Raw genomic sequence first — 273,178 nt, 5'->3', positions numbered from 1 at the left:
TGGTGGAATGAGCTATTATTTCTTCGATAGGGAACATCCAATGATACTAAGAATTGAGTTCGAGTTGGACGATCTATCTATAATTTAATTTTTTCTTATGATCCAAATCCTTGGTGTCGATTGTTTGGTTTACTGCGAGAACACGAAAGACTCCTCAGCTGTTGCATATACATAAGCCCTTCAACTTTCTAGATGATGTTACTGATCAATTTCGGCGACAACCGAAGGTACTCATCATTTCGCAGCTCGATTAATTTAGCTCAAGATCAGCATCTCTTTGTCCAGATGAGCTCCGGCCCCGTGGTTGACCTTTAATCATACATGTATATACTATAGAAAATGGTAATTTCTCATTTTTTATATCTCCGATCAGCAACATGTTTTCGAGTAGGAGAAGCTCGAGAAATAAATCGAATTAAAAACCCTTCAAAACTATACTCAAGAAACAAGTGAACAATCAAATTAACTAAGGCCTATTAATCTGTGCTAATATCTTCATAGAATAGGGTTGCAGTCCCACCATCGGTCTGTCGAAGAAACCAAGTCAAAAATTGCTGCTCTGAGTAAAGGAGAAAGTGGGAAGCCCTGTGAGCATCGAGTGCACTAGCTTGTGTCAATCAATACAGACATATAGTGCACAGCAACAATTTTTACACAATGTTCATTGAGAAAAACTGGGAATTTTTAGCAAAATTTACAGGTTTTAAAATATGAATATTTTTTATATTTATACCTTTATCTTCCTTGTCTGTCCTGGAAAATTTGAAATCAAAAGCTCGAATCAATGAATTTTCTCTCTAACCCTTAATTTCCCATCCATATTCCTCCAAATTGCAGCATATATATGAGCCCTCCAAGAGTACCCTTCATGCCGTAATCTCCGAAACCACTCTTAAAATTTTTATGCTCAAGAACCCTGCATCAAGATTAAAATGCTAACACATAAACGAAGCACATCAGATTCAGATCAATTCATAGCACATCCTAAATGTAAACGCAAGACAAAATACAGTAGAAAATCACAAACCCGCGTTCATATATTAAATATACAGTATTACACCCTTAAAAATGCGTGTGTGAGAGAGAGAGAAGATGGGGTGACAGACAGAGAGTAAGCACCCATAGCTTCAAGCATGTGGGAATCTGTTTATGCAAGAAAATACCATGTGTGCTCACTCTCTTCTGTCACCTCCCTTACTTAATTCTTTGATTTTCAGACAGTTGAATTTTTATTTTTTTTAAAGACTAGATTGAGGAAACCCTATATTTTAGAAACCCTGGAACAGTAGTAACACAACTGTATCGGGCACTGTTCCATTAAAAGGAACACTGCTTTTGATTTGATATATGTGTATGAACAAGTGCTGGTGCGTTGTGTGCCTTTATATAGGATAGGTTTGGAACGGTCCCCTCCCATCACCTTTGTATATATTATAATTATTGCCCTACACCAAGGAATAACTTTTTATTAATGTTTAATTAACTAAAGGAATCATGTTGATAGATATATAATTTTTAAATTCGATGTCGATTTTATTAAACTAACTGGAGTTCGAATTCGAATTTGATTTTAGTTTAAATGAAAATTGGTCTTTTTTTAGTTAAGGAGAAATTCCAATTTTTTGTTATATACATTTGTTTCTTTGCGATTTTTAGTTTGTACGTCGTGTTGTTAAATTTTGGTCTCGGTTTGTTATTTTAGGTTTTTTTTTTTTTTTTGCAATTTTAATATATTTGTTCGGAGGTGGTACTGATGTAGGGCCGACATTAAGCTGATATCGACATTAAGCTGATATGTGCAGTGCCAGTGCCACATGGATCAACACTCCAGATAAAAATTTACTAAAATTGTCAAAAATTGATAAATAGATAACTAAAATTAAAATTTATCATTGATGACCGAAATCGCGATAAAGCAAATATATAGAATCAAAATTGTAATTTTTCATTTGGTTAATTATCAAAGTTTATATGTACATTCTATATTGAGCTAGAATTAAACTTAAAATGTGCTTGACATATTAAGTTCGATCTCAGATAATTTCATATATAAATAAAATAATATTCAAATTACTCGAAAATACTCAGAAAACTATTTTCTATTTTAACTCGTTTAAATCCCTCTCCCCCTTCCTCTCTTGTTAGCTTAATTAGTCCAATTCCCACTTATCTCATCATGATCAAGCAACGTGAAATCTAGGAATTATTAGTCTCCCATACATCACTTTCTAAAATACATATTTGGTGTCATTACCAATGGATTAAAATAACATAAACCTCTCCCCTTTGAGAAGAGGCGTGTGTTGTAATAAAAAAAAAATGTTTCTTTAGAGACATTGTCGTTTCATTTTACATATATCGAGTTAATGTAACTCGATCTCTTGTTTTTTTTTCTAAATTATTAGATATTTTCCATGTGAGAATCGAACTTGGCTCTATATCTTAATTAATGAGATCCTATAGTAAGGTATTATTATCTTCGCTGCACACAAAATGATTATCAGTAATCCAAACATGCAATGCCATCAAGGTACGTATGTTGAACTAAACTCTTCCTTTATTCGGGTTAATTTGAGACGTACAAAGTGGAAACTCTATTGGTCATTTGTGGTTCATTTTTTTCCCTTGAAGAAATTGTAACAAATTAAAATATAATGCAAATCAAATTAAACCCATATATTTTTCACGATGTTAGGATTAGTCACACACATAATTTTGTATGGTTTACACATCAAAATCAAACCACACGCACACATATATATTTAAATGAAATTTTAAAAATCAATCTGCATTTTGTAAATTATTTAATATTAAAATTATATATATAATGCGCGCAATATATAATATGTATATCCTTACTTAATTCTGGACGTGGATAAGGTGAGTACGAAAGATATCAAAAAACAGTAGCAGAAAAAATATGTTGAGAATGGAGGAATATGTTCATCCAACTTGCAAATAATTTCTGATATTATATAATTTCATGTGGCGATAACTTAAAGTTTATTAATTAATATTATCTCCTTTTTTTTTCTCCATCCCTTGAATATAATGCGCATGGAACCTTTCAAGAATATGGGATTTCGACTTTTCTGCCGTTGCAATATTGGAGAATTAACGCGAGAAGGGATGATTCCAATCTAGAAGAAGCTTACGCCACTCCATATATGATTTTATCCCGCTTTAGTGGATTTGTTCACTATTTTTAATTAATCAAAGATTCAATAATTCGATCATAATATTCGTCTAAAACAAACAAAATCCGTATATAATGACGTCAAATATAAGAATATGTAATAATTGCTGCTTGATAAATTGATCAACTCTACTGTATAATTACGTTTTCGGTCTTAACTTGAGCTAACAAGAAAATAATAGCTTTGGTCGATAAATTTTTATGTAAGAAAATACTTTGTTTATTTGTTAAAAAAACATATGCTTACTTTTATAGTGTTGTTTACATCATCAATTAATATATTTGATAGCTAAATATCATATATTTATTGAAAAGTAAACATGTTGTCATCGATTTTTTTCCCCTAAGGCAACAAAGTATATATAATCAAAACTTTGGGTAGGTCCTTGGGCATCATATAGACAAACTATAAATTATATACTTCAAAAACTTAGTATTAATTTATTGTGGAGTAGGTCTCTTGTGAGACGGTCTCACGAACTTTTATCTGTGAGAAGGGTCAACCCTATCGATATTCACAATAAAAAGTAATATTCTTAACAAGTAATACTTTTTCATGGATGACCCAAATAAGAGATTCGTATCACAAAATACGAACCATGAGACCGTCTCACACAAGTTTTTGCATTTATAATTGCTTGGAAAAATTACTCAAAAACCCTACAAAAATACTTTCAACTCAGCATTCTTATTAATCGAATTTTTCTTTCTCGGAGAAAATGTTGGAATTTCCACCTTAATGAATTGAAATTAAGCAAAGAAAACTCAAAAACTTGAAGACGAGGGTATAACCCGCACTAAAAATCTTTCTGGAAAATTCCCAGGTAGCAGGGAAGGCGCACAGACACCTTGCCCTCCAGCTTCTGTCTGGAAATTTTCCGGACAAAGCAAGCAGTGCGGAGGCTCAATGGATTTTCTGAATCTTTTCATTCCTAAGGTGTCTTTTGATGAAAAAATTAGACCTATTGACCCCAAAAGACACCCACATGATGAAATATCGTGTCCATGCAGACAAAAATATTAAATAGAGGATCAAAAATATTTAGAACCACTTTATCAGATTTTCTAAATACACATTGCATTCATCTTGAGTCTGCATGCATTCCTTCATAAATAAAAAGAGTTTATATTATTTTCTAGTTGTTGAACTTGCGATTTACTGTGTTGTCATCACAAGTAAAGTTATATTTTGGGAGAAGATTGCCAACTACCGAAGCACCAAGAGCTGGACAAAATCTTCTTAAGAAAATAGTGTTCAATACTAGTCTCAACTTATTACTAATCATTGCCATCTTTTAGTTTCATCACCAACAAGCTTAAGAATATTCGATAAATTTTGAATATGACTTCCTCATCTACAATGTTAACTAACGCTCCATTGTCACAAGGAGAAATACCAGAAAATTTCAACAGTGCTGACTTCAAAATATGGCAACAGAAAACGTTGCCATTCCTGAAGATGATGTTGATCCTTGTTTTAGGCAACATCGGATGCATATAACCAAAATTTCTATGCAACAACTATATTCTGAATAGACTTGACGATGGAATATACAATGTGTATTGTCAGGTGAAAACAACAAAAGAGTTGTGAGAAATGTTGAAAAGAAATCTAAAACAGAAGATGTCGGCCTCAAAAAGTTTATTTTGGGACGCTTCTTAGAATTCAAGACGGTTGACTCCAAATATGTAATGAGTCAAGTGCAAGAAATATAACTACTATTGCACGAGATTCATGCTGAGGGATGAGTCCAAGTGAGTCATTTCAAGTTCTTGCATTGATTGAAAAACTCCTTCTTTTGTAGAAGGATTTCAAAAACTCTTTGAAGCACAATCGAAAAGAAATGGGACCAGAGGATCTTATTGTTCGAATGAGGATTGAAGAGACAATCGTGATACAGAAAACAAAACCAATAAAGTTGGCTGCGAAAGTGAACATGGTAGAATCCAACAACACTTACAAGAAGAGGAAATTTATGGGTGAACCACAACAACAAAAGAATATGAAGAAGTTCGCGGGAAAATGTTACAACTTCGAGAAACCAAACCATATGGCAAAAAAACATAGTCATCTAAAGAAAGGGAAAGATCAAGCAAACTTAGTTCAAGAAAAGTAAGTACTGTGTGATTTTTTTGAATTGGATTTAATTGTGGTGCATGGTTTTTGAGACAAACCTCGTGGACAATCCAAATGAATGATGGGTTGATATAAATGCTACCCAGTCACATATGCTCCGATAAAAAGATATCCTCCATATACACTCCAATTTCTTGGAGAAAGCTCTTAAAGAAATAAGGAAAAACTTATTTTCGAGGTCAAAGTTGTACTACACGTTCACGAAATAAGGAAAAACTTATTGTCGGGGTCATCATTGGTCAAACATGGATTTATGCTTCTATTTGAGTCTAATAAATTTGTATTGACCAAGAATGAATTTGGGGCTACATTTATTGAGTTTTGCTCTTCCTTGGGCATCAAACAACAAATTACTGTTCCATAATTGTCTCAATCGAATGGAATTGCCGTATGAAAAAATCAAACTTTGAAAAAAACGATGGACGTCTTATTGATAAGTTTGGCCTTATCCAAAACAAGATTCTCCATCAGAAAAATTATAAAACGCCATGTTGTGGAAAGATCATAAACCTTCCTACAAGTACCAAAAAATGTAGGGGTGTTCGGCCAAGGTCCAAAGCCAAATCAAGTGAAAATTGGACCAAAGACAGTCGATTCCGTATTCATTGGATATGCACATAACAACAGTGCCTATAGATTTATTGTGTTGTTATCATAAGTGAAGTTGTTGTATACTGGGAGAAGATTTTCAACTACCAAATTATCAAGAACGGAATTAAATCTTCCTAAGAAAATAATATTTAACACTAACCTTAATTTATTACTGATCATTGTCATCTTCGAGTTTAATCACCACCAGAAAAAGCATCAACTTATCGAAGGAACTGTCACAAATTTCGGTAAACTGATTTTTTTTTCCTTTTTCTTTTTTTGGTGTGAAAATTCACAGAATGTGTTTTAAACAGTGAAATCGTTTCTCAAAATAATAAATTGTTGAATTATTAACTTCTTTTTTTATCAATAAAAACATGTTCCCACTATTATCATAAGCATATATACTGTGTATTGTTGTAAACGTCATAATCATAAATTGTAATTAATCTCTATCCACTCGCACAGCGTTCTTTTCCCTATTTGTGATGTTGTAATGCAGCATCCACATCAACAAGTTTACGGATGGATTTTAAGAAAACAATTAAATTAAGCATTCTCCTGCCCCACTTAAAACATAGCATACATAATTGATTTGTTTGAAATTTACCAAAAAGAGAAAGTAATGCTGTAAGATCGATCTTACGCAGAGATCGAGAGTGGTCCGGGATTTGTAGGATTTCATGAGCAGGTGGACTTTGAAACTGCATTAACTTTTTTTTTTTATGCCCAAATATAATAATCAAAACAGTAACAATAATGGCACGCGAGTTGAATATTGGGACCAGGCTCAAATACAAATGCAACTCCATATATATATAAATCACTAGTTTATGTATTAAAAAAAAATCCTCGATTGAATTAATAAAATATAATATTTTTTACAGGCATGCATTGCCCCTTTTCTTTTTATGAAAAGATAAAGCTACTGTTTGATTAACGGCCAGTTGAAGCTCAACAGCGACTGAGTGGCGTTAACCCACGCGGAAGATCTTGTACGGCTCCAAAGTCTGCTTGCTTTCGAATTGATAAATTATATAATGTAAAAACAAAGGATATTGCGACAAATCAAATTTGACTAATGTTCCAAATATTCGACACAGATTAAAGGCGAACTTTGCGGGAACCATTCCCCACCAATTCCATTCTCCTGTGGTGGTCCATGCACTTGGGATTTGTTTACAACAAGGCTTTGGTTAATTAAAACTGCGCGCCTGCAATTAATTTGAGATCCGTGTTGTTAGGTTCGAAAACTATTTGATTCATACTCGAAATCATCAAACAACATCCGTGTTCGAAGTTGTTCCGATATTCTTGAGATGAACTCAAGTTTTAAAAGATTATTTCCATCCAATCCAAAATAAAAAGAGATTAAAATTGACGCAAAGAAGCAATCCTTTCCATATAACTAAATAACCATGAGATCGAGTATGAAGACATGAGTTGTAACATGGCAACGACATTCTCGATTGTTTTCTTATGATTTTTTTAGTGAAATATATTCTGAAATTAAATATCTAATGACGTAACAGAATTTATTAATATATGCTTGTTTATATATATATTATATGAATGGGATTTCAGTGCAATCTAGTGAAAATATTATAATTTGAGAATTTGGAGTGACTTTGGAAAAAGTAAGGTTCAAAGGGATCCCAACAATGATGCAAGTGGTTGGTTGAGAACAACTTTTTAAATCATGCATGAACCCTACTTTACTTAATGATTATATAATATTAATAAGTCAAACTTGTTTATTTTATTAGGTTCTTTAAATAAAGTTGAGCTGCATTATCCTCCATCCACAATCTTGTGACGTACAAAAATATTCGATTATATATTTTTAGTGATTTTTTAGTAAATTGGGATATTTTTGCTGTGGATGAGATTTTAATATTTACATATATATAATTGATTTTTTGGGCATCCATTAGGATCATCTACGTGAATATCGTTGATGTGACGTCTATTTATTGAATGTGATAAAAATATATATATAATAGATGAATGTCACATCAACGATCTTCACATAACTTTATCAAACAATTATTAATCACTCGCATATAGTTGTCCTTCATGAATTTTTTCGAATAAAAACGGAATGATATAGAATAGAAACTAGTCGAATAGTCGTGTCAGTTTAAACTAGTTTTTTTGTACTTTTTTCTTCACTTCATGTCAAAATATTCATCTAATTAGTACCTTAATCACATATTTTGAACATAATATATTGTGTAATTACTAAAGTCGAAATGTTCATATAAGTTTATGGTTATACATTTCTTCCTCTTTAGTATTGTAAAAAACCAAGATAAATAATATAATTCGTTCAAATAAAATTTATATTTACGTACACATAAAAAGGAAAATAATATAACTTAGAATTATCCAATTAAAAAGACATGATATGTATAGGTTTTGATTTGAAGAATACCCAATAAAAATCTTTAAAAAAATAATAAATTTCAACTTTTTTCGATTTTTGAATTTGATATAAAGTATAAGCCCCAATTTTAGCTATGTTCATGAATTCATTCATTCGTGCATCACCCAACAGGCCATTATCGAACGTTTTCCCTTCGTACTTACGAGAATATTGAATGATTGATGGAAACATTGAGGTTTGCATGTTAAAGAACAGTTGTGTTTTCAAGTGTTGACATAAAGATATGGTTATATCATCATATAATTAAAAATATATAAAAATTATAAGATGATTAGTCTTATGTATGAACTTGATAATTACATGTAAGTTGTACTTGTAATAGATTCATGATGCAAAATTATGGCAGGTAGTGGTCATCAAGTGATGGGTATTAAAGTTTTCCCTTTATGGAAGTGGAACTTTCCCCTTTTAGGAATGGACTATTACAACCTAGTCTAATACCATTTTTGCATTTGAAATCAATTTTTCGGTTATCTTAACTTGTTTGAGTTTGAATTTTTGTTCATTAAAATTTTAAAGTATGATTTTGATACACGAACTTGATATCAGATAAGTCGGCAATTCAGATGTCACGTCGATATTTTTTTAGATGACATGTGAATATGTTATGGTGCAAGTCAGCACTTTGGGGAGATAGGACTGAAGAAAAAAATTAAAGTTGGTATAATAAAACTCAACTTTGAGAACATAGTGTACCAAAATCTAAAATAGGAAAATTAGTGTATTAAAAAAATTATTTTCTTTTTCTTGAACTTCCGCTATATATATATATTTGAAGATCGATGAATAATAATTTTAATAAAAAAAATTCATTTCCCACCGTTTCAATTAATCAAGAACAAAAGTTTCCCCACCTACTTGGTTTTTTGTAGTCTTCCGGAAAATTGGGACACATCCTGTGACCGTTAGAAATTCGAATCCATGTATGGTTATCTCTTTGTTTCTCAATGTAGACAGTTTGTGTAGCTAATTCTTGTTATTTGTCTTTCTTCTTGATCTTCGGTACACAACCAGTAGCATGAGTTCATGCAAAGAAAATATTTTTTGCACAAGACGAATTTGTCCATATGTAAATGCTATATGGAATGACAATAGTATCCAATATACAACAACTCCGATCTAGATATGCAGCACTTCAAGTTCTGGATATTAGTGAACAATGTATATGTCTGAATTTTCAAATTTCGGAAGAAAGAATACAACAAAATTTATGCAAAGATATATCCTGATGAATGCTCGACATATAATATATATATATATATATATATATATATATAGAGTGAGTCACCAGTTCACATAAAGGGTGCACCCTTCGGTGATAAGCCATGGAACACGCGGTTCTACGCCAAAGGAAAAGCACACAAGATGCACTGGTTCGGATAAGAACCCAAGGGACCCACGGTTCTGTGCCAAAGGACAAGCACACGAGACGCACTGGTTCGGACCGGAGGGTGCAAACTTTTGGACACATTTTTCGAAATAAATAAAAATAAATATTAATATTATTTCCAAATAAATTTTTTCCAAACTACTAATATATTTGTCAAAGACCACACCGCATCGGGTAGGGCCAGGCTGAGTCGACCGGGCATGAGTATTGCACCGAAACTCAGCCTATCAGCGTCTTTCTCTTTTCAAAAACTTATAGGGTCCCTTGAGGCTCAAACCCTTATCTCAAACTTAGAGTTAATAAAAAACACTATTTTGGCTTATTTTCTAAAGACAACTTTCACTTCTTTTCATTCACTGCTCACCACTTAGCCAACAGTTCCCCTCAATCAAGTTTTCAGTTTGTGAATACAAGAGAACATGTACAATTAACTTTTATTACGATTTTAAACACTCATGCACGAAGGGTATAAGTTGAGTCGAACTTACTTGCATTGATCTTGAAAGAATTCATAAAAAGTTTTTACCAAAACATACTGACAGCAAGGCCAATTAGTCGTTCTACGATGACATTCTATGATGATTGACCTATCCGCTAAGAATAATCTAGGGTTTGTCAATGGCTCGATTAAGCTCCCGGATGATGATAATATTGAACTCCTCTGTGCTTGGATACGGAGCAATGACATTGCCATTTTTTTGGTTGTTATATCCTTACAATTTTCAATATAATGTCCAATTTTCTTGAAATTCGAACAATTTTTTTTAAAAAAATTAATGATGGTTTGGCAAAGTTAAATTGCCCCTATGGAACATTTATTTACCAATTACCGAATCAATTATACTCAAAATCTTATGTGATGATATCCTCTCCTCTTTAAACAAGAAACATCTCGAAAAATGTTTCAAGATCTAATGTTTAACCCGCACAAAGTAAGGCCCCCATTCAGAAAACACACGTAAAATTAATGAGATAAATAACTTTTTTTTTGGCAGCAAATTTTATGCAATCTTGAATAAATTATCCCAAAATTAGAGTACTGTATATTAAATATATTTTTGAATATTGTAAGAAAAAACAAAATATATATTTATTCACTATTTCAGCACAACTGCTTGCAAAAGAATTGAAAGTTTTGCTATTTTTTAAAATGGGAAGAAAAATAGATAATAATTTTCAATTACTTTGATTGATATATATGTTCGACTAAGAGAAGTGTGATTTCGAGACTATTTCTTACATGTATACATGGAAAATTACTTCTTCCACAAATTTATTCACGCTAGGAATTAAAAGTTATTATAAGTACTAGGGGTATTGGATTATTAATTTTCATAAAAGGGCTTTTATGCATTTTTAAATATATGGAGACAACTAATATCTAATGTTATATTATATCTTATAGAATATTATCATGTACTAAATAATTAAAAAATGGGTCAACATTCCGTTTAACCGGGTCAAAGGGTTTAATCCGGAGCCATGACCGAAACCGCCCTGAGACGACCCGATTACAGTTTACGGGTATAAAACCCATCGACCCGAGGGTCGTATTATTTTGAAAAAAATTATAAATTAAAATGGACTGAACGTTGTGCAAAAAATTTCCTCTGTGTTGAAATTATTTGGGATTAAGGGATTGACTTCTCATTGTCCCACATATAAATTTTAGCGAAAGAGAAATGATTGCACGTCTATAAAATTAGAAATATATCCCTTAAATTGTTATTTTTAATTTCACACTTCTACATGTTAATCAAAATATTTAAAGAATGAAGGATTTATCTTTTTTCAATTTTTTTTAAATTAAAAATTAGTCGAACCGGATTTAGAACTGATGGTTAACCGGACCTGAACTCGAATAGTTGGTTCCGGAACCGAACCGTAATCGGTCACGAGCAGGCCAGTTACAAGCCATGGCCGTCTACCTCGAAGTTTGTTTTTTTTGTTTTTTGGTTCTATAAGCATTTAGATTTAGTTTTTAGTTTAGTAAGTTGAGCTGTATTCTTGTCTTTTTTATAGAGTATTGAATATTGTCATGGTGTCAGACACGTCAATATTTTTTAATGTCACATTAACATATCGATTCAGATTAACACTCGCATAAAAAAAACTTTATTTCATGGTGTCAGGCACATCAATAATTTTTATATTCTCAATTGGATTGCAATTATTAAAATATTATTATTTTACTCAAATTTCATATTTTAAAACAAGTCATGGATAAAACATCGAAAATTTTGGTATTATATAACTCTTTCGTTCAGGGAATTTATTTCAAAACTAATGTTTTATTTTTTTTATTATACTAAATAATTTTTTTAGTTACGTTTTTGTTCAGAACCATAATAGTAAGTATTATCAACTTTTGTATTTTCTATATATAATTATTTTTAAAAAATAATCGAATTTTCTGGTTATGTCCCTGTTTCCAAGAATTATTATATATTTTATAATTCTAAAAATTTAAAAGCCTTAATTAAAACCCCTACTAGTCTACCATATGTCATCGAATGTGAGGAGAACATATTTGCACTTTAATGGGCCAAATATAAATCAATATTCCATCTTGGGCCCATTTAATAGCCCAAAGTTTTGAACGTCACAATATCTGGGCCCGTGGACGTGCTTGTGCTCCGGGAAACTGGAGAATCAAATAACTTAATTTACAATATCAAAAACTCAGGGTTAAATACTTACCTTTTAAAAAAATAAATAGAGGTGTGTGGTCCGGAGGACAGTAATTCTGGAATTTCAACACTTCAATCCATATCGCCGCCGATATCAGTGTCCTACTTTACTTTTCCTCCGCCGCTTCGCATTTGCAGTGTAATTCATTCAACTCCCCGGCGTATATCCATACCGGAAGTTTCGGGATCAAATCGGCGCGAGAAGCAAATTTGATAGAGCTCGTTCAATTAATCGGTTCGTTAATTTCCCCCAGATCTTTGTTTTGTATCAGACTTTTCACTACTATTGCTACTTGATTTTGTTGGGTTTGGTTTCTTCCTGCTTTTGGTTTCGTTACACAATCTTCTATTATTGCTCCGGTATTACATAGTAAGGCGATTATTTTCGATAAACGAGTGACATTCGTTCTGTGAAGGCAAAAATACTATATTACCTTTTAACCGGAGGAATTGATTCAAATGTGTTGAGAAGTATATGGTTTGGATGAATGGATTTGATTTTATCCGAATAAATAAGTTGAATTTTCTTGATTAAATTTTTATAATACAAATGCAATCATATATTCAAAATCCACAATTGGCACAAACATATCCTTGAAGAAGTTGATGAAATTCCCAATCAGATATACAAATGGTTAGCAGAGCCACCATGATCCTGCTGCGATCTTCGCTGCTGCCACCACCCCTTTCCAGTCTAAGGAAAAGCTCATTTTCCAGGGTGTTGGTGCAAAAGAAGCGATTTTATGCTGTGAAATCGAGTCTCGAGCTGCCGGACGTTCAGCGCTTGGCTGAAACAGCTCGTATTTCCCTCACTCCCCAGCAAGTACATATTACACTATGTTCTCCTTTTGTATGAGCGTTTTCTTTTTCTATAATTATAATTCTCGTTTTTTTTTCCCATTTCTTTAATTACTTCGTAGGTTGAAGAATTTGAACCCAAAATTCAGCAAGTGGTGGAATGGTATCCTCTTTTCTCTCTACTCACAAGCGCGCACAGGCATTTCCATTATGAATATCTAATTTGTGCATGTGATTAAAAGTTTGATTGATGTTTGTGTTTATCACAATATCGAGAGTAAGCCATTGAACAGAGAAGAGAAAATAACTTCCATTGATCTCCAGAATTTTTTACAGAATGGATTATGTAAAACTTGCTCTATGAATTGAATGGTGTTGAACCTTATATACCGATATACGTGTGATAATGAGCTAGGTGTGTGTATTTTATGGCAATATGTGCTAATTGATATACGAATTTCCAATGGTGTTTTAGGTTTCTTCCTTGGTGTGATTGCTAATAGTGAAAAAGTTTAACCATATTAACAAAAATGTTTGTGTTAAAATGTATTCTCACTGTTTTTCAAAATTTCAATTAAACAGCAAGTGGTAAAAGATGGGAAGTTCAAAGATTTATCATTCTAACCTCCTGATATCATTTTCTTCTTGTAGTTGTCGAGTAATATGTGCCATGTGGGTTGTTAATATATTTCTATGCCACTCTTGGTGATTTATAGATCCTTATATTGCATGATCTTATGTGTGTTTTTGCTACCTATGGCAATTACTTTACAAGAGTTTGTCACACAATGTAGGCATGCGATTTTTTATAGACTTATTTATCTTCTAATATACATGTGAAACAGGTTTGGGCAACTTCAGGCTGTTGACCTTGAGAGTATTGAACCGGCCTTGAGAGCAGGTACTTGGAACACTGAAGTTTAACTTTATAGTGTTTATAATGTGACCTTACTAGCAGAGGTACAATGACGACTTCTCTGTATTGGATGTGATTTTCTCCATAACCCTTTTCTATACAATACGGATTTATGTGGAAAATAGAGTGTGTGGTTGTTATCTCTCTTGCTCGATTCAAATTTGCATGCTACTGCTGTGATATTGTGTTTGTGAACTCTGTTTCTTCTTTTATTTATAGATACTTCCTGTGCAGCTTCTAATGATACAGAATAAAATACTATTTCTTTGTTAATTCTATGAATGAGATTGCCGTGAACTTTCATAGAATGTGGACCATGTTAATCTGCCTTTGATTTGTCCTCTCTTGGATATACAGATACTGAAGGTGACAATTTACGAAATGATGCTCCTGAAATATTTGATAATAGGTATTCAAAGCACATATATTTGTCATCCATACTTCGTGAATAGAATATATCTATCTAAATGTAAAAATAAACTTCAATTTTTATTTTACAGGGATGCTATAATAGCTGCTGTACCAACATTCGAAGATTCTTATATCAAAGTTCCTAAAGTCTTGAACAAGGAGTGATGGTTATGATACCAGTCAGGTAATTTCTTCTGTTAGTTAATTTTTCATCTTGCAAACCAAATAGTATTTAAATACGTGTATAATTTCCTCGCTGCAAAATTTTATTACGTTATTGTTTCTCCAAGCTTTTATTAGCATGGATGCAAAATTTTCCTTTTGCAGCAACTGAGAACATCACTTGGGCATCTTCTCTTATGGCAAATGGGTTAAGGATTTCCATATGGATTGATGAGTGTTATTTGGATTAAGCTTTGTATTGATTTTTGCCTGTGGGCATGATTAAAATTTTTATGTTGTTACAAATTCAAGAATAGAGAGTCCACCCTTGTAGGCTGTAGCTATACATGTTAAATATGTTTCTTGAAGTTAGGTGTGGTATGTTTTCACTCGGGAAATAATTAATTGGAATTTCGCAAATTCATTCAATGATTTAGCTTGTATCAACATTCAAACATGGCAGTTCAAACAAAACAATAATGATTGTGGCTTCAAAAAAAAATTAAAAAAAATCAAGTTGGTTTGGATAAATGCAGAATGTTTTTGTGGTGGTTATATTTTTCATTGCACTCTCCCAAAATTGTAAGAAATGTATATCAAATGTATAATTTTGAATATAATAAAACAAATAATTATATTTTTATAACTATTTTAGCACAATTTCTTGTTGAAAAAAATTTGAAAGTTGTGTGATTGTAAACATTCAAAAAAATTATAATTACCTTTTATTACATCTAGTCTGTAAATAACGTCAATGAGGTTCTTAACTTTTTTTAGGGACTGATCATATCTTATCAACCGAAATATTTAACAAATTTTTTTAATTAAATAATTAAATTTCTCCTCATCAACAATTCTTTCATTTGTATAATAATTTTACAAGTAAAAATAATAAATAAGTAAAATAAAACGATAAAACACAATATAAATCTTAAACTAATTTATCCAATTATCTTATATTTTTCTCCCTTATTTCCATGTATGTTCTCTCGTTGATATTATATTTAAGTTTGTATATTCTATTTTTTAAAGTGCTAACATTTTAAATTTTTTTAATATCATATTTCAATTATTTTTATGAAAACTAGTGAATTACTAATTTGTATTGAAAACGTTCACGAGTTTGAAATCATATAAATTCGAACACAATTTAAAATAGTGAAGCATAATAAATAAATGAATGATTTATGATTTTATATACATTTTGTACTCTAGTGTTTCTATTCTCAATTAAATTGCAATTATTAAAATATTTTTATTTAACTCAAACTTGATATTGTAAAACAAGTCATGGATAAAACATCGAAAATTTTGTATTATATAACTCTTTTGTTCAGGTAATTTATTTCAAAACTAAAGTTTTATTTTTTTATTATACTAAATAAAATTTTAAATTACTTTTTTGTTCAGAACCATAATAGTAGATTATCAAATTTTATATTTTCTCTAAATAATTATTTTTTAAAAATAAGCGAATTTTCTGGTTATGTCCCCGTTTCCAAGAATTATTATATATTTTATAATTCTAAAAATTTAAAAGCCTTAATTAAAACCCCTACCAGTCTACCATATGTCATCGAATGTGAGGAGAAAATATTTGCACTCTTAATGGCCCAAATAGTAATCAATATCCACCTTGGGCCCATTTTCATAGCCCAAAGTTAAGAACGACACAATATCTGGGCCCGTGGAGTGCTTGTGATCCTGGAAAACGGGAGAATCAAAGAGCAGTGGCAAATCTGGAATTTCAGCACTCAATCCCAATCCCTTGCGATAGCACTAACCTACTTTTCCTCGGCCTTTTAGCATTTGCAGTGCTCATTCCACTACCAAACTCCGCGGCGTAGATCCGAGGAGTTTTGAGATCAAATCGGCACAAGAAGCAAATTTGATAGAGCTCGTTCAATCAATTGGTTCTGTAGCTTTAATCAGATCTTTGTTCGTATCACACTTTTCACTGCTATCAGGTTAATATTAATGTTTTTTGGTGTTTGTAAACATGTGATGATTGTTGTATAGTTGATGTTGAATGATCGTACGTGAAACTTCAAATTTTATCCTGTGTTATTATTTTCCGTTGTGAACGTGGACGATTAAGTTTTTGCATCGTTTGTTGGAGATCTGTATAGTTATACTTTTATTATTGGATTGACTATCAGAACAGTAGACATGTGTTTCCCTTTCTCTTCTGCTATTTTGTTTTTTTTACGTGATATGGCTTTCTTTTTTCAGTATTACTACTGTTTTTTGTGGGTTTGCCATGCGACATAACTTACGGCTGAAAAAGTTGCGAACTTTTAAATCTAAGTGTATCTCATCCGATGTTTTGTCCCAAAGCTCATTTTTCCCTCGTTTTGCGCATGTTTTAGTTCGGTTCTTTTTTTTTTCTCCTCATAATTAATTTATCTTCTTGGCGGTGTTACTATTATCGAGTATGATGTAGTTTGATGGATTGGAAAAAAATACCTTTATGACGTATTTTTTGAAGTTGTGGATTATACACTCTTTTTGGGTGATTTGAACGAAAGATCAACTCCTTTTGTTTTTCTGCCTTCAGGGGCTCTAATTTGTTTTGGTTTTCTGAGCGTTGGTAGAGAGTGCGCGATATTTTTTGGTAATGTTAGCATAATTGAAACTACATTTACGTCCAGGTCCAGGGACATCGCTCATTGCTCCTTTGTTTAAACAATGTTTGGTTTTGAAAATTTTCCATACGTGTGAAAGATATCATCAGAGTGTCTTATAGTGTTTCTGACTATTTTTCTCTCATGTCCCATAATTATATGGCTGTTTACTACTTTACTTCTTCGCTTTTTAATGTACTAATCATATATTTCTTTTTCTGCAGTCATGGCTGGAACGGCACCTGAAGGTTCTCAATTTGATGCTCGCCAGTATGATACAAAAATGAATGAGTTGTATGTATTCTTATTGCAACTTTCTGCTTACTAATCTATGACTAAATAAGTTAATCAGTAAGCTGTTATTAAAATTTCGGCCTTTTCCGATCATCTGAGTTTGGTGGCCCAGGCTTGGAGCTGATGGAGAGGAATTTTTCACCAGTTATGATGAGGTGTATGACAGCTTTGATTCTATGGGCTTGCAGGAAAATCTTCTTAGGGGCATCTATGCTTATGGTAAACGTGGATAAATAATATGTTGATTACTTCTCTTCTGCTTTTTCTAACTATAAGCTTTATCTTTTAAGGTCATTTCTTTTTTCGAGAATCTTAACTTAATTCCTTGCTGTAAATTTTATTGTCAAGATTTTGTTATTTCAGTTTTCATTGAGGTGTACTTGCTACAACTTACCAAGTGTTTCTGGCTTCTCATTTTGGGTTGTCTAGTAATTTGATAGTTTTATTAATCTCTGCTTTCCTTTTCGAGATTTTCAAGGAAAATGAGAGGTTCATTTGTATCTACTTGCAGGTTTTGAGAAGCCCTCTGCTATTCAACAAAGAGGTATTGTTCCCTTTTGCAAGGGGCTTGACGTGATTCAACAGGCTCAATCTGGAACTGGGAAGACTGCAACCTTCTGCTCTGGAATTTTGCAGCAGCTCGACTATAATATAGTCGAATGCCAGGCCTTGGTTCTGGCACCTACCCGTGAGCTTGCTCAGCAAATTGAGAAGGTCATGCGAGCGCTAGGTGATTATCTTGGTGTTAAGGTCCATGCTTGTGTTGGAGGTACCAGCGTTCGTGAAGATCAGAGAATTCTTTCTAGTGGGGTTCATGTCGTGGTTGGTACTCCTGGACGAGTTTTTGACATGTTGAGAAGGCAATCATTACGGCCTGATTACATTAAAATGTTTGTTTTGGATGAAGCTGATGAAATGCTTTCACGAGGTTTCAAGGATCAGGTAACTCTTAATTTTTTTTCCCCAAGTGCCATGAATGCAAAGTTATTAATCTAATGAGACTGATCCACTCTTTCAGATATATGATATCTTCCAGTTGCTGCCACCTAAGATCCAAGTTGGCGTATTCTCGGCTACTATGCCACCAGAAGCTCTTGAAATAACAAGAAAGTTCATGAATAAGCCCGTACGTATTCTTGTCAAACGTGACGAGTTAACCCTTGAGGGTATAAAGCAGTTTTATGTTAATGTTGACAAGGATGAGTGGAAACTGGAAACCCTCTGCGACCTTTACGAGACTTTGGCCATCACTCAGAGTGTCATCTTTGTCAACACCAGGCGTAAGGTTGACTGGCTTACTGACAAAATGCGCAGCCGTGATCATACTGTATCTGCTACCCATGGTGACATGGACCAGAACACTAGAGATATCATCATGAGAGAATTCAGGTCAGGTTCATCTCGTGTTCTTATCACCACCGATCTCTTGGCTCGTGGTATTGATGTGCAGCAAGTGTCTCTCGTTATAAACTATGATTTGCCGACTCAGCCTGAGAATTACCTGCATCGTATTGGCCGAAGCGGAAGATTTGGGAGGAAGGGTGTTGCTATTAACTTTGTCACTAGAGATGATGAAAGAATGCTTTTCGATATACAGAAGTTCTACAATGTTGTGATCGAGGAGCTTCCCGCCAATGTCGCTGATCTCCTCTAAGAAGTTTTTGTTTCACAAGAGGTTTTTTTTAATGTTTCCTTTTATATTTTGTAGGATGGTTTAATGTGTAATAGACTTAATTAAGTTTGAAGCTTCGAGTCCCTTGATTTGCAGGGGGGGTCTCTCCCCTCCCAATTTGGTTGACTGGTTCATGAACTTTTTTCTTGTATTGTAATTATCCAAAACTACTGCAGATTTTGGAGTTTCTTAAGCTTTATTGAGTCTAATTTTATTTGTTTATGTTCGCCTCACAATTGTTACCTAGTTATCATCTTATGTCGTTCTTGCCTGAAATTATTGTCAGATCACTGATGCAATAATTTGATGCCACGATATATTATCAAGTAAATAAGAAATATTTCTAAGGGTTAACAAAATTATAAGATTCTCCCTCTGAATTTGTGTGTCTGAATCTCTTTTTGTACTTGGTGGCTTCATATAAATCACAAGGTATTGGAGATTTGCTACCACGTTTTAATTTATGTAATATATTTTTCTTTTGGTAGGATCATTAGCTTTTGGACTTATCCTAAGGCCAAAAAACATTATCAAATCTGATAATGTTTTCTGCCGTTGCATTTTAGTAGGTTGGTTGGTGTAACTTCCTTTTATTCACATTTTCCTCTTACCAGATTCATCTGAATACACAAAAAAGAAAAAAAAAAGAAGCAGACCATCAATTTCATGATATCTTTCACTAATTTTCTCCTCCACATGATAAAAGACACCTTGGCTGCTGTTTTAATACTCTTGTCAACTAATGTTGCTTTCGAGGCCATTTTATTTATTTGTTTAAATTTCGCTTGTCGGATTGTACAGCTCTTCGTTCATAATAAATAATTAATTGCAACATCGAAGCCCTTGGAATCAATAATTTATCAGGTTGACTTTTGTCAACTAAGCTCATTATTCGGTCCCTCTACTTATTTGTAATTACGGATGTGAATAAACTAATTATTTGAAAATAAAAATATATTATTCATAAACAGCAAATAAAACTAATGCATTATATAATATATATATATATATACATATTATATTATACTATATAATAATACTTGAAGATATTAGAGTAGCTACTTTATATAGGATTTTATTGTGTATAATAATTTTAAGCATATCTAATTAAGTATTTCCATGTTTTCCTCAACTAATTATCTATAAACAGGATAAATAAGTTTTCAATTTTTTATGTCATTTTTAGATGTAATTTTTGTAATTAAATCAAATACTTTATAAAATCTTTATTTTATAAAAAAATATAACTAAAATAATTATTTAAAAAATAAAATATTTTATTTACATACCACATATAATATATATTATAATATTATACACGGGATACATGTATAATGATACTAATATTAAATCAAATAAATATAAACACTAATATTTACAACGATTCAAAGAAAAGTAAGTAATCACGCCGCCTAACGTAATTCTTCAAAGTTCTTGTTGCAGCAGCCATTTTTCCTCATCTTTTTAGCTGTCAAAAAACAACGCGAAATACTTGTCAAGACTTGAGCTTTATCCCAACCCATCGAGAAAACTCCGTCCGAATCCATGGCAGATTACCGATCAAAGACCTTTGGTGATGCAAATATGCAAATACAGCCTTACTATGGACCCCCATATAAATATAACAGCACCAGGCCTGATGATTTCAGGTCTTACAGTGCTTCCTATGCTTCATCTTCGTCATACACCTATTCTTCGGCGGCGGGTTTGGGGGAGGTTGCACCTCAGAAGCTGAAGAAAGTCAAGAGTACGGGTGGGTCAAATTTAGGTTCATGGAGTTTTAAGGATCCTGAGTTCCAGAGGAAGAAGAGGGTTGCCAGCTATAAAGTTTACGCTGTTGAAGGAAAATTCAAAGGATCCTTTAGGAAGAGTTTCAGATGGCTGAAGGACAGGTATACTCAAGTGGTTTATGAATGGTGGTGATTTGATGAAAATTCTTGGAATCGTGTGATTTTGCTCTATATGATATATCGTGATGACATTTTTGTACCTTTCTGTATGGAAAACAGACTTTTGAATCATTTTATGCATTTCAATGTTCTGTGTGTCATTGCCCTTTAAGCACAAGATTTTTGAAAGTTTGAATCTTTTGTTTTGATTCGAGGGCACCGAACATATACTAGATTCTTTATGAAGGATTTGTGCTTATTGGACATGTTACCGAGAAGAAGTTCTACTTGTTTACTTATTGTCATCAACCTTTATTTGTACTTGCTTGGGTATGTTATCAAGAAGATTCAAGGATTGGTTAATTTGGTTCAGTTTAAAGATCTATTAAATATTTGTTGCTCAGTTATTACCATGGACTATGTTTGGACAATATTTGTTTACTTGGTGATTATATCAGTCAATACTTTTATGGATCACATACTCTTTTGCTTTGCAAAAACATATCTTTTTGACAAGAAAACGAAACAATTCCAATTATTTCCACTTCATCAAAACCATGCACCGATCTCCAACTAATCATAGAAATGAACCTGGTTTCAACGTTATGCAACCCCCCACACCACATCAAGCCTATTTCAGACCACTTTTGCACTGTAGAAGATTGTGTTGAATCTGTTCCAATATCCCTCATCGTGTTGAAGTTCTGAGGTAATAGAAAAATATTGAATACATCCTTGGATGTAGTTCGGGGCATGCTTCCGGAGAAGTGGAGCATACTCTTATGTAGTTATGTAAGCCATGGACTATTGGTTGGCGCTGAGCCTTGATAATTTTTGGGACTCTGTTTCTTCTCCTGCCTTCGTGATTTGCACAATATTTTCAGCTTCTGCGTTTTCACTGACAGCGATCAGGACCTAGCAGCCAGCTGTACTATCATTGAAAAACATTTAGATTTCTTTACTTGTCACTGAACAGTAGGTAATATTAACAACTAAGGTAAGCTGAGAACTGGAGTTTTAAGAGTTGTGTTTTCAATTTATAACAATTTGATTTCCCACAGAAACAATCACAAAGAACTGATGACAGATAGGAGTGGATATGCAAAGGGACGACAAAAGTAAGTCTACATGATAAGTTAGTTAACGATCAACAATGGCCTTTCATTTGATCCAGACATATTTGAGATGAAAATAGCAGGACAAACACACTTGAAAGGCGATAGAATTAGATCGATCCTGAGCATTGGATTAGTCCTTGTGCTGCATGGATTTATCCGGTTGCATAGCGAGCTAGAACCTAAAGAATTCTTGAAGAGAATCAAAACCTTTTAAAAAAAACACATGTTATTCGTTGGGAATGAAAACGCTTGCTTGAATGGATGCTAGTTCAAACAATACCTGCATCAAAAAATTGGGACCAAGGATCGACCCGTTAAAATATTAGCTTCGAGTATTGAATCAGCATTAGTTCTTCCCTGCATTTATATGTATATGGCTCTCTCTTACATTAACATCCGGTTCTATGTCCACTTTCAACCTATAAGCAGAAGTGACCTACGCAAACAACCATGTCCCAAAATAACACACCAAAAATTGAGAAGAAAGCTGATGTTTAAACTTTATGTCTATCCGGCACATCAACTTCTCGAGTTCCTCTTCCACAGCTTCAGCTATTTCATTCTCCTCTCCACCGATTCAAATCCAACTTTGGCACGATAACCCTGATAACTAAACAGATCAGGGAGTACTAAAGTCAATATTTAAACGGATTAGTAACCAATAACACAAGCCATCGGATGAATCGAATTGTGCGAGTCTTGACAGATATTTTGCAAAAGAACCAAAGCTACCGTACATGCTTAAGGTTGACAATAAGACCTTCAAGATTTGTTTAATATCATATTGGCAATTATCATTAAAATTCGATTCATATCGAACGTGTGAAGTGCAACGGTGCTGTTTTTTTTTTTTTTTTTTATAAATTATAAAAAAACATTTGAATCTAATTACATATTCTTTTTATTTATTACCTTGAAAAAAAATATCATCCTGAATGTAACCTAAAATGTTAATAAATTTTCCTCTATATGGTCATAATTATTTGCCATTATACACACATCACACACACACACTATTTATGGGATTAACAAATATTCATGCTGAACTAAAAGCCTGTGGTTGACTCAACCTTCACCCATTTAATTTAATTTTTCTAATTAATGTTCTATAGCTGCTACAAGAAGTTATTGAGCCCAAGATAATTGGACTTCATAGTGATAACTATAAATATCTTAATCGATCTAAGCCCAACTTGCAGGTTTTTATTTTTATTTTTAAAAAAGTTCGCCCGATCATCTTGTAAAAAATGTTATCAATTTCCTATCTGCATTAAGTGCTTCAAAGATATTTGCATGAATATTTATAAAAAATTAATAAAAAACTATTCTCTACACGAAGGTGGCAAGATGTGGTGGTGGAGGAATTTTCTAAATTATGGTTGAGTTAATATTGATAAATGGAATTACCGAATTACCAAAAAATAAAAAAAAAAATTGTGTATAAAAATTATGAGATAAAAACAAGTCATCCGAGCTACCGTCCGGGCGGAGCAACACATGGCTTCACCCGTGGTGGCAAGCTATCAAAATAGTGTGTGTATATATCACTTTATTGATGGACACAGAAATTGGCATGGTCAGATGACAGCATAATATATATACAAGTGTTGTCATTGTCATGAGCTCTAACCTCACGTTCACGGCAGGAATGGATTAGATGAGATGAATTTTTTTTAAAAAAAAAAGCACATGAAGGTTGTCCATAGCGTTTAAGAATGTTTATAGATAAAAAAAAATATTATTATAAATACACTGGACGTGTCCAAAATATTACATTGCGATAGCTACCAACGCTGCGTGATGTTACAGAACAAAGATAAATAGTTTGATTAATCAAAGTAAAAGTAATTAAAAGTAACCGATAAAAAGATTGGAATTCGGGATGGTATGGTAATATGGAATGGACCATTGTTTGGACAGAGCACTGCGCGAAGCTACTATCCCAAACGAATAATACAGGTAATATTGATGCACTAGTAGAACTTGACACAACCAACAATTTAACATGCAATCCAATTCCAGTTGGTCTATCAATTTCGGCACTATATTTTCTCTCACAAAAATGATTTTACATGTAATTTCCGTGAGACGAGTCAACCCGATCTATAGTTTAAAAAATATATATCTGAGAACGTTTCACAAAAAAACCTATTTAATTTTCTTATATCCTAGATTAAGTGACTCATGTCCGAAGTTTTATAAACTATAATTTCTTCCTCGTATATCCAAATTAAATAAGAAATGATGTTTTGTTTTGCCTATATTATTTTATGTTTCCTCCACCTTTGTTTTTGCATAGATATATAATTTGTTGTTTTTGAGAAATTAAATATATATGTCCGATGTGTACGAAACTCGAATTTATCAAACAATTACCTAATCGGTCACAAGCAAAATTGGAAAAATTATTAATAATTGGCTCCAAAATTTATACGTGACAAATGGTCAATATGGTATATAGACATAGTCAAATAAAGTTGTCAATTCAAACCTTGAATGGATAAATTATATACCACTAGATTTATTCTAATTGCTAATATTTATCTTTTGTCCCTCAAACGACGACTTCGGATAACTAAATATTTCAGTGTCTTTTTACAGCTAAACTACACGGTGATCCAAAAAATTCAATGCAAAACATTTTTTAAGTAGAAGATATTTTATTAAAAAGGGATCAAATTCCGAGAATTTTTCAAAATCTTTTTTCTCAAAGCATCCTTTTGGGAAATATTTTTCAAGGCAAAAATTTGTGTGAGACAGTGTCACGTGTTGTATTTTATAAGACAAATATTTTATTTGGGTCATCCATGAAAAATATTATTTTTTATTATGAATATCGGTAGAGTTGACACGCCTCACAAACAAAGACTTACTCATTTCTCGAAACAAATCACTTATTAGCAAGACTATAAATGGAAAAACAATAAAAATATGCTACAAAATATATAAATTGGATTATATAATTGAAAAAAATAAAAAATTTATGTAATTGGAAGGGAAGTACATCAAACAAAGTATAGCTTATTAAATGTATTTTATTCGATCTATTTATACACTTTAACAATTAAAAAAAAAAGGTGGTGGTAGCCGACAAAAACGACAGGAAGATTTATCTCAACCTCGTAAGGAGGAATGCCCTCAACAAGTTTAATATGATAATTAACTTTGGGTTTGCCGTTTCGTACACGCAACACATTACATGTTCTCCTTTACACTAACCAAATTTATTAATTAATTAGAAATATATTATATCCATAACTTAAAATATGTTGAACCATATTGATATGCTTCATCACGTTTTATTTTAACGATCATAGACTATCTCGATTTTGGATACTTTCAGAGACCTTGTCCCATCTTGGGTTCCCATTGGCAGGGGACGGAGGCATGTGCTAAAGCCCGGATGACCCAATTTTTTTTTTAATGTGTATGTAAATTTTGTATAATTTTGGAATAATATGATATTAGCCCGGGTAGATCAATGTAAAATATTAAAAGATTCTAGAGTTTAAAATTCCAGCCCGGGCAGAGCCATATTTTTGGCTCCGCCCCTGCCCATTGGGACCTTTTCCCTCACGAGAATATGGCTCCGCCCCTGCCCATTGGGACCTTTTCCCTCGCGAGCTTTCTCATGCACCATTATTCATAGGACTCTCCACACAAGGTTGGTGGAGTGATACATCATCAAGTCTCGAACTCATGATCCTCATGATATAAGTACGTAGTTCAAAGAGACTAGATATCAGTTGGGCTATTATCAGCTCAATGATAAATACATAGATAGGTACGATTGATGGAAAACTTATACTAACTATTTTCACTTCTGTGCTTAAAACCCCCAACAAAGTTGAATATGATAATTAAATTTGGGTTAGCCGCAGCAACACATTATATGTTCTCCTTTACACTAACCAAATTTATTAATTAATTAGCAAAAAATTATATCCATAAATTTGAAATAAGGTGATGTTCTACATTATATTAAAAAATAACTTAAAACATGTTGAATTGTGAATTTACATCTATGTCCTTGTCTTCGTTAAATAATATTCATTAATACATGTCTCTTTGGTTATTTTGTTTTCATTTATCAATTAATGAAATCTAATCTAAATTAAATTGAAGACAAACAAAATTTTGCATTCATTTTTTGTAATGAAATTTGCAATCTATTTTTTTTATCTATTACTATTATAAATATATGAGTTGAATTGTGAATTTATATCTATGTCCTTGTCTTCATTAAATAATATTCATTAATACATGTCTCTTTGGTCATTTTGTTTTCATTTATCAACTAATGAAATATAAATTAAATTGAAGATAAACAAAATTTTGCATTCATGTTTTGTGATGCAATTTGCAATAGATTTTTTAAAAAAAACTTATATATATAATGAATTTCAATTTCAAAATGATAAAAATAATAAATATATGTTTTTGTTTGTTTTTTCGTAGCTATTAATGACTTCTAAAATAAATTTTGTTTTCATTTATCAATTAATAAAATCCATCCATTTTTTGTGATGAAATTTGCAATCTATTTTTTTTAAAAAAAACTTATATATATAATGAATTTCAAAATGATAAAAATAATAAATATATGTTTTGTTTGTTTTTCATTGATATTAATGATTTCTAAAATAAATTTTGTTTTCATTTATCAATTAATGAAATCTAAACTAAATTGAATAAAAACAAAATTTTGCATCCATTTTTCGTGATGAAATTTGCAATTTTTTTTAAACTTATATATATAATGAATTTCAAAATGATAAAAATAATAAATATATGTTTTTGTTTGTTTTTCATAGCTATTAATAACTTCTAAAATAAATTGAAGAAAAATGAAATTTAGCTACCATTTTTTAGAATGAAAAGTTTAGCTACTATTTTTTAGAGTGATATTTAAATTTATCTTTCTTCTATTTTTTGGAACAGACATTTACACTCCATATTTTTTTAAAAAAAGATATCTTTAATAAAATTTTAAATAATAGTAATAATCCATTTTTTTTAAAAAAAAAACCTATCTCTTCGTTCAAAATGATAACAATAATAAATATATATTTTTTGTATTTTTTCATAGCTACTATTATTATTATTATTATTGCGACTATTAATATATGACTTTAAATTATGAATTTACATATATGTTCTTATGTTCATGAAATAATATATTTATTAATAATACATGTCACTTTATTTGTTTTTTCATATATTAATTAATAAAATCTAAATTATTAAATCGAAGAAAAATAAAATTTAGCCTCCATTTTTTGTGATGAAGTTTTCGCTCCAATTTTTTTTTTTAAAATTATATCTTTAATAAAATTCACAACGATAACAATAATAAAAATATGTTTTTTGTTTGTTTTTTTCTTAGCCATTAATGATTTCTAAAATAAACTGGAAAAAATTAATTTTAACTATCCTTTTTTAGAATGAAAAAATATAACTACCTTTTTTTATAATGAAATTTAAATTAACCTTCCATTTTTTCGGAATGAAATTTGCACTCAATTTGTTTTAAATATATATATCTTTAATAAAATTTAAAATAATAGTAATAATAAATATATTTTTTGGTTTGTTCTCACATCTATTAGTGAATTCTAAAATAAATTGAAAAAATCCAGTCACCACGTGTTAGAATGAAATTTACACTCTATGTTTTTTATTTTTTATTTTAAAAAATATCATTAATGAAATTTAAAATAAATAGATGAATAGTGAAATTTAGGTCCATTTTTTTTTAAAAAAAAGAACTATATTTTTATTTTAAAAATATTTATTTTTGTTTTATTTATCTCTGTTTTTTTTTTTTGTTTGATTTGTGAACTCTATCTTTATTTTTTAGGATGTACTTTTATTTGATTTAAATCTTTTCATTAATTAATAAATTTTAAAATAAATCGAATAAAGATGAAGTTTACACTATTTTTCAAAATTTTATAGTTCTCTAATTTTTGAGTAGGTCTTCTGTAAGACGGTTTCATTGATATTTATCCTAATACGGGTCGACCCAATCATTTTCAGAGTGAAAAACAATATTTTTTTCATGATTCAGGTCAGATTGGAGACATTTTCACAAAGTTAACTCACGAAACAACTTCATATGAGTTTCTGTGACAATTTTATTTTTAACTTGAGTAAATTAACATCCATGAATACCGTAAATTGTGTGAATTTACTTATGTCCTTATTTTTGTTAATTAGTATTAATAAATACATGGGTTTTTTTTCAGGTGCTGAAGAATTTTACAATAATTAAAGAAAATCGAATTTTATTTTGAAATAAGATTTACAGTCTATTTTCTTTTAAAAAAATTATATCTTTAATAAAATTTAAAATAAGTGACACAATGTCACCAATACGCACAAGAACTTCCTAAGACTTCATCCATTCTCAGTACTACTCTCACTCGTGCATGTTTAACCCAACAAAACTAAATAACAAGGAAAGATTAATATTTTAGTTCAAACATTATTTCTTAATCTTCAGGTCAAATGTTATATTTGTTACCCAAAAGAAGATTTTTATTTCTTATAATTGTGATGTACCGTGCAAAGCCATCTGCAAAGCTAATTGCGAACATAATGATAATTGTAGTGACGTGAGTATCAATGAGCCAAACCCTAAAACTTTATGCATGACAAACCCAAATAATTATTTGGTGCCATGAGAGAACACTTCAAAAGAATTGAAATGAGCTTAAATTGATTTTATGTGCAATAATGCTTTTATATCAAAGTGATAGAAAATGAGGGTTTATTTCATCCTACCCATGTGGGCATTGCCCCATGATAGGATGGATGACCAAGATTGTCCATGCATAAATAGGACCCAATTTTTTTTTTGAAATTGTATGTGTGGCAAGATCTTACTCGTTGAAATGAAATGAGGGTAGTACCCACATAGATAGGATCTCATTAACCGAAAATGAGGAATAAGAATGAATTCAAATCTTTTTTATGTGAAACAAATTATTCTTACATCTATAATTACTTAAAATGATTTATAACATTTTATTTATGTTTTTTTAAATATTTTTTTACTCGAAAATAATTTTTTATTAAAATATTACAATTATCTTCATATTTTATGCACTGTCAAATTTTTTTCAATGAATAACTGTAGAATTTGTAGCTGATTTTTCAATTACGCGATTTATATATAGATTTTTATAAGTTCAAAATATATCACGAGAAATTCAGAAATTACGGTTGTTGTATATTCTACACGTGCAACAGAAGAAATATACACAATTGATAAACAACGTATTCATAAAGAAATGTAACGCTTTTATTGTTGAGTCCTTGCAATAAACCTGGAGAGACAGCTTTCCATCTCCGTCTTGTCAATTTCAGTTGCTGGGGTCGACAAAGGTCCAGGGATAGAGCTACTTCGAGCTCCTGTATTTCAAAGGATAAAGATCATATATTATTTTAGTAATAACCGGAAACTTAAAAAAATAAATATTATTGGAGTTGCTTTATATTATTTGTTTTTTTTTAATAATAAGTAAAGATGTAATGTACATGTGTAGTTGTTTATACAAGTAAATGTTTCATACACAGGATAAATTCATTCAAAGTAAAAAATAAAATAAAATTGATATTTAGTTAATCAATTTATTTAATAAATTTGAAATCATATCACATAAACACAATTCAAGATCCAAAAATTCATCAAAGTGATTTCAATATTAACCAGACCGTCGCCCATCACCATAAAATGAAAATGTATTAGAACTGTAACGTAAAATCAAAATTATCGTGTTATGTTTAGTGCAATTTATCTGACTAGCACGGTGATTTACAGTAATTCAAAAACTTAGCCCACCCCAAACCCAACCCATGTATCTCTAAAACAAGAAAATGGTAATAAGCTTTCAAATTTTGCTGTAAAAAAGAAACAAAAGACAGCACCTTTCTTCACTGCAAAGCAGTTAATTGCTTTTGGGGATTTCTGTCCTCTTGGCATCTTGCACCTTTTTATGCTATATATATATATTCTCGTAATTACTGTCGAAAATCGTGGGTAACCCGTCACGCCACTGATCGTGTGTCCAGTTTTGAATTCAAATACAAAACACACCAACGGCTCAATCCCTCGTTGGACACAACGAACACTCGCCACCACTCTCCACGTACCGTACCCCACATCGCACTTTTTTTATATATATATAAAAATTTATTCCAAGATTAATTGCCAATATGATTTGCAGGGCCATTTCGTAAAAAAGGAAATGAAGATTGTATCAATGAAATAGTTAATTTTATTTTTTGAAATTCTTACTCGTTTTAGAGACTTCTTGTCTTGGTTCCATAAATGCACGTAACTTAAAGTTTTATGCCGTATGCTTTTTAAGCAAGAACAGCTGTGTTTTACGCTCAGCGCTTAAAGGCTCTGGTCCTCGCCAATCAGATGCTTCACAGTTTCATTAATATACAGAATTCCTCCCTTTTATTCTACCCACTTAGTTTTGGAATGTCTGTAATTTGCTCTTTCTCCAAACTTGTCATTTCATGACCCTGTGAGTTTTGAGGATTCAAAAGATAGCAAATGGGGACTTCAGGAAAATGGGTTAAAGCGTTGATCGGGCTCAAGAAATCTGATAAAGATGACCTCGTAAGCTAAGCGAAAAATCTATCTTTTTTCTTCTTGGTTGCGTAAGTTAAATGGTACTGTTTCAAGTTCATAGAATTGGAAATAATATTTCCCGCTTCATTAATCTATAAACTATGAAATCTATGTTCCCCTCGTGTTTTTCTTCTCTTTTCTTCAGTGATGCAGCTAATAAAAGGTGAATCAAAAGGCATTTACTGCTTGCATCCACTAGATTTACTATCTTTGTCGATTTTGCATGCGTACCTGATGTATTCACTTCATTAAAAATCTTTTGTTTGTGTTGAATCTATCTAGTCATTCTTTATTACCCCAAAAGAAACTCAAAATTTAAACTTGCGGCTACCATAATCGTTCATAATATAAACTCAAATAAAGGTTTATTTTTTATTGATATTTCCTGATTTAAATTTTTATTTTCAATCGAATCTGTGATAACCTGCTGACTTCTCTTTTCTTTTCTGTTTTTGACCTTTGTTTTTTAAAGGAAAAGGTGGGTGGAAAGAGCAAGAAATGGATGCTGTGGAGGAGTTCATCCGGGGATCTTGGTAGATCATGGAAAGGCTTCAGAAGAAATGGGGGATTTGTTTCAGACGTCTCTTCGGATTCCTCTCCAATGAGAAATGATGCGTTTACTGCAGCCATGGTTACGGTTGTTAGGGCAGCTCCAAAAGATTTCAGGATCGTGAGGCAAGAGTGGGCTGCCATTAGAATCCAAACTGCATTCAGAGGTTTCCTGGTTGGTTTTTTTTTTTCTTTTTAAAATCAGAAAACCTTGGTTTTTATCTTGGAATATGAATTTGTAAATATAGCTTTGTTCGATCTAATTTTTACCGGAACGATTTTCTTATTCATCTAGGCAAGGAGAGCTTTAAGGGCTTTGAGAGGACTGGTGAGACTGCAAGCCATAGTTCGTGGCCGGCAGGTTCGGAAACAAGCTGCTGTGACTCTTAGGTGCATGCAAGCTCTAGTTCGTGTGCAAGCTCGAGTCAGAGCTTGTCAAGTACGCATGTCTGTGGATGGACAGGCTGTGCAGAAGATAATCGACGAGCACCGCAGAAAGGACGACCACTTGAAACATGCTGAGGTGAGTACACCCTGCACTCCAATATTTCGTATTGTGTTCGTTGTGCTCGATAATTTATTTTTCTTGTACCAAATTTTCAGGAAGGGTGGTGTGACAGCAGAGGAACAATTGAAGATGTTAAGGTTAAGATACAAATGAAGCAAGATGGGGCTGTCAAGCGAGAGAGAGCACTTGCATACTCTCTAGCCCAGAAGGTATTGAGTGGGCTACAACATTGGATCCTTCTTCATTTTTCCATTTCTTCTTTTGGAGGTTTTATTTATTATATTCAACTACTTTTGGTAGTGGAAGTTGAGCCAGAGTGTGTCTTCTACCTCAAAAGCCTCTGTTCCCTCGTTGAAAAGTGGCGAATTAAGCAAGAATAGCTTAGGCTGGAGCTGGCTAGAGCGATGGATGGCTGCAAAGCCTTGGGAAAACAGATTCATCGAACAATATAATTCTGAACTGTTGGAGACTACTCCGGTAACTAAGAACATGGATTTCGAGAAAGGCAAGGTTTCGAGGTTGTCTGATCCCACTTCTGTGAAAGTCAAGAAAAATAATGTTTCCAAGAGGATATCAGCGAGGCCTCCACTGGCGGCTAATCACTCGTATTCTAGCCCAAGTTCTGACTTTAGGTATGATGAGAGCTGCTCGGCTTCATCCTCAATTTTCACTACGACAACTCCAGCTTCGAGAAACACTGCTTCCGATCTAACTGATGAGAGCAATAGGTGTAGGCCTAATTATATGAACATGACAGAAGCTACCAAAGCCAAGCAGAGGAACCACAGAACCGAAAGACCGAACATGGACATGTTTTCGAGAAAGTTGTGTGAGGGAGAAGATTAAGTATTGTAATACTTGTAATGAACTCACAACAGCTTGTTGTGAAGATGATGATGCAAAAAACTGCAACAAGACTTGAGGTGTGATTTTAGTTCTGCATTTTGTAAAGCTGCATATTATGATTGAGACCATTTGAGTGCGCTATTTAATCATGAATATGTTGTATTTCGCATTCATTATTATGAGATAACCATCACATTCACACACGACTGATGGCTTGAACCTTAACACCATTTTTGAAATTAAGAACTATGCCATACTCGAGCTCCAACGGATTCTCCATCTCTGATGAATGCCGGAACACATACTTTCTGTACAAATGAATCATTGAAAGTTTGATTTCTTGCAAGGAGAATTTCTGTCCGATGCATGCTCGAGGTCCGATTCCAAATGGAATGTTGGCATAAGGGTGCCTTTTCTTTTCCTCTTGGCAGTTTGGATCGAACCTCTCTGGTATAAACTTGTCTGGTTCTGGGAAGTTTCTTGGATCTTTCGCAAGAACTCCAAGAGCTAACCAAACCCATGTTCCCTGCATGTTGTTAACACGGATCATTCTATTAAGTAACCATGTTTTGTTCTGAAAATTAGGCTAAAAACGCTATATTATATGAAATCAGCATAAAATAAAAGGAAGGAATATCATGCTGCACCTTAGGGAGGACATAGCCTCCAATATTAACTTCGGCTGATGTTTCTCTTGCAACTAAGGGAGAAACTGTATAAAACCGCATCGCTTCTTTAATCACCTGCATTCAGGAATCAAGAAAACAATATTTTTCAGCTTTGATTTTTCAGTACTGTGATATCAGGTAACATATAACAGTAACTGGCCTGATCAATATATGGAAACTTATGTTGAAGATCATGAGAGCTAGGCATCTGATCATGTGGAGCAAAGGCGTCGATCTCATCTATCAACTTCTTCTCGACGTTTGGATGGCCAGCAACAAGATAAATAATAGTAGATAATGTGAACGATGTTGTTGCTGATCCAGCCAACAAATGCTCGTACGTTGCTGCACTAATATAATCTGGTGTAAATATTTTCTTCGAATTCGCCTCTGTTTCTCTTGCACTAAGTATAAGGGACAAGAAATCCTTTGAGCCACGTTCTTTATCTTTCATTTTCCTCTCAACAATCTGATCGAGCTGGCGACTCAGATTCTGGTTCGTTTGATCTACTTTCCAGTCCATGGTTCCAGGAATCCTCTTAAGGATTTGACGAAAGGGTTCTTGGAGGATAGGAATTAGTAGGCCTAATATGATTGAAAACGAGCCGGATAAGTCCATTTTAAGCTGTGTTGTGGAGTAAATATGCTGGTTTATGAATTTCTGAACTTGATCTGATTCTACATCATCATCGTCCTTTTTTTCAACAGAATGATGAGTTATTTTTGGTTTAGAGAGGCCAAAATCCACTCCAAATGCAGCTTGTCCAATCACATCTGTGGCTAATTTGATGGAAAGTTCCGAAAAGGTGAAATCTTGTTTAGATTCAAGATTTTGGGTAGCAGATTCAATGATTTCTTGCATGGTGGGGACCAACTTGGCTAGGTGAGATGGCTGGTAAACCGATAGTATCGTGTTTCTCATAGCTGACCATCGAGCATCCCTGGTGGAAAATAACTACGTCAGATGACACAAAAATATGATCTGGATGAAAAATTGGCAACAATTTTTAGAGATAAATGTGTAAATTACTTGGTGAAGAATAGGCCTTTTTGATGAAGAGGTGAAGATGCTATAGGAGAAGGGATGCTTCTGTTTGAAATGTATTTGAACTTTTTTATACCAACTTCTCTACAAAGTTCAGGATCTGCTACAATCACCAGTGGTTGTCTCCCCATATGAAACCTGTTTTTCAACACAATATCAGTTCAGTTCTTCGTCAACTTCAGCCCCGGAAAACAAATTTCTTGAAATTAAACGAAAAACCAAGATGAATGCGACACAAATTCACAAGTGAAAAATCTGCATAAACATAATGCATTTGTTACAAAAACACGACGAAAAAACAAGGAATCAGAGATCATAGACCTGAAAACAGGACCGTATTTCTTCGCAAGAATGGAGAAAACTTCGGGTCCATATTTAGCAAGCAAAGGGAGGTGGCCGACTAAAGGCATTGCGGGAGGGCCAGGAACTTTTCTAACACCCCAATAAGGTCCATAGAAGTACACCAGAACCCCAGCCAAAAGGGCTAAAACTGTGAATACAGATGATGATGATGGTATAGGATTCTTGATTATTGAAGACAGAACTGTATCTGTAAAGATATGGAAATTTGCTCGTGAAATCTCCATTTTAGAGGAGGGAGGGAAGAAACAGAGGACGGAAACAGAACTCGGGAAAGGCGAAATTCTTGTAAAAGATGTTGGAATTTAAAGGAGGCTTTTTGGATTCAATATGTGTCATATATTCAAAGACTTAATTATTGTTAAATTCTATTATTTTATAAATTATGATGTCTATGTAATATAAAAATATATTCGGAGCTTAGAATAGTATTTTCTTGATGTTTGTCCTTGTTGAATGAAATATAATAAGGCAAAATGGTGGGGAACCTAAATCTATAATGTTGCAAATATTTTATTGCTGTGGATCTTGGGGGTTGACTATCTTTACTTTGCAAGCAAATTTCAATAACTTCAAGATTGGCACTTGACAACAGATAGGTTATCAGAGTTGTAAATGATGTAAGCTGTGTTTCCATATTGACAGACATGACGAGTAAATGAAAAATTATAATTTTCGTTATATTTCATAAATTTTTAAAAACAAAATTGACTCGTATTAAAATTGAAATTTGACAAAAATGTTAAATATAATGCGAGAATATAAAAGTATAAATGGCATAATTTGAGTTGAAAGTTGTCCAAAAAAGATTGGTTAGACCAAGCATCCTGCTAGGGTATCTCATTCTTGCTAACCAACAATCCAAAGACTTAGCTTTGACGATTTCAAGGTATCTTTTTTTTTTGGCATGACAATGATATTTGCTTTAGATTCTTCATTCTCAAATTTGTCATTATTTGACCACTAGTACGCACCATGTAAATTCCATTCAAAAAATGAAGTTGCTTTCATGAATTCATAATCCGGAGGATTATAACTTTGAAATTTTATATTATTATAATAATTTATTGAGATTTGAGACTCCTCGAATCTATTTTAGAGTAGATCTCTTGTAAGACGGTCTCACGAATCTTTATCTGTGAGACGGATCAACACTACCAATATACACAATAAAAAATAATACTCTTAGCATAAAAAGTAATATTTTTTCATGGATGACCCAAATAAGAGATCAGTATCACAAAATACGACCCGTGAGACCCTCTCACACAAGTTTTTGCCTCCATTTTATGCATCTTCATAGCATATATGACCATCAACATCCTCGTGAAAATCCAAAAAAAAAAAAACAAACAAACACACAAATTTCGCAAGTAAATTTTGTGAGCCGAAAGTCTGACCCGTCCCAAATAAAAAATATATATTAATTTTTATATTAAAAAATATCATTTTTTTATGAAAATTATGGATCTACTGAACATATGTCACGGGCATAGACGTGAATGACTCTCTTCTGAAATAAATTGTTCAATCGTGATAAAAGTTGATTAGCAGAAAAACCCGATGTAATTTTAAATTCTAGAATTTTTAATATTTTATCCTCGGCACCACTATTCATATGTCAACAAATTTTTGACGTTTTTAATTCCTTAATTAAAATCCATAATTAAAAATAAATATTTTCATATTTTCAATTTTAAAATAACTTTTTCATATTTTCAAGATAACGTGAAAAATTACGTGGACTCATAAGTCTTGGGCTGTGAATTTGTTACAAATTGGGCCTCAATATTCATCAGCTTCAGAATCCAGTAAACTCTGGACCCTTATATTTCCGTATCGACTATTAACAAATTAATGAACTGAACTTCGTTCAAATTGTTACTCTTTCATTCCGTACAGCCTAAATATCACAGAGAAATGGGCTGCCATACTAATGTTATTGTACGTGCCAAGTTCTTGAATTTTAGCAATTATATTATCGAAAAATTTATGGTATATAGCAATTTATATATCAAGTATATGAAAATTGTTAAGAGTGCATAATTGCATCATTCGACCCTAGAAAGGGTATATTTGATGTTCTAAACCAGGCTATAGTTTGCTTAAACAAATATCATTTGCAAAAATTATTAAAAAGTGAATTCAATAAAGATCAAGCATGAATAAAATATAAATCACACGCAAAACATTCAATTTATCTATTTTATAATTAAAAAAACTCATCAATATATTATTTTAATCATTTAAAGTGATTGAGTTAAAATCTATTGTCGATTATTTAGAAAAAATAGATAAATCGAAAGTTTTGTATATGATTTATTATATTTTCTTCATGCATGATATGTAGTACGTTTACTTTTTTATTTTTTTGCAAACGAGACTTATTTGATAAAAGACAAAAAACTTGTGTGATACGGTCTCACGGGTCGTATTTTGTGAGATATATCTCTTATTTGGGTTATCCATGAAAAAATATTATTTTTCATGCTAAGAGTATTACTTTTTATTGTGAATATCGGCAGAGTTGACCCGTCTCACAGATAAAAATTCGTGAGACCGTCTCAAAAGAGACCTACTCTTAATAAAAATATACCATGATTTAAAACATCAAACGTAGGAGAGAATTTCATCTCCTCGAAAGTTGTTCAACACATTTTGGTCATTCATCCTATCATGGGGGCAATGCCTGTATGGGTAGGATGAAATAAACCTTGATTCGCATTGCGTGTGATAAATGCTCACACATGTAATAATATCAAACTTCATCCTCTTTTTTATTAAATAAAAAAATTATTATTCATAAATAAAATTCTAAAAATAACAACAATAACTTAAATAATATGTTAAATCTATGTATATCATGACGCTTCGTGTTTCATTAGAAACTTATAAATTGTTTAGAGGATCGGAATATTGATTTCAATAGTTAATTCTACTATAATAAGAATTAGCCGAAGATATGGAATTGGAGTAATCTAGGTTCACAAGAAAATAATATCTATATATATATATATATATATATATAGACATATAAGATTGAATTTTTTTTCTTTTTAAAGGCTTATGTTTAACATGACATACAATCTAGGTTGTCGAATTTTAACTCGACTTGAATCGAAAATACTAGATTAGGACCGGAGATTTTCGGGTTCGGTTCAGATTAAGTCGAACCCGAAATTCAAACTGAAATTATTTGAGAGGTGAGTTGAGTTGGATTGGGTTGGGTTCATATTGAGTCGAATTGACTGATTTGATAATTAGACCACCCAGAAACCCTAACACACTCGACCCGTTTTGTTTACTTAAAAAAATAGGGCTAAGTTTAAGTGCCCAACCCTATTCTGTTCTCTTCCGCCTCCATCCGACATGAACGGTTAGATTTTTAAATATAGTTTTGATTTGTGTTCTCATTTCATATTTTATGGTCGTACCAACCTCTTCTTATAATGCAAATTGAAGCTTCTATTTGTTCCTTGTTTATATAAATTTATAATGCAAATTGAAACTAGTCAAGCGTTATTTTAATGTTACTTTGTGATTTTAATAATTTTTTATTTTATATTGATATCATATCATAAATTTTTATCTTGATGTTTCAAGATTTTCTAAACAATTGTTTTTTTGTGTGGATTAATTAATATTTTAGACAATTATTATTAGAATCTTAACTTTAAATATTTAAATCAATGACAAATAATTATCATATTTAGTCTAAGTTTGTTTTGAATTTTTTATTTTTATTTAGTTGTTTCATTGAAATAAAAGAATAATATATTAATGTTGTATGGTGAAAAATCAATTTGGGCTGATCAGGTTGGTTCTAGTTCGAGTTCGGATCTGGTATATTTTTTAATATCAGGTATATTTTTTAATAAAATGACAAACAATTGACTTTTTTTATATTATAAAAATGTAATCAAAACTTTTATATATATATATATATATATATATATATATATATTATATGACCAATTTCCGTGCGGACAACGTAGGAAATACAGAAGAAACAGGGTTTGTTTCAACCTACCCGTGCAGGCAGTGCCTGCACGGGCAATGAACGGCCCGGATCACTCCACATGAGTGATCCGGGCCCACCTCCATGTAAAAAAAAAAAAAAAATTGGCTCGAAAAAATCCGAGCCGTTGGAACTGCCTGCAGGGGTAGGGTCGACGGAACCAAGAAACAGAGGGTGACTCGTACTACGTGGAACTCACAGACACGACACGTCATTCGTCTGCGTCACCCATGTGTGGTGTCTTGTGTTAAAGTCAAAGATCCCTCGACATCCAAGTTCTCAATATTCTCCTTTTAATTCATTCTGTTTTTTTTAATATATATATATAAAAAACAATATATATTTAACTTGACTGGATCGATTATTGCCTTTTCTCTGTATAAATCGGGTCAATTGTTATATTTTAATTCAAAATATTCGATAAATAATCTAATTTTAAAATAAAAATATGTGAGATAAATCCAATCAAATTATCAATTTTAAGGTTTCATTTCTATTTAATTATTTTTACTCCCTTCATTTAAACCTCACATCCACACAATGTATAAAGATTGGAAATCAAAATAACAAATTTTTTTAAAACGGGAAACCAATAAATTCATTAAACAAATCATGAGAAAGTTAAGTACATCAACCAAGATGGGTTAATACATTCATCCCAATGAGCGATTGTGTTCGAATCTCTACACAAATTACGAATTTCGAATTTTCATAAAACAATCCAAATGGAGAAGTTCCCAAATGTTCAAGATAAGAGAACCATCATGATTAACAGTGTTCGAAGGATCTGTCAACGCAAGAACAATTTGACTAAATCTGAAAATACCTACACATTGTAATAATTACCTTGCATAGCGAGCTTCAAGCCAAAAAGAATAGAATTGAATTCAAAGAGGTTTCATCTATTTGTTCACTCTATCACGGTGTCATACGACAGCTCGATCATGATTTTACAATGTGCTATACCCAAGGCTAACATTTTATCCCAATAATAATTTTTACAAAGCAAATTAATTAAATTTTGTGTTTCTATTTTTGGCAAAATTATATGTTATTTGTTGAAAAATACAGTAACCTTTACACACCTATACTTATAGTACATTATTATTGTCATTGTTAACAAAGTTGAGGGGCTTAAATTAAATTTATAATAATATAATAAAAGTGTAATTATGCATGTCAAAACTTGCTATTAAACGATGGTGATTTCGTACCTAACTAAAATAAACTCGAATTGAATTAATATTTAAGCAAAAAAGATGTTCGAAACAAAGGGCATAATCATAAATATTATTTGGTGATGGCAGACAACAAAATTGCACCATCAACGGTTCAGAATTGCATGACTTCATGCACACTATGTACATTCATTTTGGCCCCCACCTCCCCCACAATATATACCAAAAAACAATATTTTTTTTATAAGTAGCGTGGGATCGAATATTTGTGTCATAAAATTAATACAAGAGGCATAGATTAGTAGCTCAAGGACAACAACGAGACCTACTAATTAATATTCACAAATAAAGAAGAGTTAACCAACAATCTGTATTATTACGACACAATTATTCATAAACATGATCGTAATACACAACAATCTGTATTCACTAATTGAATATCATCTATATATATTTCTTAATTGATTTTCTTTCCTCCACTTACCTTGAATTCAATGAATTCGACACTTACATCTTCGTGTGCGTAATGCTACAATTAATCTGCCCACATGACACGAGATGTAACTAGCAAATACGAGGGGGAATGACTCCGCTGAGTCGATACTTTAACATCAATGGTCCCATTACGTATGTTGCCTCCCCCACAAAAGCCAAAGGTCTCCATGCCTCGTGGAAGGAGAGTGACAAAAAGTGTAGAAATGATGGCGTCGACTGCCGATTTGTGCCATTTATTGTCATTATTTAGCACTATTTTTCTCGGACCCACGATTGAACAAAACATCTCACACTCGAATTTTAAATTATTTCGGCGAAATTTAAATACCTAATATTTTTTTGAATAATCAATTTTTTTTTTTTTGATTATGTTATTAAGTTGGAAGTAGAATATTCCGAGTTTAGTTAATCTGATTCAATTTTAATAATAAAATATTGAGAAATATGGCATATTCCATTTGATAATTACGTCCATTATATATTCCTCGTTTTATTTTATAATCTAGGTCATTTCAAGATTAGATGTTAGCTCCTTATGTATAGTTAAATTTTTCGTCATTTAATTATTTTATAGATAGTCTTGATGTTGTAGCAATGACAAATCGTTCGTAAGTGATCAATTTTTATCGATTTCGCATCAGTGTTACAAAAAATATTAATAAACCAAGATTTACGGATTAAAATCGAAATATGACAATTTAAGTATAAAATCATTAAAAAAAAAAAAACACACACACAAATGCATAAAACCAAAATTGCAGTTCGGCACGTAATAATTTAACCGTTAGGTATACAGGCTAGAAATATAAGAAAGCCGCTTGAACTGAAATAAAAATAGGACTGTTTGATTAATTGAAGTAGAGTAGCTATATCTCAAGCTGGAACATTTCGTTAAATAATAATTTCCCGTACTTTATATAAATTTATAATTCTAATATAATAATCCATATTAACAAATAAAACGACGTCATTATCATGAAAAGTATTCAAACTCCAACCAACGCAAAATTTTATTTTAGAAGAAAAATTGAAACATTGCACCTGGTCACAGTACTCGTCCTTCTACAGATACTTTCTAGTTTCTAGCCTAATACACACGCATCAATTTTTATTTTATTTTTTTAAATTTTGTCCATATTTAATAGGAGTGATGATGTTACGTCGACGCTCTATCAGCTTTTAAGTAAAAAAAAAAAAAGATTATATAAATAAAAAAATATATAACAGATTAATATTGAAATTTGATAAAATAGATGAACGAAATTGCAATAACCCAAATATAAAAAATAAAAAGTGGAATTTCCATTTTTAAAATAAATATGTTTTATGATTCAGAATGTGTATTTATCAAAGTTTTCAATCAAGCATTGATATTACTAACAAGTATTTTCGAAAATAACGATCGATACGATTCGAAAAAGATAATTATGAATTAAACAAAATGTCTGTTTAATTCATAGTTAAGAGATTCACTATTTCAAATTTTTAACACTATTGCCCATGTATTTTATGCTAAAGCACAATGATTGTCTTATTATAATAGAAGCACGATACGCCTAAGACCGAATGTTTTATGTTTTTCCAAAAAATATAATTTGTAGTAATGAGAGTCTTTTAAATCATATAAATATCAATCAACACGATTCGATCACTCTCTTGATGATAACAGTTATTATATCCCAACGCTACGGACTACAAGAAATTTGAATTCTAAGGTGTTAGACAAACCTTCTTAGTTCGCACAAAAACGAACGAGAGAATATAAATTGGTCAATCATTTTTTATTTTTATTTTTACTTTATAATGTTAGGTAATCTTTCTTTAGAAAGTTACACTTTTTAATTTTTCTAAAAAAAGATTATTTTATTTATTTAATATGTTTTGATTTAGTTTTTGAAAAAACAAAAGGTGTTTGTGTGTCGGTCAAACGATTTTCGATATTTTATTTTTAATAATATGATTGATAAAAAAAATATAATAATATTTTGTGTAATAATAGTATATCTATTTATTGTTATTATTATTCAAAATATCAATCTTACTTTTATTAATCATATCACTAGTGTAATGAAAAACAATAAGTTGACAAACACATACACACCTACTTTTATTTTTCCGAAAACTAAGTCAATGCATATTTAAATAAATAGTTCATTAAATTTTAGAAAAAAACTAAAAAGAGTACACATTAAAGAATTTTACGTACAAAAATTCAAAAAAAATTTCATATTTCAATTTATTATTATTCCAAATATCATTATTATTTTTTTATTAATCACAATACTAGTAGAATAATAAAAAAATAGACAAGCAGACATGCATGTCTCCCCTTACTTTTTTAAAAACTAAAACATACATATATTTAAATAAATAATAGTTTTTTTAAAATATATATTAAAAAGAACAATAGTTCAAGAATTTTGCGTACAAAAAATTAAAGAATTTTGCGTACAAAAAATTATTATTATCATTATCCCAACTATGATTATTATTTTTTATTATTCATATTATTAGCAAAAAAATAAAATAAGAAATAGGTGATATCAAATATATTTTATTAAGGTAAAGAGTAGGTCTCTTGTGAGACGGTTTCACGAATTTTTATTTGTGAGACGGGTCAACCATACCGATATTCACAATAAAAAGTAATATTTTTTCATGGATGACCCAAATAAGAGATTCGTTTTACAAAATACGACTCATAAGACCATCGCACACAAATTTTTAGCTAAAGTAAATGAGTGTAAGTCCTAAAAGAAACATTCGCTAAAAAAAAGTCCTAAATGGAACCCAAGAAAAAGATTTTTTTTTTTAGTTTCCATAACTGCAGTAGGATACAAAGGACGCTTCAAAGCCAAGAACAGTGTAGTTTTGAATAATAGATGTGTCAAACATCGTTGCCATTTACTGATACTAATAACCACAAACGAGCCCTCCACTTCCGAAAGAACCTATTTATGCCAGGCTCCCGGTGGAGGAGAGGAGACGGCTAGGATAACGACCTTGAAATGCGGAGTCCGAGCGGCCGGCGAAAAATTAAAAATTGTTTATAAAAATAACCTCGGCTCTTATTTATTTGAAGTGAGGATCAAATATCAAATGATTGCCACTTGGGTTTAAATATATTTAATTCCAGCCTGTAAAACTTATTTTCTCATTAAAAAAAATCGGACGAGTAAGGACAAATACTCGATTTAAATGGAGAAAATGAATTGTGTGTCATACTTTTGCGTGCATGATAAAAATTTTGTAAAAATAAAATAATTTTTTATAATTTTTTAAAATATTTTTTAGACTTCTCACAAAACTGAACCTTAGCTCCAAAAAAATATAACAGTTCAATGTATTGCAGATATATGGGTATAATTTTTTTGTACTAATGACATAGTATAACGACCGATCTGATTCCATTAACGGGAAGCACAATTTATGTGATTATGCTAATTGTTTTTAATCTTAATTAAAGTAATGACCCAATGTCTCAGCATATAGTAATAGTATGTGACTTAAATCATCATCTGAATCGTACAATATCTCAAACGTCACTTTTCGATTGCTTTAAAAAAACAATTGTTACATTCAACAATCTCTCAATAAATATATTATTTATAATAAATGATAACAAAACTCGTGATCTCATATTTTATATCACCGGGAAATTCTGATGTTTGACAAAAAATAGCTAATTTTTATGTATTCAGTGTTCCATGATTGGTACTTTGTTACGTAATAGCACATGACTAAAAATAAGCTGACTTGACATTTAATTTGTCGTTTTGTTCTTCAAAATATATTTTGGTCAAAAGAATCGGTCCAATTAATGTAATAAGTACTCATCTTACGTAGATCATAATTTATCGAACAAAAGAAGTCTACGTTTTGTTTTCCAGTTTATATTTTTTGAGTATGAGTCTTGTGATGGTTTAATGAATCTTTATATGTGAGAAAGATCAACCCTACCGATATTCGCAATAAAAAATAATACTTTTTCATGGATGACTCAAATAAGAGATCTGTCTCACAAAATACGACTCGTGAGACCGTCTCACACAAGTTTTGTCATGTTTTATTAGTATATATGGCTATAAATTTGCAAGGATCTTTTCATAAACTCTATGTGGAATTTTATAACTTTTAATTTGTTAAAAAAAAAAAAAGCAACTACATCAAACCTAAAGTCACAAGAAGTCGACAAAGATTATAAAGCTACATCGTTAGTTCATGATTTAAAATATTAACAACATTTATCTATTAAAATAACGAGTCGGTTTTATATTAATTAAGCCTAAAATAATCCTTACATACTTAAAATGAAAGAGTATAATTCGATGATATTTTAGTTTTCTCAAGTTGCGCTTGGAAATTTGATTTGGTAAAAAAGATTTCGAATAACTTTCATTTAGAGTTCATATAAAGTACTGAATCTCACTTTATTCATTCAAATAAGTCAAAAAAGTTGACGATAAGATTAATATAAGCAAGGCCTTTATTTTTTTGACAATTAGAATTTACCTTACCAAGTTTTTTATCCTATATTTAATTATGTTTCGAATACTGTTTTACATATATTTTATCTTTTTTTTTTATGTTAAATCTTGATAAATAAAAAAAACTCTAATCGTAGATTTTAATTGTTTTAAAAAGTTTCACTGAAATCCCACTTATAGGGCACTACTTTAGTGTTCTTTTAATTATGAAGAAATATGGCACTAAAAAACAAAAGCACTATCCTCCAAATTTAAGGGTTTACCACGAGCTTAGATGAACCCTCGATTGAGGAACGTTTAATTATTTTATTATAAATAAAAGCACATTAGTAATTAATATTTAATTAATTCTATTATTTATTACCATTTATTTACATTAAATGATGAAGATGTAAAAAGCCAAGAAACAGATCCACGTGATCTCTTCATTTCTATTGTCATTTAGTGCAAATTCTTACCATCTCCCATGTCGTATTAAGTCATGTTATCAATGTACACGATCCATGTTGTATGCGTCTATATATATAGTTTGTCCAGTATAATTTACTCGATTGAAATAGTGATTCGGGCGAGTTTAATAGTTGAAAAACAAAAAGAATAAATAAAGCTAGCCATCTCTCTTGGATCATAGCTAACGTGATATGTTACTTTGTGATGTCAGCCACCTTCACATTTCTTCCCTAAACCCCACTTTCCCATTAATTGAACGACAACGGGTCATATGATTCCATTTTTTTTTATACACGTCTAACTTTGTAGGATGCTAATTCTTTTGAATTTGTTTTTAAGTAAAAATTACGTGTCTATTTTACAATATTCTAGCTTTATTCATGATACTAATTGAACTCTGTACGAATATGCATATTACAATTTGATATGGTATATAATTTGTAAGCGGAATATTTGTATGTAGTAAATCTTTTGTGAGACGATCTCGCAGATTTTTAGTCGTGAGATAATTCAAAACTGTGTATATTTACAATAAAAAATAATGATTTTTTATGAATGACCTAAATTTAATATTTGTTTCACAAAATTGTCTCATGATAGCCGTCTCACAAAATTTTTTATGTTAAAATAATGGTGCAAATGACGATAAAAACAGCATGGAAATATGGAATCTTCTTGGTTTTATAAAGTTGATGATTTTGAAAGTTTGTTCTAATGTGAAATAAAATATTACTTATTAGTTGAAGTATCCCTTCATGGCAAAACGATTAAAAAAAAAGACAAAAACAAGATATTTTTTTTCCTAATAAAATGGATAAAAATAAAAATACCCTTTGAAAGACTTCTCATTTCATAAAAGTTACATTTACTTTTTGCAATTTCGAAATAAAAATAATGGAAATAGGAAACTACCTTTTACATTATGCACGCTCACGACTCAAGACGAACCTCATATTCAAATGACACGAGCAATGGGTGATTAATGTTGGATTTAATTTATTATATTTAATAAAAATAAATTATATATTCAATATTTATTTAAATAAAAAAAAGTATGTATTTGGATCGATAAATTTGAACTTAGATATTTCAAATTTATAATAACAAATTCATTAATTAGTTCGGCAAAACTTTCAGAGTACAAATTTCAAATCTTAACTAGTAATTTTTTGAATCAAATTTTAGTCATTCAAATCTTTTATTCAAATAGTCTCTGAGATCCAAATATAATTGAAACTCAATTGAGATCAAGTCTTAAATTTGCGACGAGATCTTAAATTTGAGACGAGGTCTATACAGTGAAGTAAAAAAATAATCTACTCCTATAAATTATTATTGTTAAAAAAAGGTAGCTTAACAAACACCTCTTCCCAAGGAGCACTTGCCTTGCCCCAGTTTCTCGTATATAATAGCCTCTCATTCATCTCTCCTCCACGTCCCCAATTGTCCACTCGTCTCCCCAATAAAATCTCCACGGCGGCGATGCAAGGCGTTCGGAATTACTGGCCTCTAGCAGACAGCGGCGTCTGCCTCGAGCTCACCCCGACCACCACCTCTCCCCTGGCTATCGACGTCGATGAATCCACCGAGATGCGCATCCAACGCCTCATATCTGAGAGCCCTCTGATCATCTTCAGCCGACCTTCTTGCTGCATGTGCCATGTCATGAAACACCTCCTCTCAACCATCGGCGTCTACCCCACGGTCATAGAGATGGAAGAAGACGAGATCACCATCCTCATCCAGCGGGATACCAGCGATGAGGCCGAATATTCGCCCCCTTCCGGCGGCGGTCCCGGGGTCCCGGCGTTGTACATAGGCGGCGTGTGTGTTGGTGGGCTTGAGAGTCTGGTTGCTTTGCATTTGAGTAATAATCTGGTCCCCAAGCTTATTCAAGTTGGTGCTCTTAGAAATGAATTCTTGGTCAGCTAGCCTCCAAATAAGCTACCCATAATTATCCATGATAAAATTACAAAAAAATATATATATATTTCTATTTAGAATATTATTATTATTAATAATAAAATATATTTATTATGATCGCTTTTGTTATGCTGTGAGCTTGTGAATTAGTATTTCTTATAGTGCTGGGAATTGTAATTAGGATAATTAAATTTCAGTTAAATTATGAATTTATGAATTGCATATGCATAATTTAGTGCATCTTTATTGATTTTCAAGACTAGTGCCTGTAATTTTCATGAGATTCAGTTATAATTACTTCGCAAGAGTAAGAGTGTATATATATATATATATATTTAAATAAAAATATTAATATCATCTAATTTTTTCAATATATTGTTGCAGATTTTATTTTGTATAAATATTCGAGCAATTGGAACTGAATATTCTGGAGGTTGTTTTAAGTGATTCTAAGCCAAAATTTTGTACACAAAATTGCTTCGTAGATGCACTTTATATGTTCATCATTGCAAACTACTTTTGACTGCGAAATAGTGAGAAATTTTTAAATAGTTTAATAATCTAGCCTCTAACCATGGTTGGCATCCATGATATCTATGATACTTCAATTCATTGGTTTGACCTTCTTAAACCTAATCAACTTGTATTACTTTATGCTTTTAATCACAGTCAAATTACCATATTTATTAAAACTATTCCCCTTTTGTTTTAATGAACCTTAATACGCTGATGAATTACATGCATAAAAAAAATATTTCGTTGGCATTAAACCATGTATGCAACCAAGGTTGTAGCGGGTTTAACCGACTAGACTCGAAATTCTTTTACGCCGAAAGAATGGTTTTAAAATGTCTCCATGATTCAGAATTTGAAATAATACTTTGATTTGTTTGCTTTAAAGTTTAAACATTGTATCATTTGTATGCAACCAAGGTTGTCTGTAATTCATTATGTTGAATGCAGGAAATCCGATCCTAGTACAAGGACGTTACCTGCATGTAGGATTCAATGACGCATGTTTAGTCAAGCATAAAGGGTTCACGCTAGACCCCATATATATATATATATATATATATATAAACATATAAACTTGGTCAGACACGAATCATTGATATGTGGTTAGGGTAATGTCCTACTGCCACTGTCGTCGAATTAGCAGTCGAATACATTAATATTTTTACAAGGGAAATTGATGGGTTTTCTGAATATACATAAGAGTTTTGATAGGCAGCAACAGACACGAGAGGTATGTGGCTTGTATCCAAAAGAGACACAATTTTCACTAGAGAAGACCATGTGTAAAACTTCACCAATAGTACTAGTGAAGAAAAAGAAACACTACATCAAATGAATCAAACTCCATTGTACAGAATCTTGAAGCGACAACAAAAAGGAAAGACGGAGAGAAAAAGAACCAAACTTTGGATTTCTACTGTCCGAATATAGATTCCCTCGACTCTTTAATTACCTTATAATAAATTATAACAGAAAAAGACACTAAAAAAAGACAGTAACAAATGCATATATGATGTACATAGAGTAATAAGGGATTTCAATTTAGTCATCATTATGATTATTTCATTATTATATACTCGATGGAAATTAAAAAAAGTTAACTTTAATAATGGATGGTTATTCGATCGTGATATGGTTTTTCAATAGTAATTTATGGGTTGGTGAAGAGAAAAATTTGTATATAAGCCAATGAAAACTAGAAGATGTATACCAATTTAGGAAAAAGGAGGAATGAAAACAAATGCAATATATATGAACCCCACTTCACGTAAATGGGCCATTATAATTCATAAGTTAATATATCAGAAATTTCCTTTTCCTTTGTGTTTGGAATAGACAAGTCCTATTGCGACAACAGCAACATCCACCACTCCTACTACTCGATGTTATTGCATCCACAGGCCATAACCAAAGATTCCAATGCTATATATAATATATATATATATATATATATATCTTGAATCAACCGTAGGGAGCAGAACTAAAACCTTAAGACTATGTTATGCATGTGTGACCTTGACGAAAAATGGGATTTGGATTTAGAGTTGAAATACATTGATTTAGAATCCCTAATTCCGAATTCGGTGTTTGGGAAAAAATTACATTGTCATCCCGAAAATCCATTCTGATATTTATAAATAAATGAGGCTAATTATACTAAAAATGTTGTGTTTTACCTGTTTTTTTGACATTGATTGTAATGGAATCATATATGGCAACCATTTGTAGGAAAAAGGGCAAAATTAACATTTAAAAGGCCTACATAGAATCTTTCACTGCTCAACACCAAGGAGAATCTGCAAGTTGATCTCTCAACAAAGAAAAGCTAAGCTTATAAGATGCATTCAAACACTTGATGATTAATTCAAAGTGAATAGTACTGTCTCTGTGTGTGTGTGTGTTATGATGTTCCCACTGGCAATACTTTTTAAAATAATGGTGATATTTGGTTCACTATTTGGCCAAAGTTATACTAAAAAGTCCCTTTTTGATGCTTTAATTAATTTTTGTTCCCCTTTCCTTTTGTCATTGCTGAAGTCATGTTTTCTTTGGCTTCTTTATGGGGTTTCCACTAGTTTTTTACTTTGTTCTTTTGTCTATTACACCTTTTGGGCTTTGCATAGAAATATTAATGCTTAAAAAATTTGGGATCTTTCAGGCAATCATACTAGCTAGCGGCCGCATGTTTCTGTTAGAAATTTAATCAAATTTAGAATTTGATAAAAATTATGTCTCATGAATATGAGAGTGTCTTTTAGCTCTTCACATTCTTGAGTTAGTTGAAGAGTTTTGGCTCTTCATATTCTTGAGTTAATGGGAAGATTAATTGAATTAAATAATCTTGCGTGACTCTTGGTGTGCATTTTGGGACTTATAAATAGTGGGTTCATTTCATCATTACAAATATATGAAAATCTAATCTCTTTCAAGCACTTTCTTGCATTTCATATTGTTATCTTTCAATTTGGCCTCCGTTAAATCTCGGTGATAAAGTAAAGATATGTTTTCAGTTCGCTGTAGTGGTGCCTCGTGCTAGGTTACTGCTAGTTGTTCCGTTGTATCTTGGGAAACGTACATCCAAGTACATCCTCGAAGCACATACCAGAGGGGACAAATATGTTTTAAGGACACTGTATTTTATACAAGCCTCGGTTTGCTTAATTTTAAGCATTTCTCTACTGTTTTTCTTCACTATACTTTTCGCTGGTTTTCTTTGCCAAACTATTTCTGTACTATACCATTCGATATATTGTGCAACAGTTTCTAGCTTTGTACTGTTTCAGAAACTGAATATATATAGTGTTTTGCTGTGTTGCTTGGATATCTTCCTCGACCGCGTCCCTTCTTCGTCTCTCCAGGACCTGTTTCCGTGTGCGAGGATGCGGGTGGTTCTCCGCGATGAAGCTAACCCATTTTTATTATTTTTAAAAATATTGGAACAGATCAAACGGGCAGATAAATTAATTTTTAAAAATAAAAAAATAACCAAAAAGAAGTAAAGGCCGAGCTAATTTGACTGTTTAAAATCAACGACCAGTTCATCTTAGTCATTATTTAATTTTTAAAAAAATAATTTTTACTGAAAAATCCAAATAAATTAATAATATATACGAAAAAATATAAATAAAAAAACCAACAACTATTTTTACAAAATACAACCATTTTCTATAAATAAACATCAATTTTCTCTTCGTTTTACATATAATTTCCCGTTTTTCACACAATCTCTCATGTACAGTCTTCTATATTTCTCATGATGTACTTGATATCTTTCATCATCGGACGATTAAAATCTGTTCTTCGATCAAATTATGGAGGACTTTCTCTTTCCAATAACACATATACCAACATAAAGATTAATGGTGTGCGCCGTCTGTTTGCTTCAATGGGGAAAATTAAGCCGCGTACGTGGCTACCAATGGAAAAAAAATCGAGAACGTATTGTCGGGGATTATATAAATATTTTATATAGAACATATTTTCAGGGCTCAAAGATTATATAAAGAACGTATTTTCTAATTAGTATTTGAGGCAAGAGGCAACCAACACCTGCGGACATTGCTTGGCTAAATGCAGAAAATGCTCGAAGGGGGGTTCTCGGGATGCTTGGAAGCATTAATTGTATGCACAAACACTTGTAAGAATTTTCCGACAGCTTGGAAGACTCTCAGGCCCTCTCGCAAAAACATAGGATTTTGCACAATATAAAGAGGGGGTGAAAAAAGATGTGAGCAAAAACATTTGGTGCATTCAAAACATGCTAACATATAGCAAGATGTCCATTTCTCACGTGAGATCGAGTTGATTAATATTATACTATGAAAATATGCATCATTATCCATAACACGATTGTGGAAGACAAAAGAGAGGATATGCTATAAGATCGCGATTTCTCATCTCGAAATTATGAATATGTACCTCCGATCTTGTCCTTTCAAGAGATTCTACTGTCGGTGAAAATCTATAAACCACATAATCTATCATTTAAAATTTGACTGAAAACTTAAGCGGAAACATTCTTGATTTTTCAGTTCTACGCGCTTTCTTCCTTGAGAAAATCCTTCAGTTTCTTCTCAAAACTTCTCGAAAAATGTGATAACTCACTATTTAGGGGCCATAACACATATATAGATAATGTCTGTCATTATCTTCTGATATTTCTGTTTTAACTCATCATAAAAACAGAAATTGTATATATTAATCTACACATTAAATACTTACACCCTATTAGATATATTAAAGCTCAATAGCCAAAACTTTAACCGATTACTTTAATTTTGGAACTTAACTTAATAGACAACTCATAACGAGTAATTATCCACATATAAGCCATATAAATAAAATTAATCTAATACATACCGTATGGTTCAAAATTGTTTATGGGTGAATGCAAATTTTATATGGGTGAATACAAATTTATTTAATATAATGAAAAATTAAATTTTAAGCATAAGCTCGGCAATATCATCTCACAACTGAAAGAATATGAAATGAAGTTATTAACGATGACATCAACATGAGATGAAGTTACATTGTACATGTCTTAGGTTTGCATTTGGATTTGAGAAAATGATTGCGAGGAAAGGTTTCAAATAACTTCATTTGTGCGAATTCAAAATCCACAAATTTGTTAATAAACAAGCTAAGTAAAAAAGTGTAGTGAGATAGATTTCAAATCCATGATGTATTTGTTATTATGGATTTTGTAGTACCGAGTGTTTGCCGCTTTACCAAAAGCTATAGTTAGTGGTAATGGTGCAATCAAATCTTCTAAAACACATAGGAGTCCAAATGCGATTGTTTAATCGCTCTACCCATTAGAGACAATTTTTGCACCTCAACAATTTCTCTTCCGATAATTGCAATCTTTACAATAAATTAGAATCGAAACCATAACACTGGCTCCGATACCAATTATAGAACCAAGCGTTTTCCGTTTTACCAAAATGTATAGCTGATGGTAATTGTGCAACTCAAATCTTTTATTGCTCATCAACATATTTGATATCAAACAGAGTCAATTATTTCACATCAAAATATTTAATCCAAATGTCATGGTTCGATCGCTACACCAAACAGAGACAATTATTGCACATCAACATATTTGATATCATTACATCCAAATCTATCAATCCAAATGTAACTTTAAAAGTTATATTGATTCTATTTTATTAAAGTTGAGAACATGATAATAACAACCTAAGAAGGCTAGGACACCAATTTTTTTTTTCCAACTTTACCCTTATATGATACTTATATTATATATTTTTAAAATTTCAACACACATTTTTTTCAACAATTAAAATATCAATTTTATTCCTTCATAATTTGTCAAATTTTACTTTAATCGATCGATAATGATAAAAAAAGATTGTACACACACGCATAGCGTGTACATAGTAACTAGTATAATATAAAAACACGTAGATTATAGAAACACACAAGAATTCAAACGAAAAATGTAAAGTAAGGTCAATGAGGTGAACGAGAGTTAAGTTGTACTTAGATCGAAAGATTTGATTTAGATGCAGGATTTTTATTTAAAAAACGATTCAATTATTAAAAAATAAATTTTAAACGGAACTCGTTTTGGGTATATTTGAAACCCGTTACATTTACCATTACAAATATTTAATTTGATATATATTGTAGAATGAATTTGAAAAATTCATTTAAAAAAATCAAATAAAATTCAAATTTATCTGCATGCATGGAGTCAAAATCCTGAAGCTCACTTGTCGGAGATTTTGACCGGCCCACGCAGTCACCCACAATTGATTATTGACGTTGGTTTAATTTTCAAATCTAAGAAACCAAGGTGGACTCCATTTTCTAAGCTCCATCTGAAGCCGCTGCAGCAGACACTGTCACCGACGCCGCTGCAGTCGAACCACACCACTTGCACTTTGATAGACACTGGTGCATCCAGAACCACTCTCGCATGATTTGATTTGGTTAGTGACGTTATTCTTTTGTTCGCTTTTGTTTTCAAGAAAGATTTAGGTATGCAAAATGTTCAAACTGGTCAAGATTAGGTGAGCCAAACTTTGGAGGTCCTCATGTATTGCTTTTCTGCTTCTGATTAAGAACAAAAGATATACAAAAAAGAAGTAAATCTGATTTATATATAGTAATTAATTCACTGTCTGATAGCTTCACATAACTCAAGTCGTTTGGAGTAGAGAAGAAGCATTAAGAGCTTTTTGCATCTTTTTTTTTTTGTTGGTAGATTTGATATTTATTTCCAGAATTTTAGGTACTAATAGAGTTTGTTTTGTATTCCAGTTGAATTTCAAGCATTTTCTGCCTCTGATCATGATAGATAGGAAAATGAAACATATCATATAGGGCATGCAAAAATGCCAAAAACAAATTCTTAAACCAAAAGAAACAAATGAAAGTAAACTATAAAGGATAACATATGTCCACTTGAACTTGAATAGAAGCAATCTAAGGTGAGAATATATCTCTAAGCCAAAAGTAAACTATAAATAAAAGGTATTACTTCTTTATTGCAGGATTATCCGTTTCACGAACTAAGATCTGCAAGACCGTCTCACAAAAGATCTACTATTTAGATATTCAGTTCTACAATGTAGAATGAATTTTAAATTTCTTCATTTTTTTAGTAAACTTCAAATTCATCAACTGCAGTAACATGAAACATTATATAAACATGCTAGATACAAATTTGAAGTTTGTTGTCTTGTTTCACTACAAGAAATTTCAGAATCAACAACACACATACGACAACGGTTTTAACTAAAACCGTTGTTAAAAGTTTTTAACAACGGTTTTAGTTAAAACCGTTGTCGTAGATCATTTTTTAAGCAAAAGACAACGGTTTTATAAAACCGTTGTCTTTTGGGGGTCAAAGACAACGGTTTTTATGGTCAACAACAACGGTTCTGCAAAACCGTTGTCTTTGAACGTTTATGACAACGGTTTCATGAACCGTTGTCTATTAGCGTGTTTTTTTGGACAATCGACAACGGTTTTAGAAAATCGTTGTCGATTAGGGTGTGTTTAGAATAAAACACAACGTTATTTAGCGACAGTTTTCATAAAATCGTCGCCAATGTTAGCGACGGTGTTATGTAAACCGTCGCTATTTTGAACTTAGCGACGGTTTATATTAAATCGTCGCTAATCTTAGCGACTGTTTAGCTAAAACCGTTGCCGATACGTGCGACGGTTGAAAGCCAACCGTCGTAAATTTCAAAAATTCGATTCCGCCTAACATTCCCTCCATTTTCTTCCACTACTCTCTATAAATACCTGTAAATTCGTTCCATTTTCTTCCACTTCACTTCACAACACTTAAAATTTTTCTTACTTACACTATTTTACAATTTCACAACACTTAAAATTTTTATCTCTTACACGATTTTATTACTTCACAACACTTAAATTTTTTATCTCTTACACGATTTTTTTACCACTTCAAAACAATTAAAATTTTTATCTCTTACACGATTTTATCACCTCACGACATTTCAATTTTTTTATCTCTTATACGATTGTAACAATTCACAACACAGATTTATTAAATTCTTAAATTTTTTTTTTATTTTACCTAAAATATTAGCGACGGAAAACATGCAAACCGTAGCTAAGTAGCGACGGTTTTGCACATGAACACCGTCGCTACATTTAGCGACGATTATTAATAAACCGTTGCTAAATTTAGCGACGGTGTAACAAACAGTCGCTAATTAGCGACGGTTTATATATGCTTTCTGTCGCACATATCATTTGCGACGGTTTTAAAAACCGTCGTAAATTGTAGCTATGACAACGGTTTTTCATTTGAAAACCGTTGCAAATTGTAGCTACGACAACAGTGAAAAAACTGTTGTCTTTGTGCGAAAAATGACATACGACAACGGTTAAATTTATTGTAGTGTTTTTCTGAAACTAAAAAAATACATTTGAAATCCATGAATTTGAAATTCATCGATCTATATGCAACATAATTGTATTTATTGTAAAAAAACAAAAGATATTATTAGATTTTTTTAAGTCATCTAATGGATGAAATATATTTAAATGAATTTCAAATTATATCTTAATATTTGAATAATATTTAACATTTTAAATATAATTCTCCCATTGTATTCCCTCATAAAAAGAAAAAAGGAAAACGAAGGGATATCGCATTGACTTCTGTGCATACAATTATATTAGTTCGTCAAGGCGTGCCCATTCACGTGGCTAGGATCAAACTTCATGTATTTGTAATTTGAGAAAGAATAACGTTACTCATTAAATTAAAAAATTTTACTTGATAGATCAATTGTCCAAAATACACACATTCAATTGGACGAAATTCTGAAACAAACGTTGTTTGAACTTTTTTACACGTATCGACCACTACTACTCTCCTTTGGGCCGAAGCTTATAAGCACTTGCAACTGTTCGCATACGAGGTCGTATGAAATCAAAAAATACGCCCATAAGAAACTTTTTTTAATTTTTTGAAATAATGTTAGATTATCTATAAGTCATTCGCCGTGTTAAATTCTTTCGAATCTTCTTTGTTCCTACCCAGTACCCATCCGTGTATTAGATCGAAGAGAGCCCCGCTCATGTTGATATCTAGGGATGTCAGTGGTTTTGGTTTTTATCCAGACCCGCAATGCATCCGCCCCATTTTGGGCATACCAAATGGGTCATGAGACGAGTCTCCGGTCCAATTTTTCAGACCCGTCCGGATATGGGACGGGTCATGGATACTATAATATCTGCCTCATATATGTGCATATAAATACTCTAGTATTTAGTTTTATTAATGTCCATTTGGGGACATTAATATTATTTTTGGAGAGCTAATAACTTATGTAATTCATGATGTTGTGGAGATAATTTGTTTGTCGTTATTAAGTGCAATTGAAGACATGTATTAGTTTTCTATTATGTTGTATTTGGAGGTTTGTTTGTTTTATAATTTAGTCATGTAAGAAGAAAAATACTGCTTTTATTTAAAAAAAATTCGGGTTTCACGGGTCTAACCGACCCCATTTTGTATTCGGGGTAGGACGGGTCCGAAGAATATTTAATTGGGATGGAGCGAGTAATGGGTAAAAGTTTTTTAATGGGGCATGTCTCGTTTCATATCCACTTCATTGACATCTCTACTGATATCGGAGTTAATAAGTAAATGTTGTGGGCTGGTGGACTGGGTAAATAAGAATAATTGTTTTTAAAGAATAATTTGTAGAATAAACATTTTCAAAGGATGAAGAGAAAAGAAATTGCAGACTTGGACCCCAAGTGAGCACATGCGTGAAGATGAAGTGACTTTTTCTAAACAAATGTATTTATTATTGATCCAATTAAAATGAAAATGGCATGTTCCTACGATTGTGGAGTTAATTTGAAATTAATAATTGTCGTGCGTAGCTTCCAAGTAATAATTTCAGTATATAAACAAATGCATGTAATTCTCTATTCCACAACAAGCTTCTTTTAAAAAAGACACCGGCCTTCAATCTTCATACGATGGCGCAACAAATGGGAATGACAACCCTTCTCGGCCCCCCGGAGATCTACAACCAGCAATCTTCTGCCACGGAATCCGCCGCCATGGCCAAAAAAGACCCGTTCATAGACCTCATGGTGGCAAATTTCAACAATCCTACCATTCGCAACAACCCGCCAATTGGACTCACGGAGAACTTCTCCCCGACTTTCCTTTCCTCGGGCAATCCATTGCTGGATTTCTTCTTCCATGTCGTCCCCGACACCCCCCCGGAAATCTTGGTCCAGCGTCTGCAGCTTGCTTGGAATGAGGACCCTTTGAAGACACTGAGGCTAGTTTGCAATCTGCGAGGAGTCCGCGGAACCGGGAAGTCTGATAGAGAAGGATACTACACCGCTGCGTTGTGGCTGTACAAGAATCATCCCAGAACCCTGGCTTCTAATGTCGCATCTTTGGCGGACTTCGGATACTATAAGGATTTGCTAGAGATTCTGTTCCGTCTTATTGAAGGCGCAGATGCTCGAAAATTTAGGAAAGGTGGTGTTAAAAGGGCAGTGGGTCGCGGCCGAGGCAAGGGTAGAATAGTGAGAAGGGGTATAATTTTCGGGAAAATCGACTCTAATTTGTCCAAGGAAGAAAAAAGGATCTCCATGGCGAAAAGGGTGGTCGACAGATTTAACCAAGATCCTGACTTTAAGTTCTTCCATGATCGAGTATCTGATCTTTTTGCAGAGAGTTTGAGATCAGACACGAAGCTGCTGGATTCAGGTGATACGTTCAAGATCAGTCTGGCAGCAAAATGGTGTCCCTCTTTGGATTCTTCCTTTGATAAGATAACCTTATTGTGTGAAACTATCGCAAGAAAGGTGTTTCCTAAGGAGGAGTATCCGGAATACCAAGGAATCGATGATGAACATTACGCCTACCGTGTGAGGGATCGTTTGAGGAAGCAAGTACTTGTGCCATTGCGCAAGGCTTTGGAATTGCCTGAGGTTTACATAGGAAACAATGATTGGGGATCAATTCCTTATAACAGGGTGGCTTCCGTGGCAATGAAACTGTACAAGGAAAAATTCTTGACGCATGATAAGGAAAGATTCCTAGAATATCTCCAGAAGGTGAAGAGCGGTCAAACAAAAATCGCAGCCGGAGCTTTGCTACCTCACGAGATAATAGCAGCATTGGGAGATGGAGATGGCGGCCAAGTGGCGGAGCTTCAGTGGAAAAGAATGGTGGAGGACATGGCAAAGAAAGGGAAACTGAGTAATTCCCTCGCAATATGTGATGTTTCCGGGAGTATGGAGGGAATACCGATGGAAGTCTGTGTTGCTCTGGGTGTTCTGCTATCGGAACTGAGCCAAAATCCTTGGAAAGGGAAGATCATCACATTCAGCCAGAACCCAAAACTTCACATAATAAAAGGGGATTCTTTAAAATCCAAGACATCATTTGTTAGAAACATGGAATGGGGAATGAACACTGATCTTCAGAAAGTGTTTGATTTGATACTGCAAGTGGCTATGAAAGGTGGGCTGACGGCGGATCAAATTGTAAAGAGGCTGTTTGTGTTCAGCGACATGGAATTTGATCAGGCATCAAATGTGCCATGGGAGACAGATCATGAGGCGATTGTGAGGAAGTTTAGGGGCTGCGGATACGGAGATTGTGTGCCTGAAATTGTGTTTTGGAACTTGAGGGATTCCCGGGCGACGCCTGTGCCGGGGAATAAGGCTGGAGTTGCGCTTGTGAGTGGGTTTTCCAAGAATCTGATGAGTCTGTTTTTGGAGAATGGTGGGAATCTGAATCCTGAGTCTGTCATGGAAGCTGCCATTTCTGGTGAAGAATACAAGAAGCTGGTTGTTGTAGATTGATTCATTGGAGTGCGGATATTTGTAAACACAAGTATTTTAGCAAGTGATATATCTGAATTTAGAGGTGTGGAATTTTGCGCATACAATTTTATTAGTTGCTCAAGACCCAAGCAATATACACACGCACACACACTAGCGCTTGTGTCACGCGATATTGGAAAACGTATAAAAATATTTTGGATTGATTTTTATTTCACTGAATCCAAACTTGATAATATTGTATATATATTACAAATATAAATTGTAAAGTTCAACATAACCCAGAAATTACCAAGGGTACAAAGTTTGTGTATCTGATGAAGTTAAAATAATTTTATTTGAGAGATTGAATGCCTATCGCGTGAGGAAGCAAACACTTGTGCCATTGCGAAGAGAAGGTATGGAGCTGTAGATCACTGTTTGGTTGTTCTATGCGAAAGCAGTGATCATGACATTCCAGAACACAACATTTTTATCAAGAATTGTACCAAATAAACCCAACGAACATACTTGCATTTGCTATAAATCCGACAAAATTCCAAAATACGAATACACATGCCAAAACTAAATAACTTTCTTCAATAATCACCAAATCCATAAACTTCAATCTTCTACAAATTCGACAAAATCCAAAAACTTCCATGTTCTACAAATTCGACACAAATCCATCAACTTTCATCTTCTTCGATTGTCGAAGTACCTTTACTTATCATCATCATGTCCTAAAAAATATAAAATAATTGATGAGAAATCAGTTTGTAACTATGTTTAATTTTCAGAAGGAAAATAAAATTGTTTACCTTCAAGTACTCGAGTAGTTTTTACCTTTGTCAATTCAAGACGTGGTGTTTGAATGACAACTCCGAAAAATGCCGCAATTAAAAATCTCTATTCGTTCCAACATAATAAAATTTGGAAGCCTTGTTTTGATCTGGTGATTGCCTACCATAGATAAACCGATGCAAGACCTTGTCTGAACCTATCATTAACAGCTGAATTTAGGCATATAAAGTTCAAACAACAAGTGGAAACCACGAATCAACCTCCATTGCAAGAAAAATCAATGAACCAAGACTACCTACCTATAGAAAGCTGCACAAAATCTGGCGATTGCCTGACTGAGAAGGGGTTTAACAAACGTTAGTGAACCAAGAAATCTGCATAAAATTCTGCATTTGACTTCTAAAAGGCGAGATAAATCACAGATAAACAAGACCACATATAGAATCAATGCAAAAGCTTCGAGGTCCTAATTATAGAAAACAAAAAATCACAGACTTAAAATAAAAACCAAATCCTACTCATCCATGATGTCAAAAGTAGTCCCACAAATTCAATTCAAACAGTAAGAATCTCTGCCCAAAAAAGGACAAGAATTCAAGATCCATAGAACAAATCTAATATCTTCCTTTATACCGTCCTCTAAAACTGTCCCACAAATTTAAGACCCATAGAACAAATATAATATCTCTCTATATGTAAAAATTCAATAAATTAACGAAAACAGAAGAAAAATGACTCGTAAGTTGTAACACCGCTGCTTTCACCTTGTTCTGTATACCTGTGTTCCAATTCTTCCTTTGCCTCCTCGGTGACTGTGACGGAGTGAACTGAGGGACAGAAGCAACGATGGAGAGCCGATGAGCGAGTGAAAGAACACCGGCAGTGACGTCGGTGACGGAGCTGTTTGGGAGTGACAGAAGCAAGGCTGAGTTTGGATTGAGCAGCTTCGCTTGGGAGTGAGTAGTGACAGAAGGAAGGCGTAATATGAATTGAGTGGGAAATTTTTATGATTTGAAATTTTTGGGTTTCCCTCAAATTAACTATGGCTGGGGAGTAAATACGAGGTATGTTGATTTGTGGTTGGAAGGGTCGGTCAAAACCACCGGTCAGAACTCCGGGATGGTGGCGGTGGTCTAGGTGGTCGCGATGGGTTGGGGCCGTTGGGCTATGGTGGTAGACTGGGGCATGGAAGAGGTCTAGGGGGCTTTCTAAAAAAATATTATTATTTTAAAAATAATTCATTAAAATATTGTAAAATGAATGGTGTTGTATAAATATTGCAATCGGTAAGATCCTGTCCTAGATTCTTTTTTTTAAAAAAAAGGAAAAACAGGGGTGTCACAGATTCTTATAGTCTGCAACGGATTTTGAATCTGTGAGACTGTCATGGATTCCTTAGAATCCGTGTTTATTTTGTGTCTTCTCCCTTTTAAATAGAAATAGTTGTCTTCTTGAAATATTGTGTATTCCTTCCATTCCATCCGCCCAAATTATTCCTTCCTCTCATTCGTTCTCGCAAATTATTTCTTTCTTCCGATTCATATGCTCAAAATCCATATTTTCTTCTTCGACCTTGTATTAATATTATTTATTGATTTTATCATTCATTTCATTCGAAAAGATATCAAGAGGTAATGTTTAATTCCGTTGATAATATTATAATTATATATTAAGAAGTAATATTTTCTTTTGTGCCATTTTTTTATAATACTTGTCATTTATTTCAGATATTATCATCGTCCGTTGATATTATTACAAGTTCCGTATAATTACGTCCGAGAAGGTAATTTAAGTAATTTTTTATATTTTATTTGTATTATTTATATTATATTAATGTAATTATAATTTTGTTCACTGACATTATATGATTAAGTATAATTTAGTTAAATAGTATATTTTTAATATTAATCGTGATATTAAAAAATAGTAGGAATATTAAAAAAAAATATATGATTTTGTGATTTTTGAAAATATTTCAAGGTTAGTATTTTTAATATAATAAATTTATTTTAATATAAGAATGAATTAATATTATTGTATTTAATACTAATGAAATTATAAAGTATTTTGTTATGTTTTTTTAAAAAAAATTATAAGAATTTATACTATAAAATAGTATTTGATTACTTTATAACTTTGATCACTTTAATATGATTTATATAATATTATAAATATGTTTATGTTAATGTAAAATAATATAAGAAATTAATAATTCTAATTAAAATATTTTTATCCAATATATATTTTAAAATAACTTAATTAAAATTTTAATATAAGTAAATTATATTAATTTTTATTATCAAATTAATTTATGTGGTTATATACAAATCAATTTTGAAAAATATTACTTTATATCGTAAAATAAGTTTTCGTAACATATTTTTTTTATTATAAATACACACATATGTTTGAATAAATTTATTTGACATTATTTATTTTAATAAAATAATAGTAATTATTTAAGGGGATTTTATTATATTTAAGTCAATATAAGTTTATTTTAATATATGTCTAATAAACTCATAATTAAATTTTTTTATGATTGTATGACATTATATATTAGTTTTCGCTCCAGACATGGATAATGTGAGGGTCTTACTTTACGTAGGTGTCTATGTGATTACTGAATATGGTAGTGTTGGATATAGTATCCCTGCGACCAGGCCAATGAAAATACCACGGTCTATTACATTTTCCCAATTGGTGAACTATGTGCATCGCATGCTGGAGATCGACCGATCGAAATTCTGCATCAAATTGTCAACGAAATATTCTTATAGTTCGTTGTCTCGTTACATTGAAGTGCATGTCTATATCACAGATGATGATAGTGTACAATTTATGTTTGATTTGTCGGCACTGGATTGCATGTACTTGTATGTTGATTCATCGTCAGTGTTATAGAACGTAAGTGATCACGGTTTTGATGCAGTCATGCCGGTAATAACGCAAGGTTTGGGAACCGTAGGTTTAAATCAAGCAAGACCTTCTATGTATCATGTTGATGAACAGTCAACTCAGACATATTCTGGGATCGGCACTGATCCTTGGGATTACCATATCACAGCTGACACCGAAGAATACTATGCATGTGGGATGAATAGAACATGCCAATGAGATTATAATCCAGGGGGTTGGGATCATCATATCACGGTTCCCTCAGAAGTTGATGTTGCATGGGGTTCGAGTAGAACACGACAATTTGATTTAAATTCATGGGATGATGAAGAGAATACCACAAATGTTAGACATTTCGAAAGTTCTACTAGGGTTGCAAATATTCTCTCCCCAATTACAGAACACATGTTTGAGGAAGATGATTTATTTGGAGACAGTTATCATCATGTCATGAATAGCGATGATGATTTGTATGCTACATCAATTGACAGAGGAGATGATGACCACGTTGACAATGCAAATGAAAGGACATCGTAGCGTTTCCTGATGTCGGGAGCTACCATGACAGAGAACTTTCCTACTGGACCAAACAACATTTACGTGAAATTCTCCAATTTTTCAATGAAATATATAACGAACAAATTCCAGATTCATTTGGCCTTCCTTCAGCATCACGAACAAAATTTTACAATCCTCATAGGCCTGAGCTCGCTGTTAAAATGGTTTTTAAGAGAAAAAAAAGATTTAATAGCTTCAGTGAAGGATTTTCTGTTCGGGTTTTGAGACATGAATATATCGTTGTCGAAAGTTCTTCAACAATTTGGAATATCAAATGCAAGAACGGGTCAGAAGGTGACAACTGTGGGTGGGGACTTCGAGCATCAATGAAAAAGAAATTAGGCTATTTCATAATCACAAAATATGTTGATGAACACACATGCATATCTAGCCAAGTGGGAATAGATCACCACAACCTAGACGTCAACATCATAGCCAATACACTTTTGGGAATCGTGCGTTGTGATCATGCATTCGAGATCAAGTATGTGCGAGAAAGTATTAAAGCAAAATATGGGTATGATATATCGTATGCTAAGGCATGGCCGAGTTTGAAGCGTGCGGTGGAGATTGTTTATGACACTTGGGAAAGCTCTGTAACTTTGCTTCCTAAATATATGGTTGCTTTGTCGAATTACAATCCAGGAACTATTGTAAAATGGAAGCACCTTCGACCGTATGACCAGCCACATAAAATTTTGAACTTTGTATTTTGAGCCTTCAAACCATGTATGGATGGTTTTCGACATTGTCGCAACATAATCAGTAAAGACGGTAACCATATGTACACCAAGTATAAGCACAAACTACTCATAGCAGTTACATTGGATGCCAATAACCAGGTCTTGCATCTAGCATTGGCGCTTGTTGACTAAGAAAATTATGAGTCTTGGCATTGGTTCCTAAGTAATGTTTCACAACATGTTACTATAGGGTGTAGAGGTGTGTACCTTATATCTGATAGACATGCGGGTATAACAAGTGCAGTGCAAGATCTCCCTGACTTCAAGCCTCCCCGTGGTATGGTAATCCCAAGGACTTATGTTGGGAAGTAGGGACGCAACACCAAATAGCAAAATTTAATGCCACAATGGAAGCAATCAGAACAAACAATGCAGCAGCTTTCATTTATTTGTCAAATATCCCAAGGGAAAAATGGTCATTGGCCCATGATAGTGGATGAAGACGAGAGATAATGACGACAAACATGTCTGAGTGTTTTAATAGTGTGTTGAAAGGCGTTCGACGTCTCCCTATAACTGCAATAGTGGAGTTGACCTTACAGCGATGCGTTCACTATTTCATTTCAATGCCGAACCCGAAATAATAATAAAATGATGGAAAAAAATCAACCATGAACTGATTATGCATACTTTAAATTTGATATGTGGTCAAAAAAATCAATTGAACATCGAATAATAAAATTTGACCAAAGGGATAAAATAGCATCCGTCGCCACAAGAGCAAGACCAGGTCGTCAGCATCACGTACAAGTTGTTAACATTTCTACACGTGATTGCACATGTGGTAAATTGACAATATTTGGAATTCCTTGTTCACATGTTATATCTGCAGCAAAATGGTCTGGATTAAATCCTGCACAACTTGTACAACCATGGTTTACACTGAGCGATTACGTGAGCACATATGATGGAATATTCTACCCTGTTCATGATGAACAATACTGGGATGAACCAAATTTCCAATTACAACACAATATTAAGAATCGACAAATGAGGCAGGCTGGTAGAGATCGCAGGACACGCATAAGAAATGAGATGGATCAACCATCATCGAGCGAGAGACACCGTGGAATGTAAAAGATCTACGATAACGTATTTTACATTATTTTTACTTGATAGCATGTGAATTGATTAATGTAATTACAAAATTGTGTATTAAAATTTTATATTTATTAATAAATCTTATCCATTGCATGTAGGTGCACCTGAGAAAATCGAAGTATGGTGCCAAATACATATGTTTGTGACACAGATTTTACATTTTAATAAAAATAGTAAATAAATTGTATTCAGTGTTGTATTGTTTAAAAAATGTTTGAATATCAAGCATGTTGACTTATTTGACTTTATTTATTAATTATACTTAGGTTTTTTAATTAATATAACTTTATCCGTAAATTTATTAATAAACGACTAATAAATCACATGCACTAGATTGTTTTTTAAAAAATGAATAATAAATTATATACATTATTCCAATATAAAGTTACAGCTGCATTTTAAAAATTACAGACATTTAATTTTCATTATCACCACGAGTAGGAAAACAACTAACGATACGAGCAATAACTAATCAAATATTGCAGCAACAACTTCAAATTAAAATAAAAAAATAGAAAAATATAAACAATAATACAATGTAAGTAAATGTGCATCTCGAAACAAATAGTTAATGATAATGGTAAAGATGCCCCCCAGTGCCACGTGGAGGTTTTCTAATGACTCTACGTCCACGATCTAACATCTCTTCAGCGTCTCTATACGTACGTGTTTGGGCTGCAGATGTACTGGTATCAGCTATGTTCTCACTAACCTCATACCTTTCTGTATCTGAATATTCTTGAAATGTTATGGGCAATGTGTTTAATGTAGGGCGACTCTCATTCATAAACGGTCGAAAGTCACTTTGTAAAAATTGTGTAAAACTACCGTCAATTGGAGTGTGGTAACCATAGTCATACGATGGAAAGCTTGAAACCACATGCGGAGTAGTGTATGCAATATTTGAAGTTGATGGTCTGGGTTCAAACTCATTTCGTGTCCACGTCCGTGGAGTTTGCACATGAGCTGGGCGTGTCTGTGACAGATGCATGTATTATGTAACCTATATTTAATAAAATAAATTAAATATACATACATATGCAGATAAATTGAACATGTCTTACGATAAATTGTCGGTAGTTTGCATCTACAGGATGGTAGCCAATGATGTTAGAAGGTACCACTGTCGGAGACATAAATATTTGTGAAATGCGATGATACCAACCAATATAGTCCATAGTGATGTCGGGTGTACCAGGTATAACATAATCCCCACCAATCACAAAATTATATCTGTCATTCCACCTATCTACAAAATCTTTGTGATACGTCGCTCAATCACAGTTGTTCCGCCCTTGTCGCGTCAGTTTATGGAAATTATCGAAGTTAGTAGAAGGTGGTGGGATACTTTGACGCATTCCGAATTGTCGAAGACACCGCTTTGGTCTATGCATTTCAACTATATGAAAATTGATCAATGCACATGCCGACCGACATAGATGAATTTTATTTACATCAAGAATTCTAGCAATCTCGGGGGACTTCATATCATAAACGATCCATAGAAACTGAAGCAAATAAAATAAAATAAAAATTATCAAGTTGATAATATAATATTGAGATTAAAATTAAAAAAAATTCCAAATTTTAAATAACTAATTTACGTATCTACCTGCCCTTCTACCATCCTGTCAAGCATATCTCTCATTACACGGACCGAATGATGGGCCGTGTGTGTCCAAGAGAATCCACGTCTCCACCTGCAATTTATAAAAGTACACAATATAATCATTAAAAGTACATAACAAAATAATAATACAAGTTAATTAATTCTGATTAGTACTGTGCGCCATATGGTGGGAATGGTAAATCCTGAAGCACATCTGCAACCTGATCTGCTGACATAGATACTTGTTGTGCTCTATCAGGGCAAAGAAGAGTAATTATAGACCATACCCAAATCTACAATAACATACAACAGAATTTGTCAAATCATAATAAAAATTAAGTACAACAAATATTTTGACCGTAGAAATGTAAAAATACCTGCAATATCTTAACAGGCCCACACAAATCGACATTTAATCCCATTGATATGTCGCACAACTCTCTGTAAAGATATGCCAACACAGCAGAACCTCAGCTAAACGTATTCACCATTTCTATGTCTTCAAGAAACTGCAAATACATAAGTTTCACAGCAGCACCTTCCGAGTCCGAAAACATACATACACCTATTATCATTAATGCCACACAACGAGAATATTGTGCCACGTCTTCTTCAGTGCTGTGATCATTAATCATATTATTTAGGCAATGGTCTAGCAAAGCGGTCAGATAAAGGTGTGCACCTTTAATCTGAGAAGATGTAGGCGTAAAACTCAACCAAGTTGTGCAGCGCTGTTGTAACGTAGGTTTGTCGTATGTGCTATCTACACCGGTGATGGGCTTGCCATCAATATTTAAACCCCAAATAAGTGCAACGTCCTGTAGGGTGATTGTTGCATCGCCAACTGTAAGGTGAAATGTGTGTGTCTCACGACGCCATCTCTCAACTATGGCTGTAAGCAAGTGATTATCATAATTTTTAATAGGACCACACTGAATTACACCATAGAAACCTATGCGTGCTAGACATAGACGGACATGAAGGTGAATCTCAGCATTAAGCAATCTCCAAAGACATTTGTCAGACTGACGTGGAGGTATGAGTGTATCCATGAATGCAAATTACAATACGTAAAACCAAGGGAACATAAAAAAATTTTAAATTAGGCAAGCGACTTTTATTTATTCAATGAATCACGTTCGTCAGTTCAAATATTTAATTTTCTATTTAATATATGTAGATTGATAATTGTTTTTTTAAAAAGCACGATTCAATTTTATATAAATACAATCGTTATAGTTTTTTTTTTCCCTGTAAACTTAGAGCTAGTATATGAAGAAGTAAAATGGGAAAAATAAGTCTAGTTCAAAATTTAAATGTATTTTTTATGGGTCTCCAGATAAATGAATATGGAGAATGTATCAAGGGCTTCATCCATAACATCCACGTTTGCGCAAGTGATGAATAAGAACTATGGGTAGTACACAAAAGCTTGGAAAGGACATGGGATTCAGGGTACAAAAAGGTGGTTTTTGGAATCGACTCAGAGAAAGTAGTAAAATGGCTTCATAGCGTAGAGACACTATATTCGTCATAGGCCAATTTGGTATCCAAATATAAGAAATTACTCGCTAAAGAATGAAAAGTCAGCGTGTATCATGCATCATATCTATAGAGAGCAAAACAAAACAACAGATTTCTTGGCATCGACATACCTTGATTATGATAGGCGTCAGACTACAATCGAGGTCTACCTACAAGACAAAGAACTTATAGGAGAATACATGTTGGGAATGAGCTTCAACATATATTGACGTTTTGTAATTAGTGTTCTCACCCCGTATATAAAAAATAAATGCTTGATTAACAACTAAGAACAATGTGTCTCTAAACCACTTCGTTAAAAATATCATTTTAATAGTCTTGGAATTTATTTAATCTATTTTAAATAAATAAATATATGATTATAACTGATATTTTGAATATATTAATATAGATTTTTTAGTTTATAAATTTGGTAAATATATTTTTTTGTTACTAATATACATTCTTAAAATTTAAAAATATTTTATCATTATATAATATTAATTTTCATGAGACCGTCTCGTAGGTAAATTTTTCGAGACCGATCATATATCCAATATGATCTCTGAAAAAGTACTAGTTTTCATTTTTAAAATATTATTTTTCATTCTAGGTATAAATCAGGTCGATCCGTCTCACTGATATAGATCCATGAGATCGTAGACCTACTCATTATATTAATATTTTATAAAATATGACTGTATTCTGATCCGACCATCCGGTTAAACCAGTTAGATTGGTTGGACTTTATTTATGATAGACCGATTCGATAACGGTTCGATTATGAAAACAATTATTTAAACTAATTGAATAATTGGTGACTGCAAACGTTAAAAATCTACGAATGGTCCAAATATTTCCATGCAAAGAATGAAATGAATACAAACGTTAAAAATCTACGAATGGTCCAAATATTTCCATGCAAAGAATGAAATGAATAATGTCCATTTATTTCGAGACGAGCTAATAAATAAAAATTGTCCCAACTTTATTTTTCCCTATTCAAATCTGATAAACTATGAGTTGGTCATCTGACCGAAATGTCACTAACTTTAATGTTTTTCCAAAGAAAAAAACCCTCATAAAGCAAAGAGAGTTACAAAATAATGACTTCAAATTAGGTCAGATATATGTCGGTTGCGTATAAATACATATATTGTCTTTCAACATTATATAACTTTTTATGGAAATTAAATAAAGTATACATCTCAAGTCCTCAACCACAATTCATTCATTATCGACTCATTTATCTCTGATTAATTAATTGAAAATGGAGCCGAGCCTATCTAAAAAAAATTGAGAACAAAAATTCCTGCGAGACGGATCTCCGACTTGACCTAATTTATGAAAAATATTATTTTTATGTTATAAGCATTACTTTTTACTTTAAGTATGAATCAGTTTGACACATCTCACGGAAATAGATTCGTCAGATCGTCTCATAAGATATATATTCAATTTTTACATTGGCTCTTTCGATGACATCCAAATTTGTTTCTTTTTCGATCTTTATACGTTTATTTTATGCATTTGCATTTTTTTTTTATTTAAACCCATCTGTTGGCTATTAATTTTAAAAATATTCATGTAGTTTATAATGTTTCAATGTTCACTTTGTTTCATAAATGTTAAAGGTTAAATCATTAATGAGATAAAATATTAAATATGATTTTTATAAACAGAGATACAATTATTGAAAGTAAGCTTACGTATGCTTCATTAATGGTTTGCAAATGCCAAGAAGATAGGGTGCATTATTCGTCTATCTAGTTGGTATAAGGCAAAATTTTGTGTGAGACGGTCTCACGGATCGTGTTTTGTGAGACGAATCTTTTGTTTGGGACATCCATGAAAAAATATTACTTTTTATAGTGAATATCTGTAGAGTTGACCCGTCTCATAGATTAAGATTCGTGAGACCGTCTCACAATAGACCTTACTCTTGACATAAATTGGATTAACAAAAATATGAATTAATGCATTTTTTCAGTTCATTGTACCATTTTATAATTTAAATATCTAGGAATTTTAGTTGAAATGAACATAGTTTTCTTTTACGATGTTGTTCCAATTTTATCCTCTATTTTCAGAATTTATTGATATAGTAGCAAAAATTCAAATGCTTATTAAAAAATTAATCATTTTAAAGATTTTGTAAGTTGTAAACTTTGAAAAAACAAGTATTTGAATGAATTGTATCAAGTCTTTTATATTTGAGTCCATAATCCAAATGTTTTATTTTGAAAAAATCTTATGAAAAAAAGCTCTATCCTTAAAGGAAAAAAAAAAAAAAAAAAAAAACCTTACTGGCCTATTATATTCGAGGGGCCAAACGTTTGAGATTTGAAGCAGCCCCCGAAAATATATGGTATAGCCTTAATCAAGGTTTCAAGTTTATAACGATGTCTCGATTCAAAACGTATTTTTAATAAATCTCTCTTCCAACTTAAGAAAAAAACATCACTTGACCATCTTAATTAAAACTAGTGCATATGCGTACGTGTTGCATGCTTATGTAGTAGTTTTTTTTTTCAATATCTGAAGGATTTGTGATTATTTTGTTATATTTTAAATTTTTTTTTTGGATGACGATGATGTAACTATATTAAATATGTAATTTTTAGAAGATATTGCATGAAAATTTAAATTTTAAAAAGGTCGAAATTAATTTAATTTGTAGGAGATAATAATGTGTTGACATTTGAATTTATTGATAGGAGTATTTACATAAAAATCATTTGTTGTCACACCACACCAAATTTTGTTAATGTATGGGTTTCTCGCTTAATATAATATTAATGATAGCATAGATTACAAATCAACCGACATCTGCAAGTGAAGGTTGGCCCAAAAATGATGAACTAAATGATTTAATGCGGATTTAATATAATAAAAAAATGACAACAATACATTAAAACTTGCAAAATCGATATCTATGATTTCATGTAGACAACAATGTTTTATTTATATTTATAATTTTGTACGGTGTATTTTCTCAACTCAAAATACTTAATAAAAATAAAATTTTGTTATCGTTTATTTTTTTCTTATTTTAATTTTTTTAATGACTCAGAACCAGCTCGGAATCGGTCCATCCAGTACCATTTCGGGTAGTGGATTGGATTGGTTTCAAGGTACATACCTTGGAACCGAAACTGGTGGATCTAGAACCGTCCTTGATCGAATCAGAACCGGAACCACGTAACCGTTAAGCATACCTAGCGAAGATCAACTAAAATAATTAAATCGCTAAAAAACCCTATGAAAAGAAAATAATAATATTGGAATAGGAAATGTGGGATTCAAATTATACATATGAAAATCACCACTACGATTTATTTTACTGTATTTTTAAATTAAAGTCGAGGTTCATTTATTAACTAACTTTTAATTGATTTTACGAAACTTTATTTAGAACTATAATTATACCTTCATTATATAACATTATTCATTAATTTTTTTTAATTTTCCTATAATAATCTTTCTTTTTAAATCTTCAATCATATGTATTTTTAAAATGCAATCATATATTTATCTATATTGTTACATTTTTAAGCAAAGAAAAAGATATGATTTATCGCTTCAAATTTTAATTACGAAATTCCATCACAACCAAAAGTGTTCCAATTTTTTTGAATGCAAAAAAATCACGTCCCGATAATCTCTCCCACTATCCACATCTCAATTTCAAATCTCAGTGTCGTGATTAGCCAACGTTGTTTTCTCCATAAAAACTGGCGGACTTTACTGTGCAGATAACTGAAAAACGAGCATGAATCTTGCGAATAATACACACAACACCCCTGCAAAGTTGGGAAACACCGAGCCCCGCGGCGTGGCTGTCGCCCACGCATGCGCAGCTTGCAAATATCAGCGCAGAAAATGCCCACCAGACTGCCCCCTCGCACCATATTTCCCAGCAGACAAGCAAAAAGATTTCCGTAACGTGCGGAAGATATACGGAGTCAAAAATATATCAAGGACACTGAAGGAGTTGCCCCCAGATCAGCACCAAACCGCCGTGAATTCAATCGTTTTCGAGGCCAATTTGCGTGCCGCGGATCCTGTCGGGGGTTGCCTTCGGAAGGTACGCGAACTCAATCAAGGAATACGAATCTACAACGCGGAATTAAATCTCGTCCGTCAACAACTCGCTATTTGTAGATCGTGGGTCCAGCATAAACAAGATGTGAAATTTGTGAAACAAGGAATCGGATTCGATCGAATCTTTGAAGAACACGACGGGAGATTCGATGTCCCGTTGGCATTTGATCATCAGGGACTGTTGAAGTTTGAGAAGAAAAGGTAGCTAGAACATGATCAAGATAATTTTGTTATAGGAATTGAATCTTTGTTAAAGTAAATTGAATGTTATTATTGTTTGATTTTTCTTGGCTATCCTCTCGTATTGTTCTTTGAATTGGAAACTATGTACAAATTTAAAACTAATTTCGTTGGGGACCTGCGAAGTTTTTACGAATGATGTTATAAACTAAACAAGGTCCAAAATCTTATAATTTACAATGTGAAGATCGTTCGTGATTACGCAAGGTGGCAGTAATCAAGAAGAATGCTACTAATGTGGAAAAGCTCTTTGAAATTATTCTTTAAATGGATCTTGTGTAGAGTCTTTGAATTGAAGTAAAACACATTCTAGCCAGTTTTTGTTCTTTTTTTCTTTTTCGGTGAAATAGTGGAAGAGCGTGTCTTTTGCGAGAAGTCTCACGAATATTTATTCGTAAGACGAGTCAACCATGTCCATGTTTACAATAAAATATAATATTTTTGAGATAAAAATTAGTAATTTTTCATGGATAACTCAAATATAATATATGTCTCACAAAATTGAATCGTAAACCATTTCACCGGATTTTTTGTGAATAATTAATGTATTAGATTTTGGTTGTGATTTTACTCTATTCCTTTCTTTTTACAATATTTTTATTTGTTTTAAAGAAGAAACAGTAGGTCTCTTTGTGAGACAAAATCGTGAGATGGGTTGACACGCTCTATACGTGCTATAAAAACTAATATTTTTGACATAAAAATAATTTTTTTATGGATCGAGTCATATTTTATATTCATCTCGTAAAATTGTTTTGTGAAACTAAATGATCAGACAAAGCATGTATAGTAAGTACTCCTGGCCGTTTGAACAATTATGTAACATGACATCTTTACTAGCAATAATGCAACCGAGCCTCCTAATGGATTTCCAGTTTTAAATGTTTCGATTCATTGCTTGCCAAACAAGTAGGGCATAAAAATTAATTGTTAATTATAACTCTGAGTTAGACAATTTCGTTGATCAGACGTAAAGTTTTAAAATATATTTCAATTATTATTTAATTATAAAAAATTTGACATGAAATGATTAAAATGTTACCAAATAGATGAAAAATGCCCATATGTATATATGTATATATGCATGCATGAACATATGATATAAATTTATATATATGTAGAAAGACAGACAACTTAAATAAAAGAAAACCGAAACAAATTATAAAGTAATTAAAAGTTATAACTTAAATATCCATTTCAAGATCTTGATTCTGAGATGACTCTTGCACTTGGCTTTAGAACTATTTGCAGTCGTTGGGATTACATTTTTAGCCTTCAGCACCGCCGCGTGAATGCCGTCGCAGTTCACTCCGATTCGAATTTTCTTCATCTTCAACTTCCCCATATTTATGATTACAGTTGTATCCATCACAATTTTCAGTGGCAGCTCATTTTTCATGTTGAGGTCCGCATTGAGTGAGTTCACTGAATCAGTATCCATAACCTGAGAATATGGCCCCACTGTGGTGTGAAGTGTGAAAATGCTGTCGGGTAAGTTGGTGAATTCCGTGAAAGATCCGTTCGCTAGTTCTATGGAGTTAGAAAGCACGGAGATGGAAAAGGGTTCGTAGTAAAATGTGATCTTCTTGTTGGGGTTTCTCACAGAGAGAGTGAGGTTGAATTTTGTGGTGAGGTGAGTGGTGTCGTCGGAAGGGTTGGTGGAGAGGTTGAAATACGAGACCTTGAGGGAGTTGATAGAGACTGAAGAATATTTGGGTTGGAAGAGTGTGTAGAAGACGGTGGCGGAGGCAGCGGCGAGGAGGGAGATCATGAGCAGAATAATGAAGGACCAGAAGCAGGTGAGGCATAAGCAGCGGCTGCAACTGAAACAGGGGTCCTTTCGAAGGCAGCGGGAGGTTGTATAAGGGCGGTAGGGGTGGCGAGTGGGGTAGGGGAGGTGGTTTCGGGCTGAAGATGGTTTTGCGGCGGCGGCATTTTGATTGGCTGATGGGTGGACTCTGTCAGCCATTCTCAAAGAACTAGAAAAGAAATCGTCGTGTGTATCCGTGTGAACTTGGATCATAAGCCAAATAATAAGAAATTAAACGAATATGGAATAATAAAATAATTATTATTATCAGGAAATATAAAGTGGAAGGCTGCTGTTTAATGAGAGGGCCGAATTGAAGCAAGGATAAAGAAAATTGTTATTTTGAGTAAGTGTGTGAAATTGCATAAAAGATTTAAAATTTTATATACAATATTTTGAAAACATAAACAAACTTTTCAATTATTCATTTCCATTATCATAAACTTAAGTCAAACGCAAAAAATTATAAAGATGTTGAATTTCATCGTCCGTCGACAGCAGACAGCGATATTTATGTACAATACACACACGTATAATATAACATATCAAACTAGGTAGCCATGGCTAACCAAGAAGATAGGTTCGATTTTAATGGTGGCTCAACCGTAGGTAATATATATATATGGTGTCGTCCATCTCCCAGAACTTGATGTTTACCAAAATCAGATACATGTCTTTATCATATATCTTTGGTAATATTTAAATTATTGTTTATGAAATTAAATGGTAGCATAATTTTCCATAAAGTTACATAGATATATATTCATTACACGGATCGATCCAGTTCATGTTACAGTGAAAAGTAATATTTTTTTTACATAAAATAATATTTTTTATATATTATATCGAAAATTCGTCTCATAAAATTGTAACGTGAAAAGCTACAACAGAAGTTTTTGTCTCTACAATTATAACAAAAATAGACTAATTCCTCTACAAAAATGTCGACATTATTTTTAATTTCAACCAAAAACATGTGAATTTAAGTGACCAGAAACATCTAAAATTGAATATGTCACTTGTTAGATGATTAAATTGATTAATATATGTGTGATAAATCGACATAGTTTATACGTGCAATGAAAAATAATTTTTTGACATAAATTAATTTTTTTCATTGTTCGAATCAGAGATTCATCTCACAAAATTTGCTTGTGAAATGGTATCATATAAGTTTGTATGTCTAAACTTTTTAACAAAAAATAGACTAATTCTTCTACAAAAACGTCGACATTATTTTTTATTTCAATGTTTTTACCCACACACTGATATGATGTCAATAAAAATTTGGATTGATACTCTATTTCGAGATTGATCTTATGGAAGGAAGTCTTCCTAAAATCGATCACACGTTGCCGATCGTTCTGTGAAGGAAGCTCGATGATATGAAAATTCATCTTCTTACTTATTATGTACACTATAATTATTATAGAACTAAAAATATTGATTTTAATTTTCTCTATTTAATATATTAACAACAAAAATAAATCTGTCATTTCAAATAACTCAATTGAATAATTGAGTTAATTTAAAACATATGTAGAAGAAATTATGCGATTAATATTATAATAATATAGTTAAATTATCCAAACAATAGTAATAAATTAATGGCTAAAATTAAAGGTAATAAACCCCTTATCTAATCGGGCTAAGCCACAATATATATATTTCTCCTGCAGTCGAGATATTTTCATTTTCGTTGTTACTCTTCTTGTTTTTTTCTTTATTTTTTGCTTATATTTCATTCTAGATATTCCTATATATATTAGCAGAAAAGGGAAAGCTGACGCCGAAAATGGCTGCTGCCTTCTCTGTATTTTCACCGACCTTCTTCCTCCCCTGCAACCACGCCGACTACAGGAGAGCGCACGCGTATCCCATTTTCCAGAGGCACAGATTCTTCCCCAGAATGATCTTCTCGTCGTTCAAAAATAACCACAATACCCCGCCGGAGAAAGAGTGCCCGGTGCCGCTGGAGCAACAGCCGATCAACGAATACCAGTCTCTGTCCGGTTCTTTCCCATTTTCTTGGGCCTCAGCTGATACTATGGAATACAGTTCAAGATTGCTGGCCATGGGGGCCTGTTTCGCGGTTTTTCTGGGCCTGCCGGTTTCTTGGATCGGGTCTGCGGGGCCCAGGTTCGAGCCCATTAGGTTGGTGTTGGGTGCCGTTTCAAGTGGGCTTTTTGTGGTGATTCTTGCTGTTGTTAGGATGTACTTGGGCTGGGCTTATGTCGGGAATCGGCTGCTTAGCGCCACCGTCGAATGTGAGGAATATTGCACGTATTTATTTTTTTCTGTTTCTGTTTCTGTTTCTGTTTCTGTTTCTGTTTTTGTTTTCGTTTTTTGATTCATTATAAAATTCTATTTTGTGGATCACGTGGCAGATGAAGAGACAGGGTGGTACGATGGCCAGGTAATTACCTTTATAATTTCCAATGTTCAGAAAAAAAATTTATAGGTAGAATCACATTTATTACATTTGCTGACACAGTTTGATTCGATGACATACACTAATGGATTACGTGATCTAATTTGTAATCTACGTGAAAAAGTATGTCAGTATATCAATCTTGGCATTATTCCGAGGTAGGATAGTAGTAAAATTAATATAATTGATTGGTATTTGACATTAACTGCGTCGATAATTTGATCAGTTTTGCTATCAAAAAATGTTTCGACTTATCACCAATTTGGCATGGTGGCATGGAAGTCTAAATGTTATAATTTTTGGTTAATTTAGTGGAAGAATGGTTGATCCAGGGTTATTAAAATGAACAGATATGGGTGAAAACAGCAGAAGTTTTGGCACGGGATCGTCTGCTAGGATCATTTTCTGTAAGCCTTTCATTCAATGGCCTTACAGATTGTATGAGTTGAACCACAAATATTTTATATTACATAGTCCAGCTCAAATTTTGAACAGGTGAAGCCTGTCCTAGGTAGACTAAAGAACACCCTTTTGGTTCTTGGAGTCTCATTGTATATATGTATGGTATTCCTTTTCGATTTCGAGAGCGGCCAAAAGTATTCAGATATAGCGTCCGAGGAACCTGGAGGTAGAGCCATACCTGGAGTTTACAATGAGGAATCTGCGAGATCATTTGAGCCTGATGCATTTTGTGGTGAATCCTCGAGTTCTTGAATGTGAGCTGTATTCTGCAATCAAATTATGTGAAAGAAAACCTCATTATATAGCTTTGTGTATGTGATTTCATGGGATATTTACATGTGTAATAATTGGTCTGAGAACGTTGGTTATCAAGAAAAGCAAGTGATTCGTAGTTGGTTAATTATGCTACCCCAATCAAAGTATCGAGAAAGGAGTCGGAGAAGCCCGCATACTTATTTTACATCTTCCATGCATCAGATTAACAGGATATTTAGTACATGTAGAGATTGTATCGAAATGTTCCCAATAACTCCAACAAACCAAAAGTAATCATTTATGAAATGCAAACTATGTGATGCAGATCGACTCCGTATAACGGGACTCCTCAAAATCTTGATCTCTTCAACTTCCTGGAGGAAGATTTCACCCGTCAGAGTTTGATCCAAGAACTTTATTTTTGCACGATCCCCGTGTCAAAACTGAAACTAGGGAAAGCAGCAGAGATGTTCCTGGAAGACAAACAACAAGACGGGTCAATGACGGGATGGGAAAATGACCAAACTTTTAGTTATACAAGAAAAAAGGAGATTGAATTTATGAAAGAAGCTAACATACTTCAGATGAGGTAAAGTCATGTTCTTCAGAAGAGATGGATGCCTTGTAACAAAAGCCTCCCAATCCTCTTTACCAATTTTACCGTCTTTATCCGCGTCGGCATCGGCAAAAGTCTGCCACAGATAACACAATTCCTCGATAATCCAAGGAACTTGGAAATATACAATTGAAATTAATATCATTATGATCGTATACATTGCCAACTATCTCCTCAAGGACTTCATCAGAAAGCACCATGTCAGATTCTTCCAACATTGCGATCACCAGTTGCTTCACCTGGTCATGCAAAAATCAAGAAAATTTTTATGCTAAGGGTGGCATCAGAAATGTTATCATACATAGCTAAATCACACCTCTTTTGGCTCGATGTACCCTGTTTGTCTCAGGTCGAAAAACTTGAAGGCGACTGCGAACAAGAAAGACTTCAAAACATTATACTTTCGGATTCGTCTTTTCTTCTTTCCGAATTATGACAATGATGATCGTACTATATATTCTTACAGTCTATTTTGCCTTCCATAGGACCATGGGGATGGAATATATTGAGAGCATGGACAAATTCTTCGAATTCAATCACACCATTCCTCTTTTCGTCGAATAGATCAAAAACCTGTGATCAGAAATATTAACTCCATCGAATTCACAGCAATTAGCAATACATAAATAATATACTTTTCTAATAGCGATATATATCGTTCTTATATGTGAACAATGTGATATTCATCTATAGAACGTACAATTTTGATATATTTCATCACATCTAACAAGTAAGTGACATATCAATAACAAGTAAGTGACATATCAATTATACTTACGTAGGTGTGTACGTGCAACATATCAAATTCATATATCTAATATCTAATCTATATACTATTATAAATATATGAGTTTGAATTGTGAGCTTACTATTTTACCATTTCATTTATTTTACAATTTTTTATGTTCATGTGAGGTTCTTTAGGTCATTTTCTAAGTTAATTTAATATGAACATAATAGTGTACTTAATTCTATCAAGATAGTTATTAATTTGATTTTACTTTTGAATTTCATTATTGTGAGCTTACTATTTTACCCTCTCATTTATTTTACAATTTTTTATGTTCATGAGTTCTTTAAGTCATTTTCTAAGTTAATTTAATATGAACATTAATACTATACTTAATTCCATGAAGATAATTATTAATTTGATTTTACTTTTGAATTTCATTTAGTTTACATGTTACATATTTAAAAAAATTGCTAATATTACTATTTGAATTTCATTTAGTTTACAATGATACATATTTAAACATTAAATTATTTTCTACGTTAGTTATTTAAACATTGACATTCAAATTCATAGAAAATTACTATAACAATGTTATAAATTAAAAAAATTGTTAATATTCCGAATATTAAGTTAATATTGGGAATACGAATGGAGAAAAGTGAGACTGAAAAAAATTAAATTATTAATAAATATTAAGATCATATAAAACATCTTTTTCTCATTTAAAATATAGATATTTTTAGACTATTTATGTATCAACATAGATATATGATTGATATAAAATGTTTGAATGTAAGTGATTTCAATGCAAATATTTAAGCATTTAGTCAATTTCGATATATGATGCTAAAAAAATATCCATAAATAATATATTATCTATTAATAATAATATCTATTAAATATATGAGTTTCATTTGTGAGCTTACTATTTTACCTTTTTTTTTACAATTCGTCATATTCATGATGTTATTTAAGTCATTTTTTATGTTAGTTTAAAAAGGTCATTAATAGTGTACTTAACTCAATCAAACTATTTATTATTTTAATTTAATTTTAATTACTTAAATTTATACATTGCAGTCAAATTCATGAAAATCCCTGCCATATTAATGATAGATAATAATGGGATGACAAAGGGAGATGAGACGGATGAAATAAAAATAAAGTATTAATAAATATTAAGTTCATATAAAACTTCTTTCTCTCATTTAAAATAAAGATATTTTCAGACTCTTTGTGTCAACTGAGATACTTGATTGAGAGAAATGTTTGAATGTAACTGATTTCAAACACTGTTTTTAAGTTATTTGATCAATTTTTTATATATGTTACTAAATAAATATTACTAAATAATATGCTTCAATTGATCATTTAGTATTCTTGCAATGAGATGAGTTTTTTACACTAACGTTAACATGTTTTATTGTTATATGTCATTTGTGTTGATTATGTTGTATGAATGTCATATAAAATGTCAATATTTCTCAAAGAATAAAATCGTTTTTCAAAAAGAAAAAAATTGTTCATCCAGAAAAAGAAATACATGAAAAACAAAGTGTACACGATTCTCATTCTATTTATAATGGTATGAGAAAAATTTTAAAGTTTTGTGGAAACAATAGATCAATTTTGTGAATTTTTAGTAAATTGAGTCATTGAGCCAGTTGCACTTTATTTCCTCCAATATCATCTTGATATCTCATATGCATATCTTAATTACATTATTCGTGTCTCTTCTCAAAATTTTTAAAATGCAATAATTAATTTTGTATATCGTTCCACAAGATATAAAATATTATAAACAAAATGTAAATTCGATAAAAAAAAAATTTGTTTTGTTTCAATGAATAATATAATATTATGTTCTAGACACAACAAATGAGATTGAAATTATATTATTTTCATGATATGATGAACGCAATCATTGTTCCAAAGCTTCTAAAAGAGTGACTAACTAGATGACTTTCTTGAATTGCGTCAAATTAAACGAGGACACGGTTCTAATATATAGTAATTCGATAGATTTTCAAGTATTATTTCTCACAGTGATTGAGAAATCATTGTTAAAAATTTATTAACCGTATAGCTATATGTTAATAATATTGATACTGAATATATAAAATTGATATTACAAATATCATGATGTTTGAAAAAATTATAATATCATTCATTGGTTATGTTGTTGAAGGATATATAGGTTATACATACTTTTACTTACAAGTAAAAACCTATCACGACTAAAAGAATTTTTTCTTAGGAGTTACAGTTGATGATTGTCATAAACTGAAAAATCATTCAACAAAAAAAACAAATAGTCGAAATATAAGATTATCGGATAAAAACAATGTAGAAAACGAAAAAATGTCGTGATAGGGAAGCAAACTACAAGCATGGCAGATCTCAGATGAGGATTCTAAATAAGATAATAAATATTAAAGATGATCATATACTTGTTGAGTATACCAAAATGGTTATACGCATATTATAAAAACTATGACAAAGAGTTGTTGAGTTGTCAAAACCAACCAAGAAGCATATTAAAAAATGTGTCATGTGGATAAGATAACTTTTCCGATTCATATACCGTCTATGGTCATGATTTTTATTTTTTTTGTTTGATTTGTTTCAATTGATAAATGATACTAGCCATATTTTAATTCATTTAAATATTATCAAAATTGCATTCATATATTTTCACCAGTTTCGTTACTCACGTGCAACACACGTGCACTTTTCTAGTATATATATATTGATATATTGGGTAATTACACCGAAACGATAATGATCATGATGATAAAAAAATGCGGAATAAAATAATAAGCAAGAACACAAGGTAAATTACGTGATTTATCCAAGATAGGCTACGTTTACGGAGCTAGTGCATATTTTTTATAATAGGAGAAATATTACAACAAATATATATAATAATATACTAAATATCTTATACTTTCAACTCGAGTATAACCGAGAAAAATAATTTCTCTAACTCACACAAGAGAACACTCAGCACTCAAATGATATCTCTATTATACTAAGTTTTGAAAGCTCTTGATTTTGGGATGCATAAACTGAGATGGCCATGCCTGAAATAACCAATCAACTTCTAGACATGCCAATCAAATTTGACAAATGTGACATTGTGGGCAAAATTTCGTATTCTTCTGACACCATTAAATGAACGTGGCCCTTTTCGCCTAACAATATGTGTGCGCGTAACTACTATTCTTGCAGATGTGAAATCGAAAAAGGCGTGCGTGCAACCGCTTCTATGAAATGTATGTAATAATTACGACAGATAATTAAAACGAGGATTAAGGTTGTAATTACCCTGTCCAAAAAGATGTCCTGACGATGGGAAGTTCCACAAAGTGCCAACTGAAGCTCTTCCTACGTGCATGCCATCAAATGGTTAGAATTAATAGTGTCATTACCCTACAAAATGCATAATTTAGGACCGGAAAAGCATTTAATTAATTCTGATCGTTATTTAATTAAACTGCCACCATACATACATAAGATGGATCTACCCGATTTGCAATATCTAGAAGTTGATTGATGCGGGAATATTTTTCGTAAAAAGGGGTCAGCAAAAATATCTTTGATTACTTCCAATAAATTAAAATTCTAGAAGATATCATAAATATATTATATATCCATTCGTTTTATGAATAAATCCTTTTTCTTTAAAAACAAATCTCAAACAAAACTGGTTCGCCCCAGTTTTGGGATGGAAGGATCAAGCTTATGTTAGTCTTGGGATGTAGTCCACCCTTTTTCTTATCTATATAAAAATTTTACTCAGCCCACTAGAAGTCATCTTTTCCACATCCAAAGCTCAACTCGCCTCCTTAATTTATTGAACAATATAATTTAATGATTTTTTTGTTATATATATAATTTATTATATTAAATTCAAGTCTACCCCGACTCTAATTCCCAGATCCGTACATGGAATCACATGCTTTTAAAATAAGGTTCTTAATCTAAAAATATATTGATCCAATAGTCATAAAATGAGTCATGTTTCGATTTCTCTATCCAACAAAAATAATTATTGTTGCCCGACAATCGTCGTATGAATAATTGTACTCCTTGAAATAAATCAGAAGCGAAACCGTAATCTTGCTCTGATATCAGTTGTAGACCGAACACTTGCATTTAAATGTTATCCTAATAATTAATAAAATGGGAATGCCACAAAAATAAACCTTTTGTATAAAGTCATCGTCCATTATTGAACTGCTCAACTGCTTGAACAACTCAAACAATACCGCTACGTCACTTACTGTAACTGCAAAATTAATCACAATGGATGCATAATAAGAATAATAACACAAAAAGACATGAAAACGTTCAAGACAATTACCATACATAGAGATTCTTCAGAGAGTGGAGTAAAATCCTCACTTCCCGGCCTTAGTTTCTTGCAGCCGGACAACGAATTCTGGCACTCGAAACAACCGGAGAAAGCAAAAATCACCTCTTCGACGATCTTGATTATCGGAAACACCACCGCGCATAACTTGTAATTAAGTTGATAACACACAATTAATAATGATGATGAGGAGGAGGAGGAGGAGGAGGCAGCTGAGTTATGCTGTAACTAAGTGTAAGCGAAGCATTGATGGGTACGAGAACTTCATAAATTACCAGAGAATAACCCAAGTCCATCGGAATTGTATCTCTCGCATGCCAGAGTAACTATTTCATAGGGAAAAAGGGAGTACGTTTGGGCTTCTACTTTATCATGTGATCTATATAAATATTAATCTAGTATTCATTCTAGGTACGTATCCGATTTTAGTAGAATTAAGTGATTGATCGCTTGAGGGTTAGTGGTCATAGATTTGATTTCCTCGTCAATAGTTTCTTAGGCGAATATGTCACAAATGATTTGCTCACTGTGTTTTATATAGCTAACATGATTTATAGACTACTGTGTCAGTCCGGTAAGTTTATTCAGTGCATACTGAATGATAAATCAGTTAAAATGGATCGTGGGACAAGCCGACCCGAAACCCACCAACATTTGGGGAGTGGCCCGAAATTTGGGTGGATTATGAAATTGCCAACCCAATTTATCTATTTGACGGGGTGAGACGGGCCAACTCAGCGAACCCAACCTACTTTAACAACTCTAATAAAATGTTGAGGTTGATGATTTTATCGTCATAACAAAAAATCACAAGTTTCATAACGTACGATGTATATTAATTTCAAAATATCGGTTTATACGCACTCTCTCTCAATTATATAAATTTCATTTCTTTTTGAAATTGTCTCAAATATATTTTTTGTTTTGTTTTTAACTTATATGCTTTTGTGTTATGTTTTTTTTTTAAGATTTAATATTCTTTATTTTCCGTTGGGATTTTCTGGTATCTTCTTTAATTTCAATTCATTTAATTTAAATTTCCAACGCATAAATAAATTTTTTAAACTTCTCCGTAAATACTAATTATATCAAATTTATTTTCAAAATCGAGGCCTTGACCAAGACTTGAGAAAAATCAAATGAATATGATATGAAATGATATAATACGATAAAAGACTGATTGTTCCTCGATCGTATTAATCAATCTATATATTGATTCCCTTCGAAAAATTCCATTGATGTGAACATATATTCAAAAATTTAAATTATTTTTCTACCTTTCGTTATATTCCAACAGCTGGCCGATCACATTGCTAAATTGTCTTGTTTCAAACATGGCAATGATGGAATTGGTAAGTGGACAAGGGCTTCACGATAAAGAATGAAATAATTTCTTCTTCAAATTATTAATTTTCCAAATATTGATATTATTTTATATCTTAAAACGTATCTCGATATAGTTTAAATGGTTTAGCTAAAATAAAAAGGTAGGTTTAAGTTTTGTTATTGGAATAAAATGTCTTGTTTAACCATATAAAATAGAAATTTAAGTGATACTCACTTGAACTTTAGGGTCCGATTTCAGCAAGTGATACTAGTTCAAACGCATGTTTCGAATGTGTCCTGAGCCTGAAATCACGAAAGAGATCGTTAGAAGGGGCTGAGAGGGTATCCCGGCGTAGCCCCTCCGACGCTCAAGTCAGAGAATGAGAATATGAGAGGGAGCAACTAAGGATGCTGTTGAAAAATAATATAGTGAATGAATGAATTGAACATTCAAACCTGATATTTATAGGAGAATACATGAGCCTTCCATTTGAGCTAAAGATGGGTCAGGGATAGTGGGCTCATCCATGGAGTATCATTAAGGATTGATCTAAATGATTATATATAAACGTTAACAATATCTTGATTTAATCTAATATACGTAGGCGTCAGATATTTGTAAAGTTGATTGCTTTTACAAAAATTATATAAAAAAATATTAATGATTATTTTTATAACGATAAACATATTTATAATTTATATAGATAATATGTAAATTTTTTAATTAAGTTGGTTATCAAGATCTTGCGCTTTTACATATAGTATGGACAACGATTTTAATTTTTGCTACACAATATGAATTTTTTTAAAAAAACTAATTAATTATTAGTGGCATTCAAAACGTGCATGACGTATTTTATTCATTGACTGACATGATATTATGCCAAAAGCATCAATTGTATAACAAGAGATTCATACACTATTGACGTCTAGACGAATTAATTTATATCCACCGTCGACTAATACAATGATTTCTCATTGAATAATTCTTCGATATGATCTTTAAGATCGCAAGGGATTCATACACTCCTCGACGTATCGACAAATTAATTTGTATCCATCGTCAACTAATACCACGATTTCTCATTGAATAAGTCTTCGATATGATCTTTATCTTATTGATTTATATCTGTGAAACAAATTAACACATATAACGTCTATTATAAAAAGTAATATTTTTAAAATAAAAAATTAATAATTTTCATGAGTGTTGTCGAACTGGAGATCTGTTTTACAAATTAATTAATGTGATGATCTCACAATATTTTTTATATTTATCATATCGTCGAAGAAATGTCCTAATTGATTTGATCACATGTAATGTAAAAATTAAATAATTATAATTTGAAATTTGAGAACTAAATATCATGGTGACTACCTGCTGGTCATTATTTCCATGTTTCAACCATTTGCATCACATTATCGTGAGTTTGTTTTCATATGATGGCCCATATCATTCAAGGTTATGGGTGTAAATAAATCGAATCAAGTAGAATACTAAGGAAATTTTAAAACTTGAATCAGGGCTCGAATTCGATAAGTACAAATCAAATATTTTTCGAGTCGACTCGATTAATTTGCATTCTTATATTCAAGACATGTTAAACATTTAACATCGAACCATTTGAAGATCATATTGTCTAAATTACAGATTGAAATACACTTTTTCAATTATACACATTATTTTTATCAACAACCTCCTAACTTAGAGCTCGTTTGGTATAAGAAGCTACAATTAAAAAAGTGTTTTTTTTAAAAAAAATGCTTTTTTAATTTTTAACTTGTTTGGGTGGGCTTCTAGTGCTTAAAAAAGCACTTATTTAAGTTGAAATTAGAGCTTTTTTAAAAGCCCTATTTTAGAGCTTTTTTCACTAGTTTTTTTAATAACCTTAAAAAAAACATCCACCAGTAGCCTCCTCTCAATCTTTTCTCCATTCTTCTACAAGGTACAATTTTTTTTTTCCGTCGAGGTTTCTGTTCGTTCATTTTTTTCTGCTTTCTTTTTGCTGCAGAATCTACACTCCCTATTCATTTACGTCTGTATTACGTATTGTGAATTAGATAATTATGTTACAATTCGGTCAATGATCCGATATATCCAGGAAGTCAGGAAGGGGAAAGTATTTGCTTATTCCATTTTTTTGCAACTACGTATATAATATTCATCAATTCTTGTGTACTACGTATATAATATTATATTAATTAAAATATGTTATATACCATAATATTACTGTAATATTATTTAATCCTTGTTTGTATTACTTTTTCATTTATGATATTGTGAATTAGATAATCTATTGTTTTTTTATGTTTTATTTTTTGAATATAGAATGTATTCGAAGTTAGCTCCTTAAACGAGTATTATCAAATCCAAGTCAATTACCTAGATATACGATTGAGACTGTTGAACCTGGATTTGTTGCTGATGGGAATAATAAGGCGGATTGGACTGATCAGAATACCGAAATATTTTTAAAAATTTGTGAGGAAGAAATTGAATCTGGCAATAAGCCTACCAAACATTTAAACAAAATGGGGTACACAAATTTAGTTTCAAAATTTCATGAGAGAACGGACTTTCTTTGAATCAAAAACAATTCAAAAATAAATGGGATTCTATGAGAAAATATTTTGCACTGTGGGCACAACTTATTGGAAATAATGAGACTGGCTGTAAGGTCCGAGAATTTGATTACCGTAATCTGAACTGATTTGGGTGTATTTACCGTAATATGAGATTATTTGGGATGATTTCTTGATTAATTAAAGTGATTATAGACAGAACGGAGTGGACCGGGAAAGACGAGAACAGACGCGAAATATGTGCGAAGGAAATGTCATGCGCGCACATGCGCGAGTTGGTGCGCACACATGCGCGGTTTTGACAGAAGACTCCGCGCATATGCGCGGCGTGAGGACGCGCATATGCGCGAGGTGTACAGTAGCCTAGTGGAGTGCTCGGCGCATATGCGCGACGTGAACGGCGCATATGCGCGAGCAGGGCAGAAAGGTTGGCGCACATGCGCGGCAGAAGGCACGCATATGCGCGAGTTGATATATGCGGAGACAGTAGGTCTCGCGCATATGCGCGATGTCAGTGCACGCATATGCGCGAGTAGTCCAGTTGCCGGACAGTGCTTCCGACGCATATGCGCGGATCTTGGGCGCGCATATGCGCGCGACATGCAGAACAGAACAAGCCACTTGTTTTTTTTTTGGTGCAACGTGTATATATATATATATGTATATATGTTGCAATTCAGAATTCAGCGAAAAGGAGAAAACCGAGAGAAGGGTCAAGGGAAAGTGATAGAAAATCCTTACGTCTTTTGTGAGAAATTCGTCCGTCCGATTTTAAATCCGACTTCAGTACTGTGTTCCTATCGACGACAGCTACAACTGGACGTAAGTTTTACTACGTTTTGATATGTTTTGAAATTATGATGTTGTCAGAATTGAATGAGATTCATATATGATGTTCTTGACATGTTAGACATCATAGAATCGAAGTCAGATTAAGAAACGGACTGATTATGTAATTGTTATAATTTTTGGAATTGATTAACTGAGATTCGATATCAGATTGGTGTTGTTATTGAAATTATGAATTGCACCGATATTGATTATGAGTTCTGGTATTATATCTGTGGTGTTGGAATTGACAGGGTTATCGAGACTGTATTGTTATGCCGTCGAAACATCAGTTGATTGATATTGATCAGATTCGGTATGGATTGAGATGGTATCATATATCGATTGGCATTGATCAGATTATGTTTTGATTTGAGTATAAATCAGAACAGGTTTTGAATTGAGTTATGTACTGATATTGTATCTATTCGATTGTCATTATCAGATTGGGTATGGACAGAGTTGACTTCGATACTTCGTCTTCGTCGGACCGAGAAGATAAATGTATAAATTAATGTGGAGTTGGGATTGCACAACTCGAGTGAGGTTTGGCTCGAGTTTCCCTAAATCACATACTTTACTTTATTGTATTGATTTGATTGATGTACTTGTTCTCTTGATTTATAGACAGCAGGTATTAGACGAGTAATCTTGTGACAGAAGTGCCTGATAGTGGTGGGATCGCCACGGGCACATTGCACGATGTCACAAGATAGTGTATTGGCGATTGTGCCAAAGTCTGTCACCGGATGTTTGGCTATCGATGTGGATAGAATTATAACTTCTTCTATTACTGGTGATCGATATTATATCGATGTGGATAGAATCGGAGTTCTTTCTATTACTGGTGATCGATACTATACCGATGTGGATAGAATACGAGCTTCTTCTATTACTGGTGATCGATACCATATCGATGTGGATAGAATTGGTATTTTTCTATTACTGGTGATCGATATCCTATCGACGTGGATAGAACTGGAGTCTTTTCTATTACTGTTGGTCGATATGGGAATGCTAACTTCTGGAAACCGGGATCCCTAGACTAGGATTGAGTCTAGTCTTAAATGTGGAGTCATGAGTTTAATTGACAGTTTATATGGAGTTATGTTGATTATGTTCCTGAATATGGTACATGATGAATTGTGTTCCTGATAATGGTACATGTTTAGAATAGGATTTATTCTTGATATGGATTTATATTCTGATTTGAATACATGTTATACATATCTGTTATATGCTTTTATATTGTTTTTATGATTGCATGTATACATGATTTATACTGAGAATATAATTCTCACCGGAGTTATCCGGCTGTTGTCTTGTTTGTATGTGTGCATGGCAACAGGTGAGATAGGATCAGGGTCAAGAAGAGAAAGAGGCTGGACTAGATAGCGTGGAGATCCGGGCTTCGAAGCAACTTAGGATTCAGCACTGATATATAGTTGAACCTAGTTGAATTCTTGTAGATAATACAAGATTTGTATGTTTATATTTAATATGTAATTTGAATTGAATTACATTACGTTTCCGCTTTGTATTTTAAAAAAAAATTTAGACCCTGTTTATTATAATTGTTTGAATTATTCCTAAAGACGATTAAGGAATGACTTAGCGTCCGGGTCCCCACACTGGCCTTGGTTGGGATCATAACAAGATGACCGTGCAAGCTGATAATAGTTGGTGGGAGGATAAGATTAAGTTACATAAGAATTGAGAGATGACATAAGAAATTCACTGCCAATACAAGGTCGACATTGAACTATAAGTTTTTATTTAAATAAATTAAAGTAGAATGTAAACATTAACCATTGTTATTAACAATTGTTTTTATGATTTTTAAGATTTTAATATTTTATTGTTTTGGTATGGATTTAATTATTTATATTGTTTAAAAATCCGTTATAAAATATATATATAAATTAATGAGTTAAAAAAGCACTTTAATGATATGTATCCAAACACATTTATTAATTTAAAAAGTGTTTTTTTATCTATTCATTCAAACACAATATTAACACAATTTTTATTTAAAAAAACACTTTTAAAAACCAACTTAAAAAAGCACTTTTTTAATCAAAAAACTTTTGATACCAAACGGGCTCTTAATTATAAAACTGTGGTAGAATTACCCTTAGTTTGAGTGCAGGTCATTAAAACCAAGTTGCAATAGAAGTTTGGTACAAACTGAATCTGTCTAGTCGTCGTCGCTAAGAGTTTTGATTGATGGATTTTATACCAAAGTTACATTTTTTTTTCGTATACTTCTTGTTAATTTGGGGAAAAAAATCATCATTGTCCATAATTTAAATTTTTTTTTATAGTAAGATAAAATAATCGAATGACACAAACTTTTATTTCAAAATTTATTTTAGTTTTAATTAAAATACTAAAACTATTTATCTTTCAAAAACTAAAAAAGACAAAGAATTAATTTTAGTAATTATTTAGTATAAAAATTAATAGCGTTATCTATATTTTTGGAATGAAATAACAATCATATTATTCTAATTAGTAAAAACAAAAAAGGGTACAAGATTGTGAGATTAAGTTATTTAACCCAAAATAATATATTGCTCAAATGTATGTATAGTAGTATCCGAGTTCCAAATGATTTGAATATAATTAAATTAGACAGCTATATAAATTTCTAAATTAAGAATTATCCGAAGAAGTCTCAACTCTTTATTTGTGAAATCAAATTATATCAAAATAAAATTATAATTGTATTTATCACGTAAATAAAATTTCACAATTATATAACTCAAATTAATTATAAAAAATGTGATTAAAATATAATATTTTTAAAAATATATATAAATACAGAACGCGTGCAGCATAACACAAATATAAAGATTATTTAAGCAAAACAAACCAATTTTAGAAATTTTTTTCGTTTTCTTGAAAAAAGATATTTAATTTAATTTAATTTTTTTTAGAAAATTAATTTCTTCTTCCAAGTTCCACACTTTTGGTCAGCTAGTCAACAAGTAGAGATAAGTACTGTTCTGTGTATATCAGCCCCTCACGTTGTCCACGTGTCAAAACCTGGCGGCCACACAACAATCCCCAAAAAGTTCTGGCGGCTCCACCGAATTGGGTTCCTCACACTTCTCGTTTCCGATATCCGCCAATCCCTCGGCCCGCAATTTTTTCTATGGCGGCTCCGTCATCAGACTCCGGCGATTCTTCCAACAAAGGTGAATTTCGAGACGAAGATGTTGAATCGGAACGCCGCAGTCGAATTCTTTCTAGTAAGCTCTACTTCGATGTGCCTGCTTCCAAGGTAAAATCTGACGCGAATTATGTGTTATTGCAACTAAAATCTCCAACGAGCTGCCTCGCGTGGCGAAGTAATTTTCTGCTGCCGATTTATTTGGTGTGTGTCAGGTTCCTTTGGTGTACTCATCTTCGTATAATATCTCATTTCTCGGCATTGAAAAACTGTAAGAAAACCACTGATTCTGCCTTTTTCTTCTAATATTATCACTTGTCGAGTGTTCAAATTGAAAATTTAATTGTGATTGATCCGGAGGTTTGAAGAGGATTTGGTTTTCTTTCTCTTGTTCTAAAACAGCTGATACTGGGGAGGTTGGTGGGGTGTTATTATCGGGTAGTTTAGAAGTAATGAAGATCGAATCTATAGAATTCATCGAGGCGTGTGAATTAACACCCAAGTATGTGCAAGAGAGCTGCGAGTGACACCTCATCTCATAAAGATTAGGAGCTGAAATTGGAACATTCAGTTTCCTTATCTCCGTAGATATACACTGTGAACTGGTAGTCATCGTGTCTACTGAAAATTCGTTTGATTTCACAGAACATATTCAATCTCCAGAAACAACAAAAAGTATGATCTTTGTCGCCTGCAAAACCATTCTTGAATTTCTAAGCACTAATTTGCAATGGTGTTTTTATGGAATTCCCACAAGCAATCAAGGAATTAATTTGGCATGTTTCATATTATGACTGTTAACTTTTTTGACATGCCTAATAGTGAATAATTTACAATCATTATTTATAGAATGGAACATGATTTTACTGTCATGGTTTCTTATGGCTACTTTCTCTTGCTTTTTCTCTAATTCCAGTCAATTTCTCGTAGTTTATTTAGATATGTATATATCTTAAAGAGAGCCAAAATATAAAAAGCACGTTAAGAAAATTCCTCGAATAGGATTACCAATGATTGATAAACTGGTAACATAGCATTAATCATATATTAGAATTTCATCCAGGAGGCTTTTAAGTCACCTGAGCTCAATTATTTCATGGCAAATCTCAGGCATCCATTTGATTCATCAAAATGGGGTCGCATCTGCCAATTTCTGATTGCTGAGGGTTTCCTGGAAAAAAAGCACATTGTTGAACCTTCGGAGGCTACGAAATTTGACCTCCTAGTGGTACCATCCATGTCCAATAATTTGTGTCTTAATGAAGACACCTCTTAAGTCCTTAAATTGATGATGATTTCTTGTTTGGCTGGAAATTGGAGGATGTTGCATGCATGTAACAAATGTATTTTGTGTCTGTTATGTTGTTGGTGGCAGGTGCACTTGGAATCATACTTGCATAGTTTAAAGAGCAGCTTGAACGTCGCCACAATTGTTGAGGTACAATTTTTTAAGATTTTTAATTATGGGTTACTAGTGTTTATCCAAATGCTTTCTCCTGGAAGAAAAATAAAACCTTTATTTATTTATTCATTCAGATAAACCTCTTTGCATTGCTTCTCTGAATTGACTTTTAATGGCCTAGAATGAACACACATTGATTGGTTAACCTGATATATTAAATTAGTATTCTTATCCTTGTGATTAATATATATAGTTCTTACGCTTTTTGTTTTGCTTAATAATTTAGTTTCTGTCAAAATTAGGTACCTCCAGTTGCATTATTGCCGAATTGTCTTGTGGATAAGCATCTTCTGTTTCCCTTCCGAAAACAGGTCCATGTTAATTTTGTTGTGAGTTTTTTCTATATTTTGTATTAATTGAGAATTATTCTTAGAGACTAAACTTGTACTGCAGGTTGGAGGAACAATTTTATCTGCCAAGCTTGCAAAAGAACGAGGATGGGCCATCAATGTCGGTGGTGGTTTTCATCATTGTTCTGCTACAAAAGGAGGTGGATTTTGTGCTTACGCTGACATATCTATGTGCATTCACTTCGCTTTCGTCCGCTTAAATATTTCAAGGTCTTAATTGTAACCGACTTCAAATCACATACATAGGCTCATTGGTTTTAAGTTAATTTATATTTGACAAAGACTGTCTTACTCAAAAGAAATTACTTGTGTTCTTGATAATTTTCGTGTTCAACATTCAGGGTGATGATAATAGATCTCGACGCGCATCAAGGGAATGGCCATGAAAACGATTTTTCTGATGACAGTATGTGTTTTTGCTTTTTATCGTTTCCTCTGGACCGGCTCTGTTCACGACAACCCTTCAATATCAAGTCATTTCTTCTTGATACTTATTTGGTTAATGGTAAAATTGCAGGAAGAGTCTACATTCTTGATATGTACAATCCTGATATATATCCATTTGTAAGTTACCTTATTGTATATTTATTCCAAAAAAGAACTCTTATCGAGAAGTCATTTCTGTTCTGCCGCCTTTTGTATTCACTCTACCACTACTTTTTCTCTTCTTTTTTTTTGTGTGTAGTATGTAGTATTTTGTTTTGAATCGTATGACCAATCGACTCTTTGTTTATTCATTATATGACGATCAACCTAATTTCCAAATTTTCCACTCTTATGTTTTAGGATTATGAGGCAAGGAGATACATCAATCAGAAAGTTGAAGTAACGGTAAAAAAGATTTATGAGTGAGATGAAGTAGCTCCATATGCTGTTTTTCTCGTACAATCATGTTACTTTGATTACTTTGTCTTATCAGAGCGGAACAATGACAAATGAATATTTGACAAAACTTGATCAAGCACTTCAGGTGTGCGGTTGCAGTCCACTTACCCTTCTCATCTATGTTATATTTATAATTAAGATAATTTGAATGATAAGAACTGAATCCTTTGTCCAAACAATGTCTTATTAGTTAAGTTTCAGGTACTATGTGATATATTTCTGGCAAACTTATAGGTTTCTACTGGCTTGTTCGATCCTGAATTGATAATCTACAATGCTGGAACCGATATTCTTGATGGAGATCCCTTGGGCGGATTGAAGGTAAAGCCTCGAATCAAGTTGCTTAAGTATTATCTATCTATCAGATTTGGGTGGATAACCTGTGGATGGGTAATTATCATAATATGATGATGTCTGAGAAATTTGTTTTGAATTTTACACACGAGAAGAACACGGAAGATAATTTGACCATGAAATCTTTGATGATTTTTCATCACACAGTGCGCTCAGCGAGAATTAGCTCTTAGTCATTAATATGCATTTAAATGAAAAGCATATGTCATCAAGTAAAAAAACTTTTACAGTTTTGTGGATATCAGATGCCGATTTAACAGTGAGAAACAGAAAACCATCTCTTTTCTTTTTTGCCTTAAGAACCAAAACAGTGAAAAAAGAGTCGCAGGAACATGAAATCTGGATTTTGTTTTAGGAACCTGTTTTTGCAGTGAACGCACAGCTTGACCATAATATTTGGTTGATATGCTAAAATCTATGCAGATCAGTCCGGATGGGATTGCAACGCGAGATGAGAAGGTTTTCGGATTTGCACGTAAAAGGAATATCCCTATTGTCATGCTTACATCAGGTATTGTATCTTCATCTAAAATTTTGTTGCTTCTCAATCAATGGCATCTTAAACCAACATTTCTGTTTCAGGTGGTTACATGAAGTCCAGTGCCAAAGTAATAGCAGATTCTATCATAAATTTGTCAATGAAATCTCTGATAAACATGGAGGGTAAAAAAAATATCACAATTACCTGAAGATCCCATTTCCAGACTTCCCCATGAAGAACCTTAGGAAATGTAACGTCTTATATGGGCAATTGTACGTGTGTGTATATGACATTTACCCTACAGGAGGGGGGGGGGGGGGGGGGGGGGGGTTGTAAAACACGTATAACTTACAGCAGTCTGGGAATTTCAGTTTGTGTCTTAACAGGAGTCTTAGATTTTGAGCATCGCGGTTCAGAGATGCTCCCTTAGTTTTCGTCTTTGGAAATGATCAACACAGTACATAATGAGAACTGTGAATAGATGTTCTCTCGGAAAGTCTGGCTTTTAATGGATACTTTTGACCTGTTATTGCCCGAATGACATTTTAAATGAGGAAAACCTTGTCGAATATGATGTGTTTGTTTGGTTACGTATTATTTTTATTGGATACCAAGTTTCATACTCTCCAATGTGGTGTATTGGGGGTTCACATCCGACGTATTAATCCATACCTTTAATCGTGTCGGCATGTTTCCAGTCCCAACTTTGGATGATGGGTTTGATTATGCCTTGAAATGGAAGCAATCAGCCAAAGTTTGTGGAGCAGGATGAGTATGCAAAATGAGAGACGCCCTGGGACCAATCTGGCCAGCTACACCAATCACCAAACATATATTTAAGTGCAGTTATGAAATTTTGATTTTAAATTGTTTTAATTCAACCTAGATTTGATTATCCTTTGTTGCTTGCATTAAATCTTTTGGACTCCCTTTGGTCTCATGAAAAACCCAAAAATTTATGGGCAAATTTCAAAAAAATATCTTTGTACATCTTTTGTTTAAGATTCAGTATCTATATGATTTTTTTTACAAATCAATAACCGACAACTCTACAAACTTAGTTTTAGCTCCCTACAAAGATAAATTTACATTTTTGCCCTTTTATTATTTAAATAAATATATAATTTTATCCACCAAATTAATTGTGTGTTTTCCTTCTACCAAAATATTAGTACCTATTATGGGGTTTCAGATACTTGATTTTGTTATTTGAATACTCCAAATGTGTAAAAAAATATTATATTTTCGAAAAATAACAAGAATTTCAGTCATGTTGGTTTTTCATTAAAAATGCATTATGATGACTTATTCATGTCATTTTATTTTTAAAAAAATATAGTTGTTCATTCATCATGAAATAAGATTAAGTACTTATTTTGACATATAAAGTATATATTTTGAAGTTCCAGATACTTGATTTGACTCTTTAAATACTCCGAATGTGTAAGAAAATACGAAGATCACCATAAATTTAGTTATTGTTTGTCTTTTCATGAAAGGTGTATTTGGATGATATATTCATCTAATTTAATATTTTTTTGTAAAAAAAATTAAATTCCAAACTAAGCATGTAAATTTTAAAATATTTAGTTTTACTTGATAAATACCTATTTGTAAATTTTAAAATATTTAGTTTTACTTGAGAAATACCTATTTTGAGTTTGCAAATACTTGATTTCGTAAATAAGATACTCACAATATGTATTAAAATACTGGATATTCGAATAGACAACGTAAATTCACTAAGTATTGGTATTTCAATAGAAAATGCATTTGGATGACATATTCATCTCATTTAATATATTTTTTTGTTAAAAAAACAAATTTTCAAATAAGCATGAAAATTTTAAAGTACTTAGTTTTACTTGAGAAGTACCTAATTTGAGTTGGCAAATACTTGATTTCGTAAATGAGATACTCACAATATGTATTAAAATATTATATATTTGAATAGACAACGTAAGTTTTCCAAGTGTTGGTATTTCCATGGAATACGCATTTGGATGAGAAGTATCTAATTTGAGTTTGTAAATACTTGATTTGATATAGGAGATACTCATAATATGTCATAGAATACTGGATATTCAAATATGCAATGTAAGTTCACCAAATGTTGACTTTTCACGGAAAATGCATTTGGATGACATATTCATCTCATTTAATATATTTTTTGTAAAAAAACGAAAAACAAATTCTAAAATAAGCATGAATATTTTAAAGTACTTAGTTTTACATGCGAAGTACCTAATTTGAGTTGCAAATACTTGATTTCGTAAATGAGATACTCACGATATGTAACAAAATGCTGGATATTCGAATAGGCAATGTAAATTCTCCAAGTTTTGGTATTTTCATGGAATATGCATTTGGATGAAAAGTACCTAATTTGAGTTTGCAAATACTCGATTTGGTACAGGAGATACTCATAATATGTAATAGAATATTGTATATTCGAATATCCAACGTAAGTTCACCCAGTGTTTGCTTTCCACGGAAGATTCGTTTGGATGACATATTTATCTCATTTAATATATTTTTTGTAAAAAAAAAAATCAAATTCCCAAATAAGCATGAAAATTTTAAAGTACTTAATTTTACTTGAGAAGTACATAATTTCATATTGCAAATACTCGATTTGGTACATGAGATACTCATAATATGTAATAGAATACTGGATATTCGAATATGAAACTTAAGTTCACAAAGTGTTGGTCTTTCTATGGAATATGCATTTGGATGACATATTCATCTCATTTAATATTTTTTTGTAAAAAAAAAAAACAAATTCTCAAATAAACATGGATGTTGAAAAGTACTTAATTTTACTTGAGAAGTACCTAGTTTCATAATGCAAATACTTGATTTGGTACACGAGATACTCATAATATATAAATAGACTACTTGATATTCGAATATGCAAACGTAAGTTCATCAAGTATTGGTTTTTCCATTAAAATATGTATTTGGATTACATATTCATCTTATTTAATATTTTTTTGGTAAAAAAAAATCTCAAATAATCTCAAATAAGCATGAAAATTTTAAAGTACTTAGTTTTACTTGAGAAGTATCTAATTTGAGTTTGCAAATACTTGATTTCGTAAATGAGATACTCACAATATGCATTAAAATACTGGATATTCGAATATGCAATCTTTCCTTGGAAAATTCATTATGATACTTATTCATATCATTTAAATAAATAAACATAGTTCATTATTCATCGTGGACTAATTGGAAGATGCATTATGAACATAATTCGTAAATGAGCTTGAAGTTTGCATTTTAAGTATATCTATCGATTTTTGAATTAATGATTTATAAAATACTCATCAATATTAATTGACAATACTTTTGATATTCATTGAATGACTTATTTGACAATTATTCTTATTTGACATAATATTTATTGGTAATTATTCATTATATTTATTAGTATTATTTTCTTTATACTTACGAGCATTAATTTATAATATCATTAATATTCATTCACAATACTTGTTGGTATTCATTAAATGACAAGCCAATACTTCATTTGATATCATCCACATTAGTATTCATTCATAATATTTATTGGTAATCATTCATTATATGTATCAATATTCTTTCATTATACTTATTATCAAATTTGAGTTTTTAAATGATAAAATCAATTATCAGTTGAATCTAATTATGTAATACTTTTAACAATTTAGGTATCACATTTTTATTTCACAGATCTCATCATCAAAGGTCACTTAATATTGACTTCAAATTATATATTTTGACATCATCAAATAATCGAATTTGAGTATTTAATGGTAAAATCAAGTATTTGTGGACTCGTATTAGGTATTATTTGTATTAATTTAGGTATCTCATTTTTACTTAACGAATATCATCATCAAAGACCACACAATATTAACTTCAAATTATATATTTTGACATCCAAAAATAGTTGGATATAAGTATTTAGAGAGTAAAATCAAGTATTTGCGAACTCGCATTAGATACTCTTTGTACCAATTTAGCTATCATATTTTTAACTTCACCAATTTAGATACTCTTCGTATCAATATATCTTCCATGAAAAGAACAACACTTGGTTAATTTACGTTGCCTATTCGAATATCCAGTATTTTAATACATATTGTGAGTATCTCATTCAAGATATTAATTATTTACAAACTCAAATTAAATACTTCTCAAGTAAAACTAAATATTTTAAAATTTAAATACTTAGCTGGGAATTTTTTTTGTTTTTTTACAAAAAAATATTAAATGAGATGAATATGTCATCTAAATGCATCTTCCAAGAAAAAATAAACATTTGGTGAGCTTACGTTGTATATTCGAATATCCAATATTCTATTACATATTATGAGTATCTCGTATACAAAATCAAATATTTGCAATCTCAAATTAGGTACTTCTCAAATAAAATAAGTACTTTAAAATTTACATGCTTAGTTGGGAATTTGTTTTTTCTTTTACAAAAAAATATTAATGAAATGAATATGTCATCCAAATGCTTATTCCATAGAAATATCAATACTTGGTGAGCTTACGTTGTCTATTCAAATATCCAGTATTTTAATATATATTGAGAGTATCTCATTTACGAAATCAAGTATTTGCAAACTCAAATTAGGTACATCTCAAGTAAAAATAAGTACTTTAAAATTTTCATGTTTAGTTGAGAATTGGTTTTTTTTTTTAAATATTAAATTAGATGAATATGTCATCCAAATGTATATTTTATAAAAATACCAACACTTGGTGAACTTACTTTTCTTATTCGAATATCAAGTATTTTAATACATATTGTGAATATCTCATTTACGAAATCAAGTATTTGCAAACTCAAATTAAATACTTCTCATTTGGATAGTAAAATTAAGTATTGATATATACTCGAATTAGATACTTTTTGTGCTAATTTGGGTATCATATTTTAACTTCACAAATGACACATCAAAAGTAACTCAATATTACTTGAAACTATATTTTTTTATATCCAAAAATCATCAAAATTGAGTCTTAAAAGAGTAAATCAAGTATATGTGAAATCAAATTAGGTACTATTTGTATCAATTTAGGTAGCACGTTTTTTATTCACAAATCTCATCATCAAATAACATTCAATATTATCTTCGAACTATGTATTTTGACATACTCCATCGAATTTGAGTATTTAGAAGGTAAAATCAAGTATTTGTGGACTCGAATTATGTATTATTTGTATTAATTTAAGTATCACATTTTTACTTCACGAATTTCATCATCGATGTCACTTAATATTAACTTCAAATTATATTTTGGCATTCTCAAATAATTGGATACGAGTATTTAAGGGGTAAAATCATTTATTTATAGACTCTAATTAGATACTATTTTTACCAATTTAAGTATCACATTTTAACTTCACAAATGACATCATCAAACGTCACTTAATATTACTTGAAACTTAAGTATTTTTTTACACATTTGAAGTATTCAAATAGCCAAATCAAATATTTGGAACCCCAAAATAGGTATTTTATCGATCAAAATAAGTACTTCTTTCTAATTCAACAATGAGTGAGAAACTGTGTTTTTTCAAAAATTAGTTGACATGAATAAGTCATCTTAATGCATTTCCAATTAAAAGACCAACAATTATTGAATTTATTGTGATAGCTCGAAGATCCAGTATTTTCTTAAACAGTTGGAGTATTTATAGAGTCAAATCAAACATTTGGAACTCCAAAATAGGTATTTTGTAGGTCAAAATAAATATTTAATCTTATTTCATGATGAGTGATGAACTATGTTTTTTTTTAAAAAAATAAAATGACATGAATAAGTCATCCTAATGTATTTTTCATTAAAAGACCAACAATGACTGAATTTATGATCAATGCTCGAAAATACAGTATTTTCTTATATATTTGGAGTATTCAAAGAGCAAAATCAAGTATCTGAAATCCCATAATATGTACTTTGTATGTCAAAATAAGTATTTACTTTTATTCCATGATAATTGAGAAACAATATTTTTTAAAAATTATATTTTAAATGGAAAAGACACATGTAATGTTTGTGAATAAAATAATATATTTATTTAAATAATATAAAGGGTAAAAATGTAAATTTTGTCTTATAAGGGTTAAAACTAAAAGTATATATTTTTCAGGTACTGATTCCTAAAAAAATATGTCTAGTACTGAATCTTAATTGAAATGTTGGCAGATGCATTTTTCTTAAATTTACCAAAAATTGATTCACTACAAAAATCACGTAAAAATAAAAATTAAAATAAATAAATAAATGTGCAACGTAGTTTTCATTCGCTAGCGGGAGAATTCACATGGTGGGCTCCTAATGTGATGACTCTTTTTCTAAAACCATTATTGCCTTAATTACACCTCTAATCCCCACTTTATTTATTAATTATTAATTAATTCCTTGTTAATCAGAGCAACTACTCATCACCTGTATTATATAAACTTCTATTTACAAATCAGTCGCCATTTCTTTACTCTCCAAGTCTCGCACTGCACCAGACCCCTCTGCTTTTCTCTCTCTCTCTTCCCGGTGTCTACACACATTGTGGCTTGTGCTGTACTACCACTTAAAACCAGCTGTGTAACTTGCGCTGTTCACGCCTCTCTCGACGAGCACCGCCGCGGCCTGCGTGTTGTGCGCCGCCGGCGCAATCGCCGCTAAATGAATAGATCATCTCTGGCTGTGGTCTTAGTCTTCTTTGCTTTATTTACCTCTAAGACGTCGTTGGCCGTATCGGAAGATCCGAAAACCGTAGGTGAAGCCGTTTCTGTTGTCTCTAACAATGTTACTGGAGACGGTGGGAATCAGACTCTCCCGAAGGAGGACACGCTTGCTGATATGATCGATCGCGCGCTGGAGAAAGAGTTCACCGAAAATGACGATCAGAACGAAGGTTTGGCTAGATCTAAATTTTGCCTTGTCCTGCCTAGTTTTAGTTCAGTGTCAATTGTTTTGGTGCGTTATTGTTTATTTTCATGAAATGTATGTGATTAGGGTTTGGAATTGAGGTTTATTGCTTTCATGAAAAGCACATATAAAATGTATTTTGTATTTTTTCTGTATTTTTTTCATGCTATGTCATAATGTTTACGAAGCTTTCTTTGTCCGGCTCGAGATAATTGACATTATATATGTGTTTGTATAATGGCCGAGACATTTTTAGTAGTTTACTGATACAGAACGTGTATGAAAGTTGAATCTGTGACATCTATCTTGCTTATATTAATAGTTGTAACTTAGAAGTGTCCTAACATCCGTTTGGTGTAAACTTGTAATTGAAAGTGTAGTTGGCCTTGGTGGATTTTCCCTAATATTTAACTTATATTTTATTGGCAGTAAATGATGCTGGTGGCTTCAACAACAGTGTGGCAGAGCAACAGGTTTGTGGCACTTGCCTTTTTGAATATTATTGTTAAAAGTAGGACAATGGCCTTGCAATTATGATTAACGTGTCACCATTCCTATAACTTGTGCATATAAGTGGTGTACTGGGAAATGGACTGCGATTTCTAAACAATCTGCTTTGGTTTATTCGGGAAAGGGAACCACTGAAGAGAATCAAATTCATGAAGTTGTTTTCCAAAGTAGAAAATAATTGACTGGTTTTTCTCTATTTTCATTAGGGAAAAGAAAAAAAGAGGTTAAATTCGATAAAACTTTGATTCATGTGTAGCTGATTAGATCAATTTGATGTCAAATTTCAATTTGCTTATGGAAGTTACAAAAATCCAGTAGATTACTTCGAGGTAGCTGGTTTTTGATGAAGACAGTTGTAAGCATCAAGGTCTGGTGAAACTGAAGAGTTAATGCTTATGATAGGTCATAGATTATATTTTAGTTGGCTGTTTTAGTTTTCTGCACCATAAACATTTACATGCATGATCTGACTTCTTCTTTTTTCTTATCCACCCTTTTTCAATATTCATCTGGCTTATTTTGTTTCCCCAATCAGGCAGTATTGGAAACGGTAGCTAGAGTCAAATCAAAGAAAAATGAAACAAAAGAGGAAAAGTATGTATCTCCATGATCTGTGATGAAAAATAATCACATGCCAATGTAATTTCCATTTTGACTGATACTTGATATGGCTCTCCGCCTATTGCAGACCATTTAAACTTCATCACGTTTTCAATCTGGACAATGACAATGGGGCTGAGGAGACCCCGACATTGATTGATAGAAAGGTTAATATGAAATATCCATTTCTTGTTTGCCCTTGTTTACATAATTATTTCTCTAACGGCCTTCTATTTTGCCTTCTGTTATCTATTGCGAAAAATGGATTAATGGAATCGACAAAGAGAGAAATGAACTTATTGAAGCTACAACATCAGCAGCATTATGAGGGGTTAACTTGTTATTATTCCAATGTGTGCCAGGATAATGTATTTATCATATCAAATTTCAAATCTAAGTATCCGGTCTTGCAGTTAGATTTGAGGTACAATTACCTGTTTAATTTATTATCGGAATTCTCAGTTTTCTTTCGTTTCACATTGTCTGACACGATGATATTATAGACTCATATCAGATCTGGTTGTTGTCATTGTGTCTGCAACTTGTGGTGGAATTGCATTTGCTTGTGCTGGACAACCGGTATGATCTCCGACCACGTTAATTATTCTCAATGTGTGGACTCAATCTTTTTTTTTCCGATTGTTTTTCTAATATACAGAAGTATATATCAGGTTATTACTGGATACTTGTTAGCTGGATCAGTCGTCGGGCCTGGAGGTTTTAATGTTGTCAGTGAAATGGTGCAAGTATGTAGCTATTTAGAAAGCTGGTTCTTGATATTGAGTGCCGATTTACACTTGTTAATGTTTCTGCTTGATGATTAGTTGTCTTGTGCATTTTTTATACTGAAGGTTTCATCTGCCTTATCGACCAAAATAAATGAGAGTTCATATTAGAATTTGAATGAAGAAAGTAATTCCCCATGGGGCATGATATACCATCTCCAAGATACATTGATTGTTTTGTTTGAAATATGCGGATTTGTGGTTTTTTCTTAACTTTAATAATTTATGGATGATAAGGTATTGGCGGGATCATCTACCCATGTAATCTGTTTGTGAATAATGTAGGAGTATATTTGCGCTTCAGCATAACAGTAACTATGACTGACATCATGGAGCAAAACAGATATGATTTAACATATTGGCAATTTAGCTGACCGTTACATTAACCTGTTTAATTACTTGATGATTATATTTTTCTCTTCGTTGTCATAATGCCATAACTATTTGATTACTGGTTACTACATCTTAAGATAAGTTGTGTATGTAGGTTGAAACAGTGGCTCAATTTGGTGTAATTTTCCTTCTTTTTGCTTTGGGCTTGGAGTTCTCTACTACAAAGGTTAGCATCTGACCACATACCGCCTGAAAGTGCTGGATTAGTGTTCATTCTTCTCCTGCATATGACTGTAGAAACAATGATTGACAATCTATACTCATGATACAGCTTCGAATTGTTCGAGCAGTCGCTGTTCTTGGGGGCTTACTTCAAATTGTCCTCTTTATATGCCTGTGTGGAATTATAGCTTCGGTGCGTGCCATTATTTGTTTTTTCTTTTCTCTCTCTTTTTTTGTTTTTGTTTTGGTGCTTAGCTTCTGTGAGGAGCTGGACTATATGTTCTGCTATTATGGAGTGAATAGTTGGAATAGAATTCTAAATCATGTCTACTCATGCTCTGGGTTTATATTGGCTGGATCATGCAAGATACTACACTTTATGAGAAGCTACACATCATCTTTTCTTCCTGTGATCTTATTATGTTTTTGTTTTATTGTAGAAAACCAACTTTTGCTTTGTCAATGTGCTCAAATCTAAAGTATGTAATTTCACCTTGACTAATTGCAGCTATCTGGCGGTGGAGCTTCAGAGGGGGTTTTTGTCGGTGCTTTTCTGTCAATGTCCTCTACAGCAGTGGTAAGCTTTCTTCACTTGGTTCTGCATTCAGATGGTAGGATTTTGTTGAAATTATTTCATTGACACAAATTTGCCGTATAGGTATATAAGTTTTTGATGGAAAAAAACAGTATCAATTCTCTTCATGGCCAAGTTACCATCGGCACTCTCATTTTGCAGGTACCTTCACTGTGCTTGTGCGATATGCGTAATTGCTGTTTTGCTTTGGTTCCCTCGCAAAGTATTCTGTTTTTAAACTTTGAAAGGAAAGTAACATAAAACCTTGTCATTACTTTAATTTTCGTTTTTATTTTTATTTTTAGCTCTATGCTAAAGGGATCAAATTTTTTACTTGGCCTCATTTTTTAAGGATCCCATTAAATAATCTCATTCAGATTCTGGTTTTCGTCGCATATAATTGATAATCATATTTTGACTTGAATCCTTGGTAAATTTGTTAAAATTCATTTTCAGGATTGCGCTGTGGGTTTACTGTTTGCTCTGCTTCCAGTGCTGGGTGGAACTTCTGGTGTTATGCAGGGTGTCATTTCCATGACTAAGTCGTGAGTTGGATTGCTATTGTAATTGCTTGTTCATCCATCTGTATATAACCGAATAATCCATACCGAGAAACTTTTAAAAGTTTAAAGATGTTTAATTCTTTATGGTTGTGTTTGTTACTTTTTATTTTTCTTCCAGACCACGTTTCAAGGGTGTTGTACTCACACCTTCTTGAAATATATGAGAGAGAAGTTTCTTATCCATTTATTGCAGACTTAATTTCACGTTAGAAAGGATTTATTCTGTTTCACATTTTCAGACCTTCTGGAACAGTTGTATTCTGGAAGGGGGTGGCCGGGTCAGGATTTTCAGTTGGGGGATGATAGTTAAATTCAGAAGGTCCATGGGGAAGGTGGGCTGGAAACCCTATGTTCAAACATATGTAATACATAAAACATTTGACATGACAGAAAATTTAGGAACATAGGAGATACTAGCGAAGAGTTTTAAAAACTGAGTTAAGCGGCAAAAAGAGTAGATTTTTCCAGTGGAAATTCATTTTCATTAATGAGACCCGAGAATTTGGAGCGCTGCGTGTATGGTGAGGACAGCTTTCAAAGAGTGTGAAAGTTAAAAAAAGAGACCATTCATAAGATAAAGTAACCATGATTAAGGGAGTGGAAAGCTGCTAGGATATAGCATAGACTCTAGTACACACAAAAGAACTTGTTAAAAAGGCTATATTTATTGTTGAACAAAGTGGAAAAAGTGAAACACTTGAGTTGAGAATATGGGTTCTTGAAGCAGTTTGACTGTATAATTTAGTATAGTGAATCCATCTAGGTTGGATTGGAAATCTTTAGTCCTTGCGAGCAGCATAGATAAGTTTCTAATACATTTTATGGCACTGGGAACTCAAGTGATAGTTACTAATGAATATTTTTTCCATCTCTGGCATGCAATTGATTGTGTACATACTAGATGTGAAGATTGATGATGAATGCAATGTGCCATGAATATATTTTATGTGTGCCTTTTTTTTATATTTCCTGCGAAGGTTGGGAGAGTTTGAGAATCTAATAATTGTCCTTTTAACTAGCATTAAAATTTCAACCTGTTAAACACCATACTGATTAACCTATCAGCCAGGTTGGTGGTGTTGATTGCTTTCTCGGCAGTCTTGGCAATATTGTCACGAACTTGTGTACCTTGGTTCCTGAAACTTATGATAAGCTTGTCATCACAGGTAGTCTTATGGCCAACAGACATCTATCAATTACTAAAACATGGCGCATATCATTGAATAGATGTGTGCCTCTTGCTTATTTCTAAATGGCTTAATATTGATATATTGCTCCTTTTGCAGACCAATGAACTATATCAACTGGCAGCAGTTGCATTTTGTCTACTTGTAGCCTGGGTTTGTTCACTTCCATTATTTAAAATTTATGGAATTACGTCATCATTCACATATATTGTATAAAAAATGGTCGCCTGCACTGTGAGGATGACTTTTCCTCTACTTCTCGAGTTATTTTCGATGTTACAAGAAAACATTTCTGAACTCCGAAGACACTATTACGTGTGGGAGTAACTTGTGTACCTTGAATGGTATTTTTATTTTGTTACAATCGCCATTCATATAAAAATAATGGTCCTTTGTAAACTATGGACCAATATCTAATGATATGTGTGGTTTCAGTGTAGCGACAAGCTTGGTCTTAGTTTAGAATTGGGTTCATTTGCTGCTGGAGTGATGATATCAACTACTGATCTTTCTCAGCACACACTTGAACAAGTAAGACAGCTTTAGTTTTTTTTTTGTTAGACACTAAATTAGCAAGCATAAATTCGATATTTTTTCTCTGTTTTGGTGCATTTTTGGAGTGAGAGGTTTTGTGACCCTTGTATCGTGACATCTTTGCAATTTGTTTGCTTGTTGCTAAATTTGAGTTGAGGCTTGTTATTTATGCAGGTCGAACCTATACGGAACATATTTGCAGCTCTTTTCCTTGCCAGCATTGGGATGCTGATTCATGTTCATTTTCTCTGGAATCACGTTGACATCTTGTTTGCATCTGTTATATTAGTAATAATTATCAAAACTGTGGTGATATCTGCCGTTGTCAAGGGATTTGGCTACAACAACAAAACGTCAATTCTTGTTAGATGCTACCCTGTTAGATGGTATTTTACGATTTTTGCTTTGGTATTCTTTGACTATATACCCTTGTCTATGAATTGTGAAGGTTGGGATGTCTTTAGCACAAATAGGGGAATTTGCATTTGTACTGCTAAGTCGTGCCTCAAATCTTCATCTTGTTGAGGTAAATGCTTCCACTATAGTTATATAGAACTTGTGATCTTCTCAACTCTCTTGTGATGGTTTTGTGGTGTTAGTGGGTGAGAAAGAAAAGTGTAACTTGAATTCTTACCTGTTTAAGTATCAACACTCGTGTATTTCCTATGAGAATTAAAATATTTTTGAGGTAATTTTGGTGGGTTTTTGAGAATTTTTTTTCCAGGGGAAGGTGTACCTATTGCTTCTTGGAACGACAGCTCTCAGTCTGGTACGAAATCATCTTTTCTTGTACACGAATTTATAATTAACCTCATAGTAATTTCATTTTAATATGTTTAGTTGAATCAAAGGAACTTGCTCCAATATACAGTAATAAATTGTGCAAATATAATTTTGCAGGTAACTACACCATTGCTTTTCAAGTTAATACCAGCAGTCGTACACCTTGGCGTATTGTTAAGGTGGTTTTCACCTGACATTCAATCTGAGGTAATCGTGTATGATAATTGAAAACGGGTCACAATTTTTAATGTTTCCAAGTTTCTAATAGTGTTCTTTAAATATCCATGTTGTTGTATTCATCTTCTGAATAGTTCTTTGTTTATTATTTTGACCTGTAGCTGGGATTTAAAGTTGATAATCTCCGCTCAGACAGTGCCAAGCAGAGGCATGTTTTAATATCCAAGGATCTCTCTATACACGAAGTATGATAGGAAATTTATTGAATTGTAAGGTTTCCGCATATTATCTTGCGAAAGATCTTGCTGTCTTTTATGATTCTTTGGAAATGAAGGCATGACCTGTCCGTCGTTAATTTTTCTCTGTTCCTCTTATCTGTCGTACATCTCTGACCAGAGCAGAGGAAAGCAAGCAATGAAATCTTCTAAAAACCCAAGACTTGCTCGGAAGTTGTCTAACTACTATACCCACTAACAATTTGAAGTATCACCTACGATCGAGGTAATACTCCCGATTTGGTGATTTGTATCCTTTCCTTTTAATGTAAAATAGTTTTCAGCTTCATGATATGTTTCTCAGATGTTTATTTTTAGAACTGCTTTTATCCTCTGTTTTGTTTCTTCACCATGTAGAGTTTGTTATGTACCAACTGAATTGAACATATTCGGTCTTGGAAAGAAGGAAAGGAAATGAGTTTTTAAAATTGCTTTTCCTCTAAATTCTTTCTACCCGAATATTTTGTTATGAGCAGCAGCAGATGTCTACAAGTATGTTTGGAAACTTGCGTATTTTAAGTCCATTATCTTGGTATATAGTTTTGGACTAAGACATGTATGCCGAATTGCTGATGGCGATGATTCTTGTATTGTTTTTGTTGATTAAAATTGGTCTCTCCCTTGATATAACTTTTTACGCTAGTATTTTTTTTTATAAAAAAATCGTAAAAGAGTTTTCTCCATTGCCACAAGCCAGCTCCAGCCATTATTTCACGCTATGTTCTGAATTTTGACGAGAGTTATACCATTCGTTTGAAATTCTTTTCTTATTATCTGCTTGGTTTCTTGGTAGCTGGCGCTGCTGACAAAGTAGATGTGTATAGCTTGGGTAAAATTTGTCATCGAGTATATTTTCATAAGCCTCTTTCTCGATCTTAATTTTTGGAGGAAATTTGAGGAGTGTAATGTTATGAAAACGAGCATAACATGTGAATATTTCGCTAAAAAAGTGTTCATTTTTTAATTTCTGAGAAACCTTATTTGAGATAATAAGCATATTTGTTAGACGTTTTTTTCCTCTGAAAAAATATTATGGACGCTTAGATAAAGGTCAAAACGAGCATTGACATGTACGAAGTGATCATATCGAAGTCCCACAACTTTTGACTATTTTCTTATTTTTCCAACCGGCAACTTGTTATACGGGTGAAAAAATGAACAGAAAGAAACTGGGGTGGAGGATCTGAGGCCAAAAAGTTCATTTTCATTCGGAAACAACAACAGTAACAAGCCGCCCGCTTGACTGCAAATTTTGGCCCTTTGTTAATTGCCAACCCATCCCAGGGCCTAAACATGATGTTTATGGGAATCGTTGACGATAATTTTGTAATTGCTTCGGTCTCAAAATGTCTGATATAATAACAACTAAAAATGATAAATTATAAAGGCTCTTTCCTTTGATGATATTTATTTATTGTCTCGATTGGTATTTGGTAGTATTTCATTTTTGAAAGAATCAAAGAACCGAAACAGTAAATACCATGTCATGTACAAGAATAGTTCTTATTGTAGAATGTTTCAAAGAATACGGCCCAATATACTAATGTTTTATACGAGGACTATTTTTTACAACGTGTTGAGAAAAAATCTCTCTCTCTCTCTCCACCTAAACGGGGAGTAATAAATATGAATAACATGGTTTCCGTTAGCACTAATTAATTACCCTCAATAAATTTTGAAATACGAATTAAATCATTCTTACAACTTCATCGAAACACTGTGCAAATTCTGATCCCCGCCGTCCAATCTCCATCGGTTTTTTAATGAAGCTTATAAATATTTTTCCTATTTTATAAACTAAATAAATTACTTGGAGATTTGTTTTTTTAGGAAAAAAATTGAAGGTATCGGGTTCAAATGAATAGCTGTAACTTAACCGTACAAAGTAACACCAAAAGCAGCAGAAAAGTAGATAGGAAATGTAATTGCATGCAGACGTATGTAAATTCGTCAAAGATCTTCCGATCAGATCTTCACACTCCTATTTTGCTTGCATCATCATCACCTCTTAGTACTGCTAATATGCTAAAAATATACTACTGCTCTTTACTTATGACGTGATTCTCTCTCTAAAAAATTACCGCTTCTCTCACTAAATCCAAAGAACACTGGAAGTACACTGCTGGTGCAACAGTGTTTCACACCCTCTTTTCATATCAACTTGCCTCAATCCTTTAGTTGTTTGGTTCAGGTAGCTAAAGTATGTCGTCTTTTAACTCCCTTTACTCTCATTTCTCATCACATATGTTCTGTGTAATAAATATGCGTATGATACAGTTGAAAAGTGCCAATTTTTTTTTTCCCATGAAAAATGCTTCTGCTGTAAGGAAATCCTGCCATGTACAGGGGTTTGAACAGAGAGAATCCAGATATTTTGTTTGTGATGATCATTGCTTGAAGGTAGCAGATAATGAGAAATAATAAGGGGACAAGAGTGATCAGAGTGTGCGTTTTGTGTGTGAGAGAGAGAAGAAAAATGGGCCCTCAAAAGGCTGCAACAGAGAAATGAGTGGAACTGCAGAACCAAAAAAGAGTAATGTATATGCATAATGATATGATCTTTTTTTTCCTATTTATTTATTGTCTCTATATGTATGTCTGAATATATATGTTATGCATACACATGCTATGTGTATTTCTGACCATCTGTTTTGATGGTCATTCCTGTATTGTGTGGCTCTTATTCTTATTTAGTGTTGATGTAAATAATGTATGGGTCCGCTGCTTTATTCATCCTCTTATTTCTCCCTACGTCTCTGTTGCAGTGAGGCCCATTTTTCCTGCTATGTAACAGTCCCTATCTTGCTTTTGATAGATTGCTTCAGGGCTTGTTCATAATGCATGTCCTTTTAAAGTCCACAACCCTTTGTGTTTTAAGTGCTTGAAATGAAAACCCTTGGTTAATGACTCTCTTTTGTGTTAAAAGAAGTCCTATAAATTGTTTTTTAGAGATCATGATTCTTGATGGGGTCAGGGGCTCTGAATCCTCAGTTTCTTGGATTTTTGAATTCTTGGATGAAATGAAATCCCACTGTTCTTTTCCTTTATTTTCTTCTTCATGCAAGTGAGTTAAAACAGCTCACTTTATGCGTTTGGCCTTTCATTTCTTGTTGCGTTGTTTTTCAGAGTTATGGTGGGGTTTGAGTACTTTCTTGTTCATCGTTAGCTTTTTTACTTCTTTATTCTTTATAGTAAAATGGTAAAAAACCACAGCTAGTTTCGACCCTGTCGTTGGCTTTTGATTTGTACTGTGTTTAGGGATAAAGGGTAACCAATGATTTCCTACATATAGTTCTGGTCAATGTAGTTTCATATTCAAGGCCTTCAATTTTTGTATTTTTACCTCTTGGCTATCACACCATCAATTGCTCCCTTATGCATCTTTGAATATTATACTTTCATATCATTTCAACTCTTACATTTTTTCAGGGACTGAAATCAGCTGCGCATTTCCAAGGAAACCCAGGTTTGTCTAAATAATTCTAGATGAAAATAAATTCTACTCCAAAAGAAACTGTTGTTTTATTTGTTTAATTGCTTCAACTTGATGATTGTAGCTGATGAGGCAGATGTATTATACTCTTCATGTTCCATTTTAAAGGAGAAAAAGTAATACGCAACGACCGTAGAATAACTTTTCTTGTAGTGCCGTACTCTTTCTTGTATATTATGATTATCATCATGACTCCATTGACAGCTGAAAAAAATTCCCAGGGCATGATATTTTCTTACGCTCAAGGAAATCCAAGAAATGTGGAAAATTGATATTTAATTGTTGGATTACTGATTAACTGCATGTTACCAAATCAACTTGCTCTAGCTTTTCTATGGCTGGTGTGTTTGTGCGCGAGAAAAGAATGTAGTCCGTTGGAAAATAGGGGCATTTGAGAAAAACTATATTCCTATGGCTAAGATTTGAGCTTCTTCATTAACCAAGCATACTGGACTTGTCTGGCGTTATCTTGTGATAATTGACGCTTCCACTTGAATACTGACTTATCATGCTTTCAGCTTTAAGTCCATAATCAACACACAAGAATGTTTATTCTTTAGCAGACATGCCTTGAAAGCTGGACCTGTTGAAATGATCCAAAAGCTATAGCATACGAAACTTGAGTTACTTCTCTGGTTTGGTGGAGTTAACGGGATCCAATCAACATGCAAAAAGACGCAAGTGAATCACATTCTATTGTTACAGATGTGAACTCGTTGAATTCAGCTCTAGCCACCCTCGGTTATTCTGATTCGGTCTACAGGTTAAACCATGACCATGTCATGTCTGGATTTCCCCAACCTGTATCCTTTGTAGAAGCTGTGAACAATCTCGTTTGTGGGCAAATTGTGAATCGGGATGAAATTTGGAATTTGAACATTCAAGACCCAAACCAAGTTATGGAGGGGATCCCCTTTCCCACTGTCGCCCCCGTTACAGCTCTTTCATCTGCGAGAAACGTCACACTAGATAATCAAGAAAAGCTACCGAATTTTGGTCATTGTGTGTATCCGTTTGATGACTCTTCCAATGTGGTGTATTCTTCGTTTGAGGCTATGAACCATGGTTATGAGACTTTACCCTTCGACTCTAGCACCAAATGGGACCTCAACAAATTTGTTACTCCTGAATCTGTTGGGAGAGTGATTGGACGAAATGGAGTTCAACCACTCAATCAGACTGAGAATTCCTTCCCAAACGAGTGGATCTTATCACAAAATACGGCTGGCACGAACTCTAATAGCCGGGGAACTTCTCGATTTAGCAATGAGTTGTCTCTAAGTCTTGCCTCATCTCAACCTTCTACCGTTCATGGAACATCTATTCAAGATCAACGCTCAGAACAGACATCTTGCAGCAGTAACAATCTTTCATTGAGCTTTGATTCTTACAAGCCCTTCCAACCATCACCGTTGTTGGGATCAAGATTATTCCAAGCAATGCAAGAAATTCTTGCTGAAATTGCCTGTTACGCGCTCGTAAGTTATTCAACTACTGGTGCAGATAATGGGAATAACATCCCGGTTTTGAACTCCCATTGCATTTTTCCTAGTGACAAGTTGGAGGTTGAAGCAAAGAAGAAGCATATGCTGGCTTTGTTGCAAATGGTAAGTCAGTGTTTTACCCTATGAATTGACGTATACATAGATTACGAATCATAAATACTATTTTAAGAGTTTATCTTATTCTCGGGCGTGCATATTGAACTAGATTGATGAACAATACAATCGATGCATGGATGAGGTCCACACAGTAGTCTCTGCATTTCATGCTGTAACCGAGTTGGATCCCAATCTACATGCTCGGTTTGCTCTCCCAACAATCTCATCAATGTACAAAAACCTGCGGGCGAGAATTAGTTGCCATATTCTTGCAATGGGAACAAATCTTAACAAGGGGGGAGATCAAGAGAAAGAAGAGAAGTCATTCGAGACATCTTTCATCCAAAAACAATGGGCTCTTCAGCAGCTAAGAAAGAGTGATTCTCAATTATGGAGACCTCAAAGAGGACTACCTGAAAGATCCGTCTCAGTTTTAAGGGCGTGGATGTTTCAGAATTTTCTTCACCCGTAAGTTTGCCTAAGACTTGCATATCCTTGTTGTATCTTCTATATAAGCATCAAATCAGCTTCAATATCAAAACATCTTTTTCATTCATCTAAGATGGTTACCAACAGATATTGGCTTTGAGTTGAACTTGTTTTTTAGGACATGAATTTGATTTTGTCAATTGGAATTCATTCACACGAGGTGTGTTTTCCTATTTCATCCAGGTATCCAAAAGATGCAGAGAAGCACCTTCTGGCTATAAAAAGTGGATTGACCAGGAACCAGGTGAGCTATTAACTTGTTATCCTCTAGCCGAAGATCTAGTTTTATTAAATTTTGCTTTCTGTGATGATATCTAATTTCAGATAAATCTTCGTGACTAGGTTTCGAATTGGTTTATAAATGCTCGTGTTCGACTGTGGAAGCCAATGATAGAGGAAATGTATGCAGAGATGAGCAGAAGGAAAGCTCGTCGAAACGGTGAAGAGCAAACTGATCATGGCAATTTCCATATAAATCAGATGCTGCACTTTGAAAACAGAAGGTTTGCCATGGATTGAAACGTATGAACATGGTATATACATATAATTCAGATGTATTTCAAGAAATCTTTATTCCATGCGATCAGTAGAAGTTAGTCATTTGGATGATATTCTTTCTACTGTATCTCAAAACTCGCCTGATTGTTTTCTCATTTCATTTTGAGCCGAATAACTTACCCCAGTTGATTTCAGTTGTAACCCGCTTTAGTCTCAACTCTCTAATATTTATATCGTAATTATTAATTATATGGTAAAAAAATCATATTCCAATCAAGAAATATTGTGAGTGTGCCTGTAATATAATTTAACCAATATCCAAATTCAACACAACTTCAAAATCAAGTATCTGTGCTTGAATTTTGTTTCTCTAAAATCAAACTCAGGAGACTGACAAAATTGTGTCAAATCTACGTTTTTGTCTTGGCATTTGATGAAAATAAAGATTATTTTGCCAACAAAGACATGATCTAGAACTAAAAGTCTCTCAAATTGGGGGAGGAGTAGCGTAACAACATTTCCTCGGGCTCAAGCAAATCCAGATTGTTGAGTATTGGAGTCAGGTCTAATCCAAGTATCTGCACCACTGGATTGGAGTGTCCATGCAAAAATACACTAGTTATCTGCGAACACATAATCAAACGAGTGGATTCCACAAGTTGCTATTTGGAACCTTGGGCTACTAGGAAAAACAATACTGTTGAGTGTTACCTGCTTACAACCAAACACCTTAAGCAGCTTCAATGATGAGCAGCTATCTACGATCAATCCAACACTTTCATCCGTGATTCCACGGCACCATGATAAATCCAAACTCAACAACTTTCTTGAACACTTAGCGAGGGAAAAGGCTGTGTTTGGTCCAACCTATAATACACGGAAGATCAGGATTCAGATCAGGATTCGAATCTATGATAATTATTAAAAAAAAAAAAGAGGCCGAAAAAAAAGTAGGAAAAATCGAGGTCATGGGGTGTCGACAAGTGTTCTTGGCGAGTTGCTTGTGCCATGGCCAAGTCACATATATAAAGCCCAATACCACTTAGTGTAATTAACGTAGGAAAATGATTTTGAACAATCCAGAGAGGTATTTTGTACCTTTCTCACGTTATTTAACGACAGTTCTGTCAAAAATCCTCCACAGCTTTCCAGAAAAGATGCTATAGCTTCATCGCTAAAATGTGAAAATAAAAAAGATTTGATTACTGGTCGGGAAAGACTAGGAAAATATTTGTTCACCACCAAGAATCATTCAGAGAGCAAGTAAAGTCCGAGAAATATAGTTTGATTCCTCAAAAAGTTAATTATATTCAGGGAGCGAGGCACGGCTGATAGTCTGATACTTCCAACCAGAAATTTATCTGTGCTTTAACTAATATATATAACAATTCTAAAAGAAGATGACTAAGTACATGGTCAAATGATAAGGTGAGATCAGTTTCAAATGTGAGATCACTATGTGTAAGTACATCATCAAATATCAGATTTCATTAAATCAAATGTGATTGTATTGTATCACTAAAAATCACACAAGAATCCAATGCCATATAAAACCGAACCAGACTTGTTTGTGGTGGGAAAAAAACAGAAAATCAGCAAAAACCTGAACCCATTGCGGCAAAGTTGGAGCTTTTGCATTGATTTACAACCGTTGGCAAGGTGCTCCATTCCCAAGTCTGTCAAGTTATGCAGGTACGATACATTCAAAGAACGTAGATCAACACATTTGCTCCCAATAGTTTTTAGAGAGCAATCAGTCAATTCCCTGCAGTTAAATAATAGTCAGAACATAAACTAATTTTGAAATTGCTATTAAACATTCTGATGTCATGGAAAATAAAGTAAAATTAACTTACTGGCAGTTAGCAAAATCAAATTCCTTAATACTATGTCCACAAGAATTAATCAATTCACTGACAAACTCATCTGTTACACTTTGAATTTCTCCAACCGACAACACTTCCAAACATTTGAACTTTCTGAAAGCAGGAAGAATCAGCATCGCGTCTATTTTCGGACAATCATCTATATAGAGTTCTCTCAAATTCGGTCCCAACAGATCTGCTATATTATTGATGCTATCACAGGTGAGAATGGGGCACTGTCCCAAATTAATAGATAGCAGATTCGGTGCAGCTAAAACAAGTTCTTTAAGTCCACTGTCTGATAAACGGCAAGCACCTCTAAGGGATATAATAGCTAAACTAGAAAATTTATTTGAGGATCGAGATAACATATCCCTAAATGCTAGATCAAGCATGATTTGTCCACAGAGGTCAAGTTGAAGCACCTGCATCAATATTGCAAAATAATTAGTTTGATCCTCCAATTTGTGAGAAGGGGAATATTAAGATAATCCAAATTGAAAATACAAGGCTTTTCATAAATATAATATAAGAAAGATGCAACTATGCTCGTACATTTCAAAAGACAACCTTAGAACGGTATAAATAAAGCACAAACTAAAAGAAAGAGCAAGACAAGTTACCATCAAATTTTTTGTCTGACAATTGTTAAATGCCTGATGAAATTGTTTATCAGTTAACCATGAACAATTCTTTATCCTTATCTCAGTTGGATATCCTTTAACAAGAAGATTCAAAACATGGACACTCATTCTACAAGTATCACACAACAAGTCTGTTAATCTTCTACGAAGCATATCAGGTACCAGTTCAAGCGATACTAGTCCCTCAGCATTTTCTGCAAGAGCTTTCACCGATAAGTCCAACAGAGAAGGAACAAGCAGGGCACTAATCCTATGATCCAGATTTTGGACTGATGGCTTCCACTCGATTGCATCCTGAGACGCTCCCTTAGAAGTCATTTCTCTAACCAATTTAAGCACTTCTGCAAAAGGGCCAGGAGAATTCTTTCCCTGATCAGATCTGTTTCCACTACTCTCACCAAGGTAGTTCGGACGAGCAAATCGTTTGGCAGTTCGTCTCAGTATTGCTTGGGTCGCTTCTGCTCTACGTCTTGATGCTTCCTCTTCATATCTCAACTCTAGCTCAAACTGATCCGGTATTGCAGGCAATGCTTCTGGTTGTCTGGCCATAACTTCAACATCATTCGGATAGAAACTGTTGAGTGATAACCACGAATTCTCCATATTAGCCATCCCCTCTTCTTCACCAGCATAATTCCTCTCATCACCAGTTACTGGACCATTTTCGTCAACAAAATTATCCATAAGATTTATCTCTAATCCATGGTTCAAATTTTCCAGGCTATCAGAAGACATTGGTATTTCCTTTTGTTTACCCTTCGCTCCAGTACCACCAATAGAGCCCACAATCACCACCTCATCATCACTATCATCCGATACAAGGTTAATAATTTCTGTTCTCCTCTGATCAATCACGGGTCCTTCCTGAGTAAATCCTTGAAAAACTGGTACGTTGAGATCAATATCTTCCTCACTATGCCCAAACATCAAATCAAAGTCAGATTTGCCAGCTCGATTCAGGCCACCAAGATTTGAATTTCCGAAATCTCCAGAAACTTCATTGTCCGCAAAGCCCCGTCTTCCATCCATTTCCGCCGAAACTATCGCTCTATTCTCAGCAAAAACTCTCTCTTCTTCACCTTGAGTCCCTTCCGAAACCCCATCATATTCATCAATCGCATTCATTAATCTACCTTTCTTGAACACCCCCGAGTTTTTAGTCATCCCCTCATCATTCTCATTCACCCTCTTCATTCCAACCAACTTCCGGATTAACTTCTATCCTTACTAAAAACAAGAAGATGTTCCAAACATAAACTAAAACCCACGAAAAACAAGGGGTTTTGTTTCAAAGAAAAGATAGAAATTAATCCTTTAAAAAAAAGAATTCGACAGAAATCAATTCTTGATGAACTAAAAAGAATGGCAGAGCGGGGCTCTCCACCCTATGAAGTATGAATAACACATTAAAAAATCAATCAAACCCAAAAAATCTTCAGGGATCTCCCCCTCAAATCAGATGAAAACAGAAAAAGGTGAAACCAACGAGTCTACAAGAACGAGAAGGGTTCCGAATTCCAGTCTTACATACAAAAGCAACAGCAACTAAATAACAAAAAACCCTCAAATTCCGACAAAACAATGCTAAATAAAAGAACGTAAAATGTGGAGGGTCACGAAAGAGAAAGGGTGGTGCTGAGAAGGATTTGAACAGAATTAATGAAAGGGGTTCAGCATCATTAATAGGGCCTTCGGGAGGGCATTTACGTAATGCGCGAGTGAAGAAAACAGCTCCGCCGATGATGATCAAGAAAAGAGCAGCTGCATATATGTATGTAAGAACGGCATCCAAATTCATTGACGAAGACTCGAGTGTGTGAGCGTATGGAATACTGATCGATCGGTGGGTTCAGAGCTAAAAGCACTGAAGAATTCAGATTTGGTCAAAACAAAAGAGAGAATCGATTTTTATCGCACACCGCCGCTAAGCCAAGGTGTATGTATATAATAATAATAATAATAATAATAATAATAATAATTTGTTTTGGATTTAAAATCAACTCATATACAAATAATTTATTTATAATAAATTAACGTCTCACATAAAATTTATTATTTTAAATTTACTCATTTTCTATTTACTCTCATATTTAAAAAAAAAATAAAGAAATTTTTGTGTCAGATAATTTCATAAATATCTATATGTTAGATGAGTTTACATGATTCATACATATAATAATAAGTTATATTTTTTACAAATGAGTCGAAGATACGTCTCATAAAAATGTTGGACTATCTTAGGGCATCCGCATCCGTCCACATTAATCTATGTTATTAACTTTCCATCTCCTCAAAAATTATGGGGTCCACGAGCTACATATTCATTACATTAACACTTTCTCATTATTAACACGCACTCACATTCATTTAATATCAACTTTCATTATTTATGGGTCTCACTGTCCACTTACTCATTTTTTTTAATTTTAATTAATTCAATATCTTTATAATTTTGTTAAAATTTTACAACAAATACTATTAAAAATAAATAGTATTATTATTTTAAAAATAACTTAATTTCAATATTCATTAAAATATTATTAAAAAATGATAAAAATGTTGACTCTTTTATTTAAAATATTATTTAAAAAATGAAAAAACAAAATTTTAATAGTTTTATTGATTATTTTACGAGTTTCATTTATGTAAACAATAATGTAACTAGCCGTCAGATTCAATGTTCTCAAAAATTGCAGATTCAATGTTCTCAATAATGCAGATTATTTTACGAGTTTGTGAGAAAGCGTCGCACATAGCGACGGTTTTTCAAGTAACGACGGGTTTTGAGAAACCGTCGCAAGTAGGCGACGTTTTTCAATTTGCGACGGTTTACGAAAAACCGTCGCTATTTGCGAAATAATGCCGTTCATTCTGATGAATTTCCCACATTGGTGCATGAATATTAATGGGTGTTAATAATCACCCATTAATACACCAATGTGGGTGCCCTTATAGGAGTCTGTGTGGAAAAAAAATTACATAATATAAATTAACTTTCATGTCACATATAATAAATACAAAAAAATGTTCAATTTTGTTTAGATAAATTTAATAAAGAGAAAAAAATTCGCATAATAAATAGTCTTCGATATTACCATATTATTTTAAATGTTAATATTGAGAATCTTAAATTTTTACACAAAAACAAATATCATGATTTAAATGAATTGTACAAATATTGACATAGTTCAAAATTTTAAGCATTTCACATCAATTTATATCACTAGATATTTTAATTATTAAAGTAATTATTTCTTAATCATAGCATGGTATATTCAAAGGTGTAGTCTAGTGTCCTATTATATTAGTTATGTATGACAAAAAATTTTGTGAGACGGTTTAATAGGTCGTATTTTGTGAGACAGATATCTTATTTGGGTCATCCATGAAAAAATATTATTTTTTATATTAAGAGTATTATTTTTTATTATGAATATCGGTAGGGTTGACTCGTATCACATATAAAGATTTGTTAGACCGTCTCACAAAAGACCTACTCTCTAGGTAGAATCATAATTTTTTTAATAATTTCTCTTGTTTATTAAATATTTTGTGAAATTGTAATATAGTCTTTAAGAAAATATCAAATATTGTATTTAATATTGTGTAATCACTTGATTTAGTTACCAATTAAATAAAATTATTAAAAATCAAATCAATTTAATTTATTTCTAACAAAGAAAATTAATAATATATTTTCAATAAAAAAAAGAAGATAACATAGACAATTTGAATGTCGATCAAGTTTTTATACATTAAGAAAATCACATATAAATGTAATTTTGTTAAATAACAGAATAAAAATGCAAAAAAGTATAAATAACACTCCCACGGTAATAATACACTTATTTGTGTATGTTAAGATTATTATAACCTAAATATTAAAAAAATATAACCTAATATCCTATAATAAATACATAAAAAGATAAATTAATTTTTTTCAGATAAAACTAATCCTCAAACTAAAAAAAAAAAATTTAAACAGTCTTCAAATTAAAATTTTTAATAATTAAAGTTTTTATACAATTGCAAAATTGCCATAAGTTGAATGAATTGTACAAATATTGACATAGTTCAAAATTTTAAATATTTTACATCAATTTGTATCACAATATATTTAATTATTAAAGTAAAAATATTATTTTTCAGTAGTAGAATCATATATTTAAAGGGGTAGTAATACTATATTAGGTAGAATCATATTATTTTTTGAACATTTATTATGTTTATTAAATATGTTGTGAATTTATAATATTGGTTTCAAGTATAAATTAAATATTGTGTAATAACTTTATTTAGTAACAAAATAATTAAAATATAAATTAATTTAATTTATTTTTGTTAAATTATGTATATATTTTCCATGAATCAAGATAATAAGACAATTGGACAATCAAGATTTTATACTAAGAAGGGTAAAAATTTAACACTTTTTTAAGTCACTAAGGATAATTTGGTTTTGTGGTGAGATTAGGGATCAAAACGAATTATATTGATCCGAATATTAGTAAAATATATTACTCCGAATTCGATTCGAATTATATGTATTCGAATTCGATTAGAAGCTCAAAATTTTTAATTTATTGGCTCGAGTTTGATTTGAAATCTTTGAATCTATTCGCGAGCTATACAAATTATTGTTCGAATTGTAAGATTCGAAAGCCCGACACATCTGAAGAGCTCGAAATGTATATATATTTAATAAATAATTATATTATATTTATAAAATATTAAGTTTCGCGGGCGACACGCGAAATATCGGACAAAATAATTTTAACTCGATTTTAGCTCGAAAAAAGTTAGAACATGCTCGAGCTCGATAAATCAAATATTTATCGATCTGACTCGAAAAATTCGTAAACCGACTCAATTCATTTACAAATCCTAGTAAATCCCCAAGAGTCTTGCTTCGAATCTCACTTGTGTAGTATTCTAGATAATTTAGAGAGAATATCATGCAACACTATGTTTAAAAAAAAAAAAAAAAGTTTTGGTGTCTAAATACACTCCACAGTCAAAGTACACGACATTTAAGATCATTATAACCTACTTTTCTTGAAAAAAAGAAAAAAACCCAAGATTATTATAACCTACTATTCTATTGTTAGATTGTGCTTGACTCGAGACGATCATCAACAAAAGAGTGATGCTTGGGATTGCTTGTGTGCATGTATTATGTTTTAGAGAGCTTTTTGTGAATCATTTCACTAAAATAGACTGACAAATGTTGGATTAGAATACTTTATATTCATCTTCTGAAAATCACAGCATGAAAACATGAAACCAGAAACTGGAAACACCACATTATAGAACAACACATCGACAACCACTTTTCATGTATTTTCTTGATGAAAACGTGACATTATATCCGATGCAAAATAAGAGGAGCTCCATACTGAGGTTGAAGGGTTATAACGGTGTGTGGAGCATGAGTGTATGAAGGCGATAACTCAAACAAAAAATTCTGCAAAATCATACTCAAGGCGAGCTTCGCCTCCACCATCGCGAAGTTTTGGCCTAAACAGAATCTTGGCCCCCACCCAAATGGGAAAAATGCAACCTGGTCATCTTTTGCTGCCTTCGAAACTCCTCCTGAAAATCTCTCCGGTTTGAATTCCTTGACATCTTCGCCCCAGTACTCGGGGTCATGATGAAGCAGCATAAGTGGCAAGATGAGTTTCACACCAGCTGGAATTTCCATATCTCCTAGTCGTGTTTTTTTAAGTGTATATCGAGACTGGGTGGGCACAGGCGTATACAATCTTAGGACTTCTTGGAGAATCATTGAAACCTGGAAATCAAACTCGAATTAGGCATTTGCCAAATCAAACTCGAACCCTTTTGCAAAAGCTTATATATTTTTCAATGGTTCTGTCATAGAGTTATCCGTTTCTTCTTAATTCGTTCGATATATATTTTATATAAATTTTATTCTTATTGGATAAACACGAGTCCATATCTGATAAAAATAAAATACCATATTTTATACTCACGATTTTGAGTTGATTTAAAGCTTTGACATCAGGTGTTCTCTTTCCAAAGACTTGAATTACTTCTTCTCTAGCTTTTTCTTGCCAGTTTGGATGCATGCACAATACAATCATAGTCCAAGTAAGCCAGGTAGCTGTAGTCTCTTGGCCTGCAAAGTAGAACAGCTTGCATTCTTCCATTATATCGTCAATTGTCATTTCGTTATCGCTTTGCTTTTGATATTGTATCAGCAAACTCAACAAATCATCATCCGGATTTCCGTTTTTCGCTTTTGTTTCTTTGCTAAGTATCATCTCCTTCAACGTTGTTTTGATCTTTCTGTCAATCTCGTATCTTCTCCGATTCTTCTTCGTAGGCAGGAATCTGCATCAATTGATAACAGGGTCATATTCTAGTATTCTTGAGTTATTTTTTTCCTCATTTCTTGCTCCAAGCTAGAGCTTCAGACATGGAGAATCAACGGAAATTTCTGTTAAGACAGTAGATTTCACTTGAATTTCTCGCACATTTTTTAAGGTTGTCCTCTAGCTAGTTGACAGAGAGATAATCAGATTATACCTTAAACCTGGGAAGTACAGTGATTGAAACGCTTCAAGAACCAGTACAGCTTGTTCCTTTTGGAGTTCAAATATGGTCTTCGCTTCCTCAAAACTGCTCCCAAAAGCTGCTCGAGCAATGACATCCGATGAAAGATTCTGCATTTCTGGCGCGATGTCGAGTTCGAATTTCCCCTCCGAATCAACCGATACTTTGTTCCATCGTTCGACCAAGTTACAGCAGCTTGTCAAAAATGCCGGCACCATCCCCTGTCAGGACAGAGTGACAAAATCTTACACTCAATTTCAAACTTACACATAACTCCAGAAATAAACATACATTACCTGTATTTTTTCGAGATGGAATGCGGGAGTGATTAGTTTTCTTCTCTTAGCCCATTGATCTCCCTCCAATGTGGAAAGTCCCAGCGTCAAAAGATCGACCAAAGGGTTCAACGGAGGCTTTCGAAAGTGGCCATCTCTTTCAGTGAATATGGATTTCACCAGCCCTGGATCTGCTACAAGCAGCTGTGGACTCCTCTCGTGCCAGCTCAATGAAATCTTACCTGTTTCATTCACCAAAAACATTAAACTATCACAAAATTTTATACTTCTAAATCTCCCACACAATCATTCACCATAAATTCGATGCTCCAGTGGTTGCCCTCACTGCATATCCAACGGCCAGATTGCATCTACATACACTGAGCACATATGCAGCATCGAATTTCCCCATGTCCCTTTGAACTTACCATACTTCTGCACCATTTGATACCAGAAAGGATTGACCCGTGGCGCGATAGAATGGTTCAAGGGCATGGGTTTGGACCATGCTTCTGCTGTGAGCTTCTTAATTTCCACCATGTCTCCATACATAAGCTTGTAGGAGCTGCCTTCAATTCCTGCGCGCCTCAAATACTTCTCCAGCTTCTTGGGCTTCCACCAGATATAGTAAACAACACCGATGATGCACAGAATAAGGATCAACACAGCACTGGAAATTACTCGAAAATATCCTACAATGAAGCCTCCTTCCATTCTTTACTTTCCTTGATCCCTGTTGTTTTCTTCCACGACATGATTGCTGGATTTTAATATAGAATTTAAATAAGTATATTGTCATTTCAACTTTTCTTGTTCATCAAGGAGTCAAACTGGATAAAATAAGTATAAATATCCAAACGGCCCGACAGTAGTAAGCAACGTGGAGATCACAGGTCCAATAATGTGAAGAATGGTGCCAAAAGATTTCGGTTTGCTGTACTGTATTCCGCCTTGTTGCCCAAGGACTTGTAAGACCACGTGTCAGTTATCAAAACATTATGTTTATTTTTCGTATATAAGATGATTATTATTATTTTACGATGACAAAATTTAGTGTCAGTGTTTATTAGATACATTCTTCCACTTAGTCAATAACATGCAAATCATACTATTAATCAAACAAATCGAAATTATTAAATTTATGAGTAGGTCTCTTGTGACATGGTCTCACGAATCTTTATTTATGAGACGGATCAACCCTATCGATATTCACACAAAAAAGTAATACTCTTATCATAAAAAAATAATATTTTTCATGGATGACCCTAGATAAGATATATGTTCACAAAATACGACTCGTGAGATCGTCTGACACAAATTTTTGCATAAATTTATTGTTCATGAATGAGTGAGAAAATATTTGAAAATAAAAGTTAGATATTAAAATTTTTTATACCGTGTGTTTAATAAATAAATTATTCTAATATTATATTTTTTATAAAATATTAAAAAAATCCTTGTTGGATATTGGGATCATTGTATATTGTAAAATTTAAACATGTGTAAAGAATAATATTAGATTGAACAAAAAATATTTGAAGTAAAATATCCATAATTTTTTATTTATTTACCAAAAAGTTAAAATATATAAGATATTAAACTTGATCGTGGGCTTGCAGTTGTGCAATTTCTCAAATCTAGTCCAGCCCAAATAATATCATTCCTTAATTTGGTTCAGGCGAAATAAAAAACTTAAGCCCAGTGGGGCTAAAGAGTCCACTTTCTGTCATTTTCGTTTCGAAAATATTGAAACAAATTCATCAAAGTTTCCGGATTCAATAAATCATATAAAATTCGTTATCATACTATTTATTGAATGCATAGATTTGACCACTTTAAATTGTTGATTTTGACAGTCATTCATTCTCATTAAAAAAACTATCTCAATGAATCAGGTTACTTCTAATAATATATTTTTAAATGAACTCGTGTGCTTAATTTTTAGATATGTCGATATGATGACAACAACAACACAAAAATACATGAATGATATCGAGTTGTTTTTGTGCATCAAGCCCGCACTTCTAGATGGTCGATTGAAAGAATTTGCATGGTTATAAATTTGTTGATGACTTGTCAGATTTGAGTTTGATTTGATTCAGGATCTAATTTTCTATGCAACAATTGGTCTGAGAATTTCTCATGGGTCAATTTTATAATACAGATATTTTATCGTGGTCATCCACTAAAAATATAATTTTTATATTCAAAATAGTACTTTTATTATAAACATGAACAGTTTCTCACGGATAAATATATATGAGACCGTCTCACAAGATATCTACTCAAATTTTTTTGTCAACTTCTCCGAAAAAAAAAAATCATGCTACCTTGAAGACAATATTCTAAAAGTGTAAGATTATTCGTTGATTTGAGAAAGTCTTTGGATGAATGATTTGAAATGAATACACTGTGAGATTGATTTTAAATCTACTGCGATGATCCGAAAAATAATTAGTTGATAATTTAAAACATGTTGTCAAATTAATTTATCCAAAAAGGCAATGAATTTATTATTATAGTTTTGAAATGCTTAGATTCATATATTCTTAATACAAATGCAATTTAAAGAGTCTGGTTAAATCGAGTGACTTAAAACCATAAATTTCCAATCTTTTTAAATGTTTGGAATTTATGTTGAGTGAGTTTCAAAATTTAAACTATGGATTTAAAATTCCATAAATCAAGTCATTCAATCCAGTCGTAAATTAAAGATATCATCTCATTAATCCATTTTTCTTGAGACAAGTCGATTTCCGGTTCGAGTCAGCTTAGTCCGATGAATTGGACCGGACCAACCTCCTAAGTTTTCCCTTATCCATCTATCACGTGATCACATGGACGACTTGGTGTTTAAACAAGAAATTGCAATAAAATATAATAATAATAATAATAAAGAAGAAATTGTGAAATTCCATCTTTAACCTTATCTACCACCACACATCCCACGTGCTTCTTTATCAATTATTAAAAGATCTCCGGCTGCGTTTTAGACTTCCCCTATCTGAACAGCCATATGTCCGCAGCGACTCTTCTCCGTTTATCTCTCTCCCCAGCCTACCGCCGCCATGAGTTTTCGCCTCGCCTCCACAACTGGCGGAGCTTCCAATCACCTCAACATCTGCCTAGAATCCGTAAATGCAGCCGCATTTCCTCTAAAGCTGTGGAATTTGAAGCGCCTAGTGAGCTCCGGCTGCAAGAGAATTCGGCTCGAGAAGAATCACAATCAACGGTCCTGCTGGATGTAGCTGGAATGATGTGTGGCGCTTGTGCGACTCGCGTCAAGTCAATCATTTCCGCCGACGAGCGTGTTGACTCGGTCGTGGTGAACATGCTGACCGAGACGGCCGCGATCAAGCTGAAGGAAGATTTTGAACATGAATTCTCCAGCGTGGCGGAGGAATTGGCGAAAAGAGTGTCGGAGAGTGGATTTGAGGCGCGTCGAAGATTATCGGGGATGGGGGTGGAGGCCAAGGTGCGGAAGTGGAGGGATTCTGTGGATAAAAAGGAAGAGTTGCTCGTTAAGAGTAGGAATCGGGTGGCGTTTGCTTGGACTTTGGTTGCGCTCTGTTGTGGTTCTCACGCATCACACATCTTGCATTCCGTCGGCATCCATATAGCCCATGGTGAGATTTTAGAATTTCTTTTCAGCTTTTCACGACTGCTGTTGCGCAATTTACTACTTATTTTCCATGGATGTGTGGCTCAAACTTAAAGGTGATACCTTTCCGCATCAATATGTGATTAAATTGCCCTTTAGAAATTAAGTTCAACACTTTTTCTCAATTTTTTCGATAATTGTTCTATCTAGTATCTGTGATGCTAATGTACGGTAGACTTCAGTTTTTATGTTCAGGAAATTTTCAGTTCTGGAAATGGTTAATAAAATGGTTTAAGTTCAATTATCGTTGTAAGAATCAGTGGCGGCAAGACTCTTTAGTTAAAATTTATAAATTTTTTTGAATTGGCCTCCATATTTTGAAAGCAATGTAAAATTAGCTATTGGTTTAAAGTGTGAAAATTATCTATGGTTTGAGAGAGTTTCAATGGTGGCACGTGCAAAATAGTAGAAAAAGAAAGAAAATAGAGGAGAATGAAGAAGGGCAAAAGGACACCTGCTTGAGACGGCTGGAAAATGTAGGTGTTGTGGCGCGCAATCTAAAAACTGTTTTTATTTTAGCAGGGCTTTATTATTGGATCGAATTTTTAGATATTTTTGATTGGATCATATTTTTTGGGCTACAAATACTAAATTTTATAGTTTTATTCTTATTACACGCCAATGTTTTACTTTCAAACAATTATATTATAAACTTTTTACACGAATTAATTGAATTAAAACCTAAATTAACTTCTAGTAAAAAAAACCTAAATTAACTTAAATAATTAAAAAAACCTGAATTAACTTATATAAGATTAACCGTCGGTGTTCAAATATTTAGTCTGCCTATTGTATTACTAAGGCGATGTACTTATGAGAGTATGTTCAATCATGTTCCCAAGTAAGTATTTGCAAATCCACAACTGCTGGTAAATTAACGGAGTTATTTTCTTCTATAGGATCAATCTTTGATGCTCTACACAATTCATATGTGAAAGGTGGTTTGGCTTTGGGATCTCTCTTGGGACCTGGACGAGGTGAGTCTCTGTTACTAGCTTGGTTTTTGTTTATATTTAATTATCACCATTGACACAACTCATTAAATCATGGTCCAGACTTACTTTTGGATGGATTAAGGGCATTCAGAAAGGGTTCACCCAATATGAACTCTCTTGTTGGCTTTGGATCAATTGCTGCATTTGCCATAAGTGCGGTAAGACAGCTGCATGCCTGCTTGTTCGCGTTGTCTGCTGTGGGCATGGTTGATTCTGGATTATTCATCTTACCAAGTTTCAAAATGATTTGAACTCATTAATTTTTAGTTACTTTTTGTAATGTGCATCAAATGAGTAGTCATTTGTTTACAGGCTTATAGCTTTAAATCACTGATATGTTTTCCACTTTATAGGTGTCGCTCCTGAACCCTGAACTTCAATGGAATGCAGCGTTTTTCGATGAACCTGTATGGTTTGCCATAACTTAATATGTTTTCCCAGCTTATCCTTTTTTCTCGTCATACACACAATCTTGATTTGTTTTTGCTTTTGATTCTTCGCTTGATAAATAATGAAATATAAGTTGGAACATCTACTTTTGCTGCTTCTGTAGACATGTGTGGAAAGGTTGTCTGAATGTGTAACTTGTGCATTATCAAGATTCTTAGTCATTTTTAACACGTTCATATCTGCTCGCGACCTAGTGTTTTTTTTTAGCAAGTGAACTGAAAGTAAATTTTTAGCATGCAGGTCATGCTTCTTGGTTTTATCTTATTGGGCCGTTCACTAGAAGAAAGAGCAAGGATCAAAGCATCCAGTGACATGAATGAGCTTCTGGTTTGTTTCATATGCTCTATCTTTTTTCGGGTTTTGTGGAAACCATGTCTCATCCCCAACACGTGGAGCAATATCACTGACTTGGATGCATAATATATCTGACACATCGCACGCTAGTAGAAAGCCTGTTTCAATAATTTTGGATGTTACACCATATTCTTTTCTAAATTCATTTATTATCATTTGAAAATTTGGAAGACAAATTTTCTAGATAATCCGTTCATGCCACTTCTTGGTTGGATGAATATTCACTTTATGAACACTGTTTTAGTGGTTGTGAGTCTCAATGAGAAACTAAATTCATAGGTTTCATAATTTCTATCCGAACTACTATTACAAAAATGTGTATATAACTTGAGGTGGAACATGTGGTTATACTTGCTACTTGTCGCATACTCTTTTTGTTATCTGGACAATATCTCAGTAACCGCTAATTGTTCATGCTGCAGTCACTTATATCAACTAAATCAAGGCTCGTAATTACTCCCTTTGGAAGTGATATTTCTGCTGACACTGTTCTCTGTTCTGATGCAATGAGCATTGAAGTTCCCACCGATGATATTCGAGTTGGAGATTCAATCTTGGTCTTACCTGGAGAAACAATTCCTGTAGACGTGAGCAACTTTCTATAGAACCTTTCAGCATTTTTGAGCCATGTCAAGGAAATTTTTTCCCATTGATGCTGCGACTCTATAATGCTTGGATAAGACTGTTTGTATCCACACCATTATTTATATATTAGAAAATTAAGTGCATGCCAAGGATCCCTTCGTCTAGTGGCAAGGGCAAGGCCCCAAGAACCAAGAGTTTTTGGGTTAGAGTCCCACTTGTCTGGGTTGTTGGTTAGACAAAAATCCCCCCACCCACATTGTATTAAAAGAAAAAAAAATGAAAATGAAATGCAGTGGTGATAACATAGATGACGATTTTTGTTGTGTTCATCAAGAGCAGATTAATTTCTGCTGATAATATTTTTGATGCAGCTCCCCCAATCAAACCCAGAAAATATAAAAATAAAATACTAAAACAGAAGAAAAAATTCATTAAAATGACAAATGTCAAATTAGCGGTGTAGGGTCATTCTCTGAAAGATAACTTATTGAAGGAGATACTAGTTTACCATTTATTGTTTTGTTTTTATGCCTTGATCTACTATCATTTTGGTTGAAGGAATGAAAAAAATGCCTAATTAATGATTGAATGAACATTATTCTGCCTTGCAGGGAAAAGTGCTTGCAGGTCGAAGTGTAGTGGATGAATCAATGCTTACTGGTGAATCTCTTCCTGTATTCAAAGAGAAAGGCCTTTCTGTTTCATCAGGGACAATTAATTGGGTATGATATGTTATGAAAATATTTTTAGCAATTTATGTTCTTTCTATTTTTCTTACTATTTCACATGGCTTTTTAGAATTTGTTTGCTATCTCTGCTTCATATTTGGAATTTTCTACGGTAGACGCATACTACTACTGAATGAATACTGTAAAGGTCGATTAGCTCACACTGTTCTAAGTTAAATTTGTAGTTCGATTCATTCTGCAGTCTCTTTATTTAACTCTTTTTGTGTATGGCTTTTATGCTTCATTAAGTCTTTAAAAATGATATATTTACATAGTTAACATAAATTTGGAGCAGAATTATGTGGGATGTGTGGTTCATTCATAGAACAGCTCTGTCAGCTGTATCATCATGAAGACCCTGGCGTTGATGAAGATGAATTTTTTAATGCATGTTTTATAAAATGTCTGCCCGTTCTTAATTTTATTGTTTAATTTCTTTCCACTAACGTTTTCAGGATGGTCCTTTAAGGATAGAGGCCTCTTCCACAGGATCAAATTCAACAATCTCCAAGATTGTTAACATGGTCCTCTCTCTCCCCCTCTCTCTCTCTCTGCATGTGTATGCTTTTGTGTGTGCCTTTTGTTTTTAGTGAAATCTCTGTCCTTTAAAAAAGTATATTTATCAACCTTGTCTTGAGACTTTTCTGCAATTGTCTTTAAGGTAGAGGAAGCTCAAGGACGCGAAGCACCCATCCAAAGGCTTGCAGATTCAATTGCTGGCCCATTTGTCTACAGTGTCATGACATTATCTGCAGCCACATTTGCTTTTTGGTAACTCTATGAATCTACACTTGTATTCACAAGATTATGAATGCATAAAAGTGACTCTAGTTGATGCTACATATGGAAGAGGAGATTTAACTTAATTATGAATTAAACTACAGTAAAGAATCTTTTATTTTACAAAGATCATGCATATGTGATGTTAAAGTTAGTTCTTGAATTCATCTTCCGCAGCCCTCTTCTAACTGAGAATCATTGATCACTTGCCAGTACATAATTCACTTGACTTTTTGTTTCTTTTATTTTATAGAAAGATGAGTGGTATTTTGACATGATATTACTGGTGGTGTGTTTATATCCATCATGTGCTTGACACCTGCTGCTTTTTTCCTTTCAGGTACTACATTGGAACACATGTATTTCCAGATGTGTTGCTTAATGATATAGCTGGGCCAGATGGAAACTCTCTGCTTTTGAGCATGAAGCTGGCTGTAGATGTTTTGGTGTGTGATTATGTGGATTTATTTAAATTTAATTTGATTTATTTAAATTTAATATGAAATTAATTCATCCTCTGTGATATTCCTGTTACACATAATTTTTTTCATTTGTAAACTAGAGTTGCATGTCAGGAGATCTTGTATTCCTATTAGTCGACCTTTATGTGACTCGTTTTATTTTCTTTTCCAGGTTGTTTCGTGTCCATGTGCTTTAGGTCTCGCAACACCAACAGCAATTCTAGTTGGAACCTCCCTTGGTACAGTTTTAGATGTATTTCAAATTTGGGAACTCTTCCTCCTGTAGTAAATTGATTATAGTTGCTGATAATGTAGGTTATTTAGTATTGGCAATTTGGTTGGATCTACGAGAATGATTATTCATCCTATTAGTTCCCATAATTTAGTCAGATTCTACCAATTTGAAGAATTTATCTTCCGTCCTTAGGCTCAATGTTTGCCACTGGTGCATACGTTAATCACAATCAAGATGGGATTTGTAATCAACACAGTGTAAAGTTTAGTAAAAAAAATCCTTCATTTGAAAAAAAATGCACATCTCCGTGAAGTTCAGTATGAAAGATTCGGTAAGCCCATCACTTGATGGATGACTATGTTAATCAACTTCAAGAAATTTTGAATGTAGCAAGTGCAATATATACTCGGAAAACCGTGCAAGTTTTTATAGTACATCAACCTTAGGCACCATCAGACAATACACCATGTACTTTCGTGTGTTTTTCAATTATTGATATTGTGGTGGTTGGAAACTCCTGCTGTGATACTGTAGGTCTTGTATTCTAGAAGCTTTATTTTCCCTTACTTTTTCATTGACATCAGGAGCAAAACAAGGACTTCTCATCAGAGGAGGAGATGTGTTGGAACGCTTGGCAGGCATAGATTACATTACTTTGGATAAAGTACGTATGCAAATACCCTGCTTAATCTTCTGCTTTAGACTTAACTTTTCAAGTGTAACACAACGTTCCATCCATATCCATTCATATGAAAAGGATAAGATAGGAACAAAATAAATATGCCATCACATTTTCTTTTGTAAATTTTCAGACAGGAACTCTCACTGAAGGAAAACCTGCTGTGGCAGCTGTTGCATGTCTGGGTCAAGATGAATCAGAAATACTTCAAATTGCTGCTGCAGTGGAAAAAACAGCCTCTCATCCACTTGCAAACGCTATTGTAGCTAAAGCCAAATCATTAAATTTGAATGTTCCTAGCACTACTGGTCAACTAGCTGAACCGGGCTCTGGAACCATGGCTGAAGTGAATGGGCTTTTAGTGGCAGTTGGCAAATTAAGTTGGGTGCACGACCGTTTTCAACAGAGAACAAGCCTCTCAGACCTAGAGAGACTCGAGCAGTCTGTGACACAGCAAACATCGGCGAATTTATCATCATCTAATCATTCAAGAACAATTGTTTATGTCGGTAGGGAGGGAGAAGGTGTAATTGGTGCTATAGGAATATCTGACAACGTGCGTCATGATGCTACATCAACTATATCTAGGTAAGTTCATTTTATTAACTGATATGGCACGCCTATAGGAACATCCCAAGCCTTGGAAATGTTATAGAACAATGTTAATGTTTTTAATTATTATTTCTAGCAATAAACATAATTCCTTTGCTTATGCCTTATAAGATATATTGAAATTGGAAATTATGAACCTGCTTCAGGCTTACATTTACCAAAATAGATTTTTCTACTGTATTCTCTTTTATATTCTTATAATTTTTCCAATTTGAACCTGCTCCTGGCTTACATTTACCAATATATATTCTCATTATTTTTTCCATTTAATTATCGAAAGGCTTCAGAAGAAGGGAATTCGTACAGTTATTTTGTCAGGGGACAGGGAAGAGGCAGTTGCATCTGTAGCAAAGACAGTTGGAATAGAAGATAAATTTGTAAACGGTTCTTTAACACCACGGCAAAAATCTGATGTTATTTCTAGCCTTCAAGCATCTGGCCATCGTGTTGCTGTGGTAATTATAAACTTCAAGTATTTTATTGGCTAACCATGTGTACTTTGTGAGTAATGAATTAATTACTATATATTTGAAAAACTAGAACTCCTAAACGAACTTACACTTTTAAAGGTTGGCGATGGTATTAATGACGCCCCTTCTCTTGCACTTGCTGATGTTGGGATTGCTTTGCAAATTGATGGTCAAGAAAATGCTGCATCAAATGCAGCGTCTATTGTACTACTGGGAAATAGACTTTCACAGGTATGCATTTTATTGAAAAGGAAAAAGTTTATGATGTTATCAAATATGCCAGCAGTACTGAGAAATTGGATTTTCAGTTATAAGGTAGTTCGTTCCTGTATTTTAAAAAGTGTCCACGTATTGTACTTTTCACTGTGGTGTCGTATATTTTACTTAGTACTGAGTAATGTTTTGCTTCCGCTTCTGTGGCAGGTAGTAGAAGCGGTTGATCTTGCCAGAGCAACAATGGCAAAAGTGCGTCAAAATCTGACTTGGGCAGTTGCATATAATGTTATTGCGATTCCTATGGCATCGGGAATACTACTTCCCCATTTTGATTTTGCAATGACGCCTTCTCTTTCCGGTGAGTGCTTTCTATTCTGTTTCTATCTTCAGGTACTACATAGCTAAGCATATCTTTGTTTCTAAGCTTTCCTACCAAGCAAATACCCCATTTACAACGATGCACCAGTTATTCTCTGACACCGATGTTTACTATATTTCTTTAGAGGCCTAGGAATACTTGGCTTTCCCGTTTCACATTTGAAGTCGAATATTTTATTATAAAATGTTTGGTTCTGGCAGGGGGGATGATGGCTTTGAGCTCAATGTTTGTTGTCAGCAACTCACTACTACTGCAGATACAGAGCCCTCGGAGGAAGACGGAAAAGAGCCACTACAACAATTAATACCAAATAAAAACAAGAACAGGTGAGTTGGAGCTTCTTTGATTTGAAATTCATTTCTTAAATTCCATACCGGTAATGAATTATGGAAAACCATGGAATGGGTATTGGAACTTTTCACCATCTCATTGTTGCACAGATCCGAGACATCTGCACTTGTAAGCCAAGCTGTACCAAATATTTAGAAGAATCGAGGTGATATTTTCTTCCACATTGATGATTTCTTTTCATAAGAAGAACGTTCAGTGTTGTACTTTTGTCAAATAAATTTTTTCAACTGTAAACAATTGTATACTTTAATATTCTGCAAATTATCCTTATGTTTTCTGAAAATCAATAAACTATCGGTCAAAGCAACTTCGACAAAATAAGGAAGAGTTTGTAAGAGTTTATTTCAAGTCTTTTTCAAGATCATCGAAGTTTTTGTAAATTATACGTAGAAGTTGTGAAGAACTTCAAATAATCACTTGCAAACACGATGCAAAATTAATCTGGTCAACAGTCTCCTAACCTCATCTGGTGGAATGAAATCCCCTGCTCTGTTGTGTGTGATATTTTGTACTAATGATTATTTCAATTACGTAATCTGTTAGGTTATGTTTGGTAACCATGATAAGAGAATGATTATTAAATAATCATCATTTATTTCATGTTTGGGTCATTTTTAATTTAACATGGAGATCCTTGATTATGATTGAAAGCCTTCACTATTTATGTTATTTGTGTGATTAAATATCTCTGGTGTGACAATATATAATTCTTGAATAGTGATAATGATAAAATTGTATATTGACTATAATACCCTTGAATTGTCTTATGAAAATTAAAATTTGTGAAAATTTAATAATTAATATAATATTTAATTTTTTATTTAATTATTTTATAAATTAATTTCATATATTTTTATTATTTTCAATCAGTTCAAAGAAAATAAATTTTAATGCAAATCTATTTTAAATTAAATTTTTATAAATTTCTAATCTTATTAATTTATTTTTTTATTAAAATAAATATTTATTAGATTTTAATTTATTTTGTTTAATGATTCTCGTAATATTTTCAAATATATTTCTAATAAATATATTTAAATTAATTTTAATAAATGTAAATTAAAATTATAAATATTTAATTATCTATCAAATTATTTTAAAAATATTTATAATTATTTTAAAAAACAATAATATTGTGGTTATTACTAAACTTTATTTAACATTAACATTCTAAATATTATTGCTATTTTAATTATTAAAATAAATGCATATTTACAAATTTATTTCTAATAAATATATTTAAATTAATTTTAATAAATGTAAATTATAATTATAAATATTTAATTATCTATCCAATTATTTTAAAAATATATTTTTAGTTAACACTTGGGGCATTTTGGCAATTACAATAAAATTTACAAAATTAATCCATCATTTTAAAATAATACCAAACATCATGTTATTTATCTCATCATACTATTAATCTATATATCTCATTTTTTAATCATTCTAATTATTAATGATTTACTTATTCCATCACATCTACCATACAGAGCTTAAAGAATAAAGCATAAGGACCAGAAAAAATTTATTTCAACTATGTACAAAATTAATGTCAGGCACATGTATTTCCCATATGATATATATGGTCGCACTTTTTAATATGGCTTTCTTATGATCAAAATTTATCAAGCTGTATCTCAAATCTTATTTGATGGCGTGCATTTGGATATTTATTAAAAAAAAAATTATTAAGATAAATAAATTCAGAATAAAAAAAGAGTAGAACTCTTGTGAGATGATTTCACGAATTTTTATCTGTGAGACGGGTCAGTCTTATCGATATTCACAATAAAAAGTAATATTTTTTTTATGGATGATCCAAATAAATTATCCATCTCACAAAATACGACATGTGATATCGTTTCACACAAGTTTTTGCCTAAAAAAAATCAAATCAACTAATTGAATATCATTATCGGACATTAGAATTGCAACACATTGAATATTATGTCTGCAGTGTGCATGAATATATTATACACCAGAGGCTAGAATTAGAATAAACTCGATGTTTGTTGACCATTATATGATGCAGAAATAAAATTTTCTTTTGTTTGTAAGGTTTTTTAAATAATTTATTTGACAATTTTACACCTTTGCACTCCAAAAAGTGAACGAGAAAAGTCAACGATGCCGACACCCCTAATGATTTAATTTTATGGCATAAACATATCCTGATTTAAAAAAAAATCATGAGTTCGATCTCATGTTAAACTAAAATGTTCCATCCCATTGTGATTAAAAAAAAAAAAAAAAAAACAGACAAGGATTCAACACCAACACCTTTTAACCACCATTTGAATTTTTTTCTTAAACTCATAATGAATGACATATACATTTATCATTTATTATCACTCCGATTTCCGATAATTGCAACCCCACACCTTATAAAATTTATAAGATAGCAAGAGTTATGTTCTCCGAGATGTCGGCAAAATGAATTAAATGTATGTCGAGAAATTGAATTGAATAAATGATTGATGGCAGGGACAATGCGTTGAGTTTTGTTGAAAATAAGAATATGTGTGTTCATATGCATATTCACACTGACAATGAACTCTATGAATAGAGCTTCCTTCCTCTCATTCTGATATCATCACTTCTTCGAGTTTTCTCAAATCTTATAGTATTTGAGTGCTTAGCTCTATAATATTTGTGAGATGTTTGTTTTCATGTATTAAGAGGGTGTGTGTTCTCTTTGGAAACACGGTGAGTTGTTGTACACCATAAAATATTATAGTGAAATTCTTTTCATCTTACCCGTGGTTTTTATCCTATTAATTTTTAGGGGTTTTCCACGTAAATCTCAATGTTCCAGTTTATTCTTTATTTCATATTTATTATCTCAAATTACCGCACGTGAGACTAACACAAGAAACACAAGATTCCCAACTCCCGTCGTGTAAGGTCTTCTAGTTCCATCCATTAAATTGATAATTAGATTTAAGAAATTACATCCAAATTGAGGTTAAATTGCTCGTATGGTGCAACTTACTGGGAAAGTCCATGATCCACCAAGTGCATTTCACACGATGTATCTGGACCCTTCATTGGGTATCCCCGTACTTATGCCCAATGAAGGGTGGATGTTACTACATAGGTTTGAATCATCTGTTGTAGTTAAAACACATCATTTAATATTGTGCATTTTTTATATGAAATGATCACCTCACACAATGTCAGATGAATTTTAAAAATTGTCAGACAATACGAGATAATCAGTTGATCATCTCGTGTAAAAAGACCACAACATCAGTGCTGTGTTTTCGATCATAGCAGATGATCCAAATCCATATTACACACAGTGTCATAAACTTCCCCCAAGTTACTCGTCTTCATGTAATACAAAAGTTATGCGTGTATTTCAATTTAGATAATGAACTTGATCGTCTTGGTTCCCTCTTCCAATACTATTTTTCAATTCATGAGTTATAACTTTTTGGATCATCTAATCTAATTCCATAAAAGCTTAGCAGTAGATGAATATCAATGAAATATATCTTATGCGGGATTGTCAATTTTCATAGCAAATGGAATGCACATCTTGAGCTTACTACAATTCAACTTCCTCCGTCGGGCTATGTGGAAGTCCTCCTCGTGGGAATCCTTGTCACATAAAATCTCTAATACGCAGCTTGCTACTTGCTAGCAGAGGTGGAGCCACTTTTAGGCTAAGGTAGGCTCCCTCCCCACTTATTTTGTTTGTTAAAAAAAAATACTTAGTTTTAGTTTTTTTCAGCCTCATGTTAAAAAATTAAAATAGAATAACAATATAAATTATATTTCATTCTCGTATATTGGTTAATTTCCCAGATTCTGAACTTATGTGATTTGAGGTAAATTTCGACAACACTAGAATTATGTCGAATATTTATTTATGATTATCTGAATTGCGATAATATTGACTTACGATGTATATAAATTTCCGTGTTTAGATTTTTTTCTTAAAAATATATTATTGAATTTTGAGATTAATAATCAATTAATTGAAACATTTGATAATCATTGATATTATAATTATTCTTGTGATTGTGTTGCGATTTTTTTTAGTTAGAATAACAAAGTTTTTGAATAATTATGAGGTTTGAAAAAAATTCTTTGTTGGTGGAAATTTTTTGGATAATTGAATTTTTCTGCATATGTAATCAGAGGATGAAGAAAAAAATTTAAAAATAAAAAAACACACATCAACAAGCTAAAGAACATACATCGATTACAATTTGAGTGAATAAGATGTCGATTTCAACCAAAATAACAGACCAAACTGAATTAATTTGAAAACCGATTCGGTTTATTCTGAAATTCGGTTTTTGTTTTTTATATTATTGTTTGTTCGGTCTAGTTTCAATTTTTAATATAAAACTTCAGTTAACCAGAATTTTATAATAATATTATAAATATATAAATATTACAAAATTTTATTAGGAGAATAGAATTATAAATAAAATATATATTTTAAATAAAATTAAGATTTATTTGATTCAATTTTTCTATTACATTTTTTAATAAAAATTTGATTTTTAAAAAAAGATAAAAGAGTTTGGATGTTACCGACCACAATAACCAATTTTTTCGATCGATTTGGTTTTCAGAAAAAGTTCGAATAATATGATTTTAGAAAATCGGTTCAATGTTAATCTAATAATCACACTCCTGTCACTATTTAACACAGATTATTTATAAAAGTTGTATTATTATAAATAATAATTGATAAAATATATTGAATGCGAAATAAAAATTTAAATTCGACCTAAGTATATTGCGTAAACCATCTAATATATATATAATATTTAAAATTAAAATTAATTAAAAAGCTCGTCGCCTGAGAGATTCGAACTCTCGCGGGGAAACCCCATGTACTTAGCAGGCACACGCCTTAACCACTCGGCCAAAGCGACTTGTTTGTGAGACAAAGGTATACATAATATATATAATTTTAAATCTTGTAAACTTTTGCAGCCAAATAGGTTCTTTTTCCCCTTTGTTTTCTTTGGCTTGCTGGAGCTGGATTTCAAAATTCTGAAACTTATGGATTAAGATAACACTGATCGAAGAAAGGGAAAATACTGACTGAAATGGCCACCGTACAGGCAATTATGGGGAACTTGACGGTGACGGAACGAGGAATTCTATCGGCGATCAACTCCGGCGCCTCCAGTCTATCGCTAATCGGCTCCGGATTCATAGTTCTCTGTTATTTACTATTTAAAGAGCTCCGCAAGTTCTCTTTCAAGCTTGTTTTCTTCCTCGCACTTTCGGTGAGTGTTCTCCTTTTTGCAAAAAAAATAAGAAGAAGAAGGTATTTTTACTGATTTTCGTTTGATTTTAGTTACACTATCAGGGGAAAGTGGTTTTCGGTTGGATTAATATGGTGTCTAACTGAAAGTGATCGTTCCGTTGTGATTGAATTCGCTGATCTCCGAAGTTAAAATGATTGTCCTTATTTTTGTCTAAGATTTTGGCCTGCAAATACATCAAATTGATCATCATATTCTTCTGTGTGATTTCCCATGAGTCCCTTTATTTGTTTGGGTTTCCGTTTTTGCACTTTCTCATTGGGTTCATGACACCTGCTACATTTGTCTTCATTCTCGCGTTGTGAAGGACTTGCTTAACTCGTGATGCAGGACATGTTCTGCAGTTTCTTCGGCATCATTGGGTATGTGCATTTCTTGGTGGATATCGAATGTGATCAGCTCTCATCTCGAGTCATTTCTATGCAGTGGCGAATTACATTTTTTTATGTTCTTCCATTACGCCGTGTTGTATTCAGGGATCCATCCAAAGGACTCTTTTGTTATGTCCAAGTCTACACAACACACTTTTTCTGTGTGGCTTCTTTCCTATGGACAACTACTATTGCATTTACTCTACACCGAACAGTTGTTAGACATAAAACTGATGTGGAGGATTTGGAGCCAATGTTTCATCTGTATGTGTGGGGTAATGTTCTCTTGGTAACCTAATTTGGCTTTTTCTTAGATGCTCCTTACTGGTTCGTTGCATCATCGTTAGTTAGTATTTTCTATCTAATGCTCCCTTCGATGGAATTTAATGCTTTTCTGTTCTTAATTGGATGTCCAAACCCAATTTTCAGGAACCTCGGTTGTCACGACAGTAATACGCTCTATTGGAAATGACCACAGTCATATAAGTCGTATAGGCGCATGGTGTTGGGCACAAACAGGGCGTACAGGAAAGGCAAGTATAAAGATGGCTTTACAGCTCTGTTTTTCTATTTAACAAAGAGTTGTGGCTGATTTTGGCTAATCAAAAGCATTGAAGCCTATGGTTTAGTATGTACTCTTTATTGTTAATTATGTCTGTTTATGAATTTAAATTCTTTACCTTTTAATGTGAACTAAGCCAAAACGATACCATAGTCATTCGGTTGCACTTCATTAATAATCATGTTTGCAATGCTTTTTTCTTTCCTGCAGGCGGTTCACTTTATAACATTTTATGCTCCTCTGTGGGTCGCAATTCTTTTCAATGGCATCACCTATTTTCAAGTGATACGCATGATAAACAACGCAACTCGTGTATGTAATCATCTGCGTCTTTCTTTTACTTGTACATTCTTCTTAGATTGTGTTTTGTCTGTACGTTCTTCTCGGATTGTGTTTTGTTTGTTGGACTCCACATTAATGTGAAATATCTTGTTCCAGATGGCGGTTGGAATGTCAGAATGGGCATACCAATCAGATGCACGGCCAGATATGAAGGTTTCCTTTTTCTTTTCTTCCTATGAATGGATCATCCAGAAACAAGGGAAGAAAAATCCCATCTATTGAAAGAAATTGACTACATGTTTTGCCTGTTTAGCTGCTCTACTTTTGGCCATTTTCCTAAATAGTGATATTAATGACATGGTTGGAATACAATTATGATCCCCTGAAGAAATCAGGATGCTGAATCACTTATTTTATTCCTTGGTTTCGAACAACTCTAGACAATAGGAAATCATACTGAATGTGCCTCTTTACCTAAGGATGTCTGTCATTCGTCTCCAGTAAAAAATTTAAAGTTGACCAATTTATGATACTGTAATATCTGTAATGCTGCTGCAATTTCCAACTCTTGAAAACATTTATGGAACGTTGAGCCCATCGAAGGATTTTCAAACTCTTGGAAAAAAGCAGTGGAATGCTTCCTTATTTATTCACTCCCTCCTCAACAGGTGCTGAATCGATGGGGTTACTATCCACTTATACTCATAGGATCATGGTTCTTTGGCACAATTAACCGTATCCACGACTTCATTGAACCAGGTCATAAAATCTTTTGGCTGTCAGTTCTTGATGTTGGCATGTCAGCACTTATGGTAAGTCTACAATTTGTAAAGGCTCGTGTTCAGATGAATTTTATGTTGGCTTATCGAGTACGAAACTTTGTCCTTCTTGTGATTTGTTTAAGGGCCTCTTCAACTCAATAGCATATGGTCTCAACTCGTCAGTGAGGAGGGCCATTTACGAAAGATTGGATCTGTAAGTGACAAGGCTGACATCCATTTCCTCCTGTTCATTTAATCCTATACGTTCCAAAATTTCCATTTGACACGCAAAATCACATTCTCACGTGGAAGGAAAAACAAAGCCATAGATCAGTTTTAACTTTTAAGTGAATTAGATTTGTTTTAATCACGTGATTCTGTACACCCTCCCACCTAGCTGTATGTTTATGCATCCAGGGTACAATGCTTGAACATTGTGTTGGGAGATGAAGTAGTTCTTGTGCATTTTTTCAGGTTACCAGATGGATTTAGAAGATGGTTTCCGAAGAGTTGGAAGCCAAGGGGCCAACAACTGGACAGTGAGCTGGTTTCATTGAAAATCGAAGACCAACGGTGACATCTAATTGTTTCCCTCGACGCCCATTTATCAGAGGTAAAATTCTGTTCGATCACTGACTTAGATTGACCGAGGAGAATATATTGCAAGCTAGAGTGTATTCTTGTTGCTTGAATCATCAGTGTGAAGCATTGACCAGCTATTGAAATACACTAATCTATATGAATATCTGAATACACTAAGCTGTTCTTTGAGTTGTTTTTATCCGTGTAGCCTTTATCCAGTGGCCTCTGTAACAATGCGGATGATTGAATTGTGAAAAGCTTATATTTCTTGAAATGGTCTCTCAAAACCCCTGTTATCAGGAAAAACAAAGTTTCAGTTTTAGGAAGGAAGATTGAATGTATCGGGAGACTTTTTAATTCAATTGAAAAAAGCCTAGTTTCTGCTTCATGCATATGGATTTGGTTGATATTAATAATTCATGTACTCATTCGTCAATTTATCAATATAGAACCTCACTTGCACAAAAAAGTAGCGGCTGTGGATTCACATTACAGTTCAGTTGGTAAATTTGTGTTGGAAAGAGATGAGATGATATGCTACCTATCGGGCATAGGAAACATTGAATGACGATTATTATAATGCATTAAGATATTGAATTCGCTTGCCAGCTCCCTAGAGTGCGACACCTTGCGGGTTCAAGCAATTTATCGGACACGAGGGCTCACCCTTGTCGAATACACACCACAAATTATTGTTATTTTTTAATAATTTATTGAGAAATTTGCATCCATACATACAACATGGTTGAATTGTCAAATGGATGACTCTTCAATGATTAAAAATTACTCGAGGATCCCACTAACCTCTCATCAGGTGAAAATTTTTAATAAAAAAGAAAAAAAAGGGCTTAAAATACAATGGTATGGTCCACCTCTCCAATTTTATGTATCGTTTTGCTCGTTGGATGGGATGATCGTCATTACTTTAAAATTTCAATCAAACGTGAGATGATGTAAAGATATTGAATCTCATAGTTTCGAACATCGAAGATTATTGCATTTTTGTGTGTTTTGTAAATTTCATTCACATGTATTAAAGGGAAGTAAGCCGCCATATAAATTTAGTATTGAATGGTTGGATTTTTTTAATTTATTGATGTTAGTAGAGAGTCAATAAATTGGATGAAATACTTATTTTGTTTCATAATTTTTTATTTTTTTTATTAAATACATCGGAAAATCTCTATAATTTACTCGAGCATGTGTTGAGATGATGTTTAATCTATTGTGACCTTTCAGGGATTGCAAGGTGACAGTTTCAGTTTAGGACAATCATTATCAAAAAAATACATGTGAGTGAGGATGTCTTTTTTTTTTTTTTTTGCATTCCAATGACCCTTTATTGTTTTTTTTTTTTTTTTTAATGTTTTTAAAGATGAATATAAAATGTTGAAAGAATATTCAAATTGTGGATAAAATGTTAATTATCAAATAATCTTTTTTCGTGCCAAATAAAATTTCCCCAAGAGATTATCTTAAAATTAATGCGACTTTTATAATATATATTCGTATGAGTTTAAATATAGTTTAGTCACAACAAATATAAGAACAAATTTGTCGGGATTAAAATTTAATGAACAGTAAAAATGTTGTAAACTCTTGTATTATGTACTAGCGTATTGATGCACGTGTTGTCTGTGTACATAATTTTTTTTAATGATTTATTTAAAACCAAATATTTATGTAATTCTTGATACCTAAATATTTTTTAGGAGACATGAATGAATTTTGTGTTTTTTTTTTATAAATTGAGTAGGTCTCTTGTGAGACGGTTTCACGAATATTTATTGTGAGAAGGGTCATCCATACCGATATTCACAATAAAAAATAATACTTTTAGCATAAAAAGTAATATTTTTTCATGGATGACTCAAATAAGAGATCCGTCTCACAAAATATGATCCGTGAGATCGTCTCACACAAATTTTTGTCTTTTATATTAGTCGGCATCATACAACGATTTTTTGTCCTTTTTAACTTTCGAAGCGATTTTCTCTTTGATACTTTTTTTCTGAATAAAATTTACATCAAACAAATGGTAAAATAATTTAAAACACGAAATGTCATGAAAGGAAAAATTTTGAAATAAGAAAATAGTTTTAACCAAAAGTTGGTTTCTTAAGGTCTCTCCTATATTAATAGTAATATATATGTTTAAAGAATTAAGGAAAATCATCAAAAGGGATTATATTATAAATTATCATATAAATGTAAGTGAGAACCATATTTAGTACAGATGAGAGTGTCAATGATACGAATAATAATAATAAAAAGGAGTTGGTTTAGTGTGAGACGATCTCACCGATTTATATCCGTGAGACGAATCAACTCGATTCATACTTACCATGAAAACGATATTTTTAAAATAAAAAATAATAATTTTTTAACTAGTTAGGCTGGATCTGGGGTTCGAGCCCCGCCAGTCCCGACGGATCCAATATCCAATAAATACATCTACAGACAGACGGATAATGGGAGCTTGTTGGTTAAACGTACCGTCTTGTGATATGCGGTGTAATACCTCCATACCCCAATCATGTACTGGGCGGAGGAGTCTTAAGGTAATTACCAATGGCAAAGATCCTCCTCTTACCCGCTCCTTCAACCACTGACGCCAACCTACCAGGCCAGAGATGGGCATACGCCCTAGCCACGCTCGAGAAACCGAGTCCGAGGCATCTCTCGTAAGTCTCTAGGTCTTCATTAGAAGCCTGTGTGGTATACCGGGTTATCAAGAGGATATAAAGTAATCTTGACAAACAGTATCCATATTACAAAATTGATTCGTAAGACAATCTTAAAGAGTTTTTGTGTAAAAAAATATATGAGAGAAATTTGTTTAGTGTTATAAATCGATATTATTCATTTTTTTAAAAAAAATAAATTACTACCATTCTGAGCATCAGTATTGAAATTATAAATTCACCGCGTTATTACATTTTATAAAGTTCAATAAGTTTCATCAGATATTAGTATTATTGTATTTGTATAGTATGTTTGTATAGTTGGTTTTTTTGGGCAAATATTTGTGTGAGACGGTCTCAGGGGTCGTATTTTATGAGACGGATCTCTTATTTGAGTCATCCGTGAAAATTTTTACTTTTTATGCTAATATTATTACTTTTTATTGTGAATATCGATAGTGTTGACCCGTCTCACAGATAAAGATTCGTAAGACCGTCTCACAAAAGACCATTCGTTTTTTGTATGTAATTATTTCGAGTTTAATTAATTTTTATACAAAACAACGAACTTATATTGAATACACTTGTGATTATTTTGCAATAATTTGTAATTATGGTTTGGAAGAAATATAATTTTTACGAGAAAAATAATGATGTAAAATATTAATATTTGAAATTTAAATATGTTAAAAATCGGATGAGATGCGATAGTTACGAATAAATTATTAATTAATTTTAAAAAGAAATTCGGATTTTTAATCAAATGGAAAAATCATTTTTTTGTTGATTGGGATATTTTTGTAAAATTCATTTGGTGATCGACAAGATAATATCTATCTTCTATTCGATTATTATTATTATTTTTAAATTTTACAAAAACTTGTGTGAGACGATCTCACGAGTCGTATTTTGTGAGACAGATCTCTTATTTGGTTATCCATGAAAAAATATTATTTTTTATGCTAAGAGTATTACTTTATATTGTGAATATAAGTAGGGTTGACTCGTCTCACAGATAAAGATTCGTGAGACCGTTTCACAAGAAACCTATTCTTTTAGTTTCGAGTACAAATTACTAACTAATTTGATGAAACCTTATTTAATTTTACAGAAATACCCTTTGGTCCAAGCTTTCTTTTAAAATCATCTCAAATTTATGGTGAAACTATAAACATCATATATTTAGGCATAGTTTGGTACATGAGATAAGAGAGAGATTGATAAATAATCCTCCTTATCCCATGTTTGGTCCATGTTTGGTACCTTTTTAAAAAGTCCATGATCCCTTGATAAATAATTTTTTAGAAAGATAAAATATCTCTTCTATTAGGTGTGATAATTTTAATTTAATGATAAAATATACTACAAATGACTTAATTACCCTCAATTTATAAATGATTTTTTTATAAATATATGATAGTAGGTAGAAATTAAAATCAAATAAATATTTTTATTTATTTATATATATTATATAATATGATAATTATATAAATGAATTCGAGATAATTATATAAATAATTTTTATAAATCTCAATAAAATTATTAGTATCATCCGATTAACCTTAAAAATTGATATCTGACTTGACTCACAAAATCAAGTGCTCAATTATCATATTATATAATATATAAAATTAGGTAAAAATAAATAAATCATGCAAGCACTATCGATGCATGAACAGATAAAAAATATGAACTCAAGCAACAACTTTGAAATTATAAAATTTATTATGATAATTTTAATTTTGTCGTTATAATCTAATATATAAATTTAATCACTCTTATTAAAATCATACCAAACATTAAATATAATATCATGCATTTTATTTATCCTTAACTTATCCTTATATTATATATCACATGTTTATCATATCATGTGTACCACACTATGCCTTAATAAATATCATCCAATTTCTTGAATTGTGGAATTGAGAAAATCCAAGTTAATAATAGGATTAATTACATATATCTTCTTTAAATTTTTTATTAATTAAAAAAACTCAATTAATTTTGAAAATACATATATATGTATATATATATCCATAATATTTATATCAATATCACATTTACATTCGTTAACTTTAAAAATTACGTATATCAGTACATTGTTTTGTATATACTTTACCATTATCAAATATTAAATAGTATGAACATTTAAAAAATAATTTAAGGAAAAAAGTTAAAAAAAACTAATACAAAATAAAATAAAACCAAAACTAAAATTTTTATTTTGGTTATAAATGTTAAAACTCAAAGTATTATATTTTACCCAATGTATTTTAAAACTAAAATCGAGAAAACCAAACCAAAATATATATTTATACCTTTGAATTTTTATTTTATTGTTTGCTTTATTTTAATTTTATGTTAAATTTCCATTTAAATATACAAAAAAACCAATCCGATTCATTTCTTGAATACTCATATTTAAGGTGTAATTGTAAAATTAACTAGGGAGATGAATGTAATTTTTTAAGTTAGAGGGTATAAATATAAGTTTGATAAAAAATTAGGGGAGGAAAATGTAATTTCGAAAGTTAATTAGGTATTATATAATTACGATAAACCCAATTAAAGCTTAAATAATAATAATAATAATAATAATAATAATAATAATAATAATAATAATAATAATAATAATAAGGTTTATAAGTAATTATGTGTCAAATAAAGGGAAAAAATGAAAGGAGGATGAAAATAATTATATGAAACCAGTAGAGATTAGAAGCCTAGAGAGAGAGAAAAGAAAAGCCTGAAATAGAGATAAAGATCAGGCAGAGAAGGAAAAAACTCACCCCTTACTCCAAAATCAAGAAACAAATATCCCCACCAGAGTTGGAAGGAAATAGAATCAAGATATCATTTTTGTGGGCTTAATCGGTAAACTGATACATACCAACACTCGGACCCTTTTATATAGCAAAATCCCACCTTTTGTTAGAATACCATCTTTTTCCTCTGCTTATGGATGTGTTTGATTTGGTTTCCTTTACCACAGGGCTTCGTAAAGGTATATCAACATGACCCAGATTTTTTTTCTTATTTCTTTGACTTTTTTTTTTCAAAAAATAAATTCATGTATAGTTTCTGTTATAAAATTTTAGATCTAGTGTGGTAATTTGTGTGATTGAAGTTTAAAGTCTTTCCCTTTTGTCTCTTTATCTTTTCTCAACTTTGTGTTGATTTTGGTTGCTGAATATTGAGATTTTGGTAAAGTATTTGTCTTAAGTTTTTAGCTTTAGTTCTTTGATTAGCGGGTTTAATGTATTGATAGCTATTGCTGATGACGAATTGTTGTTTACAGTGAACTGTTAAAATTTGAGAACTTGGTATTTGTGGAGCTTTTTTCACAGATCTTGTCGCGAGAGAACTTTTTTCCGGACCTTAAGCTTTTGTAGTTTCCAACTTAGCACCTGACGACTGGGCTGACTTAGTGAATTGAGAGTGTTTGAAACCCACAATTGTTTTTTAACAAAGGCTTGAAACTAAAGTTCTTTTATTCAGGGGAGCAACCGATCATTGGTCTATCTATAGAGAGAGTTGGGGTATGAACGGAAGATACCTTAAACTTTTTGTGAGAAGGTTATAGTTTACGAACTATATCTGAAGTATTTTGAAAAACCTACACTGAAAGATCGCAAATAATGGTTTTTATAATTGTGGGTGATTTTGTTTTGTACTGGGGTTTAGATTTGATGCATGTTATGTTGCTGTTTACAATTCACAATATGTGGGTCTTAGAAAATACACTCTACTTTGTGAATACAAAATATTGTTACGTTTTTAGACCTTAATATAACTCCGTGTACGAATCATTACTTGAATCTACAATTCTTCCGAGGCCCGTTATTGTAAAATCACTAGGTTTCGGAATTTTGTTTTTATCACAATTATCTTCAGTGTATACTCTCTGTTTCTATGAGAGCCTCTCATGATTGCAAAATGCCTCGGTATTTACAGCAGTTGGATTTCTGATATGCAAGTATCTATTCATCTTCAGGGTTTGGCTGATACACACATTATAACATGGCTTCAATTATTCCTTAGAAAGAATTTTGTTGCGCGCGAATACCATTTTATTTTCCTAACCATAACCTATTTAAGATTTCAATAAATAATGAACTTTCCGGATAAGGGAGCTTCCATCGGTGACAAAAAACTTGGTGCTAGCAAAAGCAACTTTGAATCCCAATGCTGCCGAATTTGTTCCTTTTGCTCTGAGGGCTCCTGCTGTGGGCAGTAGCAGTGGAGATACCTCATCAAAATATATCACCTCCGCTGCAGCCTCACCAGGAAAAGCTATGTTAGATAGATCAGAATCCTCAGTTTCAAATAAGTCCGACGAAGAAGCTCAGCGGTACTGGAGCCACCAGCTTCCAGATGATATTACTCTTGACTTTAAGGGTATGGGCATTGATGATATTCAAGATATCAACAGCTTGTCACCTTCGATCTTATCCTCAACTGATGTTAATGAAGGGTCGAGATATTCTGATTTGACTGGTAGTAGCTTTATTTTGACTGGGCAGAAGGGATTATCACCCCATTCTATTCATGGCAATAGGTTTACCGAGAAGCTCAAGCATCCTCTCTCTTCCTACGAGGATTACCCATCTCCTACTGGTTTTCATCCTTCACTTTCTAAACCATGGGACAAACAAAACGTCAGCAATGACCAGGTTATTTCAAGAGAAGGACCTCCTTATAATGGAAATTCAAGACACAGTTTTTTAGCTGATTTGTCAAATGATCAACCATTGGTGGATAATGTGGAAGTGAATCCACTTGAATTTCTGGCTTCTCAATTTCCTGGTTTTGCTGCAGAAAGTCACGGAGAGGTGTATTTTGCCAGCGGAGGTGACTTAAATCTGACAATTGAGATACTCACTCAGCTCGAGGTAGACTTTTTCCTCCGCATATCGATGCATGAATTCTGGTTTGTATTTCATGTCTAGCTTGGCAAGCCCTCTGTAGTTCTAACACGGTGTTGATTATTTTGTAAAGAAATTCACACTCATGCATCTGATTTTGGCTCGTATCCATCAAATTTAACCATGGAAATTATGTAGGAAAGAAATAATTCACCCTTAAATGTTCTCTTATGATGTTATGAATTCCGAACTTATGCTGTAACATGGTGCTATCTCAATTTTCATAAGGAACTGTTGGATCAATATTAGTGTGTCCACTAGAATTGGGTGTTAAATAATGTTCTATTGGTATATCTTGATTTTGCTCTAATATTTTGCTTTTGGATATACAACTGACATGCGAAGACAAGATGCTATAAATACCAAGGATAAGTGGTCTATTACTTAATAATGTCATATAATGCTTTGAGTCGGTGTTTCTCTAGTCCCTGATTGATGAGAATTTGAATATTTATGGCAGAGTTTGAGGTAACCCAATTATATTTGTACTCGTTTCATTTTCCAGTTCCGGAGTACAAAGGAAATCTCATGAAATAAAGTGCTATAGATGTAGAACTGGTAGGTTGAGTGTATTCGAATTGTATTGTACTAGTGAGATTTTGAACCTGAGAAAGCATCAAGTATTCTGTGTTTGGTCCATGCAACCCGGTTCTTGAGCAAAACATCTCAACACGACTTTTGCTGGTTACTTGTTCCACGATTTAGCATAGGCTTTTGAAGAAATGAGATTTCCCTTCGTCTTTGTATAAGAAAGTATTAAGTGAAATCTGTGAAAAAGGACTTTGCATTACCTTATAACTTTCACTGTATCTGCACTTGTGGTATCAGCTTCAGGTTGATGGGGGCTTGAATCAGATTCTGAATCCAAAGGCCTTGTCTGCTCCAAATCTAAATGCATTGGATTTTCCTGCTCTTTCTGCAGCAGATGGTCAAAATGGTTTGGCAAAATTTAGCAGTGAGATGGATCCATATCGGTCTTCGGAAAAGGAAAGTTCACTACTATTCAAATCCAGTTCCTCCTTTCCGTCGAGAGGGGACACAGATTTTGCTTCTGTTGTAAGAAGAATGGCGTCTCAAGATTCTAGCATCTGGAAGTATGAACGAAGTGGTTCTGCACACCCAAGCATTGGTTCGAGTAGAAGTTCACAACTGGCAAGCTCACATAATGGTGGCCAAAGCAGAAGCATTTATGGTGACAGGTTGCCAAATCGAGGATCTGCTCATGCATCTTCTGTCTGGCTTGAAACTGGAGATGCTGTTGGTAATATATTTGAGACACTATATTTAAATCGCTCTCTAAAACTTTAATTATGGAAAAATTATTTGTGCATGTGTATGTATGTTTTAACTTTGTTGAGATGGCAGCAAGTATGTATTCTGAAATTCGGGAGGAAGCTCGTGATCATGCACGCATACGTAATTCATACTTCGAGCAGGTATGTTCTTTGAGTGATTTCTTGAAGGGTGGACTTTCCAATGATGAATAATTAATAAAACACACTTCCCTTGCTTGTTTTTATCTAAAATGCATATACCATGTGAGATTAGGCACGACAGGCATACCTAGTTGGTAACAAGGCTTTGGCCAAGGAGTTGAGTATTAAAGGGCAGTTGCATAACATGCACATGAAAACAGCCCATGGAAAGGCTCAAGAATCTATTTATCGTCAAAGGTTCGTGCGTTGTGGACTCATAGGCGGCCCCTTGCTTTTCTTCTATGGCAACTGTTTCTACTCTTGTGAATCCCTTTTGGGTTGAACTATTTTTGCACTTTCAATTTATTTACAGGAATCCAGATGCTCAAAGCAATGGAAGAGAGCGAATGATCGACCTACACGGTCTACATGTAAGTGAAGCCATTCACGTGCTCAAGCGGGAACTCACACTAATGAAGAACACGGCCAGGTCTGCAGGCCAGTGTTTGCTGGCTTATATATGCGTTGGCACAGGTCACCACACAAGGGGTTCAAGAACCCCTGCTCGACTTCCCACTGCTGTTCAGCGCTACCTGCTAGAGGAAGAGGGGCTCGATTACTCTGAGCCACAGCCAGGCCTCCTTCGAGTTGTCATATACTGAATCAGGAAAAGGCGTAGTAGATTATTAAGTTGACAAAAGCTCACCGACAAATCCTCAGCAAGAGCAAAAAACTGAAAAAAGAAGCGAAGAAACTTGTTTTACCTGTAAATGGGGAAAGAATGGTGTAGGGTAAATATTCTGCGCAAGGTGAAAGTTAAAAATGCAAAAAGAAGGGATCTTGAAAGAGTAGGGGGAGGCAGATATACCTGTACCATTAACTGTGTAGTTGGCCGAATTCAAGAATACGATTTTGTAGATGCCTGTGATTTTCATCGGCTTTGTAATTTTTTTGTGCCATCTCTCTGTTTTCTTCTATTTACATGAAGTTCAAGATTCATCTAGCAGTTGGAGAGTTGTATTTGTTTGTCTTGTTGATCTTGATTTGCGGGCAGGAGAAGAAGATAAGAGTTACTTCTTTGTTTCTCCAAGAATTGAGGTTGCATTTGATTCGATAGATTTAGAAAAAAAGGATTTGATTCGTGGAAGGAATCGAGGGTCACGGTTTCTAAAGTTGATAGATCTTGGTGTATTTGAAATCCGTCACATCTACCACCGAAGTTGTATAACTGTGACTATCTATTCCAACGACGTCTCAAGTAATTTGAAATAAGTGGATGTGCAATTTATCTTCTTAAATTCGTCAATCTGTATGATTTAAAATGCGTTAGGATGGATGATTTTAGGTTATAAATTTCAAATTCATTTGATGATTTGAATAAAATTATGTTAGATAAATATCAATTCTCATTCTTTTCTCATGATGTAACGTTGATTACGATGGATTTGAAATAAACTCGAAACGAATGTCATTTTAGATCCATTATTCAAATATCTCTCGAAATCAAGATGTGTTTTTCAAATAGAAAGCTTCCTTTTGTCTTTCCTTTCGTTTCTTGGAAGGGTAAATTTAACTTGACACATTGCATATCTTGATTACATTTGTGTCGTATAGTGTTTCTAATTTTTTTCTTTTTCAAAAGCAAACATCTTTACTCGAAAGAAGAAAAGCTCCTTTCGCCATTATAATCAAACGTAAAATTAATTAATTAACTTTTTCATGCCCAACAAATGCAAAAATTTGTGTGAGACGGTCTCACGGGTCATATTTTGTGAGACGGATCTCTTATTTGGGTCATCCACGAAAAAATATTACTTTTATACTAAGAGTATTAATTTTTATTGTGAATATCGGTATGGTTGACTCATCTCACAGATAAAAATTCGTGATACCGTCTCATAAGACACTTACTCCCCAACAAATCCAAATAAATTTTAAACACAAATTAAAGTTGTCAGTTTAATTTTTGTTTTGTATAAATAGGTATATAAATAATAAAATATTTACAAAATTTATATATTTATATTATGTTAAGTTATTAAAATTTTGACAATATTATTTTCATTAAATATATATTGTATGGATACAGTGGAGGGATATTATATCAAAACTAAAATTTTATATATATTCTCTTAAGTAACTTATTTTCTTGATAAAATATAAATGATTAATACAATAATTATAAATTTTGTTTTGTTAGTATAATCAAAACGAATTTGCGTGCACATACATGTTTAATCATATTATAAAATTTAAGTATAATTTAACTGACACAAAATTCTTAAATTTAAAATAAAATATTAGGTTCAAGACAATATATAATAAAATATGTTCCTTAATTAAAATAAATAAATTCATAAAGTTAAAGGCAACATCTCCCCTAGCTCAAAAAAATATTTATAAAGTTAACTTATACACAACTACTGTATTCATCGAGAGAAGGCTATATTTAACTTGCTACAAATAACATATGATTAATAAAGAGTAGGTTTCACGAATTTTTATCTATGAGACGGGTCAATCTTATCGATATTCACAATAAAAAGTAATACTCTTAGCATAAAAAGTAATATTTTTCATGGATGACCCAAATAAGATATCCGTCTCATAAAATACGACCTGTGAGATCGTTTCACACAAATGTTTGCTTTGATGTCAAATTTTGATAAATTAGATAACTAAAATCGAAACAAACTAATTTATCTTGGTAAAAAATTACAATTTTCACTTTATTTGCATAGAGATGATCACCGATTGCCAGCTGGTGCACCATTTCCCAAACGCTGCTACGATTCATCAAAATCAGATAATTTATTTTCTTATCAACTTTCACGAGTTTCTGGAAAATTCACGTCTTTTTCACACTAAAAGCTAAAATGAAAAATATTCACACCTTCAAAGTAAACGTTAACATTGATCAGTTTGGGATTTTTAATTAATTAAGTGCTAATTGTGGATAATTGCATCAAGATCGATCAGAAAAAAAAGATAAGTGCCCCGATTGCTAATATTTTTAGCTCCTATAATGTCTACTTGTAATATTTAGTTCCAGAGGGGGGTTCATTTGCATTTTTAAGTCCATCTCAATTTATCTATAAATACCAATCATTTGTTATATTGAAAGTAAAGTGCCTTTGAGTTTCAAAAGCTCTTTTCTTTTTATTATATTTTAGAGGTGATAGTTAGACTTACCGTCGTAAAGTTTTTATCAGGTAATCTCCAATTGTCTCTGACGTTTGTTCGTGAAGTATGTTACAGTCCCGAGAAGAACATTAATTGGATTTTTGTTGTTTTGTCGGTTGATTTATAGGAGCACGAGGTCAATCAGATAATTGATCTTCTAGTTTGGCTTATATTTAATATAAGATCCATTGATTACGTCATCTCCCGTGTCCACTCTTGTAAGATCGTCTTTTGCCCTTTGGATTCAAGATTGAATGATGTCGAAGTCACGAGATGTTTCTAGATTTCATACCTCGAAACGGCGGGGAATATATATATTCAGGTTATTGCAAGTTTTCGTTCATTCCGAATTAGCGGAATATTTTCTTAATCTTGAATTATGGGAAATAGTGATGATAGGACCGTGCTTCCATGCATGTACAAGGAATGGATGAGTCTGCAAGAACAAGAACTCTCTGACCTTCTCCAGCATTCCCTAAACCTAAACAAAAGTGATCAAAACGCTACTGATGACGAGGAAATGGCTTCACTTCTCGACAACATTGCCCACAACTTTAAAGACTACGCCGTCAGGCGCCGCAGCCTCGCCCGCAAGGATGTCTGCGGTTTCCTCTCGCAGAGCTGGCGCACCACGTTCGAGAACTCGATTTCTTGGATGGGAGGCTGCAGGCCATCTTCCTTTTTCAGATTGTTCTACGCACTATGTGGTTCTGAAATAGACTCCAGGCTCTCCCAGTTTTTTCAAGGTTCGGTGCCAGTATTTATTTATTTTTGGTTGACCAACATGGTTTGAAGAAATATTTGATTCATTTCACTTTGGTCTCAAAATCAACAGATGGCAGTAGCAGCGAGTTCCCTGTGCTCTCGGCTATCCAGCTTTCTTCAACCGATAGTTTACAAAGAAGAACAATAGCAGATGAAGAAAAGCTGTCGACTAAACTAGCTAGTTTGCAGCAAGAAATAGCAGATATGCCGCTTGCCCTGATCGCGAGAAAATCCAGCCCAGAATACAAGCTCAAGGAAGAGGCTACAGAAGCAATCAGCAAGATCGAAGAGGCCATGGTGTGTATGATTGAAGAAGCCGATGAGTTGAGGCTAAAAACATACGAAGAACTGGTGAAAATACTCACACCAGCCCAAGCTCTTGACTACATAATAGCTGCCAAGAAACTTCGACTGTGTGTTCGGGCGTGGGGTATTGAAAAGGATCGAGAGCGTGCAAGGGAGTAGGATTTAACAGAGGATATGTAATGTTGGAGCAACCCTTTATGATTTAGTGTTGGCGTTCTTTTATTTTTTGTCTCGTTTGATGAAATCTTGGATCAAGATTTCACTAGTTTTTGTTTCTTGATCGATAGATTGTAGTTGGTGGCGCCTGTCTTGTTCCTTGAATAAAATATGCAGCAGTCAGTCCGAATAGCTAACTATTTTCCACAAGCTTAACAACCGTCAGCTTTAATTACCCAAGCAAGAAGGGCAAGAAGATCAAACGATGATTAAATTTATACACTGTACTACATATAAAAAAAAGACATACACATGGTGTTTGAATGTTCTATTATTTTTAAATTTTGAATAGTGCTAATTCTTTTATTAGAATAATCACCTCATAACCATTCGATATTCCATTTGAGTCAAAATGATAATCAGTGGACTTTTGAGTTGCCGAGGTACAAGAAGCTTTTCAACCAAGTATAAAATTCAGGTGAACGCTAAAAGGACATGTAACTTTGTAGATGCGCAAAATCGATATTACATGCCATTCTTGTACGAGACTACATACGAGATTTAAAGCTAAAAATTAACAACCGGGATTACATCAAATTCATCAAATGCGTATTGAGGCTGCTTGTCATTCTTGATTGTCTCAACTAAATATCATACAAAGTCCAAATTCATTGTACCAAATTTCAAAATCCTCACCACAAGCCATTTTCTGTGGATTCCGCTGATGAAAAGTCACAGTTTCGGTTTCTAATTGTTCCTTTGCTGGGCTCCGGACAGAAAGTTTGCAAGAGAGGGAACACCCTGGTTTCCCATTTCTTCCTGGGCTCGTTTAAGTTCTTCAGGATCTGTTCCAGAATAAATAAAACTTGATGGCATTCTACGATATGGGATGTCTAAAAACAAGAAGGGGATATATCCACAAATATATAGATCATATGATGAAAATGAAGAAAATACTAATGACCCAAATACAAGTACAATGTTCAGGTGCAAGTATTAAATGGAAACAGAATGTGTCGATAAATCACAAACTTACCCACAAGTTTGGGCATCACAAACATCACAATCGCCATAAATCCAACCATCAAACCCATGGGGCTTTTTAAGATGGACATTACAGAAAATGGTTCTCTTATCTGCAAGATTTAAATGGGATAAAACGTTAAGAACTGAAGCATCGAATATCAAATAATCTAATAAAGTGTTTGATCTAACCTCATAATAATTTTCCTCTTGCAGTGGCTCCAAAACAAGCTCTGTCAATACTCTTCTGGTCTCCATCAACGCTGCCTGGACCTTACCAGGATTCCTGGCACTGACATCAACTCGAATCTGACAACCGAGAAAATAAATGACAATACATAACACTATATCTGTAATCTACTTATTACAAATCGAATACAGGAAAACAGTAACCTACCGGAGAGAAGAAATAGCCTATTGCAGTCACTTCAATAAGATGAGTCCCTGCGGGCACATTATGGCTTGAGGGATAATGGTTAAAGAACAATATTCAGATCAAATAAGTCGACTTTTACAACGTTTTCAGAAATATGAATATTTTAAGTTTTCACAAAAAATATAGTAATGACATGGTGATGATGCAAGTCACAAACTATCACCGTTTTGAAAAGTTTCAGATCAAACAAAAGAAAACCATTATTGTATGTAACGATCTGTCAAATGCATCTCCAAGCCCCAAAAGTGAGATGGAAACAAGGAGATGTGTAGGATACAATGAAAAATATCCATCTGGCCTCAAAAAAGTAACTTTCTGGCCACCATTGAGTATGACTTTGACATGGGAAAGTTTCGCCGAGAGACCAAATCCTGTGGCACTATATCCTTTAAAAAAAAACATCAATCCCTGAGTTGAAAAAAATTCCATAAAACATTAGGACAAGGACAATACAAGATAAAAAAAACTATGTTCATGGTCGCAGTACCCCACACAAAAACTCAAATGAAAATAATGTAGTAAAGAACATATGTTAAGCAATTGTGTGTTCCTCCCATGATTGAAAGGCACACTTTGTTTCCACAACCAAAAAGCTCAGATGAGAACTATGCAATAAAGATCAGATATTAAACCACGGGGTGTCCCTCCTATGATGGAGTTTATTTCTAAAAATTGAAACTTAACATGGACACTTCATAATTTTCCTTGAAACATAAAGTATAATACTCAATGCCCCTCCATGCTCTCAAGTTTGGAAAGTCAAGTCTCTTATCACTCGTTTGGTGGCATGTATCAAAATTTGGCCAGGTCTCTATCCTCTATTACCTAAGGTGGACACGAGATCTCAAAAGTATTCATCTGCGTAACTTACAAGTTCTGCCCTCATCCCATCAAATAGTAATTGGCCTTTTAACCAGGCAATGTAAATACATTGAAATAGCTTTCTTAAATGCTGAATTTCATTAGGAAAAATCTTTCCTTTCTTGTCCATACATACCAAAGCACGTCCTTTTGATAATCAATCAACAGAAAAAAGGCGAAAATAAGTGGTGACAATAACTATGATGTTTCTAACCCCGAATCGAGGTTCTGTAACTGACAAGGAAACTACATAATTTCGCCATTGTTCGTCTGATAAACCTCGTATTATTCTTAACTTCTAAGATTCAACGCTTTCCATATTTCCTCAAGTTAAAAGATGAACAAGACCTCGAGAAATCAGACGAAGTTAGCTATATATGAGCTGTTGGTACCTGTGACTGGAAACAAAAACTGAAAAGGAAGATATCAAAGCAAGAATCGTCAAAAAAAAAAAACTTAACCATTTAAAAAATTACAAATTGCAAAATTCATCGTAGCTGCTAAAAGGAAACTAAGGTACCTGGAAATCTAACTTTACCATTGACGCTGAATCCCTCTTCATTCCTGGGCAAAATCAACATCCAATTAGAAACTATTTTTCATGAAAATCGAATCAATCACAAGGAAACCGCAAATCGAACTGACAGACGCCTACTTATCAGAGATCCCGAGTGCACAGGGCAAAAGGAGTAAGAACAGCGACAGAAAGATCGAAGAGGGACTCGATGCCATGGAAGAGAAAGGGAAAGAGAGAGAATGAAAATAACGAAATCTAAAAAAGAGGGGGGATCTCCTTCGATGTTCCAGGCATTGATTTGTGTTTGGCTGCTTGTTTTTTTTTTTTTTTTAAATAAAAATAAAAATGTGTTTATTGATAAAATAATATTTTAATAGAATATTGATATGTGATTTCATTTTTAAAAATTTAGAAAACACGATCGCTCTTGGAAGTAGGGTGTTCATCGGTCGATTCGATTCGGTTTTTAATTTTTAATTTTGATTTTTTCGGTTTTACAAATATATAATATGATATCCGAACTATTTTTCTTCGGTTCGATTCGATTCTCGATTATTTTGGTTTTGATACAATTATTTAAATTAATAAGATAAATATATTGTAAAATATAATATGATATCTTTTAAATGATTTCTTAGTAAAACATTTAAATATAAAGTCTAAATGAAATACATAAACAACAATCAACTAAATATTAATCAAAATAATTCATAATTCACTGATATCATCTCAAAAAATATATAATAAAAATAATATTATTAATTTAATGAAATTTCGGTTTTTTCGGTTGGTTCGGTTTTGACATATATAATTCGAGACCAAACCCAATAAATTTCGGTTTTTACATTTGGCAAAAACTTGTGTGATACAGTCTCACGGGTCGTATTTTGTGAGACATATATCTTATTTGGATCATCCATGAAAAAGTATTAATTTTTATGCTAAGAGTATTACTTTTTATTGTGAATATCGGTAGGGTTGATCAGATCGTCTCACATTAGATCTACTATTAACATTTATATCTGAATTATAAATTTTGGTTTTCAGTTCGATTTTTTCGGTTTGGATTTTTCGATTTTATCCGAAATTTGAACACCCCTGCCGTGAATTACATGGCTGTCTAGAAACTAGATGGTTTTTTAAGGGCGATTCGTTCTATCGGCAGATGATATGACTCGTGCGAGTAATTAGTGTCGTTAAAATCAATGTTCATACAGACAGCAATGATCGGAGGTTCAAATGTTTACAAAGTGGGAGCAATTGCGCCTGATGAAACAAATGAGCATGATTTTGTTCGCTCAAGCTCAGTGTCTTGCGTAGTTAGTTACGCTCCAACTATCTCGTCAAGAGCAAGTTTATTCTGGCAGAATCACAACATGGCTTGGACACAACAATGTTGTTCATACTATTAATCAATATGAATCTTTGGCGTCAGAATTGACTATAATGACTTTTATTCTCATCTTTATCATACAGTTATCCTCGTGTCTTTTGGTTTATCAAAAAAGGAAGATATAGATTACAAAGATTATTATCACAATATAGATCTGATGACCAAAAAAAGAGTGACATTACTTTTTCATGAAATATTGTATATTGGTCCACGAAGGAGAATGCAGTTACAAACAAAAATTCAGCAAATTACACAGCAATACAAAAACTATACAAAGAAACCAGTATTTCATCAAAGCTTAAGTTAACGACAGGTAATAGACACTTTGAAATATGTGTACAAGGGAGCTCACACAAGTTTCTTCAAGGCCATGGAAGCTAAAAAAGACTATTTCTGACCAAAATTAAGAAATGAGGTTTCAAGAGGAAGAATCGATACATTTATGTAAAAATAATAGAGACACGAGTAACTACTAACTGGATGCAGCAATCAAATCCAGTTGCAAAGCTTAGGCACACGAGAATATTACGTTGTGTCGATCTAAAGCCGTACATAAACCAATGGAGGAGATACGAGATGTTGCTCTATATCCAAGCTTGAATTTTTAACAGGACATACTATAAGCCAAAAAGTTTTGAAAACCAGTCAGAAAGGTTGGCAATCACGAATCCTGCAAATACCTGCAAACGGGACAGAATGAAATCAGTTTTAGTCCCACAAACGGACTTTGGAAGAGTGCAGACTGTATGGTCATACTCTGTTTCTCGTTTACCTGAACCGAACCAAGTACATATATAGCAGAATAATGACGACCATGAATCAACATATCAGCCACCATCGCAAGCGGAATGGTCAGAGACATGCCTAATGTGGCCACCAGTGGTGTTGTCCAGACGACACACAACGCCCTAATAAGAACAGTTGATTTTGTAATTAAAAAAATCCCAACTCGAATTAAGATCATGACCAGAAAGAAAATAGCGCCACACACCAAAAATAGTCAGAAATAACGCTTCCAACAAGTCCATTAGCGATAACAACTTCATCCATCTTGGCAGAATGAGGAATTGTAAATTTGGGTTCTATACCCAAAGCCGTCAATGGCCACACTGAAATAACAATGAAGCAAACCAATTAAAAAGTGCTGAAGAAAAAAGGTAAACTGATCCCCGTCTGTTTATGTAGTGATAAAACCTTAAAACGCAAAAAAAAAATTAGGAAAACTAGCAACGAGGTTTTTAGATCATAAAATATCAAATAATATAGACCACTTGCCAAGCCACCGGAGTGCCTAAAACGCAAAAAAGAGAGAAAGGAAAACTAACAACGAGGTTTTTGGATCATAAAATATCAAATAATATAGACCACTTACCAAGCCACCAGAGTGCCACAAGCGTAAACAATCCAATATAACCAAACAACTTTTGCACATCAACCCTTTCCCCTTCCTCTCCAGAAAACTTCTTCAACAGTACTGCATCATTTTAAAGGACACACTCATTAAATGTTTGACATGATAGTCTTAATTTGCTTAATCATAAGGTATAGTTAGGCTGGACAATCCCACACCTGTAAACAGGCCATATGACATAGCTGATAGAAGGCCGAAAAGATCCCCAGAAAAAGAATGTTTGCCACTGTACAAGGACAAAAAAGAACCATCACTCGTTATTTTCTGAAACATCAAATTGCAAATACATGCAGAGGAATAAAAATGAAATCAAAGCTCATGTGTATAAGCATTGTGGAATTTATAAGTCAATGATTACAAAGAGATGGAAAGACCTACAAAGATGCATTTAGTTGTGATTCATCGGTAGCCCAAGTTTTTCCCAAGGTTGTCATGGCAACACCAGTGATGCTGACGAATACAGCAACTATCTTTGACATGTTTAAGGAATCTTGGCCCAAAAAAGCACCAACAAAGAGAGTAAAAAGTCCTGAAGTAGAAGATAAAACTGTAGTGCTGGCAACACTTGTACGAGCAAGAGCAGCATTCGAAAAATACTGCAAAAGAGGGACACAAAAGAATGTGGATAAATTAAGGGAACGTAAAGAGTGACGGTGAAATAAACTCGTCGAGTAGGTCAAAGTGTACAGTAAAAATCAGTCTTGAGACAATCCAATTTGTAACAAGCTCATGGTTAAAGGAAATACCTCGGTGAGAAACCAAAGCGGGGCTATGTAGAATCCGTAAGCAGCAATTTCCTTGGTTGTGATTTCTTTTTCATTTCTAGAATTTTTAGCATCATCTACATGTCTGGAAACCAAAGGGTGTCCCTCTTCATTGGCAGACAGATCCAGTTCACTGTCTTTTCTAGTCAGGGATCCCTGAATTTCCAGTTCAAACATTTTCTGTCCCCCAATGTATTTTAAAGGAGAGGCAAGTGGAGAACACGAGTCCTCATTCACCCCTTGACCACTTTTGCCTGAACGTCTCTTCAGGAATCTACATATACAATCCTTGACAAATGCTATTGGGAGATATATCACCATCATAGAAGCTCCCAGATATGTCACGGCAAATGGTTGCTTATAGTCAGTGAAAATATCCTGTTGAAAACACCATCCGTTAAAGAAAACAGCCTAATAACTAAGATTTTGATTATGAAAACAATGGCCTAACTTCTTCAAACCGGCAATTTCAGAGCTATGGAAAATATTTTATTGAAAAACACACAAGGACAAGCAAGTTTCAGGAAATAAATTGAACTATTTAGCACAGTCTAACATAACTTCTCGACTAGGAGAATCGCAAATAGAAACTCCATACATTCAACATTGTCATATAGTTTTCCAATTTTAGATAGATATCCACCAGCAATACCCATAACCCACATCTTTTGCGGAAATAGTATGATAAGATTTATAAGACAACACAACATGATTCTCCAGTAACTTGGGTTAATAGTGTTTTAAGATGAGAACATTAATGAAGTAGATGCCAGCAAAATCCCATTGCATAGTGTCACGCTTGCAAGAGCCCGTACACTCGAGAGAATCATACAACTTTTCGCCAACAAAATCATAAGGAGCTAGATTTATCTAGGACAGGACGAATGATAAATGCAGAGGTGCCAGCTCTACTCTACCCAGTATTGGCAAATTGATGAATTAGGTGGTGACAAAGAAGTGTTTTCTGAATAAAAGATGAGAGTAATACCATGTACCACTTACTGTTTGTGAGAATCATTTCACAAGATGATTGTATAATGAAATCCTTTAACATAGGTCGATAATTAGGAAAAAAAATATTGCTCGTGCTAGTTCACAACTACAGAGCACGAACCACCACAACCCCACATAATTTGCAATAATAATGCATTTGGATTCCGTGTTGCAATATCTAAGCTGAGTTGTTGCATAGTAATGTACATAAAGACGGACAAGGGAAAATGTGGGCAGCAATGCCAAGTATGCAATCTTCCGATAGACGACATAAACTCCAGCCAAAGCACATTTACCAGATAAGGAAAACAACAATTTGATCATACACAGACTTAACTTTTGTCAGAGGTTTTCAATTGACCCATAAGGAAATTCCAGAAAAAAGATACGCGGCATCAATACAAAGATGGGAACTTCAGAAACATATTTAACTCGGAAAAAAGAGGAACAAAAGAAATTGTAGAACAAATAAAAGCCAACAACATCAAAACCAAGCAATGAACACCACATAGAGCACATGAAATTGGGATACTCGCAAATCAACAAAAAATTTAACTCAAAACCAGAACACAAGACTAGGAAAGCAACACCACCTGGAACTAAGAGGGGGAATTTAAGATGTTTGTTAAAGCTTGAAAAAACATAAAAGATGGGAAAGAAATTTGACCTGAGTGACCTCTGCTGAGGTAACCCATATAATGACAACAGCTGCAATCAATAGAAGGCCGGCCTTGTATCTCCACCCCATCACAAATCCAAGAAGAAGAAAAAACCCAAGATCCCAGTCTTGATATCGAACACAACAAATCAATAAAGATCTGATCTTTTCACGTCACGGACCTCGTCCCGCCACAAAGTCGAGATTTTCACGATTGCCAAACCGACAGGATAAAATGCTAAAAGAAAATCCAAATCAAAGATCATCCGACGAATATGGATTCGTAGGGTTGGTGGGAAATACCAAAATCTTCAGATTAATGGCGAATGCCCATAAGAAACGAGTGAAAGATGTGTTCTTTTTGGGACAATAAGAGAGAAGCCAAATGGTTGGAGTAAAATCAGAGGATCGAAGGTGAAAAAGAGGGAAAATTATGCCAAATAAAGGTTTGTGACTCTTTTGTGTGTGTGTGTGTCCAATCCATGTATACGTATAGAAACCAGCAAGAATGTCAACTTTGGTAGAAGAATAATAATTATTCATTCATAGAATTTGAGAAAAACTCCAAAAGAAAGTGGATTTCAGTTGACTGGCAAGAGGTCTTTGTCATCACGCGAGTACTTTTTTTTTTTTTTTTTGGTATTAAATTCAACCAAATTTCCCCACGATTCATTCGCCCGCTAAAATAAGAGGGAATTTGAGCTGAAAACGCAACCACAAGCTCCCGTGGTGGTAGATTTTTCCAACTCAACCAACACTGTTATTGGAGCCAATCATTTCTATCGGTTTCAAGATTTAATTACTCTTTTTCTGTAAATAAAATACATAAATAGAATCATTTTAGAATTCCTTTTTTATTCGATGGAATAGTAATCATTGCATTTCACACAATGCATCCATAAAAAATCTTGGGGAATTTAGCGCTCCCAGTTTTACAAAATTGTATCACTGAAAGTAACTTCAAAGAGTCAGTTTTCTTTAAAAAAATTTCTGATTATCTATAAAAAATATATATTATTTTTATTATAGATTTGAATAGAATCAAACAGTGACTCTTCACACAAGTTACATCCACACAAATCGAATCAAATTAACCAAAAAATTGAGTATTCTTCTTAATCAATTAACTGTCGAAATTTATTAAAATATCATGTGAGACGGTCTCACGATTCTTTATCTGTGAGACGGATCAACTCCACCGATATTCACAATAAAAAGTAATAATCTTAGCATAAAAAGTAATACTTTTCATGGATAACCCTAAATAAGATATCTGTCTCACAAAATACGACTCGTGAGACCGTCTCACACAAGTTTTTGTATTTAAAAATTGGGGAAATGAGGACAAATTTCAAAATTTAACCTTATTCGATCAGTATTGATACACAATCTTTTCAAATTTTAATTTTTGTTTTATCCTTTTATTCTTATTAGATGTCCCGAAGATAATTTTCCAAAAAAAAAAAATGATCATAAAAGAATATATAAATCAAAATAATTGTTTAATTTGAGTCAAACTAATGGCTAGGTTCGACCCGATTCTAACCTTGTTGGATCACTAAATTGGATTGTTCTTGGTTGGTTAACAATGAATCCAGATTCCCAAATTTAATTCCGTCCAATATTAGCTTAGTTGGACCGGATCAATAAATGGGCCTATTTCGTATTAGATTTAACGGGCGGTTCCGGATCAAATCACCCAATCACCAAATTTTTATGGGTGTTGACAACCCAATTTGAGTCTGCCCGAACAAGTCGGGTCGAAAAAATATTTTCCAGGTCCCTATCGATCTATTTGAATAAAATAGCTCAATCGGATAGATTTTAGTTTTCAAATTTCACTCGTCTTTCTTCATTCTTGGATTTCATTTGACATTAAATTTATGATTTTATAATTTATTTTGGAGATTTCCCATCATCCATGTACAGTGTTATGCATCACGTATGAGAAATCGTCTGTCACATTTTCTATAATATTGTCACGTGTAGAGTTATTATCAATGTAACAATTGCAACTTGATATATACGACGGTAAAAACTTGTGTGAGACGGTCTCACAGGTCGTATTTTGTGAGACATATCTCTTATTTGGGTCATCCATGAAAAAATATTACTTTTTATACTAAGAAGTATTACTTTTTATTGTTGATATCGGTAAGATTGACCCGTCTAACAGATAAAGGTTTGTGAGACCGTCTCATAAAATACCTATTCATCATACATGACAACCCAATGTTAATTGTTAACGTAACAAAGATTATGACTCAAGTAATCTAGTTCAATAAATCCAATAAAATTAATGGATCATCCATCTGGAAATCTTAAACGATTTTTTTTCTTTTTCAAAAGGCAAGATATATGCACAAATTAAGTAATTAATTAATTAATTATATATATATATATAAATATAATTAATTAATTAATTACTTAATATTAATATATATATAAATATATAAATATATAAATATATATAAGATTTTTCATCAATATATGCTAATTAATAAAGATTCCAAACTATTCATGAAATCGGCCACCTTTATTTAATTTCAAATTTTCCAAGTGAACAACTGTACAATAAATCTGGAAACAGACGGGTAACGATTTGGCTTTTTTACCAAGTTACTAGCAATTAATAGGTGTATAATCTTAGTAATTAATTAACGAGATTTTGGAAACCTGTCAATTTATACGTCAATAGTAGAAATTAGCATGCAATTCGTGCTTATACATGCATATTAAGTTTTTTTTTTTTAAAAAAATGTAAGCCAGTTTAATTATATAATCTTAATGTAAAAAATAATTACATATATTGCAACAATTTATTAAAAAAGTTAATATTTTAAGTTATATTGAAACAATTCCTTATATAAATCGTTCGTGATTTTAAATATATAACTATATTGCAACAATCAAATATTATATTCAATTCGAATTTTTTGCATTTATTTGTATCTTATTTAATCGTAAGAATAAGGGTTAATTATACACACAATATCTGTTAAATCCAGAAAATGCTTATAAAAACTCATCGCATTTTTAACTCTTGAGCACATACATATCATATTCTCAAATCTCGAGCACACACACTATTGTTTTTTTGTGTTTTTAAAAAGACAAAAACTTATGTGAGACGATTTCACGAATCGTATTATGTGTATTCAAAATTTGAACACACTAACATCAATTTCACATAATTATTTTATATAATTAACAATAAAAATAAAAATATTAGAGGCGTCTCTTACAATTGGCTCGCCTATGTCACACATATATCACATCGCATGACCATGGGCAGTTTAGTAAATTCAGTTACAGTGTTCGAGTTCATATCACCTTCTTTCCGCCATAAATAAAACTAACACTCGCTTAATTCTTTTCCTCCCCTTTTCTCCATAACCGTCTGTTCAACAACATTCACACACAAACACAACAAGCGCTGTGTGAAAACTGTATAACCTATACATACATACACAAAGCAGAGATCGAGAGATGGTGAATACGAAGAGTACTGATGGCATCAGAGTATCGATTGTCCTGTCAGCTGTTTTCTCCATATCGATCGCGGTTGTTCTTGTTCTCGGATTTTATTCTTATAAAATCGACGGATTCCTCCGGTTTGATTCAGGTTCGGGAGGTGAATCCAAAGCACAGATCGCAGAGTTGATCGCCGCTGCTCCAGGCCGTGATGAATTCAGAGCTGTGATTTCCTCTGAATTTCCCTTCAAATTCAATTCATCCGCCTTCACCAACAAGCCAATACCAGTTGTAAGTGATTCGAAAACGCACTGGAATGCGTGTTTTTTTACTTGTTTTCACTCCTTACAACGCGATCAAAATGTTAAAGTTACTGCATATTGTTTGAAGTTTTTTCAGTTACTGTTTGATTGTAGATCACATCCGCTCCGTGTTTCGAATTGGAGCTGGATTCATTAACGATGATGATGTGTTTTTTTTAATTAAAGTTGCGGTGATGATTAATACAGAGGAGAAAAAATAATGAATTGGAACAAGGATTAGCTAGAGCAAGAGCAGCAATCAGAAAAGCAGCTTCCATGACCAACTCATCAGTAAATATAACCGAGAACAACAGCGACATTCTTTTAAGCAAAATCTACAGAAATCCCAAGGCATTTTATCGGTAAGCTAATCTAATTAACATGCTGTGAATTATCCGTATTCTTTAAGTAAATTGATGGATGACATGATGAAAAGCATGCGGAGAGGTCCAGAATTATCATAATATGAACATAAATATAAAACTATTGAAATAATTGCTCACCCATTCATTCGAGTACTTCTTTTACTTGAATGGAGTTTGGAAAAATAGTATGCAGGTAAGATTAATTTTGTAAATAATCTGTTCATTTAAACTGATTATGTGTTTGATACATCAAATATTAGATTTTGTTTGAATATGCTACGGGGTTATTATTAACATATAGATATGAAATGTTAATGCTAGATAAAATTATTGTGAAATGATTCAAGATCTTAATTAACACTCGTTTACAACTTTTGTTAATATACGAGGTTTAAGATCTCCAAAAGAGTTTTAAGAAGTCTGTAAAAGAGTTTTAAGATCTGTGGAAACTTTTATTTGAAGATAGCCCGCACAATTTCGAGCACTCAGTGTGCGTGCAGTATTTTTTTAGTGTCCCCTGGGGCATCATGATCATTAAGTGGAGGGAAAAAGGGAGTCTTTCAATTGACTCATGGTGTGTCTAGTCTAGACGCACACTCATTGTTCCCCCATTCTATAATCTTGAAAATGACTTTTAAGCCGTCCTAGTGTTGCTTATTACTCTGATGGGTCAAGCAAGGCTCATGGATAAATACCAATTTTTTACTTTCATTATTTTCAGTTTCTTTGAAAATTCTCCTTCTTTTCTTCTCTTTTTTTTTGTGTTGTTGCAGCAAAAGTCAAAAGGCTTCTAATGGAAAAATAATTGACTCTAGTTTCCTTTATTACACACACACGTATACATATTATGTCTTTATATATATGTGTGTATTTATTTGCCTTAATTACATAATATATTTCAGTATTTAATTTGTAGGAAAAGATATAATAAAATTTTGAAAATACGAATCACAGAAAAACGCGTGGATTAGTTCGTGATGTGAACTGTACTAACTAATTACCTACCTGCGTCCATATAGAATTGTGTGGTTATTTATTTAATTATGAAATGTATTTACCAACATGCGTCCATATAGAATTGTGGTTATTTATGTAATTATGCTCAATGAATGGAGGTATCAAGTGACCTAAAAGCCATCTGTTTATTTCAATTATTAAAGTTAAAGATCATGGAGGGACACAATATATATCTTCGTTTATAAACATGGAAATATAAGATTAATTATTCCTCAATAATCATTTCATGCAACATTAATAAAATATGATGCGTTTGGCTATCATGTGATCCTTAATTAGCATTGCGTACACAGAAAACCATAGAATTAATTAACCCTCATCTTACTTCTCTCTTGTGCGGATTACATTAAATAAATAATATTCGAATAATTAGGGTATTTAGGATCCATGCGTTATGAGAAGACACTTCCACCCACGTACGCTCCCAGCGAACTGAAACCCGACGACGTTTCCAACCCAATTTATTAGCACCTACTAAATTTCAAATAATTTTACAGGAGTTACATGGAAATGGAAAGAAGATTTAAGGTTTTTGTGTACGAAGAAGGGGACGTACCACTTGTACACGATGGACCCTGCAAAGATATATACACCAGTGAAGGAAGATTCATACATGAGATGGAGCATGGAAATAACATGTTCAGGACAAGAAACGCAAAAGCTGCTCATGTTTACTTCATGCCCTTCAGTGTTGCATGGATGGTCAAGTACCTGTACAACCCTAATACATATGAAATCTCTCCACTCAAAGAATTCGTGTCGGATTATGTGAAACTCATCTCCACTAAACACCCCTTCTGGAATAGAACTCAAGGAGCTGACCATTTCATGCTTTCTTGCCATGACTGGGTGAGTATAATTAATTAAGTTGCTTTAATTGTAGTAATTTTATGCTCCGCATCAAGTTTATCGTTATTCAAATTTCATGCGTCAAGTTATCATTTGTAATCAATAAGTTGGTTGACGATGTTCTTCTGACTGATATTTAGTCTCTTTGGATTGAAAATAGGGGCCTCATGCCACACACGGAAATCCATTTCTTTACAACACGTCAATTCGTGTCCTATGCAATGCAAATTCTTCAGAAGGATTCAATCCACAAAAAGATGTGTCTCTTCCTGAAATCCATCTCTATGGCGGCAGTATAAATCCTAAACTGCGTCTTCCGCCAAAGCCCAACATTGCAAGACCTTATCTCGCATTCTTCGCTGGTGGCGTTCACGGACCTGTCAGGCCGATCCTTCTCCACTATTGGAAGGGACATGACAATGACATTCAAGTGTATGAATACCTCCCTAAAAAAGAAGATTATTATGATTATATGTTACAATCAAAGTTCTGCTTATGTCCAAGTGGGTATGAAGTGGCTAGTCCTAGAATTGTTGAGGCCATTTACGCTGAATGCATCCCTGTGATACTATCAGATCATTACGTTTTGCCCTTTAGCGATGTTCTGAGGTGGGAGGCATTTTCAATTCATGTTGAATTACATGATATCCCGCGATTGAAGGAGATATTGATGGCAGTTTCGGAAGAGAGATATGTAGAGTTGAAGAATGGGTTGAGAGGTGTGAGGAGGCATTTTATTTTGAATCAGCCAGTTGATAGGTTTGATGTGTTTCATATGATTTTGCATTCTGTATGGCTTAGGAGATTAAATATAAGGCTTGGATAAATAAATATTGGAAAGTGACATTGATATGTTTTATAGAGTCGGAATGAATGGGTAAAGGGGAAAAGATATTCAATCTGGAGTTCGAGACGAGTCAACCCTACCGATATTCACAATAAAAAAGTAATACTCTTAGCATAAAAATTAATATTTTTTCATGGATGACCCAAATAAGAGATCCGTATCACAAAATACGACCCGTGAGACCATCTCACACAAATTTTTGTCTAGGTTTGAAGATTAAAAACAATGATCTTCAGAGTCTTCTTTGAAAAGAATCACGAGCTTTTGAATATACTGGAATAAAAGAAAACAAAACATACACCACATCATGTTTTTGTTACAAAAGAATGGTAATATATATTAGTGTTCTTTGCCATATATACAGAAACATTTATTTGTATAGCTACTTTGACTTAGAACTTGAATCTAAAATTTAAAATGGCGTTAAAAATTTATCAATTTTATGATCCTTTTACTTTTTTGGTACCTGTAATTAATTTTTAAAATAAATGCATCATTGTGATTGTTTTAATTAGGCTTAATTTGTGAATATTAAAATGGAGAGAAAAGAAAAGATTTGGAAATTTTTTTTATTTTAAAAAAGTTATGTTTGGGAGTATTTTAAGGGAAAGAAAAGAAAGTGAAAGAAGGGAAAAGTTTCTCTCTCACGCCCAATATATTTTCCTACCAATAGTGGGAAGAAATAGGGGAAACAGGGGGCAATATTATAACATCTAGTAAAAATTATGAAAACATGTTGTATGTGTAAAATTATAATTATTGTTTATAATTTATATAAGATTTTTTTAGTTTTATTAAATATTTAATTTATGTTTAATTTAATAATAATTGATAGAAATTATGAGAGGACATAATATATACTTTGATAGGGTTAAATTGAAAATGATTTTTATTGACAGTTTTGAGAAAAAAAATTGTTGATGTAAGTTTTTTTAAAATTTATTAAACGCTTAATTTTATTTTTAATTCAATAATAATTGATACAAATTAAGAGGGAACATAGTGCAATTTTAGATGCTTAATATTGAAAATAAATTGTAATGATAATTTTGAGAAAAAATATTATTGTAAAAATAATTTGATAAAACAAAAAATGATTTGTTTTAAGTAACATATTATTTATATAATAGTATAATATATATTAATTCATTTTCATTTCTTCTTTCTTCCACTCCCAAATAAAAAAAAATCCGGGAAATTGGCCTTCAGTCCCCAGCCGTCATTTTTTTTTTGTTCAGTCTCTGAGTACTTTTTTAGTACCACATTTTCACATGAAGTGTACCACATTTCTACATAAAGTGTACCACATTTTGTATGATATAGTACCACAATTTTGTGGATAGAGAGTGAACCCAAAGAAATGTTTTGATTGGAAATTTTTCACCAACTTCCCCATAAAAAATACATTATCTATCTTCTATTCTTTTTTTTTTCACTCTCTTCTTTTCCATTCCAGCTGTCGAACTAATTCTAGAGTAGGGACAGCGTGATAATTTTTTATTATATGAGGTTACACCATCCAACAAAAGGGTAACTTTCATTTCCAGATGCTTAACATAGTACTAATTTTTCGGTCAATTCTTTATTAAATTTTTTTTTTCAGATTTTAATAATTTTTTTTAATTATGATGTTATACCATCCAACAACAGTGTCACTTTCATTTCCTAATGCTTAACATAGTACTGATTTTTCGGTCAATTTTTAATTTTTTAATTTTTTTCGATTTTAATAGTTTTTTATAATTAATTTGATTTATATTATAAAATACAAGTGATATTATAATTGTGAAAATTTATTTTCGAGAGTGATATAATAATAATTTACTTTGATATAATTTGAGTGTTTAAGGGCAACCACAATGGTGGATATAATCCAAGCCATGTCATCTAAATATCATCTCCTTCTAGATATTCACCACTACACACCATTGATTTGTGTGCCACAACAATATCCGGTTGCGAATTTGTAACCGAGTATTGCAATTTTTTTTTAAATTTCTTCAAACAACGTGATTGAGACGCATTTGTTTTTTGGGTCGAAGCCTTTTTTTGAGACGAAGTGGGTCAAACTCTTTTTTCGGATCGAACTTTTTTTTTTAGGTCAAACTCGACCCAAAGCTCAAGGGTCGAGCTCTTCACTAAAAGCGAAGAGCTTAGGTGCTCGACCCAATGAAGAGCTTGGGTGGTGAAGAGCTCGACCCAAGCTCTTCAGCTTGGATTGAGCTTCTTTTTATTTTTATTTTTCACTTTTTTAAATATTTATTTAATTATTATGTGAAATATAAATAGACAATTGAATAGAATTAGCACAAAGTTTTTTTCTCTGATCAATTAAGAACATTGGATTTTGCACGTTGGGTCGTTATAAATTTTTTAATTTTATTAATTTTTATTTTTTTACAAATTAGTTATTAAAAAATAATCGTTAAAAACTTTCTAATTTTATATTTCAATAAAAATATAATACTAAATAATAGATAAAAGTTATTAAAGTAGTGAAATGATTTTATTTAAATGAAAATAAAAAATTAATTAAAGTGAATTGTGAAATATGAGATATTTGAGTAGAGAAATATTTGATTGATGACGTGGATTAGGAGGATCACAAATATTCCAAAGAAATATGATGGACTGACCGGGATTGTGATTTAATATATAATAACAAAGATATATAAAGAAAAGATTTATATTATGTAAAACGGCAACATTTTCATTAAATATATTATGGTATTACCACTAGGGATTCGGTTTGATTCCTCAATTCAAATTAACTAGTGCGCTTCTAGAACCCACTTCTTTCCCACACCACGAGTGAAAGGAAAAATGCAAAGATTATCATTAAAACAGTCCAAACGAGACTTACTATATCCACATGAATTATGTCTCATATCTCTATAAATTCACAGGAATGATAATGATAGTAGAATCAATGGTGCAGATTTGTATGATGTAAAACTGCCATCAACATTTTCATTAAATGTATTACGGTATTACCCCTCTGAGGGTACTATCGATCGGGAATATCAGGGGTATTCATGTACTTGACCAAATTTCCAGGAAACCGTTATTTATGAATTATAAAATGCCGCGCAGGACGAGAAAACAAAAATTTTCCATTACTATTAAAAGATGGGTGCAAACCTAAATATGGCATTTGTAACTTTCAGAGATAAAATTGGAATCACATATGGCATAAACTTACCTGCAACCTTTTATTAATATCTGCACGAACTTCTCTCAAGCCATTTCAACGGCCATACCAATTTATATGACAAGAAAACTCAAAAAAGAGGAGAAGAACTCTTCCTGTGGGTTTTAAAGGTCCTCATAAAATATATCTTGTCATATAAACTGTCCAGACATCTCTCAACCTATGTCAAGGGCGTTATATCTCTATTCTAGTGATTGAACCAGGGTCGAATCATGCCATTCACGTGCCCATTGTTATGGATCCCAACACCATTTGGGATGAATGGAGGCGGCAATCCAACAGCTACTTGATGAGGATGAGAAAGCGTGTGCGGACTACCTACAAGTAAACTGTCAGCTGGACTTCCTTTGCACTGTTGGATGGCACGGATTTGCCTTAGCCCTTCTTCGTGAATGCGTGATACGGTATCAAGCTCCTTCATTGATAAAGCTTCTAATCCAGCCCCATACAGAGGAGCATGCCGGGACATATCTTCCTGAAGTTGAGTCTCCAGATGATGGATGTATTGCTGCTAGGAAAAGAGCAAGATGTCAGTGCGAGTAGCAAATAATCGTATTATTTGCAGTTAAAATTCTAAAAACAAACATACGTAACTAGTGGAAACCATGCAGAAACGACAGACTTGCACAAACCCTTCGGAACTCATGCAAAAACAGCACTTGTGGGTAAGACTATATACAAGATTTTCAATCCCTAGGTCACTGGTCACCTTCTAACATAGTGAGACAGATAAAATGATGAATCTAATACTCAGAAAAACAATACACTCCAAAAAATCGAGATGATAATCATATTCTAGATGTTAATCGAGCAATTGCCAAATAATAAAACTGTCAAAGCAAAGACCTCGCAAGCTCGCAATTTGGATTCCATCCCATCAATATATGTTTCACATCGAGCAACCTGTTCCTCTTTTTCACGCTTCTCCCCTTCTGTTTTCCCGACTGTTTGCGTCAGCCGACGAACTTCATCCTCAAGTGATTGTCGAATCTCTTCTCGAGTGACGTTTTCGGTGGCAAATCTTTTCAACTCTTCGTCAAATCTTTTTCGTGCAGCTTCAGCATCCTTTAACCTCTCAGCCAGAGCATTTTTTTCCTTCATTAACCTCTGCAACATTATTAACAAATAGCTGTCAGGTTCTCTAGCTGTCATGTTTGAAAACCAGGAAAATGATGTAAAATCTGAACAGATTGATATTTCAGCAGGAATGCCAAAATATTTAGATTCTAATATTTGCAACAATCAGCTTCCATATTTTTTGGGGAAAACCGAATCTTAAAAACAAATATACCAAAGACCACTACAAGAAATTATTTATACTTCATAAGAAATTGTAAATTAGAGATTCAATTGTAAAACACATTATAATCTCGATTCCAAGATAGATGAGATGGGACATGAGCCCAACAGGTTGATAAAATATCAGAATTTCAGACCTTTAACTCATCACGTTTTCGGGATTTCAATAGAGAGAGTTGCGTTTCTGCATCATAGAGTCGGTCCTGAAGAATTTTCCTCTCGGTCACAAGCTTCGTTACTTCATCATCCCTTTCTGAGCGAACCCACTCAAGTTGATTCTGAACTTCATGCATCTGCTCTGTCAATTCTTTTCTTTCCCTGGCAAAGCGGTCCATCTCAACCCTCATTTCAGACTGCCATTCCACTCAAGCATCAGCAACGGAAATGATCGTCATGAAAAAGTATAACTATATGAAAGTAATTACCTTAAGACGGCTATTAGAGGCCTCTGACTCGCTGAGCTTTTGAGATATAACAGATTTTTCTTTAGATATACAATCGATTTCAGCATTACTTTCTTCACGAATACGAAGAATTGCTTCTTCACTGGCACATAACTGATGCCAAAGAGCAGCTCGGTCAGCATTTGCAAGTTCAGTAGCCTCCCGCATCATACTCAAAGCAGGTCTGACTATTTCCTGATCCTCGCAAACTAAGATCACCAAAATCTCCAAAACTAACTCTATCTCGCGGCTACCAACTACAGAATTTGTAGCACTATCAACAAGCCTCTTTAGCATTCTTAATCTGTGAGTTTCATCTGCATACCATTTGAATAACATAATATAAAGAATTTTTACAAATTCTTTCACCATAGGGTGATTAGAAAGTGCCAATGTCTCTGCAAGACCAAGAACCAATGTGAAATCATCTCGTGGGGCTCTCAGTCGTTCAATGGTTTCCCCATCCATTACTACATCAGGGTGCTGAATACTTTCAGCAATGCTTTGTGAAGTCATATTCAGTCGCAGGGCAAGGCATCTTTCCAAAACAGCAGCTACAGATTGAGAAACAAAGGCCCCACGAGCTACAGCTCTCTCAAAAGTACGGGCAGATTCAATTGCAAGGCAAGGAATAGATAACATCTCAATTAGAATGTAAATATCGGAAAAATGACAGCTACCATGGAAAACACACTCTTCCCCAGAAATTAACCTCCCAGGAGCAGGTTCACTTTCCCCAAACATGAGTCGTTCACTTGGTAAGTAATTATCAGCAAAGTCATCATCACAATCAATGTCTCGTAGTATAGATTCAGCAATATCCGCACAACTATTTACAGTTCGACTTAAATAATCCAGGACGCATGCAGAGACTTCAGTACCCAAAGTCTTTAGTCTGGCTCGTATGGACCTGACCTAGAGAGGGAGACCGACAAGAGTCACAGGCATGATATAAAGAAATAATGACATGGTAAGAAAAAGATATCATAGCAAACAAATTAAACATGATAAAAAATTTCCGATCGAATGCTTACTGCTTCAGGCAGATGTTGGCAGTGCAGTGCAGTTTTAAATATGAAGTCCATTGTCACTGCAAGTGGTTCATCATTACAATCAACCAAAATATCCAGTGACCGAAAAAGAACTTGTTCCCACACTTCACTGCTACACTCCAATTGGCTAAGGGCACCAAAAACCTGAGAAAAAGGATTTTCATAGATCAGCCATGCCTAGTCAAAGCAATAGAACTGACATAGAACTTAATCTATGGAATCACCTAAATACATGTTTGTATGCAATTAAAGCAGCACAGATACAGGTGCCAATAACCCTTTATCTTACCGGCAGTCGTAATGCAGGTTCTGCATCAGGTTTCTGAAGCCGATCTAAAAGTGCAGAGGCAGCAAGTGGATGTTCTGAAGGCTCAACTAATTTTGGAACTAAAGCGACTATGTCTAGCTGTAAATGCTTGGGAGCTTTATCCAAAACAAGTGTAATCTTTTCAGCAGACTGCGGCCGCCTCCTTGGTTCTGGACAACCTTGTGGGACAGCTCCATCAAGTGCTCTCAAAGAACTCACAATCAACCCCAGAAGCTCTTCTGACTGCTGTGGCCACTTGGTCTGCATCGACGATTCTTCAATCAGTAATAAGATAAATTTTCAATAGTTTAGAAGATGAAGCAACCATACCTTGGGCTGACGAAGGGGAAAATCAGATAAACTATCAGCAGACGTCTCAGGTGGGCACGTAGACTGTCCAGGGATGATTCTTTCACGCGCCTTTATCAGATCAATTCCAGAGCTCTGTATGGCAGATACATTTATGATTTCAGCAGTACCTGATTCGAATCTCTTCTCCACCACAGTTTTAGGGGATTCTGACACTTCGTTATCTCCATCAGATTCCAGTGAACCAATTGCACCACAGCCCATGGGAGAAGTTTTTGAACTAGCATCAGAGGAATCGACAGAAGAACTTCCCTCTGAAGGATGGCAACACTCTACCATTATATCTAACAGTAAATCAATAATTGCCTGCTGCAGAACTTTGACTCCCATCAACAAATTCAACAAACTAGGGGAAGAATTGTCATTCTTATTCATTTGTTTCACGTCATTACCACCCGACATCTTCGTAGGGAGAAGCAATTTCTTTACTTTAGCCGGGTCATCTAGATACACCCGAAGTCCAGTCAAGAAACCAGCTATTGCTCCAGCATCCATGAGAAGTTTCTCTCTCAAAGTGACCTGAGGTTGAGAAGGATTATCTCCATAAGAAAGGTGAAACCCTGCCGTGGACAGAAGATTTTTAAATATCTCTTCCTCGTCTCCGCTCAGACATTCACTGTCATCAGAATCAACCAGCTCATCAGGGTCAGTTGTCAGGGCGTCTTGATCGTCTTCAGAAGCTAAAACCTGACAAGGCAACCTACCAGGTTACAGTGGCACCAAGCATTGAACACAACATAAAGACTGAGAAAGAGGGTGCCAAGTGGCATAACTGTCACTTCTCAATGGCATGCATTAAATTCCTCTAACGAAGCTTATATTCATCTCTGTTAATGCTCAGGTCTATCAAGACCATTTCAAAATGACATGGAATATGTTTTGGGGGTAATATGCGGGAATTAGCAGATATTGAAATTAAAAGTGAACTAATACTGACCTCCAGGTCTGAAAATTCGAACCAAGGGCAGCAGTCCAATATCTCACAAACAAACACAACAGTGTCACGCAGCAGAAAACCAGCATCAGCTTCTAACATGTCAGATACCTTCATAAATTGAAGAACAGAATTGTTCCAGGTCTTCGTACATATGGATGACTCCTTCCAAACTGTTTTGGATGGATTTTTCTGGTTCACAATTGCCATCCTGTATTTGACCCAAAAGTTTTTGTCAGGGTCACAGCCCACTGATTGGTCACTCTCCAAATATATACAAATGGTGTCAAAAGACTCATAAACTCCTGCATAACAAAGCAGGACAGCAAAGAACAAATACAAAATCAGTCATCGACCAGAATGCCAAAAGCGTCCACAATAAATTGGTTGGCAAAAAAAGCAAGCTTAGACTGAGACACCCACCAATACGAAGCTCACATCCACCAGCCTGAAAGAATTTGCTAAAGATTTTTCTTGTTTCCATTATTTCCTTGAAGGACAAGAAGTTCTCCACCTTCCATGTGAATGAGCCTCTTTTCCTAACATTCTCTAACTGAGAAGGGGCATGTCCTGAGTCATTTTCCTGATTTGTGAATTCCTGTATCATAGATGTTTCTTTCAGTATAAGAACCTCGGCTGAAAAGATAACCGTATCCTGGAGTAGAAATCCAGAATCTTGATCGAAGAGACTAGTGAGTGTCACGAACTCGCGCCAGCCCCAGTCCTTAGCAGCCTTCGAGTAGCGATTCTGAGATTCCTTTGCAACAGACTTCTCTTCTATTCTTTGATTTACAACAGACAAACGATGGCTCACAAAACAACTCCAATCACTAGCAGTATTTCGGGAATCAGTAACTTCAAGAAAAACTGAAAGGTGGCATGGAGGCTGAGACTGCCCTGATAACAGAAGCACAATCAAGGATTTATCAGTTTAAACCACATGCAAGATGCAAAAAATATCGAATGAGCTAAAAACATCTTTTCCATAATTGGATGGTCAAGATAGCTAGCCTTCAGAAAGCTAATGTCCGGATTCCCGCTTTATTTCCTATATAACCTCCAAATAGATGCTAACTGGTTAAATCCAAACACACGATGTCTAGAGGGTAACACAAATCCTTAACTCCTAGTAAAAGATCAGTTTACATTTCAAAAATGTTTGGTGAAAACACATCACAGGGAAGATTCAGTTAAATAATGACAGATAATAGTGATTTCAATTTGAAAGTTCAACTTGAAGTAAATTTATAACCAATAAATATCAAAAGCAGAATTCCATACTAACACAAGGTAAAATATAATAAGCTTCAGCATCTCTGCATTGATCGCTCTGTTTCAAGCTCTGATGAAAAAGTATATTCAGGTTCTAAAGTTCCAAAAGTAGTAAACCTCATTTACAATAAATTTTCGGCTCAAATAATGTTATGCCAGCAGAATACAATGACAAATGGCTACAGAAACAGAGACTATCATTGCGTATTGACACATTTGTCAAAAGAAAAGCAATTTGCAAGTCAGGAGTTTCATACACCATTCAATAATATCCAAGCCTTCCATACAAACTGAGAAAAAACAATAATTTCTATATGACAGCTATTCTACTCCAACATAGTTACTTGTTTTAGAATTAATTTACAGATTAGTTTGGTAGTTAGTAAGTTCTACTTCATAATGAGCTGTACAGTTAGTTTTGTTGGCCTTGTAAGTGATTCTTGCAACATACTTTTCTTGCAACATACAAGTGGAAGCGGACTCTACATTGTAATACAACAACGAGGAATGAAAATTTCTTTTCTCACTTCTCAATGTTCTCTCATCTCTCAATAACATGGCATACCTCTGGGATATACGATAAGCCGACAATCCCGATTCCCGATCTGAAACCTCCTACTTTTAATACAAAGACCAGTAATTTTCCTCTTTTTTAAAAGGTCCTTCAATCTGGTAAAATTTTCAATCCTCCATGTAAATTTTCCTACGTACCCATCTGATTTCCTCATACTAGCACCATTCCTTGCACCAATCAATGTGCCACTCTTAGAAAAACTGCTCAGCTCCTTAATAACGTGGAATGAGGTACTAAAGACTGCCGTGTCTTCAACCAAGAACCCTGACTCGGGCCACATGAAATCTTCCATTTTCATATAATCATTCCATCCCAAACTCGTGTTATCCCCACTCTTATTATCCGCTGCAAACCGACCATAACTATCCCGATGGATATGGTTGGTTCCACCACCCACCTTCTGATTCAACACTGACATCCTAAATAAACACCAGCAACTCCTATCTGAAATCAGTAAGTTCTTCTCAGTGTCCTTGCTTTCCAAACACATAGACAAATATTCCAACCCATTTACCACACTCTGATAAACACTGATTCGCAAATTACACTCCCCGGCTGGAAAAACAGGGCTCATTATTTTCTGCGTCTTGATCATATCCTTGAAAAGACTAAAATTATGCACTTTCCAGGTAAACTTTCCGCTCAAAACGTCCCCAACCACCGGCCCAATCATCCCTCCTCCGCCGGTGCTGGACAAATTAGTTGCCTGCAGATCATAATTATCTCGCGAGAATGAAAAGGACTCGTGAAGTATCAATATATCCGCGGTGATAAGTATGCAATCGTTGGCCGAATGCAAGAATCCAACCTTAGGATCTAAGAGAGGATTGAGCGAAGCAAAATCGCACCACCCGTGAGATTTCTTCTTCGAAGAAAACCTGTGCCAGCTGTCACGGTGCACGGATTTTGACGAGTCTGATAAATTGTCAATGGAGAGACGATAGCTCGCAAAACAATCCCACTTAGAAGAAGCAGTATTCCGGGGGTCCATTATTTGCAAATAGATGGATATGTATCCAGGCAGCGCCTGCGCGTCGCCCTTCGGGTAAATTAGCAGACGGCAATCAAAACCCCCGACTTCAAAATACTTACTCCAGAGTGCACGGGATTTGAGTTTGGGGAAATTGGCGATTGTCCACTTGCAGAGGGTGGAGTAGTCCCCCCGCCGCTCCACGATCACCGATTCCGCGGCGGCGGTCGTGGCTAAGGTAACGGATGAGCAATCTCTAGAAGGATCCTCCACAGCCATGGATGGCTTCTCCGATGCGCGATGGGAGGACGACGGCGTATTCGGTGGTGCAGCGACGGAGGCGCCAGCTTCAGATGAGGAGACGGCCTCGTCGTTCTGTGGGTGGTGATTGTGTTTCATAGCTGTTCGATGGATTGATCCAATGAGAGAGTGGGAGAGTGTAAACCGTATGTACGCGTGCGAGAACAAAAGCCTATTATCAGCATGTACACTCAAGGGCGGGTGCATAGTACTTCTGCTGCACACCATTATTTTTCTTTTGTTTTCTTTTTTTTTTTCCCTCGGTTTTATTTTATTCTTTTCTTTTCCTTTTTCTCGGTTTTATTTTATTATTATCGTCTTTCCCATATTACCAAAGATTTAATATACTTTTCTTTTGCTTAGATCCACAAGCACGTGCCTAAAAGTCATATTTACATATTATATAAAAAATATATTTTTTCATTGATCAATCGAATTAGATATATGTATCACAAAATTAAATCATAAGACAATTTCAGATGAGTTTATCCAATTTATGAAAAACAATCATCCACGAAAATCCCTTGCATGTAAGTTCACTTCGATGGGATCACAGCGTGCATATTGTCCACACACGGTGATGTATTTCAAAATTTTATTTTATTTTTCATGTTTTTCTTCTAAATTCATATGTGCCTTCTTGAAGAAAAAAAACCTCTCACAAAGAAAACAACTTTTTAGTAATCAATAAATTTAGGCAATGTAATAAATGTGGTGGACGGTGACAAATAACAAATTTATATATAATGACAAGGGGAAGTATGTAACCACTAACCACTTGTACATTATGGATCATGCAAAGAAAGAAATGCAGCATAAAATAACATCCTATAGGGGAATTTTTACATGGATATCTAACTTCAGAGTTTAAATTGTATTTAAATATGTGAAATGCTTCTCCATTGACCATTAAAACACCCCTTTCGGAATACAACCAAAGGAGTTTGGCTATTGCAACTTTTTCTTGCCATGGGTCCATGACTAGATGAGCCTAGTTTAGCTGCCTCTTTACCTGCCACAATCATAATTTAATCCATAGATTTTTACATGAAATTTATAGTAATCATTTATGTTCGCTCACCAAGCTTCTAGGCCATGTTCTTCTCGGGGACAATTGGTTTCTTTGGACTGTTGTCAGGGTCCACTGGCCTCACCGAAATATGCAACGCAAATTCCTCACAAGGAGTCGATCCATGGAGTTTTTTTTTTTTTTTTTTTTTGGAAATTCATAATTCACTCTCAAATCCTGGAAATATTTACAAAAAATCATATTCACCTCTGACTTCATTGTTTTTTCCCCTCAATTGACGAATAAGGAAATGACAGACGAATGAATCAAATCAACATTAATTACCAGCATTGCATTAGAGCCTTTTACATAATTTATCAAGTTGATATAGCAAGACCTTATCTCGCATGCTTGGTCGGTGGCGTTAGTAGACCCATTAGGCCGATCCTTCTCCGCTGCTGGTAGGGAGACCCGCAAGAGTACAGATACCTGCCTAAAGATCAAGATTATTATGATTCTTAGTAACTGTATGAGTTTTGCCCAGTCTGACCGTCTTAGTGGATATGAGGTGGCTAGTAAAAGAACTGTTAAAGGTCAGTAATGCCGAATGCACCAATGTACCAAGATCTCGCAGTTAACAGAGATACCGAAAATGGCAGTTTCACAGAAGAAATACGTGAGATTGAAACAATGGGTTGACAGATGCAAGGAGGCACACCAACGAAGAGGTTGGTAAGCGCATATAATTTTGCAATCTTTATAGATTAGGATATTAAACTAAGAGTTGGTTAACTGGTGGAAGGTGCCTTTGAGATTATGTATCATATGATAAGAATGAGAGAGAAGCACACAACATGCTTAAACGTGTTTATGCAAATGATGACTACGTACAAGAAAAATGGAAATGTTCTAAAGCCAGCATACTCCAGGTAACATCAACGGTGATGACTGATGAACGGCAAGTAATGTTAGAAATAGAAAGGAACTGAATGAAAAAGTAAGAAATTGAGATGGGTTGGAATTCACATTGCAGGCCTGTGAATAGTTGATGAAATTATTTACCTCAAGATGGTTATTAGAAGCCTCAGATTCACAAAGCCTTTGAGATATAACAGATTTTTCTTCAGATATACAAGCAACTTCAGCATTACCTTCTTCACGAATACGAAGAATTTCTTCTTCGTTGAAGCATAACTGATGCCAATGAGCAGCACGATCAGCATTTGCAAGTTCAACAGCCTCCCGCATTATACTCAGAACAGGTCTTACTATTTCCTGATCCTGACAAACTAAGATCACCAAAATATCCAAACCTCACTCCATTTCACGTCTATCATCTGCAGAAGTCATAGCACTACAAGCCTCTTTAGCATTCTTAATCCGTAAGAGTCATCTGCATACCATTTGAATAACATATTATACAGAAATTTAACAAATTCCTTAACCAGAGGGTGTTTAGAAAGCGCCAATGTCTCTGGAAGACCAAGAAGCAATGTGAAATCATCTCGCGAAGTACTCAGTTGTTCACTGGCTTCCCCCTCTGTGACTGCATCAGGCTGCAGAATATTTTCAGCAGTGTCCTGTGAAGTCGCATTCAATCGTAGAACAAGGCATCTTTCCAAAACAGCGCTAACAGACTGAGAAACAAAGGCCCCGTGAGCTACTGCTCTCTCAAAAGTACAGGTAACTTCATTTGCAAGGCAAGGAATGGATAACATCTCAATCAGAAGGTAAATCTCAGAAAAATGACAGCTACCACGGAAAACATGCTCTTCCCCAGAAGTTCGTTTTACAGGATTAGGTCCACTTCTCCCAAACATGAGAAGTTCACTAGGCAAATAATTATGATCAAAGTCATCATCACAATCAATATCGCGAAGGATTGATTCAGCAATATCTGCACAGCTGTTTACGGTTCTACTTAAATAATCTAAGACGCATGTCAAGACTTCAGTGCCCAAAGTCTTTAGTCTTGTTCGTACAGACCTAACCTATAGATGAGACAGACGAGTTAAAAGACAAACTAAGAAATAATAATTTGGAGACACAGAATTCAAAACAAATTTAACAGGACAAATTTTTCTTACTGCTTCAGGCAGATGTTGGCAATGTAATGCAGCTATAAATATAAAGTCCACTGTTACTGCAAGAGGTTCATTGTTACAATCAGCCAAAAATCCAGTGACTGAAAAGAGCAAGTTCCTATACTTCACTGCTACACGCCATCTGACTAAGTGCCTCAAAAACCTCTGAGACAGGATTTTCATGCATCAGTTATTTTGATTTAAAAATTATGAAAGATACTGAACTCAGCCTATAGAGTTTCAATGTAAAGCAACGCCGATAAAGGTACATAGTACTCCCTTTTATCTTACCGGCAAGTGTAATCAAGGTTCTGCATCAGGTTTCTGGAGACGATCTAAAAGTGCAGAAGCAGCAAGTGGATGTTCTGAATGCTCACCTAATTTTGGAACTAAGGCAACCAGATCTGGCTGAGATGCTTAGGAGCTTTATCCAATACAAATGTGATCTTTCGAACAGACTGTGGCCTTCTTCTTGGTTCTGGGCAACCTTGTAGGACAGCTCCATCAAGTGCTCTCAAGGAATTTACAATCAACCCCAGAAGCTCCTCTGACTGTTGCCGCCACTTAGTCTGCAACAAAGGTCCTTGTATCCGTCACAAAACAAATTAGAAAGATGTTCGTTAGTTCAGAGACTTTAAGCAACCATACCTGGGCTGAAGAAGGGGAACTTCAGATGAACTAGCTGGGGATGTCTCTGGTGGGCATATTGACTGTTCAGGGACAGCTATTGCGCATTTATTAATCAGATTAATCCCAGAGCTTTGTACAACAGACGCATTGATAGTTTCACAAGTCCCCAAGTCTGATCTCTTGTTGATCAAAATTTGAGAGGATTCTGTTATTCCACTCTCTCCTTCAGATTCCAGTGGACTGATTGCTCCACTACCAACAGGGGAAAATTTCAAACTAACTTCTGAAGAATCGCCACTACAACTTCCCTCTGAAGGTGCAACACTCTACCATTATATCTAAAAGTAAATCAATAATTGCTTGCTGCAAAACTTTGACTCCCATCTACAAATTCATCAAACTAGGGGAAGAAGTATCATTCTTATTCATGTGTTTTCCATCATCACCAGCAGATATCTTCGAAGGAAGAAGCAATCTCTTCACTTTAACCGGATCATCAAGATACACTCATACACCCGAAGTCCGGTCAGGAAACCAGCTATTGCTTGCTCCAGCATCCATGGGAAATTTCTCTCTCAAAGTGACATGAGGTTGGGAAGGATTAACTCCATAAGTAAGGTGAAACCCTGTAGTGTAAGAAAAATTCTAAAAATCTCTTCTTCATCTCCACTCAAACATTCGCCATCATCAGAATCAACCAGTTCGTCCGGGTCAGTTGTCAGGGCGTCTTGATTGTCATCAGAAGCTAAAACCTGGAAAGACAATCTACCACGTTTTAGTGGCACCAAGTATTGGACATACCGCAATAATACTTGAGAAAGAGAGAGCCCGCTGGCATAATTGTCATTACTCAATGGCATGCATTTTTCTAGATGACACGGAATAAGTTTTGGGGGTAATAGCCATGATTAGCAGATATGAAATTAAAAGTGAAATAGTACTGACCTCCAGGTCTGAAAATTCGAACCAAGGGCAGCAGTCCAATATCTCACAAACAAACACAACAGTGTCACGCGGCAGAAAACCAGCATCAGCTTCTAACACGTCAGATACCTTCATAAATTGAAGAACAGAATTGTTCCAGGTCTTCGTACATATGGATGATCCTTCCAAACTGTTTTGGATGCATTTTTCTGGTTCACAATAGCCATCCTGTATTTGACCCAAAGTTTTTGTCAGGGTCACAACCTACTGATTGGTCACTCTCCAAATATATACAAATGGTGTCGAAGGACTCATAAACTCCTGCATAACAAAACAGGAAGCAAAAAACATATACAATCAATCATCAAAGAGAATGTCAGTAGAATCCAAAATAAATTGGATGGTAAAACCAAGCAATCAAACAGCCACCAACCAATGCGAAGCTCACATCCACCAGCTTTAAAGAATTTGCTAAAAAAATTCTTGTTTCCATTATTTCCTTGGACAAGAAGTTCTCCACCTTCCATGAGAATGACCCTCTTTTCCCAACATTCTCTAACTGAGAAGGGGCAAGCCCTGAGTCCTTTTCCTGATCAGTAAATTCCTGCATCATAATGTTTCTTTCAATATAAGAACCTCGGCTGAAAAGATAACGGTATCCTGGACAAGAAATCCAGAATCTTGATCAAAGAGACTAACTTGTGCCACGAACTCGTGCCAGCCCCAGTCCTTAGCAGCCTTTGGATAGCGATTCTGAGATTCCTTTGTAACAGACTTCTCTTCTATTCTTCGGTTCACGACAGACAAACGATGGCTTACAAAACAGCTCCAATCACTGGTAGCATTCCGTGAATCTGTAACCTCAAGAAAAACTGAAAGGTGGCATGGAGGCTGAGACTGTCCAGATAACTTATATACAATTGACTATTTATCGGATTACAAACCTGAGGTGAGATGTAAGCTATACGGAATAAGCTTAAAACATTATTTCAGATACTTAAGACCAGAAGCCTCCAGAATCATTATGTCCCAGCATCCACACTTTATTCATACTCAATGCAATCTTAGAAATAGGTGCTAGCTGGAAATTGCAAAACATATTACCATGACTATAAAGCACCACAAATTACTCACACAAGCAATCCATTCACTTTTAAAAAATATTCACTTATAGTGCAAAATAGTGGTGTTTCAGCCTAAGAATACAATCTTTTCAGCTTAATAGTGCAACTCAAGATAAATTTATAAACGATAAGCGTGTCTTCATTCCGAATTAGATTAAAGCTCGTAAATTTTAGCTTCTGGGCATTGCTTGCTCTATTTCAGCTTCTAAAATTCCATAAAGAGATCACTGTTTTATCCAACCAGCCCCAAGTTTACCACATATTATCAGCTCAAGAAATAGCATGCCAGCATGTTAGAATAACAATGGCAACACCAAACAGAGACTACCATCACCTAATGCCTCTTCTATGTATTTATTTATATATTTTTTTAAATAAATAAATACAAATGTACAATTGATTGATAAGGTAACATTTTGATCCATCTGTAGAAACTACAGGTAGAGCTGACTTAATCAAATACATATTACTGCACCTGTAAAAGAAAAACAATCGCCAAGGCAGGAACCTCGAGCACGTGTCATGTTACCCTAACCTTCAAAGCGTACTGAAAAAACAAGCATCAATATACACAACTGACATTCTACTCCAATATAGCTACGTGGCATACCTCTGGGGTATACAATCAGCTGACAATCCCGATTCCCAACCTGAAACCTCCTACTTTTAACACAAAGACCAATAATCTTCCTCTTTTTTAAAGTAAAATTCTCAATCCTCCATGTAAATTTTCCTGCAAACCCATCTGATTTCCTCGTATTAGCACCATTTCTCCCACCAATCAAAGTGCCACTGTTAGAGAAACTACTCAACTCCTTTATAACGTGGAATGAGGTACTAAAGACTTCTGTGTCTTCCACTAAGAACCCTGACTCAATCCCCTAGAAATCTGTAATCTTCATATAATCAATCCAACCCAAACTCGTGTTATCCCCACTCTTATTATCGGCTGCAAATCGACCATAACTATCTCGATGAACATGGTTGGTTCCACCACCCACTTTGTGATTCAACACCGACATCCTAAACAAACACTAGCAACTCCTAACCGGAAACAAATAAGTTCTTCTCCGTATCTTTGCTTTCCAAACACATAGACAAATACTCGACCCCATTTACCACACTCTGATAAACACTGAGTCGCCCAGCGGGAAAAACAGGGCTCATTATTTTCTGTGTCTTGATCATATCCTTGAACAGACTAAAATTATGCACTTTCCAGGTACACTTTCCGCTCAAAACGTCCCCGACCACCGGCCCGATCATCCCACCCCGCCCGTATTGGAGAAATTAGTTGCCTGCAAATCATAATTATCTCGCGAGAATGAAAAAGACTCGTGAAGTATCCATATATCTGCGATGATGAGTATGTGGAATCGTTGGTCGAATGCAAGAATCCAATCTTGGGATCTAAGAGAGGATTGAGCGAAGCGAAATCGCACCACCCGTGAGGTTTCTTCTTCGAAGAAAACATGTGCCAGCTGTCACGTGCACGGATGGCTTCTCCGACGGATGAATGGAAGATGACGGTGCAATAGGAGGCGCGGTGACGGAGGCGGAAGCTTCAGACGGCGAGACAGCTACGTCATTTTCGCGGTGGTGATGGTGTTTCGTTGTTGTTCGATGGATTGATCCAATGAGTTTGGAGGTGGTACACTATTGGCTCATATTTGGCTATGATAAAAATAAGAAACAAAAAAATCTATTAATAATAATAAAATAATAATAATAATAAGAAACAAAAACTAAATAAATAAATAAGAAACAATTTACGAATAAGTGCCTTTTTATTATTTATTTATTTTAATTAAATATATCAAAATAATTCTTCAAAAAAAATATCAAAATCAGTGTTTTATAAAGTTTTAAGTAATAAATAGTTTGAAGGAAGCAATTAATTGAGGGTTGCATTAAATTCTAATTTTTTTCATTTCGAAAATAAACGTGTACTTTTTAGGAAATAAAAAAAATTGCACTTGATTTTATTTAGGGCCAAATAATTTTATTATTGTTTTTTGCAATGCTCTCGGTAAGAAAATGTTTGGATTTTTTGAGAATTGGCATCTACGTTTATTTATCTAATACCATGTGAAAACTCAAAAAAACCAAAAGTCTTATGTGCAAAGTCAATTGTGATTTAGAATGCTACGTTTTTATAAAATTAAACATAAAGCCAGTCTATATTTAGAATACCATGCCTTCAATCGGCATTTAGCGTAAGATCAATAACGCGTCCCGTCGATTCGGCGGATTGGGTTGAAAATAACAGAAATTATTGGAAGAATGCTATGTATTCACCATAACATCGAAGGGTATCAATCATCACACTATCAAATAAAAATCGTAAATTTGAAATTTGGCAAAAATTTGTGTAAGAAAGTCTCACGGGTCGTATTTTATGAGACGAATCTCTTATTTGGGTCATCCATGAAAAAATATTACTTTTTATGCTAAAAATATTACTTTTTATTGTGAATATCCGTAGGGTTGATCCGTCTCACAGATAAAAAATCGTGAGACCGTCTCAAAAGAGACCTATTCTCGAAACAAATAGCTAATATATTCAACTTTAGGATCAAATACGAACATAAACATTTAAATTTATTTGTTAAATAGAAATATTTTTAAAAAATTAGAATAATGTTTTCACGTTAATGTAGCGTTTGCAAATGCTTTAAAAATGAATATGGACTTTGTATTCGATATTTATTTATTTTATTTTTTTTTGCATTTTCGAGTATTATTAAGATATAGTAGACTAAGATATAGTAATATGTTACATAATATTACTTCATGACATAAATAATAATAAAAAATCATACTTGCACAGTAAAAAATCATATTTTAAAAATAAAAAATAATCATTAGCATATATTAGACAATATTTTTTTTATAGCATAACTCGTAAAAATGATTTTTTTGAAGTCAAAAATAATATATATATATATATATATATATTATTTTTTATAGATCGCGATAGATCAAGACCTATCGCACAATGGTGATAAACGATTTTTGTCCTGCTAACACTTCAAAGAAATGTAGGTTACAAAATGCAACCATCTCGTTGAAATCATTTACCACAAAATTACCAAAAAAATACAAGCTAAGTAACCGACGAAATTTTATGAATTAATATGATTCAAATTTTTTAAAGTATAAACAGTTCAAATGCCATGGTCGATGGCTCTGCTCGGTAAACACAAGATTGTTGCTTGAGCTTTTGCCAATATGCTACGAATGATGAATCTTCAAGGATCATTACACAGCATATGGAGTATGATCACACCGATGATGAGCCCAAGCTGGCAAGATTAACCGAATACGAGGTTAAATGAATCAGGCGAGCGAGTGATCAAGCCGAAAACATGCCTGGCTTAGCTGTGATGCTCTTGTTGAGCTGTTGTTATCTGTTTCTTTCTTGACAAAAGTTTGAGATTCATTCCTGGTGTTCCGGGATGTTACCATGTTTTCATTTGATATCTTTCTAGATCTAGCAATCCTCGTACTTCTGACCATGGCGATGGTCGATTTCGATTAAGTGATTAACTAAGTAAACTAGATTATCTGCAGTATAGGCCAAGTGCTGTGCCAATTTATTGCAGCATCTGAGTTTTGAAACTACAATAAATGGTCTATATATCAAAATGCCACCTGTAGCTCCATGAACTTTGTCTCGTCGTTGTTGATAAATCTTCGATGTAAAATCTTAACTGGACCAATAAAACAAGTGCGTGATGTCTATCTCAAAATTTATGATGCTCTACTGCTTTATTTGAGTTGCCAGCCGTCAAGGTTGAAATAATGGACCAGACAAAGCACAAAGACAAGAAAGCATGAGGCAAATTGCATGTGCTCTCTTATCTTCCTCTTTTGAGATATCACACTACGTACAACTCAACAAACTGACCATTCATGATTCCTTACTTTGCATTCTAAATTCAGGGCATGCATCGATCCCATGCAAGCATTCCGATATTTAACCTCGCACGAGTTACAGAATTACTGGCCTACAAGCGTAGCAGGCAAGATATTTCCGAGCATTACCCAAGAATCAAGATGTCCCACGGCCACGAGCTAGCTTAATTACAAAATATCCCAACCACTACACTTCTGTCCTTTTTCACTCCCTTCCACTAGATCATTCTTCAAATATCAGCCTCACATTTTCCTTTATAGCAAGACTATCCCTTCTCTACTTCCTATACCAACTTCTCCAACACTTTTCCGCTTCTGAAGCAGCCATGGCCACCTCCAAAATTTCAGCCACTGTTTCAATCCTCTCCCTTCTCCTGTTCGCCTTCTTCACCACCATCTCTGCCGAATGCCCGCCTAAGACCAAGCCAATTATTCCAAAACCGAAACCGAAACCCAAGCCAATCCCATTGCCGAAGGGCCCCCCTGCCAACCCCTTCTGCCCCCGAGACACGCTGAAACTCGGCGTGTGTGGGAACCTGCTCGGTGTGGTGAATATAATAATCGGTATCCCCCCTGAAAGCAAATGCTGTGCTTTGCTAGAAGGCTTGACCGACTTGGAGGTGGCGGCATGCCTTTGCACAGCCATAAAGGCAAATGTGCTCGGGATTAACTTGAACATCCCGGTTTCGTTGAGCGCCATCGTCACTAGTTGCGGCAAAAAGGTTCCTACTGGATTCAAGTGTGGATAGAAGAGCACCAAAACAAACGCATTCCTACATTGCCTTATCAATATGGCTAAATATTAGTCCCGGCCTAGTCTTCTTCATCAACACAACATATTATATATCAATTCTTCCATTGTTTTATCTATAATTTCTCAACGTCTTTTGCACGTTTATTAATCTTCTCCATCCGGTCTTTAGTTTTTCATGGTTTCTTCACAAGCTAGTCCGCTGGTGTGCGGCAATAAGTAGGCAAGACTGTTTGCATGTCCTGCGAGTGTTATTGTCAAATGTTCGAGTGTATGAACTATCCTATCCATTTATCATACGACATAATTGTATTTTGTGGTCATGTATTGATTCTGCAGATGGTTTGAATATAATAATGTGCTACTTTAATTTAAAATCTGTATCATATTGAATGAGTAATCAAATATCAGTATCAAGCTAGTTGTAATTAGTTGTGTGGGATTTCAAAGTTGGGCAAGGGTGGAGCTATGATATTTGGGCTATCTAGACTAAGATTTTTTTAATTTTCTAAGTTAGTCACTCGAACATATATCAATCTAATCCAAAATTAACATATATTTTAATAAAAAATTGGATTACCCGATACTCGTAGCCCCGCCACTGATTATGAGTAATTGTTATCCATCCAATGGTGTTAGGTGATGTAGAGCTATGCAAATGGACTTTGATATCCATGTCTATTTTTATAAGTAAAAGAATATGAAATCTGTATTATATCCTTATAGGGACCTTTGAAGGTAACTATTTGATGAAAATCTAGTGCAAAAAAATTGGTCATTTATATAACTCAACATCAGTCAAATGTAATAACCCTACACAAAATAATTGAATTCTATTTAAAAAAAAAAAAAACCAAGACCAAATCAAATAATTAAAATACTGATGTATATCAATACTTTTACATCAAATTTTATATCACAAAAAAATCGGTATAAAAATTCATTTGTCGGAATTTCATGATATATCGAATATAAAATCTCAATATCTCGATATAATTGGTGTAAATATCAATGTACCATATATTGGAAGTACTTTAACAATAACTTAATTAAAAATAACCGAGTGTTGTTTATAACATAAACACTACACCTTTGAAATACCCGAACCGGTTTTTTGAACTAAATCGATTTGTTACCGAAATTTTACTCAGTTTAATGGGGATTTTGAGCGTTAAGATGAGATCTATGAATGTCCATTGACAATATTATTTGAATAGGTTGATTATTAAAAGAAACTATCTATAAATCTGATGAAAAATGTTAAATGAAATTAGAGTCGCGATTTTGGATTAGCGACTCTAATCTAAGCATTACGATTTGTATTTTATTTTCCGTGAAGCCAAAGAAACGGTGTGACGCACCCAGCACTCATTAGCCACGTCGCACCTTCAGCTTCCCCGAAGACGGATGAAAAATTTGTTCGGATCCTTAGATTCAAAACCCTAATTCCAGTGTTTCTCTTGATAAATCGTTGATTAAACACGCATCCACCTTTAACTTCGATGTTTATTGCTTTGCATTAAGTGAGAAAAGTGATTAATCTGTAATTGCACGAACTGATTGGCTGTGATTGAAGAAAATTAGAGTGATCGATATGCAGAGGCAGAGTCCACCGAAGCATCGACACGATGGAACTTCGCCTTTGCCTTTGGGTATGGATTGGAGTCCTCCCCCTCGTCTTTGGGTATGTTTTATTTTCTTCGTCTAAAATTGGTTATCTTTTGATCAAAATCATTACCGATCGATAGTTGCAGCTCGAGGGATGTTTTTTTTACAGGCCTGAATATTGATGTTATAATTGATTTTGGATTTCTTCTACTCAGGCATGTGTTTGGTAGTTACAGGTTGTGATCACAATCACGTTAGATTTTGATTATCCTGTGAACGTGCTGACTGTGCCTGATTTACTGAACGAGCTTTTCTTCTTAGCCGAACCTTTGATTTGTGGCTACGACCGAATTCAACTATGCATGTGGCAATTGTCAAATTTTAGTGACGAAGTTTTTGCTACTGTTTAATATGATCGTCTTCATTTTGTTGTACTTTATTCTGCTCGTGCGATCTTTTGATCTGATAATTACTAGTGAGGGTCTTAATACAAGAAGAACAAACCTTTTTTATGTACTCAAGACTTGTTTTTAAGGTAATGGGATTTCTTTTTCTTACCTAAAAGTACTCCCAAATGTCTGGGTCAGAATTTAGTTTTATTTGTTCTTACTGAAGATTATGTCCATTGCTGATTTTCTTGTTCTCGGCTTTTTGCTACTTATTATTGATTGAGTCAAACTCTGAAGTTGGATAGCCATGTAGCTGTGGTTATTTTGAATTGGATAATTTCAATGTTACTCAGTGCTTGGATAGATAAGTTGCCATTTTTTCTGTGTTGATACAGTTTATGCACTTTGCAGGCTGGAAGAGAAACTATTTGGCCTCATGATCCTCGTACAGGGTGGAGTTACTGTGTTGTAATACCATCATGGGTTGTACTGGCGAAGTCAAAAGATTCAGACCCCACAGTGGTATTCTATTTGTTTAGAATTGAAATGTTAAATGCTCATTCCCCAGCATGCTTGGTTATTTAATACAATTGAAACTCCTTATGAGTTCGTAAAATAGGAAATTAAGCAGAGGTAGTTGTCGTGAATGCTAACTTAGTACAAAAAATTACTGAGCAGCCATTTTGAAACAAAGTGGTGTTTCTAAAACTAAGTGACATGTATCAAAGGAACTGTGTAAGCAATCGAAGTTGCTGAGAGTTAAAATGCATATATTTTTAATGGCCTATCAATTTTTGCTTCGTCTATTTTCTTCTGTGTGATTGGATGAACATCTTTTTATTCTTGATTGTTATTGGTTAGCAACTTTTTCTCTATTTTTAGTGTTTTTTCCCAATTAACCGTAATTTCGCATCATTTTGGTGGTGGCGTCTCAAATTTTTTTTATGGGCAGTTTTACAGGGTACAAGTTGGTATACAATCACCAGAAGGGAGTACGACTACAAGAACTGTGTTGAGAAGATTCAATAATTTCTTGAAGTTGCATGCTGCTGTAAGTTTTGAATTCTAGTTGTCATTTGAGTACCACCATGATTGAATTTCTCGATTTATTGGAAAATATACAGTAGTACCTTTTGACCCTTTCTTGAGAATGTGAATTTTTCGACCCATGGAAAATCTTGTAAGGGATGCTAATACTGTTGTCAACTGAATCTTCCAGCTTAAAAGAGCCTTTCCTCGAAAAAATATTCCACCAGCTCCCCCAAAGGGACTCTTGACGATGAGAACTAAAGCAATGCTGGAAGGGGTAATCATTTTTTTTAGAATTTTAGTTAATTGGAATCATACTACAGATTAAAGCCTGAATTTGCTTTGAAGTTTGTGTTTCTAACATACGCTTATCCCTCACAAATCACGAGGGAAAATCTCGATCTATTTCTCCATATTGTGTTAGTCTGGATTTGTTTACACTTACTAGCTTGATTGTGGCAATTGACAATGCTTTTGACATGCAATTTGATCTTAACAATATGTTAATCTGATACCCTTTGAATTCCATTTAATATTTGGATTTTATGGAAAAATTCTCGATAATGTGGCCCTATACTTCTTTGAAGTTGAGGTTATACTTGAAAAAAGTCTATAATCATATTTAATAGCATTGGAACTTAAGTTCTCGCGGACATATTTTGCTTATCTAGCATCTGTTACGTTTTTGAGATTATAAAAGATTTATAATCATTGTTGCAGAGAAGGATTTCTTTAGAAGAATGGATGTCAAAGTTGTTATCGGACCTTGACTTATCAAGGAGCATTGCAGTTGCATCCTTCCTTGAACTGGAAGCTGCTGCTCGGTCATGTGTGTGCCAACATTGGTCGTTATTTATTTATATTCACTCCACACCTTTTTAAATTGGTCTTGCTTAGTTGATTTGCTTTTACATGAGGGTTTTTATCATCTAATCTAATCCGCTTTGCGTAATCTCACAGTTCATGAAAGTTATAATTTTTCATGGCTACGGTTATTTTCAGCATTCCAAGATGAAGGCCAGGGGAGCCCAAAGTCACACAATTCTATAAATACCATCTTCTCTTCATTTCAAACTCATCCAAATTCAAGCACTTCTGCTTTAGCTGGCAGTTCATCTCTGACATCAGAATATGGTAGTGACACAGCTTATGAGACATCTGAAATCGGTACGCCAAGCCTAGGAAGGGATAACAACTCTGAAGCTGGGACAGAAGACCTGTTGTTAGATGAGGACTTAACAAGTCCAATAGATAAGTTTGTCAAGTATGGCATGTCAAATATTGACGAGGGTTTGTCTTTGGGGCAGGCTATTCTAGAGCATCTTGAAGGCTTTCCTAAGCACAAACTGCATGCTAGGGAGATTCATAATTTGGCACTTAACAACTCTAATGGAAGTTCTTCAAAAGCCCCTCAGCATACAGAGGATACAATGAAACTTCTATTAGATCAAGATAATGGCACAGTAGCTCACCATGTGAGGAAGATCTCAAACGAGAGCTTTGAAAGTGATATGTTTTCTCAAAGAAATAGTGAATTGTCAAATTTAGCATCTTCTGAGACAAATGGGTATGGAAATGTTGATTTCAGAAGTGGTCCCCAGATCTTGAAAAAAGCCGAAACCTCTGGAGCTTCAGATTTTCAACTCCCAGACGATGTACAGCTGATTATTCCGTTGGATCAGCGCCAGAAGTTGAATAGAGTGCTTACAACAATGCAGAGGAGGCTGGTGACAACCAAAACCGATATGGAGGATCTTATATCAAGGTTGAATCAAGAAATTTCTGTTAAGGATTATCTTGCGACAAAGGTATTGAAATACAATTTTTGTCTGGCAGCTACTTCCTTTTACTGTTGTGTCAAGTTCTGGCACCAACTCCCACCCAAATCAGCTCACGGGCAATTAAATTTCAGTTGAAATATTTATACGGTAGATGCTGTACAATTACATACTGCACCTCAGTCTTGAAGCTTTGATGGATCTTTGAATTAAAGTGCACCAGCTAGAGTGATTTTATTTTCTGAAATGTGGTATCATTTCCCTTACCAACTCTTTAAGGCTCGTCATCTGTTAATTTGTTTCAGCCTGAAAGCAGGGTCGTGATCCCAAGTATATGAACTGGTGCCTGAGAGTTTGACTGCCATTTTTTTCACACTTTCCATTATTGCCACGGACTTCAATACTTCCACTTGTGTTTTGTGTATGTATAATTTTTCAGTTTACGGTGTCTCTCAGGTGAAAGATTTGGAAGCAGAGCTTGAAGCTACTAAACAAAAAGGCAAAGAGAACCTTGAACAAGCTTTACTAATTGAAAGGGAAAGAGTCACTCAAATGCAGTGGGATATGGAAGAACTTAGGCGGACTTCAATAGAAATGGAACTGAAGTTGAAATCTGTAGGAATCTGTATCTTGTTTACTGGTGTCTTCTATTATAGTTCTACTTGTGTCGGAACAATACCAGATTGATGCTATTTTTTTCCAGTCCGGAAGACTAGATACAGAGTCTATCAAAGCTCCTAGCAATCAGCAAAAACATTTACTGCAGCAGGAGTTGGACTCAGCTAAGCTGCAGTATGAGGACTTACTCAAGCGCAATCAACAACTGGAAGTGAAATCTAAGTCTGATATCAAAGTTCTTGTAAAAGAAGTTAAATCCCTGAGAAGTTCTCAGGCAGGACTAAAGCAACAACTTGATCAATTACTAACAGAAAAACTCAAAGCAGAGGTATAATTTAGATGCTTTGATATTAAAGCATGCTATATAAATGCACTATGTTTAGATGTCTCCTTGTTCCTCACACATTGCCTTGATGTTCCACTGTCCTATGGATTCTGTTGTGTGGTTGATAGTTGCATTAACCTTGAAAAGAATTGTTGCAGCAATATAATAATGATTCTTGCTTTGCTCGAGCAATGAAATAATGAAATATTGGAAGGTGAGAGAAAATTATGAGCAAAAAGGCAATTTAGGTTAGATAGAGCAATGAGCCTATCAGCTTATGAGGTGTATGCCTATATATGCACACACACAGTTGAATTGATTTTCTAATGATTTGTGAGTGGAGAAAGATGCTGCACTCCAAAGTAGGTCAATTTGTTTGGAAGATGGTCATAGATATCAATAAATAATTTTATTTTCCTGCTTATAAGTTGAGCTTCATGTCCCTGCATTAACATATTTTCGGTGGTTTAGCACACTTTATTTGGATGAGAACTTGATAACTTCTGATGCGAGTCCAGGAGCTTCTCCGTGAAGAAAGAGAGAGCTATGAACAAGTAAGAATCTATTGGCGGAAGCTGCTATACAAGTGTCAGATACTTTACAGCCAACTTCAGGAGTGCAAGATTCATTATTTGACTGATGAAAAAGGAGATGATGTTCACATAGATATTTCGTCAATGGTGAACCCGTCAGATATTATAGCCACTTCTGATAATCAAATCGGCCTTCTCATCACAGAGGTATTCTTGGAGCCTTGGTCTCTTTGGTTTTTATGCTTCCTGATATCTTAATATTATTTATCCCATAGTTCTTACAAATTAAATCTTTTCTACTAGCTTCATGTGCTGTCTCAAATATGTGGATTATTTAATTTAAATATGAAGGATGAACAAGGACATATAATTTAAATAGACTTTCTTTAGGTTTGGAAATATGAAGGATGAACAAGTACATTTATTTATCCCCAATATTTTTTCTTGGTTCTATTTTTGGATTTGTACGGGGTATTTTTGTTTTGTTTTTGTTTTCATCTTTTTTTCTCCAGGGTAGTAGGTATATAGTATTTACAATGTGTTTCTATTGTCACATAATATTGGGCGATGTATTTTGTACTTCTTTACCGTGTGCGCTTTGGCTGGCCGATGGATTTTGCTTATACTATCTAACGAAAGGCAGTGTGATAAGCTAGAATTTGATATAGAAAGAAAAGAAACAATTTAGGAAGAGATGAGTGATTTTTTCTGAACAACCGATTCCCTTTCCTTAAAAACAAGTACAATTATTTATAGACATCAGGAATTCTAAATGATAATAACTACCCACTAAACCACTAAGCCAATTATAAAACTAATATAATTTGATCCTCAATTCCCACTACTCCAGTTGACCTATTCTTCAGCAAGCCACTACCATTACGTGTCTATGGCATGGGTTGTAATGTATGAAGATTGACACGTAACAATTCCCCCTTGCTTAAGCATCCTTGTCCTCAAGGATGAATTCAGGATACATCTTAGCAAAGCGTCGTGCATTTTCCCATGTAGCATCTTCAACTTGTGTCCCTTTCCATTTGACTAAAACTTCAGATCGTGGTTGAAACTTTCCCTTTTGAATTACTCGCCGGTTTAAGATGACTTCTGGTTGAGGAAGAATAGTAGAATCATCGGCAACAGGAGGAAGTTGAGCAGAGGTCGGAATGATTGGCCCCAGATGTTTACGTAACAAACTTACATGGAACACATTGTGAATTTGAGAACCTGGAGGAAGAGCCAACTTATACGCTACTGCACCAACTTTTTGTATGATCTCATATGGTCCAAAGAAGCGTGGAGCAAGCTTCATATTACGTCGAAAGGCTACAGAAGTTTGGCGGTATGGTTGGAGCTTTAAATATACATAATCTCCGATATTGAAAGAAGCCTCTCGTCGATTCCGATCAGCTAGACTTTTCATTCGATCTCTGGCTATCAAAAGATTATGGCGCAATTCTCGTAAAATGGAGTCACGGTCGCGCAAGAACTCATCAACCGCTTGAACACGAGCTGTACCTGGAATATAAGCTAGTGGAGTTGGAGGCGGAATACCGTAAACAGCTTCAAATGGAGTCATTTTGGTGGACGAATGGACTGACGTATTGTAGCTGAACTCAGCCCATGGGATCCATTCTGCCCATTTCCGTGGTTGATCACTAACAAAACATCTCAAATATTGCTCCAAGATTCGATTCACTACCTCGGTTTGTCCATCGGATTGGGGATGATAACTTGAACTCATGCAAAGCTTGGTTCCTTGCAGCTGGAATAGTGCTTGCCAAAATGAACTAATGAAAACTTTGTCTCGATCGCTAACAATTGACGTTGGGACTCCATGGAGACGAACCACATTTGCAACAAAGGACTTGGCCACAGTGAGTAATGTGAATGGGTGTTTCATGACTACAAAATGACCATATTTCGTCAATCGATCCACAACCACCATGATGACGGTAAACCCATTAGATGGGGGTAACCCTTCAATAAAATCCATTGAAATATCTGTCCAAGCGCGAACAGGTACTGGTAATGGTTGGAGTAGGCCAGCAGGTTTCATGCAATCGGTCTTGTTACGCTGACAAACATCGCATTGTTGCAAGAATTCTTTCACTGTTTGACGCATATTTGACCAAATGAAGCTTTGCTTGATACGAGAAAGGGTTTTGTGGAACCCAAAGTGCCCTCCGATTGGAGACGAATGGCAATCAACAAGTATTTGTGGAATCAATGTGGATGTCGGGTACAATAAAATTTTATCTCCCTTGAACCATACACCATCTCGTAGGATCAGATTACGATAGCATAAAGGAGAATTTTCTTTTCTCAGTTTCTCGTAGAAGGAGTTTTGTTCAATTTCTTTTTGGAGTATTGGCCACCAATCTGCATGGGGTAGTGAGATAGACAAAAATTGAAATTCAACTACACGTGATAAAGAGTCCGCACCTTGATTTTCAACTCCTTTCTTGTATTCAATCTCATAATCGTAACCAAGGAGCTTTGGAAGCCATCGGGTCTGTGCCGGTGTCGTGATGCGTTGCTCCAATAGATATTTGAGACTTTTTTGATCGGTGCGTACTGTAAACGGCTTCCCAATGAGATATGGACGCCATTTCTTGATGGCCTTGACAATAGCCAGCATCTCTTTCTCATATGTAGACAACACCAAGGCTGAACCTTTTAAAGCTTAACTGAAATATGCGATTGGGCGGCTGTTTTGAGTGAGGACTGCCCCAATTCCAATCCCACTAGCATCACATTCAATTACAAATCTTTGAGAGAAATCAGGGAGGCATAAAACAGGCGGGGAGGTCAACAACTCTTTCAATTTGTTGAAGGCCATTTGTGCTGTCTCATTCCATTCGAAGCCATCCTTGGTTAAGAGCTTAGTCAAAGGAGCGGCTATACCTCCAAAATTGCGGATAAACTTTCGGTAGTAACCTGCTAAACCCAAGAATCCTCGGACACCTTTTATTGTTGTTGGGGTTGGCCACTCAATGACAGCTTGTATTTTGGTTGGATCCACCGCCACACCTTGTTCCGATATTTTGTGGCCCAAGTAATCAACCTGTGAAACACCAAACTCACACTTGGATTCTTTTGCAAACAAACTGTTAGTTGATAAGATTTGTAAAACGAATCTCAAATGTGCGGTATGATCGTCGCATGATTTCGAGTACACCAAAATATCATCAAAGAATACCAAAATAAACTTTCGAAGATAAGGACGAAAGAGATCATTCATTAAGCTTTGGAATGTGGCAGGCGCATTGGTGAGGCCAAACGGCATCACAACGAACTCATAATGCCCTTCATGTGTTCGAAAAGCCGTCTTTGGAATGTCTTCCTCTTTTACTCTAATTTGGTGATAGCCAGCACGTAAATCCAACTTGGAAAAAATTTTGGCTCCATGGAGTTCATCCAGAAGCTCGTCAATCACAGGTATTGGATATTTATCTTTGACAGTGATGTTATTCAATGCTCGATAATCTACACAAAATCTCTAGTTTCCATCAACCTTCTTCACCAACAACACAGGGGAAGAGAATGGGCTGTTGCTTGGTCTTATCAGCCCTGATTGTAGTAGCTCTTGCACCATTCTTTCTATTTCGGTTTTTTGGTAGTAAGGGTATCGGTATGGTCGTACACTCACAGGGCCTTGGTTTGGTTGCAATGGAATGTGGTGATCGTGTAAACGCTTTGGAGGTAAGTGAGTGGGTGTTTTAAAGACGTGGGAAAATTCCTCTAAGAGGTGGCCGAGGCTAGGTGGGTATGGATTTTGGTTGCTATTTGTAGAAATAGAAATGATTTGGAATAAGAAACCAGTACCATGTATGTTGTTGAATTCCTTCTCTGTCAAAGCCTCAATGTTAGACTGCTTCAGTCCTTGGAAGGTGTGGGAGACTCCGTCGACACGGAAGGTCATTGTGAGCTTCCTATAATCAGTTTTGATAGGTCCAAGAGTTTCAAGCCATTGTACCCCCAAAACCAATTGGCACGCAGCGACATGAAGAATATAATAGTCTGTTGTGATGGAGTGACCCTGGATCATGATGGTTAGTGCTTGACACTGCCCAGAACATTCTATCTTCTCTCCATTAGCTACCATGACTTGAAACATTTTGGCACGGACCACCGGTAATCCATACTTAGTGACTATGGCTTGATCCAGGAAGTTGTGAGTGCTGCCACCATCAATTAACACCGTGATATCCCGGTTTTTCAGTTTTCCAATGACACGCAATGTTTGAGGATGCTTAGTTCCTGTGATGGCATGAAAAGAAATTTCAGGAATTTCCAATAGCCCTTGTGGAGCTTCTGGAATGATATCGTCATCTCCCGAGCTTGAATGTATTGAATCTTCGATCGTGAAAAATTGTGGTCGCTCACATCGATGGCCTGGAATGAACTTCTCGTCACAATAGTAACATAGCCCCTTCTCCCTTCTCTCTCGTGCCTCTTGGTTGGTGATTCGACGGAAATTTGGAGAAGTAGAATTAACACGCTGGTTGGGTGGAGGTCCTAGTATACCGGCTGTAGGATTTGCATTAACTTTTGGGGCCACTGTAGTTGGAGTGGGGCGGACTGGTTGGCTTGATTTCTTTTGTAACTGGTTTCGCTCCTCTATTAATCGAGCAACGCCAATGGCATCTGTTAGAGCTTTTGGTTGTTTTATTTTCACGTCTAGGCGGATGTCATCACGAAGACCTGCAATAAAACAGCCGATGAGAAAATTCTCGGGTAGACCATCAACTTGGTGAGAAAGTTTTTCGAAAACTTCTTGGTAAGCTGCTACTGTTGTGGTTTGTTTCAGCCTACTTAGAGCTTCCGATGGGTCTTCGTAATCAGTTGGGCCAAAACGAAGAAGAACAGCTTTAGAGAATTCATTCCATGTCAATGGCCCGCGGAATTTCGTCAACCACCGATGCCATTGAAGAGCAATTCCTTCTAAATGAAAGGAATCTAGTTGGACTTGTTCATCTGGTGCAATATTTTTTATCTCAAAATACTGCTCTACTTTATAGATCCAACCTGTTGAATCTTCCCCATTGAATTTGGGGAATGACAAGGAAAGATGTTGATGATGGTTTTCGTTGGAGGAGTTAGAGCGAGAGGTATGTTGTTGTAAGGTTTCGTTTCTGCCAAAAGGATTGGTTTCAAGATGATTCGTGTTTGGGCTGTGCGAGAGTCGAAGAGATTGAAGCTCGGTTAACACCTTTTGCAAGGTCACGTGAACTTGGTCAAAGTTCGATTCATGTCGGGCTAAAATTTCATTGACGTCGTTGCGAAATTCTGCATTGCTTTTACCACGGGTGTCCATGATGGGGACGTCGTGTAACCTGGCTCTGATACCAATTGATAAGCTAGAATTTGATATAGAAAGAAAAGAAACAATTTAGGAAGAGATGAGTGATTTTTTCTGAACAACCGATTTCCTTTCCTTAAAAACAAGTACAATTATTTATAGACATCAGGAATTCTAAATGATAATGACTACCCACTAAACCACTAAGCCAATTATAAAACTAATATAATTTGATCCTCAATTCCCACTACTCCAGTTGACCTATTCTTCAGCAAGCCACTACCATTACGTGTCTATGGCATGGGTTGTAATGTATGAAGATTGACACGTAACACAGTGGTTTTAGTATATATTGCCCTTGGACACTGTATCTTATCCGTAGATTGTTGCACTTGTGATGTTGCTCTTTGATTGAACTACTCCGTCTTTTTTCTTGCCAATTTCTAAATCTTGTTTTCTTAATATTGACTAGGTTAAACAATTAGCTGGAGACAGTGATTATCTAGCTTCTGCCTCTGATGCAAGCATGGATTTGGACAATGACCTGATTTCAGTAGATGAGGAGCTTAAAAAGATGCTCGTGAATATCTTAGTTGATAATGGTGTATTGAGAAAGGAGGTCAATTCTCTTATTCTTTATACTCTTAGAATGAACAAATTGCTTGAGAATCCGTCAGACAAAATTGTACATAGCGAAACTTGACAAGTTAGTAGTAAGTATAGCTGTTATCGTAAGAGGAATGTTGTACATTTACTACGCCCCGAAACCCAACACTTGCTAACACACGTCATCTTGTAGAGAATACTTTACCGCATCGGACTTTTTGTTGTAATTTTTGGGCATCCCATGTATGCTAATACTATTTGTCAAAGCTGTTTTGCATTTTTGTGGTGTTTAGAAAGATTAGTGATGTCCATTTTTAGATGGTGTTTTCGATACTTGCATCTTTCATGCAAATTCGATTGGTCCAAACTAATTACGATCAAATTCGAATAATATAGGCCATATAATCGGCTGGAAGAAATCTGTCGCTGCAAAGAAATGCATGAAAAAATAAATTGTTAAAACAGTTTGGGGGAAAAAACCTTAATGCTGCCTAACATTAGAAAAAAAATTGTCGCCCAGAGTCCCTCATTCCTCACTATTTCCAGACGCTGTTCCATCAATTATCTAATTCACGCGGCTCCACTAGTATGTAAAGGGGCCGTCCACTCAACCGGCTTTGTCCCTGTAAATCACGAACAAACTCAAGATCAAAGGGATCAGATGGAATTTTGCAGGCAACTGATGTATGCAGTTATGAACTAATTTACCTTGACCTCAGGCAATCCGATGACACAGGCGCACTCAACCACCTCTGCCCCCATGCATTCTACGAAGTAATCAACATTTACTTTTCGAACCGACAGACACATACATTATCTGAATAAATTTGGCTTCAAAAACAATACCTATAAGTTTAATAGCAGCAGATAGGGTTCCGCCGGTGGCTACCAAATCATCGATTATCACGGCCTTCTCTCCCTTCTCCACAGCACCAACATGCATCTCTAGGCAATCTTTGCCATACTCCAGCTCATAAGCTTCGCAGATTACTTTCCCTATTCATTCAAGCGACCTGACTTAATCACAAGACATGGAGCAAAATAACGTTTGGCTTATATCCAGCCATATTTTGGTTTTTAAGGGTTCTTATATGTAACATTTTCCAGTCCTAGGATATTGCCTTCGACATCGCCAAAGCCAAGAACGCATCTTTTGTGGCAAAACTAAAATTTTTTTAACAAAATTTACGTGGGACCTTGTCCTTGCTCATGCTTGAATAATTCAATTGTTTTTCTGTGCAGGTAATATCACAGATTTGATAAAAACAAGCGCTAAATGTATTTCTCAACCACAGTAAAACTTGCAATTTCTGTCTGTTCAGTCAATGTTTCGAACTAAATCAACATACCGATAACACAAAGTACTTGCATTAGTTCCTTATGGAAGAAGATGAAAACTAACAGGTAAGAGCTATATATTAATTATACCTGGCAACTTTCCTGGTTTACGCAACGGAACAAATTTTGCACCAATGGCTAAAGCAACGGATGGACCAAACATGAACCCTCTAGCTTCAATCCCTTGTGAAGATTTAACGTCACAAAATCACTCGAAAGATTCAGACAAACATACAACATTACGTAATTGTTACCAGCTGATGTTAAATAATTGTCATACTTCTATTTGCAGCATTTGTCTGATTCCAGGGGGAAATACATTAATCATGTAACCAAGAAAATAACACGAGGAGAAAATTAACAAAAGAATTAGGCCTGGCCATTTTGGAATTGTTATACACTCATAAATATTTACTTCCAAACTTTTCAAATTTATATCATTATTATCTTTTCAAAGCGCTGCCATGATATTCACTTTAATCCAAATTATATAATTTTAGAACTTGAAAACCACTTTTCAATATGATTTTTCACTCTTTTTCCCCCTAAACATTTATCCCAAAACCCACAACCCTTATGTTACTCACCAACAGTACACAAGGAAAAGATACAGACAGACACACACGAAGAGAGAAAGGGAGAGAAGAGGCAAACCTGCAACAACAGAGATGCCCATGTCTTTGTATCTATCTACAAAAATGTCCACTGTGTCTTTAAACACTTTGTGATTCAGAAGCAAAGTGGTTATATCTTGAAACATTATTCCTAACAAAATCCCAAAACAAAAGGGAAAATGAAAAACAACACACACACAATGCATGCAGTACAAACACCTGTAACTAGTGCATCATTAATCAAGAAAACCAAGAACTGAATTCAACCTGGTTTTGGGAAATGGGGTATCACTCTAATTGCTTCGGATATAGCCTGAAGCCTCGGATCCCCTTTCAATCCATTTTCTGCTGCAAACATCTTTTGCTTATGCCGCCTCCGTGTGTGTGTGTGTGTGTGTGTGTGTGTGTGTGTGTGATGTGAGCTAACACGAACGAACAAACTCTAAGCACTGTGGTCTTATAGCTACGAATTCAAGAGGGGACTGTACTTTCTCTTTGTTCAATGGCTTTTTTAGAAACTTTGCAATTTCCAACAACAACGTAGGATTTTATTTTGGATTGCAGAGAGACGATAAAGATGCAATCTTTATAATCTGTAATTGCATGTGTCTATGTGGGTACAGTACACCGCTTTCAAAAATATTTCCCTGTTGCCCAAATTAAAAACACCACTAATGAGTTGATAGAGAAATAGTGTACACACCCCCCTTTCCACGCCACTTCCCCGCGTCTGAAGCCCACTTTCCACTCTCATTTCCCTCAAACATCAAAATAATTGCTAAATTTTTCAAAAAAAAATTATATATATATGTATAGACACACACTAATTAATAAAACAAACACATATACATACACAGGGGACAAACAATATTTAAGTAGTGTCTAAAAAAAATTATTTAATATGTTTTCAAACTTTTAGTCAATAAAATGATCGAAATTGTATTTAAAAACAGAGAAACACTCGAAATAAACTTTTACAAGCACTATTGAGTAAGTCTCTTGTGAGACGACCTCATGAATCTTTATCTGTGAGACGGATCAACCATACCGATATTCACAATAAAAAAGTAATACTTTTAGCATAAAAAATAATATTTTTTTCATAGATGACCCAAATAAAAGATTCGTCTCACAAAATACGATCCGTAAGACCGTCTCACACAAATTTTTGTAAGCTCTATTTTAGCTACGAAAAACTCGGAAAACATATAACTTAGATATGAAATTAATTATACGTTTATAAAAATCAGAAGTAAGACTTCTTGCAAACGTGCGGCATACATAAAGCATTGGCTACAAATTCTAAAGCTCGCATCATTTTCGATTGCACTTTTTATGGATAATAGTTAACAAAACTTATCCTGTAAATAAAATTTCAACTAATAATAATGACACGCACAATTGGGTTTTCATAATTACACTTTTGGTAATTAATTGTAATTGAGAAATGTGATTTAGAGTGAAGCTTTAACGAGAATCGAGGCAGAGGATAATTGGCTACTTTTAATGAAAATTGACGGCTATAGATGTAACGTAGGAAAGAGCAGCTTTTTAGATTGGGGTGTAATTTATTTTTTGCCTCACTTTTTACTCTTTTGATGTGATTTTCTTAAGCTGTAAATCATATAAATAAATCATATCTAAGATAGGACCACCACATTTCCTCTTTTGGCTTTTCCCTTTTTTTAATTTATTTATGATATTTCAGTTTTAATCTATTATATATTTTATTTTTCGATCGCTAAAATCATGTGATATTAATATGATATTGACAAAATGTTCGCGTTTGCGGTATAAGAAAAATCGCTACAATTTGAAATATGTAAAACTAAAACTGAAATTCGATAATATAAATATCAATAACAAACAAAGATAAAAGAGGAGTCACCAAATTTAAAATTTTCATGTTATAAGTTAGGCAAAAAATTGGGTGAGACAGTCTCACGGGTCGTATTTTATGAGACGGATCTCTTATTTGGTTCATCCATGAAAATTATTTATTTTTATGCTAAGAGTATTACTTTTTATTTTGAATTTCGGTAAATTTGACCAGTTCTCATATATAAAGATTCGTGAGACTGTCTCACAAGAGACCTACTCTATAAGTTATTATGCAACTTGATATATTTGTTTCTATATTATATATTAGTATATCTCTTGTAAGACGGTCTCACGAATCTTTATTTGTGAGACGAGTCAACCCTATCAATATTAACTAGGGGTGGGAAAAAATATCGAAATACCTAAAAATCGTACCGAAAAAATACCGAACTTACCGAAAAAATCGGTATACCGAAAATTTCAGTATGGTGTGATACCGTACCGAAATTTTCGGTATCGGTACAGAATATTTTTTTTTTCGGTATTTCGGTATATATCGAAATATCGAAAATAATTTTTTATTATTATTTTTTTAAAGTTTAAGTTCGGTATGAACTTTTTTCATACCGAAAATTCGGTATAACGAATGTGCGGTATATCGAATTTTCGGTATCGGTATCGGTATGAAAAAATTTCATACCGATATTTTCGGTACGGTATACGGTACCGTAGTTCGGTACGGTATACCGTACCGTACCCACCCCTAATATTCACAATACAAAGTAATACGATTAGAATAAAAAGTAATATTTTTTCATGGATGACTCAAATAATAGATCTGTCTCACAAAATACGACTCGTGATACCGTCTCATACAAGTTTTTGTCATTATATATTATAAGATAATTCATTATAGCTTAATTTTTAAAAAAAATTAAGTAGTTCAGTCTCAATACACAATCATTTAAGTAACAATAACGTGAAACTCGAGAATTTTTAAAAATTGTATGAATCTCTTTCGTGGAGTCCGATGTGTGGCCTCTTCGTGCATTTTTTTATATTTTAAATATAATCTTAACATTATTTTTTAAAATTTATAAATATGCGTATATTTTTTATTCTATATTTTTTTTAGAATAAAAAAATATACATATAATAATATACTGATTAATTGAAATTGGTGGATGTGTATGGTGTACTTACTAGCAGTATTACAATAAATTACATTTCCGAAACTTAAGACAACATAAATCTTGTGTAACTACTTTTTTTGTCCTTTTCGTTTTTTATTATTATTATTTTTGTTAAAAATAAAAATCTTAAACTCATAAAATATATTAAATTATACATTTTATAAAATTTTGTCTACTCAATTGTGTTTTTTTTCGCAAATTGAGAGACATATTTATAGAATTTCTTTGAAATAATCCAAAAATAAATACATCATCACACACTAATTTTCAATATTTACAACTCTTATTTTCAACATTCAATAATTTGGGACAGAATCTTAAAAATATGGTATTATATTTTTTCATATGAAATTCGGTACAAAATCTTAAAAATCTAATATTATATTTTAGTATAAAATGTTCCAGATATGACACTATAATGTGATTTTTTTAATACTCAAACATGTATAACAACTTTTGATATTAATAACATGTATTTTTTCATATGAAAATTGATACATAATATTAAATACGTAGTACTAATATATGATATTTTATTATAAACTATTTCAAATCGGGTAGAAATATATAATACTTGAACACACAAACAAGCATAGTGATTATTGATATTAATATAGATGTTCCAATTTTACACTCAAAATTTAAACTTTTATACCAGATTTAAAACAATTTGTTTTGCAATATCATATATATGTTATATAGTTTCAATATTTTGTACCGATTTTTATCCGAGAAAATAAAATAATTGTGGAACTAGAGAATTTTTTTTTAATGAATCAGATACTGCAAATAAAGTTTCGGTATGACAAAAACTAAATATACATTTAACCATGATACTGGAGATTTAAAAGCAAGTGAACAACTGAAAATTTTATTATTTTTCCCATCCATATCTATCTGTTTATAATTGACATATTATTTTGGAGTGTACACAAACATGTCGTTGCCTAATGAAATCCACCAGAACATGTGAATAATTACAACAAGATTATAACCTTTAATCTCGTTTTAAGAGTTGGTCCCGGGTATTATTATTATTATTTTTTTTTGTGATAATGAAACTCGCTGACCATTATCATTTGATATACATTAGGTATGAGCTAACCCGATAATATACAAATCACGGTAGCGTTTATACTTATATATTTATTTCACTTGTAATGTGTAATGACGCCATTTAAGTTAATAAATTATAGTGATTGAGTCACACACATTGCGTGTAACATATATTAGATATTTCTAATATCGTTTAATCAATTTATAGAATGAACATTAGAAATTTTTAATTTGATATGAATATTATGATTAGTGTATTCGTACACATTGTTGTGTATGACAAAAAAAGTATTATTTTTATTTAAATTAATTTCAATAAAAAAATGTAATAATATTATGATAGAAAAAAGAAAGATTTGTTTTTTTTGGTTGAAGATAAGGGCAAAAAGAGAAAAAAAAAATTTATGTCATATTCAAACATATTTTCTAATTCTCTCGACTATTATAATGTAGAATAGTTTTGTTGATGGCTTGATAAATGACAAAATAATAATATTAATATTTTCATGTCTGAAGTCCTTTTTTTAAAAAAAAAAACTATTAAAACAAGTACATCATTTAAATATAAATATATTTTTTTAAAATGATCTCACAAATATATATTTATAAAATTGATCAATTTATCAATATTTAAATTAAAAAAATAATATTTTTGATATAAATTTTTTTCTTCCCTTTATACATAGGAACGCGATTATTTAGGGGGAGAAATTCTCGAAGGACAAATTTTTTTTAAAAAAATATAATTATTAAAATAACACCACTGGCTACCGCCCAGAAAAGTATTGGGAAAAAAATATTGATTAAAGGTGGGCCCTTCTTTTATTCGCCAAATATTGTATTCTTTAATTTGGTGGAACCCACACGAGATACACAACACATCACCCAACCCCCACACCACGCCTCGACGTTGCTCACACGCTCCAGATTTTGTACTGTGCGTCTTACCACGCGCAGTCACAACGCGTGAAGTGGTGGAATCCTCTGTTCAAGTGCACGCGCGAGGAAACGTTGATGATAACACAATGATTTGAAAGATTTAGTGAATCTGATGTGTGTGTGCATTTATGTTTCGGTGGTACCATGTATCCTTTTAAAGGTATGGATCGGTTTCCTCCTTCCATCTCGTCTGATCTCAGCCGTTGAAATTGTTCCCCTTCCCACCCAATTTTTTTGTCCTCTCCGCAAATCGTGAACAGTACTTTTTTTTTTTTCCCTCTTCTTCAAATTTACATTTCTCCCCATGCGAAATTACCTGTCGGAAAATACGACTCGTGATATTGTGTCGCATTAATTTTTACTAAGATAAATTTGCTTCTTAGGTTTGATGTTTTTTATATTTAAAGTAAGATTCGTGGAAAAACCGAGAACATTCTAGCATTTGCATTAGATAATCTCTTTTTTAGTCTTCATCTTTCCTCCTACCGGAAAAGAACCAGAAATTTCTCTCTTCCATAAATTGAAAATTTAGCTTAGGGAAGGATTTTCTTCAATTGACATGGTATGCACAGGTTTACCATAATGTGATGGAAGCACGTAGAGACATAGTAGATGAATGTCGGTGACATTTACAATACGAAAATCTTAGTTGGTTGTGACATAATTAATGCCAAGGGTAACTTTATCATGCATTGCTTGGTAAATCGGGAAGCGCCTATATAGCTTGGACCACGCATTTCGATTCGAGTCCACCGCGTTTGATCCCAAGGCATGTTACACCGTAAACCTAATTTTTCGGGTTAATTTAGAGATAAAATTGTATTTTTAGTTTTAAATATTTATGAATTTTCGATTTTGATCCTATGTGTTGTCGAATTTCAGATTTGATTATGGACCTTTCAATTTTTGATAGTTTTAATTTTTTAAAAATTATTAATCTTTTGTCTTTCAATCAACTCACATTATATCAAACATCTATTGATTTCAACCTTTCACATCAGGGTGGACTCCAGTCTAGGCTAATTTTGTTTATGGCAAAAATTTGTGTGAGACGGTCTCACATATCGTATTTTGTGAAATAAATATCTTATTTGGGTCATCAATAAAAAATATTACTTTTTATGCTAAGAGTATTATTTTTTATTGTGAATATCGGTAGGGTTGACCCGTCTCACATATAAAGAATCATGAGACCGTCTCACAAGAGATCTATTCTTTATTCATTATTATTATTAATATTTATAATCCTAACCCATGTTAACAATTTCAATTGGCCCAAGTTTATGCAACTCACTTTGTGAAATACATTTGAGTAAAATTGGTCCAACTCATTTGTTGAAGTATATTTGTGGGATTTACATTATTTGATTTATAAAATTGTTTTTTTTTTATAAAAAAAAACATAGGAAGTACATTTGTAAAGTGGACTTTCTCAAAAAAAAAAAAAAAAAAATTAGAAATGATTTCATTTAGTTTATGTGTTCTTCTACATCATTTCTTTCCCACTAATTTAGAGTAGGATGCCAAAATGATATAAAATAGATGAATTGAGTTGAAAATTTCCCAACCACCAAAATGACGGGATGGCGAGTTGCTGTCCGGCCCACCAAAGTACACACAAATTGTTTATTCTCATCCCGACACCTAAAGTAGTTAGATAGACTGGATCACTAATTTTTCGATATGTGAAAAGATAAGACAGATCGACCCATCCCGATAGCTCGTTTTGACATGTCAAATTTGGAAGAAAAAAAAAAACAAAGGCTCAATTTGTCATGAGAAACTGGGCCTGACTAAGGGCCTGTTTAGCACAATACTGGGCCTGTTTTTGGTCCGTTTTTGGTTGCAGCGTTCAATTAAATAACAGTGCCGTTTTAATCGAGTGGCCCAACTTCCACAAGATGGCATCGTATTTGATTGGTTGGATCTCAAGTTTTTTACTTCAAAAAATAACCCCACTGCATCATTGCACATTCATCATAAAAAATACGGACGTGTTATATGTGTTATTATTATTTTTAATTTGATCAAATAATATTAAACAAATAATACGAAATTATTATTTTCAATTTAGAAGAGTTGTTCAATTTAAAACAGAAATTTTGTTTATAATTTTTCTATGTAAAATATGGAGTGATTAGGAGATTTTTAATAGAGTAAAAAGGCAATTACGAAATTAAATATTTTGGTGTTCTCTAAGGTAGTTAATCTAAATGTCTCACATTTAATAATATAGTATAGATTTATGTGAGATGATATTGATCTATTGGATGTACAATTTTATTTTTTTTTATGTTTCTTCACTTCTAATAATTGAATGCCGCATCATTGGTGTTACATAAGTATTCACGGTAAATATGCAACATATCAATATATATATGTTTTTGTTATGTTATATATATATGTTAATATATATATATTAAGTTTTATCTATAAAAATCGATAGAAAAATAAAAGTTAATAGAAAAATCCAACAAGATGTTACCTGTAGTATATCTTGCATCAAAATTTTAAATTCGGGACAACGATTTTGACAAGTTTTTCTCCAACTAAAAATTAGTAAAATCCATATAATTGACCATCAGTCAGAATTCATGATAGTATAAAAAATAATATCTTAATATAAAATTCAATGATCCAAAATTGATTTAAATATCAAATATAAATTAAAATTAAACTATTGAATATAGCATACAACTCTTCTGTTACCGACACAAGGATGATACGAGAAGCAAGATTACCGAATGTTGGAGTTTTTAAGTGGTGATAAGGGAGATGACGTGTCATATGATTCAGTCGGGAAACGAAATGGTAAGAATTAGTTCACGTGGCGGAAATCCAATCACGAATCTATAAAATAATAAAAATCAATGTGTGTGTTTACGAGAATTCTCGTTACATTTTTTGTTTCGCGTTTGAATTGCGGACCCATTTTCGTTGCTAAGCTTTCTTGAATGTTCAAAGAGTGTCGTTTCTTGATTTGTGGGGTACGATGATGATGTGATAACGGGTGGTTGGCTGATTCTGGATAAGATCACATACGACGGAGGAGCCCAACCATGGCGCTATCTGCTTCCTTTTCGATCGGTTTTCCTCCTCCGCTTCCCAAGGTCTTTTCATCCCTCTTTCGATTGAAATAGATAGGTGAAGATCAGGATCTGCTGTTCCTATTTGTTTGTTTTTTTCTTCTTGTTATTTTGTTATCGGTCATCATTTGTGCGCGCGCGCGTGTTATAAATGATGTTGAAATTGGATGAGTTGAAGTTTGTCTCTTACCATATGGATAAAGTTCAAGTTTGCATTTTTTTTTTCTCTCGAGTTGAAGATAGATGTAAAACGGTGGGCTTAGATTTTCTTGTTTTCTGTGTAGTTGTGTTATTCGGGTCTTAGCAATTGGAAGCAGAGGAGGGTAGAGTTTCAGAGGCCAAATATAAGAAAAGGTAAATTCTCGTGGATTGTGAAATCAGTGGTAAATAGAGAGAGGTTCGACGGCATTAGTGACAATGGGGCGACTGAACCGGCAAGGGTTCTTCTAGAGAGGTTGTTTGCTGAAACGCAAAAATTGGAGGAACGGATAGGGAGAGATCCTGATTCACCCCAAGTTTCTGAGCTGGGATTGAATCTGGGCAAGCTGGAATCGGATCTTCTGGCTGTTTTGTTTGCATTGAAGAAGAAAGAGGAAGATCTACAAGATGCAGAAAGAAAGATTTCGCGGGAACGCAATGAAATGTATAGGGCCAAGAAGGGATTGGAGCATAGAGAGACGGAGATGGAAATGGCCAGGCTGAGGCAGGAAAAGCTAGAGGAGGAGCTAAGACAAGTTCACATGGACTTGGTTTCTCAAGCTGCAGAAATTAGTGAACTTAAACTGCGACTCAAAGAGAGGGATCAGGAGATCTCGGCTACCCGGTTGGCACTATCCGTAAAAACAGAGGAAATTGGAAAGATTGAAAATGAATGGATGAAGAAGAGCGAAGAAGCTGCCAATGCTGTATCAGAACTCAGATCCAGGGCCAGACTCCTGGACGAAGCAAATAAGATTGTAGAGAAGCAAGAAATTGAGCTCGGGCATATCCAGAGAGCAGTTAAACAAAAAGAAGAAGAGTTAGAAGGTTATAAAATAATGCGGGCAAGTGAAGCTGAAAAGTTGAAAGTTGCAGAAGCTAAACTGGAGAAGCAAACTATGTATTGGGTAATAGCGCAGGAGGAATTGAAAAGACTGGAGGATGAGAAAGCGCAGCATGCTATTGAAGCTAATGAAACTCGAGAAGAGTTTGAAAGAGTGAGGAAGCTTCTTTCAGATGTGAGATCTGAACTAGTTTCATCTCAGAATGCTTTCTCTCTCTCCAGAGAGAAAATGGAAGGTCAAGAGCAGCTGCTGGAAAAACAACTTGCAGAACTTGAAGAGCAAAGGGGTGCTGTAGCATCGTATATGACAATTCTGAGAGATGCCATGCTAGAAGTTGAGAGTGAAAGAGTGAAACTCAGGGTTACTGAAGCTCAAAACGATGAGCTTCAAAGGGATCTATCCATGCAAAAAGAACATGTAGTTGAGTTGCGAAAGGAATTGGACAAGGGAAGATCGACCTTGAAAGAAGCATTTGAAGAACTGACAGCACTTCGGGAGGTGCTAGGTCATAAGAATGCTGAATTTGAGGAAAAACAGGTCCTTCTGATGGCTAAAGAATCGGAGCTAGCACACGCCAGACAGGAGATTCAGCATTTGAAGTCAGAGCAGGAGTCTCTTAAGCTTATATTGAAAGAGAGGGATTTGGAACTTTCATGTGCAAACAATATGCTGGAGGAAGTAAACCAGGAAATTTCAAAACTTAAGCAGGTTTTGCTAGGGAAAGAAGACGAGCTTAGCCGAGCAATGTCCATCCTGAAGGACAAAGAGGAACATGTTCAGATAATGCATCATGAAATCAATTTGTCAAAGTTAAAGTTCTCTGAAGCTGAGACGATGGTGGAGCGAATTGTAGATCTCACAAATGAAATGGTTCTATCATCTAAAAAGCCGAGCCCGCTTGGCCAGATCAATGACACATTGTCATCTTCATTAATAGACGGACCTGGTGATAGCTTTAATTGGCCGAAGAAACAGATTGAAGCTGAGCTTGATTTTGCCAGAGAGAGCCTGAAAACAATGGAAATGGAAGTTCTTGCTGCACGGACAGCTCTGACTCTTAAAGATGAAGAGCTTAACATGGTACTCAGGAAAATGAATGCCAGAGATGAGGAAATAAAGACACTAAAGGGAGAAGTAATGCGCGTCCAGGATGATCTAAAACAACTTTATGCATCGGCACAAGCAACAATTGGTGAAAAGAGCGTCGGGGAGCTTGTGACTGAGAAACTCCAACTGGAAGCAGCCCAATTGCAAGTCGATGCTGCAACTAGTGCAATGCATAAAATCACCGAAATGAGTCGACAACTTCTGAACAACCTGGGCTTAAACGTCGAGGATGGTTATACAGATCTCTCAAAACATATTGTTTCTGGGACTACAATAAGTATGATCAATGACCCTGAGTGTTCTGGGGAAATAAAAGAAGAAGTTTTTCGGCTTCTGACTTTGACCGAACGGCTTGTCAGGGAAGCTCGAATCGCCAATGACACCAGCCAGTAGAGGCAACCGTTCAATTCTTGACTCGACTGAGTAGACAACTAACCTATAGTTTGTTGTGGTTGATACTAGGTTAAATTAGCTGTGTACTGAAATAACTGATGAGATAAAGATGGTATTCTTTTTGAATTCACAAAGCTCCCATCAACATATATGATCACTTGTTTTTTTTTTAAAATAAATAAATTAATTTTACTGAGAAAAAAAGTATACCAAACACTAGACATATTCATATACAGGGGTGAGTAGAAAGTGACTAGAAACCGAATCAATCCGAACCAAATTGAAAAATCCAACTCAGTTGGTTCGAAGACAAAAACTTGTGTGAGATGGTCTCACGAGTCGTATTTTATTAGACGGATCTCTTATTGGTCATCTATGAAAAAATATTATTTTTTATGTAAAGAGTATTACTTTTTTATTGTGAATATCGGTAGGGTTGACCCGTCTTACAGATAAAAATTTGTGAGACCGTCTCACAAGAAAACTACTCTGGTTTGAATTGGTGTTTAGGCAATCATGGTTTAAGCAAATCGAAATTCAGACTAGACCTATTTTAAAGTTATTTAATACACTTTTTGTGTACAAATTAATTTATTATAAACCTTTTTCAATTATAGCAATTTAATTCGTTGTATTCCTTCAATACATGTATCTTTCTTTTACTGTTTTTTACGAGATATATGTTGATATAATTAATAATAAATTTTTATGAAGTTTTATTTCAAAGTTAAAGTAAATTATTTCGAAGATTTAAATTTTTATGTTGAACTAGCTATGTCATATATTTCTATGATCACACTAATGTTAAAATCAGACAGAAAAACCTAGATTTGATTTTTAATCATTAATAGTTTGATTTGATTTTTATTAAATTAAAATCAATAAAAATTTATTTGATCCAATTTTGCTCGCCCCGTTCATACGGCAGTCTATGCAATTATATCCTCAAGACAAGGATAATTGAATAGAGAGATTACACGCATATGAAAATCTATCAAGTAAATTTTTACAGAAACAATCCAACATTAATATGGTTTTTTTCGTCGAGGAAGCCGAAGAAGCGCGCACACGAACGACGACAATTTGACATAGTAGAGGTAAAGGAAACCACAGATCTTCAATTCAAAACAATAATTCACTATTTCAACACCACCATTCCTAAGTAAAGAACTTGCGAGAAAAGGGAACTGGGGTCTGAAGCAGAGAAAGTTCATGATCAGGTTTATGGTAAAAATATATGACTGTACAATAAGTGACATTATCGATTGTTCAAGAGTTGATATGGTGAAACCTTATCTGAAAATGTTAGCAACCTTCGGAGGACGCCATGCGGTGTTGCTGGAACTCTGGCCCTCCACAGTTTGATTGTCATTTTGAACCCCAGGATTACTTTTTCCTATGTTTGCCTTTGATCTCCCCCCCACTTTCTTACCAACGAAAAGGCCAAACTTCATTGCAGTAAATAGACCTAATGCGACCAGTATAGGCCTGATAGCCCAGTGAAAATCCTCTAGATGTTGATACTTTTTAAACACAGTGGGGCAAGTCTCAAATGAAATTAGTTCTGTTTCAGCTGGATCAGCCAAGAAACTGCTCTTCTGATTACCAAATGTTAATTTACCAGGAAACTTGGCTACGAGGCAGCCATTTGGAAGCACTTGACAAATTCTCCCCGTTGCCCACTCCCCGCCTCTTTTGCAAGGCCATTCAAACCGAGGGCTAAACACACTGGATTTCAGCTTCACAAACTGCCCCACACAATAAGGTTTTGCCATCTGGAATTCCGAGTAGTTACCCTTCCAAAGAGTCTCTAGTCCAATAAATGCAACGTCTACTCTTCCCTCACGGTTGATGGAATGAAGAACACCAACAGGCGAATGCTTCTTGTCTTCTTTCTTCAATCGAACCCAATCTCCGGCAGCCAGTCCAAATGTGACCCTTTCTAATGTGGAAACATGAACTCTTATCGGGTCATGGATGCCATGCACCCTCACTAAAACATAACCATCTTGGTCACTATCACGTTCCAGACCAACTACAGTCCCCTCTGGGATATTCATATTTACCAGGTTGTGGGAGTTAGGTGATTTCCTAGATCGAACAGTGTCAAGCACTTGGAGATGATCCTTCGCAAGAAACCATTCAGTATAACCAACACCACCTGGTTTCTCCCTAATCATTCTACTTTCAATACCTGTCCAGACTCCATCCTGATAAACCGCATTCTGTGAGCTGTTAATTCAGAAAAATAGAAGTTAGTTTTGAAATGCTTTAAAAAATCACTAGAAAGAAAAAACAATCTTGCAGAGACAAAGCTCATGCATGCGCATGAATCTAGAAGTTAATAAAAAAACAAATAGTACATGCTCTCTTTCAATGGGTAGGTACTACATATTTACTTGACATCACATCTCTACTACCAGATGACTCAATCGAGCGCCGCTTCAATGTTGTATAACAGAGAATGAAAAATTATCTTAGCACATGTAAGGTACTTTGAAAGCCCTAGACGAATATTTTCTTTTGACAGATTTATTTGTAAAACAACAATAACAGAAGATACCTTTTAAACGCATGCAAAATATCTGCCATTACAGGGCGACTCCTGAAATCATACTCAAAGCAACCTATAATAACATTCTCAACCGCAGGAGGAAGTCCACTGGGAATAGGAGGTTTTTCTTGCTTGTCTACAACCAATTTGTACATTTCATTAACAGATTTGCCACTCCAAGGCTGAACTCCAGTTAGCATCTCCAATATGCTACAACCAAATCCCCATGAATCAGTTTCAACAGATATAGGACCTCTTACTTCCGGTTCCCATTGTTCTGGAGCCATGTAGTTGGGAGTACCAAGTCTTCGAGCCATGTCTGTACTTGGCAATGATATCCCTGATAGCGCGTATGGGATACCAAAATCCCCAACAATGGCCTGGTCATTCCCATTTAAAAGGAAATTACAAGGTTTAAGATTCAGAATAATAATCCCTTTAGCGTGCAGGTCCATTACTCCTTGAGCAAGATCCGCTCCATATCTATAGACATAATCATGGGGGTAGACGCAAAAAGTTACAAAAGACTTCCATGCAATACTATTAAAAGAATATTCCGTAATAATATTTGGCGGATATAACCTCAAAACATCAGTTAATGACAGCTTTCCCCCTTTAAGTCGAGCCATTTTGTCTTCAACTGAGCCCTCATAAAACTTCATGACAATGCATATCTAGAAGGAATGAGCATGCTGAACATTATATCGTAAATAACCACATTCTAAGCATTATATTGCAAGTTCAAGCAACACACTCACTTTCTTATTTATAACAGAAAGTCCATAAAGCCAACAAACTGTTTCGAGTCCTTGGCATTTGGACATCAGATAATCCAACTTGTTCAAGGCATCTCCAACGCTATCTTCCTTGATGGGCCTTAACATTTTAACAGCAACTTCATGATACTCTTCATAGTCTTCTGATGCGCGATGATGAGTTGCCAGCCAAACATCACCAAAAGGTCCTCTACCAATTCTGTGCCCGAGTTTGATTTTTGCAGGGTCAATCCATGGATTTATCCTGTTAGATGATGTCATAACGGTACTGCTGTCACCAGGGTCTCCTTCAATAATCTCAAAATCAAATGGAGATGCTGGTCGATTAGCAACTTGTCCAGCCATTTCCTAGAATATCGATGACAAAAAAATGTATAAGCTGACATCTCTGCCATAGCCATAAGCTTGGAATACAGAGAAAACTAATAGAACCAAGTCGTATAAGTATCATTTGTATGGATCATAAAACATAATCATTGGTCATCCCCATTTCAACAGCAACGATCCACCATTTCTTGTGGTCTAATGGTTAAATATATACCTCTTGTGTTGACATGGAACAAAAAAGCAGCAATCAAGAAAAATATATTCTGCAACTAACTGAAAATGACCCAACGAAGATCGTTTTCCTATAACCACAATTTCCAAAACTCATCTCTCCTTCTTGAATTTGGTAGACAAAAGGGTTAATACTCGGGAATCAGCTCACGGCAGTCTTTCTTGGTTTCATCAGAAAATTAAGTATATGCGGTGCTGTTTATATAAAAACCCATCAATTTTTACACTCCATTCGCAATCAAATCCATAAAAAAAAAACAACAAATTTTGAAGCCCCGATGAAAACTCGAGAAGCAACAGTGGAAAAAAATTGTCAGAACAAACAAATAAAAAAAAACAGGCGCATACCCATGTGAGAGTATAATAAGCAAGAGAGCAACCCAGAAAACTCACCGAGCGATTGTCCGAAGCCGGAAAAAATCGAGATGAAAAAAGGATGAAATGAAATAAAAGACAAGAAAGTAATTTCGACAGATGGAGACCTGAGGCAATCAGTGTAACCAAAGTACATAATATAATCTAGAAAAAAAGAGAGTGAGAAGTCATCTCAATCGAAACGGTGTGGTAACGTACGCCATCATCGCTGCGCAAACGAATACATATATTAAAAAAGTAATAATATTAAAATAATTTTCCCATTCAACATAATTTTTGAGTTTGTTCAGTTTTTAGCTATAAAATTCAATATGTACACATTTTCTTGGGTTAATGTGAAATTCAGTTTCAGCTTCTTCAAGTAGTCGGAAACAATCCTGACTGGTTTGATTACAAATTAACATAACTATGATATCTTCTCATTTTATTTCCATGGACTACTTGATAATTTGTAATGAAAGTGAAAGGCAAAAGCAGCAAAGATGATCAAGTTTTAACTTTTATCCATGGCATCTCAGCACCAATAAATTAGGCCGCTTCTTTGAATATCTATCTATTATTATATATATAAATATGTGACTTTGTATCTAAATTTACATTCATCTTCTTATTAATTATTTGTTTTATATTAATTGTTTATTTTAATGTGTCTTTTCTTTCTCTTATTTAATTTTTTATGTCTATCTACATTATAATATATTATTTTTATCCAATGATATCTTTTCATTATATAAAATTAAAGTTTAGAAATAACTCATTATCGAATTGTGAATTTTCTTTGGTGTCTTATTAATTTTTTTCCATGTCCTCATGTGACAGTTTACTAGAATTTATTTGTTTAAATTAAATTTTTTTTTGCGGCTTATATTTATAAATTATTTAAATAAAACACTGGTAAAAGATCGTTTTGATTTGAGCCATCAATTTGGGTTGTGTGCGTCAGGGTTGGCATGTACCGCCAAACAGTTTAAGTGAGTTAGGTTGAAATTTTGTCGACTCATTTAAAGATGAGCCTAAATGAGCTCGCACGAGTTTATATTAAATATCTATGTATCTAATATTATCGATTTTCTATTATTATATATAAATATGTGACTTTATATGTGAATTTACATTTATCTCTTTATTAATTGTTTGCTTTTCATTAATTGCTTACTTTAAATGTATATTTTCTTTCTCCTTATTCATATTTTAAATATGTGTAATTATTAGTATTTAATTTTTTATGTCTACCCACATTATAATATATTATTTTTATCCAATGATGTCTTTTGATTATGTAAATTAGTATTTGGTTTTTTATGCCTACTCACATTATAATATGTTATTTTTAATTCAATGATTTAGATTTTTTATTTATCTTTTCAATGTGTAAATTAAATAATTAATGTTTAGAAATAACTCATTATCGAATTGTGAGTTTTCTTTGGTGTCTTATTAATTTTTTTTTCATGTCCTCATGTGACAGTTTGTAGAATTTATGTGTTTAAATTAAATTTTTTTGCAACCGAGATTTTTTTGCGATTTATATTTATAAATTATTTAAATAAAACATGGTAAAAGATCGTTGTGATTTGAGCCGTCAATTTGGGTTTAGTCTGTCGGTTTGGCCTGCACTGCCAAACAGTTTAAGTGAGTTGGGTTGAAATTTTGTCGGCTAATTTAAAGGTGAGCCTAAATGAGCTCGCACGAGTTTATATTAAATATCTATATATCTAATATTATTGATTTTCAATCATGAATTCTTGATATAAAATAGAAATATCATTTTGATTTCAAAATTGTGATGTTACTATCTTGTCCAAAAATTGTAGATTGTTGACATATTTTGGCAGTCATTCAAAATTGAGTGCCAAAGTTGACATTTGAGTTGTATTTTTGGATTTCTGACAATATGTTCGTCAACAGATTATTTTTAAGTTAGTTTTATCAGTATCGTGAGAGGTAAATATATTATTACAATATATAAATATTGTCATCTCTTTAAATTAATATTCACTTTCATGTTTGACATATTATGAGTCTTGGTAAAATGAGGAACAATAATCTGGGAAAAACCAGAATTATATGGTATTGAAAATCTGGGAAAAAATCTGGGAAAAACCAGAATTATATGGTATTGAAAATTAATGTATAAATTTTTAGTGAATTTATCGATGTTAAGATGTATCACAAATCTTATATCATAATATATAAAATTTCAATCTTATAAATGAAATAAATCAAACATATATGAAATATACAAAATTTTATTACATATACAATCAAGTAATTTATTATAATTGTATTTTATTATAAAATAATTCGTGTCAAACTTAGTGATTGTGGATTTAACATCTATTAAATCAACAAACTAAAGAGCGTGTCAATTAAACTAATTGAGTAATCACATATTCTTGAATTTCTTAATTAATTTTTTATCTTGATAATTTGTTTCAGTTAATATTTTAAATTATAAGACAATGTTACTATAACTAAAGACACATTTTTTAAAATGTTCATAAGGACTCAATCACTAAATCATATGAAAAAACATTTGTCGACATATTATATTGAAAACATTCTAATTAATTTAGCGTATTTGTTGAAATTTTTCTAATTAATTTTATTTACAATAATAATATTTAATCTTTTTGGGCTAACACCGTTTATTTTATAAGATATTCATCGCAATTATTTATTTTTTTGTTAATCTTTAAATCTGAATTATGATGTATATTGTTTTGCTAAAAGTTCTTAATTAATGATTTAATACATTTATTCGACACTTCAATATTAAAATTTTAAAATATATTAATTTTAGATTGTATGTATACAACACTTCTAATCATGATTATAAAAATTTAATAAAAATTCTAAAAATGAATTAGGTAGAACATAAAAAATTACACAATTAATCAAAAGAGAGAAAATAAAAAATAAATAATTGTCTATTACATATAAACTACTAATACCGATTTCTAAAGATTGAATTCGGTGAGAGTGGAGGCCACTATGTACTAAAAAAATAAAAAGTTAATGCTTGAATAAGTCACACTGCAAAGTTAGTGAAGTAAAAACGAAGGACAAAGTCAGTTAATAAAAATATTATAATAGACTAAGTTGAATGAGACTTATATATATAAGTATCTCACTTGATCTTACCTTATGTTTTGTCACTGTGCAAAGCGAAAGTTCATGCACCGTAGTGTTCTACATTTTCTTAATTTTTCTCTTGATTTCAAATTTAATTTCATCATCTATTGGTCTTTAAAGATATATTAGAATTTTTTCTGAACATCTAATCTTAAATGTGATCAATTAACCAAATAATTATTATACTTTCTATACAATAATAAATAGATTAATATATTTGAAGATAGAAAAAGTAATGTATTGAGAAGAATAAAAAAATAAGGTTAGAATTAATACTACAATTATCTAATGTCAATTTTAAATTTAATATTCTACATTCGAAAATGTGTATATTGAGGTAAAGACTATGATGATAAACTAAAAATAATAATTTATTTATCATTATAACGTAATAATAATGTGATCGTTATTTTGAATCAGAAAATGATGTGCTTTGACTTTTTTATTAAATTCTATAAACAATTCTTTCAATATTTTTAGTGGATAAACATGTTAATTAATATACTAAAATTAAATAATAGAATTTAATGATGAATATGAATGTATTAATTCAACTTTCAATTTGGGTTTCGAGATTTTGTCAAACATGCTATATAAATATAAATTTTTTTTCTGATTTTTCTTTTATTTTAAAATATAAATTTTCAAATAGATAAAAAATGATTTTTTTTATCTACTACTTATGTAGAATATCAAGTATATATTCTACTTAAATGTCTTATAAATTCATATGATATAGTAAAATGTTATTTGCATAAACTTATTTGTTGGGTACAATAATTGATCATGTTAGGTAGAGTAATTGAAATGTTGTGCTTGAGCTGTTGTACTATTTAAAATATTTGATTTGCAATGTTACCATAATCTATATGCTTTGATAAAACACTAAACGCTTGAGCATACAATTGGTATCAGAGCCAAGATCGCGACTTTGATTTTCATTGATTGAAATTGGTGCAATTATTAGTAGATAGATTGTCTGGTACAATAATTGTTCACGATGGGTAGGCGCTTGAGTTGTTGTATGATTTAAAGATTTGATTTGCATAGTTACCATCAGTTATAGCTTTTGGTAAAGCGACAAACACTCGATCCTATATTATTCGATTGTAAAGCTAGAAGAAACATGTTGCCTCAACTTTTAGTTTTGAATCGATCCCTTACATGTTACTCGATTTTTAAATTTAGAAGCATTCTACAGTTTTCAAATATTATTATATATTGAATTATAATTTATCCCTTTCAAATTGGATAAATACACAATAAAAATCATGTAAATATTATTAACAAAAACATTTAAATGAAATATTGGATTTGTCGATAATCAAAATAAGAAATAAAAAAATTTTGATCCTTCAAAGAGAAATAAGATATTTAACTAAAGTTATAATTGCCACAATGAAATAGTGCACATACATGCATTTATCACTATATTTTGCAACTAAAATATCAAAAAAAATTTCCACATATTATTTTTATATCATATTTAAAATAATTATGAATCTTAATTTTTATTGTTTTGAGTTGACATTTGTTATGAAAAATCATTGTGAATAAATTGAATTTGAAAATTCTTATATTTATGTATATTACATATTAATATATCAACCTAAGTCTAGGTAATAAAAAACTACAAAATAAACTTATTTATCTTCAATGTACACAAATTATATAGTAAAGATATATGACAATTAAGACAATGAAGTATAATATATGTTTACATATAACAAAATATATAGACACGAAAAAAAATATTTTTCTAGATATAAATATTTTTTAATAACTTTTTACAGTGAGTTGGAGAAGATAAAAGAGAAAAAATATTAACTCTGTTGGGTGCAATAATTGTCTCTGCTTGGTGGAACGATAGAATCGTGGTGATTGAGTTGTTGTGTGATTTAAAATATTTGAGTTGCACTATTACCACTAGCTATAGCTTTTGGTAAAGCGGCAAGCGTTCGGTCTTACAATTGGTATCAGAGCCAATGTCACGGGTTCGATTCTCATTGATTGCAAGGAGTGCAATTATTGTGATGGAGATTGTTGGGTGCAATAATTGTCCCTATTTGATGGAGCAATCGAACCGTGGTGCTTGAGTTGCTGTGCGGTTTAAAAGATTTGAGTTGCACCATTACTACTAGATATAACTTTTGGTTAAGCGGCAAGCGCTCGGTCTTACGAACTCTTTTGGGTTACACAAAAAAATAGAAATGGAAGAAGTGTGTCATACAATGAATTCAGTTTCCAAATTAAATGTATACTATAAAGTTATATTTACCGTTGAAACTTTATAAATGCAATGAATTTTTCTCAAGATAAGGGTACACAAATGATCCCCGTTAAGATATTTAAACAATTAAAAAAATTAAATAAATTATTTTTCTAAAAATAATACCAATATGACATTAGTAATTTGATTGTGCTAATTATACTTATGAGTTAATATGAAATATTAAAATCAGTGTCATAAGAGTCATTAAAAAGATGATTTATTGTCAAAAATATTATTATTATAAATTACAAATAAATGACAACATTTAATCAATATTTTTTTGAATCAATCCATTAGTACTTTTTATGTGATGATAGATTGTTATACTAATTAGGGGTGAGCATTCGGTCGGTTCGGTCGGTGACCGAACTAAATTAGTCATAACCGTTCCGAACCGAAATATTTATCAATAACCGAACCAACCAAATTATTTTTCATAACCGATGAAAACCGAACCGAATTAAAATCGATTAATTCGGTCGGTGTCCGAATTAATCAATTAGTTTTTTAAAAAAATGTAATTTAACTTTAATTATATATGTAATTTTTTTGAACATTACAGTCTACACAAATGCATAAAAATATAAAATCACATACATCACAAATTTTTCTTTAGAACTAGGTCTGATTTTAAAATTAAAAATAAAAAATATATTAAAATTGATAAATAATAAAAATTTATTAAATAATAATATTTATTATATCGGTTAATTCGGTTAGCCGATTTCAAAATTTTGAAAACCGTAACCGAGTCGAATTAACCGATATAACCGAATTCTTTTAATTTTAAAATTGAATTTCCGAGATAACTGAACCAAATTTCCGAATTGACTTGGTTCGGTCGGTTAATTCAGTCTAACCGAAAGTTTGCTCACCTCTAATAATAATGTGTAGTTTATATGTTATCAATTATAAATGTCTAATAAATTAAAGGTAACTAGGAAATTAAAAGCATTCAGTGAAAATTGTTGTCAATTTACATGAAAGAGGATAAAAATCAAACAACATTGTAAATAAAAAATTGCATATTGATTATCAAAAAAGATTGTAATAATTGAATATTGTAATAAAATATATGCATTATTGAGAGAATATGACAAATAACAAAAGAAAACAATATGATAAAAAAGATATGAGAAAAATTTTAGTAATCCAAATCTTTTTTTTAAACTAAAAAAAATATGTTTTTTCTAAATTAGTTACATATGCTAATTAACACGAATTGTCAAAATTTACAATACTATTATCATTATTTTTGTTGAGTTAACTAATTTTATTTCAAATTCTAATTACTTGCACGTACATTATTTTTAGTAATTGTAAAAGTTCATGAGTTATTATTATTTTTAATTTGATCAAATAATAATAAATAATTAACATGAAATTATTTTTAATTTAGAAGAGTCGTTTTAGATTTTTTTCTATTTTTATCTTTCAATTTATCATTTCAACCTACAAACCAAACCAAATCAAACCATATCTTAAATTGTGAAATATGAAAACTTTGTATACTTATTTTATGGTCAAGTGGGCTAAATGCATTAATAAAATGTCATTGAACATGAAATAGAAGGCTGCGTCACATATTGTGATAAACAATAGTGGAAGCAGGTGTAACATCATACATATCGATAGGCAGAATATATGGATTCCAAGATGCCAACAAATATGCATAAAGACACCCAAAACATTTGAAAACCACATCTACAAAACTGCCAATCCACCCGAGGTTGGAGCACTCGTAGCAATAAATCTTTATCAGGCTGTCGGTATTCTTAGGCATCTGTCAAATTGGATTAAGAAGATAACCCTCTAGTTAAAAAGGGAAAACTGTTATTTTGATTCAATAAATCTCTTGTTTTGCGGTTTCGGTATTTTATATTACCTCATGTTAATTTTAGTAATGTATATTTCAAATTTTAACAATTTTAATCATTTTTAATCGAAAAAACTATCATACACTTATACATAAGTGTCATGTTAAAGCCACAAATACATCACATAAAAAAAACGACTACTTATAAAATAACAAAAATAGCGGACCAAAAATGAAATTCGATAACATAAAAAAACCAAAATTGCTAATGTTCGATTAGAAACTAAGGTCAAGATGATAAAAAAATCAGCTTAGTAATAATAATAAAACAAGGTCGCTCTCATTTGAAGCCAAAATTGAGTTGCGTTTATTTATTTTATCATTTACTTAGTCACAAGCAATAATCAAGAATAATCCATCCTACCACTCTTTTGACATTTTCCCATTTCACTTCTAATATACTTCAAATGTTAGAGAATGAAACAATGCAAGGGCCAATTGGTAAGTATTGAAAGAGACAACCTAGATAAAGTTTGGCAACCTAAGTTGTAGGATATGCAAAATTGAGACGGCTTTAAATCAAGTGCGTAAGTAGAATATTAGCCGAAGTATCAAGAAATCCAAACATTTTTACAGAAACCACAAAACAAATGTACTAAGTAGACTACAGAGCACTGGGCAAACGAACTCCCTCCACAATCAATCAATAATCGTTTCAACTCAGTTTCTCTCATCCCCAACCCTCTTCATAGCAGGCAAAATATCAAATAGATAAAATACTGTGGAATACAAAACAAGATAAGAGTAATTTTAAGTACAGAATAATTTATTTGAAAAATCACTGAGAAGTGTAGTTAAACCCGGAATGCGGAAATCCAGCTCCGTTTATTGGTGGCATTCCGTAAGGCATAATCGGGTGTATACCCGGAGCATAGTATCCACCGCCGCTGATCTTATTCAAACTAGCCTGGCCTTGCATGCCCTCTCTAGAATACTGTTGCCACACTATCTGCTCCTGCACCAGCAAATGCTGTTTTTTTTCCATCTCTGCCATCTGAACATATGAAGGTGGGGGAATGCTCAGAGATGCCGCAAACGGATCTTGTCCAACTGCTTGGGCTGTTCCATCCGGTGCAGGAAGAGCCAAAACGGGTGTTTTACTACTTCCAGGACCCAGCAATGCCACACTGCTTGCACTACCACCACTCAATTGGGTAGTACTCACATGTTGCCTGATCATTCCCTGATCATACATACCATTCAACAACAAAGGATCAAGTCCACCACCCATTGCAGCCTTCTGTTTAGACAAATGACTTGCAGACTCGACTAAAGCTAATTCCCAATCAGCCTTTCCACTCTCGGCAGCTGGATTTTGCCAAGCAGAAGTCATTTCTGGCTCTCCACTGGACGAGAAAGCGTCCCGTGAGCCATTTGCTGCTGGTCCAGCAAACAGTGCCAAAGCCAACCTATTACCTTGAGCATCAGCAGTCACTCCCTCATCCCTCAAGTCCACCAAATCCCCAGTCTCCTGTACCACAGGTTTAGGAGGTTCCGGCTCAGGTGGTGGTGGGGGAGTATAGTTCTCCGGTGGAGGCAATGCCTTGATCTCATTCATATCTGCCAATGGCTCTTCCTCTGCCTGAGGAATTGACCGGCTCTCAACCTTCCTTTCAGGACTCTTAACTGCATTTGCCCTATCCCTCACAAATTCCTCCAAAGTCTCCAACACCTTGCTAGAAATTTTTTGTACTTCCGGATACTCTGATGATCTAGCCACACCAATATCCTTGCACCAGTTATAGAATCCCACCAGCTCATCGATCTGCTTCGCCGCACTAGCATAAGCGTCGGAAGCCTTCACACAATCTTGATAATCCATATCAAAGAACTTATCCAAGAGCACAGCCAGAACATCGCACACGTCTGCATATAGCTTAAAGCTCTCCTTCACAATCATATATAGAGCAACCAAAATCATCCTCTCATTCTTAGCCACTCCAGTGGGTCGACAAGACAAAAATCGATCCAATATCCTCTGCAAATGACCCATCTTCCCAAAAATTCTTTCTGGATTCATTTCTCTCAATGGGGTGACATCTTTCCTCTCCTGTGTACCCTCTCTCACATCCCCGGATGACCTTGATCTACGCATCCCATGGTTTGGCTCATCTCGAAACTCATTGTAATCATAATCATATCCCCGATTTGGTCCTGGCGGCGATCTATAGTTATATCTGTCATCCCTAGACCCAAATCTCTCTACTTCACCACCTTGTCCACCCTGCTTCCGCTCGTAAACCATCAAGTCTAGCCTCTGATCCAAGTACAAAGCATACGTCCTCACGAAAGCTGAATGATCCCATGAATTAGAATGTGCCTCGTCACGAAAATCAGACATGTTTAACAATCTTGTCCCTCTTCTGGTAGCATACATAATCTCATGCTGAAAATTAGCATCAGCATCGTTGAGCAAGCGGTGGGTGAGCATCAAACACTTCAGAGCCACAATCCAATCACGAGTCTTTCCCAATCTCTTAGACACAGCGCCGACACATGCGCCAACATATCCCCGCGACAAAGAGGTTAAATGAAGAATCTCCCTTATATACTTCTCAGAGGCAGGGTCATCATCGTGGCTGGTGGCTTTGACTATGGCCACTTCAAGCTCCGGTGCCATGTTGCTCGAAACTTTCGCTATGCCAATGCTCGTTTGGTCCTTCACAGCCCCGATGGCCTTGCGTATCGTGCTGGGAGCCATAGCTTCAAGTCGCTTCACTCCTAATCACCGTCAGCCAACAAAAAAAGGTCAGAAAGAAAGTTACCAAAAACCCAACTAAGAGAACAGTAACTCTATCAAACACTTCATAGCCCTCAAGTAGCTTTCATCCATCATCCTCAATACAAGCCGAAAAAGGCAAACACGGTGGATAATTGGCTGACACAAACAGCAATTCTCTTAAAGTGTATTTCGCTTCAAACAAAAAGAAAAAAAAAAGAAAGAAATTTACAGTCGAGGAATTCACCTCCAAGCAATCAAACGGCAGCTAGATCTGAAAAACAGCACTTCCTGATCCCCAGAAAAGAACAAGAATTCACGCGCGGAGAGATCTAGGGTGCAAAAAAACACAAGGCCGACTGCCACGACGGTAAAAACAGAGAAAATCAACCAAAGACGGACTAAAATGATTTGCTGCTAGTATTTTGGGGTTCTCGATTTAAGAAGTGGATTTAAATGTAGATTTGGAATCCGGACTCCATAGATTATATTAGCCTTACTTCATCAATTACCGCACTAAACACCAACCAAATAAAGTTAACTTTGATCAAACAATATCTTTTAATAATAATAATTGGTTACCGATTCCAAATTTGGGTTTTTCCACGAAGAGGCCCATTATCAGAAACATTTGGGCCTGATAAAGATTTTTTTAGCAGTTCAGGCCCGTTGGGGTAATACCATTTTATGCTCCATTCCATGACCAACTAAACATATTAAATAAATTAAGTGAATTTTGTTTTTGAGCCAGTTGTTTTGATCAAATATTTAAAATAATCCAAATAATTATATCCTCGCATTTCTTTTACGTAATTATATATCTATACTGTTCTATTAAATTTGAGACACTTAGAGTAAGTCATTGTGTGTTGAGGTTTAGGTTTTAGGTTCAATTCTCACTGTTATCAATTTATTTTATATATCAAAATTACACTGTAGTCAATCGCTATTTTTTATAATTACATTTTGATCCTCATTTAAATATAAATCAAATGAATTATAAAAAAAATATTATATCGATGCACTAGTACTCATTATGCATGCTGCGTGTATTTGTAACATTAAATCGTAACACATAGTATAGAGATTAAAATTAACATTTTGAATGTATCATTCTTTATTTTTTTATGACTTGAGAATCCGTAGATGCTATCATTATGTGCGTACCGAGTGAATCTCGGATGGATACAATAGTCTACAAATAAAAATTCCACGTTATGCAAATCATGTAGGTAAAAATTATGAGTCAGTGCGACTTGGAAAAAAACTGTAAAAATTCTAACTTGTCTTGTGACAGGTAAAATATATAACCATTAGCGTCAACATTTCTCCCACCCCAACCCACATGAAAATGAATGGCTGGTCTTCAGACAGAGTCACAGACATGCATGTTTGGGAATTTGGATGCTGGGGCCTGGGCATCTCTCTACGTGGCCCGCCAATCCATATCCGCAAACACAGTTAACCCCAATGCTCTCGATAAATTTGTTGCTTCACTCCATATGAACCAACCACAAGGCCAAGGGTTCCTCTACACAATTTTTTCTGTCCCCATCCCTCGCGGCCGAAGAGTCAACACAGCGTGGAAGCAGAACCATCTACGTCACGACATTTTTCCTCTTTTTTTTTTTTCCTTTACATACTTGTATCGAGAAGTCAAGAACCAAGCAGTGATTGGATTTTCAGTCGTGGTCTCTTCTCTGGGAATCGGGGAATTCCGGACGATGCCGAGACCAGGCCCTAGACCGTACGAGTGTGTGAGAAGAGCTTGGCACAGTGATAGGCACCAACCCATCAGGGGTTTTCTCATTCAAGAAATCTTCAGGTACTCTCTCTGGGTTCGTGCTCCTGGGTTGGATTTTTTCTCTCTCCTTTTTGAATGTGTGGGTGTTTTGAAATGGATTCAACTGTTTACTTGGGAGTCTCCTGTCGTGGTTGTTTAGGATTGTGAATGAGGTGCACTGCTCAGGTACTAGGAAGAACAAAGAGTGGCAAGAGAAGCTCCCCATTGTTGTCTTGAGAGCTGAAGAAATTATGTATTCCAAAGCTAGTTCTGAGGTAGGTCTGTGTCCCAACCCCGTTAATTTCATAAAAGATGACTATTTTTTTTTTGCCATAAATGAGTTTGTTTTGTGTTTTTGCTTTTTTTCATTGTTCTTGCTTCGTATTTGTGCTTGATCTGATTTATCTTTTTTTTCCCTTTATGGAGGCCGAGTATTCAGACCTTAAAACTCTCTGGGATAGAGTGAATAATGCCATTGACACTATAATTCGAAGAGACGAGGGTACTGAAATTGGGGAACTTCTGCAGCCTTGTATTGAAGGTAGTTCATATTTCCTTACTATGTAAAGGATAAAGTTTGTTCTTGTGGTGTACGCTTAGATTTTTTAATTAATATATATTTAGTCTTGTTGGTTGTGGAAATTGTTTATTGCCCTTTTCAATATCATGGTTGTTATGAATTGCAATTTCTCGTTTTCGACATGAACAGCTGCTCTACTTTTGGGTTGCACTCCAAGAATAACATCAAGAAGCCAGTGTAATGATTCTCCAAGATGCTACCTCAGGCCTCAAATTCCCGGGGATACCTCTATTCCTCCTAGCAGTTCAAACCACAAAACTTTTGGTAATCTTGCTACCAATAACCCTTATCTTATCTGTGACGCCTTATATGTGACACCCAATACAAAGAATTCCATCTATTCCTGTTTAAAGTTTGACAACCATATTATTCGGTGCGTGAACTACAATGATGAGAAATCTCATGTATTGCCTAAGAAATATGCCCCAAGTGATAACCATCACATATCTGCTCAAACTCTTAATGTAGTAAATGCATGTTCTGTTTATCCTCTGTGCAACATTAATTATCAAGTTCAACCAAGCTCCTCAAATTTTCATTCAAGGAAGCCTTCGAACTCATCTTCTTGCCTCATGGATGTTGATAAGCTTGTTGCCCCACGAAACATATCCCCGGATGAGCTTGTCTGTTCTAGTTTTATTCTTCCACTCAATCACGACTACACTAGTGATAAATGATATGGAGTCAAGTGCGACCTGACATTGCGGCTAGGCTCTCTGGTGGTTCCATGCGCAAGGATCGAGAGAAGTTGGTTTCGAGAAGAGGAGTATGTATTGTCACTCACAAAGTTCTCAAAGTGGAATCAAGTTTAAGAACTGCCTGAAGTAATGAACCAAGGTTTCCCCATCCTTTTAGCTAAATCCGACCAAGCATTGGCTATTTATTCGAGGAATGTAGTTCTGCAAGAGACGGCAGGGACAAAACATAGCGCAGTTTTCAGATCATTAGAAAATTAAGGAATCCACATGTGCATGTTAACGGAGTCAAATGAAACGACATTCCAGAAATCAAATGTAAGGGCCTCGTTATTGTCTCTATTAATCAGGTAAAAAAATCTTGCTAACACAAGTGTTGAAGATGTCAGATCATTTTTACGTAGTTCAAAGTTATTGTCATGGAGATATTGATATGTTGGAATGCTAGATCTCGGATGTTGTTTTATGAAATATCTATTTGATATAATTCATGTGAGCTCATACTTGCTATTTTGTAAATTAATAATGTGTGGTGATTGATGTCCAGTGAAATAGAAAGTGCTCAAGGGAGAGAGAACTTGCAGTTAGGGGGTGTAGAAGTAATACGGTCCACTTGGGTGTCTTTCCTTATAGATTAGGTGTGATCCACCTTTTTTACCCAACTGCAAAAACTTTTTGATTCCTTGAAATTCTCTACTGTTGCACGGCGGGTCTGATCGAAAATATGAAGGGATCTTATTGGGCAGCAGTTAAATGGATTTGTATATGTGCTTTGAGAATGGTAAATATGTGCTCGGATGGTTTTACAGATGCAAATATGGCTGGTGATTTGGACTTGAGAAATTATACATCGGGGTACTTGATTGCTTTTGCGGGGGAGAAGTTTCATGGCAATCTAAACTGCTAAACCGTGTTGCGTTGTTGCTACATAGGTTTAGGCTGCGTTTGGTACGTGCGATAGGATAAGTAAATGATTAATAATCAGAGTGATTAAAAAATGAGATATATGGATTAATAGTATGGTAGGATAAATAACATGATGTTTGGTATGATTTTAAAATGATGGATTAATTTTGTAAATTTTATTGTAATGACCAAAATGTCTCAAATGCTAATTAAATATATATTTTAAAAATAATTGGATAGATAATTAAATATTTATAATTATAATTTACATTTATTAAAATTAATTTAAATATATTTATTAGAAATAAATTTCTACATATATATTTACTTTAATAATTAAAATAACAATAATATTTTCAATGTTAATGTTAAATAAAATTTTAGTAATAATTATAATATTATTGTTTTTCTTAAAATAATTATAAATATTTTTAAAATAATTAGATAGATAATTAAATATTTATAATTAATAATTAAAATAGTAGTAATAGTTTGAATATTATTTTTAATGTTAAATAAAGTTTAGTGATATTATAATATTATTGTTTTTTAAAATAATTATAATTATTTTAAAATAATTAAATAGATAATTAAATATTTATAATTATAATTTATGTTTATTAAAATTAATTTAAATATATTTATTAGAAATATATTTGAAAATATTACGGTAATCATTAAACACGATAAATTAGAATTTAATAAATATTTATCTTCATAAGAGATAAGAGGATAAAAATGTAATTTGTGGTGTGTTGATATCTTATCCCACTTAATTTGTTAAATTAATAATCAAATAATTAATAATAAAATTAGGTCTTAAACCGGATCAAAATGATTATTAATATATCTTAAAATTTTAACCAAACATTAGATAAGTGTGTGATTATTCATCTATCCTTATTTAATCACATCAACCAAACACACCTTTAGTATATCGCAATTACAAAAGCTTGCAAAGAATTATTGTGGATGAAGAAGTTCCTACATGATTAACAGTTGAAATGCAATTCATTTAGTAAAAATTCTATTTTCTACAAAGGGTCAAAAGCATAATGACGCGATATACCATTGGGTTTGCGACGTGTTGGAGTCTAAGATGCTACTGTTGGAGAAAATATATACTGATGAGAATGGTTCAAACATGATGACTAAGATGTTACCAAAAGAAAAGCTTGTAGGGTGCCGAGATGATGTTGGTATGTGCCCTCTTCCGCGTGATCGGGAGTAGGGGTGAGTATTTATTTTCGGGTATCGAGTACCCGATCAAAACCCGATCGGGTCGGATATTTTTTATAAAAATCGGGTTTGTCGGGTACCCGACATTATCTAGGTTCGGGTTCGGGTTCGGATAATTTTACCGATACCCGATCGAGTATCGGGTACCCGATTTTTTTTGTTTTTGTTTTTACTTTTTTTTATGGATCTATCCATTTATTCAATTAAAAAATACATTATTTTTTGTGGCTAGTCCTAACCCTATAAAATGACAAATGACTAATCATAAAATGATATAATGACATATTTTTTTGTGAAATGTGAAAAATACATGTGTTTGTTTAATTTACAAGCCATAATATGATATAATGACTAGCCATAACTCGATATAATGACGTGATTTTTTGTAAAATGTGAAAAATACATATATTTTTAAAAAAAAAAATTAAAAAAATGTTTTTTTTCGAGTACCCGACTGCCGGGTGCCCGAAAATATCCGAAAATTTCGGGTACCCGATCGACATGATCAGGTTGGTGTCGAGTAACCGAAATTTCTGGTACCCGAACTCGAAAACCCGACTAGCGACCACCCCTAATCGGGAGGGAGAGATTGTTGTGGGTCTCTCTCATGTTTGTGAGAGATGATGGGTTTGTAGCCGTCATAATACAAGAAACACAAAGCTAGAGAAAAGAGAATTTGTTAGAACTTATACGTATAAGTTATTCAATCTATAAACAGGGACTTCTACTACAAAAAACACGATGAAGGAAAAATATGCACGAGAGAAGGAATAAAATGATTCCATTTATATATAAAGTAAAAGTAAATTTTTTCATTAACTGGATCGGACAAGATATCTATATAATAAAATTGATTCGTGAGACAATATCGTATACGTTTTTGTAATATATATTTTATATATTATGTATATAACTTTTCATATAAATTTAATAGAGTAAGTTTCTTGTGAGACGGTCTCACGAATCTTTATATATGAGACGAGTCAATCATACCGATATTCACAATAAAAAATAAAAATTTTAGCATAAAAAATAATACTATTTTATAGATGATCCAAATAAGAGATCTGTCTCATAAAATACGACCTGTGAGATTATCTCATACAAGTTTTTGCCAGTTTAATATACATCGATCACACTTTCCGCAGAAAAGAAAATATGGGTTAACATTAATAAAAAAAAATTAAAAAGTAACAAAAAATATTACTTAAAATAGTGGAATTATTGCAGAGTAATGTATGTATTTGGTTACGTTTGAACATACAGTAGAAAAAGTCAAGCCTTGAATATATTTTATTTTTTAATAAAATAAATTCCAACCGTAAAGTCAAATAAAATTTGAGGGGACTGAAATCTATTGGGCAGGCGGAGAAAATGGTATCGCTATGCCTCATGAATGGGAAAAGTATGATCACCCATGCTATGGGCCCCATACCCAATGAAGGGTCCAGATCCACCGGGTGTACTACACCCGTTTGATCATAGACTTTCCTCAATAATAGTATTTGAGTATTGGTAAATATATATATATTTATATAAAAAATAACTATGATCATAGGATCGAATAGTTTTTTCCATCACAATCCTCCCACCTTCCATTTGTTCCACAAACAATTTATTTTCTCTCTTAAATAAAATATTGAAGACAATGTTTTTCGTGAGACGGATAGTCGAGTCAATGAAAAGTAATACACTTGATTTATAAATAATAGTTTTTAATAATTCGCGTAAAATTCTTCAAAATTTTAGTTGTATAGTATATTAAAATCCGAAAAAATAAATTCGAAAACAATTGCATGGATAAAAAAATACTATTGTATAACAAAATATTAAATATGAGTAGGAAGCAACCTTTTGCACCTCAAATTATATCAAAAATTTTCTAAAATAATTTGAATACAAAAAAAAAAAACATTATTTTAATGTTGAGTAGATCTCTTGTGAGACAGTTTCACTAATATTTATATGTGAGACGGGTCAACTTAACCGATATTCACAATAAAATGTAATACTCTTAGCATAAAAAGTAATACTTTTTCATGAATAACTTAAATAAGAGATCTGTCTCACAAAATGTGATCCGTGAGACCGTCTCACACAAGTTTTTACGTTTAATGTTTTTTTTTTCCCAACATAATAACCTAATCGATATTTAAATCGTGTACTACCCACCCCACCTATTAATTATAAAATAATAATAATACAATCCACTAATCGGAACATGCATAGCCCATACACCACCATTCCCGTTATATTTAATGAGCAACTCGCATGCATGTTTGAAATATAATAATGAGCAAACTGAGATAATTCAAGAAATTAATTTATGAAAGACCCTTGGACGCAAATATTTTTTTATTATTTGTAAAATTTTCACCTTAAATCTTAGGCATGGTATTTAATTCTTGACAGCTACGACTCCGTTGGTTGTATGTGTTCTTACTTCTTCTTTTCTCTGCTTTCATTAAGAATGGCATGTCTTTTGATTGCATTAGAAATTTGTCAATGAACAGGTCCTTCTCTCCACCAATTCTTCCACGTTCTCCATTTTTTCTTTTGATAGTGGATAATTCTTGAATTCTGCAATTTGGAGTTTGGATTTATTGGTGAAATTTTCATGGTTACAACTAGTAGGACTTTCTATCCACTTGATGATTCGCCTCTCTTGTTCTTGTTTTTGCGATTTCTTTCGACGTTTACAGGTGGGAAGATTTTGAAGTTTGAGATTCCAGGTTCGTTCCAGGGTTTCGGATGTTTTGCTGACCTGTCTCGTAGAATCTGATTGATTCGGGTTGTCTTGATTCCAGCTGAATAGTTGATTAATCTTTGATAATTCCTTTCATGGGGAGAAGGGAAGTTCTCTGTGTCACAGTAGTTTTGTGTACTATTCTGTCTTGGGTGGAAACATGTGGTGCCAGTGTTCAAAATATTGGGATATTGAATCCTGTGTTCCGTGGATCTCAAATGCATTGGATAGACAATAATGGGTTGTTTCTAGTATCCAACGATTCAAATTTCGCCTTTGGATTCATCACCACACAGGATGTCACTCGGTTTCTGGTTGCTGTGACTCACATACGTAGCGCCACCATAGTTTGGGTGGCCAATAGGGGTTCCCCAGTTCGTAATACGGATGACTTTGTGTTTGATGCTACTGGAAATGTTTACTTACAGAGCGGGAGATCCACGATTTGGTCCACTGGTACTGCTAATAAAGGAGTTTCTGGCATGGAATTGCTGGACTCTGGTAATCTGGTTTTGATCGGGAAAGATGGGAGTGTTGCTTGGCAAAGTTTTAGCTACCCCACGGATGCCCTTTTGTCGAACCAGGAGTTTCTTGAAGGAATGAAACTTGTGAGCGAACCTGGCTCCAATAATTTGACATATTCTCTTGAGATTAAAGATGGAGATATCATCCTTTCCGCAGGTTTCCAGCAGCCACAGCCATACTGGTCTATGGGAAGAGACAGCCGAAGGACCGTCAATAAAGATGGTGGTGGCGTTGCTTCCGCAATTCTCAGTGCTAATTCTTGGAAATTTTATGATGGAAACAAGGTGTTGCGATGGCAGTTCATTTTCTCCGAAGGCAACGGTGCCAATGGGACTTGGGTGGCAGTTTTAGGAGATGATGGATTCATCACTTTCACCATGCTTCAAGGTGGTTCCACGAATCCCTTGTCAGCAAAGATACCTGAAGACCGGTGCAGCAGACCGGCAGCTTGCGACCCTTACTATGTCTGTTATCCGGGCAACAGGTGCCAGTGTCCCTTATCCCTTCCCTCTTGCATGTCAGTGACTTTAGCTACATGCAACAGCGGTACAGATACTACAGGGGAACTCGTAAGTCTCGCGGATGGCATCAGTTATTTTGCTCTAAAATTTGTTCAACCATTTTCTAAAACCAGTACTTTAGATGTCTGCAAAGATTTTTGCCGTAAAAACTGTTCTTGTGGTGTCATGTTCTTCGAAACCAGCACAGGGAATTGCTTTCTTTTTGATCAGATAGGAACCATGCTCGGGTCCTCAAGTGGGACTGACTTTACTTCCTTTGTCAAAATCTCCCGTGGTAGCGGTGGAAATGGTGGAGGTGGTGGCAATAAACACTTCCCTGTTGTCATTATCATAGTAATTGTAATAGTTACGATTATTATCATATCTTGTCTTCTCTGGGCTGGATTTAGAATGTTCGGTAAGAGCAAGAAAGTCCCTGGTTCCCCAAGAGCAAGTTCGGAAGAGGATAATTTCTTGGAAAGTTTTCCAGGGATGCCCATCCGGTATAGTTACAATAATCTTCAGACCGCAACCAATGATTTCACTGTGAAACTTGGTCAAGGAGGTTTCGGATCAGTTTATCGGGGAAAGCTTCCTGATGGCACTCAAGTAGCTGTGAAAAAACTGGAAGGTATTGGGCAGGGGAAGAAAGAATTTCGAGCCTGAAGTAAGTATTATAGGCAGCATCCACCATCTCAACCTGGTGCGGCTTAAGGGCTTCTGTGCTGAAGGAACCCACCGACTTCTTGTTTACGAGTACATGGCAAATGGGTCATTAGAAAAATGGCTTTTCAAGAAAGAAAAAGAGGAACTCATATTGGACTGGGAAACAAGATACAAAATCGCAGTGGACACAGCTAAAGGCCTGGCTTATCTTCATGAAGCCTGTGATGTAAAGATAATTCACTGCGACATAAAACCAGAAAACGTGCTCCTTGATGATCACTTTATGGCCAAGGTCTCGGATTTTGGCCTGGCTAAACTAATGACAAGAGAACAGAGCCATGTTTTTACCACGTTAAGAGGCACTAGAGGGTATCTTGCACCAGAATGGATCACAAACTTCGCCATATCAGAGAAGAGCGATGTTTATAGCTATGGAATGGTATTGCTCGAATTAATCGGTGGTAGAAAAAACTACGATCCCACAGAAACCCCGGAAAAGTCCCACTTCCCATCCTATGCTTCCAAAATGATGGAAGAAGGCAAGCTGAAAGATATCATTGATGCTAAACTGAAGATAGATGAAGAGGATGAAAGGTTTGATATAGCCATAAAAGTGGCACTGTGGTGCATACAGGATGATATGCAGCTTCGCCCGCCTATGATAAGAGTAGCTCAAATGCTTGAAGGGCTGAGCACCGTGCCGTGTCCCCCAACCACTTCTCAAATGGGTTTGGGTTCCTTGAAGTCAATGAGTCATGGGGGTACTTCATCAGGGCCATCCGACTCATACAATAGCGATGCATATCATTCTGCAGTTCGCCTTTCAGGTCCAAGATAACAGCTACTTGTCACAGGCTCAATCTACACCATAAGAAGCTGTCTATATGGGGGGCTATGTCACTACTTAAGTTGGTCGAAGAACTTCCCAAACCGATAGAGAGGAGAGTACATAAAGCTGAACATGAGGATTGGTGGTAAAGCTGAGCTTATATCTTCACAGATTATACAAATATACACGATGTTGTTTGTATATAATTTTCTGGCCTTTTATGTATATCTTTTTTCACTTGTAAAATTTCTCAGATTCTGTGACTCAAGTATATTGAATTGCAGTTTATGGGGTAAGGAAACACAGGTGATTAAGACAAAAAGGCAAATGAAGAACAAGCCTTTTTGCAAGTGGGTGGCAAATTTACTTGCAACTTCACTTGTTCTACTATTTTCATTTTAGCATATATAAAAATTAAAGAAATAATTAACTTGACCCTTCTTAATTTTTTTGCGCATCATACTTTCAGCCATAAGTATATAAAAAATTATGTTGTTTCATAATCGATTTTTTTTTTAAATGATATTATTTTAAAAATATTTACTTAAAATAAATAACTTTAGTGCGTCAATAATTTATTCTCAAAAAATAATTTAGCCATGCAAGAATTTTATTGTAGACTAATAGTTTTTTATTTTACAAAAAAAAAAAAGAAAGATTTTTAGACATGTCATATCCTAATGCTTGTGTAATAGATCCATTTTGTAAGTTTATGAATAAAAATGAAAAATAAAGCATAGTAAATAAAAAATAGTGTAAAGATCACCTGTGAAAAAAAACTTGCTTTTAAAAATAAGTTATCTTCAAATTATTTTTTAAATACATAAGTGAACATAATATTAGATTTTGATATTAAAAGATTTAATTTATTTTAATATTAATTAAATTTTTGGTTAGATTTTTTAGAACGAAGATTTTATGATAACCTTTTTTTTCTCCCATTTTCTCAAATTTAGGACCAAATTAATAAGAATGAAATATAAAGAATCTTGCGGAGATAAACTCCTGTTCGAAAATGATGAAATAAGCCGACAAAAATAGGGGTGACAATTGTAAGCCTGTGGGAAAACCCGAAATAGGGTGAGTTCGAGGATTTTTCAAATTTTCGAAGTAAATCCAATACAAATATAAAAATATTACTTTTAATACCAAACTCGTCTCGAAACCCTTAATAATAATATCATTATCACTAATACGAATCATGGTTCGCTGTCGCGGTCGCGGAGATCGGAACGGATGCTACCGTTCCAGTTACAATGAAATTTCGCGGAACGGGTATTTAAAAAAAATATTATAAATATATAAAAATTTAAAATTTTTGGAAAATATTTAGAAATAAAAAAATTAAAATAAATATCATTTAAATAGAATATTTGATGTAAACAAGAAATTTAAATATTTTTAAAATTTTATTAACAATTTATTGAACACAATTTATATCGTCATTATATTTAAAATATTTTCAATCATATCAAAAATTAAATATACTATTAAAAGTTATTTGTATTTAATTAATTAAAACATTAAAATATTTTCGATTAGATATATATAAGTTCGCACAAATTTGAATCAATTTAGAGTGATGGACTAATAATAACCATCAAATCTTATATAAAGTGATGTTACAAATTATTTAACATCAATTAAAATAGAAAAATTTTATAATTAACTTAGTTTTTTTCACACTTTGTAATGAAAATTTCTCAATAGAAATAGTTGACTTGCGGTCTATTCTTTATTAGTCTTTCATTGATGGATGCAGCGGGAAGAAGACTCAAGATTCACCATCTCACATCAACCGAGTTGCTTTGCTTTCCAATGTTCCTAGAAAAATTAATGTTAATCTTATTAAATTACTCATATCATATGATAATAAAATAACAATGAGAAATGAAATATAAGTTGATGAAAACAAACATTTATATAGAAAGGTACCTGTAAATGTTATATCATCGAGACTAATACCATGAGGAATGACGTGAAGGAACAAAATCATTAGTGTATTCTTCTTTGGGATTCAGTTGAGAAAATTGATCTCCACCATATGGTTGCTGATATAAACCAGTGTTAAATTGTCCTGGTGGATATGCATTGAATAGTGGATTTGAAACTGAATGTATATGGTATAATGAGGGAGAATTTAATAATGTATCGTCATGACGATGATAGTCTCCAAATTCTTGATGTCCAAAAGAATTACTGGCCTCACTTGAAGATATAGAACCATGACCTTCATGTCTAATACCAGTGGCTGCTGGTGCTTGAGGACTATGATATCTATTTCGGCAACTATTAGAAAATCTCTCAAATTGTTTATTCCTAGAACCATGAGAATACCCAAAGTCTGGTTCATCATATCCAATGGCACCACGACCAAAATCTTGAGAGCTCCAATGGTAATTTCTCGAATCATCTCCAAACTGAAATTGATGGTGACCCCCCAAGCCCAAATTTTTTATTTCCTCTTCCACACGCATATATGAATATGAAGATCCACTAAAATGTTCATCATCTTCAGCACTCGAGAACCCTGTCAAACTTGCTAAAAAGAGACATTGTTTTTCTATCCCAGGACGATACCCATGATCAGTGTCTTGTGTTGCATAATAATTCTCTTTCCCCCGTGCCCATGACATGCCAGCATCATATTGATCATCTTGACATGCTTGATCAGCGTCTCCATGTTTTTTGCCACTTTCCCGATTGTTCCCATCACCACTATCATCATTGTCGTCACTTTCATCGTCATTGTCAGTTTCATCAATTTCATTTAATATGTTTCTTTTTTCCTTTTGATAATCTTGATGTGCCCTCATTGTTTTTGTTCTTGTTGCTCTCTTGGACATTTGATATTTCATGACCTTGATCTAACCATTCTAAGTCATCGTCTTGCAACACAGAGGGTTCATTATCTCTAGTCCATTCATTTAAAATATCTATCATCTTTGAATATGTGATCAAGATCTATAGGACTATAGTAATCATCATCTCCACTTTTTTGCATCAAATTTCTTACTCTTAACCGCATATTGTAATGGACATATATCAATTTATGCAATTTTTCAATCGTCAAGCGATTGCGAAGATTAGTATGTATTAAAGACCATGTGCTCCAATTTCTCTCACAACCAGAAGATGAACATGTTTGACTAAGAACTTTAATTGCAAGTTTTCTTAGGTGGGGAGCTACTTCACCATACTCATTCCACCATTCAGCTGAGAAATGAAACATATGATATATATTATATAACTTTAATATCTATGAAAAAACATAAAGAAATTCAAACCTGGAAGACTTTTTTTAACCGCCATTTTTGCAAGTGGAGATCCAAACTCTCCAATTTGTTCAGTAAACAATTTAATCTGTGAAACATGTTTGATAAAAACTATAGTATACTGGATATAAAATATGTTAAGCAAAACTTATAAATATCATACCTCATTAATCATTGCAGCTTGTGTATTTAAATCGGGCTCTAGTCTTTTGATTATTGTCTTCAATCCTCGTCTTACTTCATCAGTGTAAACATATGTTCCAGAATATTGGAGCATTGGATTGAGAAAATATGCTAAAAACACACAAATTAAAATTATATAACGATAACCACAACAATGGATTTATTTTTTGTAAATATAATCTAATTTTACCTGCAGCATGTAGGTGTTGGTGTAATTGATTATACCAACGATCATCAATCACATCCCAGTACAATTGCCAGTCTTTCACACTTTCTTTTATAGATAATTTAGCTCTATCCATTGCTTCATATATAATCGATAGCGTTGGCTTATTGTCTTGATCAACCAACTTCAAAACTTTGACGAGAGGTTCCATTGCTGTGCATATATCACGAGCCGACTTCCAAAATTTTGTGTCCAAAATGATCGCTGTAATCTTTTCGACATTTTTTCTTTTCTTGCTTGTATTGTTGTACTCACGCCACTCAACTGAAGTGCACAATCTCTTCAAATCTTGACAATACCGGACGAGACTTTCTAAAGAAATAAATTCAGTAGCAAAGCGAGTGATTCCAGGTCTCAACAATTCACGATCATTTGTGTAGATTTTCATTAAGTTCACGATTTTGTCACTATTGTATATAAAACTTGTTATTTGCTTTGCTTTATCAATGCACCTCTTTACCTTTGTCATCTTACCAATATCTTCAAGCATAAGATCAATGTAGTGTGCAGCATAAGGTGACCAAAACATGTGAGGTCTTTCAATCATCAATTTCTGTCCAGCAGCTTTGTTTGCACTTTCACTATCTGTAACCACATGTACAACATTTTCTTCTCCAATATCATTAATAACATTATTCAGAAGAGATAATATAAAATCGGCTGTCTTTATTTTGTTTGTGCAATCCACTGAACTATGAAATATCATGTTGCGATCGCAGTATATCATAAAATTAATGATATGATGCTTGTTGTGTGTGCTCCAACCATCACACATTATTGTACATCCATATTTTGGCCATTTGGATTTTAATGTATTCAAATATATAGTGATATCTTCGACCTCCTCTTCCAGGAAAACACCACCTATTTGACGTCCCGAAGGACCTTGTACTCCAGGTCCAACATTTGCGATGGTATTAATCATTGCTTGGTAGTATGGACCACTATCTGCTGCATGGAATGGAATTGCATTGTATATATACCATTTTGAAATAGCCTTCCCAACATCTTTGACCTTTTCAGGAGCAAACCAATTTTTTATACTCTTTCGTTTTGATGAAAACATGTAAGAATCAATCCCTTTCGATGGTAACTGAGCTCCCTCTCGTACGCTAAAGCTACGAGTCATCTGTTTTCTTAAATTGAGATTTGCACTTGGTGATGATGAACTACCACCAACATTTCCTGAAATTAAATAATATAATCTAATCAGAATTTTCTCCATTAAAATTAAGTTTTTAAAATGATACATTAATTTTGAACCATATCGGATATGCATCAACTATAAAAATAAAATATTTATTTACCTGAACCATATCGGTTTTGCATATCTTTCTCAAATGCTCTTGTTCTACGACTTTCTTTCATTGCTTTTCGCAGTGCCCTATTTTCCATATCTTCTAAAGTTTCTTCATAGGTATTATCAAATTTATCATCATCTCCACTGTCACTGCAATTATCGAGTCTATGTATGCTCTGTTGAATTGCATTAATAGCAATTTCTTTCTTTTTTTGATTAAATTTCTCTCGTTCTTAGTATCTTGAAGATGTTTCCGGAACATCAATGATATTTCTTTTGGAGCTTTAGTGCATGACTCAACATTTCCAGCAACATGACCAATATGTTGCTTTAATCTTGTAATTCCACCAGTTATAATTTTTCCACAAAGTTTGCATTGTATTGTCTTTCTATCACCTCCGATGGATTTATCAAACTCCCAACCAATATCGAGTTTTGGAGCCATTGTTCATAGGATTTACAAATATTTAATTTACCAAAGAATTTTAATATAATACGTAAACAAACCTGTGATAAAGATGATTAAGTAATTTTATAAATAATTAGTAATTCATAATACATAATTAAACAATATACTAGTATTAATTAAATTGTCGTTACTAAAGAATTTAAATATATATTAAATAATATTATTTAAAATCTTTAAATATATAGTATTTCTGTAAAATTAATTAAATTGTCAATACAACTCTAGGTTTAAAAACTAGCTCAAATAAAATTCAGTCAATAAATTTTAGTTCAATCAATCAACGAACAATAATAAATATTATGAACAAAAATAATAATGTTACCTTTTAAGATTCCTTCGTAAAATCAACAAAGAATATTATTATCTGTCAATATTAAACATTTTTATTAAAAAAATTATAAAATAGAATTATTTTAATTACAATAAAAAATTAATACCCGTGAAATTTGGATTACACAATATCTCCGGACCAGTAAAAATTAAAGCTGAAAAATAGCCGTGGAAAAATTGAAGCGACAAGAAACAATTCACGCAAATGAATCAAGTGTGCACTTTACTCATGCTGCATTCATTAGCGGAGAGGATGCAAAAGAAATGATTATAATGAATCAAGAACAATATTCACTCATGCTGCGGAAATGAGCAATTTCTGAAGGAGAGACGAACGCACTTTATAAGCGGATGGGTCACGGATTCTTGAATCCGTGAACCTTTATTTTTTTTAATTCAAACCGTCTCTATAGTAGCGATATTAGCGACAGTTTTATTAAAACCGTCGCCGATGTAACATCGGCGACGGTTAAATAAAACCGTCACTACATACATAAAACCGTCGCTAGTAGCGACGGTTCAAGACAAAATCGTCGCGAATTGCGTTCCGGTTTCGTTCTACCGTTACATCTCCGTTTTCCACCGTTATATCGTCGTTTTCGGTACACGAAACGCCGCTACAAGCCATCAACCTACCCACCCCGGAACTTTGGAACAGCAAAGACCGTTCCCGTTCCGGTCGCAACACGGCCGTTCTGGCGAACCATGATAAGAATAATGACATCTCCTAATAATTAACCAAAAAAACACTTAAATTCATAACGTTCAAATCTTATTCATGATTAAGTCTTCGTCTCTTGATAATTATGTGTTTTCATCTTTTTTGTTTATTAAAAATATGAATTACAAAAGTTTGTATTAGGAAGGATAATGAAGAAAATATTTAATTCACGTCCGGCTCAAGATGGTGATAATTCCGACTCAATCGTTACTATTTCTAGATATTTGTAGCAAAGGATGATTATTATGATGAAGATTTAATGCCCATCAAGTCGGGACGAGAATTTTCAAGTCAATTAAATAAATCCGAATATGAAAGACACCCGATTAAACAGACAATCCTCGATTTTTAAAAACTATGATTGAGACGGTATAGAGAAAACATCTCGTTCTCACCCGAACCCGACTCATTTACGACCCTGACAAAAGCAATTAGTTGTTAAAAAACACAGAATAAAATGATAATATTGTAATAAAAAAATTAAAATATTTACAATTTAAAATCTCTTCTTAGAAACAAAAACTCTTCCGAATTTTAAGACCATTTTAACAGTTCACGAGCAAAAACTGACTAGACTAGACCCACTTAAGAATTCGATCAGATCTTTTTGCTCCTTTGTTGATTCCGCGACCTTTGAATCTTTTGGTCCTTCGGAAGCTTTAAAATAAAGGTTAGTGTTTATTACTGAGTAGGGTTAAATTCCAATTTTTCCCATTGATCTGGAGGCAGAAGGAACAGATTTGAGAATGTTGTGTGCCATTAATTGGTTGTAATGCTGCATCGGGTGTAAAGTGGAAATGGGTTTTTGAATCTGTATCTTACAGTGGTAATGGTTTAATGTTAGTGGGCTGGGGAGATCTGGTGTGGAGTTTATTCCACACCTTATTCTGTATTTTTTTATGATTTTTGTCTTTTCTATGTTTGTTGCTAAAGTCTTCTTTTTGTTAGCTGGGTTTTTGGTGGGTACGAATTGGAAATGCTGAATTTTTCTTTTAGAATTCTCAACGTCAACAAAGAGTTTGTACTGTATTTTTGTTGGTGAAGATGAATTCTTGATTAAGATCCCGCTCAGTGTTTTAAGCACCTTTGGTGCTGCTATACTGCATTAACGTTTAGATCTTTACATTTGAAGATTTGCTTTTGGTAAATATTCCACTAAGCACACTACTAAGTTGCTTTTCATGTGAGGTAGAAGTTTTCTGTTCTTCATCAATCATTGTTCGGGGATTTGCAGTTATCCTCTGCGCAACTCTGTTTAAACATTGTACGCAGGAATGAGGCTTAGTTTTCCCCATATCAAAATTCGTTGGATAGCTGTTTTGTTTTATTTTCAGGACTTATGATGAGAAATATCATGTTGTCAGGTAACTGTTATGATGGATGCTGAAAATGGAAAAGAAGCGGATTATGAAAATGGTTTTCATCGGCCTGAGGTCAATGGGACGGTCAATGGCAGCTTACAACTTGACAAAGTGAGTGAGATTTTCGAGAATGTTGTGAAGTTGAACAACAATGTAACTTCAGGCTCAGAACTGAAAGAAGAACCTTCTTTGCCTTCAGAAATTCATACAAGCCTATTGAAGGTTGGAAAGCCGGATTTTATTTTCTATACAGTTATCAACCCTTTTCAAACTTCGCCGTGTAATGTGAAAATTTTCTTCTAGGAACTTGGAGTTAAAGAGCCTGGTGATTCTAAGAAATCAAGACCGCTAAAGAGTACGGGGAAGATCAAGAATGAGAAACCTTTAGGCTCCAGACATGGTGCAGCTGCTGGGCTAAGCAGGAGTAAAGATGATAAAGATGTACTGAAATCTTCCGACACTTCAAATGGTACCACTGCTAGAGGGTGTAGCCCCAGGGAGGATGTTGATCTTAAAGAAAAATCTAAATCATTCAAAAATAAACAAGAAACTGACCACTTAAAAGCTGCAGGTGACCAAAATAATTGTAAGGTAAACGGTTATATGTGTATGGAATAGACTCTGGTATCCTTTTCATACATTTGCTATTGCCTTCTTATCTGGTCTCTTAATTATTCTGTTATCTCAAATAGCAGGCTGGACATTCTGATGAAACATCGTCTCCCCCAAGTGCCATGCATTCTCAAAAACTACCGTATGTTTTCTCCATTCCAATAAAAAAATTCCTTTATTGGTGTTAACCTCCAGGATATTGTGACTGGACAAGCATCCCCAGCATGCCACTTTGGATGAAATTTTCATACCTTCTGTCTCTTTAATAATTAGTCTATGAAGTTTTCTGTTCCCTGATATTTCATTCTAAACTGTGGTTTCCTTGCTACAGTGAGGAAACAAAACTGAACGTCTTCAAAAATGGCCCTGCTGAAGCTGAAGAGGTTTCAAATTTATTGTTGTATCCTTTTAAATTTTATGCCATGACATACTCTTCCTTTGACATTAAATGTGGTCGTTTATGTATCTTCTTCCAATTAAAATTTTTGTTAATAACGACTGTACTCGGTATGACCTTAAGTACTTTATAAAAGTCCCGATGGAGACACAAAGCCCCTGAAATTGGGTACTCTTCCAACCTATGGTTTCAGTTTTAAATGCGATGAAAGGGCTGAGAAAAGAAAGGAGGTTAGCATTTTGCTACTTCTAGTACTGACTGTTGAGTTTTTCTGTAATGATATGGACCTGAGGAGTGTATTTTTTTAATTCTGTTTGAGAAGTTTTATTCAAAACTTGAGGAAAAGATCCATGCAAAGGAAGTAGAGAAGAATAATTTGCAAGCCAAAACGAAGGTAGAATTCTGATTTGGTGTCATTTTTTACAATTTACAGCAGTGAATGTGTGAATTTTGCTTTATTTCTTTTCACTTTTAAACAGGAGACACAGGAAGCTGAAATCAAAATGTGGAGGAAGAGTTTGACATTCAAAGCAACACCAATGCCTAGCTTCTATCAGGAACCTCCACCTCCAAAGGTGGAATTAAAGAAGGTAACTGGATACAGATTGTATATCATGATGCGAATCACTAATCAGTGTGTGCTGTATGTAACATTGGCTGGGAGACTTCAAATTATGATGAATAAACAGGGTATATCATGGTGAACTCTCTCTTTTACTGTTGAGCATTGCGACTGTTGATTTTGGTTGGTTCAGTGTGTGCTCCGTCGCGATATTTGAAAGTTCAGCTGTCCCTCGTAGTTGAGATACATCCTTATATTGATTAGTTTTCTAAATATTTGATGTTTGCATGTGCCTAAATTTACTATATATGTGTGGATTTGTCTATAAAGTATGAGCTTCTTCATGACACCTGATACTTGATCAACAACATGCATCGATGCAGATACCTACTACCAGAGCCAAATCTCCCAAACTTGGTCGGAAAAAGAGTCCACTTTCTGCTGATTCAGAAGAAATTGGTGTCCCCAGTGCCCGCCCTGGTAGAGTAAGCTTGGAAGAGAAGGAGACTCCATATAAACTAGCTAAAGCACCTATTATTGCCGGTATTAATAAGCCACTAAGGAAGTCCCTTCCTAAGTTACCCTCTGAGGATAACAACTTATCAGATGAAAAGAAAAAAGCTAGATCTCGTAAAAACTCCATTTCCAAAGTAACAAATGAATCACTAGTTCAGATGAACAACATGTCCGAGGAAAAGAGTGAAACTGCATCAGATGCCCAAAAACAGGAGGCAGGGACAACTGCTAAGCCAACCAAGAGCCAGACAAATGTTGATGATGAACAGTTTCTGGGTGTTGAAGAACAAACCACTTTCATTCCGGAATCCATCATGGTATGAGCATTGATTTCGGTAGCCACAAAACAGGTATCCTCTAGCAAACAGCCCTCAAGTTTAATTCCTTTTTTGCCTAACATGCTGGATATATCTGAATAATGTTTTAATCTTTTAACAGTGAAGGCATGGACGATGTCGTGGGTGGTTGGTGTCTCATTTCATACATTTCCAGCAAGGAAGTTTGGTTGTTTAATACGCTTTTCAAGCTTGCAGAGTGCAGTGAACTTGTTTTCCTAATTACATTTAGCACCTGAGTAGAGAAGTGGAAGTTTTGAGGGAATTCTGCTGTGAAATGGTCCGTGATCAAACTATTGGCTGTTTTGTATTTTAGGTTGGCAACTATTTTTGGCTTGTATTGTTTTTGTTGTTCAGATAAACCGACGGTATGCATGTTCAGATATTGTATCTGTACTAATTGCTCTTGGTTATTAATTTTGTTGTCTGATGTTTCTTTGAGTTTTTGTGAATGACCATCCAAACTTAATTGTTGCTTGCAGTTTCTCCAATGCCTTTTTGTCCCTTATTATGTGTTTGAGTCTAATTAAAGGTATTAATTACACGTAATGGCACCCCATGCTATATTCGGTACATTCTACATTAAGAAACTTGCTTCTATCCATTTCTTTCTATTCTAGCAGTATCAACAATTGCAGCATATTAACCTCTCAAGTTGTGAGGATGGGAGGAAGATACTCCGATCTCGAGCCAAGGACACGAGCTTTGGTGTCCGGGAAGAATTCAAACCCTGGAAGTGCTGTGATCTCTCCATAATTTGAGATATGAACTGGGTAACTAAGAAGATGACTAGAAAGGTCTCCGTGAAATGTTTCACTGGAGTACATGTGCCAGTTTTCGTCAGCAACTGCATTAACATTTCGCACACATTCAAGACTTTCTGGGTGAAGAAATGAGTCCGCCTCTCTCAGAAGGTGCTCACTCCACAAGGCCATTCTGAAGCCAAAAATCTGACCCCTGGCAGGCTTCTCCCTGCTGGCTAGGTGATGAGGTTGGAATGATCCCATAGCTATCTCAGTGTCTCGTCCCCCGTCCATTGATCTTTGATTGATGTTTGCAGATCCAATGATTATGTATTCATCATCAACTGTTGATGGTCTCAAAAAAAGAAACAATCATCGACTGTGTTGATCAATACATGTGGATATGCTTATTTTGTATTAAAGAAATTATGTTGGCAAAACAATGAATGTTGTGGGCAATGTGATTCGCATACCTATCATCATTTTTGCATGAACATATATCATGAAACGCCTTGACTGCTGAGCTCTGCTGTAATTTGTATCAGGATCAGGTTTCTCTGGTGGTGTGTATTCTCCTGCCGTGGTCACTTCTCTGTTTCCAAGACAAAAGAATGTCAAGTAATCCCTAAGGTCCACATTACTAATCCCCTTAGCTTGTACAGCGGTAGAGATATCAGTATACATCATCTCCATTGTCCTCCTTTGCCAATCCAAGATGGCCTGAACTGATTCACTCTCAGGAATGCCTTCCGGCCACATCGGAATCACAATGTACACTGTAAATCGCTCATTTGCCTTGATCTTACTCACTATCTTTAATGATAGCTCCTTGGGTATGAGGTGTAACGCGTTGATATCCTCAATTTTGATGTCTCTTGACTTTTTCCAATCAAATGAGCTGCCAAGAAAATACTGATTTTCAATGTATATGAAGTCGTTTGCTCGACGAATGGCGTGGATATATGCATCTTGTATGCTGCGATCTATCACGATATCCTTCCCACTTATGAGTCCTAGTTTTGATGCTTCCTCTGGTTTTTCAGGAAAACCAAAAGCTGCTCCACCATCAATTGATCTAAATATTTGGACGTTCCAGGTTTCAGGGTCTGTGGTTGTGGTGACATTTGTCGGGGAAAGGATGAACCTATCCAGCTCTTTAAGTGAATAAATGTACTGGTTCCCCACCTGTTTTATCCACCTCTGCTCGAAATTGTACAGCACATCCCAAGCCACCGGCCCTTCAAGTCGACAGTGAACATCGTGCCAGGGCTCTCTTGGACCCCCTTTTTTGATCGACGAGCCTGGAAAATTTGGCTGATGAAAATCATCATGATGAATGGAGTCCAAGGTCCTAAAAAGGGAGTGACTTCTCGTGTCATATCGCCCATCACAGAGATCTATGCCACCAACAAAACTAACTATCCTTCTCTTTTGAGACATTTCTCCTGTTGATTCACTGTCTACTACAACTGTTTTCTGGTGGTGTGTAAACAAGGTTGAAACCTGAAACCCCTGTAAAACGCTGTTCCCGTCATCAGGGTTTCTGGGGCACAACACACAACGCACATTAGTATTCTGAAAGTAATCCTTTGTTTCTTGATCATGCGTAGCCATTAAACCATCCTTCTTCAGTTCCTTGACAGAAGTCCTGTCATCCCACACAAGCATGAGAACATTAACTCCTTCATACGCTTTCTGCTTCAGCAATTCTCCAAGAGTCACGTTTCCTCCACGCTTTTGCCTATTTGGGTCCCTTATCAGAGTTATTTTTGTGTAAACCGACCACCCAGTTATGTAAATCAAGTGTTCGGCATTGCTGATAGCATCAAATATGTCTTCCCAACATCTCTGAGGTTCATAATACTTGTTGGAGCTCAGAAACTGTGTGATATTATCATCGGGAACGTGGGCATCAGGATACAGTGAAATCTTACAGCCCTCTCTCTGCCTGAAAAAAGTGTGAGATACCCCTCCGAATGTCGGTGCTCTGATTCCTTGAGACCAGTTGCTTTGTTCAGTGACGTTAAAATACTGGAGTTGTACACGGATTTTTGAACCTCCGTGTATAGGATTTCCATCCTCGTCCAATATTTGAATCCATCTATCCACCATCGTTCCAGTCATAAGTTCCTCAACAGGTAGATAAGCTCTACCAATTAGTGTTGCTCCAACAGGATTATCTTCTTTGACAGTGAAAATTACGTTGGAAACGGTATGAGCACAAAAAATGCGAAAATGCTCGTACCATCTTGGATTCGAAGGCTCGTTTTCTATCATTCTCGTCCTCCCCACCCTCGCCCTTTCTAAATCAATGGTGACATATAGTCTTGAGCCAGCCACCTATTTGAATCATATACGCGTATATAAATTTGATATCAACATGTATCTTGATTCAGAAAAATGAAATGGAGTCTCGGAAAAACCGTACCTCAGGCCGGCAAAGCACCAGTTTCTTGAACTGAGATAAGAATCTTTTGGTCGTTTTTTGTGGACTTCCGGTCTTGAAGTTGCCGCCGCACCGGAGAATATATTGATAAAAGACATTAGGAACACAGAAATATACATGTAGCAAAATACTCTGTGTGTTCAGACACAACGACCAAGAAGAGAAAACTTGTCGATGCTACAAGTTTTCACTTAATACAGGAATTAGAAACTAAAAGAAATGAGGGTCAGAGAGATATATCATATTTGCACGTTGTATTAACATCTCAATATCTCCAACATCAACAGATGAATCTAGAAAACCAAACTAATTTACGTTAGTGCAAGCGAAATATGTATACCGCGCCACATAATTGAAACCTGCAACCGCTACCATCCAATCTATCAGCCTCGTATATGGTTGCAAGAAGCATCCCATGGAGCAAACGTGGAGTCATGTTTTGATAATATTCTGTAATTAATAGTGCCAAAAACTAGGAATGTGATGCACATTATCAATTATATTAACAACAACGTTATTGTTATTTTGTTAATTACAAGAAAAAGAAGCTAGACAGACCTGCGGAGATCAAAATGGCCACCGATTCAACTTGTTCATTCAACTTAAATAAGCTAATTAATTCATATAGTCACGTACGTAGGTAGGAGAATCTAACAAATATTTACTTTAGTTTGAAGAAAGAAATATTTGTTACTTTTTGGCGATTGTTTAGTATATGCGTTGCATATTTATAATTTGAAGTTCTCTTCACAAGTAGTCGTATGGAAAGATAAAAATTATCTCCTTCAATTCGTTGATTAATGGTAGTACCTTGACTTGCAAGAAATCACTATATATATGTATGGTAAGAAAGAATGAGAATGGAAGTAATCTCGAAGATTGTTGCAAGACCCGAAGCAAAGTTGAATGACAATGGTTAGCTTGCTTGGGACTTGGGTTTTTATTTATGAGTAGTTCTCTTGTGAGATGGTCTCACGAATTTTTATCTGTGAAATTGATCAATCCTACCGATATTCACAATAAAAAGTAATATTTTTTAATCGATGACTCAAATAAAAGACCCGTCTCACAAAATACGACCCGTGAAACCGTCTCACACAAGTTTTCGCTCTTATTTATATAGTGTCGTTTCTCAATTATTTTCTATGTTATTATGCGTGGTTTTTATAATGTGAGGGACACAAAATTTGATATGATTTTTATTTGATATATTATTATAATATTATTATTACTATCATTATTATTATCGTATATATTTATTTATTTATCTATGATTTAATATTAATATTTATTTTTATTATTGTTGAATCAATTGTTAATCATATTTAATTTATTATTTTCGTTGTTTTACTCACATTTTTTTTCACTTTTAATAATTGTCCACAAGAATACCAACGTAATATCGAAAAATAATGACATAACACTGAAAAATAGTGACGTGACAACTGACAACGAACATTGCTGGTGTGACCCCAAACATTGTTGATATATCCGATGTCACATTAGAATTCTATTGATAAAAGATCAAAATAGGAAGGAAAAAAAGTTTACAAGCTATTTGATTAAAACTGTTATTTGACCGATAACAGAACCCACAATGAAAAATATATAAGTTACATGACAAAAAATATTATTTTTCTTTAATTTATTTCATTAGATTTATTTGTTTAATTTTAATAGCATGGTTCTATGTTATATTTGGAATAACATTGTCCATGTGTTCAAATACAAGTTATACAACATGTTCAATTGATCATCTGAATTCAAAATAAAAATAAGTGAAACCGACGCATGATTTTATTAATACTTTATTATGTTTCAACATATTCGATTCATCATCTAGATTACATATTATGGTATTAAGATAAGGACCCTCCATGATTAGGTACCACTGATCTTTAGCCAACAAGTGATCAAATCTTTCTAAATAGACTTCTTATCAAATGAAGCGTCGCGAAAAGTCTCTTGATTTGATGACACAGTCGCTCTCATTTTTAGGAAAGACGTTTAATCCTAGCTAATCCCCTCATCTTAATGATAATAATGATAATAATTTATTACAATAGTGGACGGGGTATATATATATATTGCTTTTAGGGTTCGAATGTTGACCTTTCCCACAACCAAAAATTTGGTGATTCGTGTATCTTGCATCCTTTTGGTGGTCCAGAAAGACAGAAGGAAAGGGAAAGACGACGGTGAGCAACACATGATTGGACGGTATGTATTAAGTGGGATTAGTTATGGACATTATAGTTCAGTAATTGCAGTGTAGGTGTGAGCTTTCAATGCTTCCACAAAATTCCTCCACCGACAAAAAAAAGGGCTCTTTATATGATTAACACCATCCCAACTCAGAACCCACAGTGATCTTAAATATAAACATGTACTGCGGATTTTGCCCCGTCTTGAACACGTAACCATCGAGTACTTCAAATGGTTGTCCCCAGCAAGTTCAGAGGCGTCCGGCAGCGCCAGTGGGGCTCTTGGGTGTCAGAGATTCGCCACCCTTTACTGTAATCTCATGATCAATATACGTACATACATTTATTTATATATATATATATATATATAAACATATATTTTTTTTGACACCCTTTACGTACCCCTTAATGTAAGTGGCTCTGTATTAATATATGTGTATGCGTACATGCAGAAAGAAGAGGATTTGGCTGGGAACTTTCGAGACGGCAGAAGCAGCAGCGCGAGCGTATGATGAAGCGGCCATCTTGTTGAGCGGGCAAAAAGCGAAGACAAATTTCCCAATACTGCAGCTCCCAAGAAACATTGACGGGAATCAAGATTCGGTTCAAGATCAGGAGCAGTACTCCCTGTCGACGCTGGGAGCTAAGCTCAGAAGAAGCTGCTGCAAGGATTCCGCCGCTCCCTCCATCACTTGTTTGAGGCTGGACGATAACGACAATTCCAAGATAGGCGTTTGGCAGAAGCAAGCAGGTCGGGGATCGCCGTCGAAATGGGTCATGAAAGTCGACCTGCTCAAGCACGGTAATGATTCAACTGCTGATCATGATCATGTGATTATGGATGAAGAGCAAAAAGTTGCAGTGCAAATGGTTGAAGAACTTCTCGACGGGAACGCTCTCTGTTAATTCCTATTCCAAATGGAGATCAAAGATTGCTGTAAATTGCTCCATTCGTATATATATTTACCCCTCTACCGAATAAACAGTAGCAGCTGATCTTCGAGATATCTGCATATTATCACAACACATACTAATATTAATTCACACACACGCGCACACAACAAAGTTATTAAAATAGATCGTAACACCAAAATTAATTACTAACCTGTCTCAAACATAATAAAATAGTATATATATATATATATAACAGTAAATTCATAGATTTTTTTTAATTTTTTTTATAATTATTGCATTTTCTATAACATAATAATAACAATAATAAATTTTTTTAATTTATGAATACAGAAAATTTTAATAAAAAATAATCATTAAAGAAAAGGTGTGCCAAATGGCTACAATTCTACGATTCTCTCACTCAAGTACACATGGGCCCGGCCCCCTTCAATAAATATTTGACTTTAAAAATAAATAGCATGTGGCCCAGACTAGACTCACTGTCATTGTCGCTCCATTTTGTTAGTTGGGTTCATCATTAATGCCCGTCTAGGCCTCCAAATTATTTATTTATTATTTTTAAAAGATCGATTTTTTTTTTTCAATAATATTATTGTATGCTTATTTATTTTTATATGATTTTCTCTTTCAGTTTTTATAAATTATAATATCTCAACGGATAACTAAAAGAGATCATATAATTTTGATATGGTGAACAATCATCATAAGCATCTATATCAACATCGTTGATTTGGGGTCATACATCTAATAGTAGACGTCATGTCGATCGGTAACTGTGGACACTTATGTCAACATTGTTGATTTGGGGTCATACATCTAATAGTGGACGTCATGTCGATCGGTACTCACATAGGTGTCCACTGTGAATACTCATCATATCATAACTCTATATATACTCATATATATATATATAAATATATTTGGTTTTAGCAATATTAAAAGACTTGTTTGAGTTGTATTGTGACATTGAAAAAAACAAATATTATATAATTACAAAAGAAACACACATTCTCTAAAAAAAATATCTTTAGAGGGTATTCGGCGGAATTTATAAGTTTTTTATAACCTGTAAGCTGTTTTTAAAAAGGTTGGGTTAACCTGATTTTTTTTTTTTAAAAAAGATCTGATTTACTTCTTTATGTCCTCCACAAATTTTGGTAAAAACTCTTAACCTAACAAATTTTTTAAAAAATCAGATTTGCTTGAACAAATTAAAAATACTATTAAATATTTAACTTTTCAACTTTTTTCCAAAGAATATCAATTTTTATAGCTTCGACAAAAACAGATTTTACAATAAATACATAACATTTTTAAGTTCTTAAAATAAGTTAATCCCTCTCAAAATTATATACCAAATTAACGCGGGAAGTTTTGTGCTGAATTTACTTTCCAAAAAGAAAAAGATCTTAATTTTTTTGGTTGGCGAAGCTAAATTTACAAGTTTTGTATTTCAATATGAGCAAGTATTTGTAAGACGATCTCACGAATCTTTAACTGTGAGATGGGTCAACCCTACCGATAATCATAATAAAAAGTAATACTCTTAGCATAAAAACTAATATTTTTTTCATGAATGATCCAAATAAGATATTTGTCACACAAAATACGATCCGTGAGACTGTCTCACACAAATTTTTCCGTTTCAATATTTGGCCATAGAGGGTCGGGGATCGACCTTCAATCTTTGCATGCATGTTGAAAATAATTTCAAGATTGTTTCAAATCGCATGACCAATCAACCCATCATCCACCAAGCCCCATCATAAATCTATTTAACGGATTCAAATCGCATCACTTCCTGTATTAATATATGCACACACAGAATGTCCATTGTTGCCGAGGCTCCAGGTTTCATCCAAGTATTCTCAGACGGCAGCGTGAAACGATTTGCCCCGGAAACTGCGGCGGCATCACTGATATCCACCGGCGGATACGAGTCCAAAGACGTCACAATCGACTCGTCGAAGCCGATAACTGCCATAATCTTTCGACCTGATGATCATGTCTCCGAAATGCCGGTCCTGGTTTATTTCCATGGCGGCGGATTCTGCATCGGGTCGACCGCATGGCTAGGATACCATGTTTTCCTTGGAAACTTAGCTGCCACTGCTAAAATCATTGTTTTGTCGGTAGACTACCGCATGGCCCCAGAAAACAAGCTCCCAACAGCTTATGAAGACTGTTATTATGCGCTTGAATGGTTAGGTACTCCAAAGGCTGATCCATGGTTGCGACACGCTGATATTTCGCGTGTTTTCCTCTGCGGCGATAGCGCTGGAGGGAACATAGCACACCATGTCACCCTAAAAGCCATCAAGAATAAAATCCATGGGGTCACGGTGAAAGGTTTGGTGCCGATCCATCCGTTTTTCGGGAGCGAAAGGAGGACCGAGCTCGAGCTGGCCGAGGGATCAGGTTCTGAGGTATCCATGAATGACATGTTCTGGAGGCTGAGCTTGCCGGAGGGAACGGACCGCGATTTCTACGGGTGCAATTTCGAGAAGGTGGAGGCTGAATGGAGTCTGTTTCCGGCGGTGTTGGTGTTTGTCTCCGGGCTCGATTTCTTGAAAGAAAGGGGAGTGATGTATGCTGAGTTCATGAAGAAAAAAGGGGTGAATGAGGTGACATTGATTGAAGCTGAGGGGGAAGTTCATGTCTTTCATGTGTGGTTTCCTGAGTCAGAGGGAACCTTTCTGCTGCAGAAGCAGATAATTGATTTCATTCGTAGCTTGTGATTATAAGAATTAGCTTATGTTTGGTTCGTTTGATGTAATAAATAAATTTTTAAAATTTACACTAACATTTACTTTTCGATTATTTGGTGATGTGACAATGAATAATATTAATGTGATATAAAACAAAATATCACATATATATAACATGGAAAAATTGTTAACTCCTTACTGCAATTAGATCAAATAGTTTAAAATTAAAAATCAATGTATTAAAATTAAATTATGAACATTTAATGAATCAAAGCCCAAAATTGAATAAGTTGATAGAGCAAAAAATTTCATCTTAATTATTTGTCGAGTAGATCTCTTGTGAGACGGTTTCACGAATCTTTACTGTGATACGGGTCAATCCTACCGATATTCACAATAAAAAATAATACTCTTAGCATAAAAAATAATATTTTTCATGGATGACCCAAATAAGAGATCTGTGTGACAAAATACGACCCGTGAGACCGTCTCACACAAGTTTTTGCCTTATTTGTCTCATATCAATTAAATTATGTGATATAAAAGAACAATTTTATAATTCATATCTTTTTTTTTTTGGCAAAAAACTTGTGTGAGACGGTCTCACGGGTCGTATTTTGTGAGACGAATATCTTATTTGGGTAATCTATGAAAAAGTATTATTTTTTATTGTGTATATCGGTAGGATTGACCCGTCTCACAAACGACATACTCTATAACCTATGTTATGTTCACCACATTCTCGGTTTATCATAATTATTAAGACAAAAAAATTCATATAATGCATGTATTTTTCCTTAGCATATGTATGCATTATCACTAATTAATGCACCTTGACAAACGTTATATACACAAATATTAAAATTAAATAAAATTGAATTATGAACTTTGATCTGAAACAGTTTTATTTCTATAATAAAAAATATATAATATGTAAAAGTTTTTGTAGTTAATTTTTAGGTACTTTTTTCAAACTACAATCTGTGTATTATATTTACAAGCCATAAATATTCTTTATTGGTTTGACCAAATTAAATTAAAACTAAATTACTATTATACTCATTATCAAAATAAAATTTCACGAGTATAATATTATTCATATTTATAATGTAAAAAAATTGATAACAAAATTATTGATTAAAATCCAATTTTTTTTAAAAAAAGATAAAAGATTGTACAAACACTAAGGGAGTGTTTGGTTTGATGGATAAGATGAATTTATTTTTTTTAACCCACCTTATCCCTGATTTGGTACGCGTGATTATTTAACCAAGTCAATACCTCCTATGAATGATTAGATTATATTAGGTGGGTTAAAATAATACCTCCTCACCCCTAGGATTATTTATTCAACTCTTAATCCTTCCTATTTTCCAATTTTACCCTTCTCCTATATCCAAACTCACCACCACTTCCCGCCACGACCGCCGCCACCGACCACCGACCGCCGCCGCCGCCGCCGCCGACCGCCGGACCTCGCCGTCGCCAGACCGCCGCCGGAGTTGAAGAAGAAAAAAAAAGAAGAAAGGGCAATTTTGTCCTTTCATAAAAAAATTCAAAATTATCCTACACTTAAAAATCATACTAAACATAACATCATATATTACATTCCTACAACAATCATTTTTTTTATCATTTACTTACTAATCATTAGTTTATTTTATCCTCCAAACCAAATGCAGCCTAAGGTCATGACTGGTACAATACTAAAATGAGGTAAGATAGGAATGAAATTAACTTCAGAATGGAACAAGAATATAAATGAAATGATATATTTATTTCATTCAAATAAATTGTAAAAAAATTGAACTATGAAAAGAATGATATTATTTTTAATTGTCAAATAATTTCTTAATTAAATTTCAAAACACTCAAAAATATTTATTATTATTATTAAATGTTGATACTCTATTAATTGTTATAAAATTATTGTCATCGTAAAACTATACAACCATTGACCATAATTTTATTTTTATAAGTAGTATTTTATTTATTAAATAATTGTCTTTCAATAAAATATTATATTAATTATTATTTAACAATTATTTTATTTTACCATATGTTTTTATATTATTTTTATGTGATCATTAAATTATTATTTTAATTATTAATATTATCTTCATTATTATATATATAAATGATTTATAAAGAATTAGAGAAAATATATATACTTCTACGCTATTTTATTAAATTTGATACATTTAAAATAATTAACTTTAGTGTCATGATCTGTTTTTTAATAATTATATATATTAGTAAAATGTTAAAATTTTAATGTAAGTTATATGTAATTCAGTGGATTCAATCATTGTTTTTTGAGGTTTAGATTCTTATTGATATCATTTTTTATTCTTTTATTTTTTAATTTATTTTTTAATTTATATATCAAAATTATAGTGTTGTTCCTCATTATTTTTTATAATTATATTTTGATCCTTATTTAAATATAAATCAAATGAATTATAAAAAATATTATACAAGCACACAATGCGTGTGTCGACGTACTAGTTTTTATCACGTTTCCACAATCTTTTTTTATCAAGTATGTCGAAACGTGCAGTGACCGATATAATACGCGTGGCATATTGCTTGCGGAAAACTATAATTAAGTTCTCGCCGACGCCGTTTGTCATATTTTTCAACATTTCTTCCCCTGCAGAAATTAGGAACCCTAACCCTCGGGCGCTGGACCCCAACTTCGTAATTTAAACAGGTAAATACGAAGAAAAAACTTTTCTTTGATTATGTTTGAGTTTTTGCATATAGTTACTGGGTGTTTGGATCTTTCAAGTTTCAAAATTTTGGAATCTTGAAATTGTGTCTTGAATGGGATCTATAGGAAAAGAGGAAATGGGAGATAATAAGGAGAACGATGCGTATGAAGAAGAGCTTCTCGATTACGAAGAAGAAGACGAAAGAGTCACGGACGCTGTCAATGCTAAAGTAAACGGAGAATCCGCTAAAAAGTGAGTTTCTCAATCAGCCCACAAATTTTATTGGCATTTTCAATCTTTAATACCATCAGATGTTGTTCTTAGTGTAGTCTGCGCGAAGTTTTGTTTGTATCTCTATTTATTGGATCCGACGTATACTTGAGTATCACTAGGCAATTCGTTCAGTGTCAGGATTAGATAGGAATTTGTTTTCCTTCGCTATAATTGGGTGAATAGCTGGTTATTGCGGCCTATAGTTTCAAGGCAATAACTTGGTGTGTTTTTATCATCCTGGAGCAGGGGATACGTTGGAATTCATAGTTCAGGATTCAGAGACTTCCTCTTGAAGCCAGAGCTTTTACGGGCGATTGTGGACTCAGGGTTTGAACATCCCTCAGAAGGCAAGATATTCCTTTGTCTTTAACTCATTTTAGTTGTAAATATGATCCATACTGTTGAGATGGGCTGGTTGGAAATTGCTTTAAACTCCTTGTTCCCAGTGCTAGCAATCCTGTTCCTTTTCCATGAATAGAGGTAGAGTTGTGTCAGTACTGCTATTGGCTTGTGAATATGCCTGGTATTGATAGCATAATGGGTAGAGGGAAACTGGGAAAGTGTTGTCGTTGCTGCTATTGGTGTGAATCTGCCTGACGTTAATAGCATCTTGGATAGAGGGAGGGTTGCAGCGTTGTTGCTATTGGTTTGTGAATCTGCCTGATGTTGATAACATCCTGTATTTTTCGTATTAAGTGGATCTTATCAGTGTTTATGATCAGAGTTTTTATTGTTTATGATATTTTTTCTGTAGTCTTAATTTTTCCTAGGCTTAGCTCGCTCCATTTACAAATCAAAATGCTTTTTCTTCTTCATGCCTACTTTCTCATTTTTTATTGCCTTATTTTGTAATTGATGTCTGTTCTGATGAACATAATATGTTCATTGTTATATTTCTCATATCACACACAACTGTCTCACAGCAGCATGTGATTTTATGTTGCTCAGGTAAATCACTATTATCACCCTTCATTGGAGACGTTGAATGGTAAAACCTTTTTAGTTTGCAACTGAGGCTTCCTTGGATCAACTTTCTTTGGTTCTTCATTAGTTCAACATGAATGCATACCTCAAGCTATTTTGGGAATGGATGTTATCTGCCAAGCAAAATCTGGTATGGGAAAAACAGCTGTGTTTGTCCTTTCAACTTTGCAGCAGATTGAACCGGTTGCAGGTCAAGTTGCTGCTCTTGTTCTCTGTCACACAAGGGAACTAGCTTACCAGGCATGTATTTGAACTAAAAAATTCACTGAGGTTCTGTATATGGATCTTGTATTCTCTTGTTATTATGTACTGAAATTTTGTCAGTTAATCATTTGTTTCATGCCTAAATTTTTCTATCTCGCCATTTAATGATAGTTATAATTTCTCACTCTGGTTTTTGTGTTTCTCACATTTGAAGATATGTCATGAATTTGAGCGGTTCAGCACATATCTACCGGATATCAAAGTTTCTGTTTTCTATGGCGGTGTTAGCATCAAAATCCACAAAGATATTTTGAAGAATGAATGCCCTCACATTGTTGTTGGAACCCCAGGGAGGATACTTGGTCTGGCTAGAGACAAGGACCTTTCTCTGAGAAATGTGAGGCATTTCATTTTGGATGAATGTGACAAGATGCTGGAGTCTCTCGGTATGTCTGATGTCATGTTAAATGTATCCTCGGGAAAATTATCATAAAAGTGCAAATTTCCTTTGTATTAAAAACAAAGAGACATGGTGTGGAGTTGTTTTTCATATTCTTTTTTGTGTTTTCTCAGATATGAGGAGAGACGTGCAGGAAATTTTCAAAATGACGCCTCACGACAAGCAAGTTATGATGTTTTCGGCGACACTTAGCAAGGAGATTCGACCGGTTTGCAAGAAATTCATGCAAGATGTAATGTCTCATAGCCAGTCCTCGCACTGTAGCCCTCTATTCTGTTTCATATTTCATCTTTCTGCAGGCGACACTTGGTGATAGTACAGTTTTTGAAGAACTGTATCTTGACATGTTGTCTTTATCTATTCCTTGTGTCAATGTTATGGTTCGTTTGAGACAAAGATTGTGTGGAATGGATGGGAACTGGGACATTTACGCTGTTTTGGTCATCGATTTAATTTTATTTATTTTTTCAATCAGGAAGATTCTAGCGAAGAGGGCTTGGTTATTTTTTTAGGTTTTAAGGTCATCCGTTTCAATTTAGTTACTTTATGGCTTGAGCAGCAGTGATGACTCTAGTTTTTCTGAGTGCTAATGAATGAATTATCTGCAAGAAGATGCTTCAGATTGATCATAATCTCAATTCTGGGCATCATTTGCCCCACCATTCATTTCACACTGGATACCGGTTAATTACAGACGGATGCTAATATGCTTTACTGTAACATTTCTTCGTTTCAGCCTATGGAAATTTATGTGGATGATGAGGCCAAATTGACTCTTCATGGTCTCGTTCAGGTTTGATTTCTAACAGTTGAAATATAGTTTTTTCCGGTTTATTTTATTTCATTTACTGAATTGATCTCCCATTGTGGCAGCACTACATCAAATTGAGTGAGCTGGAAAAAAACCGGAAGCTGAATGATTTGCTCGATGCTCTAGACTTTAATCAGGTTGTCATCTTTGTCAAAAGCGTGAATAGAACTGCAGAGCTGAATAAGTTACTGGTGGAGTGTAACTTCCCATCTATTTGTATTCACTCTGGCATGTCCCAAGAAGAAAGGTTTGTGTGAATTTTTGTCTAACTTTGTTTTCTTTTTATTTCCTTCACTATCGTGTGGCTAGTAACCATCTGAAAGGGGTGAAGGGTGAGTTTATTTGCCTAAATTATGCTTATTCGATTTTAATTTGTTCTCTATTAGACTATTATAAATAAAAAATGTAAGCAATAATGACTCAATTTTATCTGGAATTTTATCTGGGACCAGATTTTGAGCCGATTGCTACTCCTATGTGCTGGCATGATCTTTTTTGTTCACATACACTTATACGCTCAGATTTCAGCTTAGCGAAGTATGAGTGATGAATAATTTCTTGCAATGTTTCAGACACCATCACTCTAAATTGTTGATTGCAGATTGACTCGATACAAGGGATTTAAAGAAGGGCATAAAAGAATTCTTGTAGCAACAGATCTTGTTGGTAGAGGAATTGACATAGAGCGAGTAAACATTGTGATTAATTATGATATGCCAGATTCTGCAGACACTTATCTGCATAGGGTAATTCATATATTATCTTCTCATCATCTCCCGAAGTGTACCAACAAGGCAACAAATAACCAGATTTTCATATGATTTTCTGTTGAGTGGTTTAGGTGGGTAGAGCTGGGCGGTTTGGAACCAAAGGACTTGCCATCACATTTGTTTCTTCTGCATCTGATTCAGATGTTCTCAATCAGGTTTGATGTTATGATTGATTTTGCTTTTTGGCCTGCTCATGTACTAAGATGTTTTTTTTTGTTGCAGGTTCAAGAAAGGTTTGAAGTTGATATTAAAGAACTTCCTGAGCAGATTGATACATCTACATACAGTAAGTTTGATTGTCTTTATTATAATGTTTATGCCGACTGTCCTATATTTCTTGGCACTGGTATACTGGTTTGCCTTATTTCTTATCTGCGACGAAAAAATGTTGCCATATCCTTGTCACGAAGCAACAATTATAGCTTGTGGTTTCTGTTGTGTAATCTTTTTTTTTTGGGCAGTTACTAGCCTCTTCTGATGTTACTGTGTTTATTTGGCGTCATCTCTCTGTTCTGATGTGTAAACTTCTTGATATTAGCTCATGCGATTGTTTAATGTTTTGCAGTGCCGTCTTAGAGCTGTTCAGATGTCATGTCACAATACAGATGATGTGTGAAAGAGCTGGGAGAGTTACGTTCTGATTAATGTGTTTCAGTTTCTCGATTTCTTACGAAAATTTGGACATTTTATTCAGAGGAGATTGATAGTGTGCTACACATTATTGTACCGTATGTTTGAACTTTTTTGTTCGTAGTTTAGAGCTGTGCTACACATTATTGTACCCTTATGATTGAACATTTTGATTAGCTTAATCTATTGTCTTTGCTTGATCATATTAATTGACAGTTCCTCCGGAATGGTTGTTTCATTCATTTCGTTTCATGTGGTATCGTGCTCACTTATATTACTCGTCTTTTCCTTTGTCTGTTTCATCAGAGTAAGCCGCCCTTTGTTTAGTGAAACTCCTTTTGATATGGCTGCATATTTTTTATTGGTCGATCTCAAACTGTGATTCTTTCCCAGCAACAAGCTTCACGTAGATGGAAAGGTAGCATGGAGTAACTAACCTGACAGGATTTGGGCCCTCTCGAAGGGCTTGAGTACACGGTTCACGACTGCAATCCTCGTCTCTGGCTGAATATCAAATGTCCTTTTCAGACGTATATTTATTGTCATCAACATCTTCTCTTGCATTTTACAGTTAGAACATGGATGTTGCTTTGGTATCAAATTTTCACCATTGTATTTCGTCATTTAAAAAATAAAGATAATTAACGAGATGGATAACGAGGACAGGGCTTCAGTTGATTCAAGCCTGTGTTCTCTCGGCACCTTCCTTGGTAAAGTAACTCGGATCTTCTTCAAGAGGACCATATACTTTTCAAAATACCAAATTGAAGTACCTTTCGAAACTTGTCTTTGCTTGAACATAAATTGAAAAAGATTACAAAAACTTGCATCTGTGGCTATTCTGGAGTTAGCTCATCATGAGGGTCAAAATCCAAAGCAAACAGATTAAAGAATCTGTTTTGTCTTGTTATCCCGATCACTTTGAAAACTTGAGGATCGAAGAGCTAGAAACAACATAGTAATCTTTCATCGATCACGGAAGACTCTTTTCCTGCCTTTATTTTTAGCACCACAATCAGGCTTCGGTTTCATACCTGTAACTTGTATTCCCAATGATGTTACTACTAATAATCGCTTTCTTGATTCATCATAATTCGCTTGATTTTGTTGAATCGTACAATTTCTCCTATCCATCATTTGATTCCGCAAGTTGTGCAAACGGAAGCAACTTAATATGCTGGGGATCTGTAAGTGCTGGTAATGGGAGCCTGTACATCACACCTCACCAGTTCCAGCAGCCAAAAGATACAAGTGAGGTTGGAAGGGTGTTGTTCCGGTATCCTGTGCTTGCATGGCCATCATCTTTTTCTACCACTTTCACTATCGGAATAACTTCTAATTCAACGCTGTCTGGTGATGGGATGTCATTCATCATTGCTCAGGATAATGGGCCTTCACCACCCGAAAGCTATGGTTCATTTGTTGGGATTCTTGATCCTTCAACTGAAGGTGAATCTATAAATACCTTACAAGTCAGATTGTCTTTTTGCCATGCAGTATATGGTTTTAATTATTTCAGAGACAGAGAGCGCGAAATAGTTGACGACATTTGTCAGTTCACATTCTCATCTTTTTTCTTTTTTTTTTTAGATCCTTTCTCATTTTATCTCCAGTAGATGCTGAATAATATACTCTTGACGACCGTTCTGATAATTGAAAAATTGAAACTTGGTGTGCTTATTCAAGAAACTGATGATATTTTTGGCTTAACTTGTTTCCTTGATACCCAATACAGGGGGTATTGTTCATCAACTTGCAGTAGAACTAGACACATACAAGAATCCACGCGAAATAGATGGGAACCATATGGCAATTGTAACCACAAGTGTGGAACATCCAGTAGCAGTGAGAAGTCTCAGTGATATTGGGATTAACCTTCACAGTGGAAGAAACATCATAGTTAAAATTGAATATGATGGATGGGAAAAAATGCTCCAGATTCACGCTGCATATGCTGGCGATTGTTTGGTGAATTTTCTAAGCCAGAAAATAATCATGCAAGAAACTGTTCCTCGGGAAGTTTATATGGGATTTACTGGCTCAACTGGACATTTGTCCGAAGTTCATCATGTTCTTGATTGGAATTTCACAATGTATGAATTGCCAGAAGTATCTCTAAGTATGGGAGTCGGGAAAATTAAGCGCAGGAAGGTCTGGGAGATTGTTGCTCCCATAACTCTGACTTTTTCTGTGGCTGCCACGGTTCTTGTCATAGCAGCTCAAAGGCAACGAATGGTGAAACACAAGAAGAGAGATATCATGGAGAGGCTGACAAAAAATGCAGCCAATGGTCCTAAATATTTCACTTATAAGCAGCTTTCTAGGGCAACTCACAATTTCGGTAAAGAAAATCTGCTTGGAACTGGAGGCTTTGGAAGTGTTTACAAAGGAGTTTTATCTAATACATATTTTTCCACTACTGTTGCTGTCAAAAAAATTAATGCAACTTCAAGCCAAGGTGTGTGTATAATATTCCCACTTGAGTTCCTCTTCTTGCTTGGTCAATATTGACTTTCAACGAGGTCGAATGGCTGTTCCTTGAGATTATGACATCGAAACCATAATTTTTCAGGTGAAAGAGAGTACTTAGCAGAAATATGCACCATTGGGCGCCTGAGGCACAAGAACTTGGTGCAACTACACGGTTGGTGCCATGACAAGGAGCAACTACTTCTTGTATATGAATACATGCCTAATGGAAGCCTGGACAGGTATATAGGCAAGGATTTTCTTGATTGGAAAACCAGGTACAAAATTCTTTCAGGGCTGGCTTCTGTGCTACTTTACCTCCACGAAGAATGTGGTAGCCCTGTTGTACACCGTGACGTGAAGCCAAATAATGTTATGTTGGATTCAGATTTTAATGCTCATTTAGGCGACTTTGGCCTCGCGAGAATGCTCCAGAACAATGCGTGTGTGACCACCATGGTGGCTGGAACAATAGGCTATCTAGCACCAGAAGTTAGCTTTACGGGTAGGGCCACTCTAGAGTCCGATGTCTATAGTTTTGGGATGGTGGTGATTGAGGTAGTCTGCGCAAGAAGATCAAAGGCTATGATGGAAGAATTTAGCCTTGTGGATTATGTGTGGAATTCACTCGAAAAGGGTCTGTTATTGTCATCCGTGGATCAAAAATTAGGAGGCAAGTTCGATGAAGAACAAGCGAGAAGAAGTTTAATGGTAGGATTAGCATGTTTGCATCCTGATCAAATACTGAGGCCAACAATGAGAAAAGTAGTTCAAATCTTCCTGAACCCTGATGAGCCTTTGATGGAATTGCCGGAATCAAGGCCGACCGAAGTGTGTTTATCACTGCCATCTTCTTCTGCTTCCACTACCCTGACCGGTTTTGGCTCCGGTGCACCTCATTATGTTAGTCTTGTGCAAGATTTACCAGATGAAATTTCTACAAAAATTGAAGCTTAGTTACTCCCAAAGAAGATTTCTACCACCTTGATTCCATCACCATATGGCCCCAGCCCGGTTAATAATAGTTCACGTACTTGTTAGATCTTGCCATCTATACCTACAAAAAAAACCTTTGTTTATCAATGTTTCCGCAAGAAAAAGAAATTATTTTTCTTCGGTAGAAAGGATACACGAGAATTTATTTAGCCAGGCCTACTTAAAGGATTGGGGTGTGGTCTTGAATCCCCCAGAAAGCCCCTCAAATTACTTTGCTGTTAATGATCTCGTCTCATTGGATAGCAATGGCTGGAATACAAAGAAAAAAGAAAGTTTTACTCTTTTCCTAGAAACTAGAAAGTACATTCAATAAAGAAAAGCAGATTGATGGGAGAATTGGGAATGTAAGCACCATCTTGGGTTTTTTTTTTCCTTGAAAAAGTTGGCTTCTTTTTAAAAAGACTATATTACAAGTCACTTAAAATATTAGATAGAATGTAAACACATGTTTTTCTCGCTCTTCTTTTATTTTCTTTTTTTCCCATAAATGCTACATTTCTTCTTATAATCGTTCCTTGTTCGATGTCTGCGCATTTTCCAGTTTTTGTTGAATATTTTAAACTGAAATCATGTATAGATTGATTTTCAGTTCATATGGACTTATTTCCAATTCACGTGCACTGATTTTCGAATGTTTTTTTTTCCATGTATGCTGTTTTAGATTGTGTTTTAGTTAATGTGGACTGATATCGACTGATTTTCAATTTATATATGTCGATTGATTTTCAGTTCATATCTGAAAGGAATATTTTATTCTTAATTATTTTTGTCCTTTATTTAAATTGAAAAATAAGAGTTTTGCATTTCTGGAATAATCCGACTTGATCTAATAATAAGATTTATTCCTAGATTTGGTTGACCTAATATAATCTTGATATTTATCCCCTATGATTTGTTTTTGGTATTTATCTATAAGATATAATATCTTAGATTTGAATAGAGTCTTATTCTTAATAAACTTTTATTTCCATGTTTGTATGATTTTGTTCTTATAGAAAGATAATTAGGTCGAGATATGAAGCCTATATATATGGAATATTGAGAAAAGAACGTGACGGCTTGAGAGAGGTCGGCAGAAGAGTACTTGCATAGAAAAAAAATACAAGAGCCGAGCCTATTATGATGAGAAGCTTTTGTGTGATCGATTGATCACTTTGTGCAGCTGCTTAAGTTTTTCGTGTGATCGGTTGATCACTTTGCGTAGCTGTTGGAGTTTTTCTGAACTTGCACAAGTTCAGTTTTGGACATTTTCGTGTGAAGACTTTGTGTGATTGATTCACAAAATTGTCGTGTTGCTGATGGGTGTTGAAGACACGTGAAGAACAACACTGTCGCGGAGTGTTGATCGAAGAGTGTTCTAAGCAACTTCGGTTTATGCATCTAGTTTTAGTTTGGTTGATTTTGATGCATTTTAATTCCTTGAGTGTCAATGAATTTGATTTTGTTATACTCATTAGTATTGTTTTAGTGTTAACAGTTTCTAGTGAATTTTTTGTCATGAGACATTGTACAAGTTTTTATATTTGTGTATAATTTAAATCTGGTCTCTATTTATTCAAGTTATACTTGTGTGTTAAATAATTAATTTCCGCTGCATGTTGTGTGCTCGTGTTGACAACAACAGAGCACAACACTAATTTGTAATACACACAATATATTAATTTAATGTACTTTTATGATCAACGGTAATTTCAATATCAAATGATGTCGAATGAGTGTGCTGAGTTTGACCCATTTTCGCTTCATGTGGCCTGTTTTTGACTGA

At 33.8% G+C, this 273,178-nt stretch overlaps 40 protein-coding genes, 3 long non-coding RNA genes, 1 other non-coding gene and 2 pseudogenes across 69 annotated transcripts; 28 read left to right on the top strand and 18 right to left on the bottom strand.

The window, feature by feature from the left end:
- The first annotated feature begins 12,429 nt into the window (after positions 1–12,429).
- LOC142555451 (glutamyl-tRNA(Gln) amidotransferase subunit C, chloroplastic/mitochondrial) lies at positions 12,430–15,166 on the top strand. 2 transcript variants are annotated; one of them, XM_075666318.1, is made up of 7 exons: positions 12,430–12,685; positions 13,090–13,273; positions 13,371–13,411; positions 14,094–14,149; positions 14,522–14,573; positions 14,665–14,759; positions 14,903–15,166. In XM_075666318.1, exons 2-6 carry the CDS (start codon positions 13,100–13,102, stop codon positions 14,738–14,740), a joined length of 399 nt encoding a protein of 132 aa, XP_075522433.1. In that variant the 5' UTR covers positions 12,430–12,685; positions 13,090–13,099; the 3' UTR covers positions 14,741–14,759; positions 14,903–15,166. The 2 variants fall into 2 exon arrangements, with proteins under 2 accessions (XP_075522433.1, XP_075522432.1); XM_075666317.1 differs by having other exon boundaries at positions 12,431–12,685; positions 13,074–13,273.
- Positions 15,167–16,471: 1,305 nt separating this feature from the next.
- Positions 16,472–19,549, top strand: LOC142555450 (eukaryotic initiation factor 4A-2). The gene is made up of 5 exons (XM_075666316.1): positions 16,472–16,704; positions 17,586–17,655; positions 17,768–17,874; positions 18,167–18,597; positions 18,674–19,549. The coding sequence occupies exons 2-5, from the start codon at positions 17,588–17,590 to the stop codon at positions 19,307–19,309; spliced, it is 1,242 nt and encodes a 413-aa protein (XP_075522431.1). The 5' UTR covers positions 16,472–16,704; positions 17,586–17,587; the 3' UTR covers positions 19,310–19,549.
- Positions 19,550–20,704: 1,155 nt separating this feature from the next.
- LOC142555448 (uncharacterized) lies at positions 20,705–21,588 on the top strand. The gene has a single exon (XM_075666315.1). It carries the CDS (start codon positions 20,873–20,875, stop codon positions 21,248–21,250), a length of 378 nt encoding a protein of 125 aa, XP_075522430.1. The 5' UTR covers positions 20,705–20,872; the 3' UTR covers positions 21,251–21,588.
- A 9,000-nt stretch (positions 21,589–30,588) lies between these two features.
- On the top strand, positions 30,589–32,980 carry LOC142555447 (protein IQ-DOMAIN 6-like). The gene is made up of 5 exons (XM_075666314.1): positions 30,589–30,969; positions 31,454–31,705; positions 31,826–32,053; positions 32,134–32,247; positions 32,339–32,980. The coding sequence occupies exons 1-5, from the start codon at positions 30,904–30,906 to the stop codon at positions 32,882–32,884; spliced, it is 1,206 nt and encodes a 401-aa protein (XP_075522429.1). The 5' UTR covers positions 30,589–30,903; the 3' UTR covers positions 32,885–32,980.
- Positions 32,981–33,079: 99 nt separating this feature from the next.
- Positions 33,080–35,270, bottom strand: LOC142555446 (cytochrome P450 711A1). Its single transcript, XM_075666313.1, has 5 exons — positions 34,919–35,270; positions 34,583–34,735; positions 33,713–34,493; positions 33,532–33,627; positions 33,080–33,410 (listed from the first exon to the last, which is right to left on the bottom strand). Exons 1-5 carry the CDS (start codon positions 35,182–35,184, stop codon positions 33,081–33,083), a joined length of 1,626 nt encoding a protein of 541 aa, XP_075522428.1. The 5' UTR covers positions 35,185–35,270; the 3' UTR covers position 33,080.
- An 11,702-nt stretch (positions 35,271–46,972) lies between these two features.
- Positions 46,973–47,713, top strand: LOC142556610 (glutaredoxin-C6-like). The gene has a single exon (XM_075668084.1). The coding sequence runs from the start codon at positions 47,068–47,070 to the stop codon at positions 47,515–47,517; it is 450 nt and encodes a 149-aa protein (XP_075524199.1). The 5' UTR covers positions 46,973–47,067; the 3' UTR covers positions 47,518–47,713.
- A 9,761-nt stretch (positions 47,714–57,474) lies between these two features.
- Positions 57,475–59,461, top strand: LOC142555445 (uncharacterized). Its single transcript, XM_075666312.1, has one exon. It carries the CDS (start codon positions 57,526–57,528, stop codon positions 59,374–59,376), a length of 1,851 nt encoding a protein of 616 aa, XP_075522427.1. The 5' UTR covers positions 57,475–57,525; the 3' UTR covers positions 59,377–59,461.
- Positions 59,462–62,736: 3,275 nt separating this feature from the next.
- LOC142555444 (uncharacterized) lies at positions 62,737–66,414 on the top strand. Its single transcript, XR_012822405.1, has 2 exons — positions 62,737–63,058; positions 66,210–66,414. It is a non-coding gene; the product is annotated as an uncharacterized LOC142555444 (long non-coding RNA).
- LOC142555443 (serine/threonine-protein phosphatase 7 long form homolog) lies at positions 65,830–68,094 on the bottom strand. 4 transcript variants are annotated; one of them, XR_012822404.1, is made up of 6 exons: positions 67,730–68,094; positions 67,425–67,665; positions 67,222–67,340; positions 67,051–67,138; positions 66,503–66,946; positions 65,831–66,414 (listed from the first exon to the last, which is right to left on the bottom strand). XR_012822404.1 is itself a non-coding variant. In XM_075666311.1 (4 exons), exons 1-4 carry the CDS (start codon positions 67,467–67,469, stop codon positions 66,713–66,715), a joined length of 486 nt encoding a protein of 161 aa, XP_075522426.1. In that variant the 5' UTR covers positions 67,470–68,094; the 3' UTR covers positions 66,421–66,712. The 4 variants fall into 4 exon arrangements, 1 of the variants encoding a protein (XP_075522426.1); XR_012822402.1 differs by having other exon boundaries at positions 65,832–66,414; positions 67,425–67,556; XR_012822403.1 differs by having other exon boundaries at positions 65,830–66,414; positions 67,096–67,138; positions 67,425–68,094.
- Positions 68,095–72,343: 4,249 nt separating this feature from the next.
- LOC142504445 (LOB domain-containing protein 24-like) lies at positions 72,344–72,880 on the top strand. The gene has a single exon (XM_075617311.1). The coding sequence runs from the start codon at positions 72,344–72,346 to the stop codon at positions 72,878–72,880; it is 537 nt and encodes a 178-aa protein (XP_075473426.1).
- Positions 72,881–74,092: 1,212 nt separating this feature from the next.
- On the bottom strand, positions 74,093–74,884 carry LOC142504444 (NDR1/HIN1-like protein 6). The gene has a single exon (XM_075617310.1). The coding sequence runs from the start codon at positions 74,882–74,884 to the stop codon at positions 74,093–74,095; it is 792 nt and encodes a 263-aa protein (XP_075473425.1).
- Positions 74,885–76,409: 1,525 nt separating this feature from the next.
- LOC142555440 (uncharacterized protein ycf36) lies at positions 76,410–78,018 on the top strand. 4 transcript variants are annotated; one of them, XM_075666303.1, is made up of 5 exons: positions 76,410–76,992; positions 77,113–77,141; positions 77,220–77,314; positions 77,507–77,563; positions 77,652–77,684. In XM_075666303.1, exons 1-4 carry the CDS (start codon positions 76,521–76,523, stop codon positions 77,514–77,516), a joined length of 606 nt encoding a protein of 201 aa, XP_075522418.1. In that variant the 5' UTR covers positions 76,410–76,520; the 3' UTR covers positions 77,517–77,563; positions 77,652–77,684. The 4 variants fall into 4 exon arrangements, with proteins under 4 accessions (XP_075522418.1, XP_075522419.1, XP_075522420.1 ...); XM_075666304.1 differs by having other exon boundaries at positions 77,636–77,684; XM_075666305.1 differs by lacking the exon at positions 77,220–77,314 and having other exon boundaries at positions 76,414–76,992; positions 77,636–77,684.
- A 104-nt stretch (positions 78,019–78,122) lies between these two features.
- LOC142555442 (calcineurin B-like protein 1) lies at positions 78,123–84,029 on the bottom strand. Of its 4 annotated transcripts, none has more exons than XM_075666306.1 (9): positions 83,873–84,029; positions 83,594–83,744; positions 83,431–83,513; positions 82,550–82,609; positions 78,954–79,062; positions 78,806–78,858; positions 78,648–78,728; positions 78,453–78,565; positions 78,123–78,346 (listed from the first exon to the last, which is right to left on the bottom strand). In XM_075666306.1, exons 1-9 carry the CDS (start codon positions 83,891–83,893, stop codon positions 78,289–78,291), a joined length of 729 nt encoding a protein of 242 aa, XP_075522421.1. In that variant the 5' UTR covers positions 83,894–84,029; the 3' UTR covers positions 78,123–78,288. The 4 variants fall into 4 exon arrangements, with proteins under 4 accessions (XP_075522421.1, XP_075522422.1, XP_075522423.1 ...); XM_075666307.1 differs by having other exon boundaries at positions 78,954–79,038; XM_075666308.1 differs by lacking the exon at positions 83,431–83,513 and having other exon boundaries at positions 83,589–83,744.
- A 7,330-nt stretch (positions 84,030–91,359) lies between these two features.
- LOC142555438 (histone deacetylase 2) lies at positions 91,360–95,293 on the top strand. 2 transcript variants are annotated; one of them, XM_075666300.1, is made up of 13 exons: positions 91,361–91,620; positions 91,725–91,780; positions 92,620–92,737; positions 92,885–92,947; positions 93,214–93,282; positions 93,365–93,531; positions 93,663–93,727; positions 93,839–93,885; positions 94,108–94,152; positions 94,241–94,291; positions 94,441–94,527; positions 94,984–95,071; positions 95,143–95,293. In XM_075666300.1, exons 1-13 carry the CDS (start codon positions 91,492–91,494, stop codon positions 95,247–95,249), a joined length of 1,092 nt encoding a protein of 363 aa, XP_075522415.1. In that variant the 5' UTR covers positions 91,361–91,491; the 3' UTR covers positions 95,250–95,293. The 2 variants fall into 2 exon arrangements, with proteins under 2 accessions (XP_075522416.1, XP_075522415.1); XM_075666301.1 differs by lacking the exon at positions 93,214–93,282 and having other exon boundaries at positions 91,360–91,620.
- A 6,231-nt stretch (positions 95,294–101,524) lies between these two features.
- LOC142555436 (K(+) efflux antiporter 6-like) lies at positions 101,525–109,128 on the top strand. 2 transcript variants are annotated; one of them, XM_075666294.1, is made up of 21 exons: positions 101,525–101,960; positions 102,404–102,447; positions 103,020–103,078; positions 103,173–103,251; positions 103,447–103,508; positions 103,588–103,663; positions 103,756–103,830; positions 104,357–104,428; positions 104,534–104,617; positions 104,933–105,001; positions 105,083–105,160; positions 105,455–105,543; positions 106,631–106,727; positions 106,848–106,901; positions 107,184–107,279; positions 107,457–107,645; positions 107,731–107,808; positions 108,007–108,051; positions 108,183–108,272; positions 108,404–108,487; positions 108,639–109,128. In XM_075666294.1, exons 1-21 carry the CDS (start codon positions 101,729–101,731, stop codon positions 108,714–108,716), a joined length of 1,830 nt encoding a protein of 609 aa, XP_075522409.1. In that variant the 5' UTR covers positions 101,525–101,728; the 3' UTR covers positions 108,717–109,128. The 2 variants fall into 2 exon arrangements, with proteins under 2 accessions (XP_075522409.1, XP_075522410.1); XM_075666295.1 differs by having other exon boundaries at positions 108,404–108,511.
- A 1,346-nt stretch (positions 109,129–110,474) lies between these two features.
- On the top strand, positions 110,475–114,815 carry LOC142555437 (homeobox protein ATH1-like). 3 transcript variants are annotated; one of them, XM_075666298.1, is made up of 6 exons: positions 110,475–110,708; positions 111,947–111,983; positions 112,574–113,617; positions 113,721–114,079; positions 114,284–114,344; positions 114,443–114,815. In XM_075666298.1, the coding sequence occupies exons 3-6, from the start codon at positions 112,676–112,678 to the stop codon at positions 114,617–114,619; spliced, it is 1,539 nt and encodes a 512-aa protein (XP_075522413.1). In that variant the 5' UTR covers positions 110,475–110,708; positions 111,947–111,983; positions 112,574–112,675; the 3' UTR covers positions 114,620–114,815. The 3 variants fall into 3 exon arrangements, with proteins under 3 accessions (XP_075522413.1, XP_075522414.1, XP_075522412.1); XM_075666299.1 differs by lacking the exon at positions 110,475–110,708 and adding an exon at positions 111,148–111,581 and having other exon boundaries at positions 112,571–113,617; XM_075666297.1 differs by lacking the exon at positions 110,475–110,708 and adding an exon at positions 111,149–111,581.
- A 64-nt stretch (positions 114,816–114,879) lies between these two features.
- On the bottom strand, positions 114,880–119,038 carry LOC142555435 (DNA repair protein RAD7-like). The gene is made up of 6 exons (XM_075666293.1): positions 117,087–119,038; positions 116,455–116,888; positions 116,202–116,363; positions 115,697–115,772; positions 115,310–115,465; positions 114,880–115,221 (listed from the first exon to the last, which is right to left on the bottom strand). The coding sequence occupies exons 1-6, from the start codon at positions 118,299–118,301 to the stop codon at positions 115,075–115,077; spliced, it is 2,190 nt and encodes a 729-aa protein (XP_075522408.1). The 5' UTR covers positions 118,302–119,038; the 3' UTR covers positions 114,880–115,074.
- A 3,294-nt stretch (positions 119,039–122,332) lies between these two features.
- Positions 122,333–124,775, bottom strand: LOC142555434 (cytochrome P450 CYP72A616-like). The gene is made up of 5 exons (XM_075666292.1): positions 124,387–124,775; positions 123,980–124,200; positions 123,657–123,904; positions 123,101–123,461; positions 122,333–122,898 (listed from the first exon to the last, which is right to left on the bottom strand). The coding sequence occupies exons 1-5, from the start codon at positions 124,670–124,672 to the stop codon at positions 122,470–122,472; spliced, it is 1,545 nt and encodes a 514-aa protein (XP_075522407.1). The 5' UTR covers positions 124,673–124,775; the 3' UTR covers positions 122,333–122,469.
- Positions 124,776–126,944: 2,169 nt separating this feature from the next.
- Positions 126,945–135,262, top strand: LOC142555432 (copper-transporting ATPase PAA2, chloroplastic). 2 transcript variants are annotated; one of them, XM_075666291.1, is made up of 18 exons: positions 126,945–127,584; positions 128,519–128,596; positions 128,675–128,772; positions 128,968–129,021; positions 129,305–129,391; positions 129,841–130,005; positions 130,615–130,725; positions 131,187–131,255; positions 131,393–131,502; positions 131,852–131,957; positions 132,145–132,211; positions 132,792–132,871; positions 133,020–133,474; positions 133,779–133,953; positions 134,068–134,199; positions 134,392–134,542; positions 134,764–134,889; positions 135,004–135,262. In XM_075666291.1, the coding sequence occupies exons 1-17, from the start codon at positions 126,975–126,977 to the stop codon at positions 134,865–134,867; spliced, it is 2,652 nt and encodes an 883-aa protein (XP_075522406.1). In that variant the 5' UTR covers positions 126,945–126,974; the 3' UTR covers positions 134,868–134,889; positions 135,004–135,262. The 2 variants fall into 2 exon arrangements, with proteins under 2 accessions (XP_075522406.1, XP_075522405.1); XM_075666290.1 differs by having other exon boundaries at positions 134,764–135,262.
- A 4,468-nt stretch (positions 135,263–139,730) lies between these two features.
- TRNAS-GCU (transfer RNA serine (anticodon GCU)) lies at positions 139,731–139,812 on the bottom strand. Its single transcript has one exon. It is a non-coding gene; the product is annotated as a tRNA-Ser (tRNA).
- Positions 139,813–139,899: 87 nt separating this feature from the next.
- LOC142555431 (G-protein coupled receptor 1) lies at positions 139,900–142,958 on the top strand. Of its 2 annotated transcripts, none has more exons than XM_075666288.1 (9): positions 139,900–140,172; positions 140,542–140,573; positions 140,688–140,857; positions 141,012–141,115; positions 141,355–141,456; positions 141,583–141,639; positions 142,095–142,238; positions 142,331–142,401; positions 142,662–142,958. In XM_075666288.1, the coding sequence occupies exons 1-9, from the start codon at positions 139,990–139,992 to the stop codon at positions 142,762–142,764; spliced, it is 966 nt and encodes a 321-aa protein (XP_075522403.1). In that variant the 5' UTR covers positions 139,900–139,989; the 3' UTR covers positions 142,765–142,958. The 2 variants fall into 2 exon arrangements, with proteins under 2 accessions (XP_075522403.1, XP_075522404.1); XM_075666289.1 differs by having other exon boundaries at positions 140,056–140,172; positions 140,519–140,573.
- A 5,186-nt stretch (positions 142,959–148,144) lies between these two features.
- LOC142555430 (polyadenylate-binding protein-interacting protein 7-like) lies at positions 148,145–152,831 on the top strand. Its single transcript, XM_075666287.1, is given in 7 exon segments — positions 148,145–148,460; positions 149,411–149,618; positions 149,620–150,348; positions 151,210–151,642; positions 151,747–151,817; positions 151,930–152,054; positions 152,170–152,831. Coding segments are annotated over 6 exon segments (1,698 nt in total). The 5' UTR covers positions 148,145–148,460; positions 149,411–149,567; the 3' UTR covers positions 152,459–152,831.
- A 2,307-nt stretch (positions 152,832–155,138) lies between these two features.
- LOC142556609 (protein DELAY OF GERMINATION 1-like) lies at positions 155,139–156,371 on the top strand. The gene is made up of 2 exons (XM_075668083.1): positions 155,139–155,725; positions 155,815–156,371. The coding sequence occupies exons 1-2, from the start codon at positions 155,359–155,361 to the stop codon at positions 156,207–156,209; spliced, it is 762 nt and encodes a 253-aa protein (XP_075524198.1). The 5' UTR covers positions 155,139–155,358; the 3' UTR covers positions 156,210–156,371.
- A 314-nt stretch (positions 156,372–156,685) lies between these two features.
- Positions 156,686–159,355, bottom strand: LOC142555429 (ER membrane protein complex subunit 7 homolog). Its single transcript, XM_075666286.1, has 7 exons — positions 159,182–159,355; positions 159,047–159,090; positions 157,943–158,051; positions 157,627–157,690; positions 157,422–157,538; positions 157,243–157,342; positions 156,686–157,051 (listed from the first exon to the last, which is right to left on the bottom strand). Exons 1-7 carry the CDS (start codon positions 159,256–159,258, stop codon positions 156,954–156,956), a joined length of 609 nt encoding a protein of 202 aa, XP_075522401.1. The 5' UTR covers positions 159,259–159,355; the 3' UTR covers positions 156,686–156,953.
- A 1,329-nt stretch (positions 159,356–160,684) lies between these two features.
- LOC142555428 (putative transporter C405.03c) lies at positions 160,685–164,904 on the bottom strand. Its single transcript, XM_075666285.1, has 8 exons — positions 164,272–164,904; positions 162,594–162,989; positions 162,226–162,443; positions 162,006–162,073; positions 161,809–161,910; positions 161,428–161,545; positions 161,209–161,344; positions 160,685–161,116 (listed from the first exon to the last, which is right to left on the bottom strand). Exons 1-8 carry the CDS (start codon positions 164,350–164,352, stop codon positions 161,054–161,056), a joined length of 1,182 nt encoding a protein of 393 aa, XP_075522400.1. The 5' UTR covers positions 164,353–164,904; the 3' UTR covers positions 160,685–161,053.
- A 2,733-nt stretch (positions 164,905–167,637) lies between these two features.
- Positions 167,638–171,170, top strand: LOC142556608 (putative glycosyltransferase At5g25310). The gene is made up of 4 exons (XM_075668082.1): positions 167,638–168,027; positions 168,246–168,400; positions 169,918–170,269; positions 170,430–171,170. The coding sequence occupies exons 1-4, from the start codon at positions 167,752–167,754 to the stop codon at positions 171,093–171,095; spliced, it is 1,449 nt and encodes a 482-aa protein (XP_075524197.1). The 5' UTR covers positions 167,638–167,751; the 3' UTR covers positions 171,096–171,170.
- Positions 171,171–174,213: 3,043 nt separating this feature from the next.
- On the bottom strand, positions 174,214–182,096 carry LOC142555422 (uncharacterized). Of its 2 annotated transcripts, XM_075666282.1 has the most exons (10): positions 180,569–182,096; positions 179,155–179,628; positions 178,735–179,036; positions 177,759–178,484; positions 177,411–177,689; positions 177,104–177,265; positions 176,052–176,984; positions 175,764–175,979; positions 175,174–175,434; positions 174,214–174,835 (listed from the first exon to the last, which is right to left on the bottom strand). In XM_075666282.1, the coding sequence occupies exons 1-10, from the start codon at positions 182,073–182,075 to the stop codon at positions 174,515–174,517; spliced, it is 5,181 nt and encodes a 1,726-aa protein (XP_075522397.1). In that variant the 5' UTR covers positions 182,076–182,096; the 3' UTR covers positions 174,214–174,514. The 2 variants fall into 2 exon arrangements, with proteins under 2 accessions (XP_075522397.1, XP_075522398.1); XM_075666283.1 differs by lacking the exons at positions 174,214–174,835; positions 175,174–175,434; positions 175,764–175,979 and having other exon boundaries at positions 176,711–176,979.
- LOC142555427 (uncharacterized) lies at positions 177,411–187,582 on the top strand. Its single transcript, XR_012822401.1, has 2 exons — positions 177,411–177,521; positions 186,867–187,582. It is a non-coding gene; the product is annotated as an uncharacterized LOC142555427 (long non-coding RNA).
- LOC142555426 (uncharacterized) lies at positions 182,570–183,901 on the bottom strand. The gene is made up of 3 exons (XR_012822400.1): positions 183,202–183,901; positions 182,929–183,093; positions 182,570–182,859 (listed from the first exon to the last, which is right to left on the bottom strand). It is a non-coding gene; the product is annotated as an uncharacterized LOC142555426 (long non-coding RNA).
- LOC142555424 (uncharacterized) lies at positions 184,487–188,229 on the bottom strand (annotated as a pseudogene).
- On the bottom strand, positions 188,149–188,884 carry LOC142555425 (uncharacterized; annotated as a pseudogene).
- Positions 188,885–191,808: 2,924 nt separating this feature from the next.
- LOC142555421 (14 kDa proline-rich protein DC2.15-like) lies at positions 191,809–192,610 on the top strand. The gene has a single exon (XM_075666281.1). It carries the CDS (start codon positions 191,863–191,865, stop codon positions 192,283–192,285), a length of 423 nt encoding a protein of 140 aa, XP_075522396.1. The 5' UTR covers positions 191,809–191,862; the 3' UTR covers positions 192,286–192,610.
- Positions 192,611–193,628: 1,018 nt separating this feature from the next.
- On the top strand, positions 193,629–204,752 carry LOC142555419 (PX domain-containing protein EREL1-like). The gene is made up of 10 exons (XM_075666279.1): positions 193,629–193,971; positions 194,696–194,806; positions 195,237–195,335; positions 195,504–195,590; positions 196,034–196,142; positions 196,316–197,121; positions 197,548–197,706; positions 197,795–198,037; positions 198,553–198,774; positions 204,342–204,752. The coding sequence occupies exons 1-10, from the start codon at positions 193,882–193,884 to the stop codon at positions 204,570–204,572; spliced, it is 2,157 nt and encodes a 718-aa protein (XP_075522394.1). The 5' UTR covers positions 193,629–193,881; the 3' UTR covers positions 204,573–204,752.
- Positions 204,753–204,832: 80 nt separating this feature from the next.
- On the bottom strand, positions 204,833–207,033 carry LOC142555420 (adenine phosphoribosyltransferase 5-like). The gene is made up of 6 exons (XM_075666280.1): positions 206,695–207,033; positions 206,468–206,578; positions 205,904–205,996; positions 205,322–205,471; positions 205,184–205,242; positions 204,833–205,098 (listed from the first exon to the last, which is right to left on the bottom strand). Exons 1-6 carry the CDS (start codon positions 206,783–206,785, stop codon positions 205,033–205,035), a joined length of 570 nt encoding a protein of 189 aa, XP_075522395.1. The 5' UTR covers positions 206,786–207,033; the 3' UTR covers positions 204,833–205,032.
- A 7,199-nt stretch (positions 207,034–214,232) lies between these two features.
- Positions 214,233–217,219, top strand: LOC142555418 (protein involved in starch initiation 1). The gene is made up of 2 exons (XM_075666278.1): positions 214,233–214,546; positions 214,807–217,219. The coding sequence occupies exons 1-2, from the start codon at positions 214,496–214,498 to the stop codon at positions 217,063–217,065; spliced, it is 2,310 nt and encodes a 769-aa protein (XP_075522393.1). The 5' UTR covers positions 214,233–214,495; the 3' UTR covers positions 217,066–217,219.
- Positions 217,220–218,163: 944 nt separating this feature from the next.
- Positions 218,164–221,681, bottom strand: LOC142555417 (protein KINASE OF THE OUTER CHLOROPLAST MEMBRANE 1-like). 2 transcript variants are annotated; one of them, XM_075666277.1, is made up of 5 exons: positions 221,302–221,681; positions 220,378–220,743; positions 220,202–220,293; positions 219,629–220,102; positions 218,164–219,297 (listed from the first exon to the last, which is right to left on the bottom strand). In XM_075666277.1, exons 2-5 carry the CDS (start codon positions 220,738–220,740, stop codon positions 218,358–218,360), a joined length of 1,869 nt encoding a protein of 622 aa, XP_075522392.1. In that variant the 5' UTR covers positions 220,741–220,743; positions 221,302–221,681; the 3' UTR covers positions 218,164–218,357. The 2 variants fall into 2 exon arrangements, with proteins under 2 accessions (XP_075522392.1, XP_075522391.1); XM_075666276.1 differs by having other exon boundaries at positions 221,347–221,679.
- Positions 221,682–229,124: 7,443 nt separating this feature from the next.
- LOC142555416 (putative clathrin assembly protein At2g25430) lies at positions 229,125–231,848 on the bottom strand. 3 transcript variants are annotated; one of them, XM_075666274.1, is made up of 2 exons: positions 231,563–231,848; positions 229,125–231,332 (listed from the first exon to the last, which is right to left on the bottom strand). In XM_075666274.1, exon 2 carries the CDS (start codon positions 231,310–231,312, stop codon positions 229,390–229,392), a length of 1,923 nt encoding a protein of 640 aa, XP_075522389.1. In that variant the 5' UTR covers positions 231,313–231,332; positions 231,563–231,848; the 3' UTR covers positions 229,125–229,389. The 3 variants fall into 3 exon arrangements, with proteins under 3 accessions (XP_075522389.1, XP_075522388.1, XP_075522387.1); XM_075666273.1 differs by having other exon boundaries at positions 229,125–231,489; positions 231,578–231,847; XM_075666272.1 differs by having other exon boundaries at positions 231,578–231,847.
- An 883-nt stretch (positions 231,849–232,731) lies between these two features.
- Positions 232,732–235,346, top strand: LOC142555414 (uncharacterized). 3 transcript variants are annotated; one of them, XM_075666271.1, is made up of 5 exons: positions 232,732–233,155; positions 233,274–233,388; positions 233,540–233,654; positions 233,823–233,957; positions 235,198–235,339. In XM_075666271.1, the coding sequence occupies exons 1-5, from the start codon at positions 232,833–232,835 to the stop codon at positions 235,293–235,295; spliced, it is 786 nt and encodes a 261-aa protein (XP_075522386.1). In that variant the 5' UTR covers positions 232,732–232,832; the 3' UTR covers positions 235,296–235,339. The 3 variants fall into 3 exon arrangements, 2 of the variants coding, with proteins under 2 accessions (XP_075522386.1, XP_075522385.1); XR_012822399.1 differs by having other exon boundaries at positions 232,735–233,155; positions 233,823–234,738; positions 235,198–235,346; XM_075666270.1 differs by lacking the exon at positions 235,198–235,339 and having other exon boundaries at positions 232,735–233,155; positions 233,823–235,157.
- A 3,528-nt stretch (positions 235,347–238,874) lies between these two features.
- LOC142555413 (G-type lectin S-receptor-like serine/threonine-protein kinase SD2-5) lies at positions 238,875–242,170 on the top strand. Its single transcript, XM_075666269.1, is given in 2 exon segments — positions 238,875–240,967; positions 240,969–242,170. Coding segments are annotated over 2 exon segments (2,433 nt in total). The 5' UTR covers positions 238,875–239,374; the 3' UTR covers positions 241,809–242,170.
- Positions 242,171–244,722: 2,552 nt separating this feature from the next.
- LOC142504443 (uncharacterized) lies at positions 244,723–247,228 on the bottom strand. Its single transcript, XM_075617309.1, has 6 exons — positions 247,085–247,228; positions 246,791–246,959; positions 245,448–246,668; positions 245,238–245,368; positions 245,087–245,162; positions 244,723–245,015 (listed from the first exon to the last, which is right to left on the bottom strand). Exons 1-6 carry the CDS (start codon positions 247,226–247,228, stop codon positions 244,723–244,725), a joined length of 2,034 nt encoding a protein of 677 aa, XP_075473424.1.
- A 1,587-nt stretch (positions 247,229–248,815) lies between these two features.
- LOC142555411 (protein WVD2-like 6) lies at positions 248,816–252,527 on the top strand. 3 transcript variants are annotated; one of them, XM_075666267.1, is made up of 10 exons: positions 248,816–248,973; positions 249,668–249,886; positions 249,968–250,255; positions 250,360–250,418; positions 250,608–250,676; positions 250,810–250,903; positions 250,996–251,067; positions 251,153–251,263; positions 251,619–252,101; positions 252,190–252,527. In XM_075666267.1, exons 2-9 carry the CDS (start codon positions 249,677–249,679, stop codon positions 252,072–252,074), a joined length of 1,359 nt encoding a protein of 452 aa, XP_075522382.1. In that variant the 5' UTR covers positions 248,816–248,973; positions 249,668–249,676; the 3' UTR covers positions 252,075–252,101; positions 252,190–252,527. The 3 variants fall into 3 exon arrangements, with proteins under 3 accessions (XP_075522382.1, XP_075522380.1, XP_075522381.1); XM_075666265.1 differs by having other exon boundaries at positions 250,357–250,418; XM_075666266.1 differs by lacking the exon at positions 248,816–248,973 and adding an exon at positions 249,243–249,446 and having other exon boundaries at positions 250,357–250,418.
- A 149-nt stretch (positions 252,528–252,676) lies between these two features.
- LOC142555410 (phospholipase D alpha 1-like) lies at positions 252,677–255,736 on the bottom strand. The gene is made up of 4 exons (XM_075666264.1): positions 255,616–255,736; positions 255,258–255,329; positions 253,303–255,169; positions 252,677–253,173 (listed from the first exon to the last, which is right to left on the bottom strand). The coding sequence occupies exons 1-4, from the start codon at positions 255,709–255,711 to the stop codon at positions 252,737–252,739; spliced, it is 2,472 nt and encodes an 823-aa protein (XP_075522379.1). The 5' UTR covers positions 255,712–255,736; the 3' UTR covers positions 252,677–252,736.
- Positions 255,737–257,538: 1,802 nt separating this feature from the next.
- Positions 257,539–258,486, top strand: LOC142555412 (ethylene-responsive transcription factor WIN1-like). The gene is made up of 2 exons (XM_075666268.1): positions 257,539–257,791; positions 257,932–258,486. Exons 1-2 carry the CDS (start codon positions 257,712–257,714, stop codon positions 258,383–258,385), a joined length of 534 nt encoding a protein of 177 aa, XP_075522383.1. The 5' UTR covers positions 257,539–257,711; the 3' UTR covers positions 258,386–258,486.
- Positions 258,487–260,144: 1,658 nt separating this feature from the next.
- Positions 260,145–261,159, top strand: LOC142556603 (putative carboxylesterase 17). The gene has a single exon (XM_075668071.1). The coding sequence runs from the start codon at positions 260,221–260,223 to the stop codon at positions 261,130–261,132; it is 912 nt and encodes a 303-aa protein (XP_075524186.1). The 5' UTR covers positions 260,145–260,220; the 3' UTR covers positions 261,133–261,159.
- Positions 261,160–263,677: 2,518 nt separating this feature from the next.
- LOC142555409 (DEAD-box ATP-dependent RNA helicase 15-like) lies at positions 263,678–268,157 on the top strand. Its single transcript, XM_075666262.1, has 12 exons — positions 263,678–263,815; positions 263,942–264,068; positions 264,336–264,436; positions 265,141–265,313; positions 265,492–265,723; positions 265,851–265,969; positions 266,474–266,530; positions 266,611–266,795; positions 267,150–267,294; positions 267,390–267,473; positions 267,541–267,604; positions 267,884–268,157. Exons 2-12 carry the CDS (start codon positions 263,953–263,955, stop codon positions 267,892–267,894), a joined length of 1,287 nt encoding a protein of 428 aa, XP_075522377.1. The 5' UTR covers positions 263,678–263,815; positions 263,942–263,952; the 3' UTR covers positions 267,895–268,157.
- Positions 268,157–271,855, top strand: LOC142555408 (putative L-type lectin-domain containing receptor kinase S.5). 2 transcript variants are annotated; one of them, XM_075666261.1, is made up of 4 exons: positions 268,157–268,255; positions 268,342–269,397; positions 269,684–270,406; positions 270,521–271,855. In XM_075666261.1, the coding sequence occupies exons 2-4, from the start codon at positions 269,001–269,003 to the stop codon at positions 271,372–271,374; spliced, it is 1,974 nt and encodes a 657-aa protein (XP_075522376.1). In that variant the 5' UTR covers positions 268,157–268,255; positions 268,342–269,000; the 3' UTR covers positions 271,375–271,855. The 2 variants fall into 2 exon arrangements, with proteins under 2 accessions (XP_075522376.1, XP_075522375.1); XM_075666260.1 differs by lacking the exon at positions 268,157–268,255 and having other exon boundaries at positions 268,328–269,397.
- Positions 271,856–273,178: the final 1,323 nt, after the last annotated feature.

This window comes from Primulina tabacum, chromosome 9 (assembly GCF_025594145.1).
Source record: "Primulina tabacum isolate GXHZ01 chromosome 9, ASM2559414v2, whole genome shotgun sequence".
NCBI lineage: Eukaryota > Viridiplantae > Streptophyta > Magnoliopsida > Lamiales > Gesneriaceae > Primulina > Primulina tabacum.
This window is presented reverse-complemented; position numbering and strand designations above follow the sequence as displayed.

Coding starts and splice junctions, on each gene's coding strand:
- LOC142555451 (XM_075666317.1), top strand. CDS start 13,082: ATGGTTAGCAGAGCCACCATGATCCTGCTGCGATCTTCGCTGCTGCCA. Junction 13,412..14,093: donor ATTCAGCAAGTGGTGGAATG/GTATCCTCTTTT, acceptor CATGTGAAACAG/GTTTGGGCAACTTCAGGCTG. Junction 14,150..14,521: donor TGAACCGGCCTTGAGAGCAG/GTACTTGGAACA, acceptor TTGGATATACAG/ATACTGAAGGTGACAATTTA.
- LOC142555450 (XM_075666316.1), top strand. CDS start 17,588: ATGGCTGGAACGGCACCTGAAGGTTCTCAATTTGATGCTCGCCAGTAT. Junction 17,656..17,767: donor GATACAAAAATGAATGAGTT/GTATGTATTCTT, acceptor TTGGTGGCCCAG/GCTTGGAGCTGATGGAGAGG. Junction 18,598..18,673: donor CACGAGGTTTCAAGGATCAG/GTAACTCTTAAT, acceptor CCACTCTTTCAG/ATATATGATATCTTCCAGTT.
- LOC142555448 (XM_075666315.1), top strand. CDS start 20,873: ATGGCAGATTACCGATCAAAGACCTTTGGTGATGCAAATATGCAAATA.
- LOC142555447 (XM_075666314.1), top strand. CDS start 30,904: ATGGGGACTTCAGGAAAATGGGTTAAAGCGTTGATCGGGCTCAAGAAA. Junction 30,970..31,453: donor AATCTGATAAAGATGACCTC/GTAAGCTAAGCG, acceptor TGTTTTTTAAAG/GAAAAGGTGGGTGGAAAGAG. Junction 31,706..31,825: donor CTGCATTCAGAGGTTTCCTG/GTTGGTTTTTTT, acceptor TTATTCATCTAG/GCAAGGAGAGCTTTAAGGGC.
- LOC142555446 (XM_075666313.1), bottom strand. CDS start 35,184: ATGGAGATTTCACGAGCAAATTTCCATATCTTTACAGATACAGTTCTG. Junction 34,736..34,918: donor AAATACGGTCCTGTTTTCAG/GTCTATGATCTC, acceptor GTTGAAAAACAG/GTTTCATATGGGGAGACAAC. Junction 34,494..34,582: donor AAAGGCCTATTCTTCACCAA/GTAATTTACACA, acceptor ATTTTCCACCAG/GGATGCTCGATGGTCAGCTA.
- LOC142556610 (XM_075668084.1), top strand. CDS start 47,068: ATGCAAGGCGTTCGGAATTACTGGCCTCTAGCAGACAGCGGCGTCTGC.
- LOC142555445 (XM_075666312.1), top strand. CDS start 57,526: ATGGCGCAACAAATGGGAATGACAACCCTTCTCGGCCCCCCGGAGATC.
- LOC142555443 (XM_075666311.1), bottom strand. CDS start 67,469: ATGGGATTAAATGTCGATTTGTGTGGGCCTGTTAAGATATTGCAG. Junction 67,341..67,424: donor GGCCTGTTAAGATATTGCAG/GTATTTTTACAT, acceptor ATGTTATTGTAG/ATTTGGGTATGGTCTATAAT. Junction 66,947..67,050: donor ACAGGATGGTAGAAGGGCAG/GTAGATACGTAA, acceptor TATTTGCTTCAG/TTTCTATGGATCGTTTATGA.
- LOC142504445 (XM_075617311.1), top strand. CDS start 72,344: ATGAATCTTGCGAATAATACACACAACACCCCTGCAAAGTTGGGAAAC.
- LOC142504444 (XM_075617310.1), bottom strand. CDS start 74,884: ATGGCTGACAGAGTCCACCCATCAGCCAATCAAAATGCCGCCGCCGCA.
- LOC142555440 (XM_075666302.1), top strand. CDS start 76,521: ATGGCTGCTGCCTTCTCTGTATTTTCACCGACCTTCTTCCTCCCCTGC. Junction 76,993..77,112: donor GCTTAGCGCCACCGTCGAAT/GTGAGGAATATT, acceptor ATCACGTGGCAG/ATGAAGAGACAGGGTGGTAC. Junction 77,142..77,506: donor CAGGGTGGTACGATGGCCAG/GTAATTACCTTT, acceptor TAAAATGAACAG/ATATGGGTGAAAACAGCAGA.
- LOC142555442 (XM_075666306.1), bottom strand. CDS start 83,893: ATGGACTTGGGTTATTCTCTG. Junction 83,514..83,593: donor ACTCTCTGAAGAATCTCTAT/GTATGGTAATTG, acceptor TTAATTTTGCAG/TTACAGTAAGTGACGTAGCG. Junction 78,859..78,953: donor TATGGAAGGCAAAATAGACT/GTAAGAATATAT, acceptor TCTTGTTCGCAG/TCGCCTTCAAGTTTTTCGAC.
- LOC142555438 (XM_075666300.1), top strand. CDS start 91,492: ATGGCGGCTCCGTCATCAGACTCCGGCGATTCTTCCAACAAAGGTGAA. Junction 93,283..93,364: donor TGTTTCCCTTCCGAAAACAG/GTCCATGTTAAT, acceptor CTTGTACTGCAG/GTTGGAGGAACAATTTTATC. Junction 94,528..94,983: donor ATCCCTTGGGCGGATTGAAG/GTAAAGCCTCGA, acceptor AAATCTATGCAG/ATCAGTCCGGATGGGATTGC.
- LOC142555436 (XM_075666294.1), top strand. CDS start 101,729: ATGAATAGATCATCTCTGGCTGTGGTCTTAGTCTTCTTTGCTTTATTT. Junction 103,831..104,356: donor TTGTCAGTGAAATGGTGCAA/GTATGTAGCTAT, acceptor TTGTGTATGTAG/GTTGAAACAGTGGCTCAATT. Junction 108,052..108,182: donor GAACGACAGCTCTCAGTCTG/GTACGAAATCAT, acceptor ATAATTTTGCAG/GTAACTACACCATTGCTTTT.
- LOC142555437 (XM_075666298.1), top strand. CDS start 112,676: ATGCAAAAAGACGCAAGTGAATCACATTCTATTGTTACAGATGTGAAC. Junction 113,618..113,720: donor TGCTGGCTTTGTTGCAAATG/GTAAGTCAGTGT, acceptor ATATTGAACTAG/ATTGATGAACAATACAATCG. Junction 114,080..114,283: donor TTTCAGAATTTTCTTCACCC/GTAAGTTTGCCT, acceptor TATTTCATCCAG/GTATCCAAAAGATGCAGAGA.
- LOC142555435 (XM_075666293.1), bottom strand. CDS start 118,301: ATGAAGAGGGTGAATGAGAATGATGAGGGGATGACTAAAAACTCGGGG. Junction 116,364..116,454: donor TTTGATTTTGCTAACTGCCA/GTAAGTTAATTT, acceptor ATTTAACTGCAG/GGAATTGACTGATTGCTCTC. Junction 115,222..115,309: donor AGGTGTTTGGTTGTAAGCAG/GTAACACTCAAC, acceptor ATGTGTTCGCAG/ATAACTAGTGTATTTTTGCA.
- LOC142555434 (XM_075666292.1), bottom strand. CDS start 124,672: ATGGAAGGAGGCTTCATTGTAGGATATTTTCGAGTAATTTCCAGTGCT. Junction 124,201..124,386: donor TCAAATGGTGCAGAAGTATG/GTAAGTTCAAAG, acceptor TGAATGAAACAG/GTAAGATTTCATTGAGCTGG. Junction 122,899..123,100: donor CTTTAAATCAACTCAAAATC/GTGAGTATAAAA, acceptor TTTGATTTCCAG/GTTTCAATGATTCTCCAAGA.
- LOC142555432 (XM_075666291.1), top strand. CDS start 126,975: ATGTCCGCAGCGACTCTTCTCCGTTTATCTCTCTCCCCAGCCTACCGC. Junction 131,503..131,851: donor GCAGCCACATTTGCTTTTTG/GTAACTCTATGA, acceptor TTTTCCTTTCAG/GTACTACATTGGAACACATG. Junction 133,954..134,067: donor CTGGCCATCGTGTTGCTGTG/GTAATTATAAAC, acceptor ACACTTTTAAAG/GTTGGCGATGGTATTAATGA.
- LOC142555431 (XM_075666288.1), top strand. CDS start 139,990: ATGGCCACCGTACAGGCAATTATGGGGAACTTGACGGTGACGGAACGA. Junction 140,574..140,687: donor AGTTTCTTCGGCATCATTGG/GTATGTGCATTT, acceptor TGTTGTATTCAG/GGATCCATCCAAAGGACTCT. Junction 141,116..141,354: donor AAACAGGGCGTACAGGAAAG/GCAAGTATAAAG, acceptor TCTTTCCTGCAG/GCGGTTCACTTTATAACATT.
- LOC142556609 (XM_075668083.1), top strand. CDS start 155,359: ATGGGAAATAGTGATGATAGGACCGTGCTTCCATGCATGTACAAGGAA. Junction 155,726..155,814: donor GCTCTCCCAGTTTTTTCAAG/GTTCGGTGCCAG, acceptor CAAAATCAACAG/ATGGCAGTAGCAGCGAGTTC.
- LOC142555429 (XM_075666286.1), bottom strand. CDS start 159,258: ATGGCATCGAGTCCCTCTTCGATCTTTCTGTCGCTGTTCTTACTCCTT. Junction 157,539..157,626: donor TAGGCTATTTCTTCTCTCCG/GTAGGTTACTGT, acceptor CTCGGTTGTCAG/ATTCGAGTTGATGTCAGTGC. Junction 157,343..157,421: donor AAGAGGAAAATTATTATGAG/GTTAGATCAAAC, acceptor TAAATCTTGCAG/ATAAGAGAACCATTTTCTGT.
- LOC142555428 (XM_075666285.1), bottom strand. CDS start 164,352: ATGGGGTGGAGATACAAGGCCGGCCTTCTATTGATTGCAGCTGTTGTC. Junction 162,990..164,271: donor CCTCAGCAGAGGTCACTCAG/GTCAAATTTCTT, acceptor TGTTTTCAACAG/GATATTTTCACTGACTATAA. Junction 162,074..162,225: donor TCACAACTAAATGCATCTTT/GTAGGTCTTTCC, acceptor GTCCTTGTACAG/TGGCAAACATTCTTTTTCTG.
- LOC142556608 (XM_075668082.1), top strand. CDS start 167,752: ATGGTGAATACGAAGAGTACTGATGGCATCAGAGTATCGATTGTCCTG. Junction 168,028..168,245: donor CCAACAAGCCAATACCAGTT/GTAAGTGATTCG, acceptor TGATTAATACAG/AGGAGAAAAAATAATGAATT. Junction 168,401..169,917: donor AATCCCAAGGCATTTTATCG/GTAAGCTAATCT, acceptor ATAATTTTACAG/GAGTTACATGGAAATGGAAA.
- LOC142555422 (XM_075666282.1), bottom strand. CDS start 182,075: ATGGTGTGCAGCAGAAGTACTATGCACCCGCCCTTGAGTGTACATGCT. Junction 179,629..180,568: donor GCTTATCGTATATCCCAGAG/GTATGCCATGTT, acceptor TTCTGTTATCAG/GGCAGTCTCAGCCTCCATGC. Junction 175,980..176,051: donor CCTCTAATAGCCGTCTTAAG/GTAATTACTTTC, acceptor GTGGAATGGCAG/TCTGAAATGAGGGTTGAGAT.
- LOC142555421 (XM_075666281.1), top strand. CDS start 191,863: ATGGCCACCTCCAAAATTTCAGCCACTGTTTCAATCCTCTCCCTTCTC.
- LOC142555419 (XM_075666279.1), top strand. CDS start 193,882: ATGCAGAGGCAGAGTCCACCGAAGCATCGACACGATGGAACTTCGCCT. Junction 193,972..194,695: donor GTCCTCCCCCTCGTCTTTGG/GTATGTTTTATT, acceptor TGCACTTTGCAG/GCTGGAAGAGAAACTATTTG. Junction 198,038..198,552: donor CAGAAAAACTCAAAGCAGAG/GTATAATTTAGA, acceptor ATGCGAGTCCAG/GAGCTTCTCCGTGAAGAAAG.
- LOC142555420 (XM_075666280.1), bottom strand. CDS start 206,785: ATGTTTGCAGCAGAAAATGGATTGAAAGGGGATCCGAGGCTTCAGGCT. Junction 206,579..206,694: donor ACCCCATTTCCCAAAACCAG/GTTGAATTCAGT, acceptor GGATTTTGTTAG/GAATAATGTTTCAAGATATA. Junction 205,099..205,183: donor TCGGATTGCCTGAGGTCAAG/GTAAATTAGTTC, acceptor CGTGATTTACAG/GGACAAAGCCGGTTGAGTGG.
- LOC142555418 (XM_075666278.1), top strand. CDS start 214,496: ATGGCGCTATCTGCTTCCTTTTCGATCGGTTTTCCTCCTCCGCTTCCC. Junction 214,547..214,806: donor TTCCTCCTCCGCTTCCCAAG/GTCTTTTCATCC, acceptor TTTTCTGTGTAG/TTGTGTTATTCGGGTCTTAG.
- LOC142555417 (XM_075666277.1), bottom strand. CDS start 220,740: ATGGCTGGACAAGTTGCTAATCGACCAGCATCTCCATTTGATTTTGAG. Junction 220,103..220,201: donor TCATTAACTGATGTTTTGAG/GTTATATCCGCC, acceptor TTATGTCTATAG/ATATGGAGCGGATCTTGCTC. Junction 219,298..219,628: donor ATTTTGCATGCGTTTAAAAG/GTATCTTCTGTT, acceptor CTGAATTAACAG/CTCACAGAATGCGGTTTATC.
- LOC142555416 (XM_075666274.1), bottom strand. CDS start 231,312: ATGGCTCCCAGCACGATACGCAAGGCCATCGGGGCTGTGAAGGACCAA.
- LOC142555414 (XM_075666270.1), top strand. CDS start 232,833: ATGAACCAACCACAAGGCCAAGGGTTCCTCTACACAATTTTTTCTGTC. Junction 233,389..233,539: donor ATTCCAAAGCTAGTTCTGAG/GTAGGTCTGTGT, acceptor CCCTTTATGGAG/GCCGAGTATTCAGACCTTAA. Junction 233,655..233,822: donor TCTGCAGCCTTGTATTGAAG/GTAGTTCATATT, acceptor CGACATGAACAG/CTGCTCTACTTTTGGGTTGC.
- LOC142504443 (XM_075617309.1), bottom strand. CDS start 247,228: ATGGCTCCAAAACTCGATATTGGTTGGGAGTTTGATAAATCCATCGGA. Junction 246,960..247,084: donor TTGGTCATGTTGCTGGAAAT/GTTGAGTCATGC, acceptor GCAATTCAACAG/AGCATACATAGACTCGATAA. Junction 246,669..246,790: donor GCAAAACCGATATGGTTCAG/GTAAATAAATAT, acceptor ATTTAATTTCAG/GAAATGTTGGTGGTAGTTCA.
- LOC142555411 (XM_075666265.1), top strand. CDS start 249,677: ATGATGGATGCTGAAAATGGAAAAGAAGCGGATTATGAAAATGGTTTT. Junction 249,887..249,967: donor TTCATACAAGCCTATTGAAG/GTTGGAAAGCCG, acceptor ATTTTCTTCTAG/GAACTTGGAGTTAAAGAGCC. Junction 250,419..250,607: donor ATGCATTCTCAAAAACTACC/GTATGTTTTCTC, acceptor TCCTTGCTACAG/TGAGGAAACAAAACTGAACG.
- LOC142555410 (XM_075666264.1), bottom strand. CDS start 255,711: ATGACTCCACGTTTGCTCCATGGGATGCTTCTTGCAACCATATACGAG. Junction 255,330..255,615: donor GGTTTCAATTATGTGGCGCG/GTATACATATTT, acceptor GGCAACTTCAAG/ACCGGAAGTCCACAAAAAAC. Junction 253,174..253,302: donor TCATGCAAAAATGATGATAG/GTATGCGAATCA, acceptor GACCATCAACAG/TTGATGATGAATACATAATC.
- LOC142555412 (XM_075666268.1), top strand. CDS start 257,712: ATGGTTGTCCCCAGCAAGTTCAGAGGCGTCCGGCAGCGCCAGTGGGGC. Junction 257,792..257,931: donor GAGATTCGCCACCCTTTACT/GTAATCTCATGA, acceptor GCGTACATGCAG/AAAGAAGAGGATTTGGCTGG.
- LOC142556603 (XM_075668071.1), top strand. CDS start 260,221: ATGTCCATTGTTGCCGAGGCTCCAGGTTTCATCCAAGTATTCTCAGAC.
- LOC142555409 (XM_075666262.1), top strand. CDS start 263,953: ATGGGAGATAATAAGGAGAACGATGCGTATGAAGAAGAGCTTCTCGAT. Junction 264,069..264,335: donor AACGGAGAATCCGCTAAAAA/GTGAGTTTCTCA, acceptor ATCCTGGAGCAG/GGGATACGTTGGAATTCATA. Junction 266,796..267,149: donor GGCATGTCCCAAGAAGAAAG/GTTTGTGTGAAT, acceptor TGTTGATTGCAG/ATTGACTCGATACAAGGGAT.
- LOC142555408 (XM_075666261.1), top strand. CDS start 269,001: ATGATGTTACTACTAATAATCGCTTTCTTGATTCATCATAATTCGCTT. Junction 269,398..269,683: donor TCTTGATCCTTCAACTGAAG/GTGAATCTATAA, acceptor TACCCAATACAG/GGGGTATTGTTCATCAACTT. Junction 270,407..270,520: donor TAATGCAACTTCAAGCCAAG/GTGTGTGTATAA, acceptor ATAATTTTTCAG/GTGAAAGAGAGTACTTAGCA.